At 40.6% G+C, this 267,993-nt stretch overlaps 1 protein-coding gene across 1 annotated transcript; it reads left to right on the top strand.

Annotated features, from left to right (window-relative positions):
* Positions 1–88,049: 88,049 nt before the first annotated feature.
* On the top strand, positions 88,050–247,410 carry COL6A5 (collagen type VI alpha 5 chain). Its single transcript, XM_024997170.2, has 41 exons — positions 88,050–88,217; positions 122,172–122,267; positions 123,883–124,473; positions 128,436–129,068; positions 134,521–135,081; positions 139,233–139,787; positions 142,344–142,919; positions 145,319–145,894; positions 147,593–147,933; positions 148,046–148,127; positions 149,790–149,932; positions 150,783–150,875; positions 154,311–154,364; positions 156,462–156,533; positions 156,852–156,878; positions 156,961–157,005; positions 157,095–157,148; positions 159,304–159,366; positions 159,994–160,059; positions 160,485–160,538; positions 164,452–164,487; positions 164,950–165,012; positions 167,948–168,010; positions 169,018–169,080; positions 170,886–170,948; positions 172,387–172,437; positions 172,733–172,768; positions 174,686–174,748; positions 178,585–178,647; positions 180,780–180,815; positions 180,936–180,972; positions 182,485–182,496; positions 184,994–185,481; positions 189,042–189,135; positions 189,679–190,332; positions 194,008–194,098; positions 203,309–203,514; positions 231,403–232,092; positions 233,410–233,506; positions 234,249–234,490; positions 246,598–247,410. Exons 2-41 carry the CDS (start codon positions 122,201–122,203, stop codon positions 246,615–246,617), a joined length of 7,821 nt encoding a protein of 2,606 aa, XP_024852938.1. The 5' UTR covers positions 88,050–88,217; positions 122,172–122,200; the 3' UTR covers positions 246,618–247,410.
* The last annotated feature ends 20,583 nt before the right edge of the window (positions 247,411–267,993 follow it).

The raw sequence follows: 267,993 nt of genomic DNA, 5'->3' as shown, positions 1-267,993 counted from the left end.
ACTGATCTGATCTGAAGCTGAATTGAAATTCGGTAACATGGCTCATAAAAGATATTTTTGGGAGAAAGACAAAAAACATGCATATAGTAGTATTCCATTCATCTAAACTTCAAAAATTCGAAAAAGTAAATGCATCCCTATGTTTGCTGCAGCAGTCTTTGCAATAGCCACTTGTTTACAGGACATGGAACAAGCTGAATGTGCATTGACAGAAGAACGGATAAAGAAGATGTGGTGCGTAAACACAGTGGAATATCACGCAGCCACTGAAAAGAACGCAGCACTGCTGGTTGCAGAAGCACGGATGGACCCAGAGATGATCATCCTGAGCGAAGTAAGTCAGAGAAAGACAAATCTCATATGATGTCACGCCTTTATGGAATCTAAAATATGACACGGATGAACTTATCTACGAAGTAGAAACAGGCTTACAGACACAGAGGACAGACTTGTGGTTGTCAAGGGAGTAAGGGGGTGAAGCATCGGAAGGCTGGGGTTAGCAAACGCAAGCTGTCATATACAGATGAGGATGAATAAACAGCAGCGTCCTACTGGGAACTATATTCAATGTCCTGTGATGAACCATAATGGAAAAGAATATGAAAAAGAGTATATTTGCATGTATCACTGAGTCACATTGCTATATAGCGGAAATTAACACAGCATTGTAAATCAACTATTCTTCAATAAAATACATTTTAAAAACAGGCAAAAATGAATTATATTGTTATTCCTGATGTGATTAAACTAGAAAAGGGGGCACAGGTGCAATTCCCATTGAAGTCAGGATGGCAGTGCAGTGGAAGCTGGGATGTGTCACCCACATGCCCCTTTAGGAATGGGGGACTTAGCCCTCCAGCTGCTGTAAAGTGAGGTGTTAGTTGCTCAGTCATGTCTGATTCTTTGTGACCCCATGGACTGGGGCTCGCCAGGCTCTTCTGTTCATGGGATTCTTTAGGCAAGAATACTGGAGTGGGTTGCCATTTCCTTCTCCAGGGGATCTTCCTGATCCAGGGACTCTTCCTGATGCAGGGACTGAACCCAGGTCTCCTGTGTTGCAAGCAAACTCTTCACTGTCTAATCCACCAGGGAAGCTCTAGCACCAACTGTCTTGAGTGCTAGGAAGGTGACCCTCAGAGGTCAACCTTTATTGGAGATTTCCTCAGTTGAAGGACAGTTCAAATCCTTCCACAGGTAGATAAAAGCAGTGACTGATTAACAGTGAGTTGTGAAGGCCCAGCCCTACAACTTGGGACAACCTCTGAAGGGCCATTCTAGCTCGAGTTGCCTTTGGGGTGGGCTGAGACCTTCATTCGATTACAGCCCAGCCCAGCTTCTCTCCCTGCCTAACTCAACTTTCTCCCCTTTCCTTCCACATGTGTTGACCTCAAGGGCACTCCCTTATAAATATCCTACGTGCTCATCTCTGTTTCAGAGACTGCTTCCTGGGGTCCTCAGTCCAGGAAGAGGAAATGCCTGGTACTGGGAAGCAGAACATGAATGCTGATAATTTCCCATTCTTCTATCAGAGTTACATTTCCATAGTTACTCACTTTATATGTATTTATAAAGAGTACATTAATGTTTTATATGCTTGATTTACGGGCTTCCCTGGTGGCTCAGTGGTAAAGAATCGCCTACAATGCAGGAGGCACAGGTTTGATCCCTGGGTCAGGGAGTGCCCCTGGAGGAGGGCATGGCAACCCACTCCAGTATTCCTGCTTGGAGAATCCCCATGGATAGAGGGGCCTGGCGGGCTACAGTCCATGGGGTCACAAAGTGTCGGACACGACTGAGCGACTGAGACTAAGGACAACACAGCACAGAAGTACAGAAATCCCTTAGACACGCAGACCTAGTACATGTGAACTGATGTTATCTTCATATGACCCTTGATTCAGGGAAGTATAGCATGTTCTATGTTGGCCTTAGTTAATCTTCTTCTTTGGAAGTGGCAGCAAATTCTTTCTTATGCATTTATGAGTGGATGCATTTTAAAAGCATGATTTTTTTTTTCCCCATTTATCAGAACACAGTGATTGCATCAGATACCTTCTGCTAATAAACAAATAACCCAGATGGGGTCCCAGTCTTGATTTCTTAATCACATTCCTCAGGGGAAACTAAAGTATGATGTTAGAATGTTTGATCTCATTTTAATGTCAAGGTACTTTAGAAATAACTTAGTTTTGACTCCTAGAACTGCACAGGGGCTTAGAGAGAAACTTATAAGAGGAAATGTAAGAAGTAATATCTATTCACTCAAAAATTACTTACTGAGTGTTTACTGAGTTCTTATATGCTAGGAACTCTTCTATTAGATTGAGATATATCCATCAAGAATTAAGAAAAAAAATCCTTGCTCTCATCTGCTCACATACTTAACCATTTTTTGGTGTGTAGTGAGAGCACCATCTTAGCAAATTTCCAGTGTAAAATACAGTAACACTAACTATAGTAATTTGTTGTTGTTGTTCAGTCTCTACGTCATGTCTAACTCTTTGTGACCCCATGGATTGCAGCACACCAGGCTTCCCTGTACTTCACCATCTCTCGGAGTTTGTGCAAATTTATGTTCATTGAATCCATGATGCTATCCTACCTGTAAACTTTTTCATCCTGCACAATTGTAACTTTGTACCCTGCATTTTATCCACCTCCTTGACCCCAGTGAAAGTGAAAGTCACTCAGTCTTGTCCGACACTTTGCGACCCCATGGACTATACAGTCCATGGAATTCTCTAGGCCAGAATACTGGCGTGGGTAGTCTTTCCCTTCTCCAGGGGATCTTCCCAACCCAGGGATCGAACCCAGGCTTCCTGGGATCAACCCAGGTCTCCCGCATTGCAGGTGGATTATTTACCAGCTGAGCCATAGGGAAAGCTACTGTTTTTCTCTGCTTTTGCATATTTGACTTGTTTAGATCCCACATGGCAGAGAGATCATGTAGTGTTTTCTTTCTGTGTTTGGCTTCTTTCCCCAGTGTAATGTCCCTTAGGTTCATCCGTATTGTTACAAATGCTAGGATAGCCATCTTATTAAAGGATGAATAGTATTCCATTGTATATATACACAACCATGATTCCTTTATCTATTCCCCTATCAGTGGACACTTCAGCTGTTTCCACATCTCGGCTACTGTGAATAGGGCTGAAACAAACCTGAGAGCACAGATCTCCCTCCAAAGTTCTGCTTTCAGTGTCTTTGAACATATTCCCAGTGGTGGGTTTGTTGGATCATGCAATATGATAGTTATATTTTTAGCTTTCTGAGGCGCCCCCCCCACTATTTTCCATAGTGGTTATACCAATTTACATTCCCACCAACAGTGCACAAGTGCTTATTTCGTCTACATCCTCGCCATTTGTTATCTCTTGCTTTTTCAGTAGTAACCATCCTGCCAGGTGTCAGGTCCTATCTCACTGTAGTCTCGATTAGCACTTCCCTGTAGGTTAGTGATGTTTCACCTTTTCACTACCTTGGTGGTCATTTGTATGTCTAATTTGGAAAAATGCCTATTTAGATCCTTTGCTCATTTTCAATCAGGTTGTTTGTTTTTATTTGCTATTGAGTTGTATGAGTTCTGTATTTTTTAAGATATTAACCCCTTATTGGTTATATGGTTTACAGATATTTTCTCCCACTTCATAGGCTGGCTTTTCATTTTGTTGATTGTTTCCTATGCTGTGTGAAAGCTTTTTAGTTTGTTGTAGTTGTACCTGTTCATTTTTGCTTTTGTTGCCTGGGGTCTTTGTGTCATATTCAAAAAGTCATTTCCAGTCAGCAAGATGACAGAGTAGGATATGCCAGCCTTTGTCTCCGATCTCTCAGAAAAAAAAAAAAAACAAAACCAACCCACAACGACTTGCTATCCGTGACAAAAATAACCCTGGAAGGGCTCAGGAGTCCAACTAAGAAACCGGCATTAACACAGTGGAGCAAAAGATGAATGCTGCTGCTGCTGCTAAGTCTCTCAGTCATGCCCGACTCTCTGCAACCTCATGGACTGTATGTAGCCCTCCAGGCTCCTCTGTCCTCGGGATTATCCAGGCAAGAATACTGGAATAACTGTACTGAAAAGATTGCTGAGGAGATTACCTTAGGTAAAATGTTTGGAGATGACTAGGAACAAAGAAAGGGGGGAAGGGCCCTCAGGATGAGCCATGTGGCAGGTGCTGTCTGCTGTTACCTCCCTAGTGCCTGCACTGCATAGGACCCTGGCAGCCTTTGCCACTGAGGATCTCACAGGTCCAGTGACTGCTGCAGATCCTGACAACTTTACAGCAGAAGACCCTATACTGTTCATCAGCATGGACCCCAAAAGTTTGCTTCACAATGGTTGCCAACAGTTTTTGCTACTGAAATATTAACAGCCATAGCTACTGTGGACACCTGGAAGGGAGATGCTGCTATGCACCCTGCAGAAGAAGCTGTTGCTGTGCTGCTGTAGGTCTAGGACTGCCAGTCTTCGCCAGCCCCATGCACATCCCAGATGTCAGAGCTGGAGCTCCTCCACATGGGCCTATGCTTTAGACCCTGACTGTGATTGTTCTCTGCACACCCACATCACAGGGCCTAGAGTGACTGTTGTGGGCCAACCAGCATCCTGGGCCCCTGAATGCCGTCTCTCCATGCATGCCTTCACTCCAGATCCTGGATCCTTGGCCACTTGGTGCTTGCCCACCTCTCAAGCACCCAAGTCACCATGCTATGGGCTAGCCAGTGCCCTACACCTTAGAGGGAGTCACTGTTGTTCTGTGAGCGCCCATGCTCCGGATTCCAGCTCCATGGCTGCTCCACAGGTGCACATGCATTAGACCACAGCACCACCACTGCCACCATGAGGGCACCCGTAAACCAGACCCAGGATCAAGAGGAAACCCCTTGGCCATGACATCCCTCATGGGAAAAAGATCAGCAGCCTCCACCACTGAAGACCCTAGCAGCCTTTCCTGCTGCTACAGAAATCAATAGCATTGGTTGTTGAAGGTTCCTGCAATCTTTGCCAGCACTGACTTCAGTGCACCGAGACTGTACCATCGGCCTTCCCCAGGTCTGAAACCACCACACTCACCTATCTGCAACCCTAACACCTACCTGCGGGTGAACCAGTTGGTATATCTGAAAGGGGTAATTGCTCCAAAAAATGTGTAGACATCAACCAAGGCTACAAGAAACATGAAAAATCAAGTAAACATAACATCATCAAAGGAATACAGTGATTTTTCAGTAACTGACCCCAAAGAAATGAAAATATGAAAATTGCTGAAAAAATTCAAAATAAGTATTTTTAAGGAAACCCAGCAAACAAGAGAACATGGGTAGACAACTCAGTGAAATCAGGAAAACAATACATGAACAAAACAAAAAGTACAATTGAGAGACAGAATTCATAAAAAAGAAAAAAATAGAAATTCTAGAACTGAAGAATATAATGAATGAAATGAAAAAATGCAATAGAGCATCAACAAAGACTAATCACTCAGAAGCAATAATTGGTGATCTTGAAGACAGGACATTTGAAACCATCCAGTCAGAATAGAAAAGAAAAAAGAATGAAAAAGAATAAATCAAGCCTATGTGAATTATGAGACACCATCAAGCAAAACAATATTTGAATCATGGGAGTCTCAGAAGGAGAAGAGAGAGAGGAGCAGAAAACTATTTAAAGAAATAGTAGCTGAAAACTTCCTATCTTGACAGAGATGCAGACATCCAGGTACATAAAGTCCCCAAACAGATTGAACCCAAAGAGGACTTCATGGAGACACATTATAATAAAACTGCTAAAGATTAGGGAGAGAAATTCAACAGCTGCAAAGAGAAGAAACTCATTACCTACAAGTGAGCCCTCAAGAGGTTATCAGCACATTACTCAGCAGAAACTTTGCAGGCCAGTAGATAGTGAGATAGTATATTCAAAGCCCTGAAAGAAAGAAAATACTGCCAACCAAGAATACTTGACAAAGCTGTCCTTCACATAAAGGAGAGAGAAAGACCTTTTCAGATGAACAAAGGCTGAGGAAATTCATCATCACTAGCCTGCCTTACAAGAAATCCTAAAGGGAGCTCTTCAGGCTGAAATGGAAGAATCAGTTCAGTTCAGTTCAGTTCAGCCACTCAGTCGTGTCCGACTCTTTGCGAACCCATGAATCGCAGCACGCCAGGCCTCCTTGTCCATCACCAACTCCCAGAGTTCACTCAGACTCATGTCCATTGAGTCAGTGATGCCATCCAGCCATCTCATCCTCTGTCATCCCCTTCTCCTCCTGCCCCCAATCCCTCCCAGCATCAGAGTCTTTTCCAGTGTAATATGAGAGTATATGAACCATAAAACTCATGGTAAAGTTAAGCATATAATCAAACTCAAAATATCCTAATACTGTAAAGTGGGGTACAAATCACTCAACTCTATAAAGGTTAAAAGTATTAAAAATAACTATTATGCAAAAAACCTCAACAAAATTCTAGCAAACAGAATCCAGAAGCACATTAAGAGGATCATACATCATCATGATCAAGTGGGCTTTATCCCAAGGATGCAAGGATTCTTCGTATATGCAAATCAATCAATGTGATATACCATATTAACAAATTGAAAGATAAAAACTGTATGATCATCTCAATAGATTCAAAGAAAGCTTTTAACAAAATTCTATACCATTTATGATAAAAAAACTCTCCAGAAAGTAGACATAGAAGAAACGTACCTCAACATAACAAAGGCCATATATGACAAACCTACAGCAAACCTTATTTTTGACCATGAAAACCTGAAAGCATTTCCTCAAAGATCAGGGACAAGACAAGGCTGCTCACTCTCACCACTATTATTCAGCATAGTTTTGGAAGTCCTAGCCAGAGAAAACAAAGAAGAAAAAGAAATGAAAGGAATCCAAGTTGGAAAAGAAGTAAAACTCTCACTGTTTGCAGATGACATGATACTCTATAAAGAAAACCCTAAGGAAGTCACCCGAAAATTACTAGAGCTAATCAATGAACATAATAAAGTCATAGGATATAAAATTAATACACAGAAACCCCTAGCATTACTATACACTATCAATGAAAAAATCAGAAAAAGAAATTAAGGAAATGCCCTCATTCAAGTTTGCAGCTAAAATAACAAAATACCTAGGAATAAATCTACAAAAAGGAGAAAAAGGCCTGAATGCAGAAAACTATAAGATGCTGATGAAAGAAATCGAAGATGACAAAAACAGATGGAGAGATATACCATCCTGAATTGGAAGAATCAATATTGTGAAAATGACTATACTACTCAAAAGCAATCTACAGATTCAATGGAGTCCCTGTCAAACTACCGATAGCTTTTTTCACCAAAACTAGAACAATTAATTTCACAATTTATATGGAAACACAAAAGACTGTGAATAGCCAAAGCAATCTTGAGAAAGAAACATGGAGCTGGAGGAATCAACCTTCCTGACTTCAGACGATACTACAAAACTGCAGTCATCAAGACAGTATGGTATTGGCACAAAAAGAGAAATATAGATCAATGGAACAAGATGGAAAGCCCAGAGATAAACCCCTGCACCTTTGGGCAACTTACCTTTGACAAAGGAGGTAAGAATATACAGTGGAGGAAAGACAGCCTTTTCAATAAGTGGTGCTGGGAAAACCGGATGACTGTATGTAAAAGAATGAAGCTAGAACACTTCCTAACACCACACACAAAAATAAACTCAAAATGTTTTAAAGACTTGAACATAAGACCAGAAGCTATAAAGCCTTAGAGGAAAACATAGGTAATATACACTTTGACATAAGTCACAGCAAGATCCTCTTTGACCCACCTCCTAGAGTAATGGAAATAAAAACATCAATAACATTTATCCAGACTCCATATACATTCATTAATATATATTTGTTTTTCTCTTTCTGACTGACTTCACTCTTTATGACAGGCTATAGGTTCATCTGCCTCACTAGATCTTTCTCAAATTCATTCTTTTTAATGGCTGAGTAATATTCATTGTATACATGTACAACATCTTTATTCATTCATCTATTGATGGTTGCTTCCATGTCCTAGCTGTTATAAACAGTGCTACAATGAACATTAGGGTACATATGACTTTTTCAGCTATGGTTTCCTCATGGTATATGCCCTGTAGTGGATTTGCTGGGTCACATAAGATCCGCTGGAGAAAGGATAGGCTACCCACTGCAGTATCCTATGGGCTTTCCTTGTGGCTCAGCTGGTAAAGAATCCACCTGCAATGCGGGAGACCTGGGATCCATCCCTGTGTTTGGAAGATCCCCTGGAGAAGGGAAAGGCTGCCCACTCCAGTATTCTGGCCTGGAGAATTTCATAGACTGTATAGTCCATGGGGTCACAAAGAGTTGAACATGACTGAGTGACTTTCACTTCACATACTAGTTTTATTCCTAGTTTTTTTTTTTTTTTTTCTTTTAATATATATACTTTATTGAAGTATGGTTGCCTTACAATGTTTCAGGTGCACAGCAAGGTGATTTGGTTATACAAATGCACATATATTATTTTTGAAATTATTTTCCATCATAGGTTATTATAAGATATTGACTATAGTTCCCTAAGCTATATAGTAAACCTTTGTCGCTTGTTGCATACCTATTTTAAAATTAGAAATCTAGCATTCTGTTCATACTAAGTCAAACAAGTGGAATCAAGATGTCATAATCTTTTTAGTTAGGCAAAAATTCATAAGTTTTCTGGTATATATGCACTATACATATTTTTATATATGTATGCAAAAGCTTTTCTGCTACACTTAATGAAGACTTGAGAAATAACATTAAAAAAAGTGATGCAGAAATTGGAGAACATAAACTAAATGAAATGGGAGCACTGAATATAATATGAAATAGAAAAAGTGAAACAAGATAGATAAAAGTAAAACATCATCATGTAGTCCAGTTGTTTTTAAACGTGGCTGCCCTTTAGAAACATATCTGGAGCTCTGGAGAAAAAAAGCAATACCTGAGCATTTGTATTTTTCAAAAAATTTCAAGATAATTCTGATATGGATCTGGATTTAAAAAATGATTACAGGTTTTTCTATTAGATTCTAATTTTAGTGATATAGAGTTCTATTATTTTTCTGTTGACCAATCATGATACAATGGTATTAAGTGAGTAACAGTTACATAATCTCTTCCCTTGTGGCTCCATGGGTAAAGAATCCACCTGGAGTGTGGGAGACCCCAGTTCAATTCCTGGGTCAGGAAGATCCGCTGGAGAAGGGATAGGCTACCCACTCCAGTGTTCTTGGGTTTCCCTTGTGGTTCAGAGGGTAAAGAATCCACCTGCAATGCAGGAGACCTGGGTTTAATCCCTGGGTTGCGAAGATCCCCTGGAGAAGGGAAAGACTTACCCACACCAGTATCCTGGCCTAGAGAATTCCATGGATTATATAGTTGTTGTAAAGCTAGTTTGGTGGTGCTGAATTCTTTTAACTTTTGCTTGTATGGAAAGCTTTTGATTTCTCCATCAAATCTGAAGGAGAATCTTGCTGGGTAGAATATTCTTGGTTGTAGGCTCTTCCCTTTCATCACTTTAAATATATCATGCCATTCCCTTCTAGCCATTACCACTTCTGGCTTGTAGAGTTTCTATTGAGAAATCAGCTGATAGCCTGATGAGAGTTTCCTTGTATGTTATTTGTTGTTTTCCCCTTGTTGCTTTTAATATTTTATTTTTGTCTTTCATTTTTGTCAGTTTGATAACTATGTGTATGGGTGTGTTCCTTCTTGGGTTTATCCTTGAAGGGACTCTCTGTGCTTCCTGGACTTGGTTTTGACTATTTCCTTTCCCATGTTCAGAAAGTTTTCAGCTATTATCTCTTCAAATATTTTCTCAGGTCCTTTCTCTGTCTCTTCTCCTTCTGGGACCCTACACCAACTAGAATGCAAGTGTTGGTGAGTTTAATGTCCCAGATGTCTCTTATTCTGTCTTCATTTCTTTTCATTCTTTTTTTCTATATTCTATTCTGCAGCAGTGATTTCCAGCATTCTGTCTTCCATCCTTTTGCCTCAGTTATTCTGCTATTGATTCCTTCTAGTGTATTATTCATCTCTGATTATTTGATCTTCAGTTCTTCTAGGTCTTTGGTAAACATTCCTTGCATCTTCTCGATCTTTGCCTCCATTCTTTTCCCAAGATCCTGGATCATCTTCACTATCATTATTCTGAATTCTTTTTCTGGAAGGTTGCCTATCTCCACTTCATTTAGTTGTTTTTTCTGGGATTTTATCTTGTGCCTTCATTTGGGATGTAACTTTCTGCTTTTTCATTGTGATTATCCTTCTGTAATATGGTTTTTGTCTTAGCTCCTGTGAGACTGTGCTTCTTCTTGCTTCTTTCTGTCTGCACTCTGATAGAGGAGGCTAAGAGACTGTGTAAGCTTCTTGATGGGAGGTACTGGTGATGGGAAAAATAGGTCTTGCTTTGGTGGGCAGAGCCTTGCTCAGTAAAGCTTTAATACCATTATCTACTGATGGGTGAAGTTGTACTCTCTCCCTAGTAGTTGTTTGACCTGAGGCAACCCAGCCTTAGGAACTATGGGCTCTATGGTAGGGTTAGTGGTGAACTCCAAGAGGGTTTACACCAAGGGGGACCTTCCAGTGCCCGCATCCCTGTGGTGAGCCCCTGCCGACCTGTGCCTCCACAGGAGGTCCTCCAATGTTAGCAGGTGGTTTTGGTTCAGTCTCTTGTGGGGTCACTGCTCCTCTCTTCTGGATCCTGGTGCATACAAATTTTGTTTGTGCCCTCCAAGACTGGAGTCTCTATTTCCCCCAGTCCTCTGGAAGACCTGTAATCAAATCCTGCTGGTCCTCTAGGGGATTTCCAGTCCCTTTGTCAGATCTCTAGGCTGGGAAGCCTGATGTGGAGTTCAGAAACTTAATAGTGTGAGAATTTCTTTGGTATTATTGTTCTGCAGTCTGTGGGTCATCTTTCCTGATGGATATGGGATTTGATTTTATCATGATTGCACTCCTTCCGTCTTGCTGAAGCTTCTTCTTTGCCCTTGGACATGAGATATCCTTTTTGGTGGGTTCCAGTGTCTTCCTAAAGATGGTCATTCAACATCTAGTTGCAACTTTGGTGCTCTAGCAGGAGGAGATGAGCACATGTCCGTTTACTCCACCCTCTTGAACTGGAAGCCTATTCCTAGTTTTTTAAGGAATCTCCATCATGTTCTCCACAGCTGACTGTTATCAATTTACATTCCTACCAACAATGCAAGGGGGTTCTCTTTTCTCCACATCCTCTCAAGCATTTATTTTTTTGTAGACTATTTGACGATGGTCATTATGACTGGTTTGAGTGACACCTCATTGCAATACAGGAGGAAAGCTAGAAAATTCACAAATATGTGGAAATTAAACAATACACTCATGAGCAATTAATAGGTCAAAGAAGAAATAAAAAGGGAAATAAAAAAGTATCTAGAGACAAATGAAAATGGAATTGTAGTATTCCCAAACTTTGGCATGTAGTAAAAGCAGTCCTAAGAGGTTAGTTTATAGTGATACATGTGTACAGTAAGAAAAAAGAAATCTCAAATAAACAACCTAAATTTTCACCTCAAAGAGCTAGATAAAGAAGAGACTAAGCCCAAAGTTAGTAGAATGTAGGAAATAAATATTAGAGCAAAAACTAATAAAATTGAGTCCAGAAAGATAATTGAAAAGATCCATTAAAGCAAACGCTGGTTTTCTAAAAAAGATAAATAAAAGTGTCAAGTCTTTAGGTAGATTAAGAAAAAAAATAAAGGCTCAAAACCAGAAATGAAGGAGGAGACATAACTGATACCACAGAAATACATGAATCATAAGAGATGTGGTGCTAGTTATAAAGAACCTGCCTGTCGATACAGGAGATGTAGGAGACAGACGTGGGTTCGATCCCTTGGTTGGGAAGATCCTCTGGAGGAGGACACGGCAACCCACTCCAGTATTCTCGCCTGGAGAATCCCATGGGCAGAGGAGCCTGGTGGTCTACAGTCCATTGGGTCACAGAAGATCGGGCACAACTGAAATGACTTAGCATACACACCCGCATGACAAATTAAATACCCTAGAAGAAATGACTAAATTCCTAGAAATATACAACTTACTAAGACTGAGTCATGAAGAAATAGAAAATCTGATGAGACCAATAAAGACTAAGGAGGTTGAATCTGTAGTAAAAAAAAAACAACTCTCAACTAAGAAAAGTGAATGGGTGTCAGTCTCAGGCTATTGATAATAATGCTATTGAGTAGAAAAGCCTGGAGTAATGCCTTTATTAGGGTTGATTGTGGTGTCTGGAAGATCTCCTGGAGAAGGAAATGGCAACCCACTCCAGTACTCTTGCCTGGAAAATTCCACAGACGGAGAAGCCTGGTAGGCTAAAGTCCATGGGGTTGCAAAGAGTTGGACACGACTGAGCGACTTCAATGTCAATGTCAATGTGTGGTGCCTAAGGTTTCACAAACTCACTCTTTTTTGGTGAAATTAAAACATAAGAGGAGATACACAGGGTGACTCAAATGATCAGTTATCTAGGTCACCCAGGGCTTTCTAGGAGGAAAGATTCATGGGTGGGGCAGCCTGGCTCTTTATCCAGTTGTATAGCTGGTGATGATGTGTCTGTTTGAGATAGATGTCTTTGAAATGGTTGCAATGGCAGTCAAAAGCTTAACATCAGGCACTTATATTACAGTCAAAAAAAATGAAATGTCAGGCATTATAATACAGCCTAGACGGTTTCAGTGATGAATTCTACCAAACATTTAAAGAATTAACACAATCCTTCTCAAACTCTTCCAAAAAGTTGACAAAGATTAAGTGAAAGTGAAAGTGAAGTGCTCAGTCGTGTCTGACTCTTTGCGACCCCATGGACTGTAGCCCACCAGGCTCCTCCTTCCATGGGATTCTCCAGGCAAGAGTACTGGAGTGGGTTACCATTTCCTTCTCCAAAGGATTAGACACTTCCAAATGCATGTTACGAGGCCAACATTACCCTGTCACCAAAGCTAGATAAGAACAATGAAAACTAAAGAAAAGAAAACTATAGACCAATATCCCTGATGAATATAGAGGCAAACATCTTCAACAAAATGCCAGCAAACCAAATTTAATAGCAGATTAAAAGGCTCATGGTCGGATGGCATTACCTACTCAATGGACATGAGTTTGAATAAGCTCCAGGAGTTGGTGATGGACAGGGAATCCTGGTGTGCTACAGTCCATGCGGTCACAAAGAGTCAGACACGACTGAGTGACTGAACTGGTACATGATCACATGGGATTTATCCCTGGGATTCAAGGATGGTTCAATGTGCACAAATTATAAATGTGATACACCACATTAACAGAATGAAGGATAAAAATCATATGATTATCTCAATAGATGAAGAAAAGTCATTTGACAAATTCAACATCCTTTCATAATAAAAGTTCTCAACAAATTGGGTAGAGAAGAAATGTACCTCAACACTATAAAGACTATATATGACAAGCCCACAGCCAACAAACTCAGTGGTGAAAGACTGAGAGCTTTTTCTCTGAGATCAAGATTAATACAAGGATGCCCACTTTCCTGACACTCCTATTCACTATTAGTCCTGGAAGTCCTAGCCAGAGCAATTAGACAAAACAAAGGAAATAAAATATATACAAATAAGAAAGAAGCAAAGTTGCCTCTATTTGCAGATGGTATGATCATGTATATAAACAACCCTAACAACTCCACCAAAAAACTTTAAAAACTAATAAAGAAATTTAGTCAAGTTGCAAGATACAAAATCAACATATAAAAACCAATTGCATTTTATACATTAACAACAAACTACTTGATAGAAAAATTAAGAATTTTCTTATTTTGTGAAATTAGCACACTTGCCACAGAACTCTGTGTCCCCTTCACCTAGGGATCATCCAAAATCTACCACTAGAAAATTTCTTCTTTGATGATCTGACTCTGAATAATCAAAATTAGAGTCTCCCTTCCATGCTACCTGGGTTGCCCCTTTCCAGATTTCCTGTCAGAAAGACTTACTCTCCAGCTGACATGTATAAGAGTGTAGCTTTTATCTTGACATATCATCAGAATACCTTAGTAAAGCATAAGCATCCTTTTAACTGTAACTACATACGTAGGCGAGAGGAGAGGAGAAAAGCATGCTGTTTGTTCATATGTCTCCTCTTGTCCCCGCACCAAATTACATGAGAATGCACTTTTATAAGGAAAACCATAAAAGGAAATGTAAACTATTTGCCATAAACTAAGGCTTAAGTGGATAGATAAGCATTGAGTCATCACGTGATTTTCAGATTCTGGTTGTATCAGGATAAGCAGTGACTGGATTTCAAATATTTTCATACCATTGACTTATATAGAATAAAGTCAAAGTAGAAAAATGAGAAAGGAATGCTTCCCTACAAATTTATCATAGTGAATGAAATAAATAGATCTATGCAAAAAGAGGTGGTAGAAGACCTCCAGTTAAGATTAGCAGAATTAAGGTAAACCAACCATATTTCCCTCCTTGACAAAACAGAAAATGAGAGAGGAGAGTATAGGATAAGAAAATTCCAAACAACAATCTGTAATGTTGTTGCTCAGTTGCTCAATCATGTATGACTCTTTGAGACCCCATGGACTTCAGCACACCAGGCTTCCCTGTCCTTCTCCAACTCCCAGAGTTTGCTCAAACTCATGACCACTGAGTTGGTGATGCCATCCAACCATCTGATCCTCTGCCATCCTCTTCTCGCGCCTTCAGTCTTTCCCAGCATCAGGGTCTACTCTAATGAGTCAGTTCTTTGCATCAGGTAGCCAAAGTATTGGAGCTTCAGTTTCAGCATCAGTCCTTCCAATGAATATTCAGGGCTGATTTCCTTTAGGATTGATTGGTTTGATCTCCTTGCAGTCCAAGGGACTCTCAAGAGTATTCTCCAACCTCACAGTTAAAAAGCATTGATTCTTCAGTGTTCAGCCTTCTTTATGGTCCAACTCACACATCCACACATGACAGCAGGAAAAACCATAGCTTTGACTAGACAGACCTTTGTCACCAAAGTTAATATCTCTGCTTTTTAATATGCTGTCTAGGTTTGTCATAGTTTTTTCTTCCAAGAGGCAAGCGCCTTATAATTTCATGGATGCAGTCAATATCTGCAGTGACTTTGGAGCCCAAGAAAATAGTCACTGTTTCCATTGTTTCCCGTCTACTTGCCATGAATAGATGGGACCGAATGCCATAATTTTAGTTTTCTGAATGCTGAATTTTTTTTAATTTTATTTTATTTTTAAACTTTACATAATTGTATTAGTTTTGCCAATTATCAAAATGAATCCGCCACAGGTATACATGTGTTCCCCATCCTGAACCCTCCTCCCTCCCCATACCATCCCTCTGGGTCGTCCCAGTGCACTAGTCCCAAGCATCCAGTATCATGCATCGAACCTGGACTGGCATCTCATTTCATACATGATATTTTACATGTTTCAATGCCATTCTCCCAAATCTTCCCACCCTCTCCCTCTCCCACAGAGTCCATAAGACTGTTCTATACATCAGTGTCTCTTTTGCTGTCTCGTACACAGGGTTATTGTTACCATCTTTCTAAATTCCATATATATGCATTATTATACTGTATTGGTGTTTTTCCTTCTGGCTTACTTCACTCTGTATAATAGGCTCCAGTTTCATCCACCTCATTAGAACTGATTCAAATGTATTCTTTTTAATGGCTGAGTAATACTCCATTGTGTATATGTACCACAGCTTTCTTATCCATTCATCTGCTGATGGACATCTAGGTTGCTTCCATGTCCTGGCTATTATAGACAGTGCTGCGATGAACATTGGGGTACACGTGTCTCTTTCCCTTCTGGTTTCCTCAGTGTGTATGCCCAGCAGTGGGATTGCTGGATCATAAGGCAGTTCTATTTCCAGTTTTTTAAGGAATCTCCACACTGTTCTCCATAGTGGCTGTACTAGTTTGCATTCCCACCAACAGTGTAAGAGGGTTCCCTTTTCTCCACACCCTCTCCAGCATTTATTATTTGTAGACTTTTGGATCGCAGCCATTCTGACTGGTGTGAAATGGTACCTCATAGTGGTTTTGATTTGCATTTCTCTGATAATGAGTGATGTTGAGCATCTTTTCATGTGTTTGTTAGCCCTCTGTATGTCTTTGGAGAAATGTCTGTTTAGTTCTTTGGCCCATTTTTTGATCGGGTCATTTATTTTTCTGGAGTTGAGCTATAGGAGTTGCTTGTATGTTTTTGAGATTAGTTGTTTGTTAGTTGCTTCATTTGCTATTATTTTCTCCCATTCTGAAGGCTGTCTTTTCACCTTGCTAATAGTTCCTTTGATGTGCAGAAGCTTTTAAGGTAAATTAGGTCCCATTTGTTTATTTTTGCTTTTATTTCCTATATTCTGGGAGGTGGGTCATAGAGGATCCTGCTGTGATGTATGTCGAGAGTGTTTTGCCTATGTTCTCCTCTAGGAGTTTTATAGTTTCTGGTCTTACGTTTAAATCTTTAATCCATTTTGAGTTTATTTTTGTGTATGGTGTTAGAAAGTGTTCTAGTTTCATTCTTTTACAAGTGGTTGACCAGATTTCCCAGCACCACTTGTTAAAGAGATTGTCTTTTCTCCATTGTATATTCTTGCCTCCTTTGTCAAAGATAAGGTGTCCATATGTGCGTGGATTTATCTCTGGGCTTTCTATTTTGTTCCGTTGATCTATATTTCTGTCTTTGTGCCAGTACCATACTGTCTTGATAACTATGGCTTTGTAGTAGAGCCTGAAGTCAGGTAGGTTGATTCCTCCAGTTCCATTCTTCTTTCTCAAGATCGCTTTGCCTATTCAAGGTTTTTTGTATTTCCATACAAATTGTGAAATTATTTGTTCTAGCTCTGTGAAGAACACTGTTGGTAGCTTGATAGGGATTGCATTGAATCTATAAATTGCTTTGGGTAGTATACTCATTTTCACTATATTGATTCTTCCAATCCATGAACATGGTATATTTCTCCATCTATTAGTGTCCTCTTTGATTTCTTTCACCAGTGTTTTATAGTTTTCTATATATAGGTCTTTAGTTTCTTTAGGTAGATATATTCCTAAGTATTTTATTCTTTCCGTTGCAATGGTGAATGGAATTGTTTCCTTAATTTCTCTTTCTGTTTTCTCATTATTAGTGTATAGGAATGCAAGGGATTTCTGTGTGTTGATTTTATATCCTGCAACTTTACTATAGTCATTGATTAGTTCTAGTAATTTTCTAGTGGAGTCTTTAGGGTTTTCTATGTAGAGGATCATGTCATCTGCAAATAGTGAGAGTTTTACTTCTTCTTTTACAATTTGGATTCCTTTTAGTTCTTTTTCTGCTCTGATTGCTGTGGCCAAAACTTCCAAGACTATGTTGAATAGTAATGGTGAAAGTGGGCACCTTGTCTTGTTCCTGACTTTAGAGGAAATGCTTTCAATTTTTCACCATTGAGGATAATGTTTGCTGTGGGTTTGTCATATATAGCTTTTATTATATTGAGGTATGTTCCTTCTATTCCTGCTTTCTGGAGAGTTTTTATCATAAATGGATGTTGAACTTTGTCAAAGGCTTTCTCTGCATCTATTGAGATAATCATATGGTTTTTAGTTTTCAATTTGTTAATGTGGTGTATTACATTGATTGATTTGCGGATATTGAAGAATCCTTGCATCCCTGGGATAAAGCCCACTTGGTCATGGTGTATGATCTTTTTAATGTGTTGTTGGATTCTGATTGCTAGAATTTTGTTAAGGATTTTTGCATCTATGTTCCTCAGTGATATTGGCCTGTAGTTTTCTTTTTTTGTGGGATCTTTGTCAGGTTTTGGTATTAGGGTGATGGTGGCCTCATAGAATGAGTTTGGAAGTTTACCTTCCTCTGCAATTTTCTGGAAGAGTTTGAGCAGGATAGGTGTTAGCTGTTCTCTAAATTTTTGGTAGAATTCAGCTGTGAAGCCGTCTGGACCTGGGCTTTTGTTTGCTGGAAGATTTTTGATTACAGTTTCAATTTCCGTGCTTGTGATGGGTCTGTTAAGATTTTCTATTTCTTCCTGGTCCAGTTTTGGAAAGTTGTACTTTTCTAAGAATTTGTCCATTTCTTCCACGTTGTCCATTTTATTGGCATATAATTGCTGATAGTAGTCTCTTATGATCCTTTGTATTTCTGTGTTGTCTGTTGTGATCTCTCCATTTTCGTTTCTAATTTTATTGATTTGATTTTTCTCCCTTTGTTTCTTGATGAGTCTGGCTAATGGCTTGTCAATTTTATTTATCCTTTCAAAGAACCAGCTTTTGGTTTTGTTGATTTTTGCTATGGTCTCTTTTGTTTCTTTTGCATTTATTTCTGCTCTAATTTTTAAGATTTCTTTCCTTCTACTAACCCTGGGGTTCTTCATTTCTTCCTTTTCTAGTTGCTTTAGGTGTAGAGTTAGGTTATTTATTTGACTTTTTTCTTGTTTCTTGAGGTGTGCCTGTATTGCTATGAACTTTCCCCTTAGGACTGCTTTTACCGTGTCCCACAGGTTTTGGGTTGTTGTGTTTTCATTTTCATTCGTTTCTATGCAAATTTTGATTTCTTTCTTGATTTCTTCTGTCATTTGTTGGTTATTCAGCAGTGTGTTGTTCAACCTCCATATGTTGGAATTTTTAATAGTTTTTCCCCTGTAGTTGAGATCTAATCTTACTGCATTGTGGTCAGAAAAGATGCTTGGAATGATTTCTTTTTTTTTGAATTCACCAAGACTAGCTTTATGGCCCAGGATGTGATCTATCCTGGAGAAGGTTCCATGTGCGCTTGAGAAAAAGGTGAATTCATTGTTTTGGGATGAAATGTCCTATAGATATCAATTAGGTCTAACTGGTCTATTGTATCATTTAAAGTTTGTGTTTCCTTGTTAATTTTCTGTTTAGTTGATCTATCCATAGGTGTGAGTCGGGTATTAAAGTCTCCCACTATTATTGTGTTATTGTTAATGTCTCCTTTCATACTTGTTAGCATTTGTCTTACATACTGCGGTGCTCCCGTGTTGGGTGCATATATATTTATAATTGTTATATCTTCTTCTTGGATTGATCCTTTGATCATTATGTAATGTCCTTCTTTGTCTCTTTTCACAGCCTTTGTTTTAAAGTCTATTTTATCTGATATGAGTATTGCTACTCCTGCTTTTTTTTGGTCCCTATTTGCATGGAAAATCTTTTTCCAGCCCTTCACTTTCAGTCTGTATGTGTCCCCTGTTTTGAGGTGGGTCTCTTGTAGACAACATATGTAGGGGTCTTGTTTTTGTATCCATTCAGCCAGTCTTTGTCTTTTGGTTGGGGGCATTCAACCCATTTACGTTTAAGGTAATTACTGATAAGTATGATCCCATTGCCATTTACTTTATTGTTTTGGGTTCGAATTTATACACCGTTTTTGTGTTTCCTGTCTAGAGAATATCCTTTAGTATTTGTTGGAGAGCTGGTTTGGTGGTGCAGAATTCTCTCAGCTTTTGCTTGTCTGAAAAGCTTTTGATTTTTCCTTCATATTGAATGAGATCCTTGCTGGGTACAATAATCTGGGCTGTAGGTTATTTTCTTTCATCATTTTAAGTATGTCTTGCCATTCCCTCCTGGCTTGAAGAGTTTCTATTGAAAGATCAGCTGTTATCCTTATGGGAATTCCCTTGTGTGTTATTTGTTGTTTTTCCCTTGCTGCTTTTAATATTTGTTCTCTGTGTTTGATCTTTGTTAATTTGATTAATATGTGTCTTGGGGTGTTTCGTCTTGGGTTTATCCTGTTTGGGACTCTCTGGGTTTCTTGGACTTGGGTGATTATTTCCTTCCCCATTTTCGGGAAGTTTTCAACTATTATCTCCTCAAGTATTTTCTCATGGTCTTTCTTTTTGTCTTCTTCTTCTGGAACCCCTATGATTCGAATGTTGTAGCGTTTAATATTGTCCTGGAGGTCTCTGAGATTGTCCTCATTTCTTTTAATTCTCTCTGATTCATTTATTTCTATCATTCTATCTTCTAATTCACTAATCCTATCTTCTGCCTCTGTTATTCTACTATTTGTTGCCTCCAGAGTGTTTTTGATCTCATTTATTGCATTATTCATTATATATTGACTCTTTTTTATTTCTTCTAGGTCCTTGTTAAACCTTTCTTGCATCTTCTCAATCCTTGTCTCCAGGCTATTTATCTGTGATTCCATTTTAATTTCAAGATTTTGGATCAATTTCACTATCATTATTTGGAATTCTTTATCAGGTAGATTCCCTATCTCTTCCTCTTTTGTTTGGTTTGGTGGGCATTTATCCTGTTCCTTTATCTGCTGGGTATTCCTCTGTCTCTTCATCTTGTTTAAACTGCTGAGTTTAGGGTGTCCTTTCTGTATTCTGGCATTTTGTGGAGTTCTCTTTATTGTGGTGTTTCCTCGCTGTGTGTGGGTTTGTACAGGTGGCTTGTCAAGGTTTCCTGGTTAGGGAAGCTTGTGTCGGTGTTCTGGTGGGTGGAGCTGTATTTCTTCTCTCTGGAGTGCAATGAAATGTCCAGTAATGAGTTATGAGATGTCTATGGTTTTGGGGTGACTTTGGGCAGCCTATATCTTGAAGCTCAGGGCTGTGTTCCTTTGTTGCTGGAGAATTTGCTTGGTATGTCTTGCCCTGGAACTTGTTGGCCCTTGTGTGGTGCTTGGTTTCAGTGTCGGTATGGAGGCGTTTGATGAGCTCCTGTCAATTAATGTTCCTTGGAGTCAGGAGTTCCCTGGAGTCAGGGTTTGGACTTAAGCCTCCTGCTTCCAGTTATCGGTCTTATTTTTACAGTAGTTTCAAAACTTCTCCTTCTACACAGCACCATTGATAAAACATCTACATTAAAGATGAAAAGTTTCTCTACTGTAAGGGTCACTTAGAGAGGTTCACAGCGTTACATGGAGAAGAGAAGAGGGAGAAGGGAGTTAGAGGTGACCCAAATGAGATGAGGTGGAATCAATAGTGGAGAAAGTGGGCTAGCCAGTAGTCACTTCCTTATGTGCACTCCACAACTGGACCACTCAGAGATGTTCACGGAGTTATACAGAGAAGAGAAGAAGGAGGAAGGAGACAGAGGTGGCCAGAAGGATAAAAGGGGGGAATGAAAAGGAGAGAGACAGATCCACCCAGTAATCAGTTCCCTAAGTGTTCTCTACTGTCTGGAACACACAGAAATTCACAGAGTTGGGTAGAGTAGAGAGGGGTTAGGGAGGACACACAGGCGACCTGGTGGAGAAAAAGGAGAGTCCAAAGGGAGAGAGAGCAGTCAAGCCAGTAATCTCGCTCCCTAGTGAAAAATGAGTCCTGAAGATTGGGTTCTTAAAGGTACAAAATTGGTAACAAATACATAGAAGCAAAAATTAAAAATCTAGAGTAGAGTTTGGAATTTCAAAAATATGATGTTAAAGAAAAGAAGAAGGAAAAGAAAGAGAGAAAAAACGAACAAAGAAAAACAAACAAGGTCGTGAAAATTAGAAAGAAAATACAGGTACAAAATTGATAACTAATGCCAAAAAGCAAAAATTAAAAACCTAGAGTAGAGTTTGGAATTTCAAAAATACAATGTTAAAAAAAAAGGAAGAAGAAAAATAAAGAGAGAAAACAAACAAACAAACAAAAACAATGTCGCAAAAATTATAAAGAAAATACAGGTACAAACTTGATATCAAATACCAAAAAGCATAAATTAAAAATCTAGAGTAGAATTTCAGATATACAATGTTATATAAAAGAAGAAGAGAAAGAAACAGAGAAAAAAAAGAAAAAAAAGTCACAGAAATTATAAAAAAAACAATGTCGCAAAAATTATAAAGAAAATACAGGTACAAACTTGGTATCAAATACCAAAAAGCATAAATTAAAAATCTAGAGTAGGAATTTCAGATATACAATGTTATATAAAAGAAGAAGAGAAAGAAACAGAGGAAAAAAAGAAAAAAAAAGTCACAGAAATTATAAAAAAAACTATAGGTACAAAATTGATAACATATACCAAAAAGCTAAAATTAAAAATCTAGAGTAGAGTTTGGAATTTCAAAAATACAATGTTAAAGAAAAGGAAAAAAAAAAAAAAAAACAAGGTCAAAAAATTATAAAATATGTATATTTTAGTTTGCTGAAGAAGATAAAAATAGGGTCTTTTTTTTTTTTGCAAAGTAATAGGTTATAAAAGTGAAAATTAAAGGAACAATAGAGGACTTAAAATTTTTTTTAAAAAATTTAAAAAAAAGAAAAAAGAATGATCATAAAAATGGTAAAAATATATCTAGGACTCTCTCTGGTTTTATTGTGAGTATTGTGGGTTCAGTTCATTTTTGGCTAGTTCCTTGGTCCAACTTATATTCTCAAGATCTATAGGCCCCTTCCTATGTAGTCCGTAGTACCCAAGGGTTTTAATCTCCGAGGCGTTTCCCTCTGTTATAACTTCTTCTGTTTGCTGGTGTCTTCAGTGTCTGGTTTCCGCCCTGACACAAAGGGGATGGTGGAGGACACTTTTTTTTTTTTTTTTTTTTAGGCTCACTTGTTCAGTCGCGCTCCTTTCGAAGAGTTAGGTTGCTTTTCTGGGTGCCTGATGTCCTCTGCCGGCATTCAGAAGTTGTTTTGTGGAATTTACTTGATGTTTAAATGCTCTTTTGATGAATTTGTGGGGGAGAAAGTGTTCTCCCCGTCCTACTCCTCCGCCATCTTCTGAATGTTGAGTTTTAAGCCAGCCTTTTTCATGCTCCTCTTTCACCCTTATCAATAGGCTGTTTAGTTCCTCTTTGCTTTATGCCATTAAGATGGTGCCATCTACATATCTGCATGTCATCAGCATTTCTGTTACCATACAGTGTTCCTTTTTTTTTCCTCCTGAGCTCTTGTAGCTCATTTTCTCCTCTTTTTAGCATTTTGCTTCCCCCTTGCTTCTCTAAACTCTTGATGCAAAAAAAAAAAAACAAAAAAACAAAAAAACAAGCCTTTTCCCCTTTCATTCATATTCTTTATTTGATTTTAAAGAAAGTATTAGTTTAATATTTTCTTCAGCTGATCAAGAAAGATTGGCTTCCATGAAAAGATGACCATTAATCAAAGAAACATGAGCTAGAAACTATGAGAAAAATGTTGAAAGGTAAAAATAAACTCAGTATAGCAATAATAAGAGAACAATGAGTTTGCAAAGCAGAAGAATATGTTGAACAAATAATTTTCGTCAAATCAAAGAAAGAAGATGAATTAAAGGAATTATGATCTTTTTGCACCAAAAGCTTAGGGAAGTGAGGTAAAAAGAAGATAGGGAAAAATACTAAAATGAGAAAAAATTAGTTGGAAGAGCACAGGAAAAAAAAAAATAATTAAAGGAGAAACTGAAGCCTTTACATTATTATAACCATATTAGAAACAGAAAAATAGAAAAAAAGAGTTTAAGATAATCCAAGAGAAAATAATAGAAAAATAATTTTATTTATATGTAATTAGTATCCTTGAATCCAGGTTGAGAACAATCAAGCATGAAAAATTCAAACAAATAAATTCAGAGAATTTTTCTAAAACAGATACAATTAAGCAAAAGTCAGAACTTTTCTAGTTACTATGACTGAAAAAACAAATATTCCCCAAATCTAGGGATGTAAAAACTGTTTATCATGTTCACTGATACTGTGGATTGTGAATACGGATTGGGCATGGTCAGGAGAGCTTGACTCTGTTCCACAATGTCCAGGGCCTCAGCTATGGAAAACACAGAGCATCTCTTCCACTGTCTTCTATTTATCAGTGTGGTCACCAAGCCTTGTCCAGATTCAAGGAGAAGGACAGTATACATTATCGCTTTAGAGAGTGTCAAAGAGCATTTGAAACTGAAAATATTGCTGTGGTCAGTTTTGGAAAACAATCTCACAAAAATAAAATGAGACACAACTATAGATAAAATAGAGGTAAAGGAAACCTGAGAAAATATTAAAATGCAATATTATTAAATTTGAAAACTTAGATAAAACATAATTTTCTAGAATTTAGTGAAATTGACTTGAAATAGGGAAAATGAAGTAAACTAGTAACCAGTAAGGAGAAGGAAATGGCAACCCACTCCAGTGTTCTTGCCTGGAGAATCCCAGGGACGGGGGAGCCTAGTGGGCTGCCGTCTATGGGGTTGCATGGAGTCGGACCCGACTGAAGCAACTTAGCAGCAGCAGCAGCAGCAGTAACCAGCAAATAAACTAAATCTGAAATCAAAAGTCTTTCCACTCAGAAGACACTGAACGAGTATCTTATAGGTAAGTTTTATCAAATTTTCTTTTCTTTTTTTTTTGCCTAGAACTTTCAACAATAAATAATGCATATATATGATTTTTTCCTCCCTGGATTTAATAGTCAAACAAATCTATCTTATCTTTATTAGATATTTAAGATTGTAAAATTATCAATTGAACCTAAGAAAAACATGCAATAAAAATAAATTGCTTAAAGTATGTCAAGCACAACAGCAAAAAAGGAAAGAAAGAGAAGTTATGTGTTTAACTTTTTAGGTACTTTGCTTCTATGATGTTCAAATTTTCAAGGAATAGATAACCCATATCTTACCCCCAAATGAATTCCAAGGATAGGAAAAAAATTACTCAACTATTTCATAAAGCTAGTATAAGCTTCATATTAAAAACAAAAAGAACTATACAATATAACAAAATTATTGCAAAAATCTTAAATACATTATTAACTAATTGACTTGTTGCCTATGAAAAGATATCTCATGTTCAAATAGGATTTATCCCTAGAATCCAAGGATGCTATTGATAAGATCCATCATAGTAAGATATCAACAGAATAGAAATTGTATGATCATCTCATAATTAAAAAAAGGTGTTTGATAAAATGCAACATATTTATGATTTTTAAAAATTCTTACTTTCTTAACCTATAAAGAGGAACTACCAACAACCATAGCAAATATTGTACTTAATGGCTAAAGCTTAGAAATATTTCTGTTAAGTAAGGGGAAAATATTGATGCTATTGCTTCCTCTTTCATCCTTTTACTAGAGATTCTTACCAATGAAATAAGACCAAAACAAGGAAACACTAGGGTATAATAATTAGAAAGAAAGGGACAAAGTAAATGTTATGGACTTGAAAATGAAAATCAAATGGGAATAGGAGTGGTGGGGAAAATTGTAAGAGTGTTCTCATCATTCATAGTAGGATATCAATTGAAAATAACATGTAGTTAAAAAGAAAAACAACTCACTGCCCATAATCTCATAATTTTTTTTTTAAGACTATGGGCTTTTTTTTTTTTTAACTTAGAGGACTATGGAATACTTTAAGGAATATTTTTTGTACTGAAGAAGTGTCTGCCTTCATGTTCAGCAATTCCTTTGCTTTTACTCACTTTAAGTTACTTACGCTTGTGTTACATTCAAGGTTTCAGACTTTGATGGATGAAAAAATGGCATATGGATTTCTGTTTCTGACTATGATAGAGTTAACAGATATTTACTACCGTCTTGCTTTAATCAAACATAAAACTGGCCAAAACATACGGAGCAGCTATTTTCAAACAGTAAACAGTATGCACAGCTGTAATCCTCAAGAAAAAGGAAAACATTCACACCAGCTGTTTGCATTGAGGCTTTCCCAAACTGCAGCACAGGAAAGTGGATTCCAGAAACCAGCGAGCTGCTGGGGTTCACCGGAGAAACAGCGAAAGGGAGAAGTGAGGAAAAGGGTTTCTCCAGAAATCTCTGGGGACCTCTTGAGCCTCTGGTTGAATTTTAATTGGGTTGATGCAGCCCACTAGGACAGAAGCAGAAGGGTCGCTGTGGATTTGTGAGCTAAATGGGAGATTTCTGAAGTCACAAAGTGCTGGGGAACATTGGAGTCTAACCAAACAGGCTGGAGAGGCTTGCAGAATGGAGGAGACCCCCGGTTGAGATCTGAGAGAGGCCGTAGGATAAGAGCAGAGCTCAGGAGCTCTAGAATGGGCTACTCTAGACCTGCCCTCAAAGAGTCCAAAGGAAGGAATCTGACCTGTCAGTAAGCTAACTGCCCTATACAACAAAATTCAGCATTCATAAATAAAAATGACCCGTAGGGGTTGCGTTGCACTGTTTTATGTAATTTCTTCCCATCTGTCCCCAACTTCCACCCTTCTTTGCGTTATTCTTTCCTTCCTCTCAACTTTCTCTGTTTTTTTATATCAGTGTTTTATGTTAGCATCCTAGAATAAACTGGACAGTTTCTATAATTTTCTAAGCTCTTGAACAAATGTCCTAATATGGGAATTTTCTAATGATTGATTCACCTCATTCATAGTACCATCTGGGTGGGTGGTGAAGTGGTTATTTTAGGTTTATTTTGAGAACTTATGCAGTTTATCTTAATATTGTTGGTTTATTAGGGTTTTCCGCTACTTAAGATTATTTGGGGAACTCATCTCTTCTGTCTTGGTCAATGTTAATGTTTGTTGAATGAAGCCATTGATAGCACTCTTTAATTTCTAATCCCATTCCTATGTGTAGCCTCACAGTCTCAACTCAGAGTTACTCTTTATGGTCTCGTTGTTATTATAAGAATGACAAACATTTTGTCAGTTTTATTACTCTTTTCACAGAATCAGACTCTGGTTTCATTGATCATCTTGTTCCCTTTTTAAATACTATTTTTTGTTTTCACTTAATATTACCTTTTCAATTTTTAAAAGCATCTTCCTTTCATTTTATACTGTTTGTTTATTGTACTCAGTCATTAAAAAGGATAAAATAGTGGTACTTGCAGCAACATGCATGGACTTGGAGATTATCTTATCAAGTGAAGTCAGTCAGACAGAGAAAGACAAATATCATATGATATTGCTTATATGTGGAATCTAAAAACAATGATACAAGTGAATTCTTTTACAAAACAAAAACAGGCTCACAGATTTAGCGAATGGATTTATAGTTACTGGAGGGAAGGTTGAGGGGGAGGAATTGATTGGGAGTTTGGAATTGGCATGTATGCACTGCTATATTTAAAACAGAAAATCAACAACGGTCTAATGTATTAAAAATAAAAAAATATTTTTAAAAAGCAATTTGGAACTTATTTTATTTTTCTGGGGCTAAAGCAATTCAAATAGTGCCAAGTCTTTGTATTTTATTTTGAATGAAAAATTGACTAAAATATTTGAGGTTTTTGTTGTTTTTTTTCTTGGGGAGATGCAGAGTGTAAAGAAAGAATTTCTTTGGAAACTTAGTCATCTTCCTTCATGGATTTAATTCATTTTTTCCCTATCTCTTCTTAAGACAGTTTTAATACTTGCTGTCTTAAGACAGAAAACAATTCTTTTAATCCAGATGGGAATGGTAATCTAAATCAGTCTTATTGAAAATAAAACTTCATAGAGTTTTAAATTTCATTGACATCTAGACATAAATGTGCTGCACAAACATTTTTCAAGTTTGTTGTATCATTTGTGATGCTACCTTGCTCCTACTTTATGTTTGTCCATCTTTTTTAAAATTTAAACAAATTTTCAAATTAATAAAAATTTTATTGAAGTATAATTGATTTACAATGTTGTGTTATTTTCTGATATACAAGCAAAAAGATTTAGTTTTACATTCTTTTTCTGTCATTCTTTTAATGAACTAATAATTTCAAGTACACTTAATGGTTTGCTTAAATCTGATGAGTCTATTATCTAAAGTTCTGAGACTCTAATTATAGTATATGTTGCTTCTGCAGACTCTTGTTCATGGTGGACTGATATTTGCTTCTTTCCTTGTTGCTTTATACTTTGTTTTCTAACTTTGTGTTTGGGCTTATGTTAAGGCAGAATTTTATATCATTAGAATCCTGTAATCCCTACGTTAAGTATCTATCTTTCCAGAGAGGATTTGTGTTGGCTTTTGCCAGGAATCCCGGGGTTGTTTTTAATCCAAGACTTTTAATGAAAATTTCTTAGCTTGGGGAGCTAAGATCTTACATAGCGTGTTTAAACCCCTGTCCTGTGTGAGAGCAGACCTTTGCCTGTAAATTATAACATTTCTTCGTTCCATTCAGGGCCCAGGACAAAGTGGATGAGTTCCTTGTCATGCCCTTTTCTGCAAAGAGTTGTTCTTTTCTGCTACCCTCTCTCACCATGACAGCACCTCTTTGAGAGTCTTGGTTTTATGTAGGGGTCTCATTCCAACCCCTTGTATCACCCAACACTTTGTCCTATTCCTGAGGGGTCATTGAATTTTAAGTCCCTTATTTTCTGTAATTGGCAAATTATGTCACGATGCTCTTGGTTTCTTTTGATTTTCCCTAGTGGCAGAGCGGGGTGGGGAGCGGGGTGCGGTGGGGAGTGGGAGGTGGGTGTTCCTCTCATTGTTTTTAAATTCAGGTATAGAATTAAAAATTTAGTGTATTTCACCAGTATTTCTAGTTGCTTTTGAGAGGTTCCCCCAATATACATATATAGCACAAAATGTTAATGGGATTGGAAATCTGACACACAGTATTTATTTCATCTTTTGTTTAAAATTTAACTTTAATTTTTAATAAGATTTTACTGGTGTATCGATTAAGAAATCCATGTGTTCTACTAAGGTAACTACAGAGGGCAGAATTTTCTTTCCCCTTACCTCCTCAATTCATGGAGAAGGCAGTGGCACCCCACTCCAGTACTCTTGCCTGGAAAATTCCATGGACAGAGGAGCCTGGTGGGCTACGGTCCATGGGGTCGTGAAGAGTCAGATACGACTGAGCGACTTCACTTTCACTTTTCACTTTCATGCATTGGAGAAAGAAATGGCAACTCACTCCAATGTTCTTGCCTGGAGAATCCCAGGGACGGGGGAGCCTCGCGGGCTGCCGTCTATGGGGTCGCACAGAGTCGGACACGACTGAAGCGACTTAGCAGCAGCAGCAGCCTCAATTATAGGTCTCCAAAGACAATCATATTCAATATTTTCTCTTTCTTTTTTTGGTTTAAAATTCTTACACATCTTCCTTGATTTATAATTATAAATATTATTTATTGAATTTCTATTACAGGCTTTCTCTTTTTTATTTCTTTCTTTTGGGGCTCACTGGCCTTCCTTGTTGCATGAAGGCTTTCTTTGGTTGCAGCGCGTTGAGGCTACTCTCTGCAGCGATGTGCAGGCTTCTAGCTGTGGTGGCTTCTCTTGTTGCAAAGCACAGGTTCTAGGCGCACGAGCCTCAGTAGTTGTTGACTACAGGTTTTCTTAATCACATTTGTTTTCCTTCTCCACAACTTTCAAACAATTTTACCTATTTAGATGAGATCAGTGCTCAGTGTTTCTATTGCTAGGATTATGTAAACATTATTCCCAGTAGAGCCATGTCTTGTACATTTCATACAACTTCTTTGGGATTAATGGTCACTTCTATTATCGGTTTTGTCTGATAGTCATTGGTATGTGTATGACTATTTCATTGCCAAATGCTGTGAGAAGTGTAACTCCTCTCCAGATCTCTTCAAACATAGTTATTCTATCCGTTTTTACCTCTTTACCTCTCAAGCCCTGTGCCCTTCTGCTCTAGCTGGGACTGGCTGTGAAACTGTCACCCTGGGAATTGTAGGGTGGTGATTGCCAAGAGTGGGAATGTTGCCAAAACTTAGCCTGTGCTCATTGGTGCCAAATAGAAAGGCAGAAACAGTTTTGGGTGAAGTAGAAAAGAGTAGTTTTCAAGACTGTGTGACCTACCCTGGAGTGGGTAGTGAGAAGTTTTACAGTGTTTAAGGAACAGGACATGATCAGGTCATGGAAAATTCTCAGATTGGTTGGCCTCAAGGTGAAGTTTCAACCATCATCAACCTTCTGGTTTCAACTAGTCTAGGATCTATGTTCTTCTGGTCAGTGGTTTTCATCTGGAAGAGGTCTGCTTCCTGTAGAAAAAACTTAGGAGTGCATGCCAGGGGTTTATTTATATCTTTCAGGCAACTGGGATTTTTCTAATTCTGCTACGTGGCAGAATTATAGCCTAAATTGTTACCAGATCCCTAGTCCAACAGCTAGTGTTTGTTTATGCATCTTCACATTCCCCAATTATTAACTCTTGAATCAGCATTTTACTTCAAAAGACAAGAATACAAGACTTATACACAGTTTCAGGAATAGCATTGGGTGTTTGGATTACAGAGGTATATGTACTTATGAAAACTCAGCCAATGCACACTTCATTTGTGTATTTAATTGTATCCAAATTTTATGTCAGAAGGAGATGCAAATATTAAACTTTATTTAATGGTACAGTGTCTGAAGCATTTAGGGGAAGTGTAGTGATGTCTGAAACCTTGAAATGCATCAAAAGAAAAGATGAATTACTAAAAGGACAGCTAATTCTTTGTCAAAATAAGTAGATAAATGGTTAACAGTAGAATCTACATAGAGGGTATACTGTAAAATTCTTCCAACTTTGCCATATATTTGAACATTTTTATAAAAAACTATAGGAGAAAACAAGAATGTAGATAGCAAAATGAGTTTGTCTCTGTAGTAATTTCAACAGAAGCTCAAGATAAATATATCAACTGAAGACATATTGGTGAGGAACGAAGAAAGAATGTATGAAATATCATGTGTTAAAAGATAAACTCAACTCCTGCCTTTAGAATAATTTTTCAATATTCTGCCTTAGTTCAGTTCAGTCGCTCAGTCGTGTCCGACTCTTTGTGACCCCATGAATCGCAGCACGCCAGGCCTCCCTGTCCATCACCAACTCCCAGAGTTCACTCAGACTCACGTCCATCAAGTCAATGATGCCATCCAGCCATCTCATCCTCTGTTGTCCCCTTCTCCTCCTGCCCCCAATCCCTCCCAGCATCAGAGTCTTTTCCAATGAGTCAGCTGTTTGCATGAGGTGACCAAAGTACTGGAGTTTCAGCTTTAGCATCATTCCTTCCAAAGAAATCCCAGGGCTGATCTCTTCAGAATGGACTGGTTGGATCTCCTTGCAGTCCAAGGGACTCTCAAGAGTCTTCTCCAACACCACACTTCAAAAGCATCAATTCTTCAGTGCTCAGCTTTCTTTGTAGTCTAACTCTCACATCCATACATGACCACAGGAAAAACCATAGCCTTGACGAGATGGACCTTTGTTGGCAAAGTAATGTCTCTGCTTTTCAATATGCTGTCTAGGTTGGTCATAACTTTTCTTCCAAGGAGTAAATGTCTTTTAATTTCATGGCTGAAGTCACCATCTTCAGTGATTTTGGAGCCCCCAAAAATAAAGTCTGACACTGTTTCCACTGTTTCCCCATCTATTTCCCATTAAGTGATGGGACCAGATGCCATGATCTTCGTTTTCTGAATGTTGAGCTTTAAACCCACTTTTTCACTCTCCTCTTTCACTTTCATCAAGAGGCTTTTTAGTTCCTCTTCACTTTCTGCCATAAGGGTGGTGTCATCTGCACATCTGAGGTTATTGATATTTCTCCCAGCAATCTTGATTCCAGCTTGTGCTTCTTCCAGTCCAACGTTTCTCATGATGTACTCTGCATAGAAGTTAAATAAGCAGGGTGACAATATACAGCCTTGACGTACTCCTTTTCCTATTTGGAACCAGTCTGTTGTTCCATGTCCAGTTCTAACTGTTGCTTCCTGACCTGCATATAGGTTTCTCAAGAGGCAGGTCAGGTGGTCTGGTATTCCCATCTCTTTCAGAATTTTCCACAGTTTATTTTAATCCACACAATCAAAGGCTTTGGCATAGTCAATAAAGCAGAAATAGATGCTTTTCTGGAACTGTCTTGCTTTTTCCATGATCCAGCGGATGTTGGCAATTTGATCTCTGGTTCCTCTGCCTTTTCTAAAACCAGCTTGAACATCTAGAAGTTCACAGTTCATGTATTGCTGAAGCCTGGCTTGGAGAATTTTGAGCATTACTTTACTAGCATGTGAGATGAGTGCAATTGTGCGGTAGGTAGTTTGAGCATTCTTTGGCATTGCCTTTCTTTGGGATTGGAACGAAGACTGACCTTTTCCAGTCCTTTGGCCACCGCTGAGTTTTCCAGATTTGCTGGCATATTGAGTGCAGCACTTTCACAGCATCACCTTTCAGGATTTGAAAGAGCTCAACTGGAATTCCATCGCCTCCACTAGCTTTGTTTGTAGTGATGCTTTCTAAGGCCCACTTGACTTCACATTCCAGGATGTCTGGCTCTAGGTCAGTGATCACACCATCGTGATTATCTGGGTCCTGAAGATCTTTTTTGTACAGTCCTTCTGTGTATTCCTGCCACCTCTTCTTAATATCTTCTGCTTCTGTTAGGTCCATACCATTTCTGCCCTTTATTGAGCCCATCTTTGCATGAAATGTTCCCTTGGTATCTCTAATTTTCTTGAAGACATCTCTAGTCTTTCCCATTCTGTTGTTTTCCTCTATTTCTTTGCATTGATCGCTGAGGAAGGCTTTCTTATCTCTTCCTGCTATTCTTTGGAACTCTGCATTCAGATGCTTATATTTTTCCTTTTCTCCTTTGCTTTTTGCTGCTCTTCTTTTCACAGCTATTTATAAGGCCTCCTCAGACAGCCATTTTGCTTTTTTGCATTTCTTTTCCATGGGGAAATTCCATGGGGTTGCTACAGTGACAGACCAGCCTTCCAAACTTAATATTTCCCCTTGGAAATATTTCCAAGACCATGGGGATGGTCTTGATCTCTGTCTCCTGTACAATGTCATGAACCTCCTTCCATAGTTCATCAGGCACTCTATCTATCAGATATAGTCCCTTAAAAATATTTCTCACTTCTACTGTATAATCATAAGGGATTTGATTTAGGTCATAGCTGAATGGTCTGGTAGTTTTCCCTACTTTCTTCAATTTCAGTCTGAATTTGGCAATAAAGAGTTCATGATCTAAGCCACAGTTAGCTCCTGGTCTTGTTTTTGTTGACTTGTATAGAGCTTCTCCATCTTTGGCTTAAAGAAAGATGCTGTCTTAAATATGATCCAAATCCAAAGCAACTGATTAGTTTGTCTGTTTCTCTTTTTAAGGAGAGTGAGTGGAGTTATGTATGAAGAAAAAAGGAGAAATCCTATAGAATCTAAAAAAATGATAGAACGAACTATTTACAAAACAGAAATAGTCTCATAGTGGTAGGGGAAAAACTTAATGATTGTCAAAGGAGATAGTGTGGTGGGGAGAGTTTGGGATTAACAAATCCACACAACTATACATAAAACAGGTAAACAATAAGCACCTCCTGTATATCACAGGGAACTATATTCAATATCTTGCAATAACCTGTAGTGGGAAAGAATCTGAAAAGAATAGATAGGGAGATGTATGTATAACGGAATCACTTGGATGCATACCTGAAACTAATATAACATGCTTTCTTATAGTTGTAAGTCAGCTATATTTCAATAACTTTTAAAAAAAGGTAGAAATTTTAGAGACAGGAACTCCTCACAGGAATCAAAGGACCCACAGAAAACACTTTTGCTGCAAGTGTCAGCTCTCCCAGAGAATCAGAGCTTCTTATTCAGCCTCAGCATGGAAGATTCTTTGAGTTAGAATAACTGTCACACTGACAGCTTTATTTTGGCCAATTACTTCGACAGTCATTGACAATCACACCAAATAAGCAGTGTATTCAGAAGACAATTACAGAGGACCCTGGGTTGCTACAGTGACAGACCAGCCTGCCAGACTTAATATTTCCCCTTTCAGCTTCTTATTAAAATAGCCTTAAAAAAGAAAACAGAAAAAAAGATAAAAACTGGCAAGCACACTGGAAGAAGAAGATAAGAGATGCTAGGCTTGGAGTGGAATTTCTTCTGAACACATCATTTTAGAATGACCAAGGAGCACAATCTGAGATCATTTCCTTGTCCACCTTTTGCAGTAGAGAATTCAGAGCCCCCTCAAAGAACTGAGGAAAGATTTGAGTGATGCATTTCTAAGTCTGGGGTATGGGGCCCAATGACTGAAAAACAGTGAACTTCACTCCAAAACCCAGTCTCCTGCCCTCCTTTTACCCCATCAACACCTCTTCTCCCCCATATTAATGCAGGAATTCATATTCCTAATGAAAAGCATGTCAGGAGTCAAAGGAAGGCAAAGGTTCATTGTATCCTAGGGTTCTTTGTCATAGAAGAAATCAACCAAACAATTACAGAGATAGGAAAAATTCTAGGATCAGTGCTTACCAAGCATTTAGTGTTCCCTGCACTGTCATTCACTGGAACAATAGCTGTGGACCTCTGACTCAATTAGAGATCTCTGGCTGCCAGATCAAGAGAGCACTCACTTTCAGGCTGGCAGGATTATGCTAAATGAACACAATTAGACTTTACTAATTAAATTAGTGACTGTCCAGGCTTACTTGACATCTACATCTGGGGCTGAGATAAGGAGGCTGCCAGCATCTGAGAGAACATCCAAAGGACCTGAGGACATTCCACACTGTCAGATTCCAGGTAGATCTCTCTCCTTTCAAAGTATGAAACCTCTGCGGGTGTTCTATAAGGATGATGCAACACAGGGGAAAGGAAATGCTTTCCTAAAGACTCTGAGAAGTACAAGTACTAGTATTTGAAAATAGTTTTAAAAAAAAAACAAACAATTTTTAAAAAGCAGTTGTGGGATGGGGTGGGAGATGGGATGGAGGTTCAAGAGGGAGGGGACATATGTATACCTATGGCTGATTCATGTGGATGTGTAGCAGAAACCAACACAATATTGGAAAGCAGTTATACTCCAATTAAAAATAAATTTTAAAAAGGCAGTTTTGGTTTTCTTCCTAAAAGATGAAAAAGATAAAACCTCTACAACACAAAACTGGATATACAAGGAAAGAAGTGAATCTCTGTAGGGTATCTCTGAAGCGCATCTCTGCCTTGACGTGAAGGCAGAGTACAAAGTGTGCTGGCTTATATAAGGAAATAATACAAAGAAACTCAAAACACAATAGAATAATTTCACGCAGTGATAGTCAAAAGCAGAAAACTCTATCATGGTACAGAGAACAAATGTGGAACACTTCCAAAATACACAAGGGAAAAATGAAGGGAAGGAAATGATCAAGAAGTTGATGGGTATAGGAAAGAGACAGTAGAGATTTTGTTTCAGTAAAGTAAATAAGAAAAACAAGGACATGGCATTGACTGACAGTGGGGAAAACACCATCCAGAACTAAATGAAACCTTGAATTTAAAATTTGAAAAGGCTCTGTTGTGTCTTTGGGGAAATTAACAGAATAAACAACACTTGGAACTATCCTGGTGGAATTTTTAATATTAGAAGAGAAAGAAAAAATTCTCTAAGTATTCAGGTTGAAAAGGAAAGTTATATGTAAAAATGAAAATATTAAGATCAAATCAAGATGGCAGAGTAGAAAGACGTGCACTCATTTCCCCCAGTGAGAGCACTGCAATTGCAACTAGCTATTGAACAACCATCAATAGGAGGATGTTGGAACCCATCAAAAAAAGATAATCTGTGTCCACAAACAAAGGAAAAGCTGCAATAAGATGGTAGAAGGGGCCATGCACTATAAAATCAAACCCCATACCCACCTGGTGTGTGACCCACAAACTGGAGAATAATAACTCCTTAAAAGTTCTCCCACTATTGTGAAGGTTCTAAGCCCTATGTCAGTCTTCCCAGCCTGGTTAGCTGGCAAAGGAACTGGGAATTTCTAGGGAATCTGACTTTGAAAGCCAGTGGGATTTGATTATAGGACTGGGGGAAACTTAGAGAATCCACTCAGAGGGCATAAACACAATCTTGCACTCCCCAGGACCCAGGGGAAAGGAGCCATGACCCTAGGGAAGACTGAGCCAGATTTAACCTGCTAGTACTGGAGGGTCTCCTGTGGAGATGTGGGTCAGCAGTGGCTCTCCATGGCGATGGGGGCACTGGCAGTAGCAGTCCTGGAAGGTGCCCCTTGGCAAGTGAGCCCTCTTAGGGCTCACCATACAGACTAAAATGGATGGGAATGGGAGAATTTAATTCAGATGAATATTACATCTACCACTATGGGCAAGAATCCCTTAGAAAAAATGGAGTTGCCCTCGCAGTCGACAAAAGATTCTGAAATGCACTATTTGGGTGCAGTCTCAAAAGTGACAGGATGATCTTGGTTTGCTTACGAGGCAAACCAATCAGCATCACAGCAATCCAATTCCATGCCCCAACCACTAATGCAGAAGAATCTGAAGTTGACTGGTTCCAGAAAGATCTATAAGATCTTCTAGAACTAACACACACACACACACACACACACACACACAGAAAAAGAAATGTAAGAAGGCAAGGTGGTTGTCTGGGGAGGTTTTACAAATAGCTGAGAAAAGAAGAGAAGCAGAAGGCAAGGGAGAAAGGGAAGGATATACCCAACTGAAAGCAGAGTTCCACACACAAAGCCCATTGCATCGTAGGGGATTGGAATGCAAAATAAGATATTAAGAGATGCCCAGAGCAACAGGCAAATTTGGCATTGGAGAACAAAATAAAGCAGAGCAAAGGCTAATAGAGTTTTGTCAAGAGAACACACTGGTCATAGTAAATACACTTTTCCAACAACACAAGAGATGACTCTACACATGCATGTTAGCAGATGGTCGATATAAAAATCAGACTGATTTTATTTTTTGCAGCCAAAGATGGAGAAGATCTATAAATCAGTGAAAACAAGACCTGGAGCTGACTGTGGCTCAGATCATCAGCTCCTTACTGAAAAATTCAGGCTTACATTGAAAAAAGTAGGGAAAATCAGTAGGCCATTCAGGTATGACTTGAATCAAATCCCTTACGATCATACAGAGGAGGTGATGAGTAGATTCAAAGGAGAGATCTGATAGACAGAGTACCTGAAGAAATATGGATAGAGGTTCATAATGTTGTACAGGAGTCAGTGACCAAAACCATTCCCAAGAAAAAGAAATGCAAGAAGGCAAAGTGGTTGTCTGAGGAGGTTTTACAAATAGCTGAGAAAAGAAGTGAAGCAGAAGGCAAGGGAGAAAGGGAAGGATATACCCAACTGAATGCAGAGTTCCAGAGAATAGCAAGGAGAGAAAAAGAAGGCCTTCTTATATGAACAGTGCAAAAAGACAGAGGAAAACAATAGAATTGGAAAGACTAGAGATTTCTTCAAGAAAATTGGGTTATTAAGGGAAAATTTCATGCAAAGATGGACATGATGAAGGACAGAAATGGTAAGGACCTAAGAGAAGCAGAAAGGATTAAGAAGAGGTGGCAAGAATACACAGAAGAATGATACAAAAAAGCTCTTAAAGATGCAGATAACCCGATGGTGTGATCACTTACCTGGAGCCAGACATCTGGAATGTGAAGTCAAGTGGGCCTTACGAAGCATTACTATGAACAAAGCTAGTGGAGGTTATGGAATTCCAGCTGAGCTATTTCAAATCCTAAAAGATAATGCTGTTAAACTGCTGCACTCAATATGTCAACAAACTTGAAAAACTCATCAATGACTGCAGGACTGGAAAAATCAGTTTTCTTTCCAATCCCAAAGAAGAGCAACACCAAAGAATGTTCCGACTGCTGTACAATTGTGCTCATTTCACATGTTAGCAATGTCGTGCTCAAAATCCTTCAATCTAGTCTTCATCAGTATACAAACTGAGAATTTCCAGATGTACAAGCCAGGTTTAGAAAAGGCAGAGGAACCAGAGATCAAATTGCCAACATTTATTCGATCATAGAGAAAGTAAGGGAATGCCAGAAAAACTTCTACTTCTGCTTCATTGACTACACTAAAGCATTTGACTGTACGGATCACAATAAACTTTGGAAAACTCTTAAAGAGATGGGAGTACTAGACCACCTTACCTGTCTCCTGAGAAACCTGCATGTAGATTAAGAAGCAAAAGTTAGACCTGGACATGGAAAAACTAACTGGTTCAAAATTGGGAAAGGAGTTCAACAAACCTATGTATTATCATTCTGTTGATTTAAGTTATATGCAGAATCCATCAGGTGATATGCTGGTCTGGATGAATCATAAGCTGGTGTCAAGACTGCTGGGAGAAATATGAACAACCTCAGATACATAAATGATACCACTCTAACGGCAGAAGAGGGAGAGGAACCAAAAAGCCTCTTGATGAGGGTGAAAGAGGAGAGTGAAAAAGCTGACTTGAAACTCAACATTCAAAAAACGAATACCATGACATTCAGTCCGATCACTTCTCGGTAAAAAGTGGACTCAGTTACAGATTTTATTTTCTTTGGCTCCAAAATCATTGTGGACATTGACCCTAGCCATGAAATTAAAAGAAACTTACTCCTTGGAAGGAAAACTATGGCAAACCTAGACAGCATATTAAAAGGCAGAGACATCACTTTGCCAACAAAGGGCCATATAGTTAAAGCTATGGGTTTCCCAGTAGTCTTGTACAGATGTGAGAGTTGGACCATAAAGAAAGTTGAGAACTGAAGAATTTGTGATTTTAAATTGTGTTTGAGAAGACTCTTGAGAGTCCCTTGGACTGCAAGGAGATAAAATCAGTCAATCCTAAAGAAAATCAACCCTGAATATTCATTGAAAGGACTGATGCTGAAACTAAACTCCAACACTTTGGCTACCTGATGTGAAGAGCTGACTCATTGGAAAAGACCCTGATACTGGTAAATACTGAAAGCAAAAGGAGAAGGGGGTGGCAGAGGATGAGAAGGTTAAATTGCATCACTGGCTCAATGGAAATGAGTTGAAGCAAATTCCAGGAGATAGTGAAGGACAGGGGAGCCTTGGGCACTGCAGTCCATGGGGTCCCAAAGAGTCAGACAGGAGTTAGCAACTGAACAACAAGAGTCTGTATACCCAACCTAGACTCCAGGGCTGGGTTGCCTCAGGTCAAACAACTCACAGGGAGGGAGCACAGCCCCAACCATAAACAGATAATTGGATTAAAGTTTTACTGAGCATGACCCTGCCCACCAGAACAAGACTTAGTTTTTCCCATCCACCTCATCCACCAGAGGGCAGACAGAAGAAGAATTATACACTTACTCCTTGGAAGGAAAGTTATGACCAAGCTAGGTAGCATATTAAAAAGCAGAGATATTACTTTGCCAACAAAGGTCTTGTCTAGTCAAGGCTATGGTTTTTCCAGTGGTCATATGGCTGTGAGAGTTGGACTGTGAAGAAAGCTGAGCACTGAAGAATTGATCCTTTTGAACTGTGGTGCTGGAGAAGACTCTTGAGAGTCCCTTGGACTGCAAGGAGATCCAACCAGTCCATCCTAAAGGAGATCAGTCCTGGGTGCTCATTGGAAGGACTGAGGCTGAGGATGAAACTCCAATACTTTGGCCACCTCATGTGAAGAGTTGACTCATTGGAAAAGACCCTGATGCTGGGAGGGACTGGGGGCAGGAGGAGAAGGGGACGACAGAGGATGAGATGGCTGGATGGCATCACCGATTTGATGCACATGAGTTTGGGTAAACTCCAGGAGTTGGTGATGCACAGGGAGGCCTGGCGTGCTGCAATTCATGGGTCGCAAACAGTCGGACATGACTGAGTGACTGAACTGACTGAACTGAACTGAGCCTCCAGAATGAAAACCACAACCATAGAAAGTTAATGGAAATGAAAAGGCAAAGGATTATCTCCCAAATGAAAGAACATGATAAAACCCATGTGAAAAACAAATGAAGTGGGAGCAACCTTCTCAAAAGAGAATTCAAGCTAATGATAATGCAGATGACCCAGGATCTTAGGGAAAAAATGGCGAATATGCAGGAAATGTTTACCAGAAACATAAAAGAACTAAAGAACAAACACACAGAGATGAATAACATAGTAGGAGGAATCAAATGCAGAGAAACTGAGGCAGAGGGATGGATAAGTGACCTGGAAGACAGAATGGTATAAATCAATACTGTGAAATAAACTATAGAGAAAAGAATGAAAAAGATAATGAAGACAGCCTAAAAGTCCCCTGGGACAAGATTGAATTCTCCAACATTCACATTATAGGGGCTCCAGAAGGAGAAGAGAGAGAGAAAAGAAACTATTTGAAGAGATAATAACTGAAAACTTCCCTAACATGGGAAAAGAAATAATCAACCAAATTCAGGAAGTGCAGAGAGTTCCAGGCAGGATAAACTCAAAGAGGAACACACTGAGACACATAGTAATCGAACTGATAAAAATTAAAGACAAAGATAAAATATTAAAAGAAACAAGGGAAAAACAGCAAATAACATACAGCAAAACTCCCATCAGGCTATCAGCTAATTTCTCAACAGAAATTCTACAAACCGGAAGGGAATAGCATGATATATTTAAAGTGATGAAAGGGAAGAACGTACAAAAAGAATAATCTATCCAGCAAAATTCTCCTTCAGATTTGATGGAGAAATCAAAAGCTTTCCAGACAGGCAAAAGTTAAGAGAATTGAGTACCACCAAACTAGCTTTACAACAAATACTAAAGGAACTTCTCTAGTCAGAAAACACAAGAGAAGGAAAAGACCTACAGAAAAATAAACCCAAAACAATTACCAAAACAGTAATAGGATCATCAGTTCAGTTCCGTTCAGTCGCTCAGTCATGTCCGACTCTTTGTGACCCCACGAACTGCAGCACGCCAGGCCCCCTGTCTATCACCGACTCCTGGAGCCTACCCAAACTCACTTTGAGTTGGTGATGCCATCTAACCATCTCATCCTCTGTCGTCCCCTTCTCCTCCTGCCCTCAATCTTTCCCAGCATCAGGGTCTTTTCAAATGAGTCAGCTCTTCACATTAGGTGGCCAAAGTATTGGAGTTTCAGCTTCAACATCAGACTTTCCAATGAACACCGAGGACTGATATCCTTTAGGATGGACTGGTTGGATCTCCTTGCAGTCCAAGTGACTCCTTCAGATTTACTTTCATCTTAAAAAAAAAAAAAAAATGTTTCAAATACGGAGAATTTTCTCCCACCTCTCATTATTTAGTTCAGATTAGCTTAGTTCTTGAACACTGTACTATTTTGAAAGGTTGATATGTCTTGATTCTAAAGTACTTTATATATATATACACACACACACACACACACACACAAAACTTTTCTACTATACTTGATAAAGGCTTGAGAAAGAACAACAAAAAAAAGAGAGACAGAGAAATTGGAAAACATAAACAAATTAGATGGGAGCACTGAATTTGAAACAGAAAATGTGAGACAAACTAGGTTGAAACAGAAACTGTGAAACAAAAGTAAAAGATCATCATATAAAGCCTTTGACTGTGTGGATCATAATAAACTGGAAAATTCTGAAAGAGATAGGAATACCAGACCACCTGACCTGCCTCTTCAGAAACCTATATGCAGGTCAGGAAGCAACAGTTAGAACTGGACATGGAACAACAGACTGGTTCCAAATAGGAAAAGGAGTACATCAAGGCTGTATACTGTCACCCTGCTTATTTAACTTATATGCAGAGTACATCATGAGAAACGCTGGGCTGGAAGAAACACAAGCTGGAATCGAGATTGCCGGGAGAAATATCAATAACCTCAGGTATGCAGATGACATCACCCTTATGGCAGAAAGTGAAGAAGAACTAAAAAGCCTCTTGATGAAAGTGAAAGAGGAGAGTGGAAAAGTTGGCTTAAAGCTCAACATTCAGAAAACGAAGATCATGGCATCTGGTCCCATCACTTCATGGGAAATAGATGGGGAAAGAGTGGAAACAGTGTCAGACTTTATTTTTGGGGGGCTCCAAAATCACTGCAGATGGTGACTGCAGCCATGAAACTAAAAGATGCTTACTCCTTGGAAGGAAAGTTATGACCAACCTAGACAGCATATTCAAAAGCAGAGACATTACTTTGCCAACAAAGGTCCATCTAGTCAAGGCTATGGTTTTTCCAGTGGTCATGTATAGATGTGAGAGTTGGACTGTGAAGAAAGCTGAGCGCCAAAGAACTGATGCTTTTGAACTGTGGTGTTGGAGAAGACTCTTGAGAGTCCCTTGGACTGCAAGGAGATCCAACCAGTCCATTCTAAAGGAGATCAGTCCTGGGTGTTCATTGGAAGGACTGATGCTAAAGCTGAAACTCCAATACTTTGGTCACCTCATGTGAAGAGTTGACTCATTGGAAAAGACTCTGATGCTGGGAGGGATTGGGGGCAGGAGGAGAAGGGGACGACAAAGAATGAGATGGCTGGATGGCGTCACTGACTCGATGGACATGAGTTTGGGTGAACTCCGGGAGTTGGTGATGGAGGGAGGCCTGGTGTGCTGCGATTCATGGGGCTGCAAAGAGTCAGACAAGACTGAGCGACTTAACCGAACTGAACTGAACTGACATAGTATAATATATATATTTTAGAAAACTTACAATTTTTGCTTAGATAAATCATTTGACAGTTTGATTCTTCTCATTTGACAAAATATGAATATAATGCTAGATTTCTAATTTACATTCACTCAAAATTTTGATATAACTCCATTTATTCTGGTATCTAGTATTACTGCTCAAAATCTAGAAAGTTTATTATTTTTGCTATTTAGGTTTGAAACTTCTAATCCAATTCTGAAAATATAAAGAAACACTAATTGTAAAAACAGCAACAACAGGAAATTAACATGTGCTACATCTAGTCAAGGCTATGGTTTTTCCAGTAGTCATGTATGGATGTGAGAGTTGGACTATAAAGAAAGTCCAAGCACCGAAGCTGATGTCGCAAAGAGTCGGACACGACTGAGAGACTGAACTGAACTGAAAGTGAAAGTGAAGCCGCTCAGTCGTGTCCGACTCTTTGCAACCACATGGACTGTAGCCTACCAGGCTCCTCCATCCATGGGATTTTCCAGGCAAGAGTACTGGAGTGGATTGCCATTTCCTTCTCCAGGGGATCTTCCCAACCCAGGGATCGAACCTGGGTCTCACGCACTGCAAGCAGACACTTTACCATCAACTGAACTGATATTCATTTATCATTTAAACGCTTTCTTCTCTGTAATCACCCTCTGTATTTTTTTTTTTTTTTCAATATTTAACCTTCTTGAGGCTTTCAATGGCTAGGTTAAAGATCTCTCTTGGTAAATGTCACATTGCAATTGAAAATAAGTGGGTTATTTTAAACTATCTGTTGATATTGATTTCTAACATAATTCCACAGTGGTAAGAGAACAGACTTTGTATGATTTCAGTACCTTCAGACCACAAAAATTTTGCACCCTACTTTATGGCACTGGATATGTTCCAGTGCCTTGTGGTTTATAGTCTGTGGAAACTTGAATAGAATTTGTACCCTGCTGCTGTGTGAAAATTATGTAAATATTAATTACATTGATTTGGTTCCTAGTGCTTTTCAGATCTACTATATCCTTTTGCTTTTCTGTCCATTCATTCTATTAATTTTTGAGAGTTTGATATTGATACTCCAACTAAAAATCTTAATTTATCTACTTAAAAAATAATTGTAACATACAGTGGAACTATATGTAACTTTGTTCTGTATTTTCCAAGTCTTTTGTAAATGTGTTATCATACTTTCGTAATTTGAAAAATAAAAAGAAAGAAAACATTAGTCTGATCACAGATTATTTCTCTCTCCTGCATAATTTAATTCCAGAAGACAATGGAGTAAGATCAACAATGTTTTAAAGGAGAAAAAAATGACCCTCAAATTCTATACTTTGTTAAATGTTATGAATGTCTAAAAGTCAGAGGCATCTAAGATATGTAAGAACTCAAGAAAAGTAATAGTTATTCTTCCCTTCTTAAGAAAACATCCAGTAAGTTAAATGAATAAACAACTAAAGGAAGTGTTCTGATTCTGGAAATTTCCTATAACCCGTGTGTGTGTGTGTGTGTGTGTGTGTGTGTGTGTGTGCGCGCGCGCGTGCACGCAAGCTTGCGTGCACATAAGTCGCTCAGTTCTGTCCGACTCTGCGACCCTATGGACTGTAGCCCACCAGGCTCCCCTGTCCATGGAATTCTCCAGGCAAGAATACTGGAGTGAGTTGCCATTCCCTTCTCCAGGGGATCTTCTCTACCCAAGGATTGAACCTGGGTATCCTGTATTGCAGGTGGATTCTTTACCACTTGAGCTACAAGGGAAGCCCAATAAATCTGGAAGACATGTTCTTGTATGAGAGCATCCCTATGCAGTCTGCACATGCCCAGTGGCTTTGGTTGGAGAGCTGGATCTGAAATACAGGCCACATCACAGCATGGGGTGTGCTTGCAGCCACCACCTTGTTGGGTGGTAGGGCTGAAAAAAATTCAAAATGGCTGTCTGGGGACGTCTTACAAACAGCTGAGAACAGAAGAGAAGCAAAAGGCAGGGGAGAAAAGGAAAGATATACCCATCTGAGTACAGAGTGAGAGGGTAACAGGCAGGAAGGCCAGGGGTCTCCAAATAGAAGAAATAGGCTGCAAGTGTCACATTTTCTTCTCTTAAAATTCTGTGTGCCTTGACAACACCTGGTTCCACCTGAACTTAACTTTTCTCGAACCTTGAGCTAGCCGATGCATTTTCTTATGGAAATGTTTTTCTTAAGCTATGTTAATGGAACTGTGTATTTGCTTTGGAATTTGCCTTTCTTCATAATGGTTCCACTTAAGATTAACTTTCTTTGTTTTCTCAAATCTTGGGCTGATAATAGCTCAACAGACCAGTATTCATATCAATTGTTTTATGGCTGGGGGATGACACACCTCTGCCATCCTATTTCAAAAATGCATATTTTGTGGGAGAGGGGCCTGGTGAAACTCCATCAGCCTTGACCTGTCTCTATTATTTGATTAATAGCTTTCTAACAGACATAAAACATCTGGCTAAAGACTAGCAGGGGGGCACTCTTTCTGCTCCGTTCTGATGTCTGTGTCAGAAGATTTTTCTCTTTTATACTTTAATAAAACTCTATTACACAAAAGCTCTGAGTGACCAAATCTCGTCACTGGCCCTGGATTGAATTCCTCTCCTCCAGAGGCCAAGAATCTCGGCATCTGTCATGGCTCAACAACAACCTTTCAAGAGTTCCGAAGAATAGCAAGGAAAGATAAGAAAGCCGACCTAAGTGAACAATGCAAAGAAATAGAGGAAAACAATAGGGTGGGAAAGACTAGAGATCTCTTCAATAAAATTAGAGATACCAAGGGAACATTGCATGTGAAGATGGGCACAATAAAGAACAGAAATGGTATGGACCTAACAGAAGAGGAAGATATTAAGAAGAGGTGGCAAAAATAACACAGAAAAGCTATACAAAAAAGATCTTATAACCACAATGGTGTGATCACTTAGCTAGAGCCAGACATCTTGGAGTGCAAAGTCAAGTGGGCCTAAGGAAGCATTACTATGAACAAAGATAGTAGAGGTGATGGGATTCTAGATGAGGTATTTCAAATCCTAAAAGATGATACTATTAAAGTCCTGCACTCAATATGCCAACAAATTTGGAAAACTCATCAATGGCCACAGGACTGGAAAAGATTAGTTTTCATTCCAGTGACAAAGAAGGGTAATGCCAAAGAATGTTCAAACTTCTGCAGAATTGTACTCATTTCACATGCTAGCAAAGTAATGGTCAAAATTCTCCAAGTCAGGTTTCAACAGCATGGGAACCATGAACTTCCAGATATTCAAGCTGGATTTAAAAAGGCAGAGGAATCAGAGGTCAAATTGTCAACATCTGTTGGATCACAGAAAAAGCAAGAGAATTCCAGGAAAACATCTATTTCTGCTTCATTGACTATGCTAAAGCTTTTGACTGTGTGGATCACAACAAACTGAAAAATTCTTAAAGAGATGGGAATATCAGACCACCTTACTTGCCTCCTACAAAATCTGTATTCAGGTCAAGAAGCAATAGTTAGAACTGGACATGGAACAACAGACTGTTTAAAATTGGGAAAGGAGTACCTCAAGGCTGTGTATTCTCACACTACTTATTTAACTTATATGCAGAGTACATCATGAGAAATGCTGGGCTGGATGAAGCACAAGCTGGGATCAAGATTGCCGGGAGAAATATCAATAACCTCAGATAAGCAGATGACACCACCCTTATGGCAGAAAGTGAAGAGGAACTAAAGAGACTCTTGATGAAGGTGAAAGAGGAAAGTGAAAAAACTGGCTTGAAACTCAACATTCAAAAAAACAAAGATCATGTCATCTGATCCTATCACTTCATAGCAAATAGATGGGGAAGCAATGGAAACAATGAGAGACTTTATTTTCTTGGGCTCCCAAACCACTGCAGATGGTGACTGCAGCCACAAAATTCAAAGATGCTTAGTCCTTGGAAGAAACACTATGACAAACTTAGACAATGTATTAAAAAGCAGAGATGTTACTTTGCCAACAAAGCTCTGTCTAGTCAAAGCTATGATTTTTCCAGTAGCCATGTATGGGTGTGAGAGTTGGACCATAAAGAAGGGTGAGCTCCTAAGTATTGATGCTTTTGAACTGTGGTGTTGGAGAAGACTCTTGAGAGTCCCTTGGACAGAAAGGAGATCCAACCAGTCAATCCTAAAGGAAATCAGTCCTGAATATTCATCTGAAGGACTGATGCTGAAATTGAAGCTCCAATATTTTGTCCACCTGATGCAATGAGCTGACTAATTAGAGAAGAGTGTTATCTGAGAAAGATTAAAGGCAGGAGGAGAAGGGGATGACAGAGGATGACATGGTTGGATGACATCACTGACTCCATGGACAAGACTTTGAGCAAGCTCTGGGAGATTGTGAAGGGAAACCTGGTGTGCTACAGTCCATGGGGTTGCTAAGAGCTGGACATGACTGAGCAACTGAACAACAAGTGCTGTTTGGAGTTGGAGGGGCTACAGCCAAAGCCAGATGCAACCTGGGTGTCTCCTATGCTCAGTGGCTACCAGTGCCTTATGAGGAACAGGGGCAGGTCCTGAGGTAGCTGGATCAGGAGCCCTGAGGGAGTTGGGCTTCTCCTGGCCATGAGGGCAGTCTCTTACTTGACTGGGGTCTTGAGTGGGGCCTGAGGGCTTGAGGCTGCACTTCTTGGGGGGTTTCCCTTTTCCCCTAGCATATGTGCTATGGTTAGAGATTGTCTGGGGCTATGGTGTTGTTACACCGCTGAGCTGGTTTTGCTCTCTCCCAAGTGTGTGCAGGAATGTGCGGGTGGCAGACGGCACTCCTTGCCCTAGAGCTAGTTTAATTCCCTCATGAGTGAGTGCACTGATGCAGGTGCACTGGCAATGGCAGACTGCATCTAGGTCAGAGGCTTATCTGGGGATCTGAGTTGGCTCCACTCGCTTCAAGTGTGTACACCTTTATTGGCCATAGCAGCTTCTGCCTTAGTGGGGAGCAGAACTGGACCAGGAGGGCCTGGAACAGGAGCTCAGTGCAGGCTGGAGGTGTGCTAGGCTTGTCCTGGCAGGCTGGCCACAGCCCTCGTTAGATTTCAATCTGCTTCCTCCATGCCATTGAGTTGGAAATCTGAGTTCCTGTCTGCAGAGCTGAAGAATGGAATCCGCAGACACACAAACACTCATGGTAGAAAGCAAATAGGATTTATTAGTTTTATTAGGATTATTTATTATAGAGGAGGAAAGTACAAAGCTCTCAGCATAGACACTGAGAGGGGGTAAAGAGTCCCCCTAAGGTGGGACTTACAGTAGGTTTTATATCCTTCCTTGAATCAAATTATTTCTAATCACTCAACTTAAAGGTCAAGATACTTAACAGATATAAGATACAAGCATATGAATGCAGAGTTCCAAAGAATAGCAAGAAGACATAAGAAAGCCTTCCTCAGCGATCAATGCAAAGAAATAGAGGAAAACAACAGAATGGGAAAGACTAGGGCTCTCTTCAAGAAAATTAGAGATACCAAGGGAATATTTCATGCAAAGATGGGCTCGATAAAGGACAGAAATGGTAGGGACCTAACAGAAGCAGAAGATATTAAGAAGAGGTGGCAAGAATACACAGAAGGACTGTACAAAAAAGATCTTCAGGACCCAGATAATCATGATGGTGTGATCACTGACCTAGAGCCAGACATCCTGGAATGTGAAGTCAAGTGGGCCTTAGGAAGGAAGCATCACTACGAACAAAGCTAGTGGAGGTGATGGAATTCCAGTTGAGCTCTTTCAAATCCTGAAAGATGATGCTGTGAAAGTGCTGCACTCAATATGTCAGCAAATCGGGAAAACTCAGCAGTGGCCACAGGACTTGAAAAGGTCAGTTTTCATTTCAATCCCAAAGAAAGGCAATGCCAAAGAATGCTCAAACTACAGCACAATTGCACTCATCTCACACGCTAGTAAAGTAATGCTCAAAATCCTCCAAGCCAGGCTTCAGCAATACGTGAACCATGAACTTCCAGATGTTCAAGCTGGCTTTAGAAAAGGCAGAGGAACCAGAGATCAAATTGCCAACATCTGCTGGATCATAGAAAAAGCAAGAGAGTTACAGAAAAATAACTATTTCTGCTTTATTGATTATGCCAAAGCCTTTGATTGTGTGGATCACAATAAACTGTGGAAAATTCTGAAAGAGATGGGAATACAAGACCACCTGATCTGCCTCTTGAGAAACCTATATGCAGGTCAGGAAGCAACAGTTACTAACTGGCCATAGAACAACAGACTGGTTCCAAATAGGAAAAGGAGTACATCAAGGCTGTTTATTGTCACCCTGCTTATTTAACTTCTATGCAGAGTACATCATGAGAAACGCTGGTCTGGAAGAAGCACAAGCTGGAATCAAGATTGCTGGGAGAAATATCAATAACCTCAGATATGCAGATGACACCACCCTTATGGCAGAAAGTGAAGAGGAACTAAAAAGCCTCTTGATGAAAGTGAAAGAGGAGAGTGGAAAAGTTGGCTTAAAGCTCAACATTCAGAAAACGAAGATCATGGCATCTGGTCCCATCACTTAATGGGAAATAGATGGGGAAACAGTGGAAACAGTGTCAGACTTTATTTTTGGGGGCTCTAGAATCACTGCAGATGGTGATTGCAGCCATGAAATTAAAAGACACTTACTCCTTTGAAGGAAAGTTATGATCAACCTAGACAGCATATTGAAAAGCAGAGACATTACTTTGCCAACAAAGGTCCGTCTAGTCAAGGCTATGGTTTTTCCAGTGGTCATGTATGGATGTGAGAGTTGGACTGTGAAGAAGGCTGAGCGCTGAAGAATGGATGCTTTTGAACTGTGGTGTTGGAGAAGACTCTTGAGAGTCCCTTGGACTGCAAGGAGATCCAACCAGTCCATTCTGAAGGAGATCAGCCCTGGGATTTCTTTGGAAGGAATGATGCTAAAGCTGAAACTCCAGTACTTTGGCCACCTCATGCGAAGAGTTGACTCATTGGAAAAGACTCTGATGCTGGGTTGGATTGGGGGTAGGAGGAGAAGGGGATGACAGAGGATGAGGTGGCTGGATGGCATCACTGACTCAATGTTGGTGAGTCTGAGTGAACCCTGGGAGTTGGTGATGGACAGGGAGGCCTGGCGTGCTGCGATTCATGGGGTCACAAAGAGTCGGATACCACTGAGCAACTGAACTGAACTGAACTGATACTTAACGTGTTTATGGCTTCTCTTGATCTTTGGATTAAGTCATCACCCTTTTTCATGCCCTCTGGCCATTTTTTGATGGACCTGATGTATGGGCTTATGATTAATGATCACCCAGTTGTTTTTCCCTCAAGCATATGGAACAGAATTTAATTACTGCCCTCCCCTGGATCTGAATGCTGATAATTTTTCAGCATTCTGAATGCTTCCCTGGTGGCTCAGAGGGTAAAATGTCTGCCTGCAATGCAGGAGACACAGGTTTGATCCCTGGCTTGGGAAGATCCCCTGGAAAAGGAAATGGCAACTCACTCTGGTACTCTTGCCTGGAAAATCTCATGGACGGAGAAGCCTGGTAGGCTGGCTACAGTCCAGGGGGTCGCAAAGAGTTGGACATAACTGAGCAACTTCACTTTCAATTTTTCAGACTAAAGACACATTCCAGGAATTTAAGCCAATGGAGCAGGATGTTTACTGAAAACAAGACTGAGATCTCAGAGTTCTACACTGACTGCCTAGTAATTTCTATCTCAATCCCCTCCTTTAGAGATGGAGACTCTAACTGCCATTATGGGGAAAGGGGCGATGACTGATCTGGCATCTTTGAGCTGTGTAAGGGCATCATTAAGGGATGGCAGTTAGGTCTCCACCAGCTGGACGATCTAGTGGACCTTCGTATGTGATCTTAGGCTTCATTTCCACAACCATTTGAAGTTTGGTAACTTCTAGGCAAGACATTACAAAGCAAGAGAGACGGTTTTGAATACAAGGGCCTAAAAGCAATAAGGGCAAAATAAGGGTTCCCATCAGGACCAGGGGTTTCCACCAGGTGGAAATTGATACCTAGTTCCATAGGGCAGTCCCAGAAGGAGAAGTAGAATCAGCCATTGCCTGGACTTGACTTTTCATATCTTTTGAAAATCAGGTCCTTCTAAGAATGACAGTAACCAAGACAGTCCATGAATGGAGGATAATGGTAGGGCTCCACAGGCCCAACAGTCTGATCAATTTTGGAACATTGCATAAGAATATGCCCATGAAATGAAAACATCATCCTGTGTCCAATCTAAAGGGACTTGGGAGGTCATTATTACATTAAGAAGGACAAAAATAGAGTAATACGTATCTGAGCATGTTGTGTTAGAAGAGTTACTTACCTGGGCCCTTCTTGAACAGTCCTTTCAGTTCTTCTAAGGGGGTGTATTGATATTTCAAACACTGAGAATTTTCCTGTGAATTTTCCTCAGGGGGTCTTAGATGGTTCTCGTGATTTTCTCCAGGAGAATTCCAAGGATTTACTGGTGTATGATGAATTCAAGCATTGATACCTATAACCTTAACAGTGGTGGGTAGAGAGAATAATAGAATAGGATCCCTCCTATGTGGGAGTTAAGGTGGGATTATTGTCGGAAATCAGGTCCCCAGGATCATATATGGACTTTTAATTTTCTTTTGGTTGTGAGATCCTATTTACTAGGGATTGCAACTGGTTTTTAAAAGAAGCTAAGTTAGTGACACGTGTTGTTAGTTTAGCCATTTCTTGGTCTAGAAGTAAACCATTTTTTGAGAAATGGCCTCCCATATAGCATTTCAAAAGGGCTAAGTCCCTGTGACTGTGGAGTATTTCTTATTCTCACTAGAGCTAAAGGAAGTAATGAAGTCCAGGAAAGGTGAGTCTCTTGTGAGAGTTTTTGTAAATGTCTCTTTATCATATCATTAGCTTTTTCTACCTTTCCAGAGGACTGAGGTCTCCAGGCACAATGTAAGTGAAATGCAATTCCTAGGGCCTTGGAGAGGCCCTGTGTTAATGTAGCCTTAAAGGCAGGGCCATTGTCATTTTTAATTTGGCACATCAGGCCATGATCTCATGTATTAAAGTTTTAATAACTCCAGAAGTGTATGACTGTTACTGACAGGTTGTTGCTGAATGAAAAGACGCCAGGATTCTTGGCCTCTGGAGGAGAAGAATTCAATCCTGGGCCAGAGACGAGGCTTGATCGCTCAGAGCTTTTGTGTAATAAAGTTTTATTAAAGTATAAAGGAGATAGAGAAAGCTTCTGACATAGGCATCAGAAGTGGGCAGAAGAGTAACCCCCTGCTAGTCTTCAGCTGGATGTTATACAGTCACTGCTGCTACTGCTGCTAAGTCACTTCAGTCGTGTCCGACTTTGTGTGACCCCATAGACGGCAGCCCACCAGGCCCGCCCCCCGTCCCTGGGATTCTCCAGGCAAGAACACTGGAGTGGGCTGCCATTTCCTTCTCCAATGCATGAAGAGTGAAAGTGAAGTCGCTCAGTTGTGTCTGACTCTTTGCGACCCCATGGACTGCAGCCTTCCCGGCTCCTCCATCCGTGGGATTTTCCAGGCAAGAGTACTAGAGTGGGGTGCCATTGCCTTCTCCATCAGAGATACAAAGCTACCTTCAAATCAGGATGTAAATAATTTGTTAATAAACAGCTTAAAGCAATTAAATGTGATTAACAACTGATAAATATGTAAAAGAATGTGGAATTCTCAATTATATCACTATTCTTTTCCTCTCTCTAGACTCTATACAGATATCCACTTAAATATAGAACAGTAACAGTATTTCTCATGTAATTATTAGTCTCTTTACAAACTAATACTTAGTCTTCATTAATTCCATACCTCCAATGTACTCTAATTAAAAAAAATTTTTTTTTCTGAAAGAAAAAGTTTACTGGAGTTTCCAAAATTACTTAAAAAAAAATTCAAATTGCAATTCAATTTACCTCTTTTGGGGGGCATCTTCTGGAGATTTTTGAAGTCTGCCAATTGCAGCTTCTAAACTTTTAAGTTGTCCTCTATTGGGTGGCTTTGTTTTTTGTACATTTACTGAGCTTAATTCAACTTTCATGCCCTTAATAGTATTTACCAAGTCTTTTTTCTTATTCTCCTTTATACTCCCTTGATTCTCTGTTTTGGAAATTTCACAGGCTGGAACAGACTTATCATCTTTCTTGCCATAGATCACGCTGTTAGTGCCAAAATACTTTTGGATATTACTTTTTGTCCTGATAGTTCCGTGCATCACTAGTAGTCTGCTAATGAAAGAAAGGAATGTCTTAAAGCTCAGAATGGCACCAGGCCCCTCACCCATAAGATGCATTTTGGTATAATCTTGACATCAGATGATTCATCCAGCCCATAAAATGATTAACTTGAATCTTGTAGAAGGGCAGATTACCATACAAATAGTTTCATTTACATAGATTAAGGGAACAATATCTGAGTATAAACATACTGGTTTGTCAAGTAGGTTCTGAGCCATTAGGCCAAAACGACTTGAAGACAGAGTTTGGGGTAAATGAATAGTACATTAACGTAGCTTCAGACAAATATTTCCATAAGAAAAACCTCATTGGTTAACTCAAGGTTTGAGAATAGTCAACTTCAGGTGAAATCAGGTGTCATTATGGCAACACAGTATTTTAAGAGAAACCTCCTTCTAAATTTGTATAGAGAAGGAAAAAATATCTCTAGTTTGTTTCCTCCTGCCTCTTAAGAGAGAAAAATGTCTGACACTTGCAGGCTATTTTCTCCATTTGGAGACCCCTGGCCTTCCTGCCTGTTACTCTCCCATTACTTCTCTGGGTAGTTTAATTGCATCTAGGAGGTGCATAATTTCCTAGTAGTATTTAATGGGACTGCCATCTGTGGTTTTAAAGTGTCTTTCCTTCCAGATAGCAGTGTGAAGGACTAAGTAAGCATATTTAGGGTGAGTACAGATGCTCACTTTCTTGTCAGTCTCCAGCTCTAAAGGCTCTGGTTAAAGCAATCAATTCAACTAACTGAGTGCTAGTTCCAGGGGGTAGAGGATTACTTTCTAAAATTTTAGATAATGTGACCACTGTGTATCCTGTCTTATGTTCTCCTTTTTCCATAAAGGAGCTGCCATCTGTAAATATAGTTTCATCAGGATCTTCTAAAAGGCTTGTCTTTTAAGTCCTCCCTGGCTGAGTAATTTAAAGCTGGGACTCGATGGCAATCACATTCTGGCTTCTCATTTAATGATTCAGGAAGGAATGTTGCTGGGTTTAAGGCTGAACAAGTTTTTAGCTGAATTATGAGTCCTTCTGAGAGCAGGGATTGGTATCTGAGAATCAGATTGTCAGATAACCATAGCCCTTCATTAGAGCTCAAAATTCCAGAGTTAGTATGTGAAGTATAGCCTGTCAGATCTTGGCCTATAATTAACTTAGTAACTTCAGGTAATAGAGCTACTGAGGCCACTATCCTTGGGCTATAGAATTTAGCTCTTTGCCTAAATAAGAAACAGACTGTTGTGAGCTTCCTTTGGGCTGAGTTAGAACTTCCAGTGCTATTCCTGATCTCTCTGTTACAAAAATATTAAACTGGTCTCCTGTAGGCAGGCTAATGAACAGTATGAAAAGGCAAAAAGATAGGACAATGAAAGATGAATTCCCCAGGTTAGTAGGTGCCCAATATGCTACTGGAGATCAGTGGAGAACTCCAGAAAGAATGAAGAGACAGAGCCAAAGCAAAAACAACACCCAGTTGTAGATGTGACTGGTGATGGAGGTGAAGTCTGATGCTATAAAGAGCAATATTGCATAGGAACCTGGAAAGTTAGGTCCATAAATCAAGGCAAATTGGAAGTGGTCAGACAGGAGATGGCAAGAGTGAACGTCAACATTCTAGGAATCAGTGAACTCAAATGGACTGGAATAGGTGAATTCAACTCAGATGACCATTATATCTGCTACTGTGGGCAAGAATCCCTTAGAAGAAATGGAGTAGCCATCACAGTCAATGAAAGAGTCCAAAATCCAGTACTTGGATGGAGTCTCAAACACGACAGAATGATCTCTGTTCATTTCCAAGGCAAACCATTCAATATCACAGTAATCCAAGTCTATGTCCCAATCAGTAATGCTGAAAAAGCTGAAGTTGAATGGTTCTATGAAGACCTACAAAACCTAGAACTAACACCCAAAAAAGATGTCCTCTTCATTATATGGGACTGGATTGCAAAAGTAGGAAGTCAAGAAACACCTGGAGTAACAGGCAAATTTGGCCTTGGAGTACAGAATGAAGCAGGACAAATGCTAATAAAGTTTTGCCAAGAGAATGCATTGGTCATAGCAAACACCCTCTTCCAACAACACAAGAGAAGACTCTACACATGGACATCACCAGATGGTCAATACCAAAATCAGGTTGATTATATTCTTTGCAGCCAAAGATGAAGCTCTATGCAGTCAGTAAGCAAAAACAAGACTGGGAGCTGTCTGGGGCTCAGATCATGAACTCCTTATTGCCAAATTCAGACTTATATTGAATGAAGTAGGGAAAACCACTAGGCCATTCAGGTATGACCTAAATCAAATTGCTTACGATTATACAGTGGAAGTGACAAATAGATTCAAGGGATTAGATCTGATGGAGAGAGTGCCTGATGAACTATGGATGGAGGTTTGTAACATTGTATAGCAGGCAGTAATCAAGACCATCCCCAAAAAAGGCAAAATGGTTGTCTGAGGAGGCCTTACAAACAGCTATGAAAAGAAGAGAAGTGAAAGGCAAAGAAGAAAAGGAAAGATACACCCATCTGAATGCAGAGTTCCGAAGAATAGCAAGGAGAGGTAAGAAAGCCTTCCTCAGCGATCAATGCAAGGAAATAGAGGAAAACAATAGAATGGGAAAGATTAGAGATCTCTTCAAGAAGATTAGAGATACCAAGGGAACTTTCCATGCAAAGATGGGCACAATAAAGGACAAAAATGGTATGGACCTAACAGAAGCAGAAGATATGAAGAAGAGGTGGCAAGAATACACAGAAGAACTGTACAAAAAAGATCTTTGTGACCCAGATAATCATGACAGTGTGATCACTCACCTAGAGCCAGACATCTTGGTGTGCAGAGTCAAGTGGACCTTAGGAAGGAAGCATCACTACGAACAAAGCTAGTGGAGGTGATGGAATTCCAGTTGAGCTATTCCAAATCCTAAAAGATGATGCTGTGAAAGTGCTGCATTCAATATGCCAGCAAATTGGGAAAACTCAGCAGAGGCCACAGGACTGGAAAAGGTCAGTTTTCACTCTAATCCCAAAGAAAGGTACTGCCAAAGAATGCTCAAACTACACAATTGCACTCATCTCACATGCTAGCAAAGTAATGCTCACAATTCTGCAAGCCAGGCTTCAACAGTATGTGAACAATGAACTTCCAGATGTTCAAGCTGGTTTTAGAAAAGGCAGAGGAACCAGAGATCAAATTGCCAACATCTATTGGATCATTGAAAAAGTGATGGAGTTCCAGAAAAATATCTGCTTCTACTTTATTGACTATGCCAAAACCTTGACTGTGTGGATCACAATAAACTGAGGAAAATTCTGAAAGAGATGGGAATATCAGTCCACCTGACTGGCCTTCTGAGAAATCTTTCTGCAGGTCAAGAAGCAACAGTTAGAACTGTACAAGGGACAACAGACCAGTTCCAAATTGGGAAAGGTGTACCTCAAGGCTGTATATTGTCACTCTGCTTATTTAACTTATATGCAGAGTATATATCATGAGAAATCCTGGGCTGGAGGAAGCACAGGTTGGAATCAATATTGCCAGGAGAAATATCAATAACCTCAGATATGCAGATAACACCATTCTTATGACATAAAGAACCAAAGAGTCTCTTGATGAAAGTGAAAGAGGAGAGTCGAAAAGTTGGTTTAAAACTCAACATTCAGAAAACTAAGATCATGGCATCTGGTCCCTCCATGGCAAATAGATTGGGAAACATGGAAACAGTGAGAGACTACTTTGGGGGCTCCAAAATCACTGCATATGAACTACAGCCATGAAATTAAAAGATGTTTGCTCCTTGGAAGAAAAGTTATGACCAACCTAGAAAGCATATTAAAAAGTAGAAACATTACTTTGCCAACAAAGGTCTGTTTAGTCAAAGGTATGGTTTTTCCAGTAGTCATGTATGGATGTGAGAGTTGGACTGTAAGGAAAGCTGTGCACCGAAGAATTGATGCTTTTGAACTGTGGTGTTGGAGAAGACTCTTGAGAGTCCCTTGGACTGCAAGGAGATCCAACCAGTCCATCCTGCTGAAGCTGAAACCCCAATACTTTGGCCACCTGACTCATTTGAAAAGACCTTGATGCTAGGAAAGATTGAAGGAAAGAAGAGAAGGGGACAACAGAGCAAGAGATGGTTGGATGGCATGACTGACTCAACGGACATGGGTTTGGGTGGACTCCGGGAGTTGGTGATGGACAGGGAGGCCTGGTGTGCTGCAGTCCATGGGGTCGCAAAGAGTTGGACACGACTGAGAGACTGAACTAAACTGAACTGAAGGCAGGCTAAAAGTCTTAAACACACGTATTTCTTTAGGTTCCCATTGTAATACCTTTTGTCCCACTGTAATACCTTCAGTCTCTTTTAGTAACTTAAATAAAGGCCGAGGCAGCTCTCCATATCTGGAAATCCAAATCCAGTGGTAACCAGGATTTGGAAATCCTGGAAACCACAGAGTTGTCTAAGAGTATTAGGGAGAGGATGTTGCAAAATGTGTTCCATTCTTTCTTTTCCCAGGACTCAAACTCCATGACAGAGTTTGATCCTAAATATTTGTCTTCTTCTTGGTGCATTTGAGCTTTTGATTTTGATATCTTGCAGCCACATGAAGCTAGATAATTAAGAAGGTCACAGGTGGCTTGGTTACATTTTTTCTCTGTGTCAGCACAAAGGAGAATATCAGCTATATATTGATCGACTTTTATAGATTCAGTTGCCCAAAGGCAGCTAGGTCTTTGGTGAAAGCCTGTACAAACAAGTGGGGGCTATCTCTAAGTCCTTGAGGCAAAACTGTCCAAGTTAATTGAGTGGAGGAATCAGATGCATCGTCAAAGGTAAACAAACATTGTGAACTTTGACCTAAGGGTATGTTCCCTAAAAGGCATCTTTTAAATCTAAAACGGTAAAATAAATGGCTGTCCTTGGGATTTGGGAGAGTACAGGATAGGGGTTAGGCATGACAGGACGTTATGGAATTACAACTTCATTGATGAGGCAGAGGTCCTGAACTAGTCATTCCCCACTAGGACTCCCCAAATAGGTGTATTACATTTGATTAAGAGCCCCTGTCCTTTGAGGTTTTCAATCAAGGAAATGAGTCCCTGGTTTAGACTTCTAAAAGCACTTCTAAGCAGTGCTTTAGACTGCTTTAGAGTCTGACTTTAGAGGAAAGTTATTAGGATTTTTAAGAGTTATCTCTACTGGTTGAGCTTAAATGGCTCTTCCTGTCTTTCCTCTAGTTGCCCAGACTTCAGGGTTAATTTCTACTTCTGTCAGGGTTGTAAGTATAAGTTTTCTGTAGATCCCATTTCCATATGAATTGAAGGTTGCATGTTAGATAGAATATCTCTTCCAAGGATGAGAGTTGGGCTTTCAGGTATTATCAGAAAGGCATGAGAAAAAAGAATGAAATCCCAGTTACAACTCAACTCTTGTTTAAAGAATTTTGTAATCAGCTTTCCAGAAATGCCACGTAGAGTAGCTGACTTAGTAGAAGGAGGACCCGCATTAGAGAGGGGGTCTGAGAAAGTGGCTTCTGTATCGAGTAGGAAGTTAACAGGATGGGCTCCTACAGTTAGAGTCACCTGAGGCTCCTGTGCAGTGATGAGGACAGGAGACAAAGTGGGAAGCCCCAGGCCACATCAGTCTTGATCCTGGGTCTGAGTTTCTGATCCTGAAACCTACATCCTTCGGGACAGTTCTTGATCTCCTTTGTAAGTGGGGCAAGGCCTCGGTGGTGGCCTCTGCTTGCCTTGGGGTCATTGTCCCTTAAAGTGTCCGTCCTTGCCACAATGGAAACAGGCTCCACGTTTTTGCTTTTCTCCTCCCATCTTTGGAGGGAGGACAAAAGATGACTAAAGATAACTCCCTACAGGCCACAATGAGAGCTTCAGTCTTTCTCTTATCTCTCCTTTCTTTTTCCTTATGTTCCTCCTGATCTCTGTTAAATAATGCTGATGTGGCAGCTCTTAGGAGGCACTCTAAATCCATTTCGGGGCTGAGGGCCAATTTTTGGAGTTTCCTCCAAATATCTGGAGCTCATTGAGTAATAAATTTGTCTTTAAGAATAAGTTGGCTCTCTGGGGAATCTGGGTCCAAATACGTGTGTTTTCTTAGTGCCTCCCTGAGACTTTACAGAGAAGTTGTGGGATTTTCCTTCTTTTCCTGAGTCACTCCAGATAGTTTGGAGTAGTTTAAGGGCTTAACTAGTGATTTTTTTAAGCCTTCCTTAATTCAAGTGATAAAGTGAACTCTCTGCCAGTCATCACTGTCTTTGTCATGGGTCCAGTTAGGGTCAGCTATGGACATTGCCTGGAGTCCTGCAGGTAACCAGGCTGATTCACTGTCAGATCTCCCCTGCATGCTAGTAACATACCACTCATCTCCGCATTCCTGCACATTTTTAATTACTCTACTTCCATTGTCAGTAAGGGTGCTAGTCAGGATTAGCATAACATCTTTTCCATGCCATTTCAAAAGATTGGGTTAGATCCTGGAAAACACTTATATAATTGTCAGGATCCTCAGTAAAGCATCCTAGATCTAATTTAATCTGTCTTAAATCTTGGAGGGGTAAAGGGACATAGACTTGCGTGGGTCCCAAGTCTCCTTTAGGAACTTCCTGTAATGGAAGCAGGGAAGGATATAGCCTAGAGATCACTGGGGTTGGTTTAGGAGCCGCTGAGGCAGGAGCTGCTGCTGGTGCCAGAGGTGCTACCGGAGACTGTGGAGGCTCCTGTGGGCTAGGTTTGGGTAGCCCTGGATAAGGGGGACAGTTTGAACCTAAGAGTCTGGGGGAATTCATAGGCAGCGTAGAAGGAACAAGCCCACAACTCCTGCATAAGAGTGTTTTCTCTCAAGACAAAGAAAACCTGAATACGTGGGACTTCTGACCATTCTCCTTCTTATCTACAAAAGAGGTCTAGTTGGAGGATGGCATTATAATTAAGTGAGCCCTCAGGGGGCCATTTTTCACCATCAGATGGATCGAATTGAGGCCATGCCTTGGTGCAGAAAAAGATCATATGCTTCTTTAACAGTGTGTGAGGGTCAAACTTCTTCCAGTTCTTCAGTATATATTCCAAAAGTATCTGTTTTGAGCTGGGTATGGGGCTCAAAGAGGTTGCTCTCATCTGAAAGAGAGAAGACCAGCGTCCAGGGCTCTTTGTCTTTCCTCTGGTTCCTCCGACAGAGGGTGTCCCCTCCTTGAGGAGTGGAAGCAAAGCAGCAGCAGCGGTGTGTACTTCCCTCAACTTTGGAGTGCACTTGGGCTTGACCACTTATCTGGGTGCCCTGGGCCTTTGTCCTCTTCCTGTCTCTATCTTCCCTTCCACGTAGAGATAGAGTGAGAGCCTAGATTGGTGGGCTTCTTATGCTCCTGAACATGAGGATGCCTGAACTGGAGTTCCCCTAAAGCAAGCTATGAGCTGCACAAGGTTAGTAGTATTTACACACACTCCAAAATGATCCTACCTTAGGTGAAAAATCTCACAACCTCTAGATGTTAGGAAAGAGAAATGGTAGATGTCCTGCAGTTCTCACTGAGGCAGCAGCCTAGCAGAGGTTTTGTTCAGCACTTCCAGGTCAACCAGCCGGTCAACGCCAAGGCCTGAGGCCACTGTCTTCTAATTCTTTGTGCCTTTGGAATTCATGCAGGCTTGTGAAACAATGAGTGGTTCAAGAGACCATGCAGCTAGATTAGGTAACAAGAGGTGAATACCAGAGTTGAGAGTGAGTATCTGTGCTTACCTCGAGTAGGCATTGAGGAATTCTGGGCAAGCCCCCAAAAGCTGAGATGGGAATGTGAGTTCTTGTCTGAAGAAATGAAGAATGGAATCCACGGACACACAAACACTCATGGTAGCAAGCGATTAGGATTTATTAAAGAGGAGGAAAGTACAAAGTTCTCAGCATAGACACTGAGAGGGGGTAAAGTGTCCCCCTACGGTGGGACTTACAGAAGTCCCAAATCAAATTATTTCTAACCAATTTAAAGGTCAAGATCAGTTTGGTTCAATCACTCAGTGATGTCTGCCTCTTTGCGACCCCGTGGACTGCAGCACTTCAGGCTTTCCTGTCCATCACCAACTCCCAGAGCTTACTCAATCTCATGTACATCGAATCAGGGATGCCATCCAACAATCTCATCCTATCTCATCCCCTTCTCCTCCCACCTTCAATCTTTCCCAGCATCAGGGTCTTTTCCAATGAGTCAGTCCTTCGCATCAGGTGGCCAAAGTATTGGAGTTTCAGCTTCAGCATCTGTGCTTCCAATGAATGTTCAGGAGTGATTTCCTTTAGAATGGATCTGGTTTGATCTCTTTGCGGTCCAAGGGACTTTCAAGAGTCTCCTCCAACACCACACTTCAAAAGCATCAATTCTTTGGTGCTCAGCTTTCTTTATAGTCCAACTCTCACATCCATACATGACCACAGGAAAAACCATAGCTTTGACTAGATGTGCATTTGTTAGCAAAGTAATGCCTTTGCTTTTTAATATGCTGTTTAGGTTGGTCATAACTTTTCTTCCAAGGAGCAAGCATCTTTTAATTTCATGGCTGCAGTCACCATCTGCTGTGATTTTAGAGCCCAAGAAAATAAAGTCTCTCACTGTTTCTATTGTTTCCCTATCTATTTGCCATGAAGTAATGGGATTAGATGCCATGATCTTCGTTTTTTGACTGTTGAGTTTTAAGTCAACTTTTTCACTCTCTTCTTTCACTTTCATCAAGAGTTTCTTTAGTTGCTCTTCGCTTTCTGCCATAAGGGTGGTGTCATCTGCATATCTGAGGTTATTGATATTTCTCCCTGCAATCCAGCTTGTGTTTCATCAAGCCCAGCATTTCGCATGAAGTACCCTGCATATAAGTTAAATAAGCAGGGTGACAATATGCAGCCTTGACATACTCTTTTCACAGTTTAGAACCAGTCCATTGATTATTATTGGAGGTTAATTAAAATTGATTGATGAATCAATATACCTATATGATGGAGTAGCTGAGGTTTTGTTATATTTCAAAGTCACTTTAGTTTCAAATATGAATCATTTGTTATTTATGGTAAGTTTACTTTGATAAATTTACTTTAGAGGAAAGAATTAAAAATCAGTTTCATAGGGCAAATTCTACATACTATTAACTTCTGATTAGCATTTCATAATGACTTGTAAATGTCATATTTAGAAACTTCACTCTAGAAGAGGTGGCAATGAAGTCATGAGTCACAGCAGATATACACAGAAGAGAAACTACACAAAATTTAATCTAGTTAGACCTTTGTCAACTGGAATCGTCTAAGAGAATTATCCCTTAATGCCTTAAGGCAGTGGTTCTCAAAGTGTGGTCCTAGGCTAGACCTAACAAGTGGGAACTTGTTAAAAATGGGTGTTTTCAGGCTTTGCCTTATACTTTTTGAATAAGTAAGTATATGAGGCAGAGTCCAGCTGTTTTAACAAGCCCTTCAGGTGTTTTGATATTCACTGATGCTGAGAACCACTGACGGAAAACATCCTATGCACCTCATGAATTATTTTATTTCTTTTGTATCTAATACTGCTCATACACCATTCTCGGGAGCCTGGAGAAAATAGCCACTCAAATAATTATTTTTGTGTTCAGACTGAGATTGTCTAGAAGGGTTCTTGGCTCTTTAGAGCTGCTATCCACCCTACAATAAGGCCAAAACAGGGCCCAAAGGCTGACACATCTGGGATTTGGAGTTCTGGACATCCAGCTGTGGGCTTGTTATCTTTGGATTCAGCCCTATCTCCAGTTTTGATCATCAATTCCCAAGCATCCCCAATTTCTTCTGACTCTCTTCCCCTGAGATGTTGTGGTTCTCTGTGACATGGCCTCAAACTATGTATTGTCTTCAGAATTTTCTCCTTGAAGGGCCCAGGAAGGTGGCCCACATACAGAGGCAGATGGAACTTGCCTCTCTTTCTGGTGCTGGTTCCATGGGGACCAGTATCAAGAAAACAGTACCTATGGTTGAAAGTTGGAAGAATGTCATGTGTACTTAATTTAGTTAAGCCAATCAGAAGCCACTGTTCCCCAACAGGGAACAAACAGTAGTGAAAAAAAATAGGATAAAGTTTTCCACTCTTTGTTAACAGTTGTGGTAGCTTGTGGTTTACGCTTCAAGAAAGGAACGCCTGATAACACGTGGAAGGTATTGAGGTTTGGGGGCGAACAGAGGAATAGAACACTCTGCAGGGGAAAGGCCAAGAGAAGAAGGGACTTAGGATAACATGTCTAATGAAAATTTTTATTAGATTGTTTTGCAGTGTGTGATGTAAGTCCTATTTTGTTGCACATTCAATAATTGTCAACAAAACCTACGTTGCTCATTAATCCCTTCAATATGAGTTAATTTTCTTTAGGGAGTTTGGCTAATGTTGAGTTTTGGGTGATTAAGAACAGTAAAGAGTGAAAATGGAGTCTCCATGTGGAACATGAGTGTGTGCTCAGTCGCTTCAGTCGTGTCCAACTCTGCAACCCCATGGACTGTAGCCTGCAAGGCTCTTCTGTCCATGGGATTCTCCAGGCAAGAATACTGGGTGGGTTGCCATGCCCTCCTATAGGGGATCTTCCCAAACCAGGGATCAAACCCATGTTTCCTGTGTCTCCTGTACTGGCAGGAGGGTTCTTTACTGCTGGGCTGCAGGGATGCCCTTCAATGTGGGGAAATCTGGCCTTTGGGTTCCATTTGTCTTTGAGTGTTAATTTAAAATTATTCCCACAGAGGTGATAACTCCTGGCTATTTTCTAGATTTCTTAAGGCCAGAATAGAGACAGTGTTTTACTTAAAAGTAAATCAGAGATGCAACTAGAGATTACCGTACTTAGTGAAATAAGTCGGAAAGAGAAAGACAAATACCATATGATATCACTTGTATGTGGAATCTAAAATCGACACAGGTGAACGTATCTACTAAACAGTAATGGGCTAACAGAAAATAGGCTTGTGGTTGCCAAGGGGGTGGAGGTGGAGGAGGGAAGAATTGGGAGTTTGGGATTAGCAGATGCAAACTATGATATATAGAATGGATACAAGGTCCTACTGGAGAGCAGAAGGAACAATATTCAGAATCTTGTGATAAACCTTAACAGAAAGGGATATGAAAAATGATACATATGTACATGCAAAACTCCATAACCAAGTCACTTTGCTGTGTAGCAGAAATAAACATAATCTTGTAAATCAACCATACTTTAATTTTTAAAAAAAAGTAAGTTATAGATGGAGTTGCTTTAAGAAAAATTTCCAAACAGTGATACTGCTGAATATTGATATGCTTTCAAAAATAAAAATGTGTTCAAGAATCAAATGGGGATGGCTAAGTTCCCTCATCTCTTTCTCTAGATGAAGGCTCCTTTTCAAGATCCATTTTCATTTGACCAAAAAGGTAGGAATCATGGGCCCCTTACCCAAGTCTTGTTCTATTTAAACCAGAGGTTAAAGCATCTGTCTGCAATGCGGGAGACCTGGGTTCGATCCCTGGGTCGGGAAGATCCCTTGGAGAAGGAAATGGCAACCCACTCCAGTATTCTTGCCTGGAGAATCCCATGGGCAGAGGAGCCTGGTGGGCTACAGTCCATGGGGTCGCAAAGAGTCAGACACGACTGAGCGACTTCATTTCACTTCACTTCACTTCAAAGACTAAAGAAGGCAGTGCCAAAGAATTGATGCCTTCAAACTGTAGTGCTGGAAAAGACTCCTGAAAGTCTCTTGGATGGCAAGGAGATCAAACCAGTCAATCTTAAGGGAAATCAACCCTGAATACTTGTTGGAAGGACTGGTGCTGAAGCTGAAGCTCCAGTATTTTGATCATCTGATACACACAGCCAACTCATTGGAAAAATCCCTGATGTTGGGAAACATTGAGTGCAGAAGGAGAGGGCATCAGGGGATGAGATGGCTAGATGGCATCACCGATGCAATAGACATGAACTTGGGCAAATTTCGGGAGATGGTGAAGGACAGGGAGGCCTGGTGTGCTGCAGGCCATGGGGTCGCAAAGAGTCAGACACAACTGGATGACTGAACAACAGCAACAACAACAAGAACTATACCCTGGTCTCTTCTTCTGATATAAGCTTGGCAGGACACAGATGAAGTAGCTCACATTCCACTAGCCAGGTGGGCTGTAAGTGGTCTTTGGCTATTGTTTACACAAAGGCTAAGGGCTTTTCCTGGAGAAGGCAACGGCAACCCACTCCAGTACTCTTGCCTGGAAAATCCCATGGACGGAGGAGCCTGGGGGGCTGCAGTCCATGGGGTCACTAAGAGTCAGATATGGCTGAATGACTTCACTTTCACTTTTCACTTTTCACTTTCATGCATTGGAGAAGGAAATGGCAACCCACTCCGGTGTTCTTGCCTGGAGAATCCCAGGGACGGGGGAGCCTGGTGGGCTGCCGTCTATGGGGTTGCACAGAGTCGGACATGACTGAAGCGACTTAGCAGCAGCAGCAGCAAGGGCTTTTCCATCTCCCCCCAGTGCAGAGCTTGCCTCTCCTCAAGTTTTCACATTTCTATATAGAGCTATTTGCCTTGGACTCAGCTTTCTCCATCTCACATGTTCCCATCTGCTAGTTAATCCTATTTTCCAAGTATGTGAATTTCTCATAGTGAAGATGATGACTTTGTTTGGTTTAAGAAAACAGAAACCTCCTCCAGTTATAAGCATCCCCTTTCTTAGAAAATTATTAGGATTGTGATGAATAAACAACTTTTTTTTCTCATATCACTAAAAGCTTCAGTCTTCCTCTCAAGGCACTCAAGCCAGAAATCCAGCAGCCAGCTCCCATACTTCTCTTTCCTTTGTATCCCATATCAGAGTCAATGCCAAACCAAAGTAATCTTGTTTTCAAGTTACAGCTAAACTCTGGGCACTTCCATCCATATTCACAGTCACCACCCTAGTCAAAGTACCTCTTACCTGGACCACTGCAATGATCTTCAATTTGGTCCTCTGCTTTCATGGTCTCCATTTAGTTATCACAAAGCCCACATGATGTTCTACTTAAAACTTAAAGGGGATCATGTCACTTTCCTGCCCAAAATCTTTCAGTGGTTTCTCAATGTGTTTAATAAAATCCAGACTCTGGAACAAGACTAGATAATACTTGACCATGCTTACTCCTCTAAGCATATTTTGTGCTATTCCTCCCTCCCCACTCCATGTTTTTCTTCACTAAATTGCTGATTTACTTCAGCTGCATTGGGATGAATAGTGTTTGCAGACTCCCAAAGCTTAGCCTAAAACTTTAACCTGTAAGTTCTTCTGATAGCTCATACTAAACCGTACAATACTGGCCTCTTTATGTCCTCACTAAAGCATTTAACCTTGGGTGAATATGCACCATGAGTTCAGCTACTACGGAGGTATGTCTTCCCCAGTTAAACTTGAAACGCTTTCTTACCTCTTCTAAGATATTCACTTGCTTTAGTTTTATGAAGAATCACGCACATATTTCTTTCAACATTTTTATTCTTAATCTATAATAGAATAAAATGTATCACATAGGTAATGTGTTTGTCATATATTCCCATAAAATATGAAATGTCTTCTTTCTGCCTGGATTATCACTGAAGAGTATCAGACATTTAAAAAAAAAATCTTTATATTCTTGAGTCTTAATCTTAAAATTTTCTGAGTAATAGCTTAATGTCATGTTTTTTTGAGGGAAACGCAGTTGAGAAAATAGTAACTGCATGACTAAGCCCAAAAGCCTGGTAAGTGTCCTTTTAACCATCGGAGACCCCAGAGTATGGATAGTCAGTGTAGAACTTGTGTGAAAGAAATGGTAAAAAAGACACATCTGATCGGGCACATCAATCAGCCTGCAGATTGATAGTTTTCTCTTGTCTTATTCTTAGATGGCAAACTCAAATTGGGTAATTTGAAGAGAGTTTAGTAAAGTAACCTACTACAAAGGTGTAGGTAGGGGAGAGGAAGGACAGGAAGAAATGGTATGATAACTTAGTATATAGCATATAAATTTCTAAAGAATTGATACTTTTGAACTATGGAGAAGACTCTTGAGAGTCCCTTTGACAGCAGGGAGATCAAACCAGTCCATCCTAAAGAAAATCAACCTTGAATATTCATTGGAAGGACTGATGCTGAAGCTGAAACTCCAATACTTTGGCCACCTGATGTGAAGAACTGACCCATTAGAAAAGACCTAGATGCTGGGAAAGATTGAGGGCAGGAGGAGAAGGGGACAACAGAGGATGAGATGGTTGGATGGCGTCACTGACTCAATGACATGATTTTGAGCAAGCTCTGGGAAATAGAGAAGGACAGGGAAGCCTGGTGTGCTGCAGTTCATGGGATCACAAGGAATCAGACACTGTTGAGCAACAACAGCAAATCTGCTAATCCCAAACTTCTAATTTATTCCTATTCCTGTCCCCTTTTTCCTTTGGTTTGTGAGTTTGTCTGTGAGTCTGATTCTGTTTTGGAGATAAGTTCATTTGCATCATTTTTTTTTTAAGAGTCCACATATAAGTGATATTATATGTATTTTTCTTTCTCTTTCTGACTTAGTATGTTCTTTTCTAGGTCCATCCACGCTGTTCAGTTCAGTTCAGTTCAGTCGTTCAGTCCAACTCTGCGACCCCATGAATTGCAGCACGCCAGGCTTCCCTGTCCAGCACCATCTCCTGGAGTTCACTCAGACTCACGTCCATCGAGTCAGTGATGCCATCCAGCCATCTCATCCTCTGTCGTCCCCTTCTCCTCCTGCCCCCAATCCCTCCCAGCATCAGAGTCTTTTCCAATAAGTCAACTCTTCGCATGAGGTGGCCAAAGTACTGGAGTTTCAGCTTTAGCATCATTCCTTCCAAAGAACACCACAAATGGAATTATCTAATTCTTGTTTTGATTGAGTAATAAATGTTCCACTGTGTGTATGCACCACATCTTCTTTATCCACTCATCTGTCAGTGGGTATTTAGTTTGTTTCCATAGGGTGCGTGTATCTTTTCAAATTAGAGTTTTCATTGTTTCTGGTTATATGCCCAGGAGTGGAACAGCTGAATAATATTTACTCTGTTTTTAGCTTTTAGAAGCATCTCCATTCTGTTCTCCATAGTCTCTGCACCAGTTTATGTTCCCACCAACAGTGCAGAAGACGAACGCAACCAATCTTATCAGTTCATTGTGAACCTACCAGAGGTATACTAATGTATAAACAAGCAAATAAAAATAGTTATTCTCTTTTCCCCTTTAAAACACAAATCTTAGTAAGAATTTAAGTGTTTATACTTGCTTCTAAGAATTTTATATTTATTAACTCGTTGATTCCTCTATAAGATATGTATAGTTGTAATTTTTAACTTATAGATGAGGAAGCTGAGGGACAGATAAGATTACATGACTTGCTTGAGATCACACAGCAAAGAAGGACTGGGAGTAGGATTTGAACTTCCGTTATCTCATTTCAGAGTCCATCTTCTTAATAGGTATTTTGTACAGCTTTGGAGATAACCAAGGTTAGCATAATGGATACATTTTACCCTTTGTAGTAAAAAACCTTATAAAGTGTTGTGGGTGTTACTGAGTCCAACCTCACTCTACTCACCACACATCAGGCCAATAAATCCAAGAGACTGGGTGCTGAGGCAAGGAGTATAACTTTTTTGGAAAGCCAGCTGACCAAGAAGATTGCAGCCTAGTGTCTCAAAATAGCCATCTTATCGGAATCTGGATGCCAGGTTCTTTTCTAAAGCAGAAAGGAGGAGAGGTGAAGAGGTAAAGTAAAAAAAAAAAAAAAAAAGTCAATTAACCTTGTAAATATCTCCTGGAATGTCCAGCTTCCTGGATGGGATGTGTTAATTTATTCCTTCCTATAGCCATCCATGGACAAGGAGGCCCAGCATGCTGCAGTCCATGGGGTCGCAAAGAGTCGGACACAACTGAGAGACTGAACTGAACTGATAGCCATCCACAGGGGGACAGGGCTCTGAACAAAAGCATTTTGTTTTAACATGCAGGCAGAGGGACAGTGTTCCCCAAGGCAGGCCGTTGTGTATAGAGAGTACCCTTTTAGTGAACGAAAGCAACAGGAAGCAAAGGTTGAAGTAAAAGAAATAGATCCAACCTGGAGTCGCTTCTTCCCTATAACATATGATTCCTGTGACGCAATAATGCATTTTTAAAAATTCCATCTATTCCCTTCTACTGGTTTGGAAATTATGCACTCTTTGTTTTTTAGTCATTACTCTTAAAAACATGCATTCTTACTACAACAAAGCCTATAATGAATATTTCTATTCCCACTCAAAATTCCGAAAGAACTTGCGTTTGCTTTTGCTAGGTATCTGAATTCCAGGCTCTTACTAGAGCAAAGTTACGGTTATCACTTCTCTGAAAATCTATTGTTATTATTTAATAATTTTTCCACTCAGAAAAGTAGAAAGAGATGCTTCACATGTTGGCTCCCTTTGTAAGACTTTTTTTCCTCGAGGATCCTTCTTAAGTGACTCCTGACATGATTCTCTGTAAAGGCTACTCTTCCATTCCCTGAATCAGGTAATCACGAATCCCCCATACTCTGGGTTCCTGAAACTAGCTTTTGCTCCCAGAAGCCCTACCTTTGTCCATCTTACTTTACCTCTGTAATTGTATCTTATTTTTAATTTTCTCCAGCCTTTAGAGATTTCTTGTACTTTCTTACGAGCCCAGCAATACATTTAAAATATATTCATTATCATTCACTTAGAAGCTAGCTGATTATTTCATAATAATGGAGGAAGAGCTTTTCAGAGTGCTTTGTGTGCCATACTACTCAGGGCTTTGTACCTTTAACAAGAATATTTTAATGGAGTCTTGATGATCTTGGAATAAAGGCTAAAATATATTTTTGACATGGTCTATGAAGACCTCCTTAATGTAGACATAATTTTACATTTATTTTTGCTATCATTTTTTTAAAAAAAACATTATTTATTTTAATTGGAGTCTAATTATTTACAATATTGTAGTGGTTTTTGCCATACGTTCACATGAATCAGCCATGGGTGTACATGTGTCCCCCATCTTGAACCCATCTCCCACCTCCCTCCCCATCCCATCCCTCTGGGTCATCCCAGTGCACCAGCCCTGAGCACCCTGTCTCATGCATCAAACCTAGACTGGTGATCTGTTTCACATATGAAAATATACATGTTTCAATGCTATTCTCTCAAATCATCCCACCCTCTCCCTCTCCCAGAGTCCAACAGTCTGTTCTTTACATCTGTGTCCCTTTTGCTGTCTCTCATATAGGGTCATCGTTACCATCTTTCTAAATTCCATATATATGCATTAATATACTGTATTGGTGTTTCTCTTTCTGACTTACTTCACTCTGTATAATAGGCTCCAGTTTCCTCCACCTCATTAGAACTGATTCAAATGCATTCTTTTTAATAGCTGAGTAATACTCCATTGTGTATATATACCACAGCTTTCTTATCCATTCATCTGCTGATGGACATCTAGGTTGCTTCCATGTCCTGGCTGTTGTAAACAGTGCTGCGATGAACACTGGGGTACACGTGTCTCTTTTAAATGATGTCTGGTAGCCAGCCCCCAAGGACACACACAGTGATTGTCATCTGTCTGCTTTATGCCCTGTGTAGTCTTCTCTCATAGGCTGACCTATGATATGGATATGGCTCCTATCATATGGAGCCATGATTTTGTGGAAATGACTGTGTGACTTTCAGGTGAGAGCATGAAAAGCAGTTTTATTTCTGCCTTGCTCTCCTGGGTCTCTCATTCAGGGAGTCGTTGAAGCAACCCTGTAGGACTCCACATGGTGAAGAGCTGAAGTCTCCTGCCAACAGCCATGAAAGTGAGCCATTTTGGAGGCAAACCTTCCATCTCCAGTCAAGCTTTCATCCGGCCAACAACTTGACTCTTTAGAAACTTGAGCAAGAACAACGGAAAGAAACCACTTCTGACTTTCCTGACTCACAGAAATTGTGTGAGGTGAGGTAGCAATAGATAACAAATACCATGTCCATCTCTTCCCCAATGGAAAGCAAAAAAGTGTTTTTGCTTTCCATTGCATGCCCTGTGCCCAGCATATAGTAAGTACCCTATAAATATTTGCTGACTCATGAATAAAGCAATGTAAAGACTACATATCTGGTGCCATAGAGAGGACCAGGGAACCTCACAATGGAAGCTGCTGGGAGAATTACCCTGCCATTATAGAGCAATGTTGTTTTTTTGTTTTGCTTTCAGATCATCACTTTATTTTTTATTTCTGTACTTTCTGGCTGTGCTGGGTCTTTGTTGCAGCCTGCAGGCTCTTCTCTGTGGCGCGTGGGCTCTCTCCAGTTGTGGTGCGTGGCCTTCTCTTGTTGCAGAGCATGGGCTCGAGAGTGCACAGACCCAGTAGCTGTTGGCCTGTAGTTTTTTTTTTTTTTAAACAGACTAAGAAATTTTGGATCTAGAGTGTTCTAATGCAGATGATGCTCTATGTGGATTTTCAAAATATTTGGACAGAGATGATGACAATGCAGAGCAAGCCAAGTAGTTCTCATCCTTAAGCTCTTTAAAAGAAAACAAGAAATGACAAATGATCCAAAATGGCTTTGGTCCTATTTCTAAACAAAGAATTGAAAGTGGAAACGACAAAATGTTTTTCTAGAATTTGGGTCTCTGGATATTTCTGGGTCTGCATATTATGTGTAGTAAACTACAATGGTGATGATAATGGTGGCGATGCTGGCCCTGGAGATGGGGGTGGATGGTGATGATGATGGTACTGTAAATGAAAATAAGATGAAAATGGAACAACAAAACATTCTCCTATAGGAGAATTTTCTCTTTAGCTGATGGGTTTATCTCACGGACTTTTCCTTGCTCTGCTTTCTCAGAATACTTTCCTTCTTCTTTCTCGGTGTTCTTCACATCGTCCATCTGCTTGCCTAGTCTTTACCCTTTCAACAAATTACTGTTCGAATCCTGCTTCCTCTGGATACTTCCTCTGATTTGTTTACCTTTCAGGGATCACTTGAATTTCTCTTGCACTTGTCTGTGGATCCCTCATGGGCTTCTAGGTTGGGATTACTTTGTCTATGATTTATCCTTATTTGCAGGTGTACCATGTGCATGATTTTCTTCCATGGGACAGACAGCATTCTCAGCAGGAGTAGGACTCCCTCACTTAGAGTCACTATTCGGAGCAGTGGGGTCACACCGAGTCTAAAGTAGGCCTGGCTGAGGAGGGATAGAGGTTAGTCTCAGAGTCCTTGAGGTTGAAGTTCAGTTTCAGACCCAAGGGGTCTAAGTACTCAGGCAGAGAGACTGAGACTGTAGGGAGGCTAGCTGGGGAGGCAGAGAGATACAGCGGATGTGGAGTGCAGGCATGAAAACGCAGGGTCAGGTTGCTGCTGTTCAGTCGTTAAGTCGTGTCCCACTCTTTGTGGCCTCAGGGACTGCAACACGCCAGGCTTCCTTGTCATTCACTATCTTCTGGAGTTTGCTCAAATTCATGCCTATTGAGTCAGTGATGCCATCTAATCATCTCATCCTCTGCCGCCCCTTCCCCTTTTGCCTTAAATCTTTGCTAACATCAGTGTCTGGTCTCCTTGCAGTCCAGGGTACTCTCAAGAGTCTCCTCAGCACCACAATTCAAAAGCATCAATTCTTCAGTTCTCAGCCTTCTTTATGGTCCAACTCTCACATGTGTACCTGACTGCTGGAAAAACTATAGCTTTGACAATATGGACCTTTGTGGGCAAAGTGATGTCTCTGTTTTTTAATATGCTGTCTAGGTTTGTCATAGCTTTCCTTCCAAGGAGAAAGCATCTTTAATTTCATGACACAGTCTTTGACCAGAGTGATTTTGGAGTCCAAGAAAATAAAATCTGTCCCTGTTTCTGCTTTTTCCCTTTCTACTTGCCAAGAAGTGATGGGACCAGATGCCATGACCTTAATTATTTTAATGTTGAGGTCAAGTCAGCCCTTTCATTCTCCTCTTTTACCCTTAGCAAGAGGCTCTTTAGTTCCTCTTCAGTTTCTGTCATTAGAGTGATATTATCTGCGTAATTGAAGTTGTCAGTATTTCTTCTGGCACTCTTGATTCCAGCTTGTGCTTCATCCAGCCCAACATTTCTCATGATGTACTCTAAATATAAGTTAAATAAGCAGGGTCGAAATAAATTCAAAGATGCTTACCCTTTGGAAGAAAAGCTATAACCAACCTAGATAGTGTATTAAAAAGTAGAGACATTACTTTGCCTACAAAAGTCTGTCTAGTCAAGGCTATGGTTTTTCCAGTAGCCATGTATGGATGTGAGAATTGGGCCATTAAAGAAGGCTGAACGCCAAAGAATTGATGCTTTTGAACTGTGTGGTGTTGGAGAAGACTCTTGAGAATCTCTTGGACTGCAAGGAGCTCAAACCAGTCAATCCTAAAGGAAATCAATCCTGAATATTCATTGGAAGGACTGATGCTGAAGGTGAAGCACCGATATTTGGCCACCTGATGTGAAGAGCCAACTCATTAGAAAAGACCCTGATGCTGGGAAAGATTGAAGGCAGGAGGAGGAGGGGAGGACAGAGGATAAGTTGGTTAGGTGGCATCACTGACTCAATGGGCATGAATTTGAGCAAGCCTGGTGTCCTGCAGTCTGTGGGGTTGCAAAGAGTTGGACACAACCGAGTGGCTGAACAACAACAACAACAAAAATCTTGATTCCAGCTTTTAACTCATCCAGCCTGGTATGTCACATGGTGTGCTCTGCATATAAGTTAAAGGAGCAGGGTGACAATATACAGTCTTGATATACTCCTTTCCCAACTTTGAAGCAGTTCATTGTTCCATGTTCTAACTGTTGCCTTTTGACTTGCATACCAGTTTCTCAGGAGGCAGATAAGGTGGTCTGGTATTTCCATCTCTTTAAGAATTTTCCACAGTTTGTGGTGATCCACATAGTCAAAGGATGTAGCATAGTCAATGATACAGAAGTAGAATTTTTTTCTGGAATTCTCTTACTTTCTCTATGGTCCAGTGAACGTTAGCATTCTGAGCTCTGGTTCCTCTGCCTTTTAAAAATCCATCTCATACATCTGGAAGTTCTCAGTTCAGGTACTGCTAAAGAGCACTTTGAAGGATTTTGAGTATAACCTTGCTAGCATGTGAAATGAGCACAATTGTACAGTGGTTCAAATACTCTTTGGCATTGCCTTTCTTTGGGATTGGAATGAAAACTGACCTCTTCCAGTCCTGTGGCAACTGCTGAGTTTTCCGAATTTGCTGATATATCAAGTGCAGCACTTTAACAGCATCATCTTTTAAAAGTTTAAATAGCTCAGCTGTATTCCATCACCTCCACTGCTCTGTTCATAGCAATGCTTCTTAAGCCCCACTTGAATTCACACTGCAGAATGTCTGGATCTAGGTGTGTGACCACACCATCATGGCTATCCAGGTCTTAGGACCTTTTCTCTATATAGTTCTTCTGTGTATTCTTGCCACCTCTTCTTAGCATCTTCTGTTTCTCTTAGGTCCTTACCATTTCTGTCCTTTTTCATGCCCATCCTTGCATGAAATATTTCCTTGGTATCTCCAATTTTCTTGAACCTCTAGCCTTTCTCATTCTATGTGTGTGTGTGTGTGTGTGTGTGTGTGTGTGTGTGTTAGTCGCTCAGTCGTGTCTGACCCTTTGCGACCCCATGGACTTTAGCCTGCCAGGCTCCTCCATCCATGTGATTTCCAGGCAAGAATACTGGAGTGGGTTGCCATTTCCTTCTCCTCTCATCCTATGGTTTCATCTATTTCTTTGCAGTGCATTTAAGAATGCACTTTCTTATCTCTCCTTGCTATTCTCTGTAACTCTGCATTCAGTTGGGTGTATCTATCCCCTTTCCCCTCACCTTCCACTTCTCTTCTTTTCACAGTATGAAAATGCAAAATATATGATACCTGAAGATGAGGCCCTCAGGTGGGAAAGTGTCCAGTATGCTATAGGGAAAAAGCAAGGGCAATTACTAATAGCTCCAGAAAGAATGAAGTGGCTGGGCCAAAGTGGAAACAATGCTCAGCTGTGAATGTGCCTTTTGGTGAAAGTAAAGTCTGATACTTTAAAAATCAATATTGCATAGGAACCTGGAATATTAGGTTCATGAATCAAGGTAAATTGGACGTGATCAAGTAGGAGGTGACAAGAGTGAACATCAGCATCTTAGGAATCAGTAAACTAAAATGGGCAAATGTAATTCAGATTACCATTATAAGTTTGCTTCCCTTGTGGCTCAGCTGGTAAAGAATCCGCCTGCAATGCGGGAGACCTGGGTTCAATCCTTGGGTTGGGAAGATCCCCTGGAGAAGGGAAAGACTACCCACTCCAGTATTTTGGCCTGGAGAATTCCATGGGTTGGATAGCCCATGGGGTCGCAAAGAGTCAGACACGACTGAGCAACTTTCACTTTCACTTTTCACCATTATCTCTATTGCTATGGACAAGAATACATTAGAAGGAGTGGAATAGGTCAAGAAAGGAGTCTGAAATGCAGCACTTGGGTGCAATCTCAAAAATGACAATATGTTCTTGGTTCGTTTCCAAGGCAAACCACTTAACATCACAGTAATCCAAGTCCATGCCCCGACCACTAATGTTGAAAAAGCTGAAGTTGATTGGTTCTATGAAGATCTTCAAGACCTTCTAGAATTGACAACAATGAAAAAAGATGTCCTTTTCATCATAGGGGACTGGAATGCAAAAGTAGGAAGTCAAGAGATACCTGGAGTAACAGGCAAGTTTGTCTTTGGAGTACAAAATGAAGCAGGACAAAGGCTAACAGATTCTTGTCAAGAGAATGCACTGGTCATAACAAATACCCTCTTCCAACAACACAAGAAAAGACTCTACACATGGACATCACCAGATGGCCAACACTGAAATCAAATTGATTATATATTTGCAGCTGAAGATGGTGAAGTGTATATAGCTAACAAAAATAAGACTTTGGCTGATGGTGGTTCAGATTATGAGCTCCTTATTGCAAAATTCAGACTTAAATTGAGGAAAGTATGGAAAACTACTAGGCAATTCAGGTATGACCTAAATCAAATCCCTTACTGTTGTACAGTGGAGGTGACAAATAGACTCAAGGGATTAGATCTTATAGAGAGTCTGAAGAACTATGGACAGAATTTTGTAACATTGTACAGGAGGCAGTGACCAAAACCATCTGAAAGAAAAAGAAACTCAAGAAAGAAAAGCGATTGTCTGAGGAGGCTTTACAAATAGCTGAGGAAAGAAAAGAAGCAAAAGGCAAGGGAGTAAAGGAAAGATATTCTCAACTGATGAGACTGATTCGGAGCAATTCTTGCAGCAATCCTTTTAGTCTTGTCTTCAGATTAACTTGCCTCATGGAAGCATACCATACCATCAAGAACAAGAGACTATCTTTATTCAAGGGCTTTCCAGAAAGTACCTTACAGAGGAAAATTGCCTGACTAATACATATGTTCACCAGAAGATCAGACACTGACTGGAGTGGCCTAGGATTACTTGAACCAACAGAATGACAAAGCGGAGATTACCCTGATAGTTTTTGATCAATCAAAGTCTATTCCAGGAACAGAGGTGAAATCAACTTCACCCAATTTTCATAAATGCTATAAATGAGGAAAGGTTAGAATAGACGTGAAGGTTGTTATTGTTCAGTTGCTTGGTCGCGTCCAACTTTTTGTGACCCCATGGACTGCAGCACGCCAGGCTTCCTTGTCCTTCACTATCCCCAAGGGCTTGCTCAAACTCAAGTCCTTTGAGTCGGTGATGCCATCTGACCAACTTGTCCTCTGTCGTCCTCTTCTCCTGTCTTCTATCTTTCCCAGCATTAAGATCTTTTCCAATGAGTTGTCTCTTCACATCAGGGGACCAAAGTATTTGAGCTTTAGCTTTAGCATCAGTCCTTCCAATGAATATTCATGGTTGATCTCCTTTAGGGTTGACTGGTTGGATCTGCTTGCAGTCCAAGGGACTCTCAGGATTCTTCTCCAACACCACAGTTCAAAAGCATCAGTTCCTCAGCGTTCAACCTTCTTTATGGTTCAACTCTCACATCCATACATAACTACCGGAAAAACCATAGCTTTGATTAGATAGACATTTGTGGGCAAAGTAATGTCTCTTCTTCTTAATATGCTGTCTACGATGGTCATAGCTTTTCTTCCAAGGAGCAAGCGTCTTTTAATTTCATGGCTGCAGTCACCATCTGCAGTGATTTTTGAAGCCCAAGAAAATGAAGTCTGTCACTCTTTCCATTGTATCCCCATCTATTTGCCATGAAGTGCTAGGACCAGATGCCACGATCTTAATTTTCTGAATGTTGAGCTTTAAGCCAACTTTTTCACTCTTCTCTTTCACTTTCATCAAGAGGTTCTTTAGTTCCTCTTCACTTTCTGCCATCAGGGTGGTGTCATCTGCATATCTGAGGTTATTGATATTTTCCCCTGCAGTCTTGATTCCAGCATATGCTTCATCCAGCCTGGCATTTCACATGATATAATCTGCATATAAGTTAAACAAGCAGGGTGAGAATATGCAGCCTCGATGTACTCCTTTTCCTATTTGGAACCAGTCCATTTTTCCATGTCCAGTTCTAACTGTTGCTTCTTGACTTGCATACAGGTTTTGCATGAGGCAGGTATGGTGGTCTGCTATTTCCATCTCTTTAAGAATTTTCCACAGTTTATTGTGATCCACCGTCAAAGCGTTTAGTGTAGTCAATGAAGCAGAAGTTTTTCTGGAATTCTCTGGCTTTTTCTAGGATCCAACGAATGTTGGCATTTTGATCTCTGGTTCCTTTGCCTTTTCTAAATCCACCTTGTACATTTTGGAGTTCTCAGTTCATGTACTGTCGAAGTCTATCTTGGAGGATTTTCAGCATAACCTTGCTAGCATGTGAAATGAGTGCAGTTGTGCAGTAGTTTGAACATTCTTTGGCATTGCCCTTCTTTGGCACTGGAATGAAAACTGACCTTTTCCAGTCTTATGGCCACTGCTAAGTTTTCCATATTTGTTGGCATATTGAGTGCAGCACTTTAACAACATCATTGTTTAGGTTTTAAAATAGCTCAGCTGGAATCCTATCACCTCCACTAGCTTTGTTCATAGTGATACTTCCTAAGGCCCACTTGGCTTCACACTCTAGGATGTCTGGTTCTAGGTGAGTGATGACACCATTGTCGTTATCTGGGTCATGAAGATCTTTTATGTATAGTTCTTCTGTGTATTCTTGCCACCTCTTCTTAATGTTTTCTGCTTCTGTTAGGTCCATATCATTTCTATTCTTTATTGCGCCTATCTTTGCACAAAATATTCCTTTGGTATTTCTAATTTTTTTGAAGTGATATGTAGTCTTTCCCATTCTATTGTGTTTCCTCTTTTTCTTTGCATTTTTCACTTAGGAGGGCTTTCTTATCTGTCCTTCTATTCTTTGGAACTCTGCATTCAGATGAGCTTATGTTTCCTTTATTTCTTTGCCTTTTGCTTCTCTTCTTTTCTCTTCATACAACCATTTTTCCTTTCTTTTTCTTGGGGATGGTTTTGATCACTGCTTCCTGTACAATGTTACAAATGTTAGATGCTGAGGAGACAAGTAAAATTCATCAAGAAATCTTGATGAATTCTAAAGCACTCATATCAAATAAGTCATGCTCAATGATTTTATGTTATGCAATATAAATATAGATGGAAAAATACAATACACTTAAAAATAACTGAGATTAATAAAGGACATTTAAATTAAAGTGTATTTAAAATGAATGGAAATGAGAAGTCTACAAAAAAAAAACCTTTTTAATTGTAACTGGAGTTGTGTTCAGAGGAAATGTCTATAGCCTTAGATAAATTAATTTTTAGAAAGTAGGGGAAAATGTATTGATACCAAGAAGCTGAATACAGCAAAATTGAAAGAAATAGTAAAGCTGGAGCAAAGATTAATAAAATAGGAAGGAGACATTTGATCAGTAAACCAGGCAGTGACAAAAATCATCCCAAAGAAAAAGAAATAAAGGGAAAAGTGGTTGTCCGAGGAGGTTTTACACATAGCTGAGGAAAGAAGAGAAGCAGAAGGCAAGGGAGAAAGGACAGCTCTACCCAACTGAATGCAGAGTTCTAGGGATAGTAAGGAGAGATAAGAAGGCCTTCTTGAATAAGCAAAGAAAAGAAATAGAGGAAAACAACAGAATGGCAAAGGCTAGAGATCAGAAAATTGAAGATACCAAGGACCAGTAGTCATGTATGGATGTGAGAGTTGGACTGTGAAGAAGGCTGAGCGCCGAAGAATTGATGCTTTTGAACTGTGGGGTTGGAGAAGACTCTTGAGAGTCCCTTGGACTGCAAGGAGATCCAACCAGTCCATTCTAAAGGAGATAAGTCTTGGGTGTTGTTTGGAAGGAATGATGCTAAAGCTGAAACTCCAGTACTTTGGCCACCTCATGCAAAGAGCTGACTCATTGGAAAAGACTCTGATGCTGGGAGGGATTGGGGGCAGGAGGAGAAGGGGACGTCAGAGGATGAGATGGCTGGATGGCATCACTGACTTGATGGACGTGCATCTGAGTGAATTCTGGGAGTTTGTGATGAACAGGGAGGCCTGGTATGCTGCGACTCATGGGGACATGATTGAGCGACTGAACTAACCTAAGGGAACATTTCATGCAAGGACGGACATAAAAAAAGACAGAAATTGTATGGACCTAACAGAAACAGAAGATATTAAGAAGAGGTGGCAAGAATACACAGAAGAACTGTACAAAAAGATCTTAATGACCCAGATAACCACGATGGTGTGGTCACTGTCCTAGAGCCAGATATACTGGAGAGTGAAGTCAAGTAGGGCTTAAGAAGTATTGCTATGAACAAAGCTAGTGGAGGTGATAGAATTCCAGCTGAGCTATTTCAAATCCTAAAAGATGACGCTGTTAAAGTGCTGCACACAACATATCAACAAATTAGGAAAACTCGGCAGTGGCCACAGGACTGGAAGAAGTCAATTTTCATTCCAATCCCAAAGAAGGACAATGCCAAAGAGTATTGGAACCACTGTACAATTGTGCTCATTTCACATGCTAGCAAAGTTAGGCTTAGTAGTATGTGAACTGAGAATTTCCAGATGTACAAGATGGATTTAGAAAAGGCAGAGGAACCAGAGATCAAATTGCTAACATTCACTGGATCATAGAGAAAGTAAAGGAATTCCAGAAAAACATCTAATTCTGCTTCATTGATTATGCTAAAGCCTTTGACTGTGTGGATTACAACAAACTGTGGAAAACTCTTAAAGAGATGGGAATACAAGACCACCTTGTTTGCCTCCTGAGAAATCTGTATGTGGGTGAAGAAGCAACAGCTACAACCAGATATGGAACAATGGACATGTTCAAAATTTAGCAAGTAGTATTTGTCAAGGCTTTACATTGTCACTGCTTGTTTAACTTATATGTAGAGTACATCATGTGAAAAGCTGGGCTGGAAAAATCATAAGCTTGAGTCAAAATTGCCAGGAGAAATATCAACATCTTTAGATATGAAGATGATGCCAATCTTATGGCAGAAATTGAAGAGGAACGGAAAAGCCTCTTTATGATGGGAAAAGAGGAGAGTTAAAAAGCTACTTGAAACTCAACATTTAAAAAACTATGGCATCTGGTCCAATCACTTCATGGCAAATAGAAGTGGGAAAAGTGGAAGCAGTGACAGATTTTCTTTTCTTGGGCTCCAAAATCACTATGGATCATGTTTGAAGCCATGAAATTAAAAAATGCTTGCTCCATGGAAGGAAATTTATGACAAAGTTAGATAGCATACTTAAAAGCAGAAACATCACTTTGTTGACAAAGGTCCATATAGTCTAAGCTATGGTTTTTCCAATAATCTTGTACAGATGTGAGATTTGGATCATAAAGAAGGCTGAACACCGAAGAACTGATGTTTTAAAATTGTGATGCTGGAGAAGACTCTTGAGAGTCCCTTGGATTGCAAGATAAAACCAGTCAATCCTAAAGGATATCAGCCCTGAATATTCATTGAAAGGACTGCTGCTGAAGCTCCAAAACTTTGGCCATCTCATGGGAACAGTCCCTGATAATGGGAAAGACTGAGGGCGAAAGTAGCAGGGGAGTGGCAGAGGATGAGGTTGTTAGATGGCATCACTGACTCAATGGACATGAATTTGAACTAACCCTGGGAGATAGTGGAGGACAGAAGAGCTGGTGTGCTGCATTCCATGGGGTTGCAAAGAGTCGGACATGACTTAGTGACTGAATAATAACAAGATTTCTTTTAAAATACCAGGGAAGAGAAAGTATTTTGAAAATTCTGTAGAAGAAAAATAGAAGACACAAATAACCTATACAAGGACTATATTCAGAACTGCTTTAGAACAGTGACCATATAAATATTATGTATTTTGTTGCGGATATTTTGATATGGAGGACAGTAAGTATTTAGGATGATATGTAAACTTTTATGCCAATTATTCTAAAAATTAGGCTAGAAAGCAAACTTTTATAGAAAATTATATAAAAAAAGAAAAATATAAAATATCAAGCCACCTGAATAGTAGGAAAATGTAATCAAATTTGAGGATCTAAATCAGTACCATGGCTGCAGTCAACATCTACAGTGATTTTGGAGCGCCCCCCAAAATAAAGTCTCTCACTGTTTCCATTGCCTATTTGCTATGAAGTGATGGGACTGGATGCCATGATCTTAGTTCTTTGAATGTTCAGTTTTAAGCCACCTTTTTCACTCTCCTCTTTCACATCAAGAGGCTCTTTTTTTAAAATATAAATTTATTATTTTAATTGGAGGCTAATTACTTTACAATATTGTATTGGTTTTGCCATACATCAACATAAATCCACCATGGGGTACATGTGTTCCCCATCCTGAACCCCCCTCCCACCTCCCTCCCCATCCCATCCCTCTGGGTTATCCCAGTGCATCAGCCCCGAGCATACTGTATCTTGCATTGAACCTGAGCTGGTGATTTGTTTCATATATGATATTATACATATTGCAATGCCATTCTCCCAAATCATCCCACCCTCTCCCTCTCCCACAGAGTCCAAAAGACTGTTCTATACATCTGTGTCTCTTTTGCTGTCTTGCATACAGGGTTATCGTTACCATCTTTCTAAATTCCATATATATGCGTTAGTATACTGTATTGGTGTTTTTCTTTCTGGCTTACTTCACTCTGTATAATAGGCTCCAGTTTCATCCACCTCATTAGAACTGATTCAAATGTATTCTTTTTAATGGCTGAGTAATACTCCATTGTGTATATGTACCACAGCTTTCTTATCCATTCATCTGCTGATGGACATCTAGGTTGCTTCCATATCCTGGCTGTTATAAACAGTGCTCCGATGAACATTGGGATACACTTGTCTCTTTCAATTCTGGTTTCCTTGGCATGTATGCCCAGTAGTGGGATTGCTGGGTCATAAGGCAGTTCTATTTCCAGTTTTTTATGGAATCTCCTCACTGTTCTCCATAGTGGCTGTACTAGTTTGCATTCCCACCATCAGTGTAAGAGGGTTCCCTTTTCTCCACACCCTCGCCAGCATTTATTGCTTGTAGACTTTTGGATTGCAGCCATTCTAACTGGCGTGAAATGGTACCTTATTGTGGTTTTGATTTGCATTTCTCTGATAATGAGTGATGTTGAGCATCTTTTCATGTGTTTGTTAGGCATCTGTATGTTTTCTTTGGAGAAATGTCTGTTTAGTTCTTTGGCTCATTTTTTTATTGAGTTGTTTATTTTTCTGGAATTGAGCTGCAGGAGTTGCTTGTATATTTTTGAGATTAGTTCTTTGTCTGTTGCTTCATTTTCTATTATTTTCTCCCATTCTGAAGGCTGTCTTTTCACCTTGCTTATAATTTCCTTTGTTGTGCAGAAGCTTTTAATTTTAATTAGGTCCCATTTGTTTATTTGTGTTTTTATTTCCAGTATTCTGGGAGGTGGGTCATAGAGGATCCTGCTCTGATTTATGTTAGAGAGTGTTTTGCCTATGTTCTCCTCTAGGAGTTTTATAGTTTCTGGTCTTACATTTAGATCTTTAATCCATTTTGAGTTTATTTTTGTGTATGGTGTTAGAAAGTGTTCTAGTTTCATTCTTTTACAAGTGGTTGACCAGTTTTCCCAGCACCACTTGTTAAAGAGATTGTCTTTTCTCCATTGTATATTCTTGCCTCCTTTGTCAAAGATAAGGTGTCCATAGGTGCGTGGATTTATCTCTGGGATTTCTATTTTGTTCCTTTGATCTATATTTCTGTCTTTGTGCCAGTACCATACTGTTTTGATGACTGTGGGTTTGTAGTAGAGCCTGAAGTCAAGCAGGTTGATTCCTCCAGTTCCATTCTTCTTTCTCAAGATTGCTTTGGCTATTTGAGGCTTTTTGTATTTCCATACAAATTGTGAAATTATTTGTTCTAGCTCTGTGAAAAATACCATTGGTAGCTTGATAGGGATTGCATTGAATCTATAGATTGCTTTGGGTAGTATACTCATTTTCACTATATTGATTCTTCCAATCCATGAACATGGTATATTTCTCCATCTATTACATCAAGAGGCTCTTTAGTTCCTCTTCACCTTCTGCCATAAGGGCAGTGTCATCTGCATATCTGAGGCTATTTATATTTCTCCCAGCAATCTTGATTCATGAACCTTGCCCTCATCCAGCCTTTAAAAATATTTTGCTGAAACTCTATGAGGAGTTTGGGTTATTTGAGCATGAGCCACCTATTTTTGCATGGCCCTGTAGTAAACCTTTCTCTGCTCCAAACTCTGATGCTTTGGTTTGTTTGGCCTCACTGTGCATTGGACACATGAACTTGTGTTCAGTAACAGTGTAGGGTTCATATTTTTGGAAATATATCAATACTTCTCAGCAAGAATTAAGGAATGTAAAGTAGAAGACAGTTGTAGAGTAGAAGGCAGAATGCAGAATGGCTCATTCTAATGTTATCTCCTTATGTAAAATAGTTGCAGAAATCCAAGACTGTAGAGGTTGGGTTAATGAAAAGCAAATAACTAATGACTATTCTGGGAAAACATTTAACACTCCACAATTTAGAAATACTGGATTTTTTGTTTTGTTTTGTTTTATTCAATATCAAGAAGGCAATGGCAACCCACTCCTGTACTTTTGCCTGGAAAATCCCATGGATGGAGAAGTCTGGTAGGCTGCAGTCAGTGGGGTCGCTAAGAGTCGGACACGACTGAGCGACTTCACTTTCACTTTTACCTTTCATGCATTGGAGAAGGAAATGGCAACCCACCCCAGTGTTCTTGCCTGGAGAATTCCAGGGATGGCAGAGCCTGGTGGGCTGCTGTCTATGGGGTTGCACAGAGTCGGATACGACTGAAGCGACTTAGCAGGAACACCAGCATTCAATATCAAAGCCAGTTAAATGTAAGTCCAAATAGTCTACTCTCCGTGGTAATGAATTGAAAACTTGGTGATTTTAGTACCTGAATTCCTTGCAAAGTTGAGCTTAAAACTCCTACTTTCTGAAACAAATTAATGTATCTTTAGTAGAACAAGTGTAATTCCTAACAGAGGACAAATTTTGCGTTATAATTTCTTTAGGAAAGGGCTTCCCTGGTGTTTCAGCTGGTAAAGAATCTGCCTGCAATGCAGGAGACCTGGGTTTGATCTCTGGGCTGGGAAGATACCCTGGAGAAGGGAACAGCTATCCACTCCAGAATTCTGACCTGGAGAATTTCATGGGCTGTATAGGCCATGGGGGGGTCACAAAGAGTCAGATATGACTGAGCGACTTTCACATCACCTCTTTAGGAAAACAATTGCTTCAATTTTACAAACAGAAGGAAGAAAAAAGAAAGCCTTGAATTCTGTAGAAAAGGCTGTTGATCACCAAAACCACGTTTATATCATAGTGTGATTGTGAAACTTAAATTGCAATTGTATTATAAGTAAAAACATTCCTATAATAGTACTGTCCAGAAAAGTTACTCAAAAGAGCCAAATTCTGGTTGATTCCAATGCAATTGGAATACTACTTCAATTAAGTGTGGGGAAAGAACCGCACCCTTCTCCTGAAGTGAAACTGGTCTCCTTGGGATTTCACTCTTGGTTAGAAAAGAACATCTGAGTTAATCCCTCTTTGTCCGCAGAGGGCATATGGACACCACATGCAGGTGCAAATGAGAACAGCATGTGTGCTCTGCTCCTGGAAGGTGGGTTCTGACCTTCCAGCCCTGCCTGACACTCTTTGTATTTCCCTCGTGAGGCACACTTGTTGTCCAGTCACTTGGTTCTGTCCAACTCTTCGGAACCCCAGGGACTGCATCACGCCAGGCTTCTTTGTCCTTCATTACCTCTCAGAGGTTGCTCAAACTCATGTCCATTGAATTGGAGATGCCATCCAACCATCTCATCCTGTCATCCCCTTCTCCTTCTGCCCTCTGTCTTTCCCAGCATCAGGGTGTTTTCCAATGAATTGGCTTTTCACATCAGGTGATCAAAGTATTGGAGCTTCAGCTTAAGCATCAGTTCTTCCAATGAATATTTAGGGTTGATTTCCTTTAGGATTGAGTGGTTTGATCTCCTTGCTGTCCAAGGGACTCTCAAGAGTCTTCTCCAACACCACAGTTCAAAAGCATCAATTTTTTAGCACTCAGCCTTCTTTATGGTCCAACTCTCACATCCATACATGACTACTGGAAAAACCATAGCTTACCTTTGTTGGCAAAGTAGTATCTCTGCTTTTCTAATAGACTGTCTAGGTTTGTCATAGCTTTTCTTCCAAAGAACAAGTGGCTTTTAATTTCATGGCTGTGGTCACTGTCCGCAGTGATTTTGGAGCTCAAGAAAATAAAATCTGTCACCGTTTCCATTTTCCCCCCATCTATTTGCCATGAAGTGATGGGATCGGATGACATTACCTTAATTTTTTGAATGCTGAGTTTTAAGTCTGCTTTTTCAGTCTCCTCTTTCCTTCATCAAAGTTGGACAGGATCTAAGACCCATTGATACTAAATGATCAATCCTGGGGGCAGGGGAGGGTGGACAGTGGAGACCAGCTCAACCAGGGAAACCATTCTTTGGCACCTTGAGTTTTTTCCTGATTATTTCCTAAAAGTAATACTGGGTGGTGGTGTACTTGAGAACATGGCCTCTTCCCCCATTCTGCTTTTGCTGGATTGTGTTCCTGGTTCTTATCACATCTCTTGGGGGACTGCTGAGGTGGGCCATGTTTGACAGCACAAGTCTGGTGGGCAGTGCCAAGGAAGGCCAGAGAATACCAACGCACCCCTCCCCCCAACACACACACAAAAGGAAAGCCACTGGAGAGAGGAGACAGGTGAGGCAGGCAGGGCATTCTGAACCCTGGGGGCCAGGATGAGACCTTTCCTCCAAACAGGACAGGCTAGGTTAAAAGCCAGCACTTTGGGGTATCCTGTGCAGAACACCCTGGGATCCTCATTCTACTAAGTAGATACTAGAATTCTAGGTAAGCTTTGATGGTGGTGGTTGAAAGGTTGTTGTTGAATCACGCGAATACACCGGGATTCTTGGCCCCCGGAGGAGAAGAATTCAATCCGGGGCCAGAGATGAGGCTTGATTGCTCAGAGCTTTTGTGTAATAAAGTTTTATTAAAGTATAAAGGAGATAGAGAAAGCTTCTGACATAGGCATCGGAAGGCAGCAGAAAGAGTACCCCCTTGCTAGTGTTAGCAATAAAGTTATATACTCTCCAATGAATCCAAAGAATGTCTGGAGGTTGTAAAGACCTCACCAGACCTACTCCCATAATTTACATTTTAAGATAACAGAATTGGCCAGAAGGTTTAATCCAAAGAATGTCCTTAATCCAGAGACTGTCCTCAGGCAGGATACATTATTGTTATATAATCCTAAGGAATGTAGAGAAAGAAAAAAGAGTTTGTCCTTTCTTCCTCCTTGAGAATTCCAGACCCCTCTCTCCTTGGGGACCCCTAGACTCCTTAGCAACCTGCCTAGGAAATGACTCTCTCAGTGGTGGTGGTGGTTTAGTCGCTAAGTCGTGTCCGACTCTGTGCGACCCCATAGACGGAGGCCCACCAGGCTCCCCTGTCCCTGGGATTCTCCAGGCAGGAATACTGGAGTGGGTTGCCATTTCCTTCTCCAATGAGTGAAAGTGAAAAGTGAAAGGGAAGTTGCTCAGTCTTGTCCAACTCTTAGAGATCCCATGGACTGCAGCCTACCAGGCTCCGCCGTCCATGGGATTTTCCAGGCAAAAGTACTGGAGTGAGGTGCCATCACTTTCTCCAAGGTAAGCTCTAGCTTACAGCAAATACACCATCTTCTGAGAAAGATCATTTTGCCCCTTACTAGTGAAAAAAAAAAAAAAAAAAGAAATCAGCCGTTAGTTTTACATATTTGTGTTCTCCTTGTTAAAAATTAATAATAAAAGGAAAAAGTCCTGACAGCCCTCCTTCCACTTCCTTCTCTTCATTCTTCCAGCCCCATTCTTTCTGAGACACACCTAGAAACCTCCTGATTCACTTCTGAAGCTGTTCTGGAACAGAGAGGCCTGGAGCTCTAATGGTCCTTGCTAAGCAAGGGTCTTTTGACCTTTTAATAAACTTTCCTCTTGACCTTTGTTGAGTACAAAGGAGCCTGGCCTCCTGCAATCCATGGGGTCACAAAGCATCAGACATGGCTTTTAAATAAACTTTCATAAGTGTTCAGTAATTTCCATATTTATTCAAGGACAGCGGAGAAGGTGGCAGGCTGAGCATTGTGGGGATAGACTGAATTCAGCTGCACAAGCTGGGAATAGGTTTATCCATAAAATCTCAATTGTGGGTTCACGTTAATGGAAAAGAAACAAGTAAGCAAACACGCCATCCACCTAAGAACAGGCAATGCTTTTCAAGTGCATCATTGGGGTCCCTGTGAGAATCGAGTCTTCATTCCTGTTGCCCACCCCCCTCCCAGCCCCCTCCCAGCCCTGCCCTTGTTGGGAGCTGCTGGGGAGCTCCTGCCGCCTTTAGCCCAGCTTTGCCCTCTGCTCCTCTCGGACCTCAGCTCCCCGAGACATTGCCTGCTCTCTGGCTCTCTGGGAATGTTCTCTGGTTCTCTGCAAGCTGGCTTGGAGGAGACCACAGAGTAAACCATTGGAGCCAAATGGCGAGTCCTCAGCTCAAGTAGCAACAGTGACCTCAGTTCAGCAGATAAAAGTTGCCCTGGGTTTCTGAGAAACCGCTTTCTCAAGTTTTTTTCTTTTTTTTTTTGACAGCCCCCGGCTTCCTCCGAAACAGCTGCTGGCAGCTGCGCAAAGAGCCAACAGCTGGAGAGTCTCTGGACACTCACATGAAACCCACGAGGAATTAATAGTCCAGCCCAACACCCACCCCTCCCTTCCCGGCCCCCCACCCCCACACCCGGCGAGCCCAGCCAAGTTCACCAGTCCGCGCGTTTTAAAGGGCCCAGCAGGGCGCGGGGCGCTCCGTATCACCCGCGGTAGAGCGGGGACCTAGCTCCGCACTTCCCCACCGCGCGCCGTTCCCGCGCCCAGGCGCTAGTGCCGCCCTTGGGAAGCAGGGGCCCTGCCCGCCGTTCTGAGGGGCCCCGGGCCCTGGGAAAGCTCGGTGAGTGCCGGTTACAGGGGCTTGGGCATAAAATGGGCGGAGGAGGGCTCCGAGGGCAGGTAGGTAGACATGAGTTCAGTTCAGTTCAGTTCAGTCGCTCAGTCGTGTCCGACTCTTTGCAACCCCATGAATCGCAGCACGCCAAGCCTCCCTGTCCATCACCAACTCCCGCATCCTGGTAATTTTTGCCCCTGTAGGATCCTGTCAAATCCCAGACTCTAAGGACTTTTGCAAACTGAGACCAGGTTCTGAAAGGTTAGACTCTGAATTGAAAAGGATCGAATAGCAGTGCTATTCGACGTGTCCAAAGACAAGTAGCAGCTGCATCCCCTGGCACCTGGTTAGAAATGTAAATTCATGGGCCCCACCCCACACCTGCTGAGCCTCAGTCTCTGGGACTGGGGAGTATGTGTGTTAACAAGTCCTCCTGAAGATTCTGACCCTGCAGAGAAGTTTGATAGCCACTGACTTAGAGGTCACTTGGGTGTAACACTTGGGCCCCTTACCCCATGCAGAACCCCTAACATAAAGAGCAGTGGGTGCACAGTGAGCCGTAAGGCGTTAGTTACTGGGGTAGATTCAGATACTGCATCATAAGAACTTTGAAACACTCATAGTTTGTAGAAATTGCTGCTGCTACTGCTGCTAAGTCGCTTCAGTCGTGTCCGACTCTGTGCGACCCCATAGACGGCAGCCCACCAGGCTCCCCCGTCCCTGGGATTCTCCAGGCAAGAATGCTGGAGTGGGTTGCCATTTCCTTCTCCAATGCATAAAAGTGAAAAGGGAAAGTGAAGTCGCTCAGTCGAGTCCGACTCTTAGCGACCCCATGGACTGCGGCCCACCAGGGTCCTCCCTCCGTCCATGGGATTTTCCAGGCAAGAGTACTGGAGTGGAGTGCCATTGCCTTCTCCGGTAGAAATTGCTATTCTGTACCAAACTGTGAACTACCATCTCTGAAATTTCCTCGAAACAGCACTCACCACTTTAACAAACATCTCTGAGTTTCTGCTGTGTGTCAGGTTCCAATTAAATTTCTTTCAAAATGAAGAAGGGAGTTATCTGGCTCTTAAGATCTTCAAACTGCTAGCATATTTTTCCTTTAACCAGGATCTTTGTAATTTGGTGTAGTGTTTCATATCTCATTTTTATTTTCGTTTTTAGCATTTAATTGCTCCTTCTGAAGTTATTTTTTTATTATTGTTGTTAACTCAGAATGCCAGAATAGATATTTTGGAAGAGATGTGTTTAGTTTGTGAGTGAGTTCTGAACAAAATTTTTAAGAAAAAAAAGATTCACATTGGCAGGACATATTTTTTGATCTTTGTATTAGTTTATGTAATATATTTTACAAGTAGAATAAATAGGGATCCTGAAATTTCTTATAAATCAAAATGAGAGAGAAGATTTGTCCCCTTTTCTGAAAAGCCCAATGCCAGAGCTAGCTACCTCCTAGGAACTCTGAAAAGGAATCAGTTGCTATGGGGATGTCCCTTGGAAACAATTATGGATGCCAGGTATATCCAAATCATGTGGTTCCTCATTCTCCAAGGTTCTGAACAATTTCTGTAGATGAGGCTGAGAACTTTACTCATGAAATATTCAGTGATGAAGGTTCTGTGAATGGTTTGCTTTCAATTGTGGGGTTTTTATTTATGTTTGTTTGTTTTTCTGCTTCTCCTTTGGTGACTTAATTTAAATATTATGTCTAAATCCATTACTGACTTATTCTGAGACTATGGAAAAATGTTGTATATATTTCTCAGTTTTCTGGATGCAGGATGTATGGTCTTGAGGTGGCACTTGCCAGCATGATTTCAAAGTATCACCCCAGAGCTCCCTACGTGCTGTATGGTTACAACCTGGACTCTACTAATATGTTAAAGCAGAGAAAATGCTGAATACGGTGGCCACATAATTAATTATGTATGCGTGTTTTAATTTAAAACATCTGAAAGGCTTGCTCACTGATGTCAAAGGCTAACTAAATTTTCTTCGAAAACAACTTTGGAAATGTTGGTAAAATTTTAAGCCAGTGCTAGGAAAGTCATGAGCGTCTGAAAATAAAGTTTGTCCCTGTAAACTTTTCTGTATTCCTCAGAATCATGCCTGTACATACTTGTTCGTAAGTACTCAAAGAACATATAATCAGCATCCTTCTGTAACAAAGTATAAGATTTATGACATATATCTTGTTTGCATGTAATTTTATGTTGTGATTTTCTGCCTTCAAGTTCAAATCACCTTCCAAAAGGGAGGACTTTCGAATCTTGGAATATTTACCTAGAACCCTTTAGCTCTAGCAGTGAAGAACAGAAATTCACTTGAAATGTGTACTTTTCATGGCACTGAGGTTTACTTTTAGGATACTGCTGTCAGTCTTGTAGGGTCTAGCTTCAGGTCCTCTCTAACCACGTACAAAGGAGGAAAAGGTAAGAGCTGGGAAAAACTGGGACCTCGGATACAAACAAGATGCATGCCCACCTCCCTCAGGAGGAATAGCTAGCTTGTAGTGCCTGTGACAGTTGCCAGCATTTTTGTTACTCCTGTCAATCCCCAGTGCCTGATGGTACTGCCCTAGATTTTTCTGTTGTTTGAGTTTTGACTTTTCAAGCCATTCTTTGGGGGGTATTCTGTAATCCAAGACTGGGTCTCTGAAAAGCCACTGTGAAATTCCACATTATTTGCAGGGCTCAGAAGATACCTTGAGTCTTCTCCCTTAGCATGGTTATTATTATTATGTTATTATCTTTGACAATAAGGGACATAAAGAGACCTGAATAGTGAGCTGCTGCTGCTGGTAAGTCGCTTCAGTTGTGTCTGACTCTGTGCAACCCCATAGACGGCAGCCCACCAGGCTCCCCCGTCCCTGGGATTCTCCAGGCAAGAACACTGGAGTGGGTTGCCATTTCCTTCTCCAATGCATGAAAGTGAAAAGTGAAAAGTGAAAGGGAAGTTGCTCAGTTGTGTCTGACTGTTAGCGACCCCATAGACTGCAGCCTACCAGCCTCCCCCATCCCTGGGATTTTCCAGGCAAGAGTACTGGAGTGGGCTGCCATTGCCTTCTCAGGAGAGCCTTATAAAGACAGTGTAAGGCAGTGGAAAGAGCATCATCTTTACATTTAGAGAGACCTCAAGTTTTGGGGCAAGATGTACTACCTTAATTTCTCTATCAGTAGTACAGGCATAATTATACGACACGAAGACCTATCTTCTGCTGAGTCATCCACTTTCTGTGTGTATTTCATCGGCCAACCTTTGAGACAAAGGATGTTTGAAAATGTGTTTTTGTAGCTGAGCATGTTGCCCCATTCATTGATACAGAGATTCTGTTGATAACAATGTAGTAATGGGCAATGGGTAGGCAACTAGAAATCTATGTAGCGCAGATGCTGGACAAGAATGGTACTTTGAAGAGCGAGTGACAGTGGATGTGTTGGGTACATGTGAGTGCATTGGGGAATAGAAGGTGAGAGAGAAAGTGTAATAACAAATTTCTAGGCAACTAGGTGGCTTGAGGATGTTCAAGTCAAGCAGACAGGCCCTGAAATAGAAACACTCTGGGCATGATTGCTGTTGTTCAGTCACCAAGTCATGTCCAACTCTCCATGACCCATGAACTGCAGCATATCAGGCTTCCCTGTCCTTAACTATCTCCTTGAGTTTGCTCAAACTCACGTCCGTTGAGTCAGTGATGCCATCCAACCATCTCATCCTCTGTCACCCCCTTCTCCTCTTACACAGCATCAGGGTCTTTTCCAGTGAATCAGCTCTTATCATTAGGTGGCCAAAGTATTGGAGCTTCAGCTTCAGCATCAGCCCCGCCCTTCCAATGAATATTCAGGGTTGATAGCCTTTAGGATTGACTAGTTTAATCTCCTTGCTGTCCAAGTGACTCTCAAGAGTCTTCTCCAACAGCACAGTTCTAAAGCATCAATATTTTGATGCTCAGCCTTCTTTATGTCCAACTCTCACATCCATACATGATACTGCAAAAAGCATAGCTTTGACTCTATGGACCTTTGTCAGTAAAGTGATGTCTCTGCTTTTTAATACACTGGCTAGGTCTGCCACAGCTTTTTTCTTCCAAAGAGTGAATGTCTTTTAATTTCATGGCAGCAGTCACCATCCACAGTGGTTTTGGAGCCCAAGAAAATAAAATCTGTCACTGTTGCCATGATATTGTAATAATAATGATATCTCTATCTAGGTCTTGAAGCAGTTTACTAAATGATTATATCTAAATCTTGCAGTAATCCTGAAAGTTTTTTTTAAGTAGATGTGTTTATTACTATTTCATTAATGAAGAAATTGAGGCTTAAGATGGCAAGAGCACATGCCCAGTTAGTAGAGACCTGCCCTGGACCTTAGCTTTACTTTATTCAGTTCATCTCCTTAATAGAGAGGGAGCAGGTTGTAGAAGAAATGAGAATGAAGATGACTCTGTGATTAGGTAAGAAAAAAAGGAAAGAGGGAGTGTAATGATTTGAGAGTCTACCCTACCTATCAGGGCTTCCCTGATAGCTCAGTTGGTAAAGAATCTGCCTTCAATGCAGGAGACCTAGGTTGGATCCCTGGGTTGGGAAGATCTCCTGGAGAAGGGAATGGCTACCCACTCCAGTATTGTGGTCTAGAGAATTCCATGGACTGTACAGTCCATGGGCTCTCGAAGAATCAGACACAACTGAGCAAGTTTCACTACCTGGGTGCAAATCAAAATGTCATCATTTAATAGCTGTGTGAACTTGGGTGGAGCTTCCCAGGTGGTGGAGTGGGAATCCCCCTGCCAGTGCAGGAGACGCAGGGTCAATCCCTGGGTTGGGAAGGTCCCCTGGAGAAGGAAATGGCAACCCACCCCAGTATTCGTGCCTGGAAAATTCCATGGACAGAGGAGCCTGGCGGGCTACAGTCCGTGGGGTCGCACAGAGTCGGACACGACTGAGCCTGCGCGTGCTTGGGGGAGGTAGTTAACATCACCGTCTTCTTTTATCTACGGGCAAGTGGTAGTCGTGACCCACAGAGGCCGTGGCTAGGAGAAACAATTAAAAATTGATTGAGTTAATTGAGGTTGCTGACAAAATAAATCCAGAAAAAAAAATCTGTAGATTCTGTATAAAGTAGTAACAAGCAGCTAAAAGTATAATGAGAGGAAAATGTCTGTTCCCAACATCAATAAACTACAAAATAGCTGAGAGCCATAAATGTGAAATGTGTTCAACCAACTTCTGTTGGATCCTAATTTTACTCCCCTTGCCCCTCATCCCTTTACCCCCAAAACATATTTAAAACCTGCACAAAAAAACCCAAAGCACCAATGTGGGTATTATGCTTCCAATAAAGAATGAAGCATCTGGTATATGCCAAACAGAGATTAAAAATTATTCCAAAAAAAGAAGAAAATTACTCTGAACTCTAAGGCATTAGAGAAAACAGGTTTATAATAAAAGTGGTCAAAAAATGTAAGACATAATGAAAGGGAAAGCCAAGAAAAGCACAAAAGGAAAATAAAACTGTTACAAAACCAAAACCCATATTAGAAGCAATTAGATATAAGTCAACTTTGTGGAAAATTGAGCTTTGACTTAAATGGCACTTTGGGGAAAAATTTCACAGATTGCAGAGCATATGGACAGAGGAAGAAAACTGGTTAAGGAGAGTAATGGTAATAGAGGACAAATAACAGACAAAAAGCACAAAACCATGTGACTTTCCAGGAAAAAAAAGAGAGAAAGATCAAAGGGAAGTGAAAATAAATATAAAACATATTGCATTTCTTCGGTCTCGAACTATTGTTAATTTCAAGATGCACCATTGATTTAAAAATAGCTTTCAAGAGAATAAAAGTAAATGATTAATTACTGCATGGACATGTTACTTACAAGTTATTTCTTAGTTTGAGAAACACAAAATGTGAAAAAAAATCTTTTAATTGAAGAAATATGGAATTAGATGAAAACTTTGCTAAAGTAAAAGAACATCTAAATTGGCAGATCAAAATCCTCAGTCTCATTATGTTCCAGGAAAACAAAAACAAAGATTAGCATGGTGTTATTGAGATTAATAGATACATTATGTGGACAGAAAAATTAAAAATAAATTAGGCTAACCAAATGAATTATCTCAATAACATCAGATTCTGGAAGGCGATGACTCAGTAACAAAGAACTGAAAGGAAAACTGAAATGGATGAGACCCAAGAATATATTCTATATATAGCCACATTCTATATATGGGTTGTGTTCTATTTCTGTTAAACAGTACTGATTTAGACTGTTGGCAAGTTGAAAATGTATCCGAAAGACAGTCACAATTATGACAGACTTCAGAATATATGACTTAATCCTTTGCTACACAGTGTTTTCAGAGGACCAGCCTCCTTTAGGGTCTTGTTAAATATAAAGAATGCACTCCAGAGCTATTGAATCAGAGCCTGCATTTTAAAAAGACACCCAATATCTGGACAAAACTTTAAATCAAAAAGATACATGCAAGACTATGTTCATAACAGCACTATTCACACAGTGAGACATGAAGAGCACCTAAATGTCCATTGGTGGATGACTGGCTAATGAAGATGTGGTACATATATACAGTGTGGTACATTTCAGGCGTAAAAGATAATGAAATAATGCCATTTGCAGCAACATGAACGGACCTAGAAAGTGTCATACTAACTGAAGTAAGTCAGAAAAAGAAAGGCAAATACCACATGATATCCCTTATACGTGGAATCTAAAATATGACACAAATGAGCCTATGCAAGAAACAAACAGACTCACAGACATAGAGAACATTCTTGTGGTTGCCAAGGGGAGATTGAAAGGGGGAGGGATGGAGTGGGGGTTTGGGATTCAGTTCAGTTCAGTTCAGTCACTCAGTCATGTCTCTGCGACCCCATGGACCGCAGCACGCCAGGCCTCCCTGTCCATCACCAACTCCCAGAGTTTACTCAAACTCATGTCCATTGAGTCAGTGATGCCATCCAACCATCTCATTCTCTGATGTCCCCTCCTCCTCCTGCCTTCAATCTTTCCCAGCATCAGGGTGTTTTACAATAAGTCAGTTCTTCCCATCAGGTGGCCAAAGTATTGGAGCTTCAGCTTCAGCTTCAGCATCAGTCCTTCCAATGAATATTCAGAACTGATTTCCTTTAGGATGGACTGGTTGGATCTCCTTGCAGTCCAAGGAATTCTCAAGAGTCTTCTCCAACACCACATTTCAAAAGCATCAATTCTTCAGTGCTCAGCTTTCTTTATAGTCCAACTCTCATATCGTACATGACTATTGGAAAAACCATAGCTTTGACTAGATGGACTTTTGTTGGCAAACTAATGTCGCTGCTTTTTAATATGCCTTCTAGTTCGGTCATAGCTTTTCTGCCAAGGAGTAAGTGTCTTTTAATTTCATGGCTGCAGTCACCATCTGCAGTGATTTTGGAGTCTAAAAAGATAAAGTCAGTCACTGCTTCCACTGTTTCCCCATCTATTTGCCATGAAGTGATGGGACCAGATGCCATGATCTTAGTTTTCTGAATGTTGAGTTTTAAGCCAACTTTTTCACTCTCCTGTTATACTTTCATCAAGAGGCTCTTTAGTTCTTCGCTTTCTGCCATAAGGATGGTGTCATCTGCATATCCGAGGTTATTGATATTTCTCCCAGCAATCTTGATTCCATCCTGTGCTTCATCCAGCCCAGTGTTTCTCATGATGTACTCTGCATATAAATTAAATAAGCAGAGTGACAATATACAGCCTTGACATACTCCTCTCCTGATTTCGAACATATCTGTTGTTCCATGTCCAGTTCTAACTGCTGCTTCCTGACCTGCATACAGATTTCTCAAGAGGCAAGTCAGGTGAAGTTTTCCACACTTTCTGGTAATCCACAGAGTCAAAGGCTTTGGCATGGTCAATAAAGCAGGAGTAGACGTTTTTCTGGAACTCTCTTGCTTTTTTGGTGATCCAGCAGATGTTGGCAATTTGATATCTGGTTCCTCTGCCTTTTCTAAATTCAGCTTGAACATCTGGAAGTTCATGGTTCACGTACTGTTGAAGCCTGGCTTAGAGAATTTTGAGCATCACTTCACTAGCGTGTGAGATGAGTGCAATTGTGTGGTAGTTTGAGCATTCTTTGGCATTGCCTTTTTTGGGATTGGAATGAAAACTGACCTTTTCCAGTCCTGTGGCCACTGCTGAGTTTTCCAAATTTACTGGCATATTGAGTGCAGCACTTTCATCTTTCAGGATTTGAAATAGCTCAACTGGTGTTCCATCACCTCCACTAGCTTTGTTCATAGTGATGTTTCCTAAGTGATGTTTCCTAAGTTTCCATAGTGATGTTTCCACTTGACTTCTCACTCCAAGGTGTCTGGCTCTAGGTGAGTGATCACACCATCGTGATTATCTGGGTCGTGAAGATCTTTGCTGTACAGTTCTTCTGTGTATTCTTGGCACTTCTTCTTAATATCTTCTGCTTCTGTTAGGTTCATAACATTTCTGTCCTTTATCGAGCCCATCTTTGCATGAAATGTTCCCTTGGTATCTCTAATTTTCTTGAAGATATCTCTAGTCTTTCCCATTCTGTTGTTTTCCTCTATTTCTTTGCACTGATCACTGAGGAAAGCTTTCTTATCTCTCCTTGCTATTCTTTGGGACTCTGCATTCAAATGGGTATATCTTTCCTTTTCACTTCTCTTCTTTTCACAGCTATTTGTAAGGCCTCGTCAGACAGCCATTTTGCTTTTTTTGAATTTCTTTTTCTTGAGGATGGTCTTGATCCCTGTCTCCTGTATGATATCATGAATCTCTGTCCATAGTTCTTCAGGCACTCCCTCTATCAGATCTAATCCCCTGAATCTATTTCTCACTTCCACTGGATAATCATAAGGGATTTGATTTAGGTCATACCTGAATGGTCTAGTGGTTTCCCCCACTTTCTTCAATTTCAGTCCGAATTTGGCAATAAGGAGTTCATGATCTGAGCCACAGTCAGCTTCCAGTCTTGTTTTTGCCGACTCTATAGAGCTTCTCCATCTTTGGCTGCAAAGAATATAATCAGTCTGATTTCAGTATTGACCATCTGGTGATGTCCATGTGTAGAGTCTTCTCTTGTGAATACGCAAAAAGATAGTTTGGGATTAGCAGATGCAAACTGTTATATAGAACAGATAAACAACAAGGACCTACTATACAGCACAGGGAACTATATTCAATATCCTGTGATAAACCATATGGAAAAGAATATGAAAAAGAGTGAATATTCATGGCTAACTGAATGACCTTGCTGTACAGCAGAAATTAACACAACATTGTAAATCAAATCTACTTCAGTAAAACAAAATTTAAAAAATGATGCCCAGGTAATTCTTGGGCATATTAAAGCTGCAGAAACACTGTCCTAATTAACCGCTTCTGAAAAGTCACTTGGCCCAGCACTTCCTAACGGGCTTGTGCTATAAGGACGCTGCATGTGCTGAGTTATTGCTCTCCTTCACCCGGGAGGTGAGGTAGAAGGCCTTGGACTGAGGACCTAAAGCACATTGTCCTTTTCTCTGTGTTCCATGATCTATAATTGTGCTGTCCTGTTAGGTAGCCACTCAACATAGGTGGTTACTAAGCACTTGAAATGTGTCTGAGTTGATTTGTGCTGTGGGAGTAAAATATATACCAGATTTTGAGGGCTTAGTATGAAAAAATAATGTGAAGTGTCTCATTAATAATCTTTATATTGACAATAAATTGATATTTAGATATGTCAGGTTAAGTGAAACATATTATTTAATTCATTTCACCTATTTATTTGGAAGAAAAGCAATGACAGACGTCGACAGTGTATTAAAAAGCAGAGAGATTACTTTGCCTACAAAGGTCTGTATAGTCAAAGCTATGGGTTTTTTTAGTAGTCATGTACAGATGTGAGAGCTGGACAATAAAAAAGGCTGATAGCCAAAGAATTAATGCTTTTGAACTATGGTGCTAGGGAAGATTCTTGAGAGTCCCATGGACAGCAAGGAGATCCAACCAGTCAATCCTAGAGGAAATCAATCCTAAATATTCATTGAAAGGACTGATGCTGAAGCTGAAACCCCAATACTTTGGCCACCTGATGTGAAGAACTGATGCATTGGAAAAGACCCTGATGCTGGGAAAGATTGAAGGCAGAAGGAGAAGGGACAGCAGAGGATGAGATGGTTGGATGGCATCACCAGCTTGATGGACATGAATTTGAGCAAGCTCTGGGAGTTGGTGATGGACAGGGAGGCCTGGCATGCTGCAGACCATGGGATTGCAGAGTCAGACATGACTGAGTGACTGAACTGAACTGACTCAAGGGAAAACAGGGATTATAATGTTATATCAGATAATGTTGAGAGCAAATAATGTTGAGAGCATACTCAGTGAGGCCTCGTTCATGTTTTTTTTTTTTTTTTTTAACTTTCTTCTCTTTCTCCATCTGCTCCTTGTTTTAACCTTCTTTTTAAAAAACTGTTATTTTTTGAGTGCTATTGATAAACAGCAGTAAAGTCTGGGGTAACAACAGTGACCCAAATCAGATATCCTTCTCTGATGGAGTTTCTGACCTTGTGGTGGCACAAGCTGTGTCCAAAGGTCACGTAATAATGATTACAAATGAGTATAATCCACGAGGACAACATAAACCTTAGGAAATAACTAGCCTGTTACAGAAATATATTAAGCTAAACTGTAGGAAATAAAAGAAAATTGACGAAAATATAGTGTAGGGGAAATGCATTGCCTTTATTTTAGTCCTTGAGAAATTATATAGGCAAAAATAAATAAGGATAATCTAATAGATTAATAATAAATTCTATTATTATCAGGAATAATATGATTTTTTGTTCAAACATCTATTAGCCTTTTTAAAACGTGAGCTTATGTTGGTCACATGGGAAACCTCAGTGGATTAAAAAAAGAAATAGCACAGATCACAATCTCTGAATGCAACGCATTGAAGCCAAAAGTAAATAATAAAAGTAGGAGTTACACTCACACTGAAAAATAAAACAGCTTCAATAAAAAAGCCCCAAATTAAAATCTCTAACTATTTAAAAATTTAAAACCATAATTGAAGAATAACTGCCCTATAACAATCATGAAAATGCTCGCTTACCAAAGGCAGTGTTGTAGAGATATAGTTATAATCAGGAAAATGCATTGCTCAAAAAGTTTTCACTCCTAAGAAAAAAAAGAAAGAATAGAAATAATGGCTTAATCATTCAATTCAAGAAATTATAGGAAAACACAAAATGAACCCAAGTAAAGATAGAAACAGAAAATTGAGAATTAAGGCAAAGAAAAATAATAGGATTCATTAATACATGCAAAAAAGTTCTTTGATGAAAAATTTCTCAGTAAAAAGGATGACCTACTGATTGCCATAATCCAGAAAGAAAGAAAGAAAACAAATACATAATATTAGGAAAGAGAAGTTAGAGATAACCCTAGAGGGGAGAGAAAAAAAGAGAAGATAATGTGCCTGATTTTATCATAAACAATTTGAAACCAAGATGCAATGGAAAAAAGAAAGCAAGAATGATAATTACAACATCCACCTGAAGAAGCAGTAGAAAGCTGATGTGGCATCTAACACTGGAAGGAATTAAGACAGCTGAAAGCTAGCACCCTTGACCCTGGGTAAATCCCGTCAAAACTTGAAGTGACAGATGACTCCTCTAACATTTAAAATGTTTAGAAACAAAGAGAAAGGAAGAAAAGCTTCCTAATCATTCTTGTAAATGCAGCAGAATTGATACAAAAACCAAAAAGAGGTCACAAAAAGTAAAAGACATCAGTGTTCCTCACTTCCAAACAATGGTTCAAACTTTCCGAATCAAATACTAGCAAGTAAAATCTGACAGTACATACAAGAGGATGCATGATGACTACCTGGGGTTTGTTCCATAGTAGTTCGATGTTAAGAACTCTAATACGTTACCCACTAAGGTCTTGTTGAGGGCTTCCCAGATAGCTCTAGTGATAAAGGACCCACCTGCCAATGCAGATAGAGTTAAAGAGACATGGATTTGATCCCTGGGTCAAGAAGACCCCCTGGAGGAGGACACAGCAACCCTCTCCAGTACTCTTGCCTGGAGAACCCCATGGAGAGAGGAGCCTGGTGGACTACAGTCCATGGAGTTGCAGAGTTGGACATGACTGAAGTGACTCAGCACACACACACACACACACACACACACATCTTGTTAAAGCTAAGCATATTATTAGTTTGTAAAAGAAAAATATACCTGGTAATTACAGTAGATGTTGAAAAAGTAATATTTCACAGCTATTCACAATTCTCTTAAATTTTGGGTTAAAATAAAATAGGATTTAAAAAAAATTTTTATTTTTTATTGAAGGATAATTGCTTTACAGAATTTTGCTGTTTTCTGTCAAACCTCAACATGAATCAGCCATAGGTATACATATATCCCCTCCTTCTTGAACCTCCCTCCCATCTCCCTCCCCATCCTACCCCTCTAGGTTGATACAGAGCCCCTGTTTGAATTTCCTGAGATATACAGCAAATTCCCATTGGCTATCTGTTTTACATATGGTAATGTAAGTTTCCATGTTGCTCTTTCCATACATCTCACCCTCTCCTCCCCTCTCCCCATGTCCGTAAGTCTATTCTCTATGTCTGTTTCTCCACTGTTGCCCTGGTACTAAATAAATTCTTTAGTACCATTTTTCTAGATTCTGTATATGTGTATTAGAATATGGTACTTATCTTTCTCTTTCCAACTCACTTCACTCTGTGTAATAGGTTCTAGGTTCATCCACTTCATTAGAACTGACTCAAATGTGTTCCTTTTTATGGCTGAATAATATTCCATTGTGTATATGTACCACAACTTCTTTATCCATTCACCTGTCGATGGATATCTAGGTTGCTTCCATGTTCTAGCTATTGTAAACAGTGCTGCAATGAACAATGGGATACATGTGTCTTTTTCAATTTTGGTTTCCTCATCAAAAAATCTACAAACAATAAATGCTGAAAAGAATGTGGAGAAAAGGGAACACTCTTGCACTGTTGGTAGGGATGTAAATTGATACAGCCACTGTGGAAGACGGTATGGTGATTCCTTAAAAAACTAGGAATAAAACCACCATATGACCCAGCAATCTCACTCCTAGGCATGTACCCTGAGGATTTTTTTTTTAATATGGTGTGGGGTGTCAGAAGATTAGCCAAGATGGTGTGTTCAGACTCTCTCGTCCTTTGTTTTGTAATTAATGACTATGTAACAGCGTTGGATGGCATCACCGACTCAATGGACATGAGTTTGGGTAAACTCTGGGAGTTGATGATGGACAGGGAGGCCTGGTGTACTGCGGTTCATGGGGTCTCAAAGAGTCGGACACGACTGAGTGACTGAACTGAACTGAACTGAACAGCTGAGATCATTTATAGCACCGCACACGCACATCATGAGGTACTCACTTGGTCGGGGCAACTGTGTGCAGTATGCCTAAATAACCTTCACCTGGAAAAGCCCTGAAGGGTTGTGTGAGGTTATGTTGTGTTATGCTCTGTCTGCTGCTATGGCTGCTGTGTCAGCCAGGAGAGAATAAACACATCTGCAGTTCCTACCGGAGAAGGCAATGGCACCCCACTCCAGTACTTTTGCCTGGAGAATCCCATGGACGGGGGAGCCTGGTGGGCTGCAGTTCATGGGGTCGCTGGAGTTGGACGCGACTGAGTGACTTCACTTTCACTTTTCACTTGCATGCATTGGAGAAGGAAATGGCAACCCACTCCAGTGTTCTTGCCTGGAGAATCCCAGGGACAGGGAAGCCTGTTGGGCTGCCGTCTATGGGGTCGCACAGAGTCGGACACGACTGAAGCGACTTAGCAGCAGCAGCAGCAGTTCCTACAGCGCTCCAGTCTCTTAGCTCGTGCCTGGCCTACCCTGGGTTCAGCAGACAGTGCAGGCTGTTCAGTGTGAACAGCAAAACAACTGGCATCAGAAACAGGGTCAGCAATACAACTGGCGTAGTTGGCAGGATACCCAGGGGGTAGGGGAGCCTGAGGCTCCACTGGGTGGAGGAAGCCAATGGCCACCAGATAGTATGTGGTACTGTGTGACTGTGGTCCTCTCGGGCGTCGGCTCTGGTGGAAGACTGGGAGGCGGTGGACGGTTCACCAGAGAGCATTGAGAAGGTGTTACGAAGGTGGTGAGTTCCCCTTTGCTGAACAAGGTGGCATAGACTGCTGCTGGCACTGTGGGGTGGATTTTCCTGATTGCCCTGAAGGCTAACAAAGGTAGTAATCTCAGTGATGCCAAGCCAATGACCATTGTGAAGGGACGCTTGGAAGAGCTAGAGCAATGTATATTGGTGTTAGAGCAAGAGCCCTGTGACCGTGAAGAAGCCGGCATCTCTGACAGCCAGGTGGTAAGTGTTGGTGACGATGAACCTTTTGAGATGGCGGGAATGGATTCACGCTGCCAGCCCCACCGTTTGGTGCAATGTGGGAAAGCTCCCGGATACTATGAGTAAATGGCATACCCATGCTGAGTTGACCCAAGGGGTGAGAGAACTGGGCATGAAGCAGTCGGTATTTAACCCAACGACCTGAGGCCCAGATGATGAGCACTTTGCTGGTGGCATTCAATACACCATTTTGAACAAAGCCCCATCTACTTCTTTTGGATCCCTGACTGCTCTTCTTGCACCCTATGTGGGGTGCCCCATCTGTGAAGGGACCTCAGTGGTGGCTCGCTTGGGAGAAATAGAGGGGTGGCAGCAGGCAAAAAGTGTCAGGAGTGTGAAGATCCCGAAGCGGGGCTGAACCGGGAAAGGCCCCGTCCGGGTCATGCGGATGCAAATGTGGGCTGATTCGTGCAGAGGTGTACTGTAAAGGCTGTGTCCTCTCCTGCAAGTTTAGAACAGTGTATCGTGTAAAGTGTGACGTGCTTATAACCTCTGACTCTCTTGCACACTTAGAACAGTGTGAACACATTCCACCCTGAACAGTAGAACATATTCCAAAGCATTTGGAATATGCGGGTGGGCCGTGAACGCCACAAAAACCCCCTCTTTGGTGGACCGGCACCTGTGGAGTGTTTTGTGGGTCCTTAAAAGTCCCGGAGGGGTGGGGTTGCCTCTGTGGAGGCCTTCCTGCAATCTCACAAGGACAGACAGTGGACCTGACTTGGCCATGGCAGATAAAGGCACTCCACCTGTGGAGGGTGGCTCTTCTATCCCTGTGGATAGAAGACGAGGACTGCAACATGCGTTCCAGGTGACACCTGGAGTTGGGTTTTGCTACGTGTTGGGGATGTAATTGCTTATTGTAGCTGATGCAAGAAGTGAATCTAAGGGTCAGTGTTACTCCCCAAGGGGAAAATCGCAGATGGACCGGGCGTAGAATGTGAGGCGAGAGACCCTGAAGGGGTGGAGTGCCGGGAGAGGGCAAATTAGCCAGGCTGGCGTGTTCAGGCTCTCTTGCCCCACGTTTTGTGATAATGACTATGCAACAGCTGAGATCATCATAGCACTGCACATGCGCGTCATGAGGTGCTCGCTTGGTCAGGGGTTGCCGTGTCAGTACGCCCGCATAAGCCTCACCTGGGAAAGCCCTGAAGGGCTGCGTGCGGTTGTGTTGTGTTGTGCTGTTTGCTGCTATGGCTGCTGCGTCAGCCAGCAGAGAGGCTGTGTTAACGGCTTCCATTCCGGCAGGGAGAGAATAAATGCATTTGCAGTTCCTACAGCTCCTCTCATTCTCTTCCAGCCCCTTATCTTGCGCCTTGCCCACCCTGGTTCAGCGAGCAAGGCGGACAGTGTGAAAAGCAAGACAACTGGCGTCACAAAAGGATCAGCAATACACATGGTTAGAAATATATGTTACAAACCAACTGCCAGCATATCACACTTTAATGGTGAAGCATTTGAAATTTTACCATTAAGTTAGGAACATTATCAACATCATTATTTAACATTACTTTCAAAGTTCTGGTCAATATAACAGGATAAAGTAATATAAGAGATAGACATTTAGGAAGGAGGAGACAAAGTAATCATTATTTCCATTTAAACTCAGAATATACTAGAAAAGTCTAAATGACTCAACAAGAGTGTTTAGGAAAGTGGCCAGTATAAATAATCATTTAGTAAAGTGAGTAGAAGAAAATATTCCATTTATAATAACAACAAAAAATATAAAACACCCAGGACTGTGTATATTTATTAATGTTAAGAGTGTATCCAGGGCTGCTGCTGCTGCTGCTGCTGTCGCTTCAGTCGTGTCCGACTCTGTGCGACCCCATGGACGGCAACCCACCAAGGTCCCCTGTCCCTGGGATTCTCCAGGCAAGAACACTGGAGTGGGTTGCCATTTCCTTCTCCAATGCATGAAAGTGAAAAGTGAAAGTGAAGTCGCTCAGTCATGTCCGACTCTTAGCGACCCCATGGACTGCAGCCCAGCAGGCTCCTCCATCCATGGGATTTTCCAGGCAAGAGCACTGGAGTACTGCCTGGCAACAGTACTTGCCATTGCCTTCTCTGGTATCCAGGGCAGGACAAGACAAACACTGATGAGGGGAAATGGCTCTTAAGAATCTTAGGTATATAGTTCATAGGAGAAATATAATTTGCAAGCTCACTAGTAATTACAGGAATTCAGAGAGCCATGCGGTAGTATGAATTTCCCTCTTTATTCAGGATTCCAAAACTTTAACAGTGTGTGACGAGAATGTGAAGACATAAGTTCCCATATGTTCCAGGGAGATGTAATTTAGTACCACATTTTTGTTGCAATTGCTTAATATTGATTATAATTTTAGATATACATTCCCTTTGACCCAGAGTTTCCCCTCCTAGTAAGTTTCCTATAAAAGTACTTTTCCCTTGTGCTGTGAAGTTTATTGCAACATTGCTTAGGATTGTGAAAAAATTGGAAACATTCTAAGTATTCATCTATAGAGAGTTGGCTAAATGAGTTCGGATACCTTGGTATAGTAGAGTACTTACTATACAGCTGTTAGGAAGAATAAGAACAAGAGCAGAATTAACAGTAGTTAACAATAATCATTGACTAATCAGAAACAATGTTGGTTTCAACTAGTATGACAATACTGGTCAGGGACAGTTATGGACTTTCAAATAAGAAAGTGGGTGAACAGCTAATGTGAATATTAATAAAGTATGAATGAGGTAGATATATTTAGGAAGAATAATTAAGCCAACAATTGGTTTTAAAATTTAAAAACTCATATCAAGCAGGATAATAGAGATTAAAACATAATATTAAACTTGTCTAATTATTCAGTGCAAAGCTGGCAGCCTGCTGCCAAACAAAATTTTACTGAAACACAGCTTTATAGGGCCAATTTATTCATTCAGTACAGAAGGCATAGAGAACAGGGCCCACAGAAGTCAATGAAATGCCTTAATTTCTTTAAAAGATAGAAAAAAAATCAAATTTTTAGGGTCAAAATATTTAATTTTTTTTCTCACATCAGGAAAACAATGCAATGTTAGAGCCCACAAGAGTCTATTAATTTTTTCCAAAACAAACAAAAAAAATAATTCATGTATCTAAAGTTATTTAAATATAATTTTTAATTTACTTCTGTATTGGGAGGGAGCCCATACCAGAAGTTGTTAGGCCCCACAGAAGGCCTAAAGCAGTTCTGCAACCATGCTGGTGTGTTTGCATATTGTCTGCAGCTGATTTCGCAAGTGCAGAATTGAGTAGTTATTTGTATACAAATTCCAGGAAAAATTTCCTGATCCTTGGCTTAGTGTATTAGTACTCATGATGTACTCAAAAAGCCTCTTGATGACAGTGAAAGTGGAGAGTGAAAAAGTTGGCTTAAAGCTCAACATTCAGAAAACAAAGACCATGGCGTCTGGTCCCATCACTTAATGGGAAATAGATGGGGAAACAGTGGAAACAGTGTCAGACTTTATTTTTGGGGGCTCCAAAATCACTGCAGATGGTGACTGCAGCCATGAAATTAAAAGACGCTTACTCCTTGGAAGAAAAGTTATGACCAACCTAGATAGCATATTGAAAAGCAGAGACATTCCTTTGCCAACAAAGGTCCGTCTAGTCAAGGCTATGGTTTTTCCAGTGGTCATGTATGGATGTGAGAGTTGGACTGTGAAGAAGGCTGAGCACCGAAGAATTGATGCTTTTAAAGTGTGGTGTTGCAGAAGACTCTTGAGAGTCCCTTGGATGGCAAGGAGATCCAACCAGTCCATTCTAAAGGAGATCAGTCCTGGGTGTTGTTTGGAAGGAATGATGCTAAAGCTGAAACTCCAGTACTTTGGCCACCTCATGTGAAGAGTTGACTCATTGGAAAAGACTCTGGTGCTGGGAGGGATTGGGGGCAGGAGGAGAAGGGGACGACAGAGGATGAGATGGCTGGATGGCATGACTGACTCAATGGACGTGAGTCTGAGTGACCTCCGGGAGTTGGTGATGGACAGGGAGGCCTGGCGTGCTGCGATTCATGGGGTTGCAAAGCATCAGACATGACTGAGCGACTGAACTGAAATGAACTGACCTCATGTTGTTAAACAAAATCATCTTTATAAACTGAATTTTACTTTTAATACTATCCTGACCATGAACTTTTAAGAAAAAAGTTGTATCTTTTAAAGTCTTTGTATTAAAGAAGAAATGTCAACTATGGCAGTTAAAATTTTTAATAGAAGGAAAATGACCAAATAACCTATATTTAGATTAAATTATCTTCATGCCAGACTTCACAAAAAATATAAAGAGAATGAAGACAAAAAGGAAATTTTAAGGGAAAAAAAAAAATCTCCAAATAGTATGCTGTTCCAAATAGACATAAGTGGCAAAAAACATCTGCCTTCTGTGGCATGGATATAGCACAGTGACCTCATGAATAATTCAGCAGCTGACAGTATTAAGAGTATTGTTCCTGAGATCTAATGCCAATTGTTTATAATTCTGCTACTAGAGTTTAAAGATAACAATAATAGCTCACAGGCATTGGCATACAATTTTAGATTTATTTTTGGATTCCTCAAATTTGTATTATGATAGGTCTATTTTAGCTTAGACTAAAAAATCTTAATTTTAAGATTCAGACTCTTGGCATTCAGGTGTCACAGGTCATGATTCATTTATTCATAAGATTTCTGGAAGATTATTTCCAAACTGATATGAGTTTTGTCTCTAGGGATGGGAATGTGTATCCTGTGGTTTACCAACATAGAAGGGCAGTGGAAATGGTCCATGTGGCTAAGAAGGATCAGATTGTTACCAACACTAATTAGACTGGCCAGCTCATTGGGATACTAGGAAGCAGGTCAACCTGGGATTAGTAATGTTTTTAAAGTCTCTGTGCACCCCTTTATGCCTATTCCAGATCAGACCACTCCTACCTCCCTGCCCTTGGTATGCCATGCTCAAGGTCACATAATCTATCATCCAAACTGGGCACATCAACTGTTCAGTTCAGTTCAGTTCAGTCACTCAGTCGTGTCCGACTCTTTGTGACCCCATGAATCGCAGCACGCCAGGCCTCCCTGTCCATCACCAACTCCCGGAGGTCACTCAGACTCACGTCCATCGAGTCAGTGATGCCATCCAGCCATCTCATCCTCTGTCGTCCCCTTCTCCTCTTGCCCCCAATCCCTCCCACCATCAGAGTCTTTTCCAATGAGTCAACTCTTCACATGAGGTGGCCAAAGTACTGGAGTTTCAGCTTTAGCATCAGTCCTTCCAAAGAAATCCCAGGGCTGATCTCCTTCAGAATGGACAGGTTGGATCTCCTTGCAGTCCAAGGGACTCTCAAGTGTCTTCTCCAACACCACAGTTCAAAAGCATCAATTCTTCGGTGCTCAGCTTTCTTCACAGTCCAACTCTCACATCCATACATGACCACTGGAAAAACCATAGCCTTGACTAGACGAACCTTTGTTGGCAAAGTAATGTCTCTGCTTCTCAATATGCTATCTAGGTTGGTCATAACTTTTCTTCCAAGGACTAAGTGTCTCTTAACTTCATGGCTGTAGTCACCATCTTCAGTGATTTTGGAGCCCCCAAAAATAAAGTCTGACACTGTTTCCACTGTTTCCCCATCTATTTCCCATTAAGTGATGGGACCAGATGCCATGGTCTTTGTTTTCTGAATGTTGAGCTTTAAGCCAACTTTTTCACTCTCCTCTTTCACCTTAATCAAGAGGCTTTTTAGTTCCTCTTCACTTTCTGCCATAAGGGTGATGTCATCTGCATATCTGAGGTCATTGATATTTCTCCCAGCAATCTTGATTCCAGCTTGTGCTTCTTCCAGACCAGCATTTCTCATGATGTACTCTGCATAGAAGTTAAATAAGCAGCGTGACAATATACAGCCTTGATGTACTCCTTTTCCTATTTGGAACCAGTCTGTTGTTCCATGTCCAGTTCTAACTGTTGCTTCCTGACCTGCATATAGGTTTCTCAAGAGGCAGGTCAGGGGGTCTTGTATTCCCATCTCCTTCAGAATTTTCCACAGTTTATTGTGATCCACACAGTCAAAGGCTTTGGCATAGTCAATAAAGCAGAAATAGATGTTTTTCTGGAACTTACTTGCTTTTTCCATGATCCAGTGGATGTTGGCAATTTGATCTCGGGTTCCTCTGCCTTTTCTAGAACCAGCTTGAACATCTGGAAGTTCATGGTTCACATATTGCTGAAGCCTGGCTTGGAGAATTTTGGGCATTACTTTACTAGTGTGTGAGATGAGTGCAATTGTGCGGTAGTTTGAGCATTCTTTGGCATTGTTTTTCTTTGGGATTGGAATTGCTGGAGCAGCCGTGAAGAGATACCCCACAACCAAGGTAAGAGAAACCCAGGTAAGACAGTAGGTCCTGCACGAGGGCATCAGAGGGCAGACACACTGAAACCATAATCACAGAAAGCTAGTCAATCTAATCACACTAAGGACCACAGCCTTGTCTAATGCAATGAAACCATGCCCATGGGGCCACCCAAGATGGGCGGGTCATGGTGGAGAGGTCTGACAGAATGTGGTCCACTGGAGAAGGGAATGGCAAACCACTTCAGTATTCTTGCCTTGAGATCCCCATGAACAGTATGAAAAGGCAAAATGATAGGATACTGAAAGAGGAACTTCCCAGGTCAGTAGGTGCCCAATATGCTACTGGAGATCAGTGGAGAAATAACTCCAGAAAGAATGAAGGGATGGAGCCAAAGCAAAAACAATACCCAGCTGTGGATGTGACTGGTGATAGAAGCAAGGTCTGATGCTGTAAAGCACAATTTTCATAGGAACCTGGAATGTCAGGTCCATGAGTCAAGGCAAATTGGAAGTGGTCAAACAGGAGATGGCAAGAGTGAATGTCGACATTCTAGGAATCAGCAAACTAAAATGGACTGGAATGGGTGAATTTAACTCAGATGACCATTATATCTACTACTGTGGGCAGGAATCCCTTAGAAGAAATGGAGTAGCCATCATGGTCAACAAAAGACTCCGAATGCAGTACTTGGATGCAATCTCAAAAACAACAGAATGATCTCTGTGCGTTTCCAAGGCAAACCATTCAATATCACAGTCTATGCCCCAACCAGTAACGCTGAAGAAGCTGAAGTTGAATGGTTCTATGAAGACCTACAAGGCCTTTTAGAGCTAACACCCAAAACAGATGTCCTTTTCATTATAGGGGACTGGAATGCAAAAGTAGGAAGTCAAGAAACACCTGGAGTAACAGGCAAATTTGCCCTTGGAATACGGAATGAAGCAGGGCAAAGACTAATAGAGTTTTGCCAAGAAAATGCACTGGTCATAGCAAACACCCTCTTCCAACAACACAAGAGAAGACTCTACACATGGACATCACCAGATGGTCAACACTGAAATCAGATTGATTATATTCTTTGCAGCAAAAGATGGAGAAGCTTTATACAGTCAACAGAAACAAGACCAGGAGCTGACTGTGGCTCAGAACATGAACTCCTTATTACCAAATTCAAACTTAAATTGAAGAAAGTAGGGAAAAGCACTAGACCATTCAGTATGACCTAAATCAAATCCCTTATGGTTATACAGTGGAAGTGAGAAGTAGATTTAAGGGCCTAGATCTGATAGATAGAGTGCCTGAGGAACTATGGACTGAGGTTCGTGACATTGTACAGGAGACAGGGATCAAGACCATCCCCATGGAAAAGAAATGCAAAAAAGCAAAATGGCTGTCTGAGGAGGCCTTACAAATAGCTGTGAAAAGAAGAGAAGCGAAAAGCAAAGGAGAAAAGGAAAAATATAAGCATCTGAATGCAGAGTTCCAAAGAATAGCAAGAGGAGATAAGAAAGACTTCCTCAGGGATCAATACAAAGAAATAGAGGAAAACAACAGAATGGGAAAGACTAGAGATCTCTTTAAGAAAATTAGAGATACCAAGGGAGCATTTCATGCAAAGATAGGCTCGATAAAGGACAAAAATGGTATGGACCTAACAGAAGCAGAAGATATTAAGAAGAGGTGGCAGGAATACACAGAAGAACTGTACAAAAAATATCTTCATGACCAAGATAATCACGATGGTGTGATCACTCACCTAGAGCCAGACATCCTGGAATGTGAAGTCAAGTGGGCCTTAGAAAGCATCACTACGAACAAAGCTAGTGGAGGTGATGGAATTCCAGTTGAGCTATTTCAAACCCTGAAAGATGATGCTGTGAAAGTGCTGCACTCAATATGCCAGTGAGTTTGGAAAACTCAGCAGTGGCCACAGGACTGGAAAAAGTCAGTTTTCATTCCAATCCCAAAGAAAGGCAATGCCAAAGAATGCTCAAACATGAACTGTATTGATGTATAATTCATATACAGTATAATGCATCCATTTTAAGTGTATTTTTAAAATTGTTTTGGCAAATGCATACTTCCATCTGACCACAATCAATACAGAGATCATTTTTATTATCCTTGGTAGATTCCTAATGCCCAAATGAGGCTCACAGCAAAACTGAGCAGGAGGTACAGGGAGTTCCCATATGCTCCCTGCCCCCACACATGAACACACACGGCCGCCCCCCCATGCCCCGATCAAACTGATTCATTGGTTATAATTGATGAACACATTAATTAATTGTATTAACTGTATTAATTGTATTAACACATCACAATCACCAAAGCCCATAATTTACATTAGGGTTTACTCTTGGTGTTTCATATTCTATGGGTTTGGGGATGTGTATAATGTCACATATCCACCATTATAGTATCATAGAGAATAGCTTCATTCCCCTCTCTCCACAAATGCTGGCAACCTCTCATCTTGTCACTATTTCCATAGTTTCCTTTGCCATAATATTATAGAATTGGAATCATATAGAATGTAGCCTTTCAAATTGGCTCTTTCACTTATTAATATTCATTTTAGATCCCTCTAAATCTTTTCATAGCTTGTTAGCTCATTTCTTTTTACCACTAATATTCCATGGTCTGTTGTATCAAAATATATTTATCCATTGCACCAAAATGTATTTATCCATTCACCTATTAAAAGATATCTTGCTTGCTTCCAAACTTTGGAAATTATGAATAAAACTACCATAAATTTATCCATGTGCAGATTTTTGTGTGAGTATAAGTTTTCAACTCATTTGGTTAAATACTAAGGAGTGTGATTGTTGGATCATATGGTAAGAAAATGTTTAGTTTTTTAAGAAACTAACAAAGTGTCTTCCATAAGGGCTATACTATTTTGCAGTCCCATCAGCAATAAATGAAAGTTTGTTTTGCTTCATATCCATGCCAGCATTTTGGTTGTCAATAATTTGGATTCTTGCTATTCTAATAGATGTGTGATGTTACCTGATTGTCTTAATTTGCAATTCTTAATAATATACAGTGTGGACTATCTTTTCATATGCTTATTTGCCATCTAGTGTATCTTCTTTGGTGAGGTGTCTGTTCAGATCTTTGCCCACATTTTAATTGTGTTGTTCTCTTACTTATTGTTGAATTCTAAGAGTTCTTTGTATAGTCTGGATAGAAGTCCTGTGTCAGATACATGTTTTGCAAATATTTTTTTTTACTCAGTCTGTGACTTGTCTTCCCATTCTCTTGACAATGTCTTGTGCAGAGCAAGAGTTTTGTAATGAAGTCCAGCTTATGCATTATATCTTTCATGGATCATGCCTTTGATATGGTATCTAAAATGTCATTATCAAACTGAGGTCAAACAGATTTTCTCCTATGCTACCTTCTAGGAGTTTGATAGTTTTACATTTTACTTTGAGGTTTATGGTCCACACTGACTTAATTTTAGTGGAGGGTATAAGGTCTGGGTCTAGATTACCTTTTTGGGGGGCATGTGAATGTCCAGTTTTTCCAACATGGTTTGTTGAAAATTAGATGATTTCTCCATTTTATTGTCCATGCTTCTTTGTCAAAGATCATTGACTATATTTGTGTGAGTCTACTTCTGGGCTCTCTATTTTGATCCATTCTTTTGCCAATACCACACTGTCTTGCTTACTGTAACTTTATAAAAAAAATCTTGAAGTCAGTGTCAGGCTTCTGATTTTGTTCTTCTTCAATGTTCTGTAAGCCATTCTGAGTCTTTTGCCTCTCTGTATACAATTTTAGAATCAGTTTGTCAATATCCACAAAGTAACTTGTTGGGATTTTGATTGGGGTTGAATTGAATCTATAGATCAAGTTGGGAATAACTGATATCTTGACAATCTAAGTCTTCCTATCCATAAACATGGAATACCTCTCCATTTATTTAATTCATTCCTTAGAGTGTTATAGTTTTCCTCATATAGATCTTATATATATTTTAAAAATTTATATCTAAGTATTTAAGTTTTGGAGATACTAACATCAATGGCATTGTGTTTTTAATTTAAAATTCCAATTGTTCATTGTTGGAATATGGGAATGTAATGGACTTTTGCATATTAACTTTTTATCCTGCTACCATAATTCCAGGAATTTTTTGTGGATTCTTTGGGATTTTGTACATAGATAACCATATCATCTGCAAATAAAGACAGTTATATTTCTTCCTTTCCAGTTGGTATGCAAATGTTAAGAAAATTCCCTCTATTCCTAGTTTGTATTTTTCTTTATGTATTTGATGTGATGAATTACATACATGATTTTTGAATGTTGAACCAGGTTTGCGTTCCTGGGATAAATTCCACTTCACCACGGTGTACGATTCTTTTCATACGCTGTTCGCTTTGATTTGCTAACATTTTTTGAGGATTTTGGCATCTACATTCATAAATGATACTGGTCTGTAGTTTTTCTGTTTTGTAATGTTTTATCTGGCTTTGGTATAAGGGTAATTCTGGCTTCATAGAATGATTTAGGCAGTATTCTCTCTGCTTCTATCTCTTGGAAGAAATTGTAAAGAACTGGCGTAAGTGTTTGGTAGAATTACCAGTGAACCTGTCTGAGCCTGGTGCATTCAATTTTGGAAGGTCATTAATTGTTGATTCAATTTATTTAATAGATGCGACCTATTCTGATTGTCTATTTCTTCTTGTGTGAGTTTTGGCAGATTGTGTCTTTCAGAAAATTTGTCCACTTCACCTAGGTTATAAATTTGTGAACATAGAGTTGTTCATAATTGTTCTTGCAGTCATGAAATCTAATATCCTTTTTAATGTTCACATCCAGATCTTGAGTTCCTTAGAGCAGAATTCTGGCTTAAATTGAAGAAAGTAGGGAAAACCACTAGGCCACTCAGGTATGACTTAAATCAAGTCCCTTATGATTACACAGTGGAGGTTATGAATAGATTTAAGGGATTAGATCTGGTAGACAGATTGCCTGAAGAACTATGGACAGAGGTTCATAACATTATACAGGAGACAGTGACCAAAACCATCCCAAAGAAAAAGAAATGCAAGCAGGCAAAGTGGCTGTCTAAGAGACTTTACAAATAGCTAAGGGAAGAAAAGAAGTAAAAGGCAAGGGAGAAAGGGAAAGGTTTCCCGAACTGAATGCAGAGTTCCCGAACAGCAGGGAGAGATAAGAAGGCCTTCTTAAATAAGCAGTGCAAGGAAATAAAGGAAAACAATAGAATGGGAAAGACTAGAGATCTCCTCAAGAAAATTTGAGACATCAAGGGAACATTTCATGCAAGAATGGGCATGATAAAGGACAGAAACAGTAAGAAGCAGAAGGGATTAAGAAGAAATGACAAGAATACCGAGGAACTGTACAAAAACAGTCTTAATGACCTGGATAATCCACGATGGTGTGGTCACTTACCTAAGCCAGACATCCTGGAATATGAAGTCAAGTGGGATCTAGGAAGAATTACTATGAACAAAGCTAGTGGAGGTGATGGAATTCCAGCTGAGCTCTTTCAAACCCTACAAGATGAGGCTATTGAAGTGTTGCACTCAATATGTCAGGAAATTTGGAAAACAGCAGTTGCCGTAGGGCTGAAAAGGTCAGTTTTCATTCCAATCCCAAGGAAGGGCAGTGCCAAAGAGTGTTCCAACTACCATATAATTGTGCTCATTTCACATGGTAATAAGGTTATGCTCAAAATCCTTCAAGCTAGGCTTTAGCAGTATGCAAACTGAGAACTTATAGATGTACAAGCTGGGTTTGTAAGGTTTAGAAAAGGCAGAGAGGAACCAGAGATCAAATTGCCAGCATTCACTGGATCATGGAGAAAGCAAGGGAATTCCAGTAAAACAACTACTTCTGCTTCATTGACTATGCTAAAGCCTTTGACTGTGTGGGTCACAAGATTGTGGAAAATTCTTAAAGAGATGGAGTAGCAGATAACTTGAATTGTCTCCTGAGAAACCTGTATGCAGGTCAAGAAGCAACAGTTATAACCAGACATGGAACAATGGACTGGTTCAAAACTGGGAAAGGAGTACGACAAGGCTGAATGTTGTCACCCTGCTTATTTAACTTCTATGCAGAGTACCTCATGTGAAATGCTGGGCTGGGTGAATCACAAGCTGAAATCAATATTACCAGGAGAAATATCAGCAACCTCAGATATGCAGATGATACCACTCAAATGGCAGAAAGTGAAGAGGAACGGAAGAGCCTCTTTGAGGGTGAAAGAAGAAAGTGAAAAAGCTGGCTTAAAATTCAAATTTTGAAAAAACTAAAATCATGGCATTTGGTTACATCAGTTCATGGCAGATAGAAGGGAGGAAAGTGGAAGCAGTGACAGATTTTAGTTTCTTGGGCTCCAAAATCACTGCAGATAGTGAGTATAGCCATGAAATTGATAGACACTTGTTCCTTGGAAGGAAAGCTATGACAAACCTAGACAGTGTGCTAAAAAGCAGAGACATCGCTTTGCCAACAAAAGTCTGTTAGAGTGAAAGCTAAGCTTTTTCCAGTAGTCATGTACAGAGGGAGAACTGGACCATAAAGTAAGCTGAGCACCCCAAAATTGATGCTTTCAAATTGTGGCATTGGAGAAGACTCTTGAGAGTCCCTTGGACAGCAAGGAGATAAAACCAGTCAATCTGAAAGGAAATCAACCGTGACTATTCATTGGAAGGACTTGTGCTGAAACTGAAGCTCCAATACTTTGGCCACCTTAAGGGAAGAGCCAACTCATTGGAAAAGACCATAATGCTAGGAAAGTTTGATGGCAAAAGGAGAAGGGGGTGGCAGAGGATGAGGTGGTTAGATAGTATCACCAGCTCTATGGACATGAATTTGAGCAAACTCTGGGAGATAGTGGAGGACAGAGGAGCCTGGTGTGCCCATGAGGTTGCAAAGAGTTGGAGATGATTTAGTGACTGAACAACGATAACAACGATGTCCATGTCATCTAAGTGATGTCCCTTCTTTAACTTCTGATGTTAGTAATTTGTGCCTTTTTTCTTAGTTACGCTGCCTAGAGGTTTATAGATTTACTTGATCTTTTCAAATAATGTTCTGTTTTGTTTATTTTTTTTTCTCTATTTCCTGTTTTCAATGTCATTGATTGTGTTGCATTAAAAAAAATTTCCCTTTCCTCTCTTTGGATTTAATTTTCTCTCTTTTTTAAGAAATTTCTTAAAGCAGATGCTTATATGATGCTTAGATGATTGATTTTAGATCTCTCTTCTTTCCTGAAATATACATTCAATACTCTGGATTTCCCTTTAAAATACTACTTTTGCTGCATTCCACAAATTTGGATAAGCTGTTTTTTCATTTTTATTTAGTTCAAAGTATTTAGAATTTTTTTTTTTGAAATTTTGTCTTTAACCCATGTGTTATTTAAATGTGTGTTATTTAATCTCCAAGCATTTTGGTACTTTCTAATTATCATTATTGATTTCTAGTTTAATTCCACTGTGGTCTAAGAGCAGACATTGTATGATCTGTATTTCTTTACATTTGTTAAAGTGTGTTTCATGGCCTAGAATGTGGCCTATCTCAGTGAATGCTCTATGTGAGATTGAAAAGAATGCATATTTTCAATTGTTGAATAACATATTTTATAGTTGTCAATTCTCTTAAAAAATGCGCAACAGTTTCCTTACTGATTTTCTCTCTGCTGGATCTGCCCAATTCTGAGAGAGGGATGTTGAAGTTTTCTACTATAATAATGGATTGATCTACTTCTCCTTACAATTCTACTGGTTTTTGTCTCACTGATTTTGATGCCCTGTTTTTAGATGCATATACGTTACGGATTACTGTGTCTTCTTGGAGTATTGATCCCTTATCATTTTGTAATGTCTGTCTTTATCACTGATAATTTTCCTTACTTGAAAGTTTGTTTTTCTGAAATTCATAGCATTGTTCTATCTTTTAGCATATTTTTTCCATCCACTTTCTTTACTCTATTTGTGTCTTCATACTTAAAGTGGGCTTCGACTACATATAATAGGGTCTTTTTTGGATACATTCTAATAATTGCTGTCTTTTAATGGAAGTCATTAGACCAATGACATTTATAGTGATTATTGATGTAGTTGGGTTCCCATATATATATATAACAAACATATATAGTTTGTTAATTTTCTACCTGTTGCCCTTGTTCTTTATATTTGTGTCTTCTACTCTTTTTATGTCTTTTGATTTTTTAATTAATTGAGAATTTTATATGATTCCATTTTTTTCTTTCTTAGTGTATCAGTTATCTTTTAAAAAAACCTTTTTAGTGGTTGCCCTAAAATTTGCCCTGGGTATTTACAGCTAGTTCAAATAACACTATATTACTTCATGGGAATTGCAAGTATGTTTTAATAAGCAAGCATCCCTAACTGCTCCCTCCTGTCAATAATCAGTGCATTATTGTGTCATTCACTTCAAATATATAAAAGGTATAATCATCAGATACATTGTTGTTGCTACTATTTTGAAGAAGCTCTTATCTGTTAGATCAATTAAAGAATAAGAAAAATAAAAGTATAACTTCACTTATTCCTTCTTTATTGTTCTTGTATTAACAGTATTTTCTTATGTTCTATATTCCTTTTTGTTAAATTGAAATATAGTTGATTTACAATGTTTTGTTAATTTCAAGTGTATATCAAAGTGATTCAGATATATGTGCATGTGTATATATATACTTTTTTTCAGATTCTCTTCTCTTATAGGTTATAAAAAATATTGAGTATATTTTACTGTGCCACACAGTAGGTCCTTGTTATTTTATTTATAATTTTTAAATATTTTATATAAATTAAATTATATTTTATAGCCATTATTTATAAAGAAATTATTTATACATTTAAGTTTGATTATAAAAATACAGTAGTGTGTACTGTATTCTTGATGCTCTGGCTTCTGAGACCTTGCTGACCCAAGGAGGGACTGCCCTTCCCCAGGATTAACTAATTCCTGGAAATAGTAGGACTTGCCTGCTAACACTCCTTAGATGTACAAACCAATGAATCCTGAGTCCACACCCTCTCCTGCCTCCTCTTATTGGGCTCTTGAACTCTGGGACACTAGTCATCTTTCGTTGCCACTCCAGTAACATGTACTTGGCAACTAAGGATCACCCCTACAATCTAGACCCCACTGAGCTTCCTCAGACTATTCACTTCTAAGTCTGTGTAGCCTCCCAGGAAAACCAGGATGAGGCTCCTACCCGCCTCTCTCCGCCTGCTCCTGTCCCCCCAGTGCTTCCCTGTGTGACCCAGCATGGTGTGTCATGCCTCTTGTTTCTAAGGGGCTGTGAGTACAATAAAAACGTCTTCCTTTTTAACAGTCATCTTGTGTCTTGCATCTTTCTGTGTCTGATTAAAACATAATTTGTGTCTTTATGGAGATCCAAGTTGCTGACCTATATTATTTTCCTTCTCTCTCTCTCTTTCCTTCTCTCTCTCTGAGAGCGTCTTTGAACATTTCTTGCAAATCAGGTCAGCTAGTGACAAGTTCTCGCATTTCTTCGTTTGTTTGAGTAAGTCTTTATTTCTCCCTCACTCTTGAAGATAGTTTCACAGGTTGCAAAATTCCAGGTTTTTGGGTCTTTTTCTCTCAACATTTAAGATAGTCCACTCCTGGGACTTGCCTGGTGGTCCAGTGGTTAAAAATTTGCCTTCCAATGCAGGGGACACAGGTTGAATCCCTGGTTGGGGAAATAAGATCCCACATGCTGTGGGGAGACGAAGTCTGTGCACCCCAGTTACTGAGCCTGTGCCCTCTAGAGCCCGTGTTCCAAAACAAGAGAAGCCTGTGTGCCTCAACAAAGAGCCTGTACAATGCAATGAAAATCCAGCACAGAAAAAAATAAATTGTAAAATAAATAAAACAGTCTGTGCCAACCTCCTCTTGTTTGTGTGATTGCTGAGAAGTCAGATGTAATTTTTGCTCCTCTATAGATAATGAGTTTGTTTTTTGTTTGTTTGGTTTTGGCAGTTATCCTTTTTATGTTGTTTGAGCTTCCTGGATCTGTAGTTTGGTGTCTGACATTAACTTGTGCGAAATTCTCAATCATTACTGTTTCAAATACTTCTTCTCCTCTCTTCTGCTGGTATTTCCACTACACATATATTATACTTTTAATAGTTGTCCCCTAGTTCTTACATGTAATGTTCCTTTTTTTTTCTTTGCTTTTCAATTTTGGAAGTTTCTATTGATAAATCCTCAAACTCAGAGATTCTTTCCTTAGCTGAAGTCCAGTCTACTAACGACTCCATCAAAGACATTCTTCACTTCTGTTACAGAGTTTCTAATCTCTTGAATTTGTTGCTTACATCACGCATCTGTTCTTGCATGCTGCCTACTTTTTTTGTTACAGCCATTAGCATATTAATAATTTTTATTTTCACAGAGTTCTCCTTTGAGTGTAATTTTTAAAAAAAGATATACAATAACAAGTGTTGGTGAGAATGTGGAGAAATTGGAACCTTTATATCTGCTGGTAGGAGTGTAAAATGAGGCAACCACTTTGGATAGCAATTTGGCAGTTTCCAGTCCATTCTGAAGGAGATCGGCCCTGGGATTTCTTTGGAAGGAATGATGCTAAAGCTGAAACTCCAGTACTTTGGCCACCTCATGTGAAGAGTTGACTCATTGGAAAAGGCTCTGATGCTGGGAGGGATTGGGGGCAGGAGGAGAAGGGTGAACTCTGGGAGTTGGTGATGGACAGGGAGGCCTGGCGTGCTGCGATTCATGGGGTCACAAAGAGTCGGACACGACTGAGCGACTGAACTGAACTGAACTGAAAAATGTTAAACATAAAGCTGGCATAAGATAAAAAATTCTTCTAGGTGTCTACCAAAAGAAATGAAAACACATATCCACATAAAAATTTGTACATGAATATTCATAGCAGCATTATTCATAATAGCCAGAAGTAGGACAATCCAAATTTCCAACAACTGGTGAATAGATAGTTTATATGTTGTATATCCACACAGTATTGTTGTTCTTCAGTCGCTAAGTCACGTCTAATTCTTTGCAACCCCATGAATTGCAGCACTCCAGGCTTCCCTATCCTTCACTATCTCCTGGAGTTTGCTCAAACTCAAGTCCATTGAGTTTGGTGATGCCTTTCAACCATCTCCTACTACTCAAACATAAAAGGAATGTCACAACATGGATAAATCTTGAAAGCGTTATGTTACAGAATCCAAACACAAAAGGCCACATGTTATCTGGTTCCATTTATATTAATGTCTAGATGGGTAAATCCATAGAGAAGAAAGCAGATTAGTGGTTACCAGGAACTTTGGGGAGGGGAGAATTAGTAACTGAGGATGGGTATGGGGTGTCATATTTGTGTCATTAAAATGTTCTGGAATTAGTGGTAATTGATGCAAATACTGCTAATAAACTGAAACACATTGAATTGTCCACTTTAAAGGGCTAATTGTGTATAATGTGAATTATATCTTAAAAATAAAATTAATAAGTAAAATATATGATATGTTAGAATATGATGACTATAGATTTGAAAGTCATTGATGACATGATCAGCTACTAACTACCAGGGAGCCTCGATTTCCTCTTTGGCAAAATAAGGGTTTAGTCTAAATGATCTATAGGGCGACTTCCAAATCTAGTTTTCAGTGATTCCCTCAATCTTCCTGCATGATTAGCAATTTCAAAATAACCCTGAAAGGTCAACTCTAGAATAAAATACAGCCCTTATACTTTAGGTATTTCGTTAGAGGCATCTCTATTCTTGAGTATTGGTTATTTTATGTATTTCCCTATTAATCAAAACAACTTTGGCTTGGTGGAGTTTCTGTAAGATTGTAATTTCCCACAAAGAATATTTCTAATTGATTGTGAGCTCATGAAGAGAAATCCTGAAGTTAAAGTAATTTACAAAATTGGGTATAACCAGAAATGACAGAACAATTTTCACAAGGGATTAATGAAGAAAGAAATGTGGGTAGCTGTTGGATTTTTGAGCCAAGTTGTGAACATATACAATAGTTATTGTTGACATGAAAATAGATAATCAAGAATAGTGACTTCATAAATTCTGTGAGTTCATAGATTTTGTATAAAGCTTATAGAACAGTGGTTAAAGTTTGGGCTCCATGATCACCTGTCTGGGTTAGGATGCTGGATTCACCACTTATCAATACCAAGCCACCTATGCCTGTTTCCTTATCTGTCATGTGGATATATTAGTTGTACCTCAGTAAGATGGTTTTGAGGATTAAATAATATGATGCATAAAGAGCACTAAGAAAAATATCTGAGCCATGGTAAGGACACAGCAAACATTAGCATTAGAATAATTTTCAACAAATGGGCTCCTCTGGTGGCCCAGATGGTAAAGACTCTTCCTGCAATGCAGGAGACCCAGGTTCGATCCATGGGTTGGGAAGATCCCCTGGAGAAGTTAATGGCTACTCACTCCAGTATTCCTGCCTGGAGAATTCCATGGACAGAGGAGCCCTGTGGGCTACAGTCCATGGGGTCGCAAAGAGCTGGACCGGATTGAGCAAATGCACACACACAGAGACATTTTCAAAAAGCGCTCAAACACTTGATGAATACTTTCCTTGTAGTTTGGACGGTAAAGAATCTGCCTGCAATGGAGACTTGGAATCTGCCTGCCAATGCAGAAGACAAGAGACTCGGGTTCGATCCCTGGGTCAGGAAGATCCCCTGGAGGAGGAAATGGCAACCCACTCCAGTATTCTTGCTTGGGAAATTCCACGGACAGAGGAGTGTGGCAGGCTACAGTTCATGGGGCTGCAGAGTCAGATACGAGTGAGCAGCTAACACTTTTCACTGGATGAGTGTTTTAAGCACCCCCGACCCTGCTTTGACAAATAGAGTGTTTACAGTGTATTTTGTTCTAACTCAATTTTCTCAGTTATTTATCATTATTTCTTGTTACACAATGATATTTTTCATATTATAAATAACATTTTTTTACAGAATAAAAGCAAGCAAACTATATTTTTTGCTTTTACAAGAAATATAGTTTCTTGAAATATACAAGAAATATAGCTTAAAAATCTATGTTTTGCTTTTACAATATGAAAACAATATTTTTCATATTGTAAATAACATTTTTTTTTTTTTTTTTTTACAGAATAAAAGCAAGAAACCTTCACTAACAAAATGAAGATCCTGCTAATTATATTTGTTCCTCTCTTCTGGACTAAAACGCTGTCATATCAGAGTCCAGGTACCAGTATATTTTATATTTATTGTTATTAGGAAAATAAATATTTTTATGTCTCAGCAAATCTTTATTTTAATTAATAGAAACAAGGGATGTGTTTCTTTACTGAAAAATCAAGGTAGACGGAATTTATTTGTAGTTGGTGATATGCAATGTCAAGCGTACTTAAGCTTTCAAAGATGACAGAAAGCTAGGTGCAAAAGTCATGAATTATGCTACACTTGGCCAGAAAAACTTCAATTATTCCCTGATTTTCTGAAGTCCTGATGTTCCATGTCTCTATGAATAGAGTCAGCCCATTTGTTTTGTAGGCCCGTTTGCAACTTGGCCTTAATAAAGGAAAGAAAAGGAAAAAAAGGAACCCCACAGAGGAAATTATATGTATATAATAATTAATATAAAAGCTTTAATATTCCATATATATGTAGAATATGAAAGCTAGATTTTTTGTATTTATAAAAACATCATTCAAAGAAATATTTTTAACTCTGCACTGTGCTACCCTCAGATTTCCTGATATCAGGGTCACTTTTAAAGAAATATCTTGCTTAGTTAAACATTTATGAGCAGATCACTAATTGGGAGGGTGGAGGTAGCTGACCATTTCTGCTAGAGTCAACACTGGTGGTTTTTTCCATTGTCCAGACTCTCTTTATGAGGTATGAATACACTCCCCCTCCCCTAGTTGCTGTGAATATTGCCTACAATGTCTCACAGCAGTACCTCGCTTTCTCAGGAGAACTGCCCTTGGCTTTCCCAGAGCCACCTTACCCAGGTTATGCCTATAATCCTCCAATCCTTCTCTCCAATTCTTGGGGAAGGTCTGTAGCTGATAACTGACTCCTGTCAGTAGCTAAATCATGTCCGATTTTTTTGTGACCCCATGGACCACAGCCAGCAAGGTTCCTCTGTTCATTCAGTATTTTCCCAGGCGAAAATACTGGAGTTAGCTGCCATTTCCTTCTCCAAGGGATCTTCCCAACCCAGGAAAAGAACCTGTTTCCTGGATTGACAAGTGAATTCTTTACCACTAAGCAGGGGATGAAACTGTTTCCTACATTGGCAGGTGGATTCTTTACCACTAAGCCATCCCTCTCGAGCCAAAGAGGGATGCTCTGGTGTAAGGAATGCACCAGAATCTCCTCCAATCAAGCCACACCCTGCTTCTCTTCCTCTGCCTCCCCTCAATCAAGCTCCTGTTTCAGATCTGCCTCTATGATCTCCAGCCCAAGATAGCTGCTTCTTTGCTTGATACTGTTATAAAAGTTGCTTTTAATCCACAGGCCACTTGGCAACTTTATGGCATCACATTGTTTATTCTTTTAGTACAATATCAAGTTGTTTGGGGTTCCACAACCAAAAAACGAAAAAAATGTCAGTTGGTTGCCTTTGGCACAGAGTTGTAAAAGAAAAATCCGTTGTTAACATTACAGAAGTCCTCTTGTTTGATATTTTAGCATAAACAAGTACAGTTTCCTCTGTTTGACCTCCAGAAGATACTTTCCTTGGGATTCTGAGTCACCCTTAACAATAGGACATAATCTCAAAGGAGATGTGGTTAAAATATCAAGGCTAAACCATCTCCTTACTTGGGTTTCTTGTCATCTTATTTTGATAGGGCCAGGCCCTGAGTATGCTGATGTGGTGTTTCTGATGGACAGCTCCGACCACCTGGGAATTAAGTCCTTCCCGTTTGTGAAGACCTTCATCAACAAGATGATCAGCAGCCTCCCCATAGAGGCTGACAAGTACCACGTGGGCCTGGCCCAGTACAGCGATGGGCTCCACAGAGAGTTCCTGCTCAGCGCCTTCAAGAGCAGGGGCCCCATGCTGAACCACCTCAAGAAGAACTTCGGGTTCCTGGGGGGCTCCCTGCGGATTGGGAAGGCTCTCCAGGAGGTTCACAGGGCCTACTTCTCAAGCGGGAGGGACAGGAAACAGTTTCCCCCGATCCTGGTGGTCCTGGCTTCCGGAGAGTCTGAAGATGCTGTGGAAGAGGCCGCCGAAGCGCTGCGCAAAGATGGGGTGAGGATCGTCTCTGTGGGGATACAGGGGGCATCTGAGAAGACCCTGAAGGCCATGGCCACGGGCCAGTTCCACTACCGCCTCCGGACGGTCAGGGACCTCAGCGCATTCTCCCAAAACATGACGCAGATTCTCAAGGATGCAGCTCAGTACAAAGATGGAACAGCCTACTCTGATATAGAAGGTAAGGAGGCTCTTTGTTGAAGAGGTGTCCCACCCCCATGCATTCTGACCCAGAAAGCCATCTCCTATTATCTCTAAGTTGCCACCCACCAGAAATCTCTATTTCATGCAGAAATGTAGAAGACCTCCTTCTCATGAACTTTCATTCCTGATCTCCTAAAGCTAAAAGGAGACTACCACAGCTTATCATTTGAAAAATGCTTTATTTATGTCTTAGGAAAGTTCTACATAAGACCCCCAACAGAAGACCTTTGAGTACAAACAGTTTACTTAGGGAGTTATCCTAGAAAGCCTTAGCAAAGAGAGGGTGATGTGAGACAGGAAGCCACATATGCAGTGTTGATGAGCAGGTAGAACAGGTCAGTACACTCATGGAAGGCACCCAGTAAGTATACTGCCCTGCTGAGGGGATCCAGTCATTCTATCCAGAGTGAGGTAGACAGAGTTTCTAGCAAATGAATTTTCCTGGCTGCCTCTGTGCTCAGTTGATAATGAGAGGCTATTCTGAGTAGTGCTATCTAGTTCTAAGACTCAAGGAAGCCACTTGGTGTGGTAAAAAGTGCCCTTACCACAGGTCAAAAAGATCCAGACAATGCCAATAGCTGGCTGTGAACTTGAGGAAGTGATGTCGTCTCTGTGAGCCTTGCATCAGCACCTTCATTTGTAAGCTATAAAAGTTGAAATGGTCTTGAAACTTTTTTCCTGCTCTCATTCACCAATGGGTTGATTTTGTAATCAGACCAGGTTAGGCCTTAATAACAACCCGCTCCAGTATTCTTGCCTGGAGAATCCCAGGGAAGGGGGAGCCTGGTGGGCTGCCGTCTATGGGGTCGCAGAGAGTCGAACACAACCGAAGTGATTTAGCGGCAGCAGCAGCATGCCTTAATAAAAAGTAGACTTCCCGAATAAGAAGTTTATTGATTTCCCTTGTAACAGTGCTCAGGTTGACCAGTTGTTTTGCTTCCATTCAAATACTTAGGTTGGTGGTGGCTCTTCCATCTTCAAATATCACTTTCAAGGTGCCCTGGGAATTGGTATGCAGCTGGTGAAGGGGAAAAAGAGGGAAGGTCACTCATGGGATGAGTTTATGGGCTAAGCTTGGAAGAGGCACACATTCTGCTCACATTTCTTTAGTAAGATCTTAGTCCCATTGCCACACCTAATTGCAGGTAAGGCTGGGAACTATGTCTAGTCCTGTGAGCAAGAAGAGGAAATGGGTTTGGGTAAGTATTGGGCAGGCTCTGTCACAGTTAGTGCTGCCTCTGAAGCACCAGGAAGTACTTTTACCTTCACTTTTCTCATCCTTCATTCCTCCTGCCTGGGGGGAAATAGCAAGTTCCCAGAGTACATGTACTTCTCCTCCTAGAGAGAAAACCCTCCTGTGACCCTTCCCTGGTGGCTCAGACAGTAAAGATCCCCTGCAATGCGGGAGACCTGGGTTCAACCCCTGGGTTGGGAAGATCCCCTGCAGGAGGGTGTGGCAACCCATTCCAGTATCCTTGGTTGGAGAAGCCCCATGGACAGAGGAGCCTGGCGGGCTACCATCCATGGGGTCACAAAGAATCGGACACGACTGAGCGACTAAGCACGTGAATGAAATGTGACCCTTCCCCTTGGGAACCTTGGAGACCTTACAACCCTGTAGATAGCCTGAGATCTCCATGACAGTAGGGCTTTACCACCTTCTTAGAAGGCTCTGGGTACTGACTGTGTTTCTCTCACTCCTCCTGATTTATTTTACAGCGGTATATAGTTCAACAAGGGTTGCTTGTCAGGACCCTATCCTTCCCTTTGAAAGTAAAAGTGTTAGTCACTCAGTGATGTCTGACTCTTTGCAACCCCATGGACTATAGTCCACAAGGCTCCTCTGTTCATGGAGTTCTCCAGGCAAGACTTTTGGAGTGGATTGCCATTCCTTTCCTGATTCAGGGATTGAACCTAGGTCTTCCGCATTGCAGGCAGATTCTTTACCATCTGAGCCACCAGGGAAGCCTAGAGGTTAAGAATAAGGGTTTGGGAGTCTGAGTTCAAAGCCTGGCTTGGCTGCTAAGGGCCTTGAGTAAGCTGCTTAGCTTCTGAGCTCCAGTTTCCTTACCTATAAAGTGAGGATAATAGTGTTGGCCTTATGATGAGTGATATGACTTGTATGGAGTTTGGCAAACAGTTTGTAATAGCTATTTGCAAATAAATGCTGAGCTGAGCAGGCCATGTTGAAAGTTTGTTTTAGCAAACTATGGGGGTGGGGTGGGGTTCAGAGCACAGTAGTAGGTTTATGAGAATTATAATTCCACAAATACTTCTGAGCTTGTACCGGGTACCAGGTACTGGAGAGATAGAGATAAGTAAGATATGTCTTTTGGCTTCTAGAGCTCACTATTTTATGGGTAGTTTTTGGCAAGATTTGAGCTTATCTCTCAGCTGCACTTATCACAGCTGTGGTTCCCCCATCTGTGTCTGGAGTGGGTATTTTCTGTGCATGTGATATACTTTCCCCTGCATTCCAGATTTATAGAGCCAACTGCTTACCTGGCATCTTCAATAGATCTCAAACTCAGCATGTCTGAAACAGAGCTCTTGACTCCTCCCTCCAACCTGTTCTTCCCCCTATCTCCCCTACCTTGGAAAAAGACAGAACCAACATCCTCTCAGTTGTTCATGTCAAAAACCTAGGCGTTTTCAACACTTCCTTTTTGTTTCCCAACACATATCTAATTTATCATCAAGTCCACTCTACGTCTAATTCATGTATCAAAAGTACTCTTGTTATCTTTGCCCAAGAACCATTATCTATTTCCTGTATTAGGGCAATTACTTTTAAGTAAACTTTAATGAGTTCATTGTCTCCCTTCAGGAACTAGGGTGATATTTAAAAGATGTAAATAAGATCATGTGAGTCCCACATGGTTGGACCTGGTTCCCTCTGACCTCATCAGTCATTGTTCCCCTCACTCACTGGCTCTGGCTACTCTGAGCATCTTGCTTGTTTCTACTTCTTGCTTTTCTTTCTGCCAGAATTATTCTTTTATTTTTCAAACAATGTGTAGCTGAATCTTTCTCTTCGCCTTTCTCAACCTAAATGTGATCCTTTCAGAGAGGCCTTCCCTAACTTATTTATGTCTCAGATAATTTAGTTCTTACCCCACATCACCAACATAGGGCAGCTCATTTGAGACACCTGTTTTATTTTCCTTGTTATCATTCATTATGGTCTGAACTAATATAAGGAGAAGGCAATGGCACCCCACTCCAGTACTCTTGCCTGGAAAATTCCATGGATGGAGGAGCCTGGTGGGCTGCAGTCCATGGGGTCGCTAAGAGTCAGACACGACTGAGCGACTTCACTCTCACTTTTCACTTTCATGCACTGGAGAAGGAAATGGCAACCCACTCCAGCGTTCTTGCCTGGAGAATCCCAGGGATGGGGAGCCTGGTGGGCTGCCGTCTCTGGGGTCGCACAGAGTCGGACACGACTGAAGCGACTTAGCAGCAGCAGCAGCAGGACTAATATAATCTATTTTTCTGTCTTCCCCATAAAGTAAGAACTCCTTGAGATCAGAGATATTTCCATGAACTCATACCTATATCTCAGCATTTGAAAGTGGTCGTGGTGGTTGTGGTGGAGGTTCATCCTGGTGATCGTGGATTTGGAGGTGGTGGTTGGTAGAGGTGGTGGTAGTCATACTGGTGGTGATGTTGGTCGTGAAGGTCATGGTGATGGGATGTGATAGGAAAACTGGTAAGACGAGTTCTGCAGATAGGGGAAGAGCATTTCAAGGTCTCTGAAATCAATGGCCAGTGTAAATTTTGCTCAGAATTTTTATATTTTTTTTCAGCAAAAAATTGCTAATTCTATTTGTCATGACTCCCTCCATTTTCCCTAATGATGTCTGACAAGCTATACAGTGGCTTTCTCACTCTGAGCCGGGGTCTGTACTAACCTACTTGCTTTTTCTCTCTCCGTAGTCCCCTTTCCCAGGGCCTGTAAGAAAGATTCAATTGCCGACCTCATGTTTCTGGTGGATGAGGCCGTTGGGACCACAGAGAATCTAAGGCTCCTGCAGAACTTCCTGAAGAACATCACCTCCTCCATGGATGTGCAAGACAGCTGCCTGCGGCTTGGACTTATGAGCTACAGTGACAGAGTCGAGACGGTTTCTCCTCTGAGCTCGAGCACAACCCAGTCTGAATTTCAGGAGCAAATCCAGAAGCTTTCTCTGCGGGCTGGGAAATCCAGTGCTGGAGCTGCCATTGATCAGCTGAGGAGGAAAGGCTTCTCAGCAGCACATGGCAGCAGACGGGCACAAGGAGTGCCCCAGATAGCAGTCCTGGTTACGGACAGGCCGTCGGACGACAGCGTGCGTGAGGTGGCCCTCGACCTCCGGCTGCAGGACGTAACCGTGCTTGCCTTGGGCATTGAAGGGGCCAACAAGACCCAGTTAGAAGAAATAGTGTCTTACCCTCCGGAGCAGACCATCTCCATGCTGCAGTCCTACGCAGACTTGGATAATTATAGTAAGAAGTTCTTAAAAAAGCTCCAGAATGAAATATGGTCCCAAGTCTCGGCTCGTGCTGAACAAATGGAACTTGATAAAACTGGTATGTTTTAAAAAATACTTTTCCTATTATAAAAGTAATACGAGCAGTTGTCAAGGGTGGGAGCAGGGGCAGGCTCAAGGACTTACTGTAATTGGGTAAAGGGATTTTGGGGGTTATGAAAATATTCTAAAGCTAGATTTTGGTGATGGTTTCACTTTATACATTTTCAAACCTTATGACTTTTCTAAACGTTATTAAATGATTGCAATGGATGTTTTAAGCATATAAGTCATACTGGGATAAAATATAAAAACCATAATTTTAAAATAGTTGAATAGTGTTGATGAACATAAAGGAAAAAAATAAAATCTCTTGAAGTCTTATCTTTCAGATAAAGCCATTCTTAACATTTCTCTTATCTTTTAGTCTCTTCTCTCTCTCTCTACACTCATGGACACAAACACATGTATATACATTTTTTAAAAATGGTGTAACGTGGGTATTGGTGTAACATGGGTATTGGTGTAACGTGGGTATTGGTGTAACGTGGGTATTGGTGTAACATGGGTATTGATGTAACATGGGTATTGGTGTAACATGGGTATTGGTGTAACATGGGTATTGGTGCTGTTGAGAAGAACTTTATGTAATGATGACAATGTTCTTTGTCTTCACTGTTCAGTAAGGCAGCCACTAGCCAACTTTGGCTATTGAGCACTTGGAATGTGGCTAGTGGAACTGAGTTTTAAGGTTAACTTAGAACTTTTTATTTTTATTTTAGCAGCCACATGCTGGTGGCTGGCATGTTGGAGAATGCAGGAACACACAGTTGGGTACTTGTTGTATCATTTACAATGACTTCTGAGTGTGACTAACAAAAGGAAAAAATATAGCAGTGATTTAGATACGATAAAAGGATTTTCTGTTTCACAAATAAGTCCTAAGGTAGGTTTAAAGAGCTGGATGGTATACCAGTGTCCGTGTCTAAGTTATTTTCTTGTTTGTGGTCTCTATTCCCAGGATCATAATCCAAGATAACTGCTCCTGGCATTACATTCACATCCAGCAACTAGAATGATGAAAGAGAAGGAAAAGGCAGGGTTCCCCCACCTTTTCTTCAATGGTATTCCCGGGAATTACACATACCATCTTTGCTTACATCCCATTGGCCAGAACTTAGTCACATATCACTCTTCATTAATGTAATCTTTATTTGGGGCAGCCAAGTACCTCGGCAAATTACTGGGGTCTAAATTAGCTTAGAAGAGAGAACGGATGTTAGGGATAACCAGGATGATATGCCTTACTCCCTTTTCTATCAACCTTATACCATGAACTTTGGTCCACCTCTTTAAATGTTCATTGCCAATATTCTTTTTAGGTTGGGAGTAATAATATTTCATCCTCTGGATATAACAGAATTTGTTTGATATATCCTAAATTGTTGGATATAGAGGTTATTGCCAGTATTCTGCTTTTATGAAAATCTTAGCAGGGATCATCATTATACTTATATCTTTGTCCACAACTGAATCTGCTATAGCCTTACCAAGTTATTTTCAAAGGTGCCAGGACATACAGACAAAACACACTTGATGTGGCTTCGAGTTTATCTACTTCTGAGCTCTCTGCTGTCTTCACACATTTCCCTGCAATAAAACGCTTTCCAACAATTGGACTCAAATTTGGACTTTCCAAAATTGGACTCCACCTGGAAAAGAATCCTCCAATCATATTAAAGGTTAATTTTAAATTCACATTAGTCAACTGAAAGTAAAAGGATGCGATCCTGGGCCAGCCCTGACTTTCCTCTTGCGTGTATACATTACACGGCAGCAGCAAAGAACCAGTGTCCCATTCCCTTCTGTGTGATACAGAGAGGAGTCCTTCAGAGTGGCAGCTGCTTTGCTGTAGTATAAAGTTTAAGGCATAGGGGGATGTGACAAAAACCACTGTTGCCATTATAGAATGTCTACATGGGAAGAAATGGGACTAAGGCTAGGACAAGGGCTACCCTTATCTTCCATAAAGCCTCAGTAAGTGGCTTTGTGTTCATTCAGTGGCTCTCAAATATTGGTACCTGACAGGTAAGGATTCATGTAAAATTGATGTATGAAAAATATACCCAGGAAAACTGGAGATTGGTAGGGAAGTGAGGATACGGGACCAGGAAGGGCAGGATGATAAGCAAAGTCCCATGGAGGGCCAATTCCGCTGAACCATTCTAGAGACAGTGTGGGTTAAACCTTAGAGTTGTCCTAGTCAGGGGCAATGTAACCAAAGAATTTATATTCCAGCACACAGGAGGAAATGTTCATTTCCAGACACTTCTGGCTCAAGTAAAAAGCAAAAAGGATTTCATCAACCTGAGCAGCCAACCACCCCTAGATACTGGTGCTAGCTGTCTAAATGAAAGTGCTGAGAACTGGTTACACAAAATTCCTGATAAAGGATTTGAGGGGATATAGGTGGAGCACCCACAGTGTCTACTATAATTTTATTAGGGCTCCCTGAGGAGATTGTTAATAATTCGGTGGCCCAATCCAATGACTCAGTGTCTGCAGGTAGGGCAGGCATTTTAGAAAGCTCTCCAATGAACTCACACTAGCAGTATCTGAGAACCACTGCCTCAGTGAATTTGCCATGGTCTGCAGTGAGACAGCCAGCTTTACAGTTTCAAAATGGTCAAACATAGACAACCAATCTCTACTGACTTAGTCACTGCTGTGTCCACCACCTCCGACACTACTGTCTCTAATTTATGTAGCAGAATTTCATTAAAGCAAGGAAAATCTCACATGAACCAAACCAGGAGACTGATGGATAAGAAAAGATTGATGATTATCTTTGTAGTGGAGCTATAGTGCCGGAGACCTGGACACTGGAGACCATATTCCTCTGAGAGATACAGTCTCTCCGTATAGACATTTATACAAGCGGGAAGCTAGTCTATAAGCAGAAGATTGCTGGAGGATGTGGAACCAGAGCAAAGGAGTTAGTTTTATGACTTAAATGTCTTGTGGTATTTAGTCAGGGGGATGATTCTATTTCAAAGTCCAATATATAGATCTATATCTCTAGATAACTGTGCAGGTGAGACCTTGTCCCAGGGCACACATTTTTCTTCAACCCTGTCCAACTGAACTTTTTAGATGGATATATTCTGTAATTACACTGTCCCATGTAATAGCCACTAACCACATGGAACTGTTAAGCACCTGAAATGTGGCTTTTGCAACTGAAGAGTTGAATTTTAAATTTTATTTAATTTTCAGCCGTTTGTGTTCACGTTTTAATAGAAACATGTGACTAGTGGCTAGTCACTAGTCTAGCCATGGTTGGATGGGCATTGCCATGGTTACCCCCTGGGACTTGAATTTTTCTCTCCTTCATTACTGATCACCATTTTTCTTTATTAGATATATAAATCAATTCATTCTGGTCTCTATCAAGTGTTTCTGTCTGGGGATCACACTTGTCTTTTGCAGATAACTGCTTACCTTTGCCCTAATACTTTATACGTTGATTTCATAGTTTAATTCTCAGAGTCAAACTTATTTTCAGTATTTCTGATTTCTTAAGAGCCAACTCCCCATAGCCTGAAGTGGTGTCAACAGCTATAAGTTACCAACAAGCTATCAAGAAAGAAAATATTTCTGAAAAGACTAAATTGTCTTGTATTTTAGAGACCTTTTCACATACTCAACCAGGTAATTGTACACATAACCTAAAATTTAAAGGTATATATTTTTTTCTTCCACCCAATTTAAAAAATTGGTGGAGTAGTAGAGTAGTACTCTACTAAGCAGAGTAGTGAAGAGACTATTAGGAAACTTAAAGCACTTTTTGACAGAGCTTCTGCTCAACAAAGGAAAAATATTGAGAGCTCTTTGATTTATAATTTCCTGTTGAAATCTTGTGATGTACCAGGCCTGAACTGGGCAGAAGCAGAAAACGAGGCAAAGTCTCTGCCCTCATGGAGCTGACATTCTGTGTCAGCAAACAGGCTGTGCTCAAATGAATAATCAAGTAATTTCAGAAAGTAACGGGCATCATAAAGAAAGCAGACAGGGTAGTGGGGTAGATAATGATTGATGTGTTTTAGCTGGAAGGGAAGAGAAGGACTTCTAAAGACCTACCTTTGAGTTGACACGTCCATGAGATGAGAAGCGACCAGCCTGTGAAGATTCGGGGGGAAGAATATTTCAGGAAAGAGGACAGGCACAAAACAACAGGAGGCAGCCTGGTGTTGCTGAAACACAGCAAGGAAGGTAAAGAATTGCCAGTTTCCTTGTGGCTCGGCTGGTAAAGAATCCGCCTGCGATGCAGGAAACCAGGGTTCGATCCCTGGGTTGGGAAGATTCCCCTGGAGAAGGGAAAGGCTACCCACTCCAGTATTCTGACCTAGAGAATCCCAAGGACTGTATAGTCCACGGGGTCGCAAAGAGTCAGATACAACTGAGCGACTTTCACTCACTCACTCAGAAATAGGATGACAAAGAAAAGGAGGAAAGAGTAGTGTTATTTTTCATTTTAAAATTCTAACTACAGTGATAAATCATTTAAGTAGAACAGTAATATGGTCTGGTTCTAGTTTTAAATATATTATTCTAGTTGCTCCAGGTAGAAGAGGTTATTGGGGCAGTAAGAACAGAAGGTCGTCTGAACCTATTTCTCAAAGGAATGATAAGGCATAAACTACAAATGCAGGCAGGTGTCAATACCAGAAAATCAATCTTAACTAAAAGCCTGGAGGTTTGGGAATCTGGTCTTTAGTCTTTAATTCACTGACTGCATGACCTCAGTGACTGGGCCTCACTCAGTTTCAACTGCCTCACACGGTTGCGGTAAGTTTCACAGGAGAAAATGGGTCTGAATGTGGTCAGTGAAACGTCCAGGCCTCAGCTGAAGTGTCCTCATTCTTTAGAAGCTGTTACTGAATCCAAACTCACTCTGCTCTTGATCCACAATAGGCCGGTAAATCTGAGATATGAGGTGTTACGGTAAGGAATAACAACTTTATTTGGAAAGCCAGCTGACTGAGAAGATGGCAGACTAATGTCTCAAAATAATCATCTTATGGGGCCTGGATGCCATGTTCTTTTATAGAGCACAAAAGGGGAGGAGGTGAGGAAGTAAAGTAAGAAGGTCCTAAGTTTTGCAAGCATCTCCTGGAAAGGCCAGCCTCAGGGAGGGGGGCTGTTACTTTCTTCTTTTTGCAGCCATTCACGGGTGGACAGAGTCAGAATGTTTCCCTGGACAAAGTCACTTTAGCTTACCATTCAGGCAGGGTGGCAGAGTTCCCTAGGCAGGCCGTTATGTATAGACGGTATCCTTTTAGTGAACAAAAGCAACTAAAGTAAAAGAAAAAGATCCAACATGTAGTCAGATTTTGTTTTTCCCTGTAACAGCTTCACAGCCTCAGGCTCCTTTCCAAATCCTTCTGCAAAGTTCTCTCCAGGTTCTCTACAATTAACAAAGAATGTACTTTCTGTTTTCAATTTTTCTGCAGGCTGTGTGGACACAAAAGAGGCTGATCTCTATTTCCTCATCGATGGCTCAAGCAGCATTCAGAAAAAACACTTTGAGCAAATCAGGGAATTCATGTTGGCGGTGATAAGGATGTTTAGCATTGGTCCAGACAAAGTTCGAGTTGGAGCTGTGCAGTATTCCCATGAGAAAAAAGTGGAATTTGATATCAGTGACTACCTTGATGATGTGAAATTAAGAAAGGCTGTTTTTAACATCAAGCAACTTGGGGGCGGAACTCGTACTGGGGCAGCCCTGGATTTCATGCTGCCACTGATGAGGGAGGGAAGGAAGCAGAGGATGAATGAGGTACCCTGTCACCTCATTGTGCTGACCGATGGGATATCTGGAGATGCTGTCCTGGAACCTGCTGAGAGACTAAGGGCTGAAAATATCACCATCCACGCGATTGGTATTGGGAAGGCTAACAGAACACAACTGCAACAGATTGCGAGGGAAGAGGAAAGGGTTAACTTTGGGCAGAACTTTGATGCTTTAAAAAGCATCACGAATGAAGTTGTTCGCAGTATCTGCACTGAGAAAGGTAAGCAAAACAAAAAGGCTTTATTATCTGTCCTTTCCTAGTTGTTTCAAGGGCACTAATAGGCCAAGTAGAGGAGTGATGTGACCATTTGTCTGGCTCACATTTTGCTGAAGGGGTTCAGCCCCTGACTTTAAGCCAATTGCCAAGGTGGGAGAATCCCTCTGTAGACAGCTGCCCTGAGGCCATCTTGAAAGCTGTTAAGTGAAAAGGCTGCTAAGGATGCTGTTGTCTTCACCAAGCCCACTGCCATGCAGGTGAAAAAAAAAAGTGTGAAAGTGAAAGTGTTAGTTGCTCAGTTGTGTCCCACTCTTATCCACCCCATGGACTGTAGCTCCCCAGGCTCCTCTGTCCGTGGAATTCTCCAAGCAAGAGTACTGGGGTGGGTTGCCATTCCCTTCTTCAGGGGATCTTCCTGACCCAGGGATTGAACCCAAGTGTTCTGCATTGCATGCAGATTCTTTTACCCTGAGTTACCAGGGAAGCCCTATATTTGTGTGTGTGTATGTGTGTGTGTGTGAGACACATTAATGGAGGCAGATGAGAACACTGGAAAGAAAACAGGCTCTGGTTTTCAGTGGGTTAGGATTCAACTCATTTCATTACTTGAGACTTGTACTTGCTCATCTATAAAATTAGGACAGTACCTACATCAGAGTATCCTTACAGTAAATACCAACTGTTATTTCTTTATTATGAAAGTGTGCCTAGTCCATATGTAACCCCTATTTTTTTTTAATTTATAATGCAAATACATACTTGCATTTTTGTTCTAAAAATTAAGTAACAGAAGTTAGGAAGAACAATGTGGAAATTCCTGCTGTGGACCTTGAATGGGTTACTTACCGTCTACTTGGCTTGGTCCTGTATGTGCAGGCTTATTATGAAGCTTAAAGGAAATAATGCACGTGGAGCATTTAGAGGAGGGCTTAGCCCATGGTAAGTGCTACATAAAATGTGATTATTGTAAAAGTTGGTCAAGGTGTTAATTGGTATGGAAAAGAAAAGAATGCTCACTTTACTTGAACTTACAAAGGTGAAACTGTGTTGGAAGTTTCTCTGAGCCACTAAAATCCAAAGAAAAATAAGCCAGCAAGTAAGTAACATGGGCAGTAAAATCCTAAACCATAACTTTATTGATCTTTTTCATCCTGTTATGGACAGGAGTAAAGCTGGGTCTTCAGGATGTCTTAGAAACAGTATGAATACAAGTTCCTTTATGTTTCCTGGAGTTGATGGCAAGGAAAGTAAAAAGATTTCAGGAAAAATAAAATAGATTGTACTGAGGTCTTTTCAAAGGCAGGGACCAGTCTGAGGAGGGCCAGGATATTTCTTATTTGTTAAATATTTCTTATTTGCCAAACCCTGGCATACCTGAAGGAGGAGGCAAACTGTGGTCAAGGAACTGAGCCACAAGACGGTGAACAGAGAGGCAGAAAAACCAAGACGCCGAAGCTGGAGGGCCTAGAAGAAAAACATTCCTCTCAGAGAAGACGTGGACGGAGTGAGGCACAGGGTATCCATTCACGGGCAGGAAAAGAGGCTCTAGCAAAACGGCCCCATTCCACACAACACAGAATATGGTTTTTCTCTTGCGTAGTTGTCCGGGGTGAGCACTCCAGGTCTAGCAAAGAGGCAGGTCCATTTGCAACACATAGTAACTATCTGTAGGTCAAAGATGGAGCTCCACACCCCGTCGTCTTCCCTTTGTGGACAGGGAGATAGGACCAGGGGCATCTCATCAGGCTCAATTGTTTTATTGTTCAGACCCAGAAGGGGTTAAATCACTCCTCCTCATAGCTACTAACAAATCCACAGTCACAGGGTCACATCTAGCTTCAAGGAAGCCTGGAAAATGTAGTCTTTACCTGGGTGGCCATCTTCCTGGTTGAAATCCTTTTATTGACATAGAGGAGTGGGAGATGAGGAGGTTCAGTTCAGTTCAGTCACTCAGTTGTGTCCGATTCTTTCTGATCCCATGGACTGCAGCACTCCACACCTCCCTGTCCATCACCAACTCCTGGAGTTTACTCAAACTCATGTCCATTGAGTTGGTGATGCCATCCAACCATCTCACCCTCTGTCATCCCCTTCTCCTCCCACCTTCAATCTTTCCCAGCATCAGAGTCTTTCCTAATGAGTCAGTTCTTCACATCAGGTGGCCAAAGTATTGGAGCTTCAGCTTCAGCATCAGTCCTTCCAATGAATATTCAGGACTGATTTCCTTTAGGATGGACGGGTTGGATCTCCTTGCAGTCCAAGGGACTCTCAAGAGTCTTTTCCAACACCACAGTTCAAAAGCATCAGTTCTTTGGCCAACAAAGTTCCGTCTAGTCAAAGCTATGGTTTTTTGATGAGGAGGTAGATCCTGTGAGTAGTGACTGCATGTAGAAATCTCCCCCTTTGACATGTTATTTGTGGAACAGAGCATTCCACACTTCCCAGCACTGGGGATTTGTCAAGACCCTCAGACATCTTTGGCAACTTCCCTATTCACAACTTTCAAAATGGCCCCAGGGCAGCGTCGATCTCAAATGGTTTTAATCCCCCTACTGGGCCTTATGTTGTTGTTTTTGTTGTTCTTTAGTCACAATGTCATGTCCAACTCTTTTGCAGCCCCATGGACTGTAGCCTGCCAGGGTCCTTTTGTCCATGGGATTTCCCAGGCCAGAATACTGGAGTAGGTTGCCATTTCTTTCTCCACAGGATCTTCCTGACTCAGGGATTGAACCTACATCTCCTTCATTGGCAGTTGGGTTCGTTAGCTCTGAGTCACCAAGGAAGTTCCGGTGGACCTCATATAAATTATTAAAAATAGTAAACATTTGGAAATTTGCTGTATGTCTCAGGGAAATCAAACAGGGGCTCTGTATCAACCTAGAGGAGTGGGATGGGGAGGAAGATGGGAGGGAGTTTCCAGAGGGAGGGAATATATATATACCTATGGCTGATTCATGTTGAGATTTGACAGAAAACAACAAAATTCTGTACAGCAATTATCCTTCAATTGAAAGTAAATAAATTTTAAAAAAAGAAAAGAAAGCAAAAAAAAATAGTTGGCATTTTTTAGTTCTTCTATGGTTGATGATAACTGGTCATATACAAATAGTATGGGATAGATTCTGTGAGGACTGAGGAAGGGGCTGGTAAGAGAATGGCAGTGACAATGAAAGAAAAGGGTAAGACTAAGGAGATACATGCTAAAGACAATATACTTACAATTTATGCTATATATATTATATATATATATATACTATGGTGCATATGTGTGTATACATATGTAAATATATATATGTATACACACATGGCTTCCCAGGTGGCTCAATGGTAAAGAATCTGTCTTCAGTGCAAGAGATGCCAGACATGTGGATTCCATCCCAGGGTCGGGAAGATCCCCTGGAGGAGGGCATGGCAAGCCATTCCAAGATTCTTGCCTGGAGAATCCCATGGACTGAGAATCCTGTCAGGCTACAGTCCATAAGGTCTTAAAGAGTCAGACAGGACTGAAGCAACTGAGCATGCACACACACACACACACACACACACACACACACACACATGAATTAATAGCACTTTTTCATGACTTATAGAAATTGCTCTTCTATGTGCGTATATATGTACAGATATGTATGAGGTGGAAGTGAAAGTGTGAGTCACTCAGTCGTGTCTGACTTTTTGTGACCCCATGGACTGTAGCCCACCAGGCTCCTCTGTCCATGGAATTTTCCAGGCAAGAATACTTGAGTAGATAGCTGTTTCCTTCTCCAGGGGATCTTCCAGACTCAGGAATCAAATCTGGGTCTCCCGCACTACAGGCAGATTCTTTATCGTCTGAGCCACCATATAGATGCATATATATGCCCACCTCCAGTCCATATCAACACATTTTATAAGTGAGGGAATGAATATATACTTTAGAAGTTGCATTTCTTCTTTGAAAATTTTTAGATAATCTTCAATGAATTTCTAATTTAGGGTTATAGTCAGCAGACTACTACAAAAGAAGCAGATAAAATTTTTAAATGCAGTGGCAGTTGTTTGAGTTAATTTTTGATATTTACTGATTAAAGTATTTATTTCTGCTTTACTGTCTCTTGCATGTTCTGATAACCATGCCAACCTGGTATATTTCTGGCCTTTTTGATTACATGCAGGATGTGAAAGCATGAAGGCTGACATCATGTTTCTGGTGGACAGTTCTGGCAGTATAGGACCTGAAAATTTTGAGAAAATGAAAACTTTCATGAAAAACCTGTTAGATAAGATTCAGATTGGTGAAGACAAAAGCCGAATTGGTGTAGTTCAATTCAGTCATTATAGTAAGGAAGAATTTCAGCTTGACAAATACTTTACACAAAAAGAAATTTCTGATGCAATAGACAGCATGTCCCCCATCAGTGACAATACTTTGACTGGAAGTGCGATAACCTTTGTGGATCCATACTTCACCGAGTCCAAGGGGGGCCGCTCAATGGTAAAAAAGTTTCTCATCCTTATCACTGATGGAGAAGCCCAGGATGATGTGAGAGACCCCGCAAAAGCTCTTCGGGACAAAGGTGTGGTCATCTTCTCCGTTGGGGTATACGGGGCCAACAGGACTCAGCTGGAGGAGATCAGCGGGGATGGCAGCCTGATCTTCCACGTTGAGAAATTCGATGATCTAAAGGCAATAGAGAGTAAACTCATCTTTCGCGTGTGTGCCCTTCATGGTAAGTGACCCTCTTATCCTTCAGGACGCAAGCTGTTGACTTTATAGTGGGGTGGACAGAGACTTGGACTTCAGACTTGGCCTCTAACTGGACTTTGGTGTTAAGTGTTGGTCTTAGCTATGCTACGTTAAAAGCCATGATCTCAGGGCTGTATACTTAAGTGAAATACCCAGGGATATTCCAGAATAACAGTTTTGTCTGCTAATTTGGAAACATATAGTCTGATTTTGATGACTTCAAATAGATATACCAAGAGAATACTTGAGTGGGTTACCACGTCCTTCTCTAGGGGATCTTGCTAACCCAGGAATCGATCCTGCGGCTCTTGCCACTTCTGCATTGCAGGCAGGTTCTTTACTGCTGAGCCACCAGGAAGCCACATATACCAAGGAGGTCTCAGAATTTTACATTAAATTTCCAGCTTTTTAATACCTGTATACCTAGATTTTCCAGTCAATTTTTAATCCCAAATGATTCTCCCACATTGTTTCTTGGCTACCTGTGCTGCTGCTGCTAAGTCACTTCAGTCGTGTCCGACTCTGTGAGACCCCATAGACAGCAGCCCAACAGACTCCTCCGTCCCTGGGATTCTCCAGGCAAGAGTACTGGAGTGGGTTGCCATTTCCTTCTCCAATGCATGAAAATGAAAAGTGAAAGTGAAGTCACTCAGTCGTGTCCGACTCTTAGCGACCCCATGGACTTCAGCCCACCAGGCTCCTCCGTCCATGGGATTTTCCAGACAAGAGTACTGGAGTGGGGTGCCATTGCCTTCTCCTGGCTACCTATAACCACTGTTAAGTATGTACACATAAGAATGTGTAATTAGAAATGTACAGCCATCTTCCTCTCAGTTAAATTAGGTCCAGTATCCAAAGCACAACTCTGCACGTTCTTTGTATTTTAAAGATACAGTGTATATTTTTATTCCTTACATTAGTCTTCTTACCCTCTCTCAGCTAAGTAGTTTCCATTTGCCTGTTCATATACCTATCCTTTCGGAAAATTTTAATTTTTACTTTACTTAAAGTGATCTCTTGGAGTCATCACTTTTATCTGACAAACTATAGTGCTTTTCAAATTGGATTAAGCAACCTTAGGTTTGAGCCCATCAATTTTAATGACTTGTGTCAGAACTTGCTATAAATTCACATGTAAGGCTAACACCACCAGGTCTTTTAAATCTATCATGTGCTGCTGTTACCTGTGTTTTGGCTACAACTAACAGAAGGAACCAAAACATCAGTCACTTTGTTGTATGCTGTTCCTATGGCAATAGAAACCTCCTTTGGACTTTGTTGTTCACAATTTCAGAAGGTTAACAAGTAAGATGTCTTAGTATAAACTGAGCTTTAGGCAATGGCCCTAAGATTTCTCTTGGAAAGGCTTAACTGGAATTTTTCTTCTTCCTCCATGTATGGCAGTAATTCCCAAACTCTTGGCATTGTGGAGATATTCTAAGAAGGGCTCGCAGTAAGGCCACAGCTCCACCTTTGAAATCCAAAGGGTTCTTCCTGGCCTTTCTTCATTGAGAAATGTCATATTTGTAGAGGCCCTGTCTATAGCATAAGGTAGAATTTTAGCTGACTTGTACATTCGGTTTATAAATTTATCAGGTAAATTTATAAATGTGTATCAAGTCAACTCATAAATATGTATTGAGTTATGACTCATATGACTCATTGCCAAATCATGGCGAGTCATTCTTCCTACATGGCCTGGGCTCATCTGCAATGGAAGATCCTTGAAAACTTGGAGATCTCACTGCCAGAAATAAGGATTGGAGGTAAGGTTGGCAGGTAGAGGGTGAACCATTGGGAAGCATGTGCTTAAGCTACTCAGGGGAGGAAGAGTGGAAATAAGCTCATACTTTGGGGGTCCACCCAGAGTGGGTGCTTGGCTTCTACGGAGGAGGAGGGCTTGGGGCTAGGGTGTGGTGACAAGTGTCTTAGCTCTTCCCCTGTGTGGGATTTTCTGGGCTCCAGCTTGGGAAGGTCAGAGGGAGGGCCACAAATAAATGTGAAGACACATGGAGCACAGAGGAAAATTTATCTACCGGAAGCTGAGGCGACAGCTGGAGTCTGAAGGGGCGAGACAGAAACTCCAAGGTTGTACACTGAGCCCCCGAGCCCTGCAAAAATGCAGGCCAGTCTGGCAAGAATCAGTCATGGCTCACCACTGTACTACACTGACTCATCTCCTGACATTTCCTTCCAGGTGAAAGCCTGCTTAGCAAACGTTGTTGTAAAGGACCTGAAGCGGTTTAGCAGAACAGAGTAGGGAGGTGTGGGAAGTGCTGATCTGATCATGGAGTTAGGAGCGCTCCTATCTGATCATCATAGATAGGAGCGCCAGTGTCCTTAGGATCGTGATGTGGGCAAGTTGAACATCTCTGAGCCTGAAGTTTCTTTTCTCTTTAAAATGGCATCAGCCATCCCTAAGAGCAGTGAGGTGTCTGGCACGTGAGAGGTACAAGGCACACATAACTGGTTTCCCTTCTAGGAATCTGTGCAGGATGCACTGCAGAAGCCTGTCATGCCTGCTCTCTTCTGCTTTCAGATTGTAAACGGATTCAGCAGTTAGATGTCGTGTTCGTGCTGGACCACTCAGGCAGCATCAACCCCGAGGACCAAGAACACATGATCAACCTCACCATCCACCTGGTGAAGAAATCAGACGTGGGCCTGGACCGCGTTCGGTTTGGAGCGCTCAGATACTCAGATGACCCCGAGGTTCTTTTCTACCTCAACAAGTACTCCAGTAAACCAGCCATCATCGAGCATCTGAGGAGGCGCAGGGATACGGCGGGAAGAACCTACACCGCCAAGGCTCTGGAGCGCGCGAATGACATGTTCACAGAGGAACACGGCAGCCGTATCAAACAAAATGTGAGGCAGATGCTGATCGTTATCACAGATGGGGTATCTCACGACAGAGATAAGCTCGGTGAGGCGGCCTCAAAATTAAGAGCCAAAGGCGTCATCATTTACGCAGTGGGTGTAGGTGCGGCTGACCAAGCGGAACTGGAGACCATGGCGGGGGATAAAAACTACACTATCCATGTCAGTGGTTTCGACAAACTGAAAGATATTTACCTGCCTGTGCAAGACAGTATGTGTAACAACTCGCAAGAGGGTGAGTTATGCTTTTAAAGTGTAGCAATACAAGTTTACGCAAAAAAAATAAGTGATTATGCTTGGCTTCCCATCACCCAGATGGCATGGGCTGAACGTTCCTCTACTCAGGCTACCAGTTTTCTCAGCTCTGAGAGAAATGCATTCTTGATTCAGCAACATCTAAAGGTCCTTCGCTGCTGTACTGAAGACGTTATACGAGAAGTTTGCAGAAGCGTTCCTTGCTGTCAGGCCTCTCCTTTCCCTTTCTTTCGCTCTTCCTAGGGCCCTATTCAGCTGTCCCCATTTCATGGTTGCCTGTGCTGTGCATTTGCTTGATGGTCCCAGTGCAACTACTCTGTATCAGGTTCAGGCCAAACTCAAGTGGAAAGTTTCATGCTTTGAACAGATAGGCTTTTGTTTTCAAGATTCTAGGACCCTCTAAATGGGATTGTCAGCACCCTGTAGGAAGTGATTCCTACAGGTAATCACTGCAGGGATTCCAGCACCCTGGAAGTTCAACCAGGGCTGTGAGCTTTTCTGAATCAAGGCCAGGAGTGGGATTGAATGGGATAACAGAGACCAGTTTCCAGGAACCAGGAAGGAAGGGGTCAGAGCTGAACCAGGAGATACCCCTGGAGTAGGACAAGCTGGAGGCATCATGTCTGAGTGAGCAAGGGGTGAGATTTGCCACCTGACCTAAAAGCAGCGGAGATCAACCCACCCTCTAGGAGGGTCACTGTGCCTCCTTGGAAGCCTGGAATCCTTCCCAGGCACTGGCCTGGTCCTCCCCACATGGCAAACACATCAACCAACCAGCTAGCTTCCTTTCTTCTTTCTTTTTCCCTCCCTTTTTCCAACTTCCTTCTTTTTTTCCTTTCCACCTCCCTCCCTTCCTCTCTACTAGCTTGAAACCTACTTTTGTTTCCAACACAAATTGTGGTTTGTCCACTGACATTAACCCACTCCCTTCTCTGTGAAATCCTCCAACCCCAAACAAAACCTTCCCCCAGATCTTGTGCCAGACCAGCATTTGCTGGGCTGAGTAAAACTAAATCTGATCTCCACAACCCTACTTTACTTAAGTAAGCAATAAATTCAGATTCTTGGTTTCAGATACAGAATGTGGGTATCCTCTTTAAGAAAACATGACTGTCCCCAAGGCATCTTTCTGATACAAACTAGGCTATGTTACTGCAGGTTACTGCAGGTTACCGTTTCTAAACTCCTGAGTTCCAAGTAGGTCCTGCTGACATCTCCAACCTCAGTTGCCCCCTGCTTCCCAGCCTCCCTAGTCATCCTGAAGTCCCTTCGTCTTCGCGTGCATCACTTGCCCAGCACAAACACGCCAGCCCACGGCTTCCCCTGGCTGCATCTAGCTTGCTTGTCACCTTTCAGATTTTGTTTGCCAGTTTCTGACCCAGCACATGTCGGTGTCTCTGCTGTGTCCCCTGACTCCTGCACCTTCTATTTCTCCAGATGGTAGCATCTAACACATGCTTGCTGCTTCCTTATTTGTCCTTGTAACAAGACTGAGTTCATTGGGCAGGCTGGGACTCTTATTTATCCCTGGATCCCCACCAAATCTAGGACTATTAGTAAGACTAGAGTCTTTTCTTTGTGGACTGCTTTCTTCTCATCTCCCACACCTACTTTTGGAGGTAGGTGTCAAGACGGAGTTTTGAGATAGATGTTGAGATAATAGTCTAACTTTTGGATGCAAGATGTTTATTAGGGGGGCACAGCTCTGAAGGAAAGAGGGGGAAGCAGAAGAGGCAAAAGAAGTCCATGATGCACGCCCCATCATCCCAGTTACCTTCACTGAGCACTTTAGTACAGCTCCATCCCAGCCTTTGCATTTGATGGAAACTGAGCGTAAAAGATCATTCCTCGTTTTGGGTCATGTCACATGGGACTTCAGAAAGACGACCCTGTAACCAATGTTGACTAACACTTGTCCATGAGATTTCAATATTTGGGCTGTGATATTATTAAAGCAATTTGTAGCAGAAAAAAGTGCTGGATTTAAGGATAAAAGGGATCCGCACTCAAGTACAGTGGCACTCAGCTTGGGTGGATGTTCTGGTGTGGGAGTGTTGAATGGATTTCAGGCCTTTGCAATGACCTTTCAGTGACTATAGTCAATCTAGTCAAACTTCTTCCTTCCTTTCTCAGAGTAGCTTTCAGTGTCCTTTCAGATGTATCATGTAAATTATTAAATTTGAAACAAAGCCTATTAAGCTTTTCCTCACCACTACTTTCTCTTCTCTTTGAAGGCCAATTGTGACCTCTCATCTGTTATCTCGTCTCAATTTGCCATGAGTGTGAGGATTTAGTAGAAGCAATTAAATATTTGAGCGAAGGGGAAATTTAGAATGATTGTTGAGGACAATCAGTGATTCTTTTTTTTTTCAATTGCAGCCTGTGACATTCCAGAAGCTGATGTGATTTTCTTTTGTGATGGCTCTGACATGGTATCTGATTCAGACTTTGTTACCATGACAACTTTCTTGTCAGACTTAATTGATAATTTTGACATTCCATCTGAGAGGATGAAAATTGGGATGGCCCAATTTGGGAGCCGCTACCAAGAAATCATCGAGTTACAGAACTCTCTGACTAAAACCGAGTGGAAGTCTCGGATTCAAGCTATCACCAAGAGCAAGGGCCTTCCGCGAATAGACTTGGCCCTGAGAAAAGTGGGCATTATGTTTGAGCCATCCGCTGGCGGCAGAAGGAGCGCTGGTGTCCCTCAGACTTTGGTGGTCATCACATCTGGGGGTCCCCGCTATGATGTGTCAAAGGCAGTGGAGGCCCTGAGAGAAGCTGGCATTTGTATTCTGGCTCTGGGCATAGGAGATGTTTACAAGGAACAGCTCCTGCCGATAACGGGCAGTTCTGAAAAAATCATCACTTTTCAAGACTTTGATAAATTAAAGAATGTGGATGTGAAAAAAAGAATGATCCGTGAAATCTGCAAGAGTTGCGGGAAAACCAGTAAGTGCACCTTTGTTCCTTTGCTTTTGTTTGATTGCAGCTTCCTGGTTGTCCATTTCCCAGGGTGTCTTTGGGTGAATCTAACAGGATGTGGTTTAGAATAATATGCAATGAGAATAGGCGTCTCCTCTGTTTCCAAAAGTCTGGGATTGGTCAGCCTTCCCCAGAGGCAGGGGAAAGGGTTCAGAGGCCAGAGGATGCCCTGGGTTGTGTGCCCGGCTCAGCCTTCTCTTCCACTACAATCCAGGGGTTATATTCTTCTTAACACTTGGAACTCAGCCTTCTATTTCTATCCTCTCTGATTCCGAAAGTCCCAGAGCTATTCCCTGCATTCCACAGGAAGTAAGCAAAATAAGCATTCGCTGATTTTACTTTTTCCTATTTTAATTTTGTTGAACCATCTTGTAAGGGACTCAGTATGTGTGCGTGTGTGTGCACGTCTGTGTATGTGTCTGTCTGTGTCAACTGTATCAGCACATGTCTGGTACATTTTCATCTTTGAATGATGGCATCTGTATAATCATAACATAGTAAAGATTTGAATTGGCCTTGGGGATTATTTAATTTCCAAAGGTCACCGGGGCTGATGGCTGCAAAGGCCAGGTGCGTCATGGAAGTGAGTCACATGGGTTGGGACTGAAGAAAATAAATGTAGAGCTGTGGTCCATCTGATGGGGATGTCATTCTTCAGCTCCAACTGAGAGCTGTGTGCAGGACTCAGGTTCTGTACACTTGGGACTGGGAGTTGGGAGGACAGAGCATCAGTGAAGGATAATATTTTATGGAATTTGTGCAACAGCAGAAATTCCCCACAGGCCTTCTGTTTCTAGACTTACTATGATGGAAGACAGTTCTTTTACAAACCACATTGGTTTTTCGAAGCTGTCTGGTGGGGTGCTCACTGGGGGCAGATGACAGTGGTAGAGGAGTCCAGGACTGGAATCAGAAAGCCAGGGTTCCGGCTCTGGTTCAGCAGCAGCAGCTTCCCTGCCTCACCATCTCCTTGTGTGTAAGACGAGCAACTGGACAGGGTCATGGGTGACCAAGTAGCAACTCGCTGCTGAATTGAGTTTGTCCTATTTGGTGTTGTGATCTCGTGAAATTAGTTGATCGTATTTACAGACTCGAGGTTTCACATTAAAATGTAGATTTCAGGCTTCTCTGAAAAAATCAGACAATGTGACCGGCCTGGGCCCCCTTTCCCACACAGCGACTCTCAGTTGGAAGTGAATGGTGAACAGATGGGTCATTGCTCTGCGTTCACTTTCTCACCCACTGCCCGCTTGACTTGATAACATGACCCTCCTGTCCTTTGTTGCTGACTGAGTTGATGGCCTCTGGACTAAGTAAACTCTAAGAACGATCCAAATATTTTATAATTATATTCATCATAATATGTCCTCATTACGTGAAGAAAATATGCATGCATGCACACACACACACATACACATGAAGCCAGCCTGAGAATAAACCAGGATTAGACTTCAAATAGCCCCTGAAACGTGTAACATTTGAAAGGGGACAGAAGAAACACCTGTATTGCATGCTGACCCAGCAGCTAGTATTCTCCTTATGAGACAGTTTTGGGTCCTAGAGACCCTCCAGCCCTAGACCGTGATGCTCTGCCTTTTCAGAACCCTCTGCCCTTCCTTACTCCTGGCTGGTCATTAATGTGGCCTTGTTTTCCTTGATCTCCAGACTGCTTTATGGAGATTGTGGTTGGCTTCGACATTTCCACTCACCTGCCGGGTCAGCCATTGTTCCATGGCCACCCCCGGCTGCAGTCATACCTCCCAAGCATCTTAGAGGACATCACCTCCATCAGGGGTGTCAGCTGCGGGGCAGGTGCAGAGGTGCAGGTGAGCGTGGCCTTTAAGGTGAACAGTGGCCAGAACGTCCCTGCCGAGTTCCAAATCTACCAGCAAACAATATTTGACAGCCTCCTGCAAGTCACCGTCAACGGACCGACTCACCTGGATGCGCAGTTCCTGCAGTCCATGTGGGACACCTTTGAGAATGTGTCTACATCCCAAGGACAGGTAACCAAGTCACTTTCTAGCTCCCATCTCCATGTCCGTTCGTTAGTTTCTCCCTCCCAGTTATACGTTTTGTTCTCGAGTCGTCCCATTCTATGCTCACCTCTTTCTCCAGGTGTTGCTCATCTTTTCAGATGGTCTTGGGGGTGAAAGCAAAATGATGCTTGAAGATCAATCGGACAGGCTCAGGGAAGCAGGTAAACTTGAAATTGAAAATGTAAATAATGAAGCAGGGGATGTGCTAAACAAGTCTCTACCTACGCGGGTGCTCTGGAACTTGGGGTTTGCCCGGCCCCTTGAAGCAAATGCCACTGGTGCCCTGCCCAACCCCTCTTGACCACACATGCATCCCCCAGATACTGCAAATGCCACAGTCAAGTGCTTCTATAGCCCGGTGCCTATGACTGACCCGACCAGTGACCTGATTCTTGGAGAGGAGGTTGGGGTTATAACGTATTCCACCTGATGGATGGAGGCAAGGGTAATTAATACAGAGGGCTATAGAAGCCCAGCACCCTTGCCTGAAGTATACAGCCTGTGCTCCAGAGTCCCTCGGGAATCAGACCAAGGCGAGGACTTCATGGAGACATCCTTGTCCACAACCTCCACTTCTCTTTGCTGCTTCTCTCTCTACCTCGGTAAGCCACGCACACACAGATTCCTCTCCCAGATGCAGCTTCTAGGGAACCTAAGACGCTTGCTGTCTCTGTCTGTGATGCTCCATTTCTGCTCCCAGCTCATCTGAAACTATGACATGGACAGGGGAGAAGCAGTGAGGAGTGCTTTTCAAAATCCACGACGCAGTCTTTCCCATGGAAAATCAGACACAATAGGAAATGTCTTAGGGTCCCTAGAAGTTGCATCTGGGAGAGGAAATTGTGTGTGCGTGGCTTACCGAGATAGAGAAGCAGCAAAGGGAAGTGGAGGTTGTGGACGAGGGTGTGTTTCCATGAAGTCCTCACCTTGGTCTGATTCCCGAGGGACTCTGGAGCACAGGCTGTACACTTCAGGCAGGGGTGCTGGGCTTCTGTATCCCCCTGCATTAATTACCCTTGCCTCCATCCATGAATTCTCCAGGCCAGAACACTGGAGGGGGGTAGCCTTTCCCTTCCCCAGGGGATCTTCTCAACCCAAGGATCGAACCCATGTCTCCCATATTGCAGGCGGATTCTTTACCAGCTGAGCCATGAGGGAAGCCCAAGTGAAGTAGGTCAGAGAGAGAAAGACAAATATTTACAAAACAGATATAGACTCACAGACATAGAAGACAAACGTATGGTTATCAAAGGGGATAGTGGTGGGGCAGATAAATTAGGAGTTTGAGATTAACATATGCTCAAGTATGTATAAGACAGATGAACAGCAGGGACCTACTGTAGAGCACAGATACTGACATATATTAGGCATCTTAGAATAACCTATGTGTTTGTATATATATAACTGAATAACTTTGCTGTGCCCTTCGAACTAACACAACACTGTAAATTTTTTTACACAATACTTCAATTTTTAAAGTGGTGAGAAAAAGTATGTTACTAGCTACCTTTCTTAAAAATTGCTTTCAAATGCCCAAGAACTTCATTAGGACTGGTGGTGAGGTATCAAACACAGTCTTCTGCTAGTCTTTTTGTGTAAGATTTCTTAGATTTCGTGCTGAAGTCAGGAACCAGTGCCTCACGTGTGTACAAAAGATGCAGGCAATGCTGCTGTTGGGTTCTTCAATGTCAAGAGCACTTCTTTCTCTTATTTCCCCCTCTTTCTGATTCTTTGAATCATGTTCACTGGAAGGAAATAGATGGGCTTTCCTTCTTTCGGGAGTGTGATTCCTTGGGTTTTATCACCACTTTTTTGCTGCCTAGGACTTGATGCTTTGCTGGTAGTGTCCCTAAATGAAACCGCTCACGATGAGTTTTCCAGCTTCGAATTTGGAAAAGGGTTTGACTACAGGACTCACCTGACCATTGGAATGAAGGAACTGGGCAGTATGCTATCACAGTATCTGGTGAGTTGCTGAACAAAAACCCCATGTTATTCGAAATGCCCTGGGAGGTCTTCCCTGTGGTCCAGTGGTTAAGAATCCACCTGCCAGTGCAGGAGACGTGGGTTCCAGGAATATTCCATGCCTCAGGGCAACTAAGCCCATGTGCCACAACTGCTGAAGCCTGAGTGCCCAGAGCCTGTGCTCCACACACAGCAACATAGTCCCTGCTTGGGGCAACTAGGAAAGCCCTCGACAATGAAGACCTAGTGCAGTCAAAAATAAATAGATAAATCTTTTTAAAAAATGCCCTGGGAACACGACTGAAATCTTGATGAATATTCTCAAAGATTCCCTTGTTTGCCCTAAATTCAGTACATGGTCTTTAGCATATGAAAAAGTGTGACAGCCCAGAGCATTGGTTTTTGTTTCCCCATGACCTTTCACCCTTTGTCATCTCACCAAATGAAAGCTGAGGAAACTAAAAACCCAACCAACCCCTAATCAAATAATAATTAAAAACACACACACACACACACACACACACAAAACCCCAGCAGTTTCTGCTGCAGAAATCCCAAGAAACAAGAGCCTGTCGACTAGGAACCAACCAGTGGTCATCTGTGTCGTGAGTGCCCCTTCTATAAATAGAGATCATTTCCTTGGAGAAGGTATGTTGCCCGTACAATTGCTAATCTGATGCTTTCTCTTCAAGGTTAAAAAAAAAAAACAAAAAAACCCTCTTATTCTTTGCAGTCCCTCACCCAATGAGAGAGGACGGGCTGTAGGTGGTGAATTATGATTTGCGTCAGTTCAGTTCTTATGTGATGAATTTCCACACCGCGGCTTCTCACTCAGTGTTTCTTTTTCCCAGGGGAACATTGCAGAGAGGACGTGTTGCTGTCAGTTTTGCAAATGCCCAGGGATTCCAGGACCTCAGGGGAGCCAAGGGCCACAAGCCTCCCAGGTACCATTCAGTTGTGACACTGTCCTACCTAATGGGCTTTGATTTGGTACAGATGGAACTGAGACTGAGTGGGTGGGTTTTCAGCCTTCACTTGATGCTGAGGTAATTACTTTGGGCCGTTCGTGTGACTTCTCTGGGGTAGGAGCCAGATCAGAAAGGTTCATGTTTAAAAAAAAATTATTTTATTGAAATATAGTTGATTTGCAATGTTGTGTTAATTTCTACTATACAGCTAAGTGATTCAATTATATACACACACATATAGAGAGAGAAATAGATATACATTCAGTTATACATATATATATACACACACACATTCTTTTTCCACAAGCCTATAATAAACCATTATGGTTTATTATAGGATATTCAGTATAGTTCCCTGTGCTCCACAGCAGGAACTTGTTTATCTATTTTATATATAGTAGTGTGTATCTGCTAATCTAAACTCCTAGCTGATTCCTCCCCTCCATCCCCTTTGGTAGCCATAGGTTTGTTTCCTATGTCTGCGAGTCTATTTTTGTTCTGTAAATGCATCCATTTGTATAATTTCTTAAATTCCACATATACATGATATCATAAGACACTTGTCTTTCTCTTTCTGGCTTACTTCACTTCATATGATGATCTCTAGGTCCACCCATGTGGTTGCAATTGGCATCATTTCATTCTTTTTATGGTTGAGTAATATTCCATGGTATAAATATACCACATCTTCTTTACCCACTTCTCTGTTGATGGACATTTGGGTTACTTCCATATCTCGGCTATTGTAAACAGTGCTGCTATTAACATTGGAGTGTGCGTCTTTTCAAATTAGAGGTTTTTTTTTTCAGATATTTTCCCAAGAGTGGGATCACAGAATTGTATGACAACTCTATTTTTAGTTCTTTGAGGAACCTCCATACTGTTTCTATAGTGGCTGCACAAATTTTCATTCCTACCAACAGTATAGGAGGGTTCAGAAGACTCGCTTTTGATTCTACTATTAAGAATGACTCCTTTTTTTTTCTTATGTAGACTTTGGGGTATTGCTCCTTGGCTTTGCAATTTAGACTTTAGACAGTTTTAAAGGTGGCAAGAGGTGTTAGAAATGGTGGGGAAAGTTTTGCTTCATGAACACTGGGTCATGACTGAACTACAAAAAGAGTGTAGCTTTGCAGAGCCTTGCCTTTAAAAAATGAATTACACAGCAATAGCATAAATAAGTGTATGTTATATAAATATATCACACATATATACACACACACACATATATATATATATATATATCATGGTATTTTAATTCCGTGGAATGCTCTAAGGGAATGAAAATGAATGAACTACAACTACACATGACAACAGGTATAAATTTTATAAACACAATAATGGCCAAAAAAAAAAAAAAAGGGCAAAACACAGAAAAGTGCATATGGTATGATAGATTTATAAAAAGTTTGAAAACAGGCAAAACTAACCTACAGTTATTCTATCCAGGGATGAATAATTAAGTAGTGAAGTATTTTTCAAAGACTTGGAAATGTCATCATAAAAGCAAGCGTCTGTTCCCAGGGAAGGGATGGGGACTGCTTTGTGATTGGGGTAGCGGCTAAGTGTGGGTATCAGCCGTGTCCTATTTCTTGGCCTGGGCAGTGGTTACACTGATATTCACTTCATAACAATTAAGTTGTACCTTTATAGTCTATTTACTTTTATGCACTTTTTCAAATACATTTTAGATCACACAATGAAAAGGAGTCTGGTTTATTTGAAGGGCTTAAAAATGATTCTTGCTCAGGAGTCACACTGTCCATCCTTGTGAAAAGATAATTGATCTCAGCCTTTTTACTGACTTCTTGATGAAAGTGAAAGAGGAGAGTGAAAAAGTCGGCTTAAAGCTCAACATTCAGAAAACGAAGATCATGGCATCTGGTCCCATCACTTCATGGGAAATAGATGGGGAAACAGTGGAAACAGTGTCAGACTTTATTTTTCTGGGCTCCAAAATCACTGCAGATGGTGATTGTAGCCATGAAATTAAAAGACGCTTACTCCTTGGAAGGAAAGTTATGACCAACCTAGATAGCATATTCAAAAGCAGAGACATTCCTTTGCCAACAAAGGTCTGTTTAGTCAATTCTATGGTTTTTCCAGTAGTCATGTATGGATGTGAGAGTTGGACTGTGAAGAAAGCTGAGCACCGAAGAATTGATGCTTTTGAACTGTGGTGTTGGAGAAGACTCTTGAGAGTCCCTTGGACTGCAAGGAGATCCAACCAGTCCGTTCTAAAGGAGATCAGTCCTGGGTGTTCTTTGGAAGGAATGATGCTAAAGCTGAAACTCCAATACTTTGGCCACCTCATGTGAAGAGTTGACTCATTGGAAAAGACTCTGATGCTGGGAGGGATTGGGGGCAGGAGGAGAAGGGGACGACAGAGGATGAGATGGCTGGATGGCATCACCGACTCGATGGACGTGACTTTGAGTGAACTCTGGGAGTTGGTGATAGACAGGAAGGCCTGGCGTGCTGCGATTCATGGGGTTGCAAAGAGTTGGACACGACTGAGTGACTGAACTGAACTGAGTATATTTTTATGGAAATACAGTTGTTTTGCAATGATGTGTTCATTTCAGGCATACAGCATGGTGATTCATACACATGTATGTGTATTGTTTTTCAATAACTCTTTTGCATTATAGATTATTACAAAATATTGAGTAGAGTTCCCAGTGTTATCCAGTAGGACCTTATTTTTTACCTATTTTATTCATAGAAGTGTGTATATATTAATCCCAAACTCCTAATTTATCCCTCCCCTGGACTTTTTACTGAGTTACGATGTTTTGTTTAGCACAGTTTCCTTTCTTATTATGTTGCTGGAGACTAGAATTCTATTCCAAGAGTGCAACCTCCCAGTGTACTGAGCAGACAGTGGGGATCTGTGTTAGAGGGTGAGGAAAGCAGACCTCAAGTGAGATCCTTGCCAAACATAAACCAGGAGACAATGAAACAAGGGAGGGAGAGAAGATAGCAGATTACAGCAGATAGAGCTGATAGGGAGAAGGCTCCTTCTTGTCCTCAAAAAAAAAAAAAAAAAAAAGGAAGAAAGTAAAGTGATGTCTTTGGAAATGTTCTCCGTTTGCCTGCTGAAGGGGTCGTGGTGGACACTGCTATCCTCCATGCAACCCCCCAGGCACAGACCTGGCCCTGAAGGATGTGGCAGGGGGCAGTCCAAACCCAGCCTTCTGGAGACATCGGGAGGGCTGCCTCTGCAGAGAGCTTCAGAGCCGAGAGCCAGGACCAAAGCCAGCCCCAGCGCTTGTCCAGCTCTCCCCAAACTCACAGCCGCGCCTGCAAAACCACAGCTAGGCTGGAGGGAGGGACTTGCCTGAAATGCCTAATGTAACAGGTCTGAGTTGATGAAGGATGACTAAGATGGGTTTTTCTCTTTCCCCGCAGGGCTCTCCAGGTGTGAAAGGCAGCAGAGGACACAGGGGAGAGGAGGGAGAGCCTGTAAGTTTTGTGACTCGCCGCCCACCACACTCTTTCCTTTTCCATTAAAAAAGCTTTATTCTCCAGAAGGAATAGTGGGGTTTTGTTTATATGCCTTTTGAGTTTGAGGGGTGGGGTGGGTTGCCTTTTCCCCCCTTCTCTTTGTCTGCGTCACGAGGCACTTGCTGAATCTACTTTTGGGGGAAGAAGGGAGCAGAGTCTCCTATGTTGTGCCCGGCACATTTTTGGCGGGTGGCAAGGAACTGGGCACCCTCCCTCTGCCCCCGCGTAGGGTGAAGGCTGAGCGGGTGTCTCTGGACCGGCAGCCCAGTGCTTCCAGTGTGGAAAGAGAAGTGGGCAAAGCACCCCCAAATATGGTGTCATGGTCCTACGCTGCGCAAGGCTTTTGAACATCAGTCGTTGACTCCCAAACCGTAACTCTCTCTTGGTTCATCAATTAAATTATAAAAATGGATTTGGAGGAATGGAAACCACTTGGGTAGCTCCACTGGGATGGGAAAGTTCAGGAGGTATCCAGTTGTCTGCATAGCAAGTTGTGAAAGCACAGCCTCCAGCGTCGGATGGCCCAAGGCTGACCTAGACGTGAAACCTTAATAAGATATGTTAAGTTCTTGACCCTTGGTTTCCTGTCTGTCAACTTATAAATTTCTCTAAGACTATAGTTTACCCACCCTGTACCTGTGGAGGGATTATGGAGCTGACTGAGCCAGTCAGGATTTGAGTGAGGGGAAGAGTGTCACCCGCTGCCCGACTGTGAGCCTGCAGCTGGCTGAGTCCAAACAGCAGGGACATTTTGGTTCCTCTTATCACCTGCAATGCGGGAGACCTGCGTTCTATCCCTGGGTTTGGGGAGATCCCCTGGAGAAGGGAAAGGTTACCCACTCCAGTGTTCTGGCCTGGAGAATCCCGTGGACAGAGGAGCCTGGCTGGCCACAGTCCATGGAGTTGCAAAGAGTCAGACACAACTGAGCCACTTTCGTTCACTTTCACTTTCAGCAACCTGCGGCCATGGGTGAGGCCTCCTGCTTTTACTGCAAACAATCCTCATTAAAAAGAAAGAAAGCAAAGCAGTGAAAGGAAAATTGCCTCTCCTCTCACCTACCGGGAGGGAGAGAACTAAGTTCACTGCTAGTATTTATCCACACAGCAAACCACGAGCACCTTCTGTGCACCCAGATCTGAGCCAAGCCTCCAGGACACAATGGGGAAAGAGACAGTTGGGGATTCCAGCTCTCAGGAAACACAGTATTATTCTTTTCTTGCGACTCATTTTATTCTAGCCCTTGTGAGTGCATGCGTGCTAAGTTGCTTCAGTCGTGCCTGACTCTTTGCGACCCCATGGACTGTGGCCCACTAGGCTCCTCTGCTCATGGGATTCTCCAGGGAAGAATACTGGAGTGGGCAGCCTTTCCTTTCTCCAGGGGATCTTCCCAACCCAGAGATTGAACCCAAATCTCCTGCATTTCGGGCAGATTCTTTACCATCTGAGTCACCAGGGAAGCCCATTCCAGCCCTTACCTGTATTTTAAATATTTCCAGGAGAAGCTGGACTAATGAGAGATGCACAGGCCACTGACCTTGGGTGCGCTTCCCTGTGTGGATGTTCTAATTTGGGGGTTCTTTAACTGGGGAGTCCTTCCTGTGAGCACTGGCTTGAGGCAGTGTCACTTCTGATTAGCTGCTTCTGCTCAGCTCCTGTCCCCTGGAACCAACTTGCTTCTCTGCCATGAGCATGGTGATTTTTCCAGGATGGTTGGGGCCTGGGCAAGATGTCAGGGCCAACATGTGTCAGGGGAACATTTGAAATGTGGCTGCAAGTGATGTGACTTCAGACCTTTAGCTGTGCTTTCTGTTGAGGGCAGGGAAGCAACTGAGCTCACGTCACATGTTAGTGTGGTCTCGGATCTGTACAGAAGCACTGAAGGGAAAATGTTTGAATCCAGGGGAAAAACAGACTTAACGAACCAGTGTGCAGGGGATTTTGCTTTAACTGGAGCTCAGAGTGCCCTGTTCTGGCTTCACTCTGGAAGAGTAAACGGCTGGCAGCTTTCTGGCAAAAGAATCACTATGGATATCTGTTTGGGTACCTTTCCCTAGGGAGCTCGAGGAGAAATTGGACCCCAAGGAAACAGAGGGAATGCAGGATGTCCAGGGCAGCCAGGTCAAAAGGTAAATGTTTCATTTTAAGTTCCCTATGGCATCTTCTGTCTCTCCTCCATTCCCTCTCTCTTCCATCCCTCCTCCCACTTTCCCTGTCTCTAATTATATGTTAGTTTCTTCCTCTGCAGATTAAGTCTCTTTAGTCATTTCAAGAAATTATAAGCATTAATTAAATTCCACCCATAACCTTTCTGTGGCTGTATAACCAAAAGTAACTAAAGGAATACACAGACACTCTTAATGGAAGCAGCCCCTTCCCACCTCAATAGGCTGTGAATCCACGTTCGGTCTTTGACATGCCAACGAGAGATATTTAATCTTTTACAGGGAGCCAGAGGATTTTCTGGATATAAGGTACGTGTGGTTACTTCTCAGTCAAATTTGACTTCCTTAATTTGCCATTAGGTGGCAAAGATCTGCCTTATCTGTCTTTCAGGGAGAACACGGAGATGATGGGATTGATGGACTGGATGGGGAAGAGGTAAGCCATTTTTCTTCAAGTGCCACAAAATCATCATCAGATCAATGTATCTCTTTAATGGGAATTTCGTTTGCTTTGTCTTCTTTCAGGGCTTTCATGGACTTCCTGGGAAAAAGGGAGAAAAAGGTGATCCAGGTTCCCAGGTAACACTTTTTCATACATCAAAGAAGGAGAATTTGGCATTAGAGGTAGTCTTAACTGTAGTGTGTCAGAGGTTAGGAGGAAGAAAGTGGACATCTGACTGGCATACAGTGAAGCCTATTACCACTGAATAGATGGTGCATCCCCATTTGGGGCAAGTGGGTAACTATGCGATTTTCAAGAATTTCCAAGCTAGAAAGATCCAAGGCTTGCAAGAACCTGTGAGCAAGAATCTTTTGCAAGATTGCAATCTGCTTGCAAGAATCTTTTCGGAAGTCTGCAAGTGAATCCATTTGCCGGTCAGCAATTTGTTTTCTTTATTGCATCCAAAAAAAAAAAAAAAAGCAAGAGAATGAGACAGAATTATTTTGGTGGACTTGATATAGCAAATCACAATGATACATACATATATATATACATGTTTATTTATTTTCAGTTCACTTCAACACTCATTAATGTGTGCCTCTTTGGTTCCAAGCAGCTCTCCTTTTATGTTCTGATTCACTTATTTATTAAATACTTTGAATACCTGGCGTGCGTCAGGCACTGAGTTATGTACAGAAGACTCAGAGATTAACCAGACTGTCCTTGTCCTCAGGGATCCTTTGGTGTGGTTGGGAAGACAGAGATATCAGTAGCTAATGGAACGCAGGATGTGGTTGGGATCATGTTATAGGCGACTGTGTGGTCCCAGAGAACAGTGGGGAGGGAGTGCAGGAAATCTTTCTGGAGGAAATGATCCCTGAACTGAAGATGAATAGGAATTAGCAAGACGTGGAGAGGGGGCATTCCAGACAGAGGGAGCGGTTTTTTAAAATTTTAATTGGAGGCTAATTGCTTTACAATATTGTGGTGGTTTTTGCTATACACTGACATGACTCAGCCATGGTGTACATGCATCCCCCATCCTGAAGCCCCCTCACCTCCCTCCCCACTGCATCCCTCTGGGTTGTCCCAGGGCACTGGCTTTGAGTGGCCTGCTTCATGCATTGAACTTGCACTGGTCATCTATTTCACATATGGCAATATACATGGTTCAGTGCTATTCTCTCAAATCATCTCACCCTCCCCTTCTCCCACAGAGTCCAAAAGTCTATTCTCTTTTGCTGTCTTGCATATAAGGTCATCGTTCCTGTATCAGTGCTTTTCTTTCTGACTTCACTCTGTATAGTAGGCTCCAATTTCATCCATCTCATTAGAACTGATTTAAATGTGTTATTTTTCATGGCTGAGTAATATTCCATTGTGTATATGCACCACAACTTTCTTATCCATCCATTTAAGCAAAGACACGGAGGCTTGGGGGGGCCCTGAAAGTTGTTCTGCCTGTTATGAGCGTTAGGGTTCAGATGGAGGGAGCTGGGGTTCAAAAGGAGTTGGGAAGAGCTGGGAAAGGCACTGGTGAGCCAAGGAGAAGCCGTCTGGATCACAATCATTGGGAATGTGGAGCCTTAAAAGATTTTAAGCAAGGAGGTCACAATCCAATTTGCATTTTTAGAACTATTGCATGATGGTAGCGTGGAGGATGTGTTGGGGATGACATAGATGCAAGGCAAAGATGAGAGGTGGATCTGTAGTAATCAGGGTGAGAAGTGCTGAAGCCTTCAAATGAAGCAACAGACAAAAGACACATTAAGGATGTAATAGGGTCCAGGCTGGAGTGAGGTCCTGGCGTGCAAAATTTACTGAAGCACTTATTCTCAGAGTGATGTAGAGTGGGTGCCTGCCCAAATGTTGTACCCTTGGTATCTTGTTTGTCTCACCGTGGCTCTGGCTCCAGGATGTCAGATTTATTCAAGTTAACTAAAATGAAAACTTCTGCTCTCCTGTCGTGTGCTTGACGGCCATCGATGGCCAGGGGCTAGTGTACTGGAGAGTGTGGATGGACAACCTCTCCATCTCTGCAGAAGGTTCTAGAGGGCGGTGCTAGACCATGAGAATTTTTACCTTTTCTCAGCCTCATTATAAATAGTCCTGACCGTAGGTTTCAAACTGGGCTTGGTTCTGCTTGAGAGGCTGAAAAGAATCTAGCTGGGAGAGAGGAATGTGAATCATTTCGTCTGATGGATTTTCTCCCCTACAGTCGCCACAACACTTGATATTTTAACACCCTCCTGCAAGCTAACTTGGAGCTCATTTTATTTATTTTTCTTTCAGGGCAGCCCAGGTTCCAGAGGCCTCCCTGGGGGATATGGGGACAAGGGTTTCCCAGGGGATCCTGTAAGTTTCTGGGGCCCAGATGGTCGTGAATTGTGTAGTTACTCCACATTTCCTGTCTTTTTTTCTCTTGTGTTTCCTCTCACTTGTAGGCAAACACATGACTTGGGAGGGGTGTAGTAGGTATTGACTGAGGCTTATTTGGTTGAGGTAAGCCTGCATATGGTCTGGGCTGATTATATATAAAAAACTCAGAGATGGGAACAAAAATTCCATCTTATTCATTTTCAGACTTTCAAGTTCCTTTGGGAACGAAATTTCCATAATTTTGCTTACTGAGTTTTCAATCCTGTAGATTCCCTCATGCAGACTCGATTACAGGGGAGTCTTGCTACGTCTTTGAGTGAGTGTCATGGGCCTGTCTGGATGGGTGCACTAGTGAAGCTGCCAGTATAGAGGAGGGAGAACCACTGTGAGCTCAGCTAGCACTCGTAACTCTTCATTTCTCACTAAGCCTCCTTCAGATTTACTTTCATCTTTAAAAAAAAATTGTGTTTCAAATATGGAGAATTTTCTCCCACCTCTCATTATTTAGCCCAGATTAGCTTAGTTCTTGAACATTGTACTATTTTGAGAAAAAAAAAGGCTGATATTTCTTGATTCTAAAGTACTTTTTAAATCTTCCTCTAGGGTAATCCAGGACAAAGCAGTACCATCAAAGGACAAAAGGGCTCCAAAGGAGAACAAGGAAGACAAGTAATTGGATCTATTTAATGTATATGAGTTGATTAATTCTGTTATGGAGCTGAGGCTTTCTTAAAGCCTAAATTATTTAGTAAAATACATAACCCTTTTTTATAATTGAACAATCACTCCTAAGTTTAAGAGAGCCTTATTTTCTTAAAATCAGGCATGCCTGTAGTAGCTAACATCTCTATGGGGAAAATCATCACATTTCTGGCAGGTGATATTATTATATGGGGAAACTACTCATAGCAATGCATGTTGTGATATCATTTTCCTCTTTAATACATGTATACCCAATAGGGTTAATATGCAGAAATATTCTGGCATGACGCATCTGTTCAGTTTAATGGTACTTGATGTTGTTATGCTGATGCCTTTGTCACTTCTTCAGAATCTTTTGCCTTATGATCTCGGGGGAACGATTTTCTTTCCAGGGTAGAACCGGGCAGAAAGGGACGCAAGGCAGTCCTAGCTCCAGAGGGAGCAGGGTAAGTATTTCCATGGACATTTATTGTCCCTCCTTATCACCTGAAGATGCCACAGAGGCATTCAGAATATGTGTCCCTGCAGTCAACTGATCCAAGAGTCCTATCTTGACACTGTTGTCATTCGGGGTCAAGATAGCTCAGTTGGTGAAGAATCCAACTGCAATGCAGGAGACTCCCGTTCTATTCCTGGGTTGGGAAAATCCACTGGAGAAGGGATAGGCTACCCACTCCAGTATTCTTGGGCTTCCCTTGTGGCTCAGCTGCTAAAGAACCCACCTGCAATGTGGGAGACATGGGTTTGATCCCTGGCTGGGAAGAGCCCCTGGAGAAGGGAAAGGCTACCCACTCCAGTATTCTGGCCTGGAGAATTCCATGGACTGTATAGTCCTTGGGCTCACAAAGAGTTGGACACGACTGAGCAACTTTCACTTTCACAATTCTTTGTTTTGAGGGGCTTTCCTATGCATTATATGATATTTTGCAGCATCCCTGGTCTCTACACACTAGAGATCAGTAGCACCCACTTTCCTGAGTTGTGGCATCCAAAAATGTCTGCAGATCTTGCCAGATTTCAGTCGAGAATCATGATGGGCGGCAAATTGCTCCTGGTTGAGAAACATTGTGATGGTGTGTTTTCCCCTTTCCACCTTCTGGAAGCTTTTAAATGCCTTTGGAGAGAGCCAATGATTTTCATATAAAAATCCTCCTCCAGTAGCTCAGCCTCTTTGAGCTTTTTAAAGAACATTAAGAAATATATATCTTCCCTGGTCGCTCAGAAGGTAAGGAATCTACCTGCAGTGCAGGAGATCCGGTTCAATCCCTAGGTCAGAAAGACCCCCTGGAGAAGGAAATGGCAACCCACTCCAATATTCTTGCCTGGAATAATCCCATGGACAGAAGAGCCTGGCTGGCTACAGTCCATGGGGTCGCAAAGAGTCGGACATGACTGAGCGACTAACACTCAGATATACTCTCTTCCTCTTCGTATAACACCAGTGGGAAAGATACATCACAGATAATAATAAATTCTTCCTGAATAAACCAGAACATTGGCGATTAGGGCTGAGCCAGTGGCAACCTTGAGATGCTGCGCACATTTCGTGTGAGATCAAGCTGAAGACAGAAATGTTGGATCTCCCCTTCTTTTTAAAGAACAGCCAAGAAACCACTTTCCCTTTGTGGACTACTGAAATTAGAGAGTATGTTTATAATGTATTAGAAACCCACTCATCGTGCACTCAGACGGAGATAGTAAAAAGAAATGACATACAATATCCTAGATTTGGTCCTGGGTTTTGGTCAAGGGAATACTGGAAACACTTGGCTTCCTTTTCTGTTATAAATTTGGAATCTTCCTGCCACTTTGAAAGCTGTGGCTTTTGCCTCTCTCTCTGGGAGAGATAACGGGTGAATGTTTTAATTCCTCCTGCCTTTGTTTATCTTGACTCAGTTCTTAAGGGAAAAGGTCTCCCGCTGGATGACTTAGGCCTCCCAATGCTACTAGTGAAATTCTTTGGGACGTTGCCCTCCTCTCCACACAAGATAATTGAAATTAATCAGAGGAAGCAGGAGATCAGCAAGATGAACCAAATGCTATAAATCTTAAAGATAAACATGTAGTTTTGTTGGTTTGAAACAGCTTTATAGCAGTCACCATCAATCAGCACCTTTTAAAAAAAGAGGTGGTGGAGCCAGTTAAAGGATTACTACTTGGACAAACCAACCATTGACTTTAAGTCACTGCATAGACAGGCGGCTCAGCTTGTTTCTGCCATCCTCACCTACTTCCCCGCCCATCTCCTCCTCTAACCTCTTTCCTCTTGAATTAAACAAGGCAACATGGATGGATATAAAGCAGTGGCTTTTCTACTTCTCTTTCACCTTTCCAGTGAAGGCTAGAATTCTCTCTGATGGTCAGAGGATCTTAAATGGATGACAAATGCTAAAAACACAAGCAAACCTAAGACATCTCTTGGGTGACACAATTTCAATCTATTTAAATTGAATTGCTGCCCCAGCTCTTGAGAAAGCAATGGATCTGTGTACTAAGAACCAGACCATTTGAAAACATGTTCCAGGCCCATTTGGGGGCTTCCGTGGTGGCTCAGATAGTAAAGAATCTGCCTGCAATGCAGGAGGCCTGGGTTCAATCCCTGAGCCAGGAAGATCCCCTGGAGAAGGAAATGGCAACCCACTCCAGTATTCTTGCCTGGAGAATTCCATGCACAGAGGAGCCTGGTGGACTATAGTCCATGGGGTTACAAAGAGTTGGACATGCCTGAGTGACTAACACATTTTTCTTCCAGGCCCATTGCCTTTGGCCCATCAGGCACAAGGAATGCTTATAGATAATAGTATTTATACTTCTAGAGCATCTAATTTGTGCCTGGTCCAGTTCAAGTCATTTTCAAATATTAATTTGTTTAATCCTCGTAACAAATCTATCAAGTAGAAATTATGATTATAGCCATTTTACAGATGAGAAAAAGCAAGAGACCCTGGACAAACTGGCCAGGATTAGAACAGGTAGTGAATGTCGGAGCTGGGGTTTGAACCAGGTTGTCTCACTCCTAACCAGCCAGGCTCAGGTTCATTGTGCAATTGCTCTGTGCCACCCAGGCTTCAAAGAGCAAGGCTGAGCTCACAGCCATCTGACTTCTGAAGACACATCCCTAACCATTGTGCTGTACTGTCTGAATACAGAAGGAATGCTATTTTATCCTTGCTTTTTAATGGAGACAGAATTACGACATCATGAAAGAGTGACTTCAAACTTTATTTACTGTTCTTCTCCACTTTCAACTGTCAAGAGTTCTGTGAGTCACATCAAACAGCTGACAGATTACAAAGGGCAGCTTCTCTCAATGGGTATTTGCACTTTATAAGCAAAGAGTACCTAAATCAAGTACTCTAATCGTGGAGGAATTCTAATCGTTAGCCAACCCGGTGGAGGGGATATTTGGTCAGGTGGTTTATTCTAAGAAGATTCAGGAGCTGGGCAGTTGAAAGAAACAGCTGTTCTGCAATCGTTTCATGGCTACCTTTCCAAATGAATGTAGGAAAAAAAATATTTTTAAGTATTTGTTTTGGACATGAAGTAATCATAGTTTTTTATCACCACACAAAGTAGATTGATAGGTGAGATGTCCCTCCGGAACTCAGTGAGGCAGAGCTGGGAGGTGAGCGGTGAGGACAGACCTCATCATAGCTTTTCAGGAAAAAAGTTAGGATCTGGGGCTTGGATATCTTCTTCTGGCTTAGCCACCCTCTGGAAAGCAGAGATAGCCACTAGGTGGAGAGCCTGCCCTGGCAACTTGAAGTTGCTTCTGGAGATGTGCAGCTGGATTTTGGCTTCAGGCCAGCTTTTCTCTGACGACCCTAATGGTGGCATTGTACCAGCACATGGACCCCATTGGCCATGTCCCTCTTGGAGAATTCCATGGAGTCTAACCCCTTGGGCCCACGAGGGGCACTGTGTGTCATGATGTTTCACTCTCCCCTAAGATATGATCAGGGGCTGGGACAGAGAGCAGAGGATATGGCACAGCTTGTGCTCAGGCAGGAAACCTCTGATCAGCAGACAGTACTTTGTGGGATTTGCCAGAGTGGGTGGGCATCAGACAGGTGCTCTGGGATGATCTGATTCTCCAAACAGCCTCCCAGATAGTTGCCAGGGTTGTTAGCCTAGAGCTGAGTCTGTAATGACTTTTAGATTGGTTTGCAATCAATCCCCCAAATGTTAGTTAGTAATTAAGTGCCTGGTGTGTAAGCTTGTCTTTGGAGAGGGGCTCGGGGAAGTCATTTCTACAAGCTGCCTGTTACTCTGTCTGTCAAGAGCAAGAGAAGTCGGATTGCCTCTAAGTAGTCTCCATCTAGACACCCACTCACTAACCCTCTGTCTTTTCTGATCCAGGGAAGAGAAGGCCAGAGGGGAGTCCAGGGTGCCTTGGTGAGTAGCCTTTCTCTCCTGTCCTCTATGGGAGGTGGGGCCAATGAGCTAGCATTTGATAAGGGTGCTGCAGGAAGTGCAGAGCACTGGATATGAGCCCTCCCAACTGGTGGATCCAGTGTCCATCAATTAGGCTGCCAGACATAGGACAGACCTAGAGTAAGGCACGCCTCCTTCATGAACACCTCAGAGACAGCGGACCTGCACAGTTCTGCAGACTCTGCTGTTCACACACCCTGGGCTTCGACTGCAAGACAGTGAAATTCTGTTTTAGAGTAAGCAATGGCCCGGAGTTCAATCCTTAGACAGCATGGAAGAGTACAATCCTAGGCCAAGAGGGGCACGATCCAAGTTAGACAAGACAGTTTCAGGTACCATGCCGTGGAGTACTAGTACTATGAAGAGAAAACCTATGTGGAAACTGTGTGAAGAGAATCTTAACCCTGAGAACTCATCCATCAGGGGGAACCGGGCACACCTGGACCTCAAGGTGAATCAGGAGCTGAAGGATTGCAAGGATCACAGGTGTGTTGGATTATTTATAATACTGATGATAATGCTGCTATTCTGATGGGAAGATGTAGTTCTGTATAAAAATAAAGTTGCCCCTGCCCTTCTCCTTGGTACATGTCTCAGGGATTCTGCATTTCCTTTTGCAGGTAGATGACTTTGCCCCATTTTTGCAGCTCACTGATGAGGAAAGCTTGCTCTTGTGTGTACCTGGCATTGTGTCTGCATTTTAATCATAATGAATTATTGAGACCTTAATACTTTGTCACTAATCAGTATCCGGATCAACAAATTGGTTTTACTTAAGTGAGATCCTGAACACAGACTCCCATAAAGGAAAGTTAGAAATTGGCAACTGTTACTCACCTCTTCTGAAGCTAGCTCTACAAGAGATGACAGTGCTTCCAGATATCACTGATAGGGCTCCATTTGAGGCATCTGCATTTTCTCTTAGTCACATCATTAGTGAGATGGGCATTGGAGTTGGAGTTGCGATATCTCTTTCTTTTCCATGTCAGAAATATGCCAGGGTCACCCAAGAGAGTGGCTTTAGCACAAGGGGAGTTGGTCACCTTGCTATTCTTTGGAACTCTGCATTCAAACGAGTATATCTTTCTTTTTCTCCTTTGCCTTTTGCTTCTCTTCTTTCTCACCTGTTTGTAAGGCCTCCTCTGACAACCATTTTGCCTTTTTGCATTTCTTTTGCTTGGGTATGGTCTTGATCACTGCCTCCTGTGTAATGTCACGAACCTAGACGATCATTCACCTAGAGCCAGACATCCTGGAATGCAAAATCAAGTGGGCCTTAGGAAGCATCACTACGAACAAAGCCAGTGGAAGTGATGGAATTCCAGTTGAGCTATTTCAAATCCTAAAGATGATGCTGTGAAAGTGCTGCACTCAATATGCCAGCAAATTTGGAAAACTCAGCAGTGGCCACAGGACTGGAAAAGGTCAGTTTTCATTCCAATCCCAAACAAGAGCAATGCCAAAGAATGTTCAAACTACTGTACAATTGCATTCATCTCACATGCTAGTAAAATAATGCTCACAATTCTCCAAGCCAGACTACAACAGTACATGAACCGTGAACTTCCAGATGTTCAAGATGGATTTAGAAAAGGCAGAGGAACCAGAGATGAAATTGCCAACATCTGTTGAATCATAGAAAAAGCAAGAAATTTCCAGGAAAAAAGTATACTTCTGCTTTATTGATTATGCCAAAGCCTTTGATTATATAGATTACAATACAGTATGGAAAATTCTGAAGGAGATGGGAATATCAGACCACCTTACCTGTCTCCTGAGAAATGTGTATGCAGGTCAAGAAGCAACAGTTAGAACTGGACATGGAACAACTGACTGGTTCCAAACAGGGAAAAGTACGTCAAGGCTGTATATTGTCACCCTGCTTATTTAACTTATATGCAGAATACATCATGCGAAATGCCAGGCTGGATGAAGTGCAAGCTGGAATCAATATTGCCAGGAGAAATATCAATAACATCAGATACGCAGATTATATCACCCTTAAGGCTGAAAGTGAAGACGAACTAAAGAACCTCTTGATGAAAGAGGAGAGTGAAAAAGCTGGTTTAAAACTCAACACTCAGAAAACTAAGATCATGGCATCTGGTCCCATCACTTCATGGCAAATAGATGGGGAAACAGTGGAAACGGTGGATGACTTTATTTTCCTGGGCTTCAAAATCACTGCAGACTGTGATTGCAGCCATGAAATTAAAAGACACTTGCTCCTTGAAGGAAAAGCTATGACCAACCTAGAAAGCATATTAAAAAGCAGAAACATTACTTTGATGACAAAGGTTTGTCTAGTCAAAGCTATAGTCTTTCCAGTAGTCATGTATGGATGTGAGAGTTGGACTATAAAGAATGCTGAGTGCTGGAGAATTGATGCTTTTGAACTGTGGTGTTGGTTAAGACTCTTGAGAGTCCCTTGGACCACAAGGACATCCAACCAGTCCATCCTAAAGGAAATCAGTCCTGAATATTCATTGGAAGAACTGATGCTGAAGCTGAAACTTCAATACTTTGGCCACCTGATGAGAAGAACTGACTCACTGGAAAAGACCCTGATGCTGGGAAAGATTGAAGTCAGGAGGAGAAGGGGACAACAGAGGATGAGATGGTTGGATGGCATCATCGACTCAATGGATGTATTTGAGCCACGCTCCGGGAGTTGGTGATGGACAGGGAGGCCTGGCGTGCTGCAGTCCATGGGGTTGCAAAGAGCTGGACATGACAGCCAGCCTCAGTGCATCCCCAGCCTTTGTCGGGAGAGGAGTGATGTTACCTCAGCCCCTCCAGGGTTCTATGATGCTCAGGCTGTGAACCAAGGTGGGCCAGGGGCTCTGACCACCATTTGCCCTGAGAAGCCAAACATCTTACAGCTGCTGCTCTGGTGATGAGAAGCTGCACCAGCACCGCCAGTTTCCCCTTCCGTGCGAGAGAACCATATGAGAACCAAGCAATTGATGGGAAGTACAGCAGAAAATATGTTTTAATTCCTCTGATAGAGATCTGCTGTGAAAATGTCCTTTTGTGCTAACTCAGAACAACTTGCTTTCTCTTTTACACATAGAAGTACTTTGGCCCAATAACTTGCCACATCAAAGGAGTCCATCTGCCTATTGTTTGTGTCTCGCTTCCTTCTTCTGTGGGTTTTATTTCCTCTTCAAGTCTCTTTTCCATTTCTACCCGTTACAGAGGGATAAGGTCTTATACCCAGGCAGGGAATTTCTTCATAAAAGCTGCTCCACTGAGTCTGGACCTCCCAGCACCTTCTCTTCCGAGACAGGCTTAATCATGGTGTTAAACTGCTTGAAGGGCTGGACTGGTGCTTTTCCATGCGTGTCTTTCAAGAGCAGCAGCAAAGAAAGTCACTTTTCATTGACTTCATTGCATTTTGTTTCTTTTTTTACCACCATAGGGAGCCAGTGGACCTCCGGGCGGGAAAGGAGAGAAGGGAAGCGAGGGACGCAAAGGACCTCAGGTGCGTGACTAAGGTGGTCTTGTCAGTGGCCTGCAACCTTCCTTCTCCTCTTGCTTCAAAAACATCTTCGCCCAGAGATTATTTTATATTATCTAGATGTGGAGTCTTTCACTTGAGGATTCACTTGGGACAAAATGGGGAAAAAGTACTTAGCACAGCTCAGATCCCTTGTTCATTCCCCCTTCTTCTTCCCTGGGGTTGATTCGGAAAGCACAGACCTACTTCATCTGCCTGAAGTAAGCCTTTAGGAGAATGCACATCACGCTAACTCAGGAACATTTAAAAACCTGATACATTATTCAGGCTTTTCTAACTTTTGAAAATTATCTGTGCCATGCCTGTCTCCATTGACGAGAGATATTTGAAACTGACTCTACCAAGATCGCTTGCTACCCAAATTTATTTGATTCCAAAGTTCAGCTTTGAATTCATTCCCTGAAGATACTTGGTTCCTGAGTTTCTGATGGTGAATAATGAGAGTGTGTATGAGAAGAGATTCATATGAAAAACGTTCTGAATCTGTTCACTTTTTCAGTGCAGATGGCGAGAGTCTAGAAGGCAAGGGTACCTGTGTTTGCTTAGTGATCTTCCCACCGTGTTTGTGAGAGACCTTTTGGCCCCCTTTGCAGGTTCAGGACACATTCAGCATCCTTTTCACACACGTGGGTGGCGCAGAGCACAAAAGTGACAAGGACAGCACCATGTCTTGTTCTAGCAAGATCAATTCGTTACAAAGTTGCCACATTCAGAAATAACGTGTGTTGTGTCTGGGGTGCCATTTTCATTTCTCACTAAGGCCCCATCTGGACTAGCCACATCCCTGTAAATGAAGACTTGGGCTCCTTTAACCAGGACTGAAGCCCAAGGCGTCTGGTTTCAGGTTGGGTCTCTTCTTAAGCAAGTATCAAGAAGTCGGTAGAAATGACACAAAGAAAAGCCAATCTGTTCTGACGGATTTTGTATGAGTTGCTACAGTGCCAACATCTGTGTTTCCTGTTTTCTTTCAGGGTGCTCCTGGACCAGTGGGAGAGAAAGGGAGTGTTGGAAGGCCTGGTCCTTTGGGGAAAAAGGTAAATTCCTACAGGTTTCAAATGCTGAGAAAAGGGGAGCCCCATTTTTTTGATTTTCATGTTAATTCTTCACATGATCCTGGCACCATCAACTACCCATTTTCTGCAATAAATTCTTTTCCTTCCTCTGTGAAATCGCCTCATTTCACTAGGAGAGACACGGTTTATTCACCTATCATAAAGCAACTCTGATAAACTCAACTCCCTGGTTTTCTGAATGCATCAAGGCACTTGTGGCAGAGTCGGCCAGGGACATGGGGGATGTCAGAACTCAAATCTGTTCATGCATGCAGTCCTCTGTCTAACTCAACCTGTTTCTTGGAAGTGTCCTTCCTGGAGATCCCTAGAGAACAGACCACTGGCCTGTTCAGTATCTCACTCCCCTGCTCAAAACCTTTAGGCTCCTCCTCCAGGGCAGCTTCACGGGCCTGATATCCATTCAGTCATACAGGGGGCCTCACTTTGAAGGCACTGTGCTTGACTTCATGCTCCGCTTTCACCGTCTGGAAGGTCTTTGCATTTGGGCTAAGGGTCCATGCTTCCATGTGGGTCCCAGAAATTATATCACTGGTCCTAATTTCCCAGTGGCCCTAAGGAAAATCTCCAAACTTTCCAGTAGCTTCAGTTCAGTTCAGTTCAGTCGCTCAGTCGTGTCTGACTCTTTGTGACCCCATGGACTGCAGCACGCCAGGCCTCCCTGTGCATCACCAACTCCCTGAGTTCACTCAAACTCACGTCCATCAAGTAGGTGAGGCCATCCAGCCATCTCATCCTCTGTCGTCCCCTCCTCCCGCCCTCAATCTTTCCCAGCATCAGGGTCTTTTCCAATGAGTCAAGTCTTCTCATGAGGTGGCCAAAGTATTGGAGTTTCAGCTTCAGTATCAGTCCTTCCAATGAACACCCAGGACTGATCTTTAGGATGGACTGGTTGGACCTCCTTTCAGTCCAAGGGACTCTCAAGAGTCTTCTCCAACACCACAGTTCAAAAGCATCAATTCTTCTGCGCTCAGCTTTCTTTATAGTCCAACTCTCACATCCATATATGACTACTGGAAAGACCATAGCTTTGACTAGATGGACCTTTGTTGGCAAAGTAATGTTTCTGCCTTTTAATATGCTGTCTAGGTTGGTCAAGTAGCTTAGAAGGCTCTTTGACCCTATTTAATTCTAAAGCTTCCTCCCTCATCTTGCTCCTGTGTAGCTGCCCCGGCTTTTCACTTTCCCTTCCCTTTTCCATACTCATTCCTCCCTTGGTCCTTCTTCCAGCTCGCACAACTCATACTTTAAGCCTCAGCATCCCTGTTTCCCTCCTTTAGGCAGCCAGCCTGCCAACCCCACCAAGTCTGACTTAGAGTCCCCTTCTCTCTGCTGCCATGGCACCCTGAACTTCATCATGTGGTGTAGAATCGCCTAATTGTCTCTCTTCTAACCAGTGTTCTTGATGAGGGAGAACCATCTCAGCTGTGTTCAACAGTTCCTTTTCCAGGACAGTAAATAATTGCTGGATGTGTGAATAAATCAGCAAATGAATTCACTCTCCCTGGAGTAAATTTTCCACTCTTCCCCATCCCCATTAGTCCGTCTAGGGCATGGGAAAGCAGTGCTGAGTCCAGCCTTGGGCTGTGCTAGTGTTTCCTACTCGCCTTTGGGAACATTATCCATTGTTTCCTACACTCCCTTTCCTTACTGAGTACTGGACCCTCACGGAGAACACAAAGTATCCCCAGCAAACAGACAGAATGTCCTATGGTGGAAATCAGGCATGATTTTTACTGATCTGAAGCTCTTCTTGCCTCACTCACTAGGGAGAACCTGGGATTCCTGGAGATCCAGGGCCAGCGGGGCAAGTGGGACAGCGAGGAAAGCAGGTACGAGGTTTAAGAACCCCCACCCTGTCTCAGTTCCGAGGGCTCAGTGAAGGGAAGAGGGCTGATACGATCAGTTCAAGCAGCTGCGTCCTGAAGATGTTTTGGGACCTCCGAGGAAGATGTGAGGACATTCCTCTGGCTCCCTGCAGCTTTCATTCTGCAGCTGGTCTGTCTGCTGAAACAAGGGGAGAACAGCTGTTAACAAGGAAAGTGGAATGCAGAGAGGATAATGGATGAGTTCAGTATGTTAACAACATATATGGCCTTGTAAGTTGCAAGTCAGGACTGCCAATTTCTCTTGAGTTCCTGCAAAACTCCAGAGTGATGAGAAGAGGGGAGGATCAAGAAGGATCAAGAAATAGGGTATCTGTTTTAGTATCTCTGGCTGTTCCAGGATCTCAGTAGCTCACTGAGCCACCAATATAGGAAAAATTTTATTTTCTTCTCAAAAATAATGTTTATTAAAATGTTGCACATAGATATTGTAGAAAATCAGGTAAGCATAAAACATGGGAAATGGGGAAGAAAAATTACCCATAACCCCACCATTTTGCAATATGTAACATTAATATCCTGGGATACCAAAAAACTTCTATTTTTCCCTATTAACACTGTATCATGAGCATATTTCCAAGTCATTACATTTTCCCCTCAGTGTTGCTTTTAATAGCTTCAAAATATTCTACTGAATGTGTATGTACCTTAGCTCATTTGACCGATTTCTTATTGCTGGATATGCAGTTTACTTTCTGTTTTTCACTGTTTTAAATAGCACACCAATGAACATTCTTATATGTAACTAAGTTTTTGGATGAAGCCAAAATTAATTTCTACAAAGAAATTTCTAGAAGTAGCATAGCTAGGTCAAGGAATATGTACATATTTAATTAAGGCTTTAAACCCTATTGCAAGATGCCCTTAGGAAAATTCTAACAAGGTATGAATTGTTGTTATTCAGGAAAAGTCATCACTTCAGGGCATACATACCAACAATAGTCATTGTCCTTTTTTTCCTTCATCTTTACCAATTTTATCTCATTACTGTTTCAAATTGCATTTCTTTGGTTACTAGTGAGGATAACAATTTTCCATATGTTTATTGGCCATTTATAATTCTTCTCTGAGGAATTCCTCACCCAGTGTTCTTGGGACTAGCTCTTAATTTTCCAGGAAAGTAACCACTACTGATCTGTCAGTCTAAATGGCCATCCCTCTGCCTCCTGCAATGTCTGAAAAGCAGAGCTGGCTGGTGAAGTACCAGAGCCATACCAGGAAGTGCAGAAAACTAAGCAACATGCATATTTTAAGAGTTCAAGGTCGTCAGGCCCCCTCTACCCGGAAGTCCCCAGGGCTTTGCTCCTGACACCATAATCTCCCCGTTATAAGTTACAATTAATTTTCACTTTTAAGAAACTGAAATAAACTCATATGTTCACAGGGTGACTATGGCATCCCAGGCTATGGTCCTATGGGAGGAAAAGGAGTCAAGGTAAATATGGAAAACGATTATTTCTTTAATTGGTGAAAGTCTGTTACTTGTGTCCAGCTCTTTGTGACCTCATGGACTGTAGCCCACCAGCTCCTCTATCCATGGAATCCTCCAGGCAAGAATACTGGAGTGGGTTGCCATTCCTTTCTCCAGGGGATCTTCCCGACCCAGGGATCAAACCCAGGTCTCCTGCACTGCAGGCATATTCTTAACCATCAAACTTAATAATAGAAGAAACGGTTATACTATAGAAATGGTATGTTGATTTATTTATATTCTTTGCTGAAAATTGCAGGGTCCACGAGGATTCCCTGGAGATATGGGCCAAAAGGTATGGTGCACATGAACTTGTCAAACTTGCCGTGATCTTGACCTTCTATATGAGAAGGAGGATAAGTCAGTAGATCTGAATGAAACAGAAAAAAAAAAAAAAGGCAGGATAATTGGTTGCCTGAGCTTCATGAAAGAAAGGACCATACTTAACTCCTATGAATCCTTAAATTGGAAAAGATGTCCTTCACTGCCTGATTTTCCTTGTCTTGAAACCCTACCTCTAGGTACCCTCTCAAGTTCACTCCTTTGTCTTTTTCTTGATTTCTCTGCCCTGGTGATCTCATGCAAAACTCTTGGCTTCTGCTATTGTTCTTTGCCCTTCATTATCACGGCTTCACTTCCTCTTTCCTGAAATATTACAAGAGTCTTCTCATTGGTTTCCTACTTCCAAATTTAACCTGTCTCAGTTAGTTCAAAACACTAATGTCACCTGATTTTTTCCAAGGTATAGCTTTGTTATGTTACTTTCTTGATCAAACATCTTCTAGAATTCCTCATTGCCTATCAGCCTGAATTTGACCTCCAAGGGCTACGACCAGACGCCCCTTCCAGTTCAATCAGAGTAGCTCAGGTTATATTTGTTCTATACACTGGAATTCTGTGATAAGATTTCTTTTAAAAATCTTGCAAATGAGCTTATTTACAAAATAAACCTAAAGACACAGAAAACAAATGTGTGATTACCAAAGGGGAAAGTTGGGGAGTGATAAATTAGGAGTTTGGGATTAATATATACACTCTGCTGCTGCTGCTGCTTCTAAGTCGCTTCAGTCGTGTCCAACTCTGTGTGACCCCATAGACGGCAGCCCACCAGGCTCCTCTGTCCCTGGGATACTCCAGGCAAGAATACTGGAGTGGTTGCCATTTCCTTCTCCAGTGCGTGAAAGTGAAAAGTGAAAGTGAAGTCACTCAGTCGTGTCCGACTCTTACCGACCCCATGGACTGTAGCCTACCAGGCTCCTCCGTCCATGGGATTCTCCACACTCTACTATGTATAAAATAGATAACCAACTGTATAGTACAGGGAACTATACTCAATATTTTGTAAAAATTTTTAAGGAAAAAGAATCTGAAAATGAATATATATATATGTGTGTGTATGTGTATAACTGAATCACTCTGCTGTACACCTGAAACTAACATCATAAATCAACTATACTTCAAAAAAAAGTCAAATAAATAAATAAAATTATCCTGTCTAGAAGAGTGGCTTCCAATCATTGATGGAAAATATGGGTGAAAAAATAGAATGTCTAAGCTAATTGACTCAACCTCAGTATAGGAAAATAGCCAAGTTTTGAGTCCCCTTAAACGTGCTTTTAAATGATGAATTACCAAAAGAGATTCTTTCTAGGTGCAGAAGGGTACAAGTAGGGACTATATAAATAACTTTTAGGATAGGAGTTCTCATTGTAAAGGACCAATTTTCTAATTTGCTGATAAAGAGAAAATTAGCATATTTCAATTTACAGATAAATGTGAAATTAGCTTATTGTTTAAGGGCTAAATTAGTTTTCCACCCAAGTCAGAATAAATTTGTTTTTACCTTTAACTTTTTGAAAAACGACTAAGGAATTTAGGAAGTAATTCGTTGTTTGGTACTTTATAAAGTCAGTACCCCATATGTTTTCCTTGATTTTCAAGCAGTTCTCTCTAGGTATTTTTAGTCACTGATGGAATAGCCATTGGATTTATATTTATGCATAAATATTTGTGTTCTCAGACAATTAAAATAGTTTGGGGAATATCTAAGTGTGTCATTTAGACTTAGTTCTAAATGCTAAGAGGAGATATATTTAATGTTTAGTATGTGATATAGTTACAAAATCAATTAGGTTTTGGTTTGGAGAGAATTATTTTCATATTTTCATAGCAAGCATTTTAACATCTTGATGTCTTATATTTGAATCTTCAGGGTGATACTGGTGATCCTGGAATTCCTGGGGGGCCTGGACCCAAAGGATTTAGGGGATTCACAGTAAGTGGTCTATAATTGCAGAAATAATAAATATTTCTTTGAAGATCTGGCTTTTATGTTATAATTATAAATGTGGATTGTCAATCCAACCCAGGGTCATCTGAAATGCCACTTCCTAGCTGCATGAACTTCAACACAACTTTTCAGGGTCTCTATTGCTGTAACATGAGAGTTAAACCTAAGGACACCAAAAGTCACTTTGAGCTCCAAAATTCTATGGTTGCATGAATCTGAACTATTTTAAGTTTTTGCAGATTGATAACAAGCTATTCCAATAAATGCCAGTGTCTTCCAGTCTTTTCTAAGACATATATTAAAGCCCAGATTATTAACCCTGTGAGTGGAAATCTTCCACTGTGAAGAAGCTGACATCTTCCCACTGTGTCCTGGAGCATTTTCTGACTATTCTGATTCCTAGAGCCATGGTCACTTGAGGTGTTCATTTTAAGGGAGTTTGTTGAGATGTTCTAATAGCAAAGTGCAGAGTGTTATAGTTATTGAAAAACGAAACGCTGAGACAAGCATCCTTTCATTTTAAAATTGAGTGTTATATCAATGATCATTAACATTGTGAAAGAGATGTAATTCAGTAGATCCAATTTACACCTGGCTGGATATTTTTCATTAGCATCTATTTCCATTACCTTGAATTATGGGGACTGATAAAGCCAACTCATGTCCTAATGTATGTGGGGAATTATTTTTCTTGTTTGATCCTTTGAAGATGGCAAGATTTTATTAGATCTCCACATGCTCTACTATATTTGCTTTTTAAAATGCTAATTCTAGCTTATAATTGATTTAGATTTAAATGCACAGCCAGTGCCAGAGCAAAGGATGTCACTAGATGAAGAGGCTAGGAAGGAAATGGATGTTTACCAATTACTAAGAATGTCTATTTAAAGAGCCTCTTGAAAGTGAAAGAGAGGAGTGAAAAAGTTGGCTTAAACCTCAACACTCAAAAAACTAAGATCATGGCATCTGGTCCTGTCACTTCATGGCAAATAGATGGGGAAACAGTGACAGACTTTATTTTGGGGGGCTACAAACTCACTAATAAAGTAACGCTCAAAATTCTCCAAGCCAGGCTTCAGCAATACATGAACCATGAACTTCCAGATGTTTAAGCCGGTTTTAGAAAAGGCAGAGGAACCAGAGATCAAATTGCCAACATCTGCTGGATCATCGAAAAAGCCAGAGAGTTCCAGAAAAACATCTATTTCTGCTTTATTGACTATGCCAAGGCCTTTGACTATGTGGATCACAATAAACTGTGGAAAATTCTGGAAGAGATGGGAATACCAGACCACCTGACCTGCCTCTTGAGAAACCTATATGCAAGTCAGGAAGCAACAGTTAGAACTGGACATGGAACAACAGACTGGTTCCAAATAGGAAAAGGAGTATGTCAAGACTGTATATAGCCACCCTGCTTATTTAACTTATATGCAGAGTACATTATGAGAAACGCTGGGCTGGAAGAAGCACAGGCTGAAATCAAGACTGCGGGGAGAAATATCAATAACCTCAGATATGCAGATGACACCACCCTTATGGCAGAAAGTGAAGAGGAACTAAAAAGCCTCCTGATGAAAGTGAAAGAGGAGAGTAAAAAAGTTGTTTTAAAGCTCAACATTCAGAAAACTAAGATCATGGCATCTGGTCCCATCACTTCATGGGAAATAGATGGGGAAACAGTGGAAACAGTGTCAGACTTTATTTTTGGGGGCTCCAAAATCACTGCAGATGGTGACTGCAGTCATGAAATTAAAAGACACTTACTCCTTGGAAGGAAAGTTATGACCAACCTAGATAGCATATTCAAAAGCAGAGACATTCCTTTGCCAACAAAGGTCCATCTAGTCAAGGCTATGGATTTTCCAGTAGTCATGTAGGGGTGTGAGAGTTGGACTAGAAAGCTGAGCACCGAAGAACTGATGCTTTAGAACTGTGGTGTTGGAGAAGACTCTTGAGAGTCCCCTAGACTGCAAGGAGATCCAACCAGTCCATTCTAAAGGAGATCAGTCCTGGGTGTTCTTTGGAAGGAATGATGCTAAAGCTGAAACTCCAATACTTTGGCTACCTCATGCAAAGAGTTGACTCATTGGAAAAGACCCTAATGCTGGGAGGGATTGGGGGCAGGAGGAGAAGGGGACGACAGAGGATGAGATGGTTGGATGGCATCACCGACTCGATGGACATGAGTTTGAGTGAACTCCGGGAGTTGGTGATGGACAGGGAGGCTTGGCGTGCTGGGATTCATGGGGTCACAAAGAGTTGGACATGACTGAGCGACTGAACTGAATTGAACTGAAACTCACTGCAAATGGTGACCTCAGCCATGAATTAAAAAGATGCTTATTACTTGGAAGAAAAGCCATGACCAACCTAGGCAGCATATTAAAAAGCAGAGACATTACTTTGCTGACAAAGATCCGTATAGCCAAAGCTATAGTTTTTCCAGTAGTCATGTATGGATATGAGAGTTGGACCATAAAGAAAGCTGAGCGCCAAAGAATTGATGCTTTTGAACTGTGGTGTTAGAGAAGACTCTTGAGAGTCCCCTGGACTGCAAAGAGATCAAACCAGTCAATCCTATAGGAAATCAGTCCTGAATATTCATTGGAAGGACTGATGCTGAAGCTCCAATACTTTGGCCACCTGATGAGAAGAACTGACTCATTGGAAAAGGCCCCAGTGCTGGGAAAGATTGAAGGTGGGAGGAGAAGGGGACGACAGAAAATGAAATGGTTGGATGGAGTCACTGACTCAATGGACATGAGTTTGAGCAAGCTCCAGGAGTTGGTGATGGACGGGGAAGCCTGGCGTGCTGCAATTCATGGGATCACAGAGAGTCGGACATGACTGAGTGACTGAACTGAACTGAAGGATGGCTATTTAGAATTAAAGATAAAAATTATAGAATCATCTCAATAAATGCTGAAAAAACATTTGACAAAATTCAGCATCTTTCCCGTATAAAAACTTTTAACAAATTAGGTATAAAAGGAACATACATCAACATAATAAAGGTCACATACAAAAAATCTGCAACTAACATCACACTCGATGATGGAAGGTTGAAAACTTTCCTGCTAGGACCAGGTACAAGACAAAGGTGTCTGCTTTCTCTACCCTATTCAACATAGTACTGGAAGTCCTAGCTAGAGGGATTACACAAGAAAAGGAAATAAAAGTCATTCTAATGAGAAGGGAAGAAGTAGAAGTGTCTGTTTGCAGTCATATGATCTTAAAGCTGAAACTCCAGTACTTTGGCCACCTCATGTGAAGAGTTGACTCACTGGAAAAGACTCTGATGCTGGGAGGGATTGAGGGCAGGAGGAGAAGGGGATGACAGAGCATGAGATGGCTGGATGGCATCACTGACTCGATGGATGTGAGTCTGAGTGAACTCCGGGAGTTGGTGATGGACAGGGAGGCCTGGCGTGCTGCCATTCATGGGGTCGCAAAGAGTCGGACACGACTGAGTGACTGAACTGACATGAACTGAACTGATCTTATAGGTAGGAAATCTTAAAGACTTCATCAAAAAGCTGTTAGAACTAATAAATTCAGTAAAGTTGCAGGATACAAAATCGGCATACAAAAATAAGTTGTATTTTTAGACACCAACAATGAACTGTTGGGAAAATTATTTCTTCTCTGAGTTCTATGAGTAAAAAGGATGACTGTTTATATTAAAAGTAAGGACCTTGCTTGACGTGAGTTATTTTTGCTTTTTCTAAATTTTTTTAAGCAATTACAAGGTCTCATTAGGGCTTAGGGAGTCCCCATGGATAGAGGATGTGGAAACTCATGTATGTTTCTCTCTGCAGCTCACGGTAGGCCTGAAAGGTGAAGCGGGCTCTCCTGGAAACCAAGGCCCCCCTGGACGGAGAGTGAGTACACTCAGGAGAACTAAGTCATGTGCGGCTTCCTAGGATGCCCGATGGAACGGGCACAGGACTCAAAGTCAGAAACAGGGTTCAAGTCCAGGTTCTGTTTCTTGCTGCCTGGGTGCCCTTGGACAGGTCCCTGGGTCTATTAGTTTCCTTCTAAGATGGTAATGACGTGTCCTGTTTGAACCATCTCCAAAGGTAGCTGCTGTGAGGATCAGATAATCAAATGTGAATGCTCTTTGTAAACTATAAAGTTTCCATACAAATACGAGCTGTGACTGTTAATTTTTACTGAAGTTTTAAAATAGGGATAGAATTGCATAAGCTTCATTAAGGTGTCCTGACAAGTTGATCAGAGTTTCCCAAGCCACTGTTGTTACCTTCCTGAACTCATGATTTAGATTCTAAAGAGATATAGAGATAAAATTGCAGCTTTCCTCTGTGATTGAATTACAAGGAATTCAGTTACCTCTAGAAGCATTCCTGAGCAGAGCCAGGCACATCTCTCACGGGCAAGATATCCCCATCTCTATTTAGCACCTTTTGTGTTAGTGTGATGACTTATTAACCTGTTTCTCCCCTCCTAAAGAGAACAGTCAAGTAGAGGCTAAATGTTGCCAGTGCCTGTGTTTTGGGTGTGAGGTGCAGAAAGCAGTGTGTATGGGAGAGGAGAAATTGCTTCTCTTGTTTTGTACAGTGTGACTGTTTTCTGACTACCTCGAGGGGCTCTTTAACTTGCAACTTTATAAAGAAAACAAAAACATGGATCTTTTATGGAAAACTGAGTCTGTAATAGAATGAGAATCAACTAGAGTAAAGGATACTCTGATATAACTTTTCTTTCTTTTGCATGAAGTAACTAGTGACTATTCTTAGTCACATGGGTGAGAATCTATTTCCTGGGTCAGTCTGGACTGGTCTCCTTTCCAGATTCTGGAGCTCGCCCTGGGGGTCCCACATCTTCCTGCTCTTGTGTTTGGCCATGCTGGTCTAGACTGTGGCTTCTCTGTCTCAGGCCTGTGGCCCCTAGCTTCTCCTGAAGAAGTTGCTCCAAGTTATTCCAAGTCTTGGGACCTACTCTTTGCCATCTGGTCTTCTGTAGGATGTGGGCTGTTTAGCCTATTCATTAGTTGGAAACTGTTCCTCCTTCTATTTAAATGGCTGAGCATTCTTTTCTGCTTTCTGCTGTCACTTGTAAAGGGAAGAATGAAACTCTGCAACTTTTAGTGAGATGCATATTTCCTGATTTGGATCAGGAAGAAAATAATCTCCCAGAGGGTAAAATCATGGATACCATCACAGTTCTGGTTAACAGTAGCAGCACACAGAGGGGTGCCTCAGCACTCAGCAGACATTTAGCTGTTCATTGGATGGATGGACGGATAGATGGACGGATGCTCAAGTTGTCGTTTAGAAAGAAGTTCTTACACTGACGTCAGTAGTTGAGCTTCTGGTGGGAGAGTCAGTGAAACGTATAGCAGTCATGAACATGTGATAACATTTTCTGAAGCCAGCATCCTAGCTTTCACTAGCTGCCCAAAGGGATTCTTATGTGCAAACACATTAAGAACTAAATGCCAAGAAGAAGGCTGATCCTCATAAAAGGAATTAAAAGAGAAAAAGAGAAAAACTCAGTGTCAAGAAAGGCGGCTGAGTGTGTTTAGGAGCCTTCCTTGACTCATCTCACGCGATTATCTGTACTCCTTCCACCCAACGCCTTTCAGGATTTACGGGCTTGGTGTGCATGCTGTCCTGTGGAGTGTCCATTTTGCTATGTAATTGCCTTTTTCACATATGGGGTGGCTGTGTGCCGCTGCCAGAAATTTAAATATACTCAGTAAATGTCTCTCCTTCATGCTATTCCTTGGGAAGCTTACTGTTTATAATTTTAAGTATTCTTACAAGAAATGCCATCTAAATGTTCTATCTGCAGTACACATATCGTTAAGAAATACTTTTGTTTCTTTCCTTCTTGTCGTCCTAGAAAAACCATTCAGTTCAGTCTAGGTAGATATTAGCTTAGTTGATCGCACACTGAAACAGAAAGGTTTACGCTCTTGGTGTGTGTGAGGAAGCAGCGATGAAGACTCCAGTTCTTCTACTAATAACTTGTTCTGTGTTTGTTTTCCTAGGGCCCTAAAGGAATGGCAGGGAAGCCCATATATTCTGTATGTATCTCATTATTCACACACACACAAAATGCAGCCCATTCCCTGGGAAATGAATATGGCCACTTGGAAGTCACTGTGCTAATATTTCTTTTTTTCTCTCTCCTTTTCCACGTACAGCAATGTGATCTAATCCAGTTCACGCGGGACCATAGTCGTGAGTATCTGTGTGTGTCTTAGGGCATCGGTGATGGGCGAGGGCACTTAGCACGAAAGCCGTGTGGGGATGCAGAATCAGTCGGCTGGACTCGCTGGTGGAGAAGCCGTTTGTCCTTGGCAGCGGGCCTGCTCTGAGTGCCTGCTGTGGGAACAGCTCATGACAAAGGAGGAAGGAAAAGGCACAAGCCTTGGCCCAGAGGTGTACTTTCTAGAGGGAGAGAAAACACGCCTGTGAGATATGATGTGACCAGCTCAAGTGGTGTGTGACTTAGCTCACACGTATAGCAGTTATGTACCAGGGCCTGGAGGGCATGATGTGAAAAGGGTGACCATGGCGGTTTGAGGTTATATATATATGCTGTTGCTGCTTGATTGCTCAGTCGTGTCCCGTGTCCGACTCTTTGTGGCCCAATGGACTGAGGCCCACCAGGCCCCTCTGTCCATGGGATTTCCCAGGTGAGAATACTCGAGTGGGTTGCCATTTCCTTCTCAAGGGGATCTCCCTGATCCAGAAATTAAACCCAAGTCTCCTGCATTGGCAGACAGATTCTTTCCCACTGAGCCACCAGGGAAGCCCCTATATGTACAAACACACACACACACATAGAAACACACTGGAAACAAATATGAGAAGAGAAATTGGAAAAATGTAGCCATGTATTATGTTAGGATGATAGACTTTCAGGTGGTTTTTCTTTCTTCCTGTTTCCATTGTGGTTTATAATCATGCCATACAATCACAATCAGAAGAATGGAAAATCCGAGAGACTTACTAGAGGAGATTAGGTAAAAATGTAGTCATTGCAGGTGTATGGCCAGGAAAGACCAACAATAGAATCAAGTTTAAAATACTGTAAGACCATATGGGGAGAGGTTTGGTACCACCGTGGATGAGCAGGCAGAGGAAGAATTGTGAAGAAAATAGATTGGTAGGAAGAGGTGATGAGTTTCCACATTTCAGAGGGAAAGGAATGCTGTGCAGACCCTAAAGTGAGATGATCTACAGGCAGCTGATGAAATGGAGTCCTTTAAAGGTGAAAATCAGGGAAGAAACGCAGAAAGCTGGAGTCACTAATGTCCTTAGAGCTGCAGGGATGGATGAGATTCCCAAGAATGTGCAACTAGAGAGACAGATACGGAAACCCAAGGGATGAACCCAGGAAGTTGCCCTAGCAAAAAGAGTGGACCTAACCCCAGAAAAACGACACTGCAGAGAGTCCTGCCAAGTTTGGGCAGCTTGGGAAAAGGCAAAAAGCAGCCAATGGAGAGAACTCCAAAGTGAGGTGTTGGGTGGGGTGGGGCAGGGAACCCATGTCAAAGATGTCGCTTGAGAGCTGTAAGGCTCTCCAGCACAGTGAGGGGGTGAGAACCAGCCTGGGGCTCAGGGAGAGAACAAGAGGAGAGCCACTGTGGACAGCTAAACAGAATACCAAGTTTTGTTGAAATTTTGTTTTGGGGGTTATTTAATTCCAAAAATGTAACAGACTCTTTCTCTCTCTCCTTTTTATAGCTTGTTGGAAAGGTGAGTATTCTTACCATATTATGTTTCTTGCTGAACTACTTCCTGCATTCTGACAAGCCCACATAGACACTACTATATATAAAACAGATTACCAGCAAAGACACTGTATAGCACAGAGAACTCTGTTCAATATTTTATAATAAGCTATAAGGGAAAAGAACCTGAATATATATATATATTTATATATAAATGAATCACTTTGCTGTATGCCTGAAATTAATACATTGTAAATCAACTACATGTCAAAAAATAATAAAATAAGAGTAAAGATAAATGGGCTAAAGATTTGAAAAAGCACTTCATAAAGGAAAAAAAACCTCTCATCCCCATGAGAAAAGGGCCTTCTAACTTCTTTGCAGACACGTATCATGACTATAACTGTACATGTCACGTTTGGACCTGATTATAAAATGCTGACCACCTGGTCCCCAAGCCCTTCACAAGCTGTTCTTTCCAACTCCTGCCACAGTTTCCAACTCATTTTCTTCACGGGGTAGGTTCTTTGCTGCTGAGCAGTTCAGGGCAAGGCCAGGTGTCTGACCTCATTCTGTTGCTCCATATGCTGCTAAGTGTGTGGACACTGGCACCTTGGTCAGGTGATGACTCCTTTCTTCCCTTTGACCTCCATTCACACCTCCACATGTCCACCACTTGTCAACCTGACCCGGAGGATGGAGGAGGATCTTCCAGGGCCTCGACTGCAGCTGGCGTTCAGTGACCCCTCAGATGATGTTGCTCCTGAAACCAGTTAGATCAACTCCAAGACCTCCTGGTCTCCTAGAGGCCTGTTGAGATAGATTAACAGGGTCTTTGAGCTCATCCCAAAGTTTGGTGCCATTCCCTTTAATCCCCCCAAAATCTGATGTCTAAGAGCTCAATAAAACTTCATGGATTTGAATTAAATTTATCAGCTACCATGCTGGCACTAGGAAAGGGAGAGATTAAAAATAAATGGAAATTGGTACTGCCTTCTGGGGACATCTGTGATGATGGGTCATCTATGAAGATACTTATCTACCATTTTGTTAAGCATTTTTACTGTAAGGTTAAGAAATATGTGCTACAGTCCATGAGGTTGCAAAGAGTCAGACATGACTTTGCAACTGAACAACAAGAAACAAGACATCATTTTTCTCATTTTCTTTTTCATTGTTGGGTTTCGTGTTTTTAAAATTTCTTCACAGTAAAATGTCTTGATTCAAAACACATCTTGAAATCAACACTTTCTCCTCTATTTCTATAACTGAGGACAGCGGTTGGGAGATGGGATACTTTGAATTTAATGTGCTTTGGGAGTAAGCCAGATTGGGGAGAGTAAAAGCCTGTGTACATGGAGGGTTGGCTAATTTTTAAATAATTTCTTTTTCTCTTCCCGTGTTCAGACTTTAACAAGGCCATTATTTATAATCACAGAGGAGATTCCTTGTGAAATTCCCAAAGTGCAGTTATCATAAAACCATTAGGACTGAGTTGGGGATTACAGACAGGCTCAATGCAAGTCTGCAGTGGTCCATTATGCTGCCCCTTCCTCCTGCCACCCTGGCTGTCATCCCAAAGCCCCTGAAATCCCCACTCCCCAGAAACAGCCTCTTTGTCCTCTGAAGAGTAATCCCCAAGAAGAACACTGATCACTGTCTACCTTTCGATATCATGATCCTCCATAGACAAGGTCCTCAAAGGTAGATCTGTGTTGGTTCATCTTCATATGTATCTCACAGGGCATGTTACCCTGCATGTCACATGATGAATACTCAGGTATTTGCCACATGTATGTGAGGTCGCTCAGTCTTGTCCGACTCTTTCCGACCCCATGGACTGTAGCCTACCAGGTTCCTCTGTCCATGGGATTTTCCAGGCAATAGTACTGGAGTGGATTGCCATTTCCTTCTCCAGGGGCTCTTCCCGACCCAGGGATCGAACCTGGGTCTCCCGCATTGTAGACAGATGCTTTACTGTCTGAGCCACCAGGGAAGTCCAATTTATTTCATCCATTTGCCACATAAATGGATGAAAATCTTCCAGCTGACTTTATCATTATTAGTAGGTCATTTCTGAAGATTTTTTTAAGAGAATAAGCTTTCAGATTTTCTGAAAAGCCATAGTTTCCTTTAAAAATTTTCAATAGAGTAAAATTCACTCTTTTGTTCAGTTTTTACACATGCATGATTCGTGTAATCATCACCACAATCAGGATACAGGATAATTCCATCAGCCCAAACACTCCTTCCAGTTTCTTTTTAAATAGAAGACAGATGGTAGATGGTGAAGTCTGAGCATTATATTGCCAGATATCACTACTCTGTATTTAGGTAACACCTTAGGCTAACAAAGCAGAATCCTTTCCCCCCTTTACACGTGGATAGCTCTGATTCTAGATTTGATGGCACAGCTGCGTTTTCCCAAACCTCAGTGTTGACTGTCTTACTGGAGTAAATGGAATGGGAAAGCCTTTTGACCCAGTGAAACAACTTAACACTTCTGACTCTCATTTTTGTAGAAAAGTGTCCTGTGTATCCAACAGAGCTGGTATTTGCCCTGGACCAGTCCAACGATATCACAGAGCAGAGATTTAATGAAATGAGGGACATCATCACTTCTATTGTCAATGACCTTCACATCAGGGAAAGTAATTGCCCCGAGGGAGCCAGAGTTGTTGTGGTTTCCTACAACTCGGGCACCGGCTACCTCATCCATGGGTCTGACTACCGTAGCAAGAAGCAGCTTCTTCAGCTTCTCTCCCAAATAAAATATCAAAGTTCTGGGGAAGTCCGAGACATTGGGAACGCGATGAGGTTTGTGGCTCGGAACATCTTTAAGCGGACGCCTGCAGGAGCCAATGTGCAGAGAGTTGCTGTGTTTTTTAGCAACGGACAAGCTGCGAGCAGGTCATCTGTCATCACAGCCACCATGGAGTTCAGTGCCTTGGATATCAGTCCTGCAGTCTTCGCTTTTAATGAAAAGGTTTACCTCGATGAGGCTTTTGGGGTAAGTACCTCCCTTGGCAGTGTCTTTATTTTTAGATACTGGTACTGGCAGAAAAGGAATACTGGGGAGTAGGAATCAAGTGGCCTCTTGACCCTCTGTGCGATTTTCATAGTTGTCTTTTTGCCAGAGTCCTTGAAATCCAATTTCTAGTAAACACTGAACCGAATGCGTGTTATCTCCATTTAAAAATCGAGAAAGTGAGGCCCAGATTGTTGAGTGACTTCTCCATTTTGTATAGCTACTAAGTGGCTAAACCAAGCTTTGAATTTGAGTTTGTCTGATAGAGAGGGCTGTCAGTCTTCTGCTGATCTAGTATTTCTCAAATCTGCCATCTGTTGGCTGTGTCTCATTGAACAACTGGGCTTAACCTGTCATGGGTGAAGTTTAAGGGATTTCTGAACCCTTAATGTTGTGTAAAACTTTGACGTGTATGAACCTTTCTCCCAAGAGGAGTTCCGTCCTTTTTGGATTCACAGGTTCTCATGGGATCTGTGCTTCCCTTTTTCTCCCACCAAATATAAGAACTTCTCCATCTACTGTTCTACTGTTCTAAAATATGTTCATATTAGCCATGAAATACATGCTCCTGAAGCTGGGGGAAGCCATTATGTTGCCCAAGAGATTATAAAGATCTATTTTACACAAATACACATGTGTGGGTACATGCTAATTCTCTTTAGTTGTGTCCAACTCTTTGTGACCCTATGGACCATAGCCCATCAGGCTCCTCTGTCCATGGGATCCTCCAGGCAAGAATACTAGGGTGGGTTGCCACGTCCTTCTCCAGGGGATCTTCCTAAGCCAGGGATCAAACCCACGTCTCTCACATGTTCTGCATTGGCAGGTGGGTTCTTTATCACCAGTGCCAACTGGAAAGCCCACAAATACATATATTTCTACTATAAAAAGGAGCACCCTCTATAACATGAAGAGATTTAATCTGCTCATAAGAAAAACACAATTTTTTTTTGAAAATAGGAGCCATAGAGTCACAGTAGATCCTGACAGAAAGAATTGTAGAAAGTTAAAGTATTTTTATAAAATATGACCTCCCAATATAGATTATTTATTTATTTGTTTTCTTATGGTATGTGCCCCTCCCCCCACCCCCCCACCCCCACACAGGAATATAGGATAGAGGGTTCATCTGCTTTGTCTATTTCTGTATCCCCAGCACATAGAATGGTACCTATTTGACATTTTATGCACTCAATGAATGTTTGTTGAATGAACAAATGAATGAAGAGCATGTGGTTGACTCCTGTGAATAAACTTACTTGATTTAACAGGGTTGCAGTTAATGTTCTGGGCTTCCCTGATAGCTCAGTTGGTAAAGAATCCTGCAATGCAGGAGACCCCAGTTCGGTTCCTAGGTCAGGAAGATCTGCTGGAAAAGGGATAGGCATTTAATGTTTGACACAGGGGAGCAGCAAGATCAATACAAAATTATACCAAAGCATCCAGTTTCATAAAAATTAGAGAGTAGAAATGTAGGAGCTACTTTCTAACTATAAGGCTGGAATGATTATAAATATTTCAAAATGCTCAGCACTTCACAGAAAAACAGAGTGGGTGGTTTTTCTTATCTGTTAACTTCTTGAGGGGGAAGAAACAAAAGCAGGAGCATGTCTGTGGATTAAGAGATCCACTCATCACCTGAGAATGATTTATTTCTTCCATATAATCAAAGTATCTGTGGTGCACTGTGCCTCATACAAACTAAATGCCCAATATACAGTCATTGAGTCACTGAATGAATAAATTGAAGTACAGTTGATTTATATATTGTGTTAATTTCTGCTGTACGGCAAAGAGATCCAGTTATACATATATAGTTAGTCTTTTCCCATTATGGCTTATCATGATATTGAAGATAGTTTCCTGTGCTATACAGTAGGCTCTTGTTGTTTATCTGTCCTATATATAATAGTTTGCATCTGCTATCCCAAACCCCCAATCCTTCCCTCCTCTGCACCCCCTCGGCAACCGCAAGTCTTTTCTCCATATCTACGTGTCCATCTCGTTTGTACTTATGTTCATTTGTGCTGTGTTTTGGATTCCACATACAAGTGATATGATATTTGTCTTTCTCTGGGTCCAACCATGTTGCCGGAAATGGCATCAGTTCATTCTTTTCTATGGCTGAGTAGCATGGAATAGACTTTTTTCTTTTGAACGTTTTGTTTTGTTTTGGGGTATAGCCGATTAACAATGTTGTAGTAGTTGCAGGTGAACAGTGGAGGGATGTATGACTGGAATAGGCTTTTAGTTGGAATTTGTGGTCAGGGAAATCCAGTTGACATCTGAAAGACGCACCTTTTTCTATTCATAGATAGCATAATTGGGTGGAAATAGTGGTGTGCATGCGTGCTAAGTCGCTTCAGTTGTGTCTGACTCTTTGCAGCCCTATGGGCTGTAAGCTGCCAGGCTCCTCTGTCCATGGAATTCTCCAGGGAAGAGTACTAGACTGGGTTGCCATGCCCTCCTCCAGGGGATCTTCCTGACCTAGGGATGGAACCCACATCTCTTATGTCTGCTGCATTGGCAGGCGGGTTCTTTACCACTAGTGCCACCTGGGAAGCCCAGAAATAGTTGGAATCACTACTTAAAGAACTGAAAGGTAACTTGTGAATGTAAAATTTCTACAGGACCCAACTCTGGAAGTTGATGTATAGCACATAATCAGCTGGTGCATAATCAGAAATGTGTAAAAATTCAATGCAGAATTTCAGGGTTGGAGATAGGAATGAGGTTTTAATATCTAACCCAGTGAGTGAATCTTGTAGTTATCTTGTGGCAGTTTTCTTATAAAATTGAGCTGCTGATACAGTTTCTACATTGCCTGGGTTATGTTTAGGATCAGAGGAGGGATAGCTGTGTGTGTGTGTGTGTGTGTGAGTGTGTGTGTTTGTATGTTTGTGCGTACATGAAGATGCATCGACTAGAGCAGTGAGCTACAATGCAAGGTGATGGTGCCCAGTCAGGTGTTTTTCAAACTCTTGAAGTGGGTGTACAGTGAATTCTTGATGATGTTACCAAGTCCAAGCTTGTTCTGCTTGTTGAACAACAGGCCAGTAAATCTGGAGACAAGGTGTTGAGGCAAGTTGTAATGACTTTATTTGGAAAACTAGCAGACCAAGAAGATGGCAGACTAATGTCTCAAAATAACCTCAAAAAAGCCATCTTATTGGGGTCTGAAGGCCAGTTTCTTCTATAGGACATAGAGGGGAGATGGGAGGTGAGGAAGTAAAGTAAAAAGGCCACTAATCTTGCAAATATCTCCTGGAATGGTCAGCCTCAGGTAGGGGATGTGTTAATTTCTTCTTTCTTGGAGCCATTCACAGGCGGACAGAATCACCTGTGACTCTGAACAAAGACACTTTGGTTTAACATTCAGGCAAAGGGTCAGGGTTCCCCAAGGCAATTATGTGTGGACAGTATCCTTTCAGTGAACAAAAGCAATGGGAAGCAAATGTTAAAGTTAAAGAAACAGATTCTCCCCTGTAACAATGATGACTAAAGAAAACAATAAATGAGCATATATTTCTTTTTCAATGCAGTTTGACAACACAGGAACATTTCAGGTGCTTTCTGTTCCTCCAAATGGGGAATATGATCCATTAGAAAGGCTTCGGCGCTGTACACTTTGCTATGGTAAGACTAATGAAAAAGAATGGGCTGAAACACTTAAATGCCTTCTGGGTGAGTTATTAAATCTATATTTATCAAAGGTTTTTTATTGTAGATTCTATTTTAAGTTTTTCAGTCTTTCAACACCATATGTCAGGGTTTCAACCTCTATAATGTTGGAAGTTTCCATAGAATGTAAAAATTAGTTAAAGATTATCCCAATTGATTTGGCTCTTCCTGGGGACAATTTGATAGTTTGTATCAAATGCTTCTAAAATATTAAAAATATTTTCTAAATGAGTTTGGACATGAATTATAGACTTCAAATATACATGTTACTTATACCTACTTTTAACAAAGATGTTCCCTAATTGTCTGCTAGTGGTCATAGAAATTATGAAGAAGTTGAAAATTCCTTAGTAATTTAAATGATGAGGTATTAAAGTTGAAGAGGTATTAATCAGATGATTCATTTTTGATAATCAGTTCCTTATTCACTGGAAGATCTCAACCAACAGTGTCTCCTTCTGCCAACATTGAACCAATGATGAATCTCTGTGTTTTCAGATAAATGTTTTCCAAATACTTGCAAGAAAGAAATTGTCATACCTGAAAATTCATACATGGATGTCGCCTTCCTCTTAGACAATTCTAGAAATGTAGCAAGTGATGAGTTTAAGGATATGAAAGCCTTGGTGAGCTCAATGCTTGACAACTTTGAAATTGCCTCAGACCCTATAGTCTCAGACTCTGGTGATAGGATTGCCTTGTTGAGCTATTCTCCTTGGGATAGGAGAAAGAAGAATGTGGTAAAAACAGAGTTTGAGTTTACAACTTATAACAGTCAAGCTCTGATGAAAAGGTACATTGAGACTAACCTCCGACAGCTAAATGGGGAAGCCACCATTGGCCATGCCCTACTGTGGGTCGTGGAGAATCTCTTCCCAGCAACGCCGAAGCTAAGAAAATACAGGGTCATCTTTGTGGTCTCCGCTGGAGAGAATCGTGAGAGAAAGGAATTCTTGAAGAAGATGGCTCTGAGGGCCAAGTGTCAAGGCTATGTCATATTTGTGATTTCCCTGGGTTTGACATCCGAGGAGGACATGGAGGAGCTGGCCAGCCACCCGCTTGATCACCATCTGATACAGCTGGGGAGAATTCATAAACCAAATCTGGATTATGTTGTGAAGTTTTTAAAGCCGTTTGTGTACTCAGTGAGACGTAAGTCGCTATTTTTTTTTTACCTCTTTGTTTTAATAAATTAGTGTTTGTTAATAGTATTGATAACCCAAGATATCCCTGTATCTATAGCTCACCAAAATATATGAATTAGGTGGTGAAAGGGTGACAGGGATAGGACACATCTTGGTTATATACTATTTATACCTGGGTCATGAGATCTGTTTCATGATAGAATGCCTCTTAGCCAAAAATCTCAGCACTATAAAGCACAGAGTGACTTCAGATCTCCTAAACCACACTTACTCAACCTGAACAAGTTCTTGCAGCCCTTATGTGGTCTCCAGGTTGAACATTTAAATAAAAGTTTTCCCTGCTACACCTGGTTTATTTCCAATCTTGGCATACCTGGAGACCTGTGTGCAAGTGCTGCCCTCCAAAAGTCTAAGCATACAAATCACACAGGAATCTTGTCAGAATGCAGGTTCTGGTTCAGTATGTGTAGGGTGGAACCTGAGATTCTACATTTCTACAGGCTTCTCAGCAATGTCAGTGCTTCTGGTCCACAGATCATACTTAGAGCAGCAACGTTCTGGGCCAATGCACCACAAAGTGTCACCCATTGGACCAGTGTTAGTCCATAAGCTGAAGAGTAAAGGGAGAAATACACAAATTGATAGTATGCATCTAGAAACTTTCAGAGCAATTTGACATGGCCACATTATACAAGTGTAAGAATGTGTACTTTGACTCACTGAACAAAAGATAAACCAAAAGGATCAGTCTGCAAAGGGCTGGAAATAAAAATATCTTGTCCTTCACACAAGTGGTTCAAGAAATGCTCTTTCCAGACAAGACAGTTCTCAGCTGGGGACGATTTTGCCCCCCAGATAACATTTGGAAATACCCGGAGACATTTTTATTTGTCATAACTAAGGGACAGGATACTACTGGTGTTTAGTGGGTAGAGACCAGTGCATCCATGCTAAGTCACTTCAGTCGTGTCCAACTGTTTGCGATGCTATGCACTGTAGCTCACCAGGTTCTTCTGTCCATGGGATTCTCCAGGCAAGCATACTGGAGTGGGTTGCCCTGCCCTCCTCCAGGGGATCTTTCCAACCTGGACACTGAACTTGCTTCCCTTATGTCTCCTGCATTTCCAGGCTGGTTCTTTTCTATTAGCACCACCTGAGTAGAGACCAGGGAAGCTGCTAAACATCCGACAATGCATAGGATGCTTCCCCCACAATAAGGAAAAATCCAGCCCAAAATGTCAATAGTATTGAGGTTGAGAAACCCTGCTCTAGAAGATCCCATGAAATCAGAGCTGAACCTCTTCTTTCTGAGAATCTGACAGGTGTAGAGTTAGGTTCTGCTGGAACCAATTCCACCACCTTAGGATTCCAGAGTCACCCTAGTATTCAAGAAATCTCTAACACTACCATGGTGACAACATCTTGGGAGTTCACTCTTCATTGCAGAAGGAGCTTCTCCTTTTTCCTGCAATTCATATTTGATTGAGGAATCCAATAATTGCCCCTTTGAGAATATCATGTTATTTAACTCTAAATCCTTCCATTGTAATGCACCATTGTATTATGAAAGAAGAAAGAAAAAGTCCCTCCAAGTAAATGTTGATACTGACTTTCCTGTGAGAGTTTTTTTTATTTTATAGTCATTGAAAGAGTTATTTTAGACAGACTATGATATGTCGCTCTAATGCATATACAAAAATGGAATATACAGGTAGTGCTAGTGGTAAAGAGCCTGCCTACCAATGTGGCAGACATAAGAGATGCGGGTTCCATCCCTGGGTTGGGAAGATCCCCTGGAGGAGGGCATGGCAACCCTCTCCACTATTCTTGCCAGGAAAATCCCATGGACAGAGGAACGTGGAACATGGCAGGCTATGGACCACGGGGTCACAGAGAGTCAGACACAACTGAGCATTCATGTGCACATACATGGAATAGACTTGGTTAAAGCATTCTGAAAACTTCGTATTCAAAATTTGATCTTGTGAGTTCTTTCTTAAGAGTCATCAATAGCCATCTTTTCCCATGTGATATTGTTCTTTATGCCATCGAGACCTTTTTTGTCATCTTAAAAGTTTTTTTTATTGGAGTATGTTGTGTTAGTTTCAGGAATATAGCAAAGTGAATGTTATACATATATACATATATGTAGATATATGTGCACATATATATACACTTGTTTTTAGATTCTTTTACATACAGGTCATTACAGAATTCCCTGTGCTATACAGTAGATCCCTATTAGGTATCTATTTAATATATAGTAGTATGTATATGTCAATCCTAACCTCCCAACTTATCACCCTTCCTGATACTCATCGTGGAGCAGCACTTTAAAAAAACTCCACAGAACAACCCCAAACTGGTCTTGCAGGCCTGTTAAGTTAGGCTTCACCGTTTTTCGAGCTGGCTTTTCCATGATTGCCATCTGAGCCGTGTTGTTAAAGGTGTGGCATTCACTGCCTTCCCATATCCACTTGATTTGTAGAGGTTTCTTATGGACTCTGTGGGAGAGAGAGAGGGTGGGAAGATTTGGGAGAATGACATTGAAACATGTAAAATATCATGTAAGAAACGAGTTGCCAGTCCAGGTTCGATGCACGATACTGGATGCTTGGGGCTAGTGCACTGGGACGACCCAGAGGGATGGTATGGGGAGGGAGGAGGGAGGGGGGTTCAGGATGGGGAACACATGTATACCTGTGGTGGATTCATTTCGATATTTGGCAAAACTAATACAATTATGTAAAGTTTAAAAATAAAATTAAAAAAATAAAATAAAAAATAAAATAAAATGTCATAAGATATCATGGAACACAACCTCTTGGGGAAAAAAAAAAAAGTCTCTGTTATTACCAAGAGTTTTTTTCTACGATTCAACAAGTTTTGGGGCTGGCACATTTACTGTTCCCACACGCACAAGCGATGGCATCACAATTCCTTCCTCATCAACAACTGTCAACCTCAGTTAATCAGAAGACAGTTTCATTTCAAAGAAACAGAAATACTGCTCATCTTAGAACCAGACAAATATGGTTATTATAAAACCATAAGCATTCGCAGATGTTTTCATGGAGTCTTTGATCCTTCAATGGTCAAAGGTCTCCTTTCACTGAAACTGATTTATTTTCCTGAATAAGGAGGGAAATTATATACTTCTCAGTATCCCACAGTTTATAGACCAACCATAGGAAGAGGTAAGGATATATTATTTAGGTCAGTAAGCTAAAATCTTTCCTGGAACTATTTTCCTCCTAGGAAATCAGTGTTAATTAGTGCAGAAACACAGACATAGCATTATGTAACAAAACATTTATGTCTTCTATGTTTCAGCTATTAGCATAAGTCTGAGTGAAGAAAGTATTATAGAATTAGAATAAAAATTTCCTTAGATCATGTCAGCCTGAACATATGGAAATCAAATGTCTCTGGTTCACAATGAACTCTTAAAATGAACAATTTGAGGAGGTCCCTGGTAATTCTCTGGCTGAAAAGTATTCTATAATCAAATTCTGAATGCTATTTCCAGTTGCTACTATTTTCTGTTCTCACCCCAGCCAAATTGTGCTGAAGTATTTTAGTGATATTTATTGCTTCACGAAGATTCCTACTGCAGTTCTTTTCCCCTTAGCACATACAATTTATAGTTTAAAATTTAACTATCATTTTCCTCTCTCAATAGGAGGATTCAATCAGTACCCACCACCAGTGCTTGAGAACATCTGCCAACTCATTGATTCAGAAGACGAGGAAAATCAAGGCATCGGTCTCCCGTGAGTTGGAAAGCTCTGATATTTATCAGTGACCATTGATTGACTGAGCAGTGTGTAACTGGCTGATGGCGGGTATTAGGTGGAGGAAGCTGATGAGGTCTCTGATGGAAGGCTCTTCACGTGTCCCACAATCTGCAGCAGAAGTTACACATCAAGCATGCTTTCTGGATTGACAGATTTTATGACATCCTCATTAGCTTATTGCAATTTTGCTTTAAAATTCATGATTTCCTCAGAAATTTCCATATTGAAATTTTACCCCAAAATAGAACCCAGAATTCAGCCTCAACCTATCTCAACCTCACTTCCCATCTCTCCGCATCATGAGCACAGAGTTCTGGCTACACTGGACTCTTGTCTGCCTTGGGTGAACTGCTGTTCCACCCATCTGGACCTCTGGTCACATTCCCTGAGAACTTGTTCCTCCCAGGGAAGCCATACCATCCCTCAAGTCCCTGATCGAAGCCGTTTCCTCTTCGAAGCCCATCTTTACTTTCAGCCAAAATCCAGAGTTCTTCCTTTCTTAATTTTACACCTCTGCTGAGGCATTATTACAATTTATCCCATTGTCTTGTCTCCCTGAAGCCTGGGTTCCATGTGGTTCATTGTTTCATTCCAAAATCATAGTATGAAAGACCCCCATGACATCATTGCATATGCAAATATTTGTTTTTAGTTGCTAAGTCATGTCTGACTCTTCATGACTCCATGGACTGTAGCCCATCAGGCTCCTCTGTCCATGGGATTTCCCAGGCAAGAATACTGGAGTGTGTTGCCATTTCCTTCTCCAGAGGATCCTCCTGACCCAGAGACTGGATCCACATCTGCATTGGCAGGTAGATTTTTTTTTTTTTTTTACCACTGAGCCATCAAGGAAGCCTGCACATGTAAACAATTTTCTTTAAATTTTTATTCATGAATGAATACACAGATAATTAATCTGAATGGATCTTGAACCTCAGCTAGAATGAGAATAGCCTATTTGGTTGCTCTGTGCTTCTCTATTTCACACCTTGGATCCCTGACTGTAGCCTGTGAAAGCCCAGAGTTAGGCCCATAATGGCCCTGCCTGGTCACATGGCAATTAAGTAAAGAGCTTCTCAGAATAGCTGCAGTCTTCCCTATATATCCAGGAGCAAAACGGCAAGATTAAAGTGTTCCTGTCATGTCGGTAGTTTAACAAGGAGCATCTATCAGCTCACACCTCCTGAAGGACAATATGGCACTGATGCCCTATGAAGCAGTGTTTCCTAATGTGGAATAGACAGTAATCTTATTTAAAGGAAAATCCATTCTTACAGAACTATATTCTAACATAATGTCATTTAGGCATGTACAAAAATAAACTATCTGAATACCATATGTGTGTAGTTCCTAAGCAACTATCAAACAAAAACAAATTTGTATATCAAACCCAAGGAAATTCAATAAGACACGAATTTAATGTATTGGATGGTTCTGTTTTGCCAAAATAGAATTCCTAAAAACAAAAAAGCATTTATAGCCAAGACATGGAAGTTATCTAAATGTCCATTGACAGACGAATGGTTAAAGAAGATGTGGTATACACACACACACGATGGAATATTACTCAGCCATAAAAATGAAACAATACCATTTGCAGCAACATGGATGGATCTAGAGGTTATCATACCAAGTGAAGTAAGCCAGACAAAGAGAAACAGATATCATATGATACTGGTTATATGTGGAATCTAAAAAAGTGATAGAAACGAACGTATTTACGGAACAGAAACACACTCACAGACTTAGAAAGTAAACTTGTGCTTACCAAAGGGGAAAGATCAAGGAGGCAGGATAAATTAGGAGTTTGGGATTAACATATACACACTGAAATTAAAGTGAAGTATATAAAATAAGTAATCAACAAGGACCTACAGTATAGCACAGAGGACGACACTCAATATCTTGTAGTGACCCAAAATGGAAAAGAATCTCTGTGTGTGTATATATATACACACACTGCTGCTGCTGCTGCTGCTAAGTCGCTTCAGTCGTGTCCAACTCTGTGCGACCCCATAGACAGCAGCCCACCAGGCTCCGCTGTCCCTGGGATTCTCCAGACAAGAATACTGGAGTGGATTGCCATTTCCTTTTCCAATGCATAAAAGAGAAAAGTGAAAGTGAAGTCGCTCAGTCGTGTCTGACTCTTCGCGACCCCATGGACTGCAGACTACCAGGCTCCTCTGTCCATGGATTTTCCAGGCAAGAGTACTGGAGTGGGGTGCCATTGCCTTCTGCAATATATACACACACACACACACTCATATATATATATATATATATATATATATATATATATATATATATATATAAAAAACAGAATCTCCTTGCTGTACACCTGAAACTAACAAAACATTGCAAATTAACCATACTTCAATACATTTTTAAAACAGTACATATTGGTAAGATATATAAAATATGACGCCTGCTGCTCTCAGCTTGCCTTCTTGATCCCATGAGGCCTTGATTCTCCAGCACTCTCCTCACCTACACTGCCATAAAATGATCATTCCCACTCTATGTCATCATCTCATCTGGGTGTTGCTTGCTTTGCATGTCTTATTGATATATTATGTCAGACTTTATTTCCTTTCCTCTCTCAACAGTTCAAGTAGTGCCAGTGGGTGCCAAACACCAGTATCAGTGCAAATGTAAACATGGATTTGAAATTGCATATAGAGCTCTGGTAGCTTAGAGGGTAAAGCATCTGCCTGCAAGGTGGGGGGCCTCGGTTTGATCCCTGGGTCGGGAAGATCCCCTGGAGAAGGGAAGGACAACCCACTCCAGTATTCTTGCCTGGAGAATCCCATGGACGGAGGAGCCTGGTAGGCTACAGTCCACAGGGTCGCAAGGAGTCAGACACGACTGAGCGACTTCACTCACTCACTCATAGAGCCATTAATAAAATAAGAATAAAATTATATTGAATATGTTTTTATAATCATCTAAATAAAAGCAAAAATATTTTCAAACTATCATTCTGACTCCAAAGAATGTAAATGTAAGTTCCATTTTAGGAGGGATGATGTCAATGAAATATGCTTTATATAGTCTTATTCCTCTCAGGGAAGTTGATAGTAACTTAAACGACTATATTCTAGGTCTTCTGTTGAGACTGATATCAGTCTGAGACACATTATTTGGTTTTCCCAAGTAACCTATGAGTTTCTTGTCATTTATCCAAAACTCAGTGACAAATTCAGTTCAGTTCAGTTGCTCAGTCATGTCCGACTCTTTGCGACCCCAAGGACTGCAGCACGCCAGGCCTCCCTGTCTATCATCAACTCCCACAGATTGCTCAAACTCATGTCCATTGAGTCGGTGATGCCATCTAACTATCTCATTCTCTGTCATCCCCTTCTCCTCCTGCCTTCAATCTTTCCCAGCAACAGGGTCTTTTGAGTCAGTTCTTCTCATCAGGTGGCCAAAGTATTGGAGTCTCAGCTTCAGCATCAGTCTTTCCAATGAATATTCAGGACTGATTTCCTTTAGGGTGGACTGGTTGGATCTTCTTGCAGTCCAAAGGACTCTCAAGAGTCTTCTCCAACACCACAGTTCAAAAGCATCAATTCTTCTGTGCTCAGCTTTCTTTATGGTCCAACTCTCACATCCATACATGACTACTGGAAAAGCCATAGCCTTGACTATACAGACCTTTGTTGGCAAAGTAATGTCTCTGCTTTAACTTTCCTTCCAAGGAGTAAGTGTCTTTTAATTTCATGGCTGCAGTCACCATCTGCAGTGATTTTGAAGCCCAAGAAAATAGTCAGCCACTGTTTCTACTGTTTCCCCATCTATTTGCCGTGAAGTGATGGGACCAGATGCCATGATCTTAATTTTTTGAATGTTGAGTTTTAAGCCAGCTTTTTGACTCTCCTCTTTCACTTCCATCAAGAGGCTCTTTAGTTCCTCTTCACTTTCTGCCATAAGGGTGGTGTCATCTCCATTTCTGAGGTTATTGATATTTCTCCCAGCAATCATGATTCCAGCTTGTGCTTCATCCAGCCTGGAATTTTGGATGATGTACTCTGCATATAAGTTAAATAAGCAAGGTGACAATGTACAGCCTTGACATGCTCCTTTCCCAATTTGGAACTGGTCTGTTGTTCCATGTTCGATTCCAACTGCTACTTCCTGACCTGCATACAGATTTCTCAGGGGGCAGGTCAGGTGGTCTGGTAGTCCCATCTCTTTAAGAATTTTCCACAGTTTGTTGTGATCCACACAGTCAAAGGCTTTTGTGTAGTCAATAATGCAGAAGTAGATGTTTTTCTGGAACTCTCTTGCTTTTTCTATGATCCAACAGGTGTTGGCAATTTGATCTCTGGTTCTTCTGCCTTTTCAAAATCTAGCTTGAACATCTGAAAGTTCTTGGTTCACATACTGTTGAAGTCTCGCTTGGAGAATTTTGAGCATTACTTTGCTAGCGTGTGAGATGAGTGTGATTATGCATTAGTTTGAACATTCTTTGGCATTGCCTTTGATTTGTTTCATTTGATTTATTTCAAAGTATTAAATAATATTTCATAGGCTCTAAGTAAATGGGGGAAAAGGGGAGGATAACTGGGAATTTACAAAAATGTATCAGTATATGCTTTTTAAGAAATGAAGTATAGTTGATTTACAATATTATATTAGTTTCTGGGGTATAGCTCAGTGATTCAGTACTTTTACAGATTATATTCAAAGTTATTACAAGATAATAGCTATAAGTCCCTGTGCTATACAAAATATTCTTGTTGCTTATTGATTTTATACATAATAGCTTCATATCTCTTAATCCCGCTAACCCGCCCCTCCCCCCTACCTGCTCCCCTTTGCTAATCACTAGTTTTTTCCTGTGTCTGTGAATCTGTTTCAGTTTTGCTATATACATTAATTTGTACTATTTTTTATATTCCACACATAAACAATACCATACAGTATTTGTGTTTTTCTCTCAGACTTACTTCAGTTCAGTCGCTCAGTCGTGTCTGACTCTTTGCGACCCCATGAACCGCAGCACGCCAGGCCTCCCTGTCCATCACCAACTCCCGGAGTTCACCCAAACCCATGTGCATTGAGTCGGTGATGCCATCCAGCCATCTCATCCTCTGTTGTCCCCTTCTCCTCCTGCCCCCAATCCCTCCCAGCATCAGGGTCTTTTCCAATGAGTCAGACTTACTTAACTAAGGATTAATATTCTCCAAGTCTATCCATGTACCTTCAAGTGGCAACATTCCATTCTTTTTATGATTGAGTATTATTCCATCATACATATATACACCACATCTTTTTAAATCAGTCATCTGTTGATGGGTACTTGGGTGCTTCCATGTCTTGGCTATTGTAAATAATACTGCTATGAACTTTGTGGTGCATGTATCTTTTTGATGAGTATTTTTTAGTGATTTTGTTTTCTTCTTATATATACCCAAGAGAAGAATTGCTGGATCATATGGAAACTCTCTTTTTTTTTTTTAAGGAATCTCCATACTGTTCTGCCAAATGGCTGTACCACTTTACATCTCCACTCAGTGTACAAGGGTTCCCTTTTTCTTTTTTTTTAACTTAAATTTATTTATTTTAATTGGAGGCTAATTACTTTACAATATTGTATTGGTTTTGCCATACATCAACATGAATCTGCCACAGGTGTACACGTGCTCCCCATCCTGAACCCCCCTCCCACCTCCCTCCCCATACCATCCCTCTGGGTCATCCCAGTGCACCAGCTCCAAGCATCCTGTATCATGCATCGAACCTGGACAGGCAATTCGTTTCTTATATGATATTATGCATGTTTCAATGCCATTCTCCCAAATCATCCCACCCTCTCCCTCTCCCACAGAGTCCAAAACACTGTTCTACACATCTGTGTCTCTTTTGCTGTCTTGCATACAGGGTTATTGTTACCATCTTTCTAAATTCCATATATATGTGTTAATATACTGTATTGGTGTTTTTCTTTCTGGCTTACTTAACTCTGTATAATAGGCTCCAGTTTCATCCACCTCATTAGAACTGATTCAAATGTATTCTTTTTAATGGCTGAGTAATACTCCATTGTGTATATGTACCACAGCTTTCTTATCCATTCATCTGCTGATGGACATCTAGGTTGCTTCCATGTCCTGGCTATTATAAACAGTGCTGCGATGAACATTGAAGTACACATGTCTCTTTCAATTCTGGTTTCTTCGGTGTATACACCCAGCAGTGGGATTGCTGGGTCATAAGGCAGATCTATTTCCAGTTTTTTAAGGAATCTCCACACTGTTCTCCATAGTGGCTGTACTAGTTTGCATTCCCACCAACAGTGTAAGAGGGTTCCCTTTTCTCCACATCCTCTCATTCATTGCTTGTAGACTTTTGGATCACATGACTGGCATGAAATAGTACCTCATTATGGTTTTGATTTTCATTTCTCTGATAATGAGTGATGTTGAGCATTTTTTCATGTGTTTGTTAGCCATCTGTATGTCTTCCTTGGAGAAATGTCTGTTTAGTTCTTTGGCCCATTTTTTGATTGGGTCGTTTATTTTTCTGGGATTGAGCTGCAGGAGTTGCTTGTATATTTTTGAGATTAGTTATTTGTCAGTTGCTTCATTTGCTATTATTTTCTCCCATTCTGAAGGCTGTCTTTTCACCTTGCTTTTTCCATATTCTCTCAAACATTTGTTATTTTGATGTTTGCTATTCTGTCAGGTGTGAAGATATATCTCATCATGGTTTGTATTTTTCTGATGATTAGCAATGTTGAGCATCTTTTCATGTCCCTGCTGGCCATCTGTATGTCTTCTTTGGAGAAATATCTGTTTAGGTCTTCTCTCTTTTTTTTAATTGGATTTTTTTTTTTTTTTTGGATTGAGTTGTATGAACTCTCTCTCTTTTGAATATTAACCCCTCATGAGACATTTTTCACAAATATTTTCTCCTGCTCCCTGTGTTGTGTTTTAGCTGTGTCAGTGGCTTCCTTTCCTGAGAAAAAGCTTTTACGTTTAATTTAATCCTGTTTCTTTATTTTTGCTTTTCTTTCTTTTACCTGAGAAGACAGTTCCAAAAAATATTGCTGTGATTCATGCCTGTGTTCTCTTGTGAGAGTTTTGTGGTTTCTGGTCTTAAACCTACTTTGAGTTTATTGTTGTATATAGTGTAAAGAAATGTTTTAATGTCATTGTTTTACATACAGCTGTCCATTTTCTCACACCACTAGTTGAAGAGATTGTATTTTCTCCATCGTACATTCTTGCTTTTTTCTGTCATAGGTAGATTAATTGGCCATAAGTATGTGGGTTTATTTCTGGGCTCCCTGTTCTGTTTCATTGATCTATGGATCTGTTTTTGTATCAGTACCTTGCTATTTTGATTATTGCAGCTTTGTAGTATAGTCTGAAGTCTGGGAGAATGGAATCTCCAGCTTTTTTTTTTTTCCAAGTTTGTTTTGGCAAGTCAGGGTCTTTTGTGGTTTCATTTGAATTTTAAGATTTTTTTCTAGTTCTGTGAAAAATTTTCATGGGTATTTTGATAGAAATTGCATTAAATCTGTAGATTGTTTTGTGTAGCATGGCCATTTTAACAATAGTAATTCTTCCAACCCAAGGGCAAATGATATCTTTTATTTCTTTGTATCATTTTAAATTTTCTTTTTTTTTATGAACTTACATGCTTTTATTTTTTTTAATCTTTTTTAAATATAAATTTATTTATTTTAACTGGAGGTTAATTACTTTACAATATTTTATTGGTTTTGCCATACATCAACATGAATCCACCACAGGTATACACGTGTTCCCCATCCCGAACCCCCCTTGTATAATATAATAAATGAAATGAACTGCCAGTCCAAGTTCGATGCATGATACTGGTTGCTTGGGTCTGGTGCACTGGGATGACCCAGAGGGATGGTACAGGGAGGGAGGAGGGAGGGGGGTTCAGGATGGGGAACATTTTAAATTTTCTGTATCAATGTTTTATTGTTTTCGAGTATAGGTCTTTTCCTTCCTTGGTATTTTATTCTTTTTGATACAATTTTAAATGGGATTGATTTTTTGCTTTCTCTTTCTGAGAGTTCATTATTAGTATACAGAAAAGCAATAGATTTCTGTATATTAATCTTGTGTCCTGTGACTTTGCTTAATGCATTTATTGGTTCTGATACTTTTGGGGTAGAGCCTTTAGGATATTCTGCATAAAGTCTCATTCCATCTGCAAATAGGGACAGTTTTGTTTCTTCTCTTCCAGTTTGGATGCCTTTTATTTCTTTTCCTTATCGGATTGCTCTGGCTAGAACTTTCAAAATTACATTAAATAGAGGTAGTGAGAGTGAATATCCTTGTCTTGTTCCTAAAGTTAGAGGAAAACCTTTCTGCTTTTCTCCATTGCATATGATATTAGCTGTAGCTTTGTCTTAGATGGTCTTTATTATGTTAAGATATGTTCCTTCTATACCCACTTTTGGAGAAGGAAATGGCAACCCACTCCAGTGTTCTTGCCTGGAGAGTCCCAGGGATGGGGGAGCCTGGTGGGCTGCCGTCCATGGGGTCGCACAGAGTCGGACACGACTGAAGCGACTTAGCAGCAGCATACCCACTTTGATCATGAATGGAGGTTGAATTTGTTAGATGCTTTTTGTGCGTATGTTGAGATGATCGTGTGATTTTATGTCTTTCCTTCTGTTAATGTGGTATATCACACTGATTCACTTGTGTACTTTCAGCCATTCTCGTGCGCCTGGAATCAATCGGACTTGACATGTGGTTTATGAAGCTTTTATATTCTATTGGATTCAGTTTGCTAACACTTTGTTGAGAAGTTTCACATCCTTTACTCATCTAAGATATTGGCATATAATTTTCTCTTTTTTTCTGGAGTGTCTTTGGTTTTGGTTTCAGGATATTGGTGGCCTTGTGGAATGAATTTGGGAGTGTTATGTCCTCTTGAATATTTTCGAATAGGTATTAGTTCTTCTCTACATGTTTAGTAGAATTCCCTTGTAGTATAATGAATCTTAATGAATTATTTGATTGAAATAAGCTTAGATTTTTAACACCCAACTATCTTTCTAAGAAATAATTAAGTAACCATATTAAATCATTGGGATGTTTTGTTTGTATTCCCCCAATACAAACAAAACTAAAACTTCCCTGAAGTTTAAACTTTTCCTAAAGTTTTAGTTCACCTAAAACCTTCCTTTTTATCTTCTAGATTTACTCCTGAACCTTATGAGATTTCTTCAGGAGAGAACATCATTGGCCAGGAATTGAGTGCTCTGAGAGATTCATCTTTTGTATTGGAGGACAATGGAAGCGACCATTTGGTTTATGTTCCAAGCCAGATGCTTATGCCACAGAAATTAATGACTAAGTATGAAAAAGATTGGAATTCTGAAGCAACTGCAAGTCTCACATCTGGTAAGGAAATGAAAAGTTGTACTGAATAACTTGATCTTCATCTTTTTAACACTAATAGAGAATCAAATAAACAAGTCTGGTATAAAAAGCAACTTTTTTTCAAGTTCAAGATGGTGGCTACAACTGCTGTTTTTATTTGATTTGAAGATTTAAATGGTCACAGGTACCACTCTGGAAATCACTGGTAAGCCCTAAGAAACTTCCCTGATATTCTCACCAAACTTGAGATTTCTCTAGAAGCCACAATTTAGGTTAGTGTGATGTAGAAGGAGGCAATATAGAGAAATAACATAGAGGCTCTTTATTTCTTCTTCACTTTCTGCCATAAGGGAGGTGTCATCTGCATATCTGAGGTTATTGATATTTCTCCCAGCAATCTTGATTCCAACTTATGCTTCCTCCAGCCTGCGTTTCTCATGATGTACTCTGCATAGAAGTTAAATAAGCAGGGTGACAATATACAGCCTTGATGTACTCCTTTTCCTATTTGGAACCAGTCTGTTGTTCCATGTCCAGTTCTAACTGTTGCTTCCTGACCTGCATACAGATTTCTCAGGAGGCAGGTCAGGTGGTCTGGTTTTCCCATCTCTTTCAGAATTTTCCACAGTTTATTGTGATCCACACAGTAAACAGCTTTGGCATAGTTAATAAAGCAGAAATAGATGTTTTTCTGGAACTCTCTTGCTTTTTCAATGATCCAGCAGATGTTGGCAAATTGATCTGTGGTTCCTCTGCCTTTTCTAAAACCAGCTTGAACATCTGGATGTTCACGGTTCACGTATTGCTGAAGCCTGGCTTGGAGAATTTTGAGCATTACTTTACTAGCATGTGAGATGAGTGCAGTTGTGTGGTAGTTTGAGCATTCTTTGGCATTGCCTTTTACAGCAGCTCAAAGACAATTTGTATCAGAATTACCTGGAAACTCCTAAGCACAGATTCCTAAGCCTTTCTCAGTACTACTGCTTCATATTTAGGGGTGTGTGTGGTTTTATAACCACCCTAGGTGATCTCTGTAGGTACTCGTTTTTGAGATCCACTATCCTTCTGGAAGCATATCTGTAAACCAGCAGCATCAGCACCACCTGGGAACCTAGAACTGCACTCGTCCTGGATCTTCTGAAGCAGAAACTGGGGAGGTGGGGCTCAGCCCTTTGATTTTTAACAAGCAACACAGGTGATTCGCATCCAGGCTGAAGTTTAAGAACCATTGTTCATGCTACCCGAGAAGGCAATGGCACCCCACTCCAGTACTCTTGCCTGGAAAATCCCATGGATGGAGGACCCTGGAAGGCTGCAGTCCATGGGGTCACGAAAAGTCGGACACGACTGAACTTCCCTTTCACTTTTCACTTTCATGCATTGTAGAAGGAAATGGCAACCCACTCCAGTGTTCTTGCCTGGAGAATCCCAGTTACAGGGGAGCCTGGTGGGCTGCCGTCTATGGGGTCGCACAGAGTCAGACACGACGGAAGTGATTTAGCAGCATCAGCAGCATGTAGACATTATATAGCAATACCATTACACATTTGACCAAGACCTCCACAATATAAAAATTCCTTGGAAAATTCAGTTCCTCTTAATTACTCACCAATGGATTACACATAGTTCTTTGGAATTATGTAATGAAAAATGATGGTTTAATTCTAATTAAATTCAGCTGTTGACCCAATGGTGCTGCTGCTGCTGCTAAGTCGCTTCAGTCGTGTCCGACTCTGTGCGACCCCATAGACGGCAGCCCACCAGGCTCCCCCGTCCCTGGGATTCTCCAGGCAAGAACACTGGAGTGGGTTGCCATTTCCTTCTCCAATGCATGAAAGTGAAACGTGAAAGTGAAGTCGCTCAGTCGTTCCCGACTCTTAGCGACCCCATGGACTGCAGCCTATCAGGCTCCTCCATCCATGGGATTTTCCAGGCAAGAATACTGGAGTGGGTTGCCATTGCCTTCTCTGACCCAGTGGTGAGCCCAGCACTTTTAAAGATGCTCTGTTAATTAATACTTAAGGCATGATTAGTTTACTGTCAAGATTAAAAAGGGACAGGATCATTTTTTAAAATGCGAAATACCAATCCAAACTCAGCCTAGGGCTCACTGATAGCTTTAGGTGGTCCCTGGCCTTAGGACAACTTCAATTGATGTTCTTTTCAATGAATTTTATTAAGTAATGAGAAGGAACACTTCCATCTTAAAACTAGTCTGGAGTTGTTCACAAGGGAATTTTCCTGGATTTTACTTAACGTTTTTATTGGGTTGGACAAAAATTTCATTTGGATTTTGCTGTAACACCCAAACAAATTGTCCAATATTTTTCTAACTTGACTGCGATCTATAGTCAGCTTTTTTTTTTTTTTTTTTTAAGCCAATGTATCTTTTTACTTTGAATCAACCGTAAGGTATTAAAGCTGGAAAGGTGTTTAGTGATTTGTGGTTGTTGTTGTTCAGTCACCAAGTTGTGTCAGCTCTGCGACCTCATTTAGTGGTTAGCTCTTGCAAATTCACCTGGAGGTGATTCCATCCTGCTCCGCCCCAAGAGGCATATTGAAGTGTCTGGAGACACTTTAGTTTTCATAACTGGAAGATGCTACTGGCAGCTAGTGGGTAGAGGCCGCGGATACTGCTAAACACCCTGCAGTGCGCACTGGACAGGCCCTCATGACAAAGAATTATCCAGTCAGTGTCACTAGTGAAAGAAACCCTGTTAGGAGAAACTCCATGCCAAGATTATGAAACTAAAAGACCAGTTCAGTATAGGACTCATGATTTCTGCACACTGTCCACAGGTTCCCAGTACATCCTCAGGATTCTGCTAGTTTTTAAGAAAAATTATACAGATACTATCATACCATATAAAATTTTATTACAGTCACAAATGAGACAATTTAGCAAACAGATGTTTGTGGTGTGGAATACATTCTTTGGCATGTATGTTTACAGGGGCTTCCCAGCTGGCTCAGTAGTAAAGAATCCACCTGCCAGTACAGGAAATGCAGGAGACTTGGGTTCAATCCCTGGGTCAGGAAGCTCTCCTAGAGGAGTAAATGGCAACATATTCCAGTATTCTTGCCTGGGAAATTCCATGGACAGAGGAGCCTGGTGGGCTACAGTCCATGGGGTCACAAAGAGTTGGATGTAACTGAGCACACACACACAGGGTTACGTAGTTCTATTCAGTTACATATCCCGTTTTTCACATATGTTATACATTTTACATATTTCTGCAAGCTTCATACTGATTTTTCTGTGCTCTCATAATGTTTCTCTCTGTGAAGGAATGTCTTAACTGTTTACCTCTTGAACACTTAAGCTTGCTTCCAATTTTTGCTGTTATGTGCTGAATTTGAATGCATATATCTTCTGCTACACTAAAATCTGTACTGGAATTAAATGCAGCAGAATTGGCTTCTGAGTCACACATTAAAACCATCCCCTAGCTGAACATCCTCCTTTCATATTAGTACATGTGAAAAAGAGGTCAGTGGTAGAATTGGGGTTATGTCTGATCTGCAGTCACATGTCTCATGAATGCTTTAGGAAATCTCAACCATCTGGATGCTCTTTGGGAGATAAACTGAGTCTTCTGTTCATATTAAACTGTAGACAGGTTGTGGCATTCACTTTTGTTCAGGAATTTATTGTGTAGTTATTACAGTTTGGGTGACTTCCTTGAAGATTTTGAGTATGGCAGAACTAATGTGAACTGTGAGTTCAAGATATGTGGATGATTTGACTTCACAGGTTGCTTCTGTAGGTCTCATGCAATCATTTGTTGCAATTACTAAAGCAATGGTCTACAGTGTTAGCAACACTTTTTTCATCGGGACTCTTTGATAATGGAATAAAACGTGGACAGCTGAAGAAATAATTGGGTGATGTTAGTGGTGGCGATGGACGAAGCAGTGGCAGCCCTTACCACTGGTGTGTGTGTTAGTTACTCAGTCGTGTCCAACTCTTTGCGACCCCGTGGACTGTAGCCTTCCAGGCTCCACAGTCCATGGAATTCTCCAGGCAAGAATACTGGACCGGGTAAGCTATTCCCTTCTTCAGGGTACCTTCCCAAACCAGAGATCAAACCAGTGTCTCCTGCATTGCAGGCAGATTCTTTCCTGTCTAAGCCACCAGGGACACCAGGGCTTACTATAGGAAAGGACTCTGCCAAGCATGCAAGTGAATTTCCTATGAATATTAATGCAGCAAATGTGTATTTGGCTCCTGTTCTGAATTAAACCCTTTGCTAGTCTTAGAGAGATTAAAAAAAAAAAAAAAAGATTCAGACAGAGGCCCTGTCTTAAAAGGAGACTATAATCTGATAGAGTATACTCTGTGTGTACAAAAAAATAAATGCCTAATACAAGTCAGAAAGTATTCAGTTCAAAAAAGTGCAGATGGAATGCTTTGGGGACCAATATTGATTTCAGCATTGCATACACTGTCTCACTTGATGGAACAATGCATTAGGAATAATAGCAACTAATAATAGTAATAAGTTACTGCTTCTTTACTATGTGCAACTACATGCCAGGCACTGTGCTAAACTCTTTATAAATTAACACATGACTTCATTTCATCCGTACCCCCCAAATCTATCATTATTGTAATGACTATTATATTTTACAGATGATGACATGAATGCAAAGAACCACAAGCACAAATTATAAGCACAGAGCCAGAATTCAAACCCGTGCCCATTTCCACAAAAATGCTAACTCTTTAAAAAAATTTTTTAATTGGAGGAAAATTGCTTTACAGTGTTGTGTTGGTTTCTGCCATCTAACAACTTGAATCAGCTATAATTATACATATGTCCTCTCCTTGAGCCTCTTTCCCCTCCTCCCATCCCTCTCCTCTAGGTCATCACGGAGCACCAGGCTGGGCTCCTTGTGTTATACAGCAGCTTCCCACTGTCTCTTTTACACGTGGTGGGGTATGTATGTCAGTGCTGGTCTCTCCATCCGTCCCACCCTTTCCTTCCCTCTCTGTGTCCACAAGTCATTCTCCACTAAGTTCACCCGTACCGCTTTTCTAGATTCCATATATGTGTGTTAATATACGACGCTTGCTTTTCTCTTTTTGACTCCGTTCACTGTGTATACACTCTATATTCATCCACCTCCATAGAACTGACTCAGATTCATTCTTTTCCTGGTTGAGTAGTACTCTGTTGTATATATGTGCCACATCTTTTTTTATAGCTAGGCTGCTTCCATGTCCTGGCTATTGTAAATAGTGCTGCAGTGAGCATAGGAGTACATGTGTCTTTTAGAGTTTTGGCTTTCTCAGGGATATGCCCAGGAGTGAGACTGTTGTGTCATATGGTGGATTTATTCCTGGTTTTTAAAGAAATGTCCATACTGTTCCCCATTAAGGTTATATCAGTTTACATTCCCACTAAGAGTATAGGAGGGTTCCCTTGTCTCCATATCTTCTCCAGAAGTTGTCTGTAGATTTTTTGATAATGGCCATTCTGGCTGGGATGAACTGATAGCTCATTTTAGTTGATTTGCATTTCTGTAATAATGAGCACTGTTGAGCATTTTTCATGTATTTATTAGCCATGTGTATGTGTTCTTTGGAGAAATGTCTGTTTCAGTCTGCCTGTTTTTTGACTAGGCTGTTTGCTTTTCTGATATTGAGCTGTATGAGCTGCCTATATATTTTGGAGATTAATCCTTTGTCAGGTCTTCCATCTGCAATTATTTTCTACTCTTCTGAGGGTTGTCTTTTAATCTTTATAGTTTCCTTTGCTTCCAACTTTTAAAGCTCTGACCTTTTATTAGGTTACACTGTTTATGTTTGTTTTTATTTCCTTTACTCTAGGAAATGGGTCAAAGAGGATATTGGTGTAATTTATGTGGAAGAATGTACTGCCAATGTTTTCCTCTAAGATCTTTATAGTTTCTGGTCTTATATTAAAGTCTGTAATCCATGTTGAGTTTCTTTTTTGTATGGTGTTAGAAAATGCTCTAGTTTCATTCTTTTACATATAGCTGTACAGTTTTCCAAGCACTGTTCATTGAAGAGATTGTCTTTTCTCCATTGTACATTCTTGCCGCCTTTGTCAAAGACAGGTTGCCCATAGGTGTGTGGGTTTACCTCTGGGCTTTCTGTCTCATTCCATTGGTCTATATTTCTGTTTTTCTGCCAGTACCATACTTTCTTAATGACTGTGGCTTTGTAGTATAGTCTGAAGTCAGGAAGGTTGATTTCTCCAGCTCAGTTTTTCTTTCTGAAGATTGCGTTGACTATTCAGATCTTTTGTGTTTCCATATAAATTGTGAACTTTTTTTGTTCTAGTTCTGGTGAAAAATGCCATTGGTAGTTTGATAAAGATTACATTGAATCTGTAGATCGCTTGGGGTAATATAATCATTTTCAAAGTATTTATTCTTCCAATCCAAAAGCTTGGTATATCTCTCCATCTGTTTATGTCGTCTTTGATTTCTTTCATCAGTGACTTATAGTTTTCTGTATACAGGTCCTTTGTCTCTTTAGGTGGGTTTATTCCTAGGCATTTTATTATTGTTGCAGTGGTGAATGGGATTGTTTCCTTAATTTCTCTTTCTGATTTTTCATTGTTAGTATATAGGAAAGCTAGGAATTTCATGTATTAATTTTATATCCTGCAACTTTACTATATTCTTGATTAGCTCTAGTAATTTTCTGGTGACATTTTTAGTGTTTTCTAAGTACAATATCTGCAAACAGTAAGAATTTTACTTCTTTTCCAATCTGGATTCCTCTTATTTCTTTTTATTCTCTTATTACTGTGGCTAGGACTTCCAAAACTATGTTGAATAATAATGGTGAGAGTGGGCACCCTTGTCTTGTTCCTCATCTCAGAAAAAATATTTTCAGTTTTTCACCACTGAGAATAATGTTTGCTTTGGATTTGTCATATATGGTTTTTATTTTGTTGAGGTATGTTCCTTCTATGCTTACTTTCTGGAGAGTTTTTTTTTTTTATTATAGTAAATGAGTGTTGAATTTTGCTGAAAGCTTTCTCTGCATCTATTGAGATGATCATGTGATTTTTATCTTTCAGTTTGTTAATATAGTATATCACATTGATTGATTTGTGTATATTGAAGAATTCTTGCATCCTTGGGATAGAGCCCACTTGGTCATGATGTATCATCTTTTTAATGTATTTTTGGACCCTGTTTCCTGGAATTTTGTTGAGAATTTTGGCATCTGTATTCATCAGTGATACTAGTATGTGATTTTTTCTGTGGTTTGTCTTGTTTTGGTATCAGGATGATGGTGGATTAGTAGAATGAGTTTGGGAATTTTCCTTCCTTTGCAATTTTCTGGAAGAGTTGAGCAAGATAGGTGTTAGCTCTTCTCTAAACTTTTCATAGAACTTGCCTGTGAAACCATCTGGCCCGAGGTTTTTGCTTGTTGGAAGATTTTTTTACTATAGTTTTGATTTCCGTTCTTGTGATTGGTTTGTTCATATTTTCTGTTTCTTTCTGGTTCAGTCTTGAAAAGTTTTAATTTCCTAAAAATGTGTCCATTTATTCAAGGTTGTGTGTTTTATTGGCACACAGTTGCTTGTAGTAACCTCTTATGATACATTGTATTTCTGTGTCGTCTGTTGTAATTTCTTCTTTTTCATTTCTAATTTTATTGGGTTGACTCTTTTTTCCTTGAAGAGTTTGGCTAATGATTTGTCATTTTTTTTCATCTTCTCAAAGAAAAAGCTTTTGGTTTTATTGATTTTTGCTATTGTTTCCTTCATTTCTTTTTCATTTATTTCTGCTTGGACCTTTATGATTTATTTTCTTCTACTAGCTTTGGGATTTTTATGTTCGTCTGTTTCTAATTGCTTTAGATGAAAGGTTATTTATCTGATGTTTCTCCTCTTTCTTGAGGTAGGTTTGTGTTGCTGTAAACTTCCCTCTTAGCACTGCTTTTACTGCATCCCACAGGTTTTGAGGTGACAGGTTTTCACTGTCATTTGTTGTTTCTAGGTATTTTTTTTTTTATTCCCTCTTTATTTCTTCACTGAACTCTTGGTTATTCAGAATAAATAATTCTTGGTTATTTATTCTCCATATATTTGTGTGTTTTTTTTTTCCCCTATGCTGCTGCTGCTGCTGCTGCTAAGTTGCTTCAGTCGTGTCCGACTCTGTCCACCAGGCTCCTCCATCCATGGGATTTTCCAGGCAAGAGTGCTGGAGTGGGGTGCCATTGCCTCCTCCATAGTTGATACCTAATCTTTTAGCACTGTGGTCAGAAAAGATATTTGTTACAAGATCAGTTTTTAAAAGATTTACCACAGCTTAATTTGTGACTCAAGATGTGATCTATCCTGGAGAATGTTCCATATGAAGTTGAGAAAAAAGTGAAATCTACTGTTTTTGGATGAAATGTCCTGTAGATATGAATTAGGTCCATCTGGTTCAATGCATCCTTTAGAGCTTGTCTGTCCTTACTAATTTTCTGTCTGCATGGTCTGTCCATTGGTGTAAGTGGGTGTTAAAGTCCCCGACTGTCCTGTGTTACTGTCGGTTCCCTCCCTAATAGCCAGTACTAGCAGTGTTAGTCGCTCAGTCGTGTCCAGCTCTGTGTGACCCCAAAGCCTGCAGCCCTCCAGTCTCCTCTGTCCATGGGATTATCCAGGCAAGAATACTGGCATGGTTTGCCATTCCCTTCTCCAGAGGATCTCCCCGACCCAGGGATTGAACCTGGGTCTCCTGCATCATAGGCAGATTCTTTACCGTCTGAGCTACAGCAAACCATTAACATAATAAAAGACACTCCAGGTGATTTTCTTTCTATTCCATTTGCATTTTTCAATTTGCCACAATCAACGGATAAGACCCTGATGCTGGGAGGGATTGGGGGCAGGAGGAGAAGGGGACGACAGAGGATCAGATGGCTGGATGACATCACCGACTTGATGGACGTGAGTCTGAGTGAACTCTGGGAGTTGGTGATGGACAGGGAGGCCTGGCGTGCTGCGATTTATGGGGTTGCAAAGAGTCGGACATGACTGAGCAACTGAACTGACTGACTATTAAAAAAAACTAACCAGTTTTCTGTGAAAACAGACTCTTCAGGTGCTTCTGCACAGGTATACATATGCACACACATATACAATAACATAGCATATATATATATGTGTGTGTGTATATATATATAACTGAATAAGCCTTTCTAAAAATCTCTATCTTCTTAAAAATAAGTACTTTTTTGCTGTCTGGATCAGTCATCACACAAGGCTTAATATGTAGGGCAACATATATATAAAACCAAACACTAATTTTCCTGGCTGTGACCAACATGGAAAAATAACAGTTGTTAGCATTTGCCTCAGAAGCAGCAGCAGCATATATTGAGATATTCCTATGTTGTATGCATCAGTTCAGTTCAGTTCAGTCACTCAGTCATGTCCAACTCTTTGCGACCCCAAAGAGAAGAGAGAAAAAAAGAATAAAAACATGAATCAAAAAAGAGGACAGCAATCAAGCCTTAAGTGGTAATTAATACCATAAGCTAGATTAACAAAAATACAAAATCAAAAGCATTGAAAATGCAATAAAACTAAAAAGTACTGTAAAAACAAAAAAAAAGAAATAATTTTTTTTAGAAATAAAATGTTTTAAAAAGGAAAAATTGCATCAAAAATAAAAATTAAAGGATTAATAAAAAGCAACATTTGAATAATACAAAAGATGAAAAAGAAAATATACATGGAGAAAGTGATAGTAATAAAAATGTCCTCCTGCATCCTCCATTGTCCTCTCCACATAGTGAGCTCCAGCCAATCTGCCTAATCAGGAAGTCCTCCAGTTTTCTAGGCAGGTCTCTAGACCTGCTGTGTGGTCAGCTCAGATCAGACCTGGCCTTACTCCAGTTTGTAGTTGCTCCCAAAACCCACAGTTGCCCCCAAAGTTCACAGTCTCAGGCTAATTGCAGGAATTTAATCCTATGCATCTGTGGCTCCATGAACAAATCCCCTTGCTTTCCTTTGCTCACACAGCCGCTGGTGGCTCTCTGGTTTGGGGCCTGCCTCTGCTTGTAGGCCACCCTCCAGTGTCTGTTCCCTTCCCAGACCAGAGCGAGTAAAAGTAGCAGCTTACTAGGGCTCACTTACTCAGTCAGGCCAGGGAAAGAGAGGGGTATGAAAGCCGTAACTGGGGTGTTTGGGGAGCGCCTTCTGCAGCCCAGGCCTGCGGGAAGTTGCTCCAGTTTGAGGCAGGTCATGCACTCTCCCAAGGGAGTCGGCCCTGAGTCCTGTGTCCCTTGACCGAGGCCAGTTACATAGGCTCCTAGGAAGGCGTGGGCAGTAGCTGTCCCCGGTCATGGCTTAGTGACAGCTGCTATCTCTAGGGTTGGGGCCGCAGTGGTGATATTTTCTCTCCTGCCTCAGGCACTCGCCCTGGCTTTGGCAGCGGCCAGCTGGCTTGCATTCCCCTCTCTGGATCACAAACTGCACTCACATCTAGTTTGCCTCAGCTGCTCTTGCTGGCTTTGGCAGCAGCTGGGCGTATCTACTCCTGCGGCTGCACGGTTCACAGCTGTGGCCTGTCACACCTAGGGCATTCACAATGGTGAGTTCCTGAGATCTCAAATTATGGGGAGTTAGAGATGTCTCTGGGAGTCCCAGGCTTTTCCCGGGACTCCCTCCGCTCTGTTGTACCAGGCCCTTCAGAGTATCTTCACAGCATTCAACCCCGGTCCTCTCCCTGGGGTTGCACCCTCAGCACCCAGCCCCCATTCACCTCAGTGGGTGTGCAAACCACTTCTCTGCTGGGAAGTGCTGGTCAGCAATGATCTCTGCGGTGAATTCTCTCTGTTTTGCCTTCTGAGCATCTGTTGCTGCTGAGTTCCCGTCTAAGGTCCTGCAGCTCCCCTGCCCATCCCTGCCTGTGAGGGAGTTTCTGAGTGTTCAGAAACTGAACTTTTTATCTGTTCACTCCCTGTTCAGTGAACAGATAAAAAGGATGTTATATATGTAATGTGTATATATACACACACATTGCTGCTGCTGCTGCTGCTAAGTCGCTTCAGTCGTGTCTGACTCTGTGCGACCCCATAGACGGCAGCCCACCAGGCTCCCCCATCCGTGGGATTCTCCAGGCAAGAACACTGGAGTGGGTTGCCATTTCCTTCTCCAATGCATGAAAGTGAAAAGTGAAAGTGAAGTCACTCAGTCGTGTCTGACTCTTAGCGACCCCATGGACTGCGGCCCACCAGGCTCCTCTGTCCATGGGATTTTCCAGGCAAGAGTGCTGGAGTGGGGTGCCATTGCCTTCTCCGACACACACATTACCTATATATAAACATTATATATATAATACACATACATTACATATATACACACACATTATATATGTATACACACATTGAATATACACACACACTATATATATACACACATTATATATGTATACAAACATTATATATATATACAGACATTATATATATAATATATACATACGCATTATATATATAGACATACATATATAATGTAATATTATATTACATAATATTAGCCGTAAAAAAGAATGAAATAATGCCATTCACAGCAAGAAGGATGGACCTAGACATAATACTTAGTGAAGTAAACCTGACAAAGACAAATATATCACTTACATGTGGAATCTAAAATATAACACAGATGAACTTATTCATGAAACAGAAACAGACTCACAGACAGACAACAAAAGTAAGGTGGTGGGATGAATAAGGAGTTTGGAATTAAGACATACACATATATACAATATAAATTTATATATAAATAGATAAATATCAAGGACCTACTGTACAGCACAGGGAACTACATTCAATACCTCGTAATAATCCAGGATGGTTATGTATAACTGAATCACTTTGCTGTGCAGCTGAAACTAACACAGCATTGTAAATTAAGTGTATTTCAGTGATGATTAAAGAATATCTGGTAACAGACCCAGGAGGTCTGGGTATAAATGCCTCCTGAGGCTTGCATCACTTTTCTCAGTGCGCTAGGGCCTCTCTGCAGATTGTGGGTTCAGAGTGTGACGTGGACAGCAAGAGTGAATCCTGTGGGCAAAGTGCCACCTAGGAAAGTCACAGCCGAGAGGGTATGTGTTCTGTCTTCTGGGAAGAAGATGAAATTTATTTTAGGACCATGACTCCTACTTGTTCAGGCAAACGGAGGAGAGAGGAATTCTTTCAACAAAACAAGGGATTGAAAATATATCTCTATTTCCCTTTGGCATAAAATGAATGACACACAGTCAGAGACACACACGTGTGCTCCATCCTGTGGCTTCACTAGTGACCTCACCAGGAAGGCCTGAGGTGACAGTATTAGATGCAGAGGTGTGTAAATCATCACAACTCCTCCCGGTTAAGTGTGTGTAAACACGACAGAATGGGCTTGAACGCATGTCCCTTGTGTTCCACTAATACCAGACGGTTTTGCATTTGGGGAAATTCTGGCTCACAGAGTATAGTGTCATAGGGAGGATTTTCAAATGTCTGAGACTTCTATTTGTTTTTTTTTTTTTCCCTCTAAAAGTTATGTTTATAGAGTACTTAGGATATGCTGGGCACTGTGAAAATTTTATTTAATTTTCTCAAGAAACATAAGGTTATAGTTTATTATTATGAAAGTGAAAAAAGTGAAGTCACTCAGTCGTATCCAACTCTTTGCAACCCTATGGGCTGTAGCCTATCAGCCTTCTCTGTCCATGGGATTTTTCAGACAAGAATACTGGAGTGGGTTGCCGTTTCTTTCTCCAGGAGATCTTCCCGACCCAGGGATTGAACCTGGGTCTCTCACATTGTAGGCTATGTATTTTTAGAGAATGAAACAGAGGCATGGAAGAGACTCAGGGTCACAGAGCTAAAAAAAAATGGTTTAAATGAGCCTCAGACTCCAAAGATTCAACTCATACCCATTGCCCCATAAGGCCTAGGGAAGAAAATATCAAAAAATTTATTTAGTTGCCTAGTTTTGAAAGAAAACTTTCTTTAGTACTTTCAATCAGAAAGAATAGCATTGATCAAGACCCTGGTTCTTTAAACCAGGTCCTGGGGCCTTTGGCTAGGTGGTTAATGTGTTCCTTAATGTGTTTACTCCACGCTCAAATCTGATAACCAGGTCTTCTGAAGGAGTTAAACAAAGCTGGGTGCAAATCCTGCCTCTACCACTGACAGACTATCATTTCTTGGCCAAGTCATTTGCTCCCTCTAAGCCTCAGCTTGCTCATCTGTAAAACGGGCATGATGATAATTTCACCCTCACAGTGCTATGTGGAATATTAAATGAGAGGAGATAGGCATGGAGCTGAGCACAAACTCTGAAGCTCATTCAACACTCAGAAAATGGAAGAATTGAAAATGAAAGCATTGCCAGTCTCATGGGAAGCCTTACAAAAAAAAAGGTGAAGTTGAAAAATGTCTTTTGTAGTCCATGTGGACAGAAAAGTATGTATACAGCAGCCGCATCGTCTGTGTGGCTTGCCCGTTGGAGAACACATGACTGATTCTGGCCACTGGACAAATCCAAGGCAGATCACAAGATAACTTGTGCCTGTCTTGAGATTCCCCACAACCATGAAAGGCATCATAGCTCCACAGCATTGCAATCCCCGTCCAGATGGTCCAGCCCTGTAGATGCTCCTTTCTCCCTAAATTCCCTTTCCATCTCCACTGCTCCTGAAAGGTGCTCAGCCCTGTGGGTGCAAAATTAGGCTAATCTCTTGGGGCACTTCCCTGGAAATCCAGCTGGGTCCCTCATTCCTCTCAAGCCATAACAAGTGAGTCAGCCCTTCCTCCTCTTCCATTCCAAGGAATTTATCCACAGAGTTGGAGATGAGTATTTGGCTTGGTGACATTACCAGAAAATAAACAGCATTTCTCTGAGTGATAGGTATTCTTTAGCTACACTTCTACCAGACTTTGCAATTATTGAAAAAAAAATTTTTTTTAAAGGCCCAATCTTTCCAAGTAAGATACTTTAGACTCAAAATAGAATAATTGTAAGTGATTTTTTAGTGTTTGGCTAAATTTTAGAGTTTAGCCCTTAGCTTCTTTTATTCTCATTTTAATCCTTTAAATAGGTAAATAACCTATTTTTAGAGATTTTAGAAGTGAAATATGTCTCTACATATCCCCATCTATTTGCCATGAAGTGATGGTACCAGATGCCATGATCTTATTTTTCTGAATGTTTAGCTTTAAGCCAACTTTTTCACTCTCCTCTTTCACTTTCATCAAAAGGGTCTTTAGTTCTTCTTTGCTTTCTGCCTGAAGGGTGGTGTCATCTGCATATCTGTGTTTATTGGTATTTCTCCCGGCAAACTTGATTCCAGCTTGTGCTTCATCCAGCCCAGCATTTCTCATGAAATATTTCTCATTATTATATATATAATACATTCATCAGTTGATGGATACTTAAGTTGCTTCCATGGATTAGCTGTTGTAAATATTGCTGCTATGAACATCAGGGTGCATGTACTTTTTTGAACTAGTGTCTTTACTTTCCTCAGATACGTACTCAGAAGTGGGATTTCTGGATTACATGGTGGTTCTGTTTCTAGTTTTTTTGGTGGAACCTTCATACTCTTTTCCATACTGACTGTGCCAATTTATATTCTCACCAACCATGTAGGAGAGTTCTCTTTTCTTCATGTCTTTACCAGCATTTGTTATTTGTGGACTCTTTTTTAGGCATTTTTACTTTATTTATTTTTAACACCAAAGGCATTCTGTATCAGGATATAGCCAATTAACAATGTTGTGATAGTTTTAGGTGAACAGTGAAGGGACTCAGTCATACATAGACATGTATCCATTCTCCTCCAAACCCCCTTCCCATCCAGGCTGGCACATAACATTGAGCAGAGTTCCACGTGCTATACAATAGTTTTTTGTTGGTTATCCATTTTAAATAGAGCAGTGTATACATGACCTTCCCGAAGTCCTCAACTATCCCTTCCCCCTGGCAACCGTGAGTTCATGTTCTAAGTCTGTGAGTCTCTGTCTTGTAAGTTCATTTGTATCATTTCTTTTTAGATTTCACGTATAAGGGATGTGATATGATATTTCTGCTTCTCTGTCTGACTTACTTCACTCAGTATAACATGCTCTAGGTCCATCCATGTTGCTGCAAATGGCCTTATTTCATTCCTTTTAGTAGTTGGGTAATATTCCATTGTGTGTATGTACCGCATCTTCTTTATCCATTCTTCTGTCAGTGGACATTTAGGTTGTCTCCATGTCTTGGCCATCATAAACAGTGCTGCAATGAACACTGGGGTGCATGTATCGTTTGGGCTATGTTTTTCTCTGGATATATGCCTATGACACCACCTTTATGGCAGACAGTGAAGAGGAACTAAAAAGCTTCTTGATGAAGGTGAAAGAGGAGAGTGAAAAAATTGGCTTAAAACTCAACATTCAGAAAACAAAGATCATGGAATCTGGTCCCATCACTTCATGGGAAATAGATAGGGAAACAGTGTCAGACTTCATTTTATTTGGGTATGACACTACTGGTCAGGGACAATTATTATGGACTTTCAAATAAGAAAGTGGATGAACAGCTGAAAGTGGATGAATATTAATAAAGTATGAATGAGGTAGATATATTTAGGAAAAACAATTAAGCCAACAATTGTTTTTAAAATTTAGAAACCCATACCAAGCAGGATAATAGAGATTAAATCATAATATTAAACTTGTCTAGACAAGTATTCAGTGCAAAGCTGGCAGCCTGCTGCCAAACAAATTTTACTGAAACACAGCTTTATAGGGCAAATTTATCAATTCAGTACAGAAGGCATAGAGAACAGGGCCACAGAAGTCAATGAAATGCCTTAATTTCTTTAAAAGATAGAAAAAAAATCAATTTTTTAGGGTCAAAATATTTAATTTTTTTCTCACATGAGGAAAACAATGCAATGTTAGAGCCCACATGAGTCTATTAATTTTTGCCAAAACAAACAAAAAAATAATTCATGTATCTAAAGTTATTTAAATATAATTTTTAATTTACTTCTGTATTGGGAGGGAGCCCATAAACCAGAAGTTGTTAGGCCCCACAGAAGGCCTAAAGCAGTTCTGCAACCATGCTGGTGTGTTTGCATATTGTCTGCAGCTGATTTTGCAAGTGCAGAATTGAGTAGTTATATTGTATACAAATTCCAGGAAAAATTTCCTGATCCTTGGCTGAGTGTATTAGTACTCATGCTGTACTCAAAAAGCCTCTTGATGACAGTGAAAGTGGAGAGTGAAAAAGTTGGCTTAAAGCTCAACATTCAGAAAACTAAGATCATGGCATCTGGTCCCATCACATCATGGGAAATAGATGGGGAAACAGTGGAAACAGTGTCAGACTTTATTTTTTGGGGCTCCAAAATCACTGCAGATGGTGACTGCAGCCATGAAATTAAAATACACTTACTCCGTGGAAGAAAAGTTATGACCAACCTAGATAGCATATTCAAAAGCAGAGACATTCCTTTGCCAACAAAGGTCTGTCTAGTCAAGGCTATGGTTTTTCCTGTGGTCATGTATGGATGTGAGAGTTGGACTGTAAAGAAAGCTGAGTGCCGAAGAATTGATGCTTTTGAACGGTGGTGTTGGAGAAGACTCTTGGGTCCCTTGGACTGCAAGGAGATCCAACCAGTCCATTCTGAAGGAGATCAGCCCTGGGATTTCTTTGGAAGGAATGATGCTAAAGCTGAAATTCCAGTACTTTGGCCACCTCATGTGAAGAGTTGACTCATTGGAAAAGACTCTGATGCTGGGAGGAATTGGGGGCAGGAGGAGAAGGGGACGACAGAGGATGAGATGGCTGGATGGCATCACTGACTCGATGGACGTGAGTTTGAGTGAACTCTGGGAGATGGTGATGGACAGGGAGGCCTGGCATGCCGCGATTCATGGGGTTGCAAAGAGTCAGACACGACTGAGCAACTGAACTGAACTGAACTGATGCCTAAAAGTGGGAATGTAGGTTCATATGGTAGCTCTACTTCTAGTTTTTTAAGGAGCCTCCACACTGTTCTCCATAGTGGCTCTACCAATTTACATTCCCACCAACAACTTCAGGAAGGTTCCCTTCTCTCCACACCATCTCTAGAATTTGCTGTCTGTGGATTTTTTTGATGATAACCATTCTGACCAGTATGAGGTGAAATCTCATTGTAGTTTTGATTTGCATTTCTCAAACGACTGGTAATTTTGAACATCTTTTCATATGCCTATTGGCGATCTGTATGCCCTTTATAGAGAAATGTCTCTTCAGGTCTTCTGCCCATTTTTTGAGTGGCTTGTTTGTTTTAATGCTATTAAGTGTCATAAGCTGTTTGTAAACTTTGGAGACTAATCACTTACAGTCACATCATTTGCAAATATTTTCTCCCAATCTGTGAGTTGTCTTTTCATTTTGTTTATTGTTTCCTTTGATGTGCAAAAGCTTTTGAGTTTCAGTGGGTTCCTTTTGTTTATTTTTGCTTTTATTTCCATTATTCTGGGAGATAGATTTAAAAAGATGATGCTGTGATTTATGTCAGAGAGTGGTCTGCCTATATTTTCCTCTAAGAGTTTGTTATTTGTGGACTTTTTGATGATGGCCATTCTGACAGGTGTGAAGTGATATCCCACTGTGGTTTTGATCTATATTTCTCTGATGATTAGCAATGTTTAGCATCTTTCCAGTGCCCGTTGGCCATCTGTATGTCATCTTTGTACAAAGTTCTCCTTGTCTTCTGCTTATTTTTTCACTGAGTTGTTTTTTAATATTGAGTTGTATGAGCTGTTTATATGTTGTGAATATTAACCCTTTATCATTCATATCATTTGTAAATACTTTCCCCTATTCAGTAGGTTGTCCTTTTGCTTTGTCAGTGGTTCCCTTTGCTGTACAAAAGCTTTTAATTTTAATTATGTCCCATTTCTTTATTTTTGCTTTCTTCTTTCTTTGCCTTAGGAGGCAGATCCAAAAATTATTTCTACAACTTATGTCAAAGAGTATTTAGCCTATGTTCTCTTACAGGAGTTTTGTGGTTTCTGGCCTTACAGTTGAGTCTTTAACCGATTTTGACTTTGTTTTTGTGTATGGTGTGAGAACAATGAAATGTTCTAATTTCATTGTTTTTGTATGTAGCTGTCCAGTCTTCCCAGCACCACTCATTGAAGAGATTATCTTTTCTCTATTGTGCATTCTTGCCTCTTTTGTCATAGATAGGTTAACTCATCACAAGTGTGTGGGCTTATTTCTGGGTTCTCTATTCTGCTTCATTGATCTATATGACTGTCTTTGTGCCAGTACCTTGCTGTTTTGATTACTGTAACTTTGTAGTATAGTCTGAAGTCTGTGAGCATGGTATCTCCAGCTTTGTTCTTTTTCTAGCTTGCTTTGGCAATTCAAGGTCTTTTGTGGTTTCATATGAATTTTAGGATTATTCAGATTCTGTGAAAAATGATTTTTATACATAGGTAGCTAGAGATTCATTAAACATAAATAGAGATAGAGAGTCATTAAATCCATAGATTGCTTTGGATAGTATGGACATTTTAACAATATTAATTCTTCTAATCCATGAACATGAGATTTCCATTTATTTATTTATTTGTATATTTATTTGTATCATCTATAATTTCCTTCATTTATCAATATTTTATAGTTTTCAGGATATAGATCTTTAACTTCCTTGGTTAAGTTTATTTCTAGGTATTTTATTCTTTTTGATGTTATTTTAAACAGATTGTTTTCATATTTTCTCTTTTTGATAGTTCATTATTAGTGCATAGAAAAACAACAGATTTCTGTATATTAGTCTTGCATCATACAATTTTTACTGAATTCATTTATCCTAATAGTTTTGGTAGAGAGTTTTCTATATATAGTATCATGTCATCTGCAAATTGTGACAGTTCTACTTCTTCCCTTCTGATTTGGATTCCTTTTATTTCTTATTGTTAGTCTTGAGATTTCTGTCACTGGGACTTTCAATACTATGTTAAATAGAAGTGTCAAGAGTGGGCATCATTGTCTTGTTCCTGGGGATTTAAAATAAAATCTTTCAGCTTTTCAACCTTCCATATGATGTTAGCTGTGGGTTTATCACAAAAGAGACAAACTTATGAAAAACATATCTTTTATTATGTTGAGATATGTTTCCTCCATATCCACATTTTTGTTTTGTTTTTAATTTACTGTTGCCAATTGACGTCTAGAGAAATTTACAGCATTGTATTAGTTTCAGGTGTTCATCAAACTCATTCAGTTATATGTGTGTGTGTGTTCTTTTTAGGATTGTTTTCCCATATAGGTTATTACAAAATATTGAGATAGTAACCTGTGCTGTGAAGTTTTTATCATGGGTATATGTTGAATTTTGTCAAATGCTTTTTCTGCCTGCATCTGCTGAGGTGATCATGTGGTTTTTATCATTCCTTTTGTTAATGTGGTGTATCATACTGATTGATTTGTGGATATTGAGCCCTTCTTGCATCCCTAGAATAAATCCCACTTGGTCATAGTGTATGATCCTTTTTGTGTATTATTAAATTAGGTTGGCTAATATTTTATTGAGGGTTTTGCATCTATATTCATCAGGGATATTGGCCTATAAGTTTCTTTTTTGTTGTATCTTTGTCTGGTTTTGGTGTGAGGGTAATGGTGGTCTTGTGGAATGAGTGTACCCTTCTCTTCAATTTTTTGGAATAGTTTGAGAAGGATCGGTATTAGTACTTCTTTGTATGTTTGATAGTATTCCCCCATGAGGCTGATCAGTCCTGGGCTTTTGTTTGCTGGGAGTTTTTTTTTTATTACTAATTCAGTTTTACTGCTAGTGACCACTCCATTCAGACTGTGTATTTCTTCCTGATTCAGTATTGAAAAATTGCATGGTTCTAGAAACTTAGCCATTTTTTCTAGGTTGTCTATTTTGTGGACATGTAACTGATTTTTTTTTTTTTAAATCATTGGAGTATAATTAATTTACAATGTGTGTTACCTTCTGCTGTACAGCAAAGTGAATTTGTTATACATACACATATATCTGGCTTCCCACATGGTGCTAGTGGTAAAGAACAGGAGACATAAGAGACATGGTCTTGATTCCTGAGTCAGGAACATCCCCTGGAGAAGGAAATGGCAATCCACTCCAGTATTCTTGCTGTGAGAATCCCATGGACAGAGGATCCTGGCCAGCTACAGTCTACGGGGTCCAAAGAGTCAGACACAACTGAAGCAACGCAGCATGCACGCATCATGCACACACATATATCCGCTCTTTTCAGATACTTTTCCCATATCGGTCATTATAGAGTGTTGAGTAGAGTTCCTCGTGCTATACAGTAGATCCTTATTAGTTACCTGTTTAATAAATAGTAGTGTGCATAACTCTAGTACTTTGGCCACCGCATGTGAAGAGTTGACTCATTGGAAAAGACTCTGATGCTGGGAGGGATTGGGGGCAGGAGGAGAAGGGGACGACAGAGGATGAGATGGCTGGATGGCATCACTGACTCGATGGACGTGAGTCTCAGTGAACTCCAGGAGTTGGTGATGGACAGGGAGGCCTGGCGTGCTGCGATTTATGGGGTCGCACAGAGTCGGACACGACTGAGCGACTGATCTGATCTGATCTGATGACATGGAACTGCTGATTGTAGTATCTCGTGATGTTTTGTATCTCTGTGATGTCAGTTGTAGTTTCTTATTTTTCATTTCTACCTCTTCCTCTTCTACCAGAACATTCATGAAATATTTGTTCTTATGTTTTAACTAAGTATGTCAGTTGGCCCTTTTTTTAAGTCAAAGCAGAGATTCTGGTGATAGAGCAGGTAATGATTAGCCAACTCCAGGGTTGTAAACTCAAAAGGAAAGAAATGTCCATTTAACTAATATTCACAGATCCTGATACACTATTGCCAAGAGCTCTAGAAGAGGTTTTGTTGGTATTTTAGGGTTAAAGTATATTACATAGTATCTATTGCATAGACAAATATAATATCTATGCTTTGGTCTGCACTTCCAATTTTATATTTAGTAATTTGATCAAGAATTTGATATTGATAAAAAATTCTAAGAAGAATTTGTAGCTAAGTTCCTGGTGGAGGATTGGAGATCCATACATATCAAACACACTCCTAATATGTAAAATCCCGATTTATGACTATGAATGTATTGATAAAAGTCTGGCACATCAATACTTGGGGAGTTCGTCTTTCAGTGTCATAATTTTTGCATTTTCATACTGTTCATGGGGTTCTCAAGGCAAGAATACTGAAGTGGTTTGCCATTTGCCTTCTCCAGTGGACCACGTTTTGTCAGAACTCTCCACCATGACCCATCCATCTTGGGTGGCCCTACATGGCATGGTTCATAATTTCATTGGGTTAGACAAGGCTGTGGTCCATGTGATCAGTTTGATTAGTTTCCTGTGATTGTGGTTTTCATTCTGTCTGCTCTCTGAGGGATAAGGATAAGAGGCTTATGGAAACTTTCTGATGGGAGAGACTGACTGTGGGGGAAAGTGGGTCTTGTTCTGATGGGCAGGCCATGCTTAGTAAATCTTTAATCCAATTTTCTGTTGATGGGCAGGGCTGTGTTCCCTCCCTGTTGTCTGACCTGAGACCAAACTATGAATAACTTCAGATATGCAGATGAAACTACCCTTATAGTAGAAAGCAAAGAGGAACTGAGGAGCCTCTTGAGGAAAGTGAAAGATGAGAGTGAAAAAGTTGGCCTAAAATTCAACATTCAAAAAACTAAGATTGTGGCATCTAGTCCCATCACTTCATGACAAATAGATGGGGAAACAATGGAAACAGTGAGAAACTTTATTTTTGGGGGTTCCAAACTCAGTGCAGATGATGACTGCAGCCATGAAATGAAAAGACACTTGCTCTTTGGAAGAAAAGCTATGGCCAACCTAGACAGCATGTTAAAAACCAGAGATATTACTTTGCCAACAAAGGTCCATCTAGTCAAAGCTATGGTTTTTCTAGTAGTCATGTATGGATATGAGAGTTGGACTATAAAGAAAACTGAGCACCAAAGAACTGATGCTTTTGAACTGCGGTGTTGGGGAAGACTCTTGAGAGTCCCTTGGACTGCAAGGAGATCCAACCAGTCCATCCTAAAGGAAATCAATCCTGAATATTCATTGGAAGGACTGATGCTGAAGCTGAAACTCCAACACTTGGCCACCTGAAGTGAAGAACTGACTCATTTGAAAAGACCCTGATGCTGGGAAAGATTGAAGGCGGGAGGAGAAGGGACAACAGAGGATGAGATGGTTGGATGGCATCACCGACTCAATGGACATGTATTTGAGCAAGTTCTGGGAGTTGGTGATGAACGGGGGAGCCATGTGCTGCAGTCCATGGGGTCACAAAGAGTCAGACACGACTGAGCAACTACTGAACTGACATCAATAATAGTTTTCATAGGAACATCTCAAACAAGATGATCAGTTCTCATCTGTTAGAATGCCCAAGGTGAAGTAACAGGAACTGGATTTACCTACCAATTGAAATAACCAAAAGAAATATATATGTTTCTTAGTTCATTTCATGTACATATATATGAAATGAAACAACAATTGTCAGGACACTGGACATCAGGAATAAGACAGGGATCCCTGCAAGATGAGAAGCAAATGAGATGGTCCCTACAATTGCTCCAGTTTACTGCCAAGGGTTTCCAGGCCATGGTGCAGGAAAGGGAATTCAGGTAGAGCCCAGTGCACTCCCTGAGATCAACAGACAAAGCTGAGAGTCTGGGGAGACCAAGGGATGAGAGTTCAAAGGACAGAATACCAGAGAGGCATGAGCTGTGCAGAGAAACACAGAGCTCTGCAGAGGATGCCTCTTTGTTTTTCATCAGAGTGCTGATAGAAATGTGAGGAAATGACCCAACTGGGGAACATCCATCTAGAAAGGATTAGAGGATAATTTTCCATTGCTCACAGGGTCAAGGATAGTGCCTTTTACCATTAGAGAGATGGGAAAACTCGTAATTTATAAAGCACTAGGGAGAAACTTCAGAAAGGTCTTATTTCAGTAGTAGGGAATAATTAGCCTTAAATTAAGTACCACTCTGGACATACTTAACAAATCATAATACCAATGCCCAAAAGGATCAAACTGTTTCCAAGTAGCTTAACTGCTTCCCCAAACAAAGTATATGAACATTTATAGGAATGTAAAAGTATCCCATATCCAAAAAAGCAAATTTCATAATGTCTGGCAGAAAAAACATACAATCAAAAGCACAATCACTCAAAACCAAATCAGAACTAACAAAGATGTTAAAAATTAGCAAATATGTTAAAAGTTATTATAACTAAATTATATATGTTAAAAAGTTAAGTAGAAACATAGAAAAGGTAAAAAAATATTTAAATACATTTGTAGAGATGAAAGCAACAGTGTTTGGGATGAACAATACCCTGGATGGGATTAATAAGAAATTAGATTTGATAGAAGAGAAAACTAGTGACCGTGAATATGTAGCAATATAAATTATTCAAAATAAAACTCAAAGACAAAAATGATTAAAAAAAAATGAGAAGACCCTCAGTAGGTTTCAATACCCTCTCTCAATAAGTGGCCAAAACATAGACAGAAAATCAGCAGGAAGAATATCATAGGCTTGAAGAACACTATCAGTTAATTTGACCTAATTTATATTAACAGAACACTGCACGCAATAATAGCAAATGCAAATCCTTTTCTTTTTTAAGGATAAAAATTTTCTGGAATTTTTTAAAAATTAATTTTTGTTGAAGTATAGTTGCTTTACTCACTGCTCTGTGGTGACCTAAATGGAAAGGAAATCCAAAAAAAGAGGAGATATATACGTATATATATAGCTGGTTCACTTTGCTGTGCAGCAGAAACTAACACAACATTATAAAGCAACTATATTCCAATAAAACTTAATTGTAAAAAATTCCAGAAATACACACTGTTTTCAAGTACGTGTGACACATTTACCAAGATAGACCACATTGTGTATCATAAAAACATTCTCAAAACTTTAAAGGATTCAAGTCATTCCAAGTATAGTCTCTGACCAAAGCAGAATTAAATTGAAATCAGTAACAGGAAAATCTTTAAAAAATCCCAAAGTATTTGGAAACCAAGAAAGCCCTTCTAAATAACCCATGCTCAAAGAAGAAATCAAAGGTGAAATTAGCAAGTATTTTGAAAGTAATGAAAATAGAAATCACCATATACCAGAATTTGTGAGGTTCCACTAAAGCTGTACTTTGGAGATCTTGCATAGCATTAAATGCCTATACTGGCAAAGAATAAAGATTTGAAATCGATGACCTCAGATTTCATTTTGAGAAACCAGAAAAAGAGGAACAAGTTAAACCTAAGGTAAGGAGAAATAAGGAGTAATAAAATTCAAACAGAAGTCAATGAAATAGAAAGGAGAAAATAAATAAACTCAAAGTGTTTTTTTTTTCCCTATAAGAGCAATTAAATGGGTAAACCTATAGGCAAACTCACTGGTGAAAATGAAAATACAAATGACCAACATCAGGAATGAGAGAAGAGACATATTCTACAGATATTAAAAGGATAGTCAGGGAACATTGTCAGCAGTTTGGTGCTACTGGTAAAGAACCTGCCAGCCAATGCAGATAGGAGACACAGCTTCCATCCCTGGGTCAAGAAGATCCCCTGGAGGAGGGCATGGCAGCCCACTCCAGTATTCTTGCCTGGTGAACCCCATGGATAGAGGAGCCTGGGGGGCTACAGTCCACAGGGTCACAAAGAGTTGAACACAACTGAAGTGACTTAGCATGCACTCTCCTGTATGTGCTCAGCCACTCAATCCTGCTCTTTTGTGACCCCATGGACTGTAGGTTTTGCTTATTAATTAGACGTTTTGGTGAAATAGACAGATTACTTGCAGTACACGAATTACCGAAGCTCACTCAGGGAAAAATAACCTAAATATTTATTCCTAAACCTATTAATGAAAATTGAATTTGTAGTTCAAAACTTTCCATAAGGAAAACTCCAGGCCAAGACGACTTCACTGATGCATTCAACAAAACATTTAAAGAAGAAATAGTATCAATTCTACACAAACTTTTCCAGAATATTGAAGAGGAAGGAAAGCTTCTGAACTCATTCTTTGAAGCCAAAACCACACAAAGACATTACATGAAAAGGAAACTACAACATTCCTTGTAAACATGGATGCAAAAATTCGAAACAAAACTTTAGCAAATCAAATCCAACAATATTAGATCAATTGTGGCAATCATTATATGTGTATACTTATATCAAAACATTGTATACTTTATTGTTAATTTTTCCATTCAATTTTTAAAGTTTTTATTAAAATATAGTTGATTCACAATGTTGTGTTGGTTTCAGGTTTACAGCAAAGTGATTCAGTTATAATACATATATTCATGTGTGTGTATATATATATTCTTTTGAAAATTCTTTTCTAGATAGGTTATGACAAACTACTGAGGATAGTTCCATATGTTATACAATAGACCCTTGTCACTTAACTGTATTATACATAGTAGTATGTACATATGATGGAGAAGGCACTGGCACCCCACTCCAGTGCTCTTGCCTGGAAAATCCCATGGACGGAGGAGCCTGGTAGGCTGTAGTCCATGGGGTCGCTAAGAGTCGGACACGACTGAGCGATTTCACTTTGACTTTTCACTTTCATGCATTGGAGAAGGAAATGGAAACCCACTCCAGTGTTCTTGCCTGCAGAATCCCAGGGACGGGGGAGCCTGGTGGGCTGCCGTCTATGGGGTCGCACAGAGTCAGACATGACTGAAGCGACTTAGCAGCAGCAGCATGTATATATGCATCCCAAACTCTTAATTTATCCTCCCCACATTTTCTCTTTGGTAACCATGTTCCTTTTCTGTATCTGGGAGTCTATTTCTGTTTTGTAAGTAAATTCATATGTATCATATTTTGGATTCCACATATAAGCAGTATCATAGGATGTTTGTCTTTCTGTGTTCGGATTACTTCATTTTGTGTGATAATCTCTAAATGAAGTATCCATCCATGTTGCTCCAAAGGGCATTACTTCATTCTTTCTTATGGCTAAGTAATATTCTATTGTGTAAATATACCACATCTTCTTTATCCATTCATCTGTCAATGGACACTTAGGTTGCTTGCAAGTCTTGGCTATTGTAAATAGTCCTGCTATGAATATTAAGGTTCATGTATCCTTTCAAATTATAGTTTATTTCAGATATATGTTCCAGAGTAGGGTTACTGGATCAAATGGTAACTCTATTTTTAGGTTTTTAAGGAACTTCCATACTGTTCTCCATAATGGCTATACCAATTTATATACCAATTGTTCTCACCAACAATTAGGAGGGTTCCTTTTTCTTCACACCCTGTCCATCATTTATTATTTGTAGAGTTTTTGATGAACATTGTGCCCTTTAAACACATACAAATTTTATTTATCAGAAATAATCCTAAAATAGATAAAAAAGATAGTATGGAGTTGGCCCCAGGAATGCAGAAATCATTGCACATTTGAAAGTCATCGGATCATATTTGCCCTGTTAATAACATCACTCATGATATTGTTTTTCTGCATTCTATTTCAATATTAAACTTCTGTGGCATTCATAAAGGTTAATCAATTAATTTGTGAGGTTGTCATGAGGATCAAGTTAAGTAATAGGTGCAAAGCCTTAATAATGGGCCAAGCACAATTGGACAGTAATACATTTTTGCCAGTTAGGAATCTACTTCTTGCTTGATTAGGTTCACAAACACATCTATTTCATAGAAAAAAAAAAAAAAAAGAGAACATTGATCATATCCTTCTTATATTTATTTCTGAGCTGGCATTTCCTGTTGTGGCCTCACCAACCAGCCATTGTCCCCATGATTTTGGACTTGATTTCATGACCCTTTAGAACTACTTGAAGTGTTGGCCTCCAACAAGATAAAAATGATAAATAGTTAAAAAAAAAAAAAAGTGTAAATTGAGGCACTATTTCCTTCATTGAGAAAGTCTTGCTACAATAATAATAAAATCAGTGAAATATCTGTGTGCTTAGTGATGTAGTTGACTTACTTACGTCATGGTGCAAGCTTCTTATCTTGTCACGGGCCAGTGAACTGTTTGTGGATTGGCACTTTGACTACCAAGGTCTTAGAGTATGTCGTGTCTTACACAGAATTTGGATTCTGAAGTCAGCATTTATACTTGCTCTCATTGAGTCATACTACGGCACATATTCTAAACGTGTATATAAGGATGTCATCAGTAAATGTGACTTTGACATATTTGACTTCCCTGGTGGGTCAGATGGTTAAACGTCTGTCTACAATGTGGGAGACCTGGGTTCGATCCCTGGGCCGGGACGATCCCCTGGAGAAGGAAATGGCAATCCACTCCAATACTGTTGCCTGGAAAATCCCATGGACAGAGGAGCCTGGTAGGCTACAGTCCATGGGGTCGCAAATAGTCGGACATGACTGAGCGACTTTATTTTACTTTACTTTACTTTGACATATTTACTTTTCTCTTGGGGTCATTGTGTATAATGAATACAATATGTACTCCAAATTTTGCAACTAAAAAGTGGTTTTAGTTACAACTGAAGTAGTAAAAATAGCTGTATGTTTCTTACCTTGATCAATCAATCCTTTGACAAAGATCAGAGATGGGGTAAGTTGCTTCACATGTGACAGTATCTGTTGAATGATAATGGCTCTCCACACATTGTGTAGAGATGAACTTAGAGAATGTATCTGAGAACAAGTACTGATATTGACTAGTAACATCTACCATGGGTATGGGGATGATGTGTGATAATACCACATAGTAAGTATTGCCATCCTTGGCTAGGAATTCCAAGTTTATCCTCCTACTAAAAACAGTGACTTGGGTTATTCTGTTGCAGGACATGAAAACCTTGGCAGAAAAGAAGAACCAGGTCTTACTTATGAAAGTAGAGATGCCTCTCTTCAAGAATATTACATGGATGTGACTTTTCTCATAGATGCTTCCAAAAGAATAGGAAGTGATGAGTTTAAGGAAGTGAAAGCTTTTGTAACCTCAGTGCTTGATTATTTTCATCTGGCCCCAGATCCACTGACCTCCACCTTAGGAGACAGAATAGCAGTCCTGACCTACTCTCCTCCAGGCTATATGCCCAACACAGAAAAATGCCCCGTCTACCTAGAATTTGATTTGGTCACTTATAACAATATACACCAAATGAAACATCATCTCCAAGACTCCCTTCAGCAGCTCAATGGAGATGTTTTTATAGGCCACGCCCTTCAGTGGACACTTGACAATGTCTTTGTAGGAACTCCCAACCTGAGGAGAAACAAAGTTATCTTTGTTATATCCGCTGGTGAAACCAACCCTTTAGACAGGGAAGTCTTAAGAAATGTATCTCTGAGAGCCAAGTGTCAGGGCTACTCCATATTTGTGTTTTCTTTTGGTCCTCTACACAATGACAAGGAATTAGAAGAATTAGCCAGCCACCCACTGGATCATCACTTAGTCCAGCTTGGCCGAACCCACAAGCCAGATTTGAACTATATCATCAAATTTATCAAGCCATTTGTTCATTCAATCAGACGTAAGTCATTAAAGTTTTATTTTCTGTTGCTTTTGCAATAGATATCTCTGTGTACAATCCACCAGTAACATGATTCTCATTTTCGTCAAGAGTGGTGGCGTCTTAGGTGTGAGTAGGAGGCGATGAGAAAACCACAGAGGAAACCCCAGGTCCTAGTGACCTTGAGCTCTGCTGTCTCACTGTCAAGAAACTAATAAGTGTCTTTTAACTCTAACCTGTGAGGGCTGATTATGTGTCAAGTCTTTTAAAGGATTGGATCATTTAATCCTCAGGACGGCCCTCAAAGGAGAGTAGTAATATCCCCATTTTACAAGTGAGAAAACTGAGGTTCAGAGACATTAAATCAGTTGCTCAAACGCTCACAGTTAATAGCAAATTCTAGACTCAATCCTATGCATTCTGACCCCAAAGTTGTGCTCTTGTCCATTAAGCTATACTTTAATTACTAAAGCCTTAATGAAAGTATTACAGTGACATCACTTTAATAAGTAGTACTCCACTCCCACCACCCTCCACCTACTCCAAGGACTTCTGTTTTACCTTGTCACTGTAAGCCAACTTTGGTTCTGGCTTGAATTATTAAGAGCCAGGGGCATGAATCTCTTGTAGAGCCTCTGTCTCAGACAGCTGGCTCAGGCACAGCCAGGCAAGCGGTTTGCGGGTCTCTTTGCATAGTAGGCATTTGAGAGAGGTGTCCCAGTCTCTGTCCATGTGCCATAATTCCAGACATGGTTATAGGAGCAAACCTAAGAGCTGTAGCATCAAGCCAGTCCTGGCCAGTGCCGTGAATTAGGAGTGCAGCAGAGCCACACTCGTAGCTGCTACAAGTTTAGTGGGAAATCACAGGGATACAGATTTTTCTGGTGTTCATAAAGCCCACAGCCCCAGAACCCTCAGAAATCTTGGCACTTAGGATTTATATTTAGTGGCAAGCTTGTCATTTGCAAAAAAAAAAAAAAAAAGCCTTCTTCCAACCTCAAGATAAATAAGGCAGATAATTTCAATAGTTAATGCTGTCTTCCAGAAAGTCCTCCTTTCAGAAGGAGAGAAACAAATGAGAGAAGGGGTTAAGAGTTATCCTTGAATCATACCACAAGCCTGTAACACAGAGAGCATAATTTTTGACTGAATCACTGCTACATCTCGCTGACTTTGCCAATGAGGTATTGCAAAGTCAGAAGGTACATACTTTGCTGAGTCTCTTATAAAATGAATTTGCTCTTGGAAACACCCCCAACTCCAGGAAAAGATGAACTGACTTTGGGTGATAGAATATGGAAGGGTAAAATTTAGACTAACTGTCCACTCTCTCTCTAGGTGGCATCAACAAATACCCCCCTGCAGACATGAAACCCAAATGTGTTAACATCACCTCTCCCACTCCAGAGAATAATGGCATAGGAAACACTGTATTGTGAGTTGACAAATTCACAGTTTGGGTCATATTACCACTAGAAAAAGTTCTTAAGAAAATAATTTGAAATAAATGGCATTTTAGTTTTCAGGATGCAAGTTTGGTTGTGGGGTATGTGTGTGTGTGTGCATGTGTGTGTGTTTTAAATGTTCCTGATTTGTGACAACATCACAGATCTGGTGTTAATAGCACATAGAATATGATGCATATTAGAAAGAACCATATTTCTATTTCTGTAGTTTTTATGAAAGAAAGGGGCTATTAACACCTTATTAGTAACTATATAATATCATTCAAATACTGGGTACTGTCAAAACAGAAAACTTACATATCAAAGGTTAGATGTAATAGTTTTAGAGAATAAGAAAAAAAGATGAAAAAGAAAAACTCATAAAGTGGCAACAAAAACATACTGTTTTGAAACAGTACCCATACGGAGCCTGGCGGAAAGAATTCTTTTAAGTTTGATTTTGCAAAGTCCAACCCTAAGTACTCAGTAAAAATTCAGTAGTGAAAATAATATGGTTTGGAGCCCTATTATTAAACATGGGCACAAATGTTTAATTTCCCTTTGGAATATGAAAGAGTTGGCCCTCCAGTCAGATATCTTACACAAACTACCTTTGGACTATTCCAATAACATGCATAAAATTGATTCCTGTTACCTTAGCTGCCTGTAACTACACTGAATCCTGAAAGGGACTTGGTTAACCTATGTTTCATCACTTTTCTGTTACCTTAGCCTTCTTCCTGAGGTATATGAAATTGAGATGGAGAACAGTGAGCTTTCGGGTGACCCCGATTCCCAGCAGCAGCATTTCTTTGAAATAGGGAACAGTCATAGTAACAGTTCTGGTATCAACACTAATTTGATCCAGAGGTTATACATGCTCTTTTCATCTGGGGAACTGATGATGCAAGACAAGAAAGAGGCACATTCAGAAGAAATTACATCTCCAGCAAATGACAGACAAGATGAAAAAGGTAACCTTGAGTGCCGAAGAGTTGACAAGCCTGAAATACCTTTGTCTGGATTTTCCCTGGTAGAAGATGAGCAATTAGAACTCATCTGGATGAATAGATATGGCATAATAGACTATGTGGGGTCCCCAAAACAAGGGGACAAAGGAGATAAAACTCTAGAAGGGTGAAAAAAGGGGGCCACTGGTGTTGACAAAACCAGAACTAGATACAAATGCCTGGGGTGAGTCAAGGTATAGAAATATAAGAGGGGCAGGGGGGAGGACCACAGGTCCTGGGGGAGCAGGAGAAGCTCTGCATTCTTCGGGAGATGGGGGAGAGGAGAGGAAGTGGATGTCAGGCTTCCAGAATGTGAAGGCTGGGGGGTCTGCTTTATCCCTTGGTGACCAGCGCGTTCCTGGCTTGAAATGTAGGCTTCTGGCTGAGCCCCAGTGCAGCAGAGACCAGACAGGACACAGCTGCTATGGTTCTGAGATATCTGTGTGCTTCTTAGGGTGCATGGGGAAGTGGCTATGAATGCACAGCTAAAGAGAAAATAGAGACAGAGAAGAGGCAGCCATGACTGGTTTCAGAGCAACTGTTCACAATCTCTGCTGTGTACCAAAATCATGGGAGAAATTATTTTAAAATAAATATTCCTGAATATCTACTAAAGGTGAAAATATGCATATCCTATGACCCAACAATTTTACTGCAATGTCTATACCCAACAGAAAAATATATGTTTACTAAAGGCCAGGTATGAGAATGTTCAGAGCAGAATTATTTGTAACGGCCTCAAAGTGGTGACAGAGATGCCCAACAGTGATATGATATACATTTATACAGTTATATAATAAAGCACTGTATATGTGTACATTATGTACATAATATACTCTATGTGCTGTGCTGTGCTTAGTCACGCAGTTGTGTCCGAATCGTTGTGACCCTATGGACTGAAGCCTGCTAGTCTCCTCTGTCCATGGGGATTCTCCAGGCAAGAATATTGGAGTGGGTTTCCATGCCCTTCTCCAAGGGATCTTCCCAACCCAGGGATCAAACCTAGGTCTCCCACATTACAGGCAGATTCTTTACCATCTGAGCCACCAGAAAGTCCCAAATACTATATACATAAGTATCAGTTCAGTCAGTTCAGTCACTCAGTCATGTCCGACTCCTTGTGACCCCGTGAACTGCAGCATGCCAGGCCTCCCTGTCCATCAGCAACTCCCAGAGTTCATTCAAACTCATGTCTATTGAGTTGGTGATGCCATCCAACCATCTCATCCTCTGTTGCCCCCTTATCCTCCTGCTTGGAGTACTTCCCAACATCAGGGTCTTTTCCAATGAGTCAGTTCTTCGCATCAGGTGGCCAAAGTATTGGAGTTTCAGCTTCAGCATCGATCCTTCCAATGAATAGTCAGACTGATTTTCTTTAGGATGAACTGGTTTGATCTCCTTGAAGTCCAAGGGACTCCCGAGAGTCTTCTCTAACACTACAGTTCAAAAGCATCAATTTTTGGTGCTCAGCCTTCTTTATGGTCCAACTCTCACATCCATACATAACTACTGGAAAAACCATAGCTTTGACTAGATGGACCTTTGTCAGCAAAGTAATGTCTCTGCTTTTTAATATGCTGTCTAGGTTGGTCATAGCTTTTCTCCAAAGAGCAAGCATCTTTTAATTTTATGGCTGCAGTCACCATCAGCAGTGAGTTTGGAGCCCCCCAAAATAAAGTTCTCACTGATTCCATTGTTTCCCCATCTATTTGCCATGAAGTGATGGGACTGGATGCTGTGATCTTAGTTTTTTAAATGCTGAGTTTTATGCCAGCTTTTTCACTCTCCTCTTTTACTTTTATCAAGAGGCTCTTTAGCTCTTCTTCACTTTCTGCCATAAGGGTGGTGTCATCTGCATATCTGAGGTTATTGATATTGCTCCTGGAAATCTTAATTTCAGCCTGTGATTCATCCAGTATGGGTGTTTTGCATCATGTTCTCTGCATTATAAGTTAAATAAGCAGGGTGACGGTATACAGCTATGATGTATTCCTTTCCCAATTTGGAACCAGGTCATTGTTCCATGTTCAGTTCTAACTGTTGCTTCCTGACCTGCATACAGATTTCTCAGGGGCAGGTAAGGTGATCTGGTATTCCCATCTATTTAAGAATTTTCTACATTTTATTGTGATCCACAATAGCAGCAGCAGATGTTTTTCTGGAACTCTCTTGCTTTTTCAATGATCCAGTGGATGTTGGCAATTTGACCTCTGGTTCCTATGTCTTTTCTAAATTCAGCTTGAACATCTGGAATGGAAGTTCATTTCACGTACTGTTGAAACCTGGCTTGGAGAATTTTAAGCATTGCTTTGCTAGGATGTGAGATGAGTGTAATTGTGCGGTAGTTTGAACATTCTTTGGCATTGCTTTTCTTTGGGACTGGAATGAAAAATGACTTTTTCAGTCCTGTGGCCACTGCTGAGTTTTCCAAATTTGCTGGTGTATTGAGTGCAGCACTTTCACAGCATCATCTTTTAGGATTTGAAATAGCTCAACTGGAATTCTATCACCTCCACTAGCTTTGTTTGTAGTGATGCTTCCTAAGGCCCACTTGACTTTACATTCCAGGATGTCTGGCTCTAGGTGAGCGATCACACCACTGTGGTTATCTGGGTCATGAAGATCTTTTTTGTACAGTTCTTCTGTGTATTTTTGCCATGTCTTCTTAATTTCTTCTGCTTCTGTTAGGTCCATACCATTTCTGTCCTCTATTGAGCACATCTTTGCCTGAAATATTCCCTTAGTATCTATCAATTTTTTTTTAAGAGATCTCTAGTCTTTCCGCTTCTATTGTTTTTCTCTATTTCTTTTCATTGATCACTGAGGAAGGCTTTCTTATATCTCCTTGCTATTCTTTGGAACTCTGCATTCAAGTTGTTATATCTTTCCTTTTCTCCTTTGCCTATAGCTTCTCTTCTTTTCTCAGCCATTTGTAAGGCCTCCTCAGACAACCGTTTTGGCTTTTTGCATTTCTTTTTCTTGGGGATGGTCTTGATCACTGCCTCCTGTACAATGTCACAAACCCCCATCTATTTTAGTGCTTCAGGCACTCTATCTATCAGATCTAATTCCTTGAATCTATTTTTCACTTGCATTGTATAATCATAAGAGATTTAATTTAAGTCATACTTGAATGGTCTACTTTGCCAAAAAAGGTCCATCTAGTCAAGGCTATGGTTTTTCCAGTGGTCATGTATGGGTGTGAGAGTTGGACTGTGAAGAAAGCTGAGCACCAAAGAATTGATGCTTTTGAACTGTGATGTTGGAGAGGACTCTTGAGAGTCCCTTGGACTGCAAGGAGATCCAACCAGTCCATTCTAAAGGAGATCAGTCCTGGGTGTTCTTTGGAAGGCCTGATGCTAAAGCTGAAACCCCAATACTTTGACCACCTCATGCAAAGAGTTGACTCATTGGAAAAGACTCTGATGTTGGGAGGGATTGGGGGCAGGAGGAGAAGGGGACGACAGAGGATGAGATGGCTGGATGGCATCATCAACTTGACGGACATGAAATTGAGTGAACTCCGGGAGTTGGTGATGGACAGGGAGGCCTGGTGTGCTGAAATTCATGGGGTCACAAAGAGTTGGACATGACTGAGCGACTGAACTGAACTGAACTGATGTTTCGATGCGAGAGTTGGACCATAAAAGTTGAGTGCCGAAGAATTGATGCTTTTGAAACATTGTGTTGGGGCTCTTGAGAGTCCCTTGGACTGCAAGGAGATCCAACCCATCCACCCTAAAGGAAATTAGTCCTGAATATTCATTGGAAGGACTGATGATAAAGCTGAAACTCCAATACTTTGGCTACCTGATACGAAGAACTAACTCGTTTGAAAAGACCCTGATGCTGGGAAAGATCGAAAGCAGGAGGAGAAGGGGACAACAGAGAATGAGATGGTTGGATGACATCACTGACTCAATGGACATGAGTCTGAGTAAACTCTGGGAGTTGGTGATGGACAGGGAAGCCTGGCGTGCTGCAGTCCATGGGTTCACAAAGAGTCGGACACAAACTGAGTGACTGAACTGACTGACTGACTGAGAGACTGCAGACTCCAGGTCCAGGTCGCCTCAGGCCAAACAACTGACAGGGAGGGAGTGCCGCCCCACCCATCAGCAGACAATTCGATTAAAGTTTTACTGAGGACTGGCCATGCCCACAGAGCAAGACACAGTTTTCCCCACAGCCAGTGCCTCCCATCAGGAAGCTTGCACAGCCTCTTATCCTCATCCACCAGAGGGCAGACAGAAGAAATAAGAACTACAATCCCAGCAGCAGCCTCCAGAACTACCACCACAATCACAATCACAGAAAGCTAGCCAAAATGAAAAGAAATAGGGTTATGTGCCAGGTGAAGGAACATGATAAACCCCCAGAAAAATAAATGAAATGGAGGTATGCAACCTCCCAGAAGAAGAATTCAGAATAATGATAGTGAAGATGATCCAGGATCTCAGAAAAAGAATGGAGAAGATTCAAGAAATGTTTACCAAAGACCTAGAAGTACTAAAGCACAAACAAACAGAGATGAACAACACAGTAGAAGGAATCGATAGCAGAATAACTGAGGCAGAAGAACAGAAAAGTGACCTGGAACACAGAATGGTGGAAATCCATAGTGCAAAACAGAATGTAGATTAGGGTTAGAGTGAAAAGAAATGAAGACAGCCTAAGAGTCCTCTTGGACAACATCAAACACCCCAATATTCACATTATAGGGGTCCCAGAAGGTGAAGAGAAAGAGAAAGGGACCAAAGAAGATGTTCAAAAATGAACATATGTTTCATTGGTATTCTAGAAGGAGAGTAGAAAGGGATCCATTCAGGAAAAAAAAAAGAAAGAAAATGGCCCAAACTTCCCAAATTTGGTAAAAGACACAATGTTACAGATTTTTAAAGTTCAAAGAAAACCCCACTCAGACATATTAAAATCAAACTGCTGAAAACAAAGGAGAAATAAACAATCTGGAAGCAGTAGCTTCCCTGGTGGCTCAGATGGTAAAGCACCTGTCTGCAATGCAGGAGACCTGGGTTTGATCCATGGGTTGGGAAGATCCCCTGGAGAAGGGATTGCTAACCCACTCCAGTATTCTTGCCTGGGAAATCCCATGGACAGATTAGCCTGGCAGACTACAGTCCATGGGGTCATAAAGAGTTGGACATGACTGAGTGATTAAACACAACAGTAGGGAATATAATTAACAATGTAAGCACAGGAATTACAGGCAGAGCTTTACCATCTGAGCTACCAGGGAAGCCCTCCACTTCTGTATGTGTGATGTATAATAAAATAGAAAAGTGGAGAAAACTTCTGAAGGGGAGAAATTATGAGAAATGACAATAAATGAGAAAGTTATTGATAATGCTTGCTTGATTGCAATCCTTCTGATTCTACTAACCTTGGCATTTTCAGCCATAAACTACCTTGAAATACCAGAGAATGTGATTTAATTGATATGAGTGTGGGCTTGGCAATTGAATGGTCAGCAAATATCAGGCCAATTACAATGCATAGATGCATTTGGGAAACACAGATTTAGGGGGTTCTTTCCCAGGCTTGGGCTGCCCCATTGGCTCAGTGGTAAAGAATCCACCTTGCAATGTAGCAGCTGCAGGAGATGGTGGCTTGATCCCTGGGTGGGGAGGATCCCCCAGAGAAGGGCATGGCAACCCACTCCAGTATTCTTGCCTGGAGAATCCCATAGACAGAGGGCCTGGTGGGCTACAGTCCATGGGGTCGCAAAGAGTTGGACATAACTGAGAAACTATCACTATAGAAGTGGATGCTGTCTTTAATCATTTCTCTCAGAGAAGTCTAGTTGACTGATTGATTTGGTGACTTGGTCAGCCCTGTTCCTTCAAGTCCGTCTGAGTCTCTTCAGAAAATCTCACTTTGGCTTTCCTCTTAGGCTTATGAGAAATTAGAATTTGAAAGTCAGAAAAGCTTTAGAAATCTCTGAGTTGTACTGTGTCTTTTTATAGATAAGGAAGTAGAAGATGCAGACATCTGAAGCGTCTTCCCAAAGAACATCCACAGCACCTACTGCTTTGTCACAGTGATTCATACTCTATAATTATGTTTATAAAACAAAAGTACACCTTAAAGCTTGAAAAGGAGATAATAAAACCTACCTCTGGGTTGCTGAAAGGTTGGAAATGATACCTTTGAAGCTCAGACTACACACTGTGCCTGGTACATAATCAACTAGGCTTGTCCTGTGAATTACCTGCCTGGTAATATGTTTGAAAATTAAAAATAAAAATCCATTGTGAAGAACAGTCAGCATTTACACTGCTTTGCTCACTTTTGTTTTCCCAAAGAGAATGGGCTTTTCTTTTTACCTGCCCATTTTTTCTGATGTTTTCATTTTAGCCACCTACTTAATGTACACGCTTTCTATTTGCTCATCATAATGTACATTTGCAAGGTTTTGATGTACGTTTTGAAAAGTGTATCTGTATTCATTTTTCCATTATGCCAACCCAGGGACTCTTTCTTAGCCTTTATTTTTCCATCATTCAGGGCTTTGTCTCTCAAAGTGTGGTCCCTGGACCAAGAACATCAGCATCATCTAGGAATTCATCAGAAATGCAGATTCTTGGAGTCTACCAAAGACCTACTAAGTCAGAAGCTTGGGTCAGGGCCTTCCAGATGACTTTGATGCAGGCTAGAGTTTGCCAACCACCAACCTAATGTATAGATCTTGAGCCTGAGTTAGTCTTCTTAATGGAGGTCCTGTCACTAGATATTACAAGTATTTGGGGAAAATCCTGTTTCTGTAAAATACTAATAAGTAGGTTTTTTTTTTTTTTTTGCATGATTTCTCATTGACTTTAATGAGCTCATTTTCAATGTAATTCTGAGAGAAGGGCTAATAGTCAAGCCACTTTGACTACTTTGATTTTGTTTCAGGGAGCATCTTTTCAGACTTATGTTTTATAGAAACCACTTTGGGAAACAGTAGTTGAAAGAATGAATCCAGAGGACAGACACGAATTTGAATCTTATTTCTGCCATTACTGGTCATTTGATCTTGGGCACATTGTTTTGCCTTTCTAAGAGTCTGTTCTCCACCTGGGGTAACAGTACCCTACATCATAGGTTAATGTGTGCAATAAATGAACGTAAAGTGCTTCAAACAGCAGTTTGCAAAGAGTAAAAGTTTAATAAATGTTGGGTATTGTTTAAGATGATGATAATGATAATGATGATGATGGCAGCCATAGTGGAAAGAAGGCTAAACTGAGAATAAGGAGATCCAGATGCTAGTTTTGGTTCTGTCGGTAACTAGCTTCGTGATCATGAAAAGTCACCTGATTGCCCTGGTCCTCAACTTTCTTTTTTGTATTATGGAGGCACTTGGGCAAGGCCACTGTATTTTATACTTTAGGGACACTGTGGGACATACAAAGACTTTCAAATGCATGGATTTTTAAGAAATAGTACTAAAGGACTCTATCTACCTGAGAATGGTTACATATGAAGAATCATGGAGATCTTCTTTCCTGTGTCCCCTTTTACAAGTGCCCCCATGTCACACACACACACATACAAAAATGGCATGTTTCTCAGTCATTCTAAATCTCTGTATGACAATTTGCCCAGGTGTAAAGTCTTCTTAGGGAAGCACAGGCTGGGGGGCGTGTTGTCAAACAAAGTGCCACTTAAATATTGGATCTGTTCTATACATCTGTGTCTCTTTTGCTGTCTCACATACAGGGTTATTGTTACCACCTTTCTAAATTCCATATATATGCGTTAGTATACTCTATTGGTGTTTTTCTTTTTGGCTTACTTCACTCTGTATAATAGGCTCCAGTTTCATCCACCTCATTAGAACTGATTCAAATGTATTATTTTTAATGGCTCCGTAATACTCCATTGTGTATATGTACCACAGCTTTCTTATCCATTCGTCTGCTGATGGACATCTAGGTTGCTTCCATGTCCTGGCTATTGTAAATAGTGCTGCGATGAACATTGGGGTACACATGTCTCTTTCAATTCTGGTTTCCTTGGTGTGTATGCCCAGCAGTGGGATTTCTGGGTCATAAGGCAGTTCTATTTCCAGTTTTTTAAGGAATCTCCACACTGTTCTCCATAGTGGCTGTACTAGTTTGCATTCCCACCAACGGTGTAAGAGGTTTCCCTTTTCTGCACACCCTCTCCAGCATTTATTGCTTGTAGACGTTTAGATAGCAGCCATTCTGACTGCTGTGAAATGGTACCTCATTGTGGTTTTGATTTTCATTTCTCTGATAATGAGTGATGTTGAGCATTTTTTCATGTGTTTGTTAGCCATCTGTATGTCTTCTTTGGAGAAATGTCTATTTAGTTCTTTGGCCCATTTTTTTATTGGGTCGTTTATTTTTCTGGGATTGAGCTGCAGGAGTTGCTTGTATATTTTTGAGATTAGTTGTTTGTCAGTTGCTTCATTTGCTATTATTTTCTCCCATTCTGAAGGCTGTCTTTTCACCTTGCTTAGAGTTTCCTTTGTTGTGCATAAGCTTTTATTTTTAATTAGGTCCCATTTGTTTATTTTTGCTTTTATTTCCAATATTCTGGGAGGTGGGTCATAGAGGATCCTGCTGTGATTTATGTCAGAGAGTGTTTTGCCTATGTTCTCCTCTAGGAGTTTTATAGTTTCTGGTCTTACTTTTAGATCTTTAATCCATTTTGAGTTTATTTTTGTGTAAGGTGTTAGAAAGTGTTCTAGTTTCATTCTTTTACAAGTGGTGGACCAATTTTCCCAGCACCACTTGTTACAGAGATTGTCTTTTCTCCATTGTATATTCTTGCCTCCTTTGTCAAAGATAAGGTGTCGATAGGTGCATGGATTTATCTCTGGGCTTTCTATTTTGTTCCATTGATCTATATTTCTGTCTTTGTGCCAATACCATACTGTCTTGTACTATGGGTTTGTAGTAGAGCCTGAAGTCAGGCAGGTTGATTCCTTCAGTTCCATTCTTCTTTCTCAAGATTGCTTTGGCTATTTGAGGTTTTTTGTATTTCCATACAAATTGTGAAGTTATTTGTTTTATCTCTGTGAAAAATACCATTGGTAGTTTGATAGGGATTGTATTGAATCTATAGATTGCTTTGGGTAGTATACTCATTTTTACTATATTGATTCTTTCAATCCATGAACATGGTATATTTCTCCATCTATTAGTGTCCTCTTTGATTTCTTTCACCAGTGTTTTATAGTTTTCTATATATAGGTCTTTTGTTTCTTTAGGTAGATATATTTTTAAGTATTTTATTCTTTTTGTTGCAATCGTGAATGGAATAGTTTCCTTAATTTCTCTTTCTATTTTCTCATTATTAGTGTATAGGAATGCAAGGGATTTCTGGGAGAGGGAGAGGGTGGAATGATTTGGGAGAATGGCATTGAAACATGTATAATATCATATATGAAATGAATCACCAGTCCAGGTTCGATGCATGATACAGGATGCTTGGGGCTGGTGCACTGGGATGACCCAGAGGGATGGTATGGGGAGGGACGTGGGAGGGGGGTTCAGGAGGGGGAACATGTGTACACCTGTGGCAGATTCATGTTCATGTATGGCAAAACCAATACAATATTGTAAAGTAATTAGCCTCCAATTAAAATAAATAAATTTATATTAAAATCTTCAAAAAAAAAAAAAAAAGGAACTAACAGAAAAAATAAACAAATACATAAATATTGGATCTGTAGGCCTTCTTTATACCAGGTAAGGATTCAGATCTTTCCCATCCTGTACATGTTTCTGTTACAGAGGACGTGTGTTGCTAGAGCTTGGGTATTGGAACTCATGTTTGGATATTCTGAATCCACATATGTGACAGAGTGAGCATAATTGGAGTTATGATACATTTCATTTAGTAAACTGGCCTGTTCCATTTCCCTTGTCAAAGGATACAGCTTTCCTGAGTGAAAATTCTGAGAACAAAGCAAAGAGCATTACAAGAGAAACACCGAAGGAGAGCAAGCATGGTTTCACCACACTGAAAGAATCATAGCAAGAGCCTTAATCACTCAAGGATTTCAGAATGAAATCTCAGGATGTCATAACAGAGATCCTTAGCAATATACTTATTTCAAATGGAAGAAGAAATCAGACTCTTTTTAAGGTGGAAATTCTTTTACAGTAAGGACTAGTTGATTGGTTTTACAGTAAAGCCTAGTTCTGCCAATTAGACTACATGGGGATATGTCCTTAAAAATGAATGAGCTAAGTTGCAGCTTCAGAATTCTGAAGAAAAACTATGTAAAACAGAAAAACTATGTAAATCATAAGAAATATTATTTTATCAAAGAAAGTACATATCCAATGTGCTTATTTATTATGTAACTGGAAATTTGTACCTCTTAATCCCCTGAATCCTTTCCAGCTTCCACCTATTCGTTCTCTGTATCTATGAGTCTATTTTTATTTTGTTTTGTTTGCTTATTTTGAATTTTAGATTCCACATATAAGCAAGATCACGTGGTATTCATCTTTCTCTGTCTGACTCATTTTACTTAGCATAAAACTCTCTAGATCCATCCATGTTGTCACAAAGGACAAGATTTCATTTTTATGGCTGAGTAGTATTTCATTATATAGACATAGATTATATATATATATATATATAATTTCATTATTTATTTATATATACACAATACACATTTATATATATGTGTGTATATATATACATATTCTTTGTATATTTTGCATATTAATTCCTTATTGGACATATCCTTTGCAAATATCTTCTCCCATTCAGTAGGGTGCCTTTTTCTGTTTTGTTTTGTTGATAGTTTCCTTAACTGCAAAAGTTTTTTTTTAGTTTCATGAACTTTCATTTGTTTATTTTTGCTTTTGTTTGTCTTGATAAAGAGTCAGTCCTTTAGGAAAGCATGCTGCCTATGTTTTCTTCTAGGAGTTGTAGGATTTCAGAGTTAAGTTTTTAATCCATTTGAGTTTACTTTTATGGTGTGAGAAAGCAGTCCAGTTTGATTCTTTTTTATATAGCTATACAGTTTTCCCAAAATAATGTATTGAAGAGGCTGCCTTTTCTCCATTGTGTATACTTGTCTCCCTCTTTGTAGTTCAATTGACCATATAAACATAGGTTTATCACTGGGCTCTCAATTCTGTTCCATTGATCTATGTGTCTGTTTTCTACTAGTACCATACTATTCTGATGACTGGATTTTTTGTAGTATAGTTTGGAATCAGGGAGCATGATGCCTATGGCTTCACTCTATTTTCCTCAAGGCTGATTTGGCTATTCAGGATCTTTTGGGTTTCCATACAGATTTTAGAGTTAATTTGTTCTAGTTCTATGAAAAGTGCCACTGATATTTTGATAAGAGATTGAGTTGAATCTGTAGATTGCCTTATGTAATATAGTCATTTTAACAATATTAATTCTTCCAATTTATAAGCATAATAAATCTTTCCACCTATTTGTATCATCTTCAATTTCTTTCATCAATGTTTTACAGTTTTCCAAGCTATTCCTGTGAATTGTGCTTCAGAGTTTTCTTGACTAGAGGCTTTCTTACTCCTTCATAGACTGTTGATTGGTCAAGAGTTGCCTTGAACTCCCAAGTACTCTGGCTCTATGAGGTTAAAGCCAGTAGCTGGACACCAGCATTCCAAAGACCAGTATGAGCTGATGCTGGAAGCCTAAGCTCACAAGGAGGTGATCAGGGAAGAGTGGGGAAGAGGGATAGGAGGGGAGATTACCGCCAAAAAAAAAAAAAAGAAATTAATGCTAAAAAAAAAGATTAGAGGGATTCTGGGCAGAACCCTTCTATCTCTGCACTTTTCTTTTACCAGTCACTAAATATGCTAAGCATCAAATTTCAGATCATCAATGTACCAGTATTTTCCCAGGAAGAAGTATATCTATACTTCCATTTACATGTTGTTCTTTTATACCTATGATCACACCACTATTTTATCATGACTATTGAAAATGGCAAAAGTATGCCATTTTTTTTCTTATGTGGCATGAAAAGGAATAGACTCTAAAGGGAATATTTTAAATAAATCCAGTGACATTAAGAGCAACATATTTTTGTTTTGCAGATGGTGAAGACACAAGATGATCATAGCAGAAAAGAATATAGCTCCATTGGCATGAGAAATTCCACACGGTTCTAACTAAGAAGTATAAATCATCTATTAGAAGTGGAGTCATAAGTGGCAGGAATTTTTCACAACTAATAACATGTTAGATTTGTTCTGTTCCGAATCTGAGGGAAAGACTTCTCTGAGTGAAGACATCAATGAGCAGACCCAAGAAACTAGGAATGATTTCATTTCTCCTGAGAACTGGGATAACTGACTTTGAAGAGTTAACTGAATCCTTTCTTTGACAACTCTGTATGAGGCATCAATTGTAATGATGCACCTGCCTACAGGATATTTTTGTCATCATTTTTTATCGTATCTGTATCTCACATTGGACTGGAGTAAAAAGGATTTTGGATTAGAATTTCCCAGGAATGCCTTCTGTTTTTGAGAAATGAAAGTTTGTGCCCATGTCTTCATTTCTGGTATGTCCCTAGAGCTGCATTTAACACTGATTGATCTGTAAGACCCCATCTGCCCAGCTGCTACCATCATAGACAATGTTTGCCCTTTCCAGGACATTTACAAAACAATGACATTTGTAAGAAAGAAAAAAGTGAGATAAGGCTAATTTTATAAAGCACTATTGTGTGCTGTGGTCATCTGTTTTATATTTTAGCTTGCTTTACTCTGTTTGTACTTGATTTTGGCTGCGGACAAAACAAAACATTCTGGAAAAACATGAGTACTCTATATGACAGAACTGTTCTTGGGAATTGCAATGTTAGCAAGAGACAAGTTCTAAAATAAAGACAAGTTTGACATGGACACTTGTTCTGTTCATTTTTACTTCACTGTAGCCCAAGGCAGACTCATTAGACCACCAGTGCAGGATAATTACCAAGTCAGTGAGTATACTTTGTATATTTTTAAAGTGACTATGTTAAGGGGGTAGTACTAAAGGCACTTTTATACTTTTTCTCTATAATTCTCCTTAACAATACTCTTGTGTTCAAATATTTTTAAAGTAATCCAATCAACTAATTCTAGGTTGTCGAAAAGTTTTACAGTAGCCTTTACTGCTCCCTGGGAAGTTCTAGAGCAAACTCTACTCATTCAATAAAGTTTTATTTTCCCCTAAGAGTACATAAGATCCCTAAATCTAAAAGTGACATGGGTTATCAAGAATATGAGGCCTGGAGGGAAGGGGTAAGGAGGGAAGTGGGAGGAAGGTTCAGGATGAGGGGGACACATGTATACCTATGAATGATTCATGCTGATGTATGGCGAAAATCATCACAATAGTCTAAATAATTGTCCTCCAATTAAAATTAATTAATTTAAATTTTAAAAAATGTGAGGCCAACTATGGTGAACCATATGGAGGTTCCCTAAAAAACTGAAAATAGAGCTATCATATAATCCAGCAATTTCACTCTGAGACATATATCTGGAGAAAACTATAATTTAAGAGGATACATGACCCCAGAGTCCATTCCAGCACTATTTACAATATCCAGGACATGGAAGCAACCTAAATGGCCATCAACAGGTAAATGGATAAAAGAGCTGTGGTACATATGTAAAATGGAATACTACTCCCTTGCATGTAGAATCTTGAAAAATGATACACATGAACTTATATACAAAACAGAAACAGACCCATAGACATGGAAAGCAAAGGTATGGTTACCAAAGGGGAAAGGGAGTGGAAGGGATAAGTTAGGAATTTGGGATTAACAGACACATTATTGTATATAAAACAGATAACCAACAAGGACCTACTATACAGCACAGGGAACTATACTCAAGATTTTATAATAAGGTGTGAAGGAAAAGAATATATATATATATATATATGGACTTCCCTCATGGCGCAAACAGTAAAGTGTCTGCCTACAATGTGGGAGATCCAGCTTCAATGCCTGAGTCGGGAAGATCTCCTGGAGAAGGAAATGAAAACCCACTCCAGTATTCTTGCCTGGAAAATCCCATGGACAGAGGAGCCTGGTAGGCTACATACAGTACATGGGATCACAAAGAGTCAGACATGACTGAGCAATTTCATATACATATATACACACACACAGACACGCATACATGTATATACATGTATGTGAAACTGAATCACTTTGCTCTACAATGGAAACTAATACAACAGTCTAAGTCAACTACACTTCAATTTTTTAAAATGTGAGGCCAGAGAAACTCACACGATGCTGAGGACAGAATGAAATGTCTTGTCTAGCATCCTTAGCCACGTCTGGCTAGATTTATGATGCTCATGTCCTACAACCCAGCAAACTCACATTAGATCTACGTGCCTGTAGAAAGTCTTACATAGGATACTCAAGGAACCAAATACAAGTACGTTCGCTGCAGCATGGTGTGTTTTAGTGAAGATGTGAACCAACCAAAGTGTCCTAAATGTGGGATATGCATAGAATAGAATACAATACAGCCATTAAGTTGATAAGCTAGAGCTGTATTTATGGACAAATCTTGGAAAGAGTTGCAGAAGGATACATTATGACATCATTCATATAACATCCTAAAATCTGAGAAGCAATATCATGCATTGTTTATGAGTACCCACAAATGGAGATAGAGCATATGTGGGGATGATAAACACCAAATTCAAGACAGCAGTTATCTTTCAGTGCAGAGGGGTAAAGCTAAGGTCCAGTTGTCATTATAATGTTTCTTTCTTGAGCTGGGTGGTGGAGAGTAAGTTTTCCTTTTATAATTTTTTTATACACTTTTGGATGCCTGACATATTTCATGATGTAAAAAGTGTAAGCCAAGTCATGGAAATAAATGTAAAATTCAAGTAAAGCCTTATGCTATACCTAGAATCATGTTAATATTGTGAGGAAATAATACATATATATACAAATATATATATCAGTTCAGTTCAGTTGCTCAGTCGTGTTCAACTCTTTGTGACCCCATGGACTGCAGCACACCAGGCCTGCTTGTCCATCACCAACTCCTGGAGCTTACTCAAACTCATGTCCATTGAGTCGGTGATGCCATCCAACCATCTCATCCTCTGTCGTCCGCTTCAATCTTTCCCAGCATCAGGGTCTTTTCCAATGAGTTATTTCTTTACATCAGGTGGCCAAAGTATTGGAGTTTCAGCTTCAGCATCAGTCCTTCCAATGAATATTCAGGACTGATTTCCTTTGGGATGGACTGGTTGGATCTCCTTTCAGTCCAAGGGACTCTCAAGAGTCTTCTCCAACACTACAGTTCAAAAGAATCCTTTCTTCAGTGCTCAGCTTTCTTTATAGTCCAACTCTCACGTCCATATTCTCTCTATATACATATATGTATATATTCTCTATATATGTATATATAGAATGTACATATATTCATATATATGTATTCATATATATTTATGGACATATATACATATATATGTGTATATGTGTATACATATATATATGTATATCTATATATGCATATATATTATATATAGAATATATATTCCAGAAAGCTTGACTTAACAAAAACTCAGGGCAAGGATCATTTTTATATAAAATATAAAACACCTTTAACACCAAGCATCAGGGAAACTTTTCTCCTTCATTGGTATATCACAGAATTTGAATCAATGTATAAAATTAGTTTCAATTTTGATGTGAATTTTATGTCTGAGTGGTCACAATTTGATGCATATAAGAGGTAAAAATGGTGAAATTAAGTGACATTGACTGGAGAAACAATTGCACTGTAAATATAGGGAACTTTTAAATAGGTGTATTGTGTATTTTGAACATTCAAGCCAAAAGTAGAATACTGGAATTTGTGCTGTTGAGAACCAGCAACAGAGAATTATCACAGGATGATAAAAATGCATGAATACAGAGTAAGGCTGCTAAGTAGAGCCAGTAATTGCTTTGGAAATCAAAGAAGGAGTAAAAAACACTTTGGATTTGAATAACTGGGAGAAACTTCAAAGAAGAAATAGAATTCACATCAGGTCTCTCCCTCCAGTTCCTTAAAGAAAACAGTACAAACTCCTTCCACGTCTTAAACGATTCTGCAAAATCTGGCATTTGCTCACTTTTTCAGCCTAATCTCTCTCCCCTGCAAGGAACCTCTTCCTCTCCCTATCTCTTGTTCATCCTCTGGTTGGGTCTCACCTGGTTGAAACACCTTCCATAAATTCTTGAAGCTGAGCAGGGTAAACACCCTCCCCTCTGAAGTCCCACTATATATTCTCCCATTCCTGGATTGTTCCCTCTGGGTCCTCATCAGTTCAGTTCAGTTCAGTCACTCAGTCGTGTCCGACTCTTTGCGACCCCATGGACCGCAGAATGCCAGGCCTCCCTGTTCATCACCAACTCCTGGAGTTTACCCAAACTCATGTCCATTGAGTCAGTGATGTCATCCAACCATCTCATCTTCTGTCGTCCCCTTCTCCTCCTGCCCTCAATCCTTCCCAGCATCAGGGTCTTTTCAAATGAGTCAGCTCTTTGCATCAGGTGGCCAAAGTATTGGAGTTTCAGCTTCAACACCAGTCCTTCCAATGAACACTCAGGACTGAGCTCCTTTACGATGGACTGGTTGGATCTCCTTGCAGTCCAAGGGACTCTGGGAAGCTTATACTGGTATACTGGCTTGCCCATCCACTTCTCTATGTCCCCAAGGGGCACTGAAGTGAGCATCCCTATTAGTTCATCACTGTATCCCCAACATCCCAGATGGTCCCTGGCACTTAAAAGGCACCCAATAAAGACTGAATGAATGAGCAAACTCATCTTGAAAGAGAAATGTAGTTTAGTTTGATGGGGAAGTCAGAACTGGCATGAGAAATGATAAGGGAAAGCTGAGAAAACAGAACAGAAATATGTGCACTTATGCACTGGAGTGGGGAGATTGGGAGTGTGTGAGCAGAACTTGGAAGGGACCCAGAGTGGCTGGGTTGGATCTGGGGACTACTGGAAGCTGAGGCCACAGCAAGTATTGTTAGTTGCTGAAAAGTCTTATTTTTTAGGCTTAAAAGAACCTTAACAAACTTAAAAAAAAAAATCTTGAACCACTTCCCAGTAGCCAACCTGTTTGAATTCGGAGTGTCCTATAAACAAAACTGCATGCTCTCAGAAAGGAACCAAAGCACATGCATTAAGCACACATTTCCCCAGGGATTCTGTGAAGAAAAGACCCCTGAGTCTTGACATGGATGATACACTGCAGAACAGCTGGTCAGAATAACAGATGACTAATAATCCTGTGATACTTCTGGAAGACTTCATGTGACATTTAAAATCGGATTCCTAACTCTTTTATCTGAGTGTGAGTGGTGGGGGTGAGAATTTGAATAGTCATAGTTGAAAATTTGTGCAGCCTCTATGGGACTCCCTCGGCTAGAACCTCTTTCCATCTCTGACTCACAACTCTGGAATGTCCTTCTGACTAAATTTCTCCTTCAGCCCCTCCTTGACCATACTTGCACCTCTCCTTTCATGATACGCTAGGATCTTAATAGGCACTCAATAATTTTTCTTTGCTCAGAAAAGGGTGAATGAATAAGCTCTGTCTTACTGAGCCTGGCTAATTTCCTACTTGGCTCCCTCTATTTTCCCTGGCTTTCACTTCCCAAGCTGAATTTGGATTCTGTGTTAAGAAGTCTGATAAGAGCTAGAAGTTGTCCTCTACACAAATGCTGCTGAGAAGGAAGCTCTCATCCCCTGTGATGAGGATGATCACTGTGTGGGAGCCTGGCTCACAAGACAACTCTTAGAAGTCTCTTCAGAAGCATATCTAAATAGAAATCCCAGAGATAAATCCACGCACCTATGGAGACCTTATCTTTGACAAAGGAGGCAAGAATATACAATGGAGAAAAGACAATCTCTTTAACAAATGGTGCTGAGAAAACTGGTCAACCACCTGTAAAAAAATGAAGCTAGAACACTTTCTAACACCATACACACACACAAAAAAACTCAAAATGGATTAAATATCTAAATGTAAGACCAGAAATTGTAAAACTCCTAGAGGAAAACATAGGCAAAACTCTCTCTGACATAAATCACAGCAGGATCCTCTGTGACCCACTTCCCAGAGTAATGGAAATAAAAGCAAAAATAAACAAATGGAACCTAATTAAGCTTTTGCACAACAAAGGAAACTATAAGCAAAGTGAAAAGACAGCCTTCAGAATGGGAGAAAATAATAGCAAACAAAGTAACTGACAGCGAATTAATCTAAAAAATATACAAGCAGCTCATGCAGCTCAATTCCAGGAAAACGAACAACCCAGTCAAAAAATGGGCCAAAGAACTAAACAGACATTTCTCCAAAGAAGATATACAGATGGCTAACAAACACATGAAAAGATGCTCAACATCACTCATTATCAGAGAAATGCAAATCAAAACCACAATGAGGTACCATTTCACACCAGTCAGAATGGCTGCTATCAAAAAGTCTACAAACAATAAATGCTGGAGAGGGTGTGGAGAAAAGGCAACCCTCTTACACTGTTGGAGGGAATGCAAACTAGTACCACCACTATGGAGAACAGTGTGGAGATTCCTTTAAAAACTGGAAATAAAACTGCCATACGACCCAGTAATCCCACTGCTGGGCATACACAGCAAGGGAACCAGAATTGAAAGAGACATGTGTACCCCAATGTTCATCGCAGCACTGTTTACAATAACCAGGACATGGAAGCAACCTAGATGTCCATCAGCAGATGAATGGATAAGAAAGCTGTGGTACACATACACAATGGAATGTTGCTCAGCTATTAAAAAGATCACATTTGAATCACTTCTAATGAGGTGTATGAAACTGGAGCCTATTATACAGAGTGAAGTAAGTCAGAAAAGAAAGCACCAATACAGTATATTAACACATATATATGGAATTTAGAAAGATGATAACAATGACTCTGTATGTGAGACAGCAAAAGAGACACAGATGTAAAGAACAGACTTTTGGACTCTGTGGGAGAAGGTGAGTGTGGGATGATTTGAGAGAATAGCATTGAAACTTGTATATTACCAAATGTAAAATAGATGACCAGTCCAATTTCGATGCATGAAACAGGGCACTCAAAGCCGGTGCACTGGGACAATGCTGAGTGATGGGATGGAGAGGGAGGGGGGTTCAGGATGGGGGACACATGTACACCCATGGCTGATTCATGTCAGTGTATGGTGAAAACCACCACAATATTGTAAAGCAATTAGCCTCCAATTAAAATAAATAAAGAAAATTAAAAAAAAAAGTATATCTAAGACTCTAGGTTGATGGATATTGTGAGAACAGGCTAGTAAACAGCCTGTCATCTCTTTTTAATATGACGCACTTAGATTTATAGTGCTGGGTCAGTATCAGGGGTACAACGCAGTTACTCAGTTTATACATATACATATATTCTTTTTCATAATGTTTTCCCGTATTTGCCTGTGTGTGCTCAGTCGTGCCCATATAGGTAATTGCAGAATATTGAGCATAGTTCCCTGTACATCACAGTAGGTCCTTGTTGTTTATATAGTTTATATATAGTGGTGTGTATCTGTTAATTCCAGACTCCTAGTTTATCCCTCCCCCCATAAATTCTTTTATCCTCTCAGTAACTTAGCACTTCTTCAAGGTAAAAAAAATTGTTCCTAGTATGACATAAATTGATCTACAAGTGTCCTGTGTTTCATGGTGTTGGAGGGCCACAATCCAGGTAGTTGATGGCCCGTGAACCAGCCTCATCAGCATCACCTGGGAGCTTGTTAGAAATGCAGAATTTCTGGGCGTCAACCTGAGGCAACTGGATCAGAATCTACACTTTGAACAACATCTTCAGGTGATTCCTGGGCATATCTATGTTTAAGTGCTGGCCTAGAATTCACTTGCTTGAAGTTCTGCCAACGAGTAGGTGCATTTTGCTAATTTTCATTTCAGCTTGGCATCAGTATTGGTGATCAACCATGTAACATGCAGTTTGCCACAATTAGGGGATATAAATGTAAACAAGGGTTTCCCTTTTTTATGGTGGCTCAGTGGTAAAGAATCTGCCTGTGATGCAGGAGACACAGGTTTGATCCTTGTTTGGGAAGATCCTCTGGAAGAGTGCATGGCAATCCACTCCAGTATTCTTGCCTGGAGAACTTCATGGACAGAGGTACAGTCCATGGGATCGCAAAGAGTTCAACTTGACTGAGCAACTAACAAAGGTAAATAAAGGTGACCTATAGCTTGAACTAATGATTTAGCCAGGAAGATTGAGGCAGAAAAAGAGATCACTTTGATTTCATGTAGCAGTGCTAGGAGGAAGTAAGCAGAGAGCATGGCAGAAATATGTAGGCCTCCTTACCCCAGCCTAGAGAAAGCATCATAAAGAATAGGTTCATTGATCTGGAAGAAAAAAGAGACAATGGCCAGGCAAAAATCAAGTAAGTAATCTAACCATAAAATAAATTGTCTTTCCCAGATCTTTGTCCTTAAAATAATATGTTTTTGTCTAAACCATAAACCTTATTGTGTTCCTGGGGAAGGAGGATTGACTATACAAATTCTGTGTTGCTAACTGGGCTTAGTGGTGATGGAGATGAGGATGGAGAAGTGAATACAGGCCAGCCACAGAGAACCATGTGGACCACATTTAGCTTTTGTTCTGGGGGCACTGGGGGAAGGATGTGGTTGAACTTTTATCATGACTGGTCTTGGCTGCTGAGGGAAGAGGGAATTGAAGGGGAGAAGAACTAGGTACAGCATAATCAGGTAGTTATCCAGGCAAGAGTGGGCAGTGTTGCTCAGGTTGGGAATGAGTGGAAGGGAGATATCTAAAAGGTAAGATGAGCAGGACATGATAATTGTATGATTGTGACAGAGAATGAGGGAGAGAGAGCTGGGTGCCAAGAACAGCAGTTCTCAGACTTGACTGTACAGAAGAATCCCCTGGAAAGCTCCACCCCCTCCCAGAGTTTCTGATTCAGTGAGTCTGGGGTAAGGCCTGAGAATTGCATTTCTAACAAGTTCCCAGCTCAGGCTGAGGCTGCTTGTCCCAGGACCACACTTTGAGAACAACTGCTCAGGTGTACCCCAGTGATTCTTGCCTTTGATAGCTCCTTGGGAACCCCTCAGAGCTTTTTAAACTGCTGATGCCAGAACCTTATGCCCAGGGTTGGTACAGGGTGCAGTGTAGACACTGGGCATTCTCAGCACCAGGTGATTTCGAAAAGCTGATTTAAAACTCAACATTCAAAAAACTAAGATCATGGCATCCTGCCCCATCACTTCGTGGCAAATAGATGGACAAACAGTGGAAACAGTGAGAGACTTTATTTTCTTGGGCTCCAAAATCACTGCAGATGGTGACTGCAGCCATGAAATTAAAAGACTCTTGCTCCTTGGAAGAAAAGCTATGACAAACTTAGACAGCTATTAAAAAGCAGAGACATTACTTTGCTGATGAAGATCTGTCTAGTCAAAGCTATGATTTTTCCAGTAGTCATGTATGGATGTGAGAGTTGGACCATGAAGAAGGCTGAGCACCAAAGAATTGATGCTTTTGAACTGTGGTGTCGGAGAAGACTCTTGAGAGTCCCTTGGACTGCAAGGAGATCAAACCAGTCAATCCTAAAGGAAACTAATCCTGAATATTCATTGGAAAGACTGATGCTGAAGCTTAAGCTCAAATACCTTGGCCACATGATGTGAAGAGCCTGCACATCAGAAAAGACCCTGATTCTGGGAAAGATTGAAGGCAAGAGAAGGGAATGATAGAGGACCAGATGGTTAGATGGCATCACTGACTCAATGGACATGAGTTTGAGCAAGTTCCAGGAGATGGTGAAGGACAGGGAAGCCTGGTGTGCTGCAGTCCATGGGGTCACCAAGAGTCAGATATGACCAAGCGACTGAACGACAACAAAGGTGATTCGATCGTGCAGCTGAATGCCAGCTAAGTACCGTTTACATATTTGGAACACAGGCACGGGAGTCATTTTGGTATCTGTTAAAATTATTTCCTAATATTTTCATTTTCTTGATTAGTTAAGTACCACAGCAAAAAGTTATTGCCTTTCCTGGATCTTTGTCCTTAGAAAAGGTATTTTGTTTAAACCATATATCCCATTGTGTTCACAGAGAAGGGAGACTGGCCATATGAATTTTTGTTGAAATGCTTCATAATATGTGTCCTCACATGTGTATTCAATCCATTAGGAAGATCAATATGATGTTTGGTGGTTACTATCTAAAAGGGCAGATATTGAAACAAAACAGACACTATTTCCAACCTAAGACAAGAGGAAGAAGGAAAAAAAAATCACTAATTTGTTGAGTTCTTACTGTATACCAGATGCTATAATTGGTGATTTATATACATTATTCCATTGAATGCTGATGCACACAAAAAAGGAAAAGTAAGCCATCATTATCTCCATTGTAAAAGTGAGGAATCCAGGGCTTGGAAAGAAAATGTCACACAATTCAAGGTAAAGAGGGGTATAGATCTGGGTTTTCCTGTTTTCCCAAAAACGGTATTCTTTTTGTGCATTTTCATGAGAAGAAAAATTGGCTCTAAAGTACAGAAAAAATAGTCACCATGAGACATCAGGTGCTTGAATTCTAGCCCTAACTCTACCCCTAACTAGCTGTGCCACCTTTATTGAATTGCTACATCCTTTGGCCTTGATTTCCTCATCAGTAGAGTGAGAATAAAGACTGTACCTAGCTCCACTGATAAATAAATGAGTAAAGAAGATGTCACACACACACACACACACACACACACACACACACACACACACAGGAATATTACTGAGCCATAAAAAAGAATACAGTAACGCCATTTCCAGCAACATGATGAACCTAGACAGATCTGGACAACTCTGCAACCTGGACTCACTCTGAACAGCTATTTTTGTTGGGTGTAAAATTCTGTGTTCACAGTTGCTGAAGTAAATCTGACAGAAAAGACAAATACATGATACCACTGTTTGTGAAATCTAAAAGAAAAAAAAAACTATACAAATGAACTTATTTATAAAACATAAATAAACTTACAGTATAAATTTATGGTTGCCAAAGGGGGGGTATATTAGGAGTGTGGGATTAATGGAATATAAGTAAAACAGCAAAGACCTACTATATAACTCACAGAACTATACTCAATATCTTGTAGTATCTGGAAAATAATCTGAAAAAGCATATGTATATATGCATTGTTGTTGTTAAGTCACCAAGTCATGCCTGACTCTTGCAATGCCATGGACTGTAGCCCACCAGGCTCTTCTGTCCATGGAATTTTCCAGGCAAGAGTACTGGAGTGAGTTGCCATTTCCTTCTCCAGGGGGTCTTTCTGACCCAGGGATTGAACCCAGATCTCCTGCATGGCAGGCAAATTCCTTACCACTTATCCACACACACACACACACACACACACACACACACACACACACACACATATTTATGACTGATCACTTTGCTGTACACTTGAAACAAACACAACATTGTAAATTAACTATACCTCAGTAAAAGTAAAACTTTTACTAGCAGTGAGATGCAAAACATGCTTAAATTTTTAAAAATTACACTTTCAAAAAAAAGTACCCAGTTCATTGGACTAAGAAAAATTATTTTTAGCACAATGCCTGGCATATGGAAAATGGTAACATTACCTCTTATTCTCTTCCTCCACTTTATCACCGTTACTAGCAAAATAGTGATACTGAACCCATGTTCCCTAAAGTTCCCTCGTTTTATAAATTTCTTGATTAAGGATTTGCTGGTTCTTTGGTAGCTACAGCTTCTTTCTGAATCCCTTCAACCAGTGACCTCATCTTAAGAATTGGTCTTTGTTAAAATCAGCCAAACTCTCCTGTCACCCTCCCACAGCACCTGTGTCCCCAGGATGTCCAGCCAGCTGTGGGTGTTGCATCCATGGCTGTGAAAAAGTTGGGTCAGTGTTATGATGACTCTCACTACAGGGGCTCCACTGTGCTGAGCTGGCTGTGTTCAGCTCCCTCTACAGCACCTGTGTGAAATCCCTCACACCAGACCAGCAGGATTTCTGTCCAGTGGACACGAGTGCAGTAATAAATGGACCACACTTCGAAGCTTGGATGCTGAAGACCCTGTTCTGTTATCTGATATCCTGTAGGCTTGAAGATGGTCCAGGAAGAAATTTGGAATCTTGTGACGTGTAAGACTTGTTCTACCACATACTGGTTAGGTGATGCTGGGTTTGTGGCTTAACTTCTTAGAACGTCCAGTTTTCTCATCTCTGAGACTGGTTTTGTGAGATGTGGCGTGTGCAATGGCGCATTAGTGTTCAGCTTTGTAGCAGCTGCTCAGAGGCAGTTAGGAGCCATCCTAAAGACTCTATTTGGGAAGCTGGTGATAAATTTCAGGGTAGACCAGGAGACAGGGTTGTATAGAAATTTGGAGAGTGCTAATCATGGCTTTCTAAGCCTTTTACAGCAGACTTGGCTTGCCACCACTGTGACACTTCTGTCAGTCTAGATAGCATAGTGCAGCAGCAATTTTCACTTTGGCATTCCCACTGGCTATGTTTTTAAGAATTCGCCTGCGCACCATCTGGGATAGAACCTCAGACACCTTCATACGCATCACTGCTCCATAGAATGGGCTGACTGCATGGTGAGGCAGTCGATGGCATTCCTTCTCACATAAGCCTCCTAGTAGCCAGGAGGCTTGTTTACCCTCCTGTGAGCATGGGACAGGGTGTCTGCAGGGCTCCTGCCAATGTTTGCAAATTGCCTAGTTGGGAGACTTCTTCTAACTGCCTGCAAACATGTTCTGACCTTGATATCTGGATCCTTTGTTTCATCACTTATCCCTACAGTTGGAATAGCTTTTAATTGAGCAGGGTTTTACCACACAACACAGTTTTACCCCCGTGCCAATAGGGAAAGGACACAACTAACAAAGGATAATACTTGCTTGGTTTCTAGCAGAAACCACTTGGAGCTGATCTCCCAGCAACTCTGTGGCTGTTTTTGAGAAGAGTTTCTGAAAGTGGGGTCTAGGGACCACTCTCATCAGAATTTCATAGGTCATGTTAAAATAGAGAGTTCCAGGCTCCCCTAGTTCTACTAACTTGTAATCTCTGGGTGTAAACACATAAGCTGCATTTTAACACACTTCTAAAGTGAGTCCTATGTTGTATTATACTTTTCTCTTTTAACTTGAGTTGCTATAAAAATATTGCTGCTAAGTAGCTTCACTTGTGTCCAATTCTTTGCAGCCTTATGGACTGTAGCCCTCAAGGCTCCTCTGTCCAAGGGATTTTCCAGGCAAGAATACTAGCTGCAGTTGCCATTTTCTTCTCCAGGGGATCTTCCTCATAAAAATGTTACTAGCTCTATATTTAAAAAATCAAATAACACTGTGGGAGAAGGCAAGGGTGAGATGATTTGAGAATAGCATTGAAACATGTATATTATCATATGTGAAATAGATCGCCAGTTCAGGTTCGATGCATGAGACAGGGTGCTCAGGGCTGGTGCACTGGGATGACCCTGAGGGATGGGATGGGGAGGGAGGTGGGAGGAGGGTTCAGGATGGGGAACTCATGTACACCCATGGCTGATTCATGTGAATGTATGGCAAAAACCATCACAATATTGTAAAGTAATTAGCCTCCAATTAAAATTAAAAAAAATAACACTTAAAGATTCAATGTGCTTACTGCAATTGCTTGTCATATTGATTTTAGACATTGTCTGCTGACTTCCTATAATGATTGGTGAATATTTAGCGATTTATCCAACATAATCATCCATCCTTACCAGTTTCATACGGTCCCTAAAGTTTTCGTTAAGTAAAAAGTTACACTTGCTAGTTTATAACTTTATCGCTGATCCTGTTCGCAGTGCCAGCTGTCTCGCTGTATCTCATTTTGTACACTGTGTGCTGAACCCATGGTAGGCAAGACACGAGCTAAGAGGCTGCAAGGAAATATGGGGAGCCATAGGACCTGCAGATACATTATTCTCTACTGGCTGGCACAGCAGCTGTAGCAGGAGATGTGCCGTAACACAGCGCAACTGCACACAGCCTGTGAGCGAGCGAGTACACCGTGACGGGCGGGCGCAGCGCTCTAAGCGGCGTCAGCTGTTACATAATCATCCCTTACAAAATGCGGGGCGAGAGGCTGACCACACCATCTTGGCTAATTTGCTGTCTCCCCACAATGACTACGTAAAGGCCACTTAGTACTGAGCCAAGAAGGAACTATGACTATCTTTCTTTTTCAGCTTCTGTTTTATCTTAGACTTTGAACTCTATCAAACAACTGCTAATTTAATTTTATAAATATGCAGATATATCAAATACTTCGCATTTTCTTTCTGTTGCCCCGGGACACGTCACCCCTAGAGTACCCCGTTCTTCTGCTGTGTGTGGACTCTTAATTCTGCTTTCTTTTGTAGATTTCCTTTTCTCTGGTTCCATACCTTCTACTTTCTTAATCTACTTACTTCTTTTGAAAAAAGCACATCTTCTATTAACTTCCCTAAAAACCAATGCGTTGGAGATAGAATTTTTCAGTCCTTGCTGTTGCTGCTAATCGCTTCAGTCGTGTCCGACTCTGTGTGACCCCATAGACGGCAGCCCACCAGGCTCCCTTGTCCCTGAGATTCTCCAGGCAAGAACACTGAAGTGGGTTGCCATTTCCTTCTCCAATGCACAAAAGTGAAAAGTGAAAGTGAAGTCTCTCAGTCATGTCCGACCCTCAGTGATCCCATGGACTGCAGCCTTCCAGGCTCCTCCGTCCATGGGATTTTCCAGGCAAGAGTACTGGAGTGGGGTGCCATTGCCTTCTCCATTTCAGTCCTTGCATGACCCCAAATGTCTTTATTCTTACCTCATACTTGGGTTGATGGTGTATACGGGGTTGAAAAGTGTCTTAAAATTCATGTTCACCTGGAATCTCAAAATGTGACTTTATTTAGAAATAGGGTCTTCACAGATGTAATTAGTTAAGATGAGGTCATACTTAGAGTGGGCCCTAAACCTAACGAGTGATCTCCTTATAAGCATGCTATGGGAAGACACAGAAGCACACACAGAGGAAAGAAGCTCATGGGAAGGCAAAGGCAGAGATGGCAGTGATGCGTCAATAAGCCAAGGAATACTCGGATTTGCTGACAGCCATGGAAACCAGGAAAGAAACACAGAACAGACTTCTTTCTCAGAGCCTCCAGAAGGAATCAACCTGCCAACACCTTGATTTTGGACGTCTGGTCTCCATAACTGTGAGAGAATAAGGTTTTGTTATTTTAAGGTACCCAGTTTGTAGTACTTCATTGTGGAAGTACTAGGAAACTAATCCATGCCTTATCTGGGTATAAAGTTTTATGTTGAGCATAGACCTTAAAACAATTTGCCTCCAAATTATGACAGCACTGTTCCATGGCGTTATAACTTCCAGTATTGGTGAGGAATTGAGTGCCACATTAGTTCCCATTTCTTTGTATGTGGCATGTTCTCTGACCATAAGCTTTTAGGAAGTTTCTTTATCTTTGGTGTCCTAAAATTCACAAAAATCTTTCTTAGGTATTTCTTTTTTTAATTAATTGAGGTGAGTTTGTGAAGAAATTGGAAATCTGGCAAGTCAAATACTTCACTTCTGGGGAATTTTCTTGAGTGATTTCTTTACAAGTTTTGTCTTCTCTATGTGTTGAAGATTAAAATCTCCCAGATTGACTCCAAATTTCTTATTCCATTTCCTACTCTCTGTTTATCTTGGAGGTTTCCTTAGCTTTATGCATCTATATGCCAAGAAATACTTGGCATTGCTCTACTTTCTTAGAGAATGTTCTATGTTCTACTTTCTTAAGAGATTTTATTTGGCCTATGTTCTCTATTTCCTCGATGTTGCTTTTTCTGATTATTTGGGTCTTTGTCATATTGGGAACTTTCCTCAGATGCCCAGTGATCTTTGGCTGTCTGTTTGTATTTAAGAGTGCAGCAGCAACTCAGTTCAGTTCAATTCAGTCACTCAGTCTGTCTGACTCTTTGCGACCCCATGGACTACAGCACACCAGGCTTCCCTCCATCACGAACTCCTGGAGGTACTCAAACTCATGTCCATCGAATTGTTGATGCCATCCAATCATCTCATACTCTGTCATCCCCTTCTCCTCCCGCCTTCAATCTTTCCCAGCATCAGGGTCTTTTCCAATGAGTCAGTTCTTCGCATCAGGTGGCCAAAGTATTGGAGCTTCAGCTTTAGCATCAGTCCTTCCAATGAATATTCAGGGTGATTTCCTTTAGGATTAACTAACTGGCTGGATCTCCTTGCAGTCCAAGGGACTCTCAAATATTCTCTAACGTCACAGTTCAAAAGCATCAATTCTTCTGAGCTCAGTTTCTTTACAGTCCAACTCTCACATCCATACATGACTACTGGAAAAATCATAGCTTTGACCTTTGTCAGCAAAGTAGCAACTAGATGATTGGATACTCACTGTAAGGAGGGTTATCAACCAACCCCACTCCAGTACTCTTGCCTGGAAAATCCCATGGACAGAAGAGCCTGGTAGGCTGCAGTCCACGGGGTCGCTAAGAGTCAGACACAACTGAGCGACTTTGCTTTGACTTTTCACTTTCCTGTATTGGAGAAGGAAATGGCAACCCACTCCAGTGTTCTTGCCTGGAGAATCCCAGGGACAGGGGAGCCTGGTGGGCTGCCGTCTATGGGGTCGCACAGAGTCGGACACGACTGTAGTGACTTAGCAGCTGGAGAGAGGAAGCAAACTAAGGTCCCAATGACTTTCATGCAAAGTTCTAGTCATTCTCCCTGTGGCCTCACACCTCGTTTTTTGCTGTACTTGCTGCTTTAAATCCTGAGCTTTTCCAAATTTCTGAGGGAAAAATCAGATGGCTTCTTCTAAGTCTCTAGCTCCCAAACACTCAGGGTTTTCAGTTTCTCCCACACTGCTAAGAGAGTCATCGCTCTCTTTGAAAGATCGCTCTCTTCCAAAAATTTGTGTTAGTTCTCACTTGGGCTGAATGTCCTCTAATTCTCTTTGCCCTTGTTCATTAATTCTCCTCTCTCCCCCTGCTCTGTCATGTAAAGTGTTTACAAGAAGAGATGTGTGTGGTGTCTTTCACGCTGAAGCCAGAACTTATCTTTATATTCTAACGGACAATACACAGCAAGTATTTCTACTATAATGCTGTATTTAGTGAGAAACCTCTAGTTAAATTAGAACACCGTCATTGTAATTAGAGAGATATATGTTGACTTCAGTTCTGATATTTACTGTACACTTAAATTTCCTGAAACTCAGATTCCTTGCCTTTGAAGAGAGATGGACAATCCCACCTATGGGTAGTCAGTGTTAGTTTATTGTGTTCATGATTTCCATTTTGGAGATTACTTAGAGTCAATAGGATCACAAGTAGGAAGAAAGTCACAAAGAGTTTAGGCTAATTCCTGCAATCTCTGCAGACCCTCAGCATTCCCTACCCCCAGTGTGGAATAAAAGAATAATGATGGTGAGTGATATCTAATCTTAACAAAATCAACTGGACTCAGAATTCTCATGATGCAGAACTATCCTCAGAAATAACTCAAGCTGTTACAGTACAAAGGAAAGGAAGAAAAAGGCCAGCGAAAATTGCAAATTCTCTTTTCTTTTGGTCCAAATGTGACAAGAATGGGCTGATTGAAAAATTATTCTTTTATGTGGTTTCCAGCGACAGTTTATCTTTTTCAAAATCTAACTATAAAATCCCTCAGGATTTAGAAAACATTAACTCAGAGCCAAAATTCAGAAAGATAGTAACAAATTATTCATGGCTCAAGAAAAGACTTTAATAACAAAATGTGTTGAGTAGCTGTATTTGAAATATTAATAAATGTTCACAAATTCCCACATGTACAACCAGACTGAATGATCTCCTCAAATTTTAGGAACTTCCTGAAGATATATTATTTCTGCAAAAGAAATTTGTGCAGTGAATGTCTTGAAGGGCATATTAAAAATATTTTCATTATTCCTTGCTGCTGAAGATGACCTTATTTTTCTTCTTTGAGCTAACATTTTGCTGATTATGAAAATAATGTATCCATTATAGAAAATTTCAAAAACACAATTCACACTAAAATCTGCCATTACAGATAAAGATTATCTCAATTTTGATGCTAATTTTCCTTAAAAAATAGTTAATATATATTTAAATTTCATAAAAATCAAAGTTAAAAAAAGTCAGGAATTGAATCAGAGACGGATAACTAGATGGAGCACAAAGACTTTTTAGGGCAGAAAAAAATTTTGTATGATAACATAATGATGGATACATATAATATACTTGTCCAAACCTATGGAATGTACAACATCAAGAATGAACTATAATGTAAATTATGGATTTTAGGTGATTATGGTGTGTCAGTGTAGGTTAATTGCTAAAACAAATGTCTAGTCTAGTTAGGAATGCTGATATTGGGCAAGGCTATGCATGTATGGAGCAGGGCAAATGGGAAATCTCTGTACCTTCCTGCTAATTTTACCATAAACCTAAAACTACTCTAAAAGATAGTCTTAATTTTTTTTTAAGGGAGATAGAAATACCCAAGTTGTTTCAAACACATAAAAGATTTCCAATACTTGAATATTAAAAAAAAAATTAAATCTAAGGTAATTAAAATTAAATCAAATAAAAATTTTAGTTCTCATTCTGACTAGCCAAATATCAAAAGTTTCACAGCCACATGTAGTTGGTGGTGACTGTAATGGACAGCACAGATATGGAAAGGGAGGTCCATAGACATGTAGACATAGAGTAAGGATAGGGATGTGGATATGTGGCAAATGAGCATTCCCCACATCAGTATCATGTCAGTTCCTCCTAACTTGATCTATAGGTTCAACATAGCCCCAGTGAAAATCCCAGTAAGTTATTTTATGGATATTAACAAACCGATTCTAAAGTTTATATGGAGAAGCAAAAGTTGCAAAATAACCAACACAGTATTGAATGAGAAAAGCAAAGTCAGATGACTGACACTATCCAACTTCAAGACTATACTCACTATAGCAAACATTATTCTCAACTGTGAAAACCTGAAAGCATTTCCTCTAACATCAGGAACAAGTCAATGGTGCCTACTCTTGCCACTGTTATTCAATAGAGTTTTGGAGATCCTAGCCACAGCAATGAAAGAAGAGAAAGAAAAGGAATCCAGATTAGAAAATAAGTAAAACTCACTATTTTTACATGACATACTCTATACATAGAAAACCCTAAAGATGTAACCAGAACATTACTAGAGCTAATCAATGGATTTAGCAAAGTCACAGGATGTAAAATTAATACACAGAAATCTCTTGTATTCCTCAACACTAACCATGAAAAATCAGAAAGAAATTAAGGAAGCAATCTTATTCACCATTGCACCAAAAAGAATAAACCTACCTAAAGGGACAGAAGACATGTAACCAGAAACCCAGAGGACACTGATGAAAGAAACCAAAGATGACACGTTCAGATGGAGAGATATGCCATGTTCTTGGACTGGAAGAATCAATATCATGAAAATGACAATACTACCCAATGCAATCTATAGATTCAATGAAATCTCTATCAAATTACCAACAGCGTTTTTCACATAAGTAGAACAAAAGATTTTACAATTTGTATGGAAACACAGAAAACCCTGAATAGCCAGTGCAATCTTGAGAAAGAAAAACAGAACTGAAGGAATTAACCTTCCTGACTTCAGACTATACTACAAAACTACAGTGATCAAGATAATATGGTACTGGCAGAAATGTAGACCAATGGAACAAGATAGAAACCCCATAGATAAACCCACACACCTATGGGTACCTTATACTTGACAAAAGAAGCAAGAATATACAATGTAGAAAAGACAGCCTCTTCAAAAAATGGTTCTGGGAAAACTGGACACCTACATGTTAAAGAATGAAACTAGAACACTTCCTAACACTATACACAAAAAGAAACGAAAAATGGATTAAAGACTTTTAAAAGTAAGGCCAGAAAACTGTAAAATTCTTAGAGGAAAACACAGGCAATATACTCTTTACCATAAATTGCAGCAAGATCCTCTATGACCCACCTTCTAGAATAATGGGAATAAAACAAAAATAAACAAATGAGACCTAATTAAACTTAAAAACTATTGCACAGCAAAGGAAACTATAAACAAGATTAAAAGACCACCCTCAGAATGGGACAAAATAATTGCAAGTGGATAACTGACAGATGATTAATCTGCAAAATATATAAGCAACTCCTACAGTTCAATATCAGGAAAACAAATAATTTGATCAAAAAGTGAGCAGAAGACCTAAACAGACATTTCTCCAAAGAAGACATACAGATGGCCAATAAACACATGTACCCCAATGTTCATTACACAATTATTTACAATAGCCAGTATATGGAAGCAATCTAGATGTTCATCAACAAATGAATGGATAAAAAAAGATGTGGTACATATGTACGACAGCCTCAAATATGCAGGTGATATCATTCAAATGGCAGAAAGCAAAGAGGAACTAAAGAGCCTCTTGATAAAGGTGAAAGAGGAGAGTGAAAAAGATGGCTTAAAGCTCAACATTCAAAAAACTAAGATTATGGCATCCAGTCCCATCACTTCATGGCTAAAATAGATGGGGGAAAAATGGAAACAGTGACAGATTTTATTTTCTTGGGCTCCAAAGTCACTGTGAATGGTGACTGCAGTCATGGAATTTAAAGATGCTTGCTCCTTGGAAGGAAAGCTATGACATAACTGGACAGTGTATTAAAAGGCAAAGACATCACTTTGTGGACAGAGGTCCATAGCCAAAGCTTTGGTTTTTCCAGTAGTCATGTATGGATATGAGAATTGGACCATAAAGAAGGCTGACCACTGAAGAATTGATGCTTCTGAATTGTGGTGCTGGAGAAGACTCTTGCAAGTCCTTTGGATGGCAAGATCAAACCAGTCAATCCTAAAGGAAATCAACCCTGAATATTCATTGAAAGGACTGCTGCTGAAGCTCCAGTACTTTGGCCACTTTGATAGGAAGTGCTGAGCTACTGGAAAAGACTCTGATGCTAGGAAAGATTGAAGGCAAAAGGAGAAGAGGGCAGCAGAAGATAAGATGGTTAGATAGCATCACCAACTCAGTGAATAATGAATCTGAGCAAACTCTGGGAGATAGTGATGGACAGGGAAGTCTGGTATGCTACAGTCCATGGGATAGCAAAGAGTTGGACATGACTTAGTGATTGAACAACAACACCAATATACATATACACACATATACACCATAATTTTAAAATGCTTTATTGCTAAACCATGCTAACCATCATCTGAGACTTGTAATCATAATCTTTTTCCTGGTGGAGCATCTTTGCCCCAATGTTGATAGCTGCTGACTGATCAGGGTGGTGGTAGCAATTTCT

This window comes from Bos taurus, chromosome 1 (assembly GCF_002263795.3).
Source record: "Bos taurus isolate L1 Dominette 01449 registration number 42190680 breed Hereford chromosome 1, ARS-UCD2.0, whole genome shotgun sequence".
Lineage (NCBI taxonomy): Eukaryota > Metazoa > Chordata > Mammalia > Artiodactyla > Bovidae > Bos > Bos taurus.
Note: the sequence above shows the minus strand (reverse complement) of the source record. Positions and strands in the feature narration are given on the sequence as shown.

Excerpts from the sequence above, each read along its gene's own strand:
- COL6A5 (XM_024997170.2), top strand. The coding sequence starts at position 122,201 with ATGAAGATCCTGCTAATTATATTTGTTCCTCTCTTCTGGACTAAAACG. Across the intron at positions 156,534-156,851 it reads CAGGGCAGCCAGGTCAAAAG|GGAGCCAGAGGATTTTCTGG; the intron begins GTAAATGTTTCA and ends AATCTTTTACAG. Across the intron at positions 189,136-189,678 it reads GCGCTGTACACTTTGCTATG|ATAAATGTTTTCCAAATACT; the intron begins GTAAGACTAATG and ends CTGTGTTTTCAG.